At 42.3% G+C, this 286017-nt stretch overlaps 17 protein-coding genes, 2 long non-coding RNA genes and 1 other non-coding gene across 26 annotated transcripts; 13 read left to right on the top strand and 7 right to left on the bottom strand.

Annotated features, from left to right (window-relative positions):
* Nucleotides 1-9356: 9356 nt before the first annotated feature.
* On the top strand, nucleotides 9357-17730 carry ccdc107 (coiled-coil domain containing 107). Of its 2 annotated transcripts, none has more exons than XM_063905935.1 (6): nucleotides 9357-9771; nucleotides 11207-11424; nucleotides 11934-12006; nucleotides 12100-12190; nucleotides 12673-12782; nucleotides 14645-17730. In XM_063905935.1, the coding sequence occupies exons 1-6, from the start codon at nucleotides 9630-9632 to the stop codon at nucleotides 14992-14994; spliced, it is 984 nt and encodes a 327-aa protein (XP_063762005.1). In that variant the 5' UTR covers nucleotides 9357-9629; the 3' UTR covers nucleotides 14995-17730. The 2 variants fall into 2 exon arrangements, with proteins under 2 accessions (XP_063762005.1, XP_063762004.1); XM_063905934.1 differs by having other exon boundaries at nucleotides 11204-11424.
* Nucleotides 17731-18140: 410 nt separating this feature from the next.
* Nucleotides 18141-21783, top strand: LOC134878914 (uncharacterized). Its single transcript, XR_010167749.1, has 3 exons — nucleotides 18141-18309; nucleotides 20114-20198; nucleotides 21592-21783. It is a non-coding gene; the product is annotated as an uncharacterized LOC134878914 (long non-coding RNA).
* Nucleotides 21784-22724: 941 nt separating this feature from the next.
* kcnc2 (potassium voltage-gated channel, Shaw-related subfamily, member 2) lies at nucleotides 22725-64340 on the top strand. The gene is made up of 4 exons (XM_063905092.1): nucleotides 22725-23875; nucleotides 61384-62305; nucleotides 62385-62549; nucleotides 64134-64340. Exons 1-4 carry the CDS (start codon nucleotides 23324-23326, stop codon nucleotides 64259-64261), a joined length of 1767 nt encoding a protein of 588 aa, XP_063761162.1. The 5' UTR covers nucleotides 22725-23323; the 3' UTR covers nucleotides 64262-64340.
* Nucleotides 64341-92605: 28265 nt separating this feature from the next.
* Nucleotides 92606-95525, bottom strand: phax (phosphorylated adaptor for RNA export). The gene is made up of 2 exons (XM_063905097.1): nucleotides 95367-95525; nucleotides 92606-94362 (listed from the first exon to the last, which is right to left on the bottom strand). The coding sequence occupies exon 2, from the start codon at nucleotides 94353-94355 to the stop codon at nucleotides 93153-93155; it is 1203 nt and encodes a 400-aa protein (XP_063761167.1). The 5' UTR covers nucleotides 94356-94362; nucleotides 95367-95525; the 3' UTR covers nucleotides 92606-93152.
* Nucleotides 95526-96225: 700 nt separating this feature from the next.
* On the top strand, nucleotides 96226-101691 carry pmpcb (peptidase, mitochondrial processing subunit beta). Its single transcript, XM_063905979.1, has 13 exons — nucleotides 96226-96357; nucleotides 97143-97280; nucleotides 97687-97773; nucleotides 97921-98050; nucleotides 98157-98355; nucleotides 99055-99134; nucleotides 99396-99508; nucleotides 99743-99886; nucleotides 99970-100130; nucleotides 100214-100299; nucleotides 100651-100739; nucleotides 101167-101242; nucleotides 101500-101691. The coding sequence occupies exons 1-13, from the start codon at nucleotides 96274-96276 to the stop codon at nucleotides 101562-101564; spliced, it is 1452 nt and encodes a 483-aa protein (XP_063762049.1). The 5' UTR covers nucleotides 96226-96273; the 3' UTR covers nucleotides 101565-101691.
* dnajc2 (DnaJ (Hsp40) homolog, subfamily C, member 2) lies at nucleotides 101611-107951 on the bottom strand. Its single transcript, XM_063905978.1, has 16 exons — nucleotides 107743-107951; nucleotides 106498-106688; nucleotides 106035-106110; nucleotides 105845-105943; nucleotides 105219-105441; nucleotides 105072-105137; nucleotides 104901-104992; nucleotides 104673-104794; nucleotides 104286-104435; nucleotides 104116-104204; nucleotides 103707-103776; nucleotides 103160-103344; nucleotides 102979-103079; nucleotides 102525-102635; nucleotides 102117-102262; nucleotides 101611-101784 (listed from the first exon to the last, which is right to left on the bottom strand). Exons 1-16 carry the CDS (start codon nucleotides 107795-107797, stop codon nucleotides 101719-101721), a joined length of 1842 nt encoding a protein of 613 aa, XP_063762048.1. The 5' UTR covers nucleotides 107798-107951; the 3' UTR covers nucleotides 101611-101718.
* Nucleotides 107952-108684: 733 nt separating this feature from the next.
* psmc2 (proteasome 26S subunit, ATPase 2) lies at nucleotides 108685-112740 on the top strand. Its single transcript, XM_063905418.1, has 12 exons — nucleotides 108685-108877; nucleotides 109172-109209; nucleotides 109583-109664; nucleotides 109779-109878; nucleotides 110086-110217; nucleotides 110310-110382; nucleotides 110499-110594; nucleotides 110813-110977; nucleotides 111064-111151; nucleotides 111236-111438; nucleotides 111525-111621; nucleotides 112497-112740. The coding sequence occupies exons 1-12, from the start codon at nucleotides 108808-108810 to the stop codon at nucleotides 112652-112654; spliced, it is 1302 nt and encodes a 433-aa protein (XP_063761488.1). The 5' UTR covers nucleotides 108685-108807; the 3' UTR covers nucleotides 112655-112740.
* slc26a5 (solute carrier family 26 member 5) lies at nucleotides 112707-128140 on the bottom strand. The gene is made up of 18 exons (XM_063905417.1): nucleotides 127990-128140; nucleotides 126351-126636; nucleotides 125011-125150; nucleotides 123512-123622; nucleotides 120434-120615; nucleotides 119651-119815; nucleotides 119302-119537; nucleotides 118593-118740; nucleotides 117749-117862; nucleotides 117558-117635; nucleotides 117376-117471; nucleotides 116557-116663; nucleotides 116193-116262; nucleotides 116014-116106; nucleotides 115353-115451; nucleotides 114797-115003; nucleotides 114141-114195; nucleotides 112707-113381 (listed from the first exon to the last, which is right to left on the bottom strand). The coding sequence occupies exons 2-18, from the start codon at nucleotides 126506-126508 to the stop codon at nucleotides 113221-113223; spliced, it is 2220 nt and encodes a 739-aa protein (XP_063761487.1). The 5' UTR covers nucleotides 126509-126636; nucleotides 127990-128140; the 3' UTR covers nucleotides 112707-113220.
* Nucleotides 128141-135651: 7511 nt separating this feature from the next.
* On the top strand, nucleotides 135652-146173 carry LOC134879197 (chloride anion exchanger-like). Its single transcript, XM_063905560.1, is given in 22 exon segments — nucleotides 135652-136365; nucleotides 136677-136853; nucleotides 137496-137635; nucleotides 139397-139507; nucleotides 139593-139753; nucleotides 140556-140720; nucleotides 140792-140944; nucleotides 141113-141195; nucleotides 141410-141557; nucleotides 141642-141755; nucleotides 142087-142164; nucleotides 142252-142347; nucleotides 142650-142756; nucleotides 142852-142921; nucleotides 143037-143129; nucleotides 143251-143346; nucleotides 143761-143988; nucleotides 144291-144345; nucleotides 144760-144825; nucleotides 144828-144904; nucleotides 144986-145045; nucleotides 145800-146173. Coding segments are annotated over 21 exon segments (2256 nt in total). The 5' UTR covers nucleotides 135652-136365; nucleotides 136677-136725; the 3' UTR covers nucleotides 145827-146173.
* LOC134879200 (uncharacterized) lies at nucleotides 142950-150830 on the bottom strand. Its single transcript, XR_010167806.1, has 4 exons — nucleotides 150549-150830; nucleotides 143753-144890; nucleotides 143219-143265; nucleotides 142950-143127 (listed from the first exon to the last, which is right to left on the bottom strand). It is a non-coding gene; the product is annotated as an uncharacterized LOC134879200 (long non-coding RNA).
* On the top strand, nucleotides 147895-157533 carry slc26a3.1 (solute carrier family 26 member 3). Its single transcript, XM_063905561.1, has 19 exons — nucleotides 147895-148114; nucleotides 148768-148907; nucleotides 150233-150343; nucleotides 150571-150731; nucleotides 151017-151181; nucleotides 151639-151791; nucleotides 151911-151993; nucleotides 152372-152519; nucleotides 152693-152806; nucleotides 152961-153038; nucleotides 154555-154650; nucleotides 154725-154831; nucleotides 154970-155039; nucleotides 155115-155207; nucleotides 155290-155385; nucleotides 155458-155658; nucleotides 156531-156585; nucleotides 156668-156801; nucleotides 157396-157533. Exons 1-19 carry the CDS (start codon nucleotides 147987-147989, stop codon nucleotides 157414-157416), a joined length of 2154 nt encoding a protein of 717 aa, XP_063761631.1. The 5' UTR covers nucleotides 147895-147986; the 3' UTR covers nucleotides 157417-157533.
* On the bottom strand, nucleotides 157317-161840 carry LOC134879199 (E3 ubiquitin-protein ligase Hakai-like). Its single transcript, XM_063905562.1, is given in 7 exon segments — nucleotides 157317-158403; nucleotides 158405-159179; nucleotides 159306-159379; nucleotides 159464-159547; nucleotides 159711-159817; nucleotides 160091-160255; nucleotides 161771-161840. Coding segments are annotated over 7 exon segments (1452 nt in total). The 5' UTR covers nucleotides 161784-161840; the 3' UTR covers nucleotides 157317-158169.
* Nucleotides 161841-163696: 1856 nt separating this feature from the next.
* On the top strand, nucleotides 163697-177340 carry ppp6r2a (protein phosphatase 6, regulatory subunit 2a). 2 transcript variants are annotated; one of them, XM_063905992.1, is made up of 24 exons: nucleotides 163697-164013; nucleotides 166716-166885; nucleotides 167235-167489; nucleotides 167763-167949; nucleotides 168086-168223; nucleotides 168319-168384; nucleotides 168464-168576; nucleotides 169565-169678; nucleotides 169938-170064; nucleotides 170182-170334; nucleotides 170773-171012; nucleotides 171130-171194; nucleotides 171344-171459; nucleotides 171540-171625; nucleotides 172439-172519; nucleotides 172625-172722; nucleotides 172811-172868; nucleotides 172977-173104; nucleotides 173211-173335; nucleotides 173578-173722; nucleotides 173956-174047; nucleotides 174136-174319; nucleotides 175294-175380; nucleotides 175810-177340. In XM_063905992.1, exons 3-24 carry the CDS (start codon nucleotides 167263-167265, stop codon nucleotides 175856-175858), a joined length of 2679 nt encoding a protein of 892 aa, XP_063762062.1. In that variant the 5' UTR covers nucleotides 163697-164013; nucleotides 166716-166885; nucleotides 167235-167262; the 3' UTR covers nucleotides 175859-177340. The 2 variants fall into 2 exon arrangements, with proteins under 2 accessions (XP_063762062.1, XP_063762061.1); XM_063905991.1 differs by having other exon boundaries at nucleotides 174133-174319.
* A 1708-nt stretch (nucleotides 177341-179048) lies between these two features.
* sbf1 (SET binding factor 1) lies at nucleotides 179049-222881 on the bottom strand. Of its 3 annotated transcripts, XM_063905988.1 has the most exons (42): nucleotides 222677-222881; nucleotides 210994-211079; nucleotides 209645-209782; nucleotides 209161-209289; nucleotides 208931-209041; nucleotides 205912-205941; nucleotides 204105-204210; nucleotides 202893-203025; nucleotides 202693-202801; nucleotides 201155-201268; nucleotides 197544-197621; nucleotides 197308-197421; nucleotides 196674-196802; nucleotides 196486-196584; nucleotides 196139-196346; nucleotides 195423-195535; nucleotides 195174-195323; nucleotides 194842-194910; nucleotides 194579-194737; nucleotides 194208-194452; nucleotides 193136-193308; nucleotides 192981-193054; nucleotides 191586-191778; nucleotides 191308-191435; nucleotides 191026-191201; nucleotides 189176-189312; nucleotides 188438-188645; nucleotides 187434-187630; nucleotides 187157-187294; nucleotides 186977-187072; nucleotides 186716-186790; nucleotides 185859-186031; nucleotides 185317-185493; nucleotides 185121-185222; nucleotides 184858-185043; nucleotides 184657-184783; nucleotides 184430-184560; nucleotides 183704-184048; nucleotides 183322-183527; nucleotides 183151-183238; nucleotides 182922-183053; nucleotides 179049-182710 (listed from the first exon to the last, which is right to left on the bottom strand). In XM_063905988.1, exons 1-42 carry the CDS (start codon nucleotides 222729-222731, stop codon nucleotides 182612-182614), a joined length of 5736 nt encoding a protein of 1911 aa, XP_063762058.1. In that variant the 5' UTR covers nucleotides 222732-222881; the 3' UTR covers nucleotides 179049-182611. The 3 variants fall into 3 exon arrangements, with proteins under 3 accessions (XP_063762058.1, XP_063762060.1, XP_063762059.1); XM_063905990.1 differs by lacking the exon at nucleotides 186716-186790; XM_063905989.1 differs by lacking the exon at nucleotides 205912-205941.
* Nucleotides 222882-232208: 9327 nt separating this feature from the next.
* On the top strand, nucleotides 232209-242964 carry adm2a (adrenomedullin 2a). 2 transcript variants are annotated; one of them, XM_063905789.1, is made up of 3 exons: nucleotides 232209-232408; nucleotides 232622-232889; nucleotides 239705-242964. In XM_063905789.1, the coding sequence occupies exons 2-3, from the start codon at nucleotides 232792-232794 to the stop codon at nucleotides 240099-240101; spliced, it is 495 nt and encodes a 164-aa protein (XP_063761859.1). In that variant the 5' UTR covers nucleotides 232209-232408; nucleotides 232622-232791; the 3' UTR covers nucleotides 240102-242964. The 2 variants fall into 2 exon arrangements, with proteins under 2 accessions (XP_063761859.1, XP_063761860.1); XM_063905790.1 differs by having other exon boundaries at nucleotides 232298-232408; nucleotides 232712-232889.
* A 9127-nt stretch (nucleotides 242965-252091) lies between these two features.
* Nucleotides 252092-259001, bottom strand: glt8d2 (glycosyltransferase 8 domain containing 2). The gene is made up of 10 exons (XM_063905134.1): nucleotides 258869-259001; nucleotides 256587-256630; nucleotides 255738-255830; nucleotides 255298-255499; nucleotides 255108-255225; nucleotides 254921-255005; nucleotides 253546-253658; nucleotides 253216-253382; nucleotides 252902-253014; nucleotides 252092-252798 (listed from the first exon to the last, which is right to left on the bottom strand). The coding sequence occupies exons 2-10, from the start codon at nucleotides 256603-256605 to the stop codon at nucleotides 252620-252622; spliced, it is 1089 nt and encodes a 362-aa protein (XP_063761204.1). The 5' UTR covers nucleotides 256606-256630; nucleotides 258869-259001; the 3' UTR covers nucleotides 252092-252619.
* A 754-nt stretch (nucleotides 259002-259755) lies between these two features.
* On the top strand, nucleotides 259756-262887 carry ankrd16 (ankyrin repeat domain 16). 2 transcript variants are annotated; one of them, XR_010167819.1, is made up of 7 exons: nucleotides 259756-260212; nucleotides 261042-261262; nucleotides 261416-261458; nucleotides 261660-261768; nucleotides 261977-262143; nucleotides 262333-262411; nucleotides 262627-262887. XR_010167819.1 is itself a non-coding variant. In XM_063905733.1 (7 exons), exons 1-7 carry the CDS (start codon nucleotides 259875-259877, stop codon nucleotides 262788-262790), a joined length of 1116 nt encoding a protein of 371 aa, XP_063761803.1. In that variant the 5' UTR covers nucleotides 259756-259874; the 3' UTR covers nucleotides 262791-262887. The 2 variants fall into 2 exon arrangements, 1 of the variants encoding a protein (XP_063761803.1); XM_063905733.1 differs by having other exon boundaries at nucleotides 261977-262138.
* On the top strand, nucleotides 260313-260400 carry trnay-gua (transfer RNA tyrosine (anticodon GUA)). The gene is given in 2 exon segments: nucleotides 260313-260349; nucleotides 260365-260400. It is a non-coding gene; the product is annotated as a tRNA-Tyr (tRNA).
* Nucleotides 262888-263775: 888 nt separating the features above from the next.
* gdi2 (GDP dissociation inhibitor 2) lies at nucleotides 263776-273471 on the top strand. The gene is made up of 10 exons (XM_063905686.1): nucleotides 263776-264003; nucleotides 268127-268234; nucleotides 269198-269297; nucleotides 269614-269748; nucleotides 269972-270170; nucleotides 270266-270397; nucleotides 270523-270622; nucleotides 270707-270878; nucleotides 271076-271275; nucleotides 272437-273471. Exons 1-10 carry the CDS (start codon nucleotides 263959-263961, stop codon nucleotides 272584-272586), a joined length of 1341 nt encoding a protein of 446 aa, XP_063761756.1. The 5' UTR covers nucleotides 263776-263958; the 3' UTR covers nucleotides 272587-273471.
* Nucleotides 273472-274109: 638 nt separating this feature from the next.
* LOC134879261 (ankyrin repeat and SOCS box protein 13-like) lies at nucleotides 274110-277988 on the top strand. Its single transcript, XM_063905673.1, has 6 exons — nucleotides 274110-274259; nucleotides 275117-275304; nucleotides 275535-275691; nucleotides 275779-275913; nucleotides 276348-276539; nucleotides 276897-277988. The coding sequence occupies exons 1-6, from the start codon at nucleotides 274217-274219 to the stop codon at nucleotides 277022-277024; spliced, it is 843 nt and encodes a 280-aa protein (XP_063761743.1). The 5' UTR covers nucleotides 274110-274216; the 3' UTR covers nucleotides 277025-277988.
* Nucleotides 277989-286017: the final 8029 nt, after the last annotated feature.

Below are 286017 nucleotides of genomic sequence, written 5' to 3'. Positions count from 1 at the left end.
ATAAGGGGCACAAGCTCATACGGTGTGTTCATACGGTGTGTTCATACGGTGTGTTCATACGGTGCGTTCTTTAATGGATCACGGTTCGCAAATAAAGGAATATGAACCATCAGTTTGAGAGTTCGACCATCATTTAGCCGGGGACGCTACAGTAAGAGCTTCACCTCATCAGTCCCCCCCATGCTGCTGAACAAGGACAACTGCAGAGGGACTCGATGTGATGGTCAAGGATTGTGGCAGAACCGTCTGTGTTTACTGGTGACCCTATCCAGTTCATTGAGTGGAAGGCTTCCTTCACATCGCTCATAGATAGAAAGAACATTTCTTCAGCTGACAAATTGCATTATTTGAAAAAGTATGTAGGAGGTCCAGCTCAAAAGACACTTGATGGCATATTTTATAGAAATGACGAAGAAGCCTATAAAGATGCATGGAACCGTCTCAACCAACGGTATGGTCAGCCTTTTGTTATACAGAGAGCATTCAGGGAAAGACTGGCAAACTGGGCAAAGATCCATCCAAGAGATGCTGAGGGACTCAGAGCATTTGCTGATTATTTACACTCATGTCTGGAAGCCATGCCTTATGTTAAAGGTCTGAACATTTTGAACGATTGTGAAGAAAACCAGAAACTGGTTCAAAAGCTACCTGACTGGGCAGCATTACAGTGGAACCGTAAAGTCACTCAAGCCATGAGAGATGATCAGGAATTTCCCACCTTCCACGAGTTTGTCTTCTTCGTCGTAACAGAGGCAGAGATTGCGTGCAATCCTATTACTTCATTCCACGCTCTCCACTCATCAGAGGCTAACTCATCACGTCATCTGAAAGAAAAGAAGTGTAAGTCCAGTGTTTATCACACACAAGCAGTTACAGAGACTGAAACTCAAGGACAGTTAAGAACAGGTTTAAAGCAACCATGTATGTTTTGTCAAGACAGTAGACATCATCTTCATCGCTGTCCTGAGTTCAAAAGGAAAGCTCTGGAGGAACGACGGAAATATGTGAAAGAAAAGAAACTTTGCTATGGCTGCCCTGAGGACAGGCCATAGTGCCAAGGACTGCCGCAATAGACACGTATGTGATAGCTGTAAAGGAAGACATCCTACGCTTCTCCATGATGACAACTACACTAAAGCCAAACCTATGTCAGTCTCAAATCAAGGCACCACAGAGGAAACAGCAACCACATTGTCTCTCAGTGTGAGGACGGAGGAATCGTCCACCAACACTTCAATGATCGTGCCAGTATGGGTTTCCTCTGTCAGCAATCCAGGTACGGAAAGACTTGTTTATGCGCTGCTTGATACCCAAAGCGATACAGTCTTCATTGACCAGGAAGTTAGCAAAGGTTTACAAGCTAAGACACATCCTGTAAGGCTGAAGTTAACGACAATGATGGGAAAGGATGCATTAATGCATAGTCAAAGAGTGTCAGGTCTGAGAGTGAGAGGTTACAGCTCTGCAATCCACATTGATCTCCCTCCTGCCTACACCAAGGATTATATACCGGTGGATCAAACACACATTCCTACCTGTGAAACGGCAAGGCACTGGAATCATCTCATCAAAATAGCAGATGAAATCCCACCACAGCTGGAGTGTGAAGTCGGTCTGCTGATCGGCCAAGGGCACTGGCACCACGGCAGGTAATCCTAGGAGGAAACAGTGAGCCATATGCTGTTTGTACGGACCTCGGGTGGAGTATTGTAGGTTGTTCGTCACCACACCACTACTCACCAAGCATCACCAATATGTGCCACAGAGTTTCTGTCAGAGAGTTTCCTCCAGTATCTCCAGCAGAGGCAATAAAGGTTCTCGAGTCTGATTTTAAAGATGCTGACAAGGACGGAAAGACAGTGTCTCAAGATGACATCCGCTTCCTGGATGTGTTAAAGGAAGGAATCAGGAGAAACATTCATGGACATTACGAGATGCCACTCCCCTTTAAAGAGAGACCCTATCTCCCTGACAATAAGCATCTAGCCATGGTAAGGCTCGGTCACCTTAAAAGGAAGCTGGTAAAGGATGACAAGTACAAAGAACACTATGTGAAGTTTATGAATGAAATCATCAGAAAGGGTGAGGCGGAGGAAGTTCATGATCAAGGGAAGGAAGGAGAGAAATGCTATATCCCCCACCACGGAGTGTACCACTCCAAAAAACCTGACAAGCTCCGTGTGGTTTTTGATTGTTCGGCCAAGTACAGGGGAACTAGCCTGAATGACCATCTTCTGTCAGGCCCAGACCTGCTGAATAATCTGAATGGTATGCTTCTCAGATTCAGACAGCACCATGTTGCACTGATGTGTGACATAGAAAAGATGTTTCATCAGTTCTACGTGTATGAAGCTGACAGGGACTATCTACGTTTCCTATGGTGGAAAGATGGCAACTTTGATGCAAGGCCACAGGAGTTCCGCATGAAAGTTCATCTCTTTGGCGCTGCATCATCGCCAGGATGTGCTAACTACGGACTGAAACAGCTCGCTAAGGACAATGAGAGTCAGTTTCCCCTTGCTTCACGGTTCATCATGAAAGACTTTTATGTGGACGATGGTGTCACCAGCATAGAAAACGTGGACGATGCTATTCAGCTTGCACAGGAAGCACAGAGGCTCTGTGCTATGGGTGGACTGAGACTGCACAAGTTTATATGACAGATCTGTGCAGGAGAGTATACCTCTATCTGAGCGTGCTGCTGAAGTGAAGGCTCTGGACCTGGTCTTCAAGGATGTGACTTTAGAGAGAGCCTTGGGAATCCACTGGCACATTGAATCAGACACCTTCAGATTTCGTGTCTGCCCAAAAGACCAACCAGCAACACGACGTGGTATACTATCTACGGTTGCCTCCCTTTACGACCCACTGGGGTTTGTTGCCCTTTTCCTGCTCACTGCCCCTTTCCTGCTCACTGGGCAAAAAGGGTGCTTCAGGAAATGTGTAGGCACGGCACAGGCTGGGATGATCCCCTTCCCAGTGAACTGCAACCAGTATGGGAGTGCTGGAAGAATGATCTGGCAGATTTAGAAAAAATCACCATACCACGCTGCTATGTGCCCCCTGGTTTCAGACAAGTTGTGAGAAAGGAGCTACACCATTTTTCTGACGCAAGCACATGTGGTTATGGCCAGTGTTCCTACTTGAGACAGGTGAATCAAGATGGAGGTGTTCATTGTGCTCTGGTTATGGGAAAGTCCAGAGTAGCTCCAATCAAGGTCACGACAATCCCTAGGCTAGAGCTGGCAGCCGCTGTCGTGTCAGTCACAGCAAGCAACACTCTGAAGGAGGAGCTCGGTTTGACAGATGTTGTTGAATATTTCTGGACCGATTCAAAGATAGTCTTGGGATATATCAACAATGAGGCACGTCGTTTTCACACCTTTGTGTCAAATCGGATACAGAAAATACATCTCAGCTCGTCCCCTCAGCAATGGAGATACGTCTCAACCAATGACAACCCTGCAGACCTTGCATCTAGGGGTTCAAGCGCAAGTGAGATTCTCACATCAAGCTGGTTCAGAGGACCTCAGTTCCTATGGGAGAAAGAGATACCTCCAGCTGCAGATGTTAGCGAAGAAATACAGATTGGAGATCCTGAAGTCAAAAGGATTCAGACTCTAAACACACAGACACTCGAACAGTTGAGTCTCACGGACCGCTTATCAAGGTTTTCTTCATGGTCGAAAGCAACCCAGGCTGTCGCTCGTCTCATTCGTCGTGTCAGAAGTGATAAGTCAACAGACCACAGCACTGTACAAGAACGAGAAGACGCACGCTGCATCATCATAAGAGACTTACAGAGACAAGCGTATCCAGAAGAGATGAAGTTGCTCAGTAAGGTAACTCAACTTCCTTCTCAGAGTAACCTGTTTCAGATGGATGCTTTTCTTGATCAAGATGGACTCCTCAAGGTGGGAGCAAGACTGAAAAATGCATCACTCCCTACCTCACTGAAGCATCCAATCATTATACCAAAGAATCATCACATCACCAAGGCAATAATTGCTCACTGTCACGAGATGGTCCAACATCAGGGAAAAGGCTTGACTATTAATGAGATCAGATCAGATGGATTCTGGATTCCAGGAATCAACAGAGCTGTGGCAACGCATCAATGTGTTACATGTCGGAAACTCAGAAGGTTCACAGAGGAACAGCGAATGGCAGATTTGCCGTCTGAGCGTGTGGATCCATCACCACCTTTCACCTATTGTGGAATGGACTGTTTTGGTCCGTTTCTCACCAAACAAGGACGCAAGGTACAAAAGAGATACGGTCTGCTTTTCACCTGCCTTTGCTGTCGAGCTATCCACATTGAAATGTTAGACGACATGTCAACAGATGCCTTCATCAATGGACTTCGTTGTTTTATTGCTATAAGAGGAGCAGTACGGGACATAAGATGTGACCAAGGATCTAACTTTGTTGGAGCTAAAAACGAACTACATGAAGTGGATGCTAATCGTCTGACTACGTTTTTGGCTGAGAAACAATGCGACTTCAGCATGAACGGTCCGCATGCAAGCCATGCTGGAGGCGTGTGGGAGAGACAGATCCGAACGGTGAGGAATGTTCTTCGTTCAACTCTTTCACCCTCATCAGGCAGGCTGCACGATGCCTCCCTACGGACGTTCTTTTATGAGGCAGCAGCTATTGTGAACAGTCGTCCACTCACAGTTGACAACTTAAATGATCCAGATAGTCCAGAGCCGCTAACGCCCAATCACCTGCTCACCATGAAACCCACTGCAGCCTTACCACCTCCTGGCAGATTCATCAGAGAGGATATGTATGCTCGTAAGAGGTGGCGTCGTGTTCAGTACCTGGCAGAGCAGTTCTGGGGCCGGTGGAGAAGAGAGTATGTCTACAATATCGCCACCAGACAACGCTGGCATACTCCAAGGAGAAACCTCAAGGTCGGTGACATTGTGATGGAGAAGACGGAAGATCAGCCTCACAACGAATGGAAGTTGGCCAAAGTTGTAGAGACAGTGACTGATAAAGATGGACTAGTGAGGAGAGTGAAGATTCGTGTTGGCGATCAGAAGATAGGAAAGGAGGGACAGCGTTCTGGCAAGCCATCCGTCGTCGAACGTCCAGTGCAGAAGCTGATCCTGCTCCTCTTCACTCCACAACCATATCCTTTACAGTGTGAAGAGTTTATGGACATTTTTGACTCAAGCATTAAAAATCGACAAAATTAATCAATCAAATCAAATCAATCAAATCAAATCAATGTTAGGTGCGTTGCACTCAATTCATTACTCGATTGTAAGCTAGTATTTCAATGGAAAAAGCTATAAACAAATGCCCCACTTTAAGGGACTGAACAGCTTATTTCCTTAAAAACAAAGCCACCAAAACAAAGCCACAGGTGCTACAGTCTGAACCAACAACCACTAATCCACACCCATGCACTCCCAACAAAGTCAAGCTCCAAACCTAACACTCTGATAACTATTTCAAATGCGTGTACTCAGTCTGTTGCCAAGCCTTATTCCAAACCAACAGCAGGTATACTCGTGAATGCAAATCCTGCAGTTTATTAACCCTGTTCAGTTTAGACGTGTTTAAATACTCATATAATAAAATATATGAAAGTACCCCAAAGGCATGTCAGTGATGTTTAACTGTAAATGAACACACTTGAATATAGTCTGAAAGCAGGTATAGAAGAGTTGTGGACAAGAACTACACTGGCCTGGATTCAGACTGGATTAGTGCTGCACCCTCTGTAGTCAGCAATCCTCAGTCCCTATCGTATCCTGGCCAGGTTTTCACGTCCTCTTGCAGCCCCCTCTCTGCGTTTCAGCTCCCCCACATACAGATGATTGGGAGGAAGGAGGAGACCCCCCTTTCTCCACCAAACTCCAACAGAATAAAATAGAAACAATGAATTGAAGTTGCAGGTCTCCGTTTGGCAAAGACAAACTCATTAGATACCCAGTGTTTGTATATTACTTCAAAAAGTGACTTTATAGTCCTGCATAGGCCTCTAAGTATCTCAAACGCTCTCTCCACTTTTCCTCAAAATCATAAACGTCTTTTCTGGGGGCTCATACACTTTAACCAATTTAAAACTGTTCCCTTAACAGAGACTCATCGTTTGTAGCAGATTTGAAAATGTTCCCCAGAAAGCTCATCCGTTTTAGCCCAATAGAAAGTCCTCTGAGAAAAGTTCATATATGAACTTACATATATATTTTACTGTTTCCAAATGTCCTCTTCTTGGAGGCTCATATATTTTACTAGTACGAAGACCCAAAAAATCAACCTAGTAACTTTTCAGGATTTTTAGGCCCATCTAACGTCGCCTCTTCTGAGGGCTTTATCCAAATCCGCGGCTCCTTTTCCTTTCATTTCCTTTATCCTTATTCCTTTCTATATTTTTACCGTTGACCAATCCCCTGGGCCCAAAATCTGACTATCTTTCAAAGTCAATTTTCACGCAGTGTCTACTTTACAAATGTCTTACCGTTAAGAAGCTCGGGGCCCGTCTTCGTTAATCTTGTTATGTAGCTCCCTTTCTCGTTACTAATTAGGCTTATTCTACCCTTTTGCCTTTAACTTCACATCCTTTATTTATACCTATATTCCTTCCTATTCCTGTTTCCCTATTTCTTTTACTTCAATACACTCCCCCCTATTGCGTCGTGCACTACGCAATAAATCCCCAATTTAGAACGGAGTCTCACTCCAACATCAACACAAACATGGCATATCCCCACACATCAGTTCGCCCGGTGCGAACCAGAGCAACCCAGCACCTCCAACCCCACAAATGCTCACCGGACTGTGATGCCTTGGCAGGAGATGTGTTGTAGAGTCGCCTGAAGATCGCAAGACGGCCAAGTTCGTGACGCCAATTCTGAAGTATATCTTGTAGCGATGTTTGTGAAGATGATGAAGAAGTCTCCGGAGACACCAGCTTGTATATAATAAGGTTTATTACAACAGCATAGTATCAGACACCAACACGGGCGATGCGGGATTCCCAGAGCCAATTGTGTAAGTCCCCCGAACAGTCTTTGTGCATACACTTTATAGGAGAAATATGGGTGTGTGTGTGTGTGTGTGTGTGTCAAACTGCAATGTTCTATGAGGATGTGTCCCCAAATAAGGTGAGCTATACGTTCGTACACCATGTCTTGCGGGTACCCATATAAGTTGAGATATACGTTAGTCTTTGCCTTGCTCATCCCCTGACGTAGTCCAGATGTTGTTTGTCACTCTTCTTCCACCCAACCGTCCTCTGGCCTCAGGGAGTATCTGCCCTGATATATCTCCAGATTTAATACACCACAGTAGCTCACCCTAGGTGTTAATTAAACACTTGCTGCCTCATTGTACTTACAGTACTTGGGTCATCAATATTGAAACAGACATGTAGAGAACCTCTTCTGCCAACAGGGGGCAGGAGCGCGCTTTTCATCTTCTGTTACTACCAGAGGAACCCTCACTCGAGGAGGAAGTTTGCGGTTCGTACTTTCAAAATAAAAGCCTGAAAAGTCTCCGTGAGAGTTCCGAAAAAAAGGAGTTCACAATGTGTTCTGTGTATAATTATCCACAGCTACAATCTCAGGTGAGTTGATCAAATAATATTTCAGAATACTATCTTTATATAGCATATAACTACCTTGAAGTGAGTCCAAACAGGCAGATGTATTACAGATGATTTAAACAAGATGATATTTGATATGGGCTTCAGTATTTTGCACAAATAATGGCTTATAAATGATGGCTGTCGACAATGAAAATATATATAATATATATATGTATATAGACCTGTGAGGATTGTCCACAGTAATAAATATATGTAAGCTTTGGATAAAAGAGTCTACCAAGTGACATGTAATGTGTAATGCAACAGGTGTTGGTGGGCTGTCGGTGGGGAGACTCCCCGGTTTAGGGCAGCCTTAGGACCCCCTTTTGAATCTTAGTTATGCCAATTTTAATCATGTAAATAAAAACTAAGCGTAGTCACAGTCAAACACAGCTATAGTAGCCGTGGTATTAAAACACAAGTAAAGCACAAGTTATATTTCAGCGTCAATCAAAACCAAATCAAGCCCAACAATCAAGTCAATATTAAGAGTTTTACTTTAGCATGCTTTTTTAAATTTCCCATAACATTTGAAATCCAAATGAACATCTACTGTCAGCCTTTTCCAAGGGAGGGTGTTCTGACCTTACTCTAAGGCCAAGCAGATACCTTCAGAGACTGTGGGGGAAACTTCTGAAGCAATGGAGAACGAAACTCAGAGAGACAGGGGGAGAGCTGGAACTTTGATGGCAAACACTGAAGGTTTATTCTGAAGTTAATGCCCGGAGAATTGATCAAACATTTGCTGCAGCCTCGAGGAAGGCCAGTAGGATATGAAAGGACCCCCATCACCCCAGCAACAGTCTGTTCTGTCCGCTGCAGTTTGGCAGACGGTACCGCAGCATCCGGACCGAGACCACCAGACTCAGAGACATTTTTATACCGGAGGCTTTAAGACTGCTGAACTCCTGAGCTCTGTGAATGTCTACTCACATCTTCAGCTTCCTCTTCATCCCACCTCTTCATCGCCAAAGACTATAAATATTTCTATCATGATTGAAGTTTGGATGCCTCTAGACCTCAGAACTCAAGTCATAATGGAAGTAGGCAGTTCACTTTTCCCCCTCCCCGTTGTGAACTCTGCTTCCGCTTATCTGAGATGTAAACTGTGGTTATAATTCCAAAGTTCAGTGTCTATCAAGTCTGGATTTGCCTTGTAATAGATTTCTGAGAGAAACCTACTTACTGTACACCTTGTTCTAGGGAAGCTGACACTCACACACCATCGGGAGCACCTCAGGGTTCAGTATCTTGCCCAAGGATACATTCACATGTTGACCACCGCACTCTCCTCACAGCCACAGTCGCCCATAGTTCTGAGATTAAAGTCAGAGTTCTGAGAGTTTAAGAAAACCATATAATCATAATATATTTATATATCTTTTTTTCCCCTCAAAAAAGTTTTTCAGAATTAAAAAAAGTGTATGTATTATTTTTTCCCCCAAAAATTCTGACTTCAATCACAGAATCCTAAAAAAAAATCTGAATTCAAATATTATTTTGAAGTTTTTGTGTCATCCCACATTTTTTTCCTCAATAGTTAATTAATTCACATGTATAAAACAAACATATAATTAGTTACACGAGCACAGGGATATATTTAAACACATACAATACATAATAATTGTCTTAACAATTAGTGTTTAGAGAAACTCAAAACCCCAACACGTGATTCTCATTTGTCCCTAATCCTCTTCCGTACAATAGCATTGTAAACTGACCCCATCAGCTGACGCTTTTATTCTGAAAACGCCTCTCCCGGATGTCCTGCTTATGTTGTTGCAGCGCTTCAGAGCCAGCTGTTTTTTAGCAGAACAGCTGAGATTTTATTTCTCACTTTCATTTCAATTCAACCTCACAGCTATTTTTTTCTTTCCCATTCCTGCAGTGTCTTTATCCACTCGCTCCATTTCTGCCTCTGTGTGTGTGTGTGTGTGTGTGTGTGTGTGTGTGTGTGTGTGTGTGTGTGTGTGTGTGTGTGTGTGTGTGTGTGTGTGTGTGTGTGTGTGTGTGTTCACGGAGCATGGTGGTGTCAACATCACAACAAGTCGCCCTGGCTTTCACGGCCGTGCTTTTCACGTTTGTTGTCCTGCCCAGGATGTTCGGTGTTGGCGGCGGAACCGGGACGAAGGAGACCCGGTTCGACCCCCGGCACACCAGAAAAGGTAGGACCGTGGGCGCTTAGGGTCACAGCACCACTGAGTACTCTGATATCCTACACGAGTAAAAGTACCAAAGTAGCGACAGTAAAAGTAGAAGTGCTCAGATCTTGTACTTGAGTAAAGTAGAAGTACTCAGATCTTGTACTTGAGTAAAGTAGAAGTACTCAGATCTTGTACTTGAGTAAAGTAGAAGTACTCAGATCTTGTACTTGAGTAAAGTAGAAGTACTCAGATCTTGTACTTGAGTAAAGTAGAAGTAATCAGATCTTGTACTTGAGTAAAGTAGAAGTACTCAGATCTTGTACTTGAGTAAAGTAGAAGTACTCAGATCTTGTACTTGAGTAAAGTAGAAGTACTCAGATCTTGTACTTGAGTAAAGTAGAAGTACTCAGGTCTTGTACTTGAGTAAAGTAGAAGTACTCAGATCTTGTACTTGAGTAAAGTAGAAGTACTCAGATCTTGTACTTGAGTAAAGTAGAAGTACTCAGGTCTTGTACTTGAGTAAAGTAGAAGTACTCGGATCTTGTTCTTGAGTAAAGTAGAAGTAGAAGTACTCAGGTCTTGTAAAGTAGAAGTACCAGAGTGTAGGAATACTCTGTCACAGTGAAAGTATTCTAAATGTTCCTCCAGTGAAAGTAGAAAGTACTCTCCTCTAAATGTACTTAAAGTAGCGACAGTAAAAGTAGTCATTGTCTGATTGGTCCATTTCAGAATAATATCTCTGATATGTTTTATAATGATTGATCATTAAAGTGTTCTCAGAGCTGGTAAAGGTGCAGCTAGTTTGAATGGCTTTGTATACTGCAGGGTAGCTGCTGGATTTACTGCAGGTGAACTAAAGTCTGATTTAAGGGAGATTATATTTACCATCATTAATCCAGATCTGCCTAGCAACTAAAGGTGTTAAATAAATGCAGTGGAGGAGAAGTATCTCAAAATTGTACTTCAGTAAAGTCGTGGGGTAAATGTTATTGGTTACTTACCACCTCTGTTTATTACCAAGTATATATAATCACATCATTGGTCCATTTCTCAATAAAAAGGTTGCTCTAAATTACTTTGTCTAACTATTCTAAATATAAACACCTGTTTGCAGTTGCACGTTGCACTTTTCATAAACTTATTTTGAGGTCGCAATAACTCTATTATGCTTTTTGTGTCACTTAGTTTAACTTAAATTGCTCCTTCAATTAGTTTCAGTTATGGTTGTTTGTCTTGTTTTTATTTGAATACTTGTGTCTTTTTTAACTGCTATGCCACTTTTGCTGTAACACTGTAAGTTTCCCCGCTGTGGGACGCTTGAAGGAATTCAGATTTTCAAAAGGCAGTCGGTAGGTAGCGGATCCTCAGAGGCTTAAGGCGTTGCCTTAGCCTCTTCACAATGTGAAACAATATCTTCCTAATCCGAATCCTCTCCCCTTACATGTTCTGGTAGCAGCGGGTCCGGGACCCGGTGCAGTGAGAGGTCAGCCCATGAACCTGAACGCACCGGGCTCCCCGCAGAGTCCGGAGAACATGCAGCAGATGAAGAAGCTGATGGAGCAGGAGATGAAGAGTGACAAGTTCAAATCCAACAGCAACAAGGGCTACGTGTTCACGCTGATGCCTCTCTACGCCATCGGAGTCGGAGTGTTTGCTGCCTATAAGTTCCTAAAGGTGGGTAAAGAAAGAAGGTCCAGCTCTCAGAGTCCTGGAAGTGTTGAGGACCCCAAAGTTTTATGATAGACATGTATAGCACGGGTCCCCAGCACATGGAAACTGCCGCATGCTGATGCAATTTGCACAATTAGCATTAATTAGCATATGCAGACAATTGTTTAAAAAATGCTTGGTAGATTTTAGACAAGTTATTGAGTCCATTTCTGACATTTTCAGGTTCAAGCATGGCACTTTTAACCCGAAAGTGGCCATATTTGTTCTCCTGGTGCACGGATTGTGATGAATTTAGCACGAATAAAACATTTGAGGAGATTGTTGGTTATACTTTACTTCTGTCAGATACATTCTCTCATGACATTATTAAAAGACAGGTACTACCGTGTCTTCTTTCCTCATATTCCCATGATGAAAGAGCAGGGTGTGGCTCAGTGTGTGTGGGCACACAGTATCGAGTGCAAAGCTGATGTGCAAAACCAACATGGTGTCATTCTTTTTTCGACCTGCAGATAAAGTCTGCAGACGACAAGCAACAACAAAATGTCAAAGTTGTGAAAGGAGCTAAAAAATCAGTGGAAGCAGGTATGTGTTTCATCCCCGTGGCTGTGTGTTCTCCAGGCAAACAAATTGAGTATTGAATAACCCCTGACATCTACACTCTTTGTCTCGGTGCAGAGAACCAGTTGAACGAACTGGAACAAAGGCTGGCGCAGACGGAGAGGATGCTGAACTCCATCCTCACACAGCTGGACCCGCTCACTAACTGGTGAGTGATGAGCTCTCGCCTTCTTTTTGCTCTCCATCAGCGTGCTTCTGGAACATGATCCCCCACTTTACACCGCCTGTCCCTTTTTAATCTAGCAAGTCTTCAGTATAGAGGAGGCCACGGGGGAGGGGGGGGGGTTTAGAAATACTACTTTCTATTGATTTCAAAGTCAGATTTACTCAATTTTGGATATTTTTGCGTAACAACACATTGCACATGAGACAAGATAAGGTGTACCTTTATTAATCCCCGTGGGGAAATGTGAGTGTTTATGCAGCAACAGAGAAGAGGAGAAACAGTACAGGTTCACACAGAGACACATTTAAAATGAAAATATAAAAACAAAATATATATATTCAGAAAGTAATCCACTTTCATTAATACCGTTTGTATTATATGGTCCTATAATAACAATGTAATGCACCTTCTAAACATTAGATTGGATTAATTACTTCCCAGCTCTTGTTTTCATTTCTCTTCAGTGTGAAGTCCGTGGCCCAGGACCAGAAGAACGAGATCATGTCCCAGCTGCAGACAATCCGGGTCCTGATGAAGAAGAGAGGGATGGACTGCCCCCCCCTCAACATCAACGGTGCGTAGTCTTTGACCGTGTGCTTCGGACAAACTATTCACTCTCTAACCTTCCAGTTCCCTGATGCTTTTCAAACCAAACGCCACAACGTGAGCGTGCAGGAATGCCACTGCTTGAAAGTACAACTCCTCAAGTACACATTTGATACTACTACTTTTGGAAGTACATTTTTGACTTATTTACTAGCTGTTTTTAAAATTCAGACATCAAGTACTTAGGGAACTAGTACACATATGATTACTTTGTGTAGATTAAACCATCCAACATGATATATTTAAGTGACTAAAGTGGGTTAACAGAAAAGTAAGTGTTCTTTTACTGCTTATACTTTAAGTACATTTTCTTAATTGTACTTAAATATTTTTACTTACATTCTTGATGCAGTACTTTTACTTAAAATTGAGTATTTTTACAATGTGGTATAAGTCATTTTAGTCGAGAGAAAAATCTGAATACTGATTCCAAAACAACAGCCGTCACGCTGGATAATCAGACACTGATAACGCAGCGATGTGGCTTCAGCTTTGCGTTGTTGCGATAAAACACAATTTGCATTTCCTCTTTGGCAGTCAAGGTGTTTTGCATTTGATTTGATTTTTGTGCTTTGATCTGATTTGCATACCTTTTCAGTAAATCAGGAAAAGGAATAACCTGTGTGCTGCAGAGCTTTTCTGTGGTTTTGTGGTTTGGGCACACGGTGAACAACACCGTCAATGTTGATGCATTTCAGCAGAACGTTACACGGTACATTTCTCAAACTGTAAAGTAAAGTTTATTTATATAGAAAAAACACCGTCTGTGGACCAAAGTGCTTTCCAGATTTAAAATAAGACAATCAGCATTCAATAGATGGGTTTTTGGCAGTGTTTCAAAGCGCTCAAGGGACTCTGCAGCTCTACCCACAGCTTTGGGGCCACTACTGAGAAGGCCCCGAGTCTTAAGCCTGGACCTGGGTACTGCCAGGACCTCAGTGCTCTGGTAGTATTATGTGGCTTTAAGAGCTCCGATAAATAAGAAGGTGCTAACTCGTTTACACTTTTAAAAACAATGAGTTAAACCTTGAATTGGATCCTGAAATGAACAGGACTCATGTGGTCACACCGTTTCTTTCCGGTGCAGCTGCATTTTGTACTAACTGTGAACGGCGAATTGATGACTGATCCAGACCAACAAATAAGGAGCTACAGAAGTCCTAACGTGACATGATAAAGGCATGTATAACTGTCTCAAAGGCATTTACCTTAGCAGGAAGTCGCAGCTTAAAGAGTCCTTTATTCTCTGCTGCTCTGAGACACGTGACACAGAAATACCGTCCATTTGTTGAATGCATTTAAGAAACGTAACATTTCCTGCATTAGCGTTGAAAGCTTTCCAGCGGTTAACAGCAGAAATAAATCCCTCCGTGATTTCTTTTTCTGCTGGAAGTGTTAGGTTTCATTGATGGTTACTGAACAGCAAGAAAGACTTGGTGAATGAAAGCAGCGTTAATGACTTTTGAAAGGGACAGCAGAAGATGATATCTGTGTGCGCTGGTGCTAATGGGTTAGTGATGTGGAAATGGATAACAATCTAAGTTATAATTGGGATCATCCTCAGAGTTTTCCACATGACTTTTGCTGCATCTCGTCTTGTTTTGTGCCACTAATCATTGAGGCTGTCACTCATCTGTGTTTAAATTCTGGCTTTTATCAGATAATAATAATAATACAAATAATGATGTAATAATAATAAATCACCTCAAAGTAAAATAAAACAATAGAAAATGAAGAAAATAAATAAAACAATACAAGTAAAATAATAATTTTGATTTCATTAAAAATGAATAATCATTTACCAAACTGTTGTTGGTTATAAATGGACAGAGTCGTCCTGCGAGCGAAATCTGGATGACCTCATCGAGTCGCTCGGAGCCAAGGACTCCTCTGCAGCGGAAACTTCTCCAGAGGTTTCCGGACAGATCCCTCCGGGCCGTGTGGAAGACGATGCTGCAGCAGAAGGTGAAGAGTTGAAAGAATTGAAACCTGAGGAATCAAACGGGGAAGAAGCAGAGAAAGAAGAGGAGGAGGAGGAGGAGGAGGAGGAGGAGGACGACGACGACGACGACGACTCTGAGCTCATGCCTTCACTAGAAGACTCGTACGAGACTAACATTGAGGACGTTGGAGCAGAGGCGCTTGTTTCCGGCCTCAGGCGCCGAAACCGGCCCGACTGAACTCACTGTGGAGAAATGGGATGGAAGATTATCAAAACCTGATTGTCTTTCTCTCCAAAATAGTCTTCTTGCCTGCAGTGTGAACCCAGAAATGTAGAGTACACCAAAGTTTGATGATAGAAATGTATAGTACGGGTCCCCAGCACATAGAAACTGCCGGATGCTAACCTGCTTATGTTGGGCAATTTGCACAATTAGCATCAATTAGCATATGACAGATGGCTGGATAAAAGATGGCTTGGTTTATTTGGTCTGGTTTTTTAGATATATTGAGGATGCTGAATTAATTTCTGACATTATTAGGATGAGAAATGGCAGTTTCGAGTCCTCCAAACTCTTTAAAAGCGACCCAAAATTAGCCAAAATATGGCCACTTTCTGATTAAAACTGCCATTTTTGATCCTGAAAATGTCAGAAATTGATTCAGCATCCTCAATAACCTCCAAAACCACAACAAAATTATCCATATTGCCAAATCATTTTTGTAGCTATTGTCTGCGTATGCTAATTCATGCTAATTGCGCAACACATGCATGTTAGCATCCGACAGTTTCCATGAGCTGGGGACCCGTACTATACATTTGTATCATAAAACTTTGGAGTCCTCTTGTTCACAACAGGACTTCTATGAGCTGGCAAACTAAAAGGCTGTCTACATATTTAAATCATATATTGCATTCATAAGAAACTATAACACATGAGGCTCTATGTTCCTGTTGCACTCACAAGGACAACCATGTGCACAAGGTCAATGAGTCCATATGATACTCGTATATAGATGCAAAAAGAGCTACATGACATATTCACCCTCTCTGCTCCTGTCAAACTACTCGTTTCATAGCTTTGTAACAGCTGTGAGAATTGTATGGCATTAGGATTAGGAATCTGAAGCTACATTTATTCAAATTGTACCTATATACTTCCACCCATCTTCATAACGTGGTGCAGACGTGCTTACCAAAGATTGTTTTTAGTTGTAAATATCGGTGTGAAATAGTTTTTCGTGCATGCATATTGTTTTAAACTCAGACCCCCCTTCTACCCCTCAAAAAGAAAAATCAATCCTCTCACTTCTGCACCATAGAGCCCAACTGTTCTGCTAAAGGTCATTTCGCCAACACTTATCATTGCCTTTTTTTAAGAGTGAAATGTCTACATGTATATTTATTTCATTGGCTCTGTCGTTGTGCATTTAAAGGAGGCTGTGTTTGGTTTTCCTTTCACATGGTTAGTCCAAGAGTGCATTTTAAGGACTGACATGTCTGATTGGACTGCGTTGTTGTGCCCTGATGAATCCCACCGGAAGTGAGCCTCGGATGACTTATCTTAAAAACCCTCAGCTTGTCGGTTCCGTTTAGAGAAAATGTGCGGTCATGGTTGCATTTCAACCCCCACAACATCCTGTTTGCTCTGAATATCCACAAATGAACGACAATCACCATTTCCTGTTTCATCAAAAAGGGATCGGCACTAATGCTGCCCGACAATATGAGCTCCATATTTTCATGTGTTGTGAAAATGTGAACTCGTGTTTGGGCATGCTGGTCATACATCAAAACCAACCGCATGTACTTTTTCAGAATCATTTCATTCATTCAATAGGAAAATGACAATCATTTGGTTAACCAGAAACACATTTCCTCTTGTTACATTTCGCATTTTAAATCAGCGTTATTTTGGATTTGTTTAATTGGATACTAATATCATAGAGGTTGTATTGCTCAATCATTGTGTAACATACATTAAGCTACTATCAACGTGCTTCCTTCAATATCTATGACTTGATTCAGGTGTGGATTTTTGTTTTTCAAATGACAACACGTCTTGTTATAATTTGTGCAGATGTCAGTTAAAAGCATGACTCAATGACATGAATTATGGGCAAAAATCCCCCCTGTGAAGTTATTAATCGCAGCATGTGTGATCATTATGTGTGTCTTGTCTGTTACATTTAGGACTAACTCCTCATTGCATAATAGTGGTTGTATACATGAAGTTTAGTTTTTGATAAAAATCCATTTAAAAGACTGATTATGTTTGCAAAAATGAGATTCCCCATTAGTAAAGTGTAATCATTTCATATCACATGTTGTTATTGTGAAGCCCTGACATCATTGCCCTATTATGGGCTGTTTGACCACTGAATCATGACTCTTTATTTATGTATTTATTGCCCTATCACACATATTTGCCTTCCTTTGTTTTTCTAAATATGTGTATCACTCTTTCCCCTCGATGCATAGTCACATTTCTGTGTTGAACGTTGTATGTTTCATGTGGGAGTTGCCTTAGGAGAAAATAAAACACCCCCCCCCCCAAAAAAAAGGTAATGCTGCTGGTTTGGACTTTTGAGTTTAGATTTATGAATCAAGGCGGATGTGGGAGAAGCACTCAGATCTTTTAAGTTATATTAGAGATAGTAAATTGTAAAAGTAATCTGTAAGTCCTGCATTCAAAATCTTCCTCAAGAGTATAAGCATCTTAATATCCTTAAAGTACCAAAATCGAAGTACTCATTTCAAAATCCTATATATTAAATAAGTGGGTTATGATCAGAGGTGGAAGAACTACTCAGGGACAAATACTCCATTACAAGTGAAACTGTTGGTAATATGTTCTATGATCTTTCTGTTTTGTACCTTAGAGATGTTTAAAGATGAGAGAGATTTTAGAGGGATTATGTTCATGGTTTTCAATGTAAATTCTGAAAAGCTTAATAAATAATACATGAATTAATAGATGTAGAGGAGTGAAATTACATTATCTCCCTTCTCAAATGTAGTGGAGTAAAAATACTAAGTAGATTTGAATGGAAAAGTACTTCAAAATTCTACCAAATTATTACTTTTCACCACTGATACTAAGCTACTGTCTGCGAGTGTATTTACATCTAAAATCTTAGTCCTGTTTCCCCACTAAACGGTATTCTTTATCATCGGGGAGAAGCCTCTAAAGCCATCAGATGTATTGACGGGGAAAGACTTGATATTTAAACCAAAATATCTTCGTAAATGACATTTTATTGTTGACTGATTTAGACCGTCGCTAAGCAGTTTCCATAGTAACCAGTTCTCACGTCAACGTATATATACACCTGCGTAAAGATGGCGCTCAGAAACCCGGAAGTGCGTAAAAAACAAACAAACAAACAAACGTGGAGTCCAAAATAACAGCTCCCCCTTTCATGTAAATCAAAGACACATATGGCTGTCATGTTGTTGTGGAACATGCTAGCTAACAGCTACTCATTAATATCCATCGGAGCCACTGTACCATGGACTCGGAGGAGATCGTGTTTGTGGTCACCTGACTAATGTAAGTGTACTTTCCATTTGTACTTTTACTCCACTACATTTATTTAACACCTTTAGTTGCTAGGCAGATCTGGATTACTGATGGTAAATATAATCTCCCTTAAATCAGACTTTAGTTCACCTGCAGTAAATCCAGCAGCTACCCTGCAGTATACAAAGCCATTCAAACTAGCTGCACCTTTACCAGCTCTGAGAACACTTTAATGATCAATCATTATAAAACATATCAGAGATATTATTCTGAAATGGACCAATCAGACAATGACTACTTTTACTGTCGCTGCTTTAAGTACATTTAGATGAGAGTACTTTCTACTTTCACTGGAGGAACATTTAGAATACTTTTACTGTGACAGAGTATTCCTACACTCTGGTACTTCTACTTTACTCAAGTACAAGACCTGAGTACTTCTACTTTACTCAAGTACAAGACCTGAGTACTGCTACTTTACTCAAGTACAAGATCTGAGTACTTCTACTTTACTCAAGTACAAGATCTGAGTACTTCTACTTTTACTCAAGTACAAGATCTGAGTACTTCTACTTTACTCAAGTACAAGACCTGAGTACTTCTACTTTACTCAAGTACAAGACCTGAGTACTTCTACTTTTACTCAAGTACAATATCTGAGTACTTCTACTTTACTCAAGTACAAGATCTGAGTACTTCTACTTTTACTCAAGTACAAGATCTGAGTACTTCTACTTTACTCAAGTACAAGACCTGAGTACTTCTACTTTTACTCAAGTACAATATCTGAGTACTTCTACTTTTACTCAAGTACAATATCTGAGTACTTCTACTTTTACTCAAGTACAATATCTGAGTACTTCTACTTTACTCAAGTACAATATCTGAGTACTTCTACTTTTACTCAAGTACAAGATCTGAGTACTTCTACTTTACTCAAGTACAAGATCTGAGTACTTCTACTTTACTCAAGTACAAGACCTGAGTACTTCTACTTTTACTCAAGTACAATATCTGAGTACTTCTACTTTACTCAAGTACAATATCTGAGTACTTCTACTTTTACTCAAGTACAAGATCTGAGTACTTCTACTTTACTCAAGTACAATATCTGAGTACTTCTACTTTTACTCAAGTACAAGATCTGAGTACTTCTACTTTACTCAAGTACAAGATCTGAGTACTTCTACTTTACTCAAGTACAAGACCTGAGTACTTCTACTTTACTCAAGTACAAGATCTGAGTACTTCTACTTTACTCAAGTACAATATCTGAGTACTTCTACTGCAGTACAAGATCTGAGTACCTTTACAAGCTCAAGTACAAGATCTGAGTACTTCTACTTTTACTCAAGTACCAGATCTAAGTACTTCTTCCACCTTTGGTATTTTAACATTTATACTTTTTCCCTCTTCTCCACTACAGGGTTGCACTTTTTCTAAACACAACCTTTTTAGGTCTTAAAAAGGTTTTTATTTTTTATTTCAGATGAATACTGTTCAGAAAATTCAGGACTTTCTTGATTTCATATGCAGTGTTACGATATACAAAATGTTTTTTTTTTTTAACAATTAGTATCTGTAGGAAGTTTAAAAACATCTTTTTTAGTTTGACAATATTCTAACTGGTCTATAATTGATCAGAAAAACAACCACAGAATGATTTTAGAAGAGTGAAAAACACCTGTGATTGTGAAACTAATATATATTGGACTCTAAATTGCATGTTTGTCATGATGTTTGCATGTTCTCTGATTTGATTTTTAATATTCTAATGCATCACTGTCACCATTTTCCTTTTGGAAAGAGTAACACCTCTCTTTTGGTTCCTCAGATTCACAGAGGGTGATCCTGCACTGGAGTGTTGTTCTCTTTCCGTCCTGCAGATGGCGCCACCTGAACACAGTAAAGGCCATCAGGTACCTGACTCTGTGCACTGGGAGGCTTATTGCTTATATTGGGAATATAATTAGGATTACTCATAAAATAATTATAAATAAAACACATTAAAGGTGTATTTAGGATTGACTTTAACCATTTAAATGCCATCAAACTGAAGCTCCTATTCCAAATTAGTACATTTGTTGAGACCTTCTCCAAAGTAAGGTAGTGAAATAAACCCCGCCCTCTCTTCATAACTTATAATTAGAGTTTATTAATTACTTTCCCTCATGCAGCGGAGGAAAGGGATCTGGGGGTTCAATGTAAATGCGGTTGTCTCTCTCAATTAGTAAAGCAACATTTAATCAGTTCTAGTTTCTTCCACCGGGACTCCTGCCTAGTTCCATTCAAGGGCCTTTGGTTTAATGGGATATTGTTTATTTTATTTAATTATTTACTCAACTATTTTACCAGTAGATTCTGCATGGGCTGCAAAAAGTCCCTCCACCGATCCCTTAAGGGCTTTGCTGGACTCTAATCACACCAAGAAATATTCTCAATGGTGTTGAAGCACTAATAAAGTCTGACAGTTGAAATACTCTTTGATCAATCGGATGTCTGGGGTGTTGTCATTGCTGATCTTATCTCTGCTTTATTACCCACATCTTTTTGGTTTTTGTGCCTCAGTCAGGGTCTGCAGAGAATATCGGATAACAGTTGTTGAATCTGCTTTATAGAAAACCCTCTTAATATCCAGTTATCATAAGACATGTATGACACATTTGTCAGACTATACCTAACCATGGTGATATTTGTGGTACTGTTGTCTCAGTTTTTGAACACTAGCAGCACCGCCGTCGACCATGTTTGTACAGGGAGACACAAAATAAGACCCCCTTTTGTGAGTCTTTCCACTGTTCCAGCAATCAAGGCCATTTAAAAGAGACCAAATATGTGCAGATATAGAGAAGAAGTAACCACAGTAACATTGATCTGCTCTCTCCTGTTCACCAACCCAGAAAGGCATACTTGTGTGCTGGCAATGATAAAGGAATGAATGCCTATTTGAACGGGTTTAAAATACCTAATTTTGGTGGGAAAAGGGTCAAATATAAAAATACCTCATCATATAAGGGCTATTTTAAGGACTTCTGAACCTCTGGAGGGAACACAGGCATTTTAGACTTTGCAGACCATATACAAGCACAACAGGGCCCCTTTAATAATGTACTCCAGGTTACTTTAACAAATACTGAGCCAATTGTGGTCATATTCTTTAATTGGGTATTTTTTTCCCATTAAAAATGTAGAGTATTTTGTGTAATGTGATAATTAGAGTATAGAGCCGTTTAAATCCTGTACTTGGAAAAGTACAACCATATCTATAGCCCCATTTTTGCCTTTCTGACGGATGTTATTCTGAACCCGAAGGCCTCCTCTGGGACTGATCCTGTGGCTCAACTTGGGAAAATGGACTGGCCGAAGGACCTTGTCTTTCGTATAGACTGTTCTTTTTTATTTTATTCTCCAGTTCCCGATTAGGATCAGCAATGTGGCTGCTCTATTTTTAGTGAAGATATCAGAGTGAGGGAGAGAACAGACTCTGAAGGCTTTTTGCTTCGGGTATCAATCAGTGAAAGTCCAAAAACCTCCTCTTCTGTGATGAATCATTATTAAAATATGAATGCTAATGTTTAATCCCCTTTTTCTACTGTACTTAAGTACAATTCAAAGGGAATTGTACCTTTCTTGAGTATTTACATTTGTTGCTTTTGTGTACTTCTACCCCACTACAAATCAGAATTTAATCCTTTAGTTGCTAGGCAGATTAGGATTAATGATGGTAAATATAATCTCCCTTAAATCAGACTTTAGTTCACCTGCAGTAAATCCAGCAGCTACCCTGCAGTATACAAAGCCATTCAAACTAGCTGCACCTTTACCAGCTCTGAGAACACTTAATGATCAATCATTATAAAACATATCAGAGATATTATTCTGAAATGGACCAATCAGACAATGACTACTTTTACTGTCGCTACTTTAAGTACATTTAGATGAGAGTACTTTCTACTTTCACTGGAGGAACATTTAGAATACTTTCACTGTGACAGAGTATTCCTACACTCTGGTACTTCTACTTTACTCAAGTACAAGACCTGAGTACTTCTACTTTACTCAAGAACAAGATCTGAGTACTTCTACTTTACTCAAGTACAAGACCTGAGTACTTCTACTTTACTCAAGTACAAGATCTGAGTACTTCTACTTTACTCAAGTACAAGATCTGAGTACTTCTACTTTACTCAAGTAAAAAAATCTGAGTACTTCTACTTTTACTCAAGTACAATATCTGAGTACTTCTACCACCTCAGGTTACGTTACTTTTCTAAATGAGTCTCCTTTTATAAGTTACATATTTTTGAATAACGACCCAAACACTGACGAGCAGTTGTGCGTCTTTGGAGAGGGCAGGGACGCAGGAGACGCGCAACGGCAGCAGCGTAGTCTGTTTTGAACCACTGGTTGAGATCATTGAACACTCAGCGCACTGTGGGAACGGATTATGGGAAACTAATCGACCACTTCCACCTATCGATGATGGAAACCCCACCTTCCACCCTCTAGATAGCCACAAAAGCGTCGGATGAGTGGGATCAGAGATGCTGCGAACAGCAGCCAAAATCCTGGAGCGTCTTTTTTAAATTATTTTTTTAAAACTGTGGGTGTGTGATCATTGAACACTCAGAGCACTGTCTGAACGGATTGTAGGATACAGAACGACATCCTCCACCTACCAAATGATGGATATCCCACTAAATAGCCCCAAAAGCATCGGATGAGTGAGATCAGAGATGCTGCGAACCACAACCAAGCCAGAAATCCTGGAGCGTCTTTTTTGAACAGGACTGTGGGTGTGTGCACTGTCTGAGCGGATTGTGGGATACACATCGACCACAACCATCTATCAAATGATGGAAACCCCACTTGGCCTCCCAAAATAGCCACTAAAGCATCGGATGAGTGAGACCAGACATGCATTTCTTGCTCTTTTGATCGGGACTGTGGGTGTGCTTTACGCGCAGGGATTGTCGTTTCGCCCGGACTTGCTGCTCGCCAAACTTCCCCCTGCTTCCCATCAAGTCATGTCTGATACACAGCGATGGGCAAGTTTGACGACAACGAGAGGATAATCCTCAACGTGGGGGGCACCAGGCACGAGACGTACAAAAGCACCCTGAAAACACTGCCGGGCACGCGCCTGGCCCTGCTCGCCTCCGACTCGGACATCGACTCTGTGCTGGATCAGCTGCAACAAGTGCCAGGCTTTATAGAGTACAATGCACGGACAAACGAGTACTTCTTCGACCGCCATCCGGGTGTTTTCGCCTACGTCTTGAACTACTATCGCACCGGGAAGCTCCATTGCCCGGCGGATGTGTGTGGACCGTTATTCGAGGAAGAGCTCTCTTTCTGGGGCATCGATGAGACGGACGTGGAGCCCTGCTGCTGGATGACGTACCGGCAGCACCGGGACGCGGAGGAGGCTCTGGATGTGTTTGAGCTCAACGTGGACACCGGGGAGGATGAGGACGACATTGGGAAGAGGTTTGGGATTGAGGATGTGGTCGATGGGAATGTGAGTCTGTGGAGGAAGTGGCAGCCGGTCATCTGGAATCTGTTCGAGGATCCATATTCATCCAGGGCAGCGAGGGTAAGGCTTTCCAAACACTAACAATAACCCCAACTCTCCATTCACAGTGAAGCTTTGAAAAGCTATTTCAACCACAAATTTCCCCGAAAAAAACTAATAAAAGTTGATATAAAGTCTTAGAAACTTTCCTCTCTTTCCAAACTGTTCATGCTAATAATAATAAGCTAACAATATAATATCTCTATCTACTTTATTAAGAATTCTTCAAGTCAAGACACCTCTTAATCTGTTCATTTAAAGCCTCAAAACGTTATTTTAAAACCCAGAAAAGTTCAATAAAGCTCCTATAAAGTCTCGTATACTTTCTTCCTAAATAAGTGAGATGTCTTTACTGGATCATCTCTTTCAAAACTCTTTATTTTGCAAGAATAATATACGACTCTACTGAAATAATCTGCTTTATTTATAATCCTTTAACGTCAGGACACCTCCTCATTCACAGTAAAACCTCCAAAAGTTATTTTTTAACTCTGAATTTCACAGAAACTTTCCTCTAAATAAGTTAAATGTCTTGCGGTGGATCATCTCTTTCCAAACTGTTCGTGTTATATGAATAATATACAATATGATATGTGTATTTTATTCAGAATCAAGTCAAGACAGGAACAAAGGGCTAACTCTGGGTATTCACAGCAGCAGTTTATTTGAGGAGGCTAAGTATAGCTTGTGTTTGTTTACCTCTGATGCTGTTTATTCTAGCCATGCACTCTTATCTTTCCGTTCCAGTTGTACGGGATTTGTTTATTTCCAGCTCTCAACTTTAACACTCGCAGCCATTTAGATCCGATCAGAAACACTCTGACTGCTGATGAACTGAATAAATAAATGTGTGAGAATCCAAACGACTGCCGGGCCTCGTGCTGGGGTTAGGAGGGGTGTTACCGTACACACACCAGTGTTCATTTTGAGGGTTTTATCTTCAGCTCAGGAGTATGCGTGCTGATTTTTGACGCCCCGATCGACACAACTGGTGTGTATCATGAGGTGTGTTGTTGGAGAATAACACCTCACACACGAGAGTTGTTCTCATATGTGAAAAGCGTATGAAAAAAGGTCTCTGTTACCTTTCACAATGTACGTGAAGGACAGGGGCTGTGCTGAGCGTCAGGCTGCAGCTGAATTCTTGGTAATGGACAACAAATTGATCTCTTATTGGCTGAGTGAATGACTTCCTGTATCTTCATAATGTCCCCAGGAGCATTTTAACCAAACAGATATTGATATGTGTACATCTTTGGTTTAATATTAATTCTACTATATATTAGGGATAACAGACCTTTAAACGATCAGATAAAACCCAGAATATGTGTTTTTCTGCAACATTTTGAGGTATAAACTAGATGTAAATGTATCCTGTAGTTATTAGAATCCTTGTGATGAGTTGATGTATGGCAGAGGTGTCCAAACATTTTTCCCTGAGGGTCAGAAAAACATAGGAAGGGCTGGGCCCCTCGCTAGAGGTGAGGTGTATCGCCTCATAAGTTTAGTTATAAGTTAGCAAAATCAATCAAATGTAGGTCAATTATTCCCAATACTTAAATATGCTTTAAGAAAGCAAACAGCCCATCCCAGCTCTCCGTAGGGTTTCATTTATTGTGTTTGCAGCTCATTCCTTAAAACACCTGTTGGTTCAATTAGTACTTAATTGATTCCCTAACATGAAGTCAGGTCTATTGCATCTACATCCAGATTTCGAACAAAAGAGGGAAAGGTGTTGTACATGAGAAGCCTCAAATTGATACTGCACATAGATATTATCCCCAATGTTAGCTCGGAATCATTATTTGTTAAAGAAGCCGGGATGACTTTGCAGTTTGGACTTCCTTGCTCATTTCTACTAAACGTTTTTGGTTATTTTTCGGGCGATTGCTCTGCTGACGAAGGGATGTAAATATTGAGTTAGTTTCACTAGCAGGAGGGAGTTGATGGAAACTAATGCTTGTGTTTACAGTATTCATACATCTGTCTCCCTGCACACACACTCACCCAGCACACACACACACACACACACACACACACACACACACACACACAGATGAAGTCACGCCACATTTCCTACCGACAGTACACAGAAGCATCTGTTTTCTACGAGTGGCTGATGATGCTCCTGCAGCCACGTTAGCTTCCGTCTCCACTGGTCCTTGTGTGTGTTTGTGTGTGTGTGTGTGTGTGTGTGTGTGTGTGTGTCCTCCATCAGAAAAGGCCAACTGGCTTTTGGTTAAGCTTACACACACACACACACACACACACACACACACACACACACACACACACACACACACACACACACACACACACACACACACACACACACACACACACACTGTTTCTATCGTTGCTTCCATCCTGTTCTCTCTTCTCTCTCTTTAATCTGCATGTGGTGTGTTTTAACTGTACTGTTATTATTGTGTTTTCTCCTGAATTGTGACGTGTGTGTGTGTGTGTGTGTGTGTGTGTGTGTGTGTGTGTGTGTGTGTGTGTGTGTGTGTGTCCTTTTTATGTGTTAATCTGTTTGCTGTCCCTCTCATATCTCTGTAGTTGGCCATTGCTGGATATGGATGGTAACAAAATCAAATAAACACCACTTTTTCTCTTTTTCACATCTCCCATGTCTGCTCTGAGTCAGAGGTTTTAACTGATGCCTGTCCTTGTAGTCTCCCCCCCTCCCCCCCTCCCCCCCTCCCCTCCACCTCTTCTTTATTCTCCCATCTGATACCACCGCTTGCTTTCTTTCACTTAAGAGGTTAGACACCCCGAACCGTCTGGGTGCCGCACGCCTGAAGATGAAAAAGAAAAAAAAAAGCCAGGCTGCACGCTCAGACTGCCTGTTGTCATGGCAACATCATCGCTCATCACCATCGGCCTGTCTTCATTCAGATCCGTCCGGCGTGTGAAGCTGATTGATTTTTTTGTTGCTCCACCGACCGTAAACCCTTTATTAATGTGTGACGATCCGGCCGGTCAGTTTCTGAGACGTTGGAGCGTCACGAGGTGTGCATGAGGTCCCTCCAGATACGATACACACACACACACACACACACACACACACACACACACACACACACACACACACACACACACACACACACACACACACACACATGTCTATCTGATCTTATTCTATTTTACTCGTGTTTAGTTATCTTCTCCCTCACATTGCTTGCACTTTTGTCCCGCAGCATCCTCTTGCACTATCCTTATTGTTTTCAGAATCGGTTTTAATACCATGTAAGTTTACATATACAGAACACTTCACTTTCTGGGGGAGAATACTTACCATGAAGAAGTACTTTCATAAAAGCTATTTAAAAAAAACTACTTTAAGAGAAACTGAGTTCAGAAAAATATAATAAAACATGACAATTACAGGACTGAAATAGTTTTATATTTTATAAGGTGGAAGGAGTACTCAGGTCTGTACTTGGGTAAAAGTAGAAGTACTCAGGTCTTGTACTTGAGTAAAAGTAGAAGTACTCAGGTCTGTACTTGAGTAAAGTAGAAGTACTCAGATCTTGTACTTGAGTAAAGTAGAAGTACTCAGATCTTGTACTTGAGTAAAGTAGAAGTACTCAGATCTTGTACTTGAGTAAAAGTAGAAGTACTCAGATCTTGTACTTGAGTAAAAGTAAAGTACTCAGATCTTGTACTTGAGTAAAAGTAGAAGTACTCAGATCTTGTACTTGAGTAAAAGTAGAAGTACTCAGGTCTTGTACTTGAGTAAAGTAGAAGTACTCAGATCTTGTACTTGAGTAAAAGTAGAAGTACTCAGATCTTGTACTTGAGTAAAAGTAGAAGTACTCAGATCTTGTACTTGAGTAAAGTAGAAGTACTCAGATCTTGTACTTGAGTAAAAGTAGAAGTACTCAGATCTTGTACTTGAGTAAAAGTAGAAGTACTCAGATCTTGTACTTGAGTAAAAGTAGAAGTACTCAGGTCTTGTACTTGAGTAAAAGTAGAAAGTACTCTCCTCTAAATGTACTTAAAGTAGCGACAGTAAAAGTAGTCATTGTCTGATTGGTCCATTTCAGAATAATATCTCTGATCTGTTTTATAATGATTGATCATTAAAGTGTTCTCAGAGCTGGTAAAGGTGCAGCTAGTTTGAATGGCTTTGTATACTGCAGGGTAGCTGCTGGATTTACTGCAGGTGAACTAAAGTCTGATTTAAGGGCTGATTATATTTACCATCATTAATCCAGATCTGCCTAGCAACTAAAGGTGTTAAATAAAAGTAGTGGAGTAGAAGTACACCATTCACCTCTGATTTGTAATGGATTGGACATTAAAACATTACTCCTTGTCTAGCTGGATCTACAGGTGCACAGACTGCTGAATCACATCGTGCGGATCCTGAGGTTGGAGGAAATGCAGCTGATCCTCTGCAAACAGACCTGAGTAAATAGAGTGTGACGGGTAAACAGCAGCAAACCTGGCGCTGGGTCTGAGAGAAGGGCAAATGTCTGCCGGAGCGTGGGCAGCGGGGCTCGCCCGCTGGGAGTGTTTGTAGTCGCTGCCAGTCACGCTAATCTGCGCCGCCAATCATCAGTCCTTTGGTTGACAGTGATAACTCAGTATACAGGTATAGAGAGGAAGGAGTAATCAGGAGGATAGTAGGAGATCATTTCAGAGTAACTGTTGATAATGACATTTTGGGTGTGCTCCCTTTTTCGTTTCACCTCAAGTATGCTTTCATATCGTCTCTCCTGCAGAATTTCCTTACTTTTTTGGACAGGAAATAAAACCTAGGTTTTCATTTTTGGATAGACGGCATCCACCACTGTCTCCACTGTGTCTGTGTGCACACAGAAGAGGAAGGATCGGCCTGTTCTGTGTGCACTTACTTCACAGTTGTTCACCATACGACTTCCCATCAGGCCTTGCTCTCTCTCTCGATCTGTCATTCTCACCCTTTCCTCTCCCACACACACACACACACACGCTCACACACGCTCACACACACTCTCCGGCGAAATGAACAAGCTATCCTTCTCTCTCTTTGAATTATTACATAGTAGATTTAAATGCCAGTATGTTGATAAACTATTCCTTTTTGAGTCTTTGCTAGTCTAGTTGTAGACAGTAATACATCTTTATATGTCAGGAAATAGTTCTCTTTGACATCCATAGTATGTGTTATGGTTATAATTACACAAATAATTCTTGTTTCTTAGAGTAAATCACATTGAAAAGGAGGAACATGACGTACCAACACCTTTTTAAGGATAAAATAATAAGGATTGTAGGGAATCATTGCTATAAAGTTGGCAAAAATGTAATTTCTGCTTGTGAAAAGTCAGTTTTGCAAGTCGGCATGATGTGCATTTGACTGTGAATGAAGCATTTTGAAGCATGAGTGCATGAATGACTTCCCAGCACTCCTCTGATGTGTGTGGTGCATCTGTTAACTTGTTCCCACCATATTCCTTCCTACAAATATCCAGGATCCAGGGTTTGTACAGGTGCAAAATAAAACAGTGTTTTACCACCAAAATGGAAGACCTGGTGGGTGGGTTTCACAAAATTGGACGTGCTTCGTCGCTTTGTTTCTGCAAACAGAGATCAATGTCACCCTGAGTGAAGGCTGCACACATGAAAGATGATGTCCATGCAGGAGCCAGATGCTGCATTGTAACGTAGATAAATATATACCTCAGAGACAAAGATATTTCCAGTAAGCGCGCTGCATTTCGGGAGTGATTTGTCCATAAATGAGTGCCTTCTGAGCAGCTACAACCAGATTGATGTCTCTCAGAAGGATCTATATGTTGTACAATAATGGAAATTTAAATTGTAGGCATAATATGTATGTGTCTTCACAGAGGATGCTGCATGTCATCAGGGAAGACAACCATATTCCAAATAAATAATGACTTTATTCCTACAGCCGGGTAAAAAGCCATTTGACTGAAAGCTTGATTTGTACCACGATGGTTTTAATATGGGGTTAGGGTTAGAGATGCATTACGAAAAACAACTCAATGCTTGCGTTCATATTGCAAGACTAGGTGTCACAAGTCGGGGAAGAAGACCGACTGAAGGGAAAGTGTGCTGACCCCTAAAGAGCAGCACGGAGTCTCTATCCGTCTTCTTCTATGGTTCACTGAAAGCGACCTGGCAACACCAGTTGCTATTAGTAATTCTCTACTGGATCCAGGCTCAACTTACTCATGGCTCGGTGCGTTTGCTCTTCGACGTAAACCACCAGGGGGTTTGCTGGTCTTAAGGAAGAGGCTAAAGGGTTCACTCTCTCTGTTTGGATGCAACAAATCCTCAGAAACAGGTTCAGTTTGGATTGACTGCATTTTACTTTACAACAATATTCAATTTGCAACCCTGCATCCTACACTTTCTATGATGTAACTGGATAGTGTCTGTCACTCACACTGCATGCTGGGTAAACAGCCAAGTCTTTGTGCCAAGTGTGAAGCGAGTCTTCAATCCAAAGCTGGCATACCAGGGTAATGTCAGAATTATGAGATAAAAATCTGAATTACGAGATAAAGTCTTCTTCTATGGTTCACTGAAAGCGACCTGGCAACACCAGTTGCTATTAGTAATTCTCTACTGGATCCAGGCTCAGCTTATTCACGGCTGGGTGGGTTGGCTCTTCTGTGAAAACCACCAGGGGGTTTGCTGGTCTTAAGAAAGAGGCTAAAGGGTTCACTCTCTCTGTTTGGATGCAACAAATCTCAAAGCAGTTTGAGGCACACGGATGATCCTGAAGCACCCAGCGTGTCCAATGCTTCTTCAAATCAGCTCCTGGTGAAGAGAAATGAGGGAGGAAGAATTAAAGTTGTCTTTTTGCAACACCCGACTTGGCCAATAAAGCTTTTTCCCACTTTTGTAAGACAAACAAAAACGTATGTGTGTCTTTTGACAAAACTTAAAGGGGCCCAGTTCTGCTTCTTGGGGTTTCCCCTCCTGAAACTCCTCCATTGGACGCCTTTTTTTTTTACTTCATGTCACTGGCGCTCCTATTGGCTAGCGCTACACATGATAGGCTGAGGGGCGGGACATCTTTGAGTGAATGACCAATCACAATATAGCCGGCCAGCTAACAAATCAGAGCAGACTGGGCTCTGCTTTAGACCTTTTGAGATCCTGTTGATAGGGTTTTAAATAACCTTTAAATGACCCTGGTTCTTGCTCTCCATGTGCCCTTTCCAATAATTGCATAGATTTAGCATTACAGTCAAAATGAAGGCAGTGTGTGTGTGGAAAAGCCGCAAAAAGCTGAATGGACCACCCTGTCACTTTCATCCTCACTAAACCAAATCTCATTTCATATCTCTCACATCAGTCCTGTGTGGATATGACTCATCCTTAATGCCGGCCTCTGCTAGTGGAAACACTCATTCACTTCAAAACATGAGTGGGAGAAATCTGCATGCCGTATACTTTCAGTTTTGGAAAAGCTGATCATTTTGTATCAACGTGAGATGCAATTTATTCAGTGACTCACACATCTTCACTGTTGTAAGACTCTGTGATGATATTGTTACCCCCAGGCCCTTTTTCTGTAATAGACGCCTAATTTAATTTAATCTGTTTGCTAATTATTCCCTTAAAGTCCTTCATGTCATAGCTGGAGGTATGTTGAGGATGCTGAGTCTGTTTCTGACATTTTCAGGATAAAAAATGGCACTTAGAATCTCCTTTAACTCTAAATATTCGACCTGAAATTCATCCAAATCAGCCAGGGTGCAAACATGACCACTTCCTGGTTAAATTTACAATTTTCTGGGATGTGTTTGTTTGCTAACTTGTTCTTTTTTGAGGCAGTTTTTACCTGTTAACTAAAGTAAAGCCTTAATTCGACTGGACAGCTTCTGGGTTGCAGTCTGTGAAATCGTTCTGGCTCTGTTTCTCCTTGTAGGCTGGTAGACAGACAGGTGACTGGTAAAAAAAAAAAGGACTGTTGGATGGAAGAAGTGTGAATCCCTCTTCCAGCCTGAGCTCCACCACCTGTTCCTTGAATGCTTTTTCTGTGACAGTTAACCTCAATTTCCGTGGGAATCAGATCTGCTCAGCGTGAAAAAGGTAACCAACCATCTGCTCCCGCCGGCTGAGGAGACATTTTAAGAGCTTGACTTGAACGCTGCTCAAGCGCGTGAAATGCAGCCTCTCAGCAGTAAGCCAACTCTGTCTTTCAGGCGTCGCCGTGCAGAGGGACAACACTCTAGCGTGTGAGAGGCTTCGTCTGTGCAGATGCATGCCACTGTTTGTTGGCCTCTAATGCATCCTGGCATGTGATATATCCTAAATTACACCTGCTGCTTTCTGTCAGAAGGGAAATGTGTGTTTTAAATCAGCACATGTCTTGGCTAAATGGCTGTTTAATCAACCACCAAGCTTCAGAAATAGGTTCAGTTTGGCTTGTCTGCCATTTCATCTTTCAGAGCTTTGGAAAACCTACATTTTACTCTGCAACAATATTCCATTTGCAATCCTGCAACCTACACTTTCTATGATACAACTGGATAGTGTCTGTCACTCACACTGCATGCTGGGTAAACAGCCAAGTCTTTGGGCCAAGTGTGAAGCGAGTCTTCAATCCAAAACTGGCATACCAGGGTAATGTCAGAATTATGAGGAAAAAAAAATATGAATTTAGAGAAACATTTCAGATTTAAAAAAAGAACTGAATTATGAAACATTTTGAGAAAAACGTTTTCCCAGAAATCTGAAATAAAAGTCGTTAAATCATATGTTTACCAGAGTTCATGCTCACGAGTTCACCACTTAAAAAGCACTGATCGACTGAAGAAAACGTACTCGGCTATGACCAAACCAAGCGCTTAGTTGAGTAATTGACTGACGATCATAAAGAGTAAAAAAAGAGCAGCTTTAACTGGAGTCTAAACAGTATTAAACAGTACAACAGCATAAATCACTGTATTATTTATAATAGTATTGATTTTAAGGTTCAAATTTGATGCAGAAATCTTTTTCCGCTCAGACCGTTGTCTCTGTTCACCTCTGTGATCCATCAGCCAGTGGTACTGTCTTTATTTTGGGTGTATTTCTTAAATAAAGTCAACACCACACTGGATTTAGTTCCCCTAAAAACCGCCCGGAGAATACCACCATCACTCTGCTTATTCTATGAGAAGGAGAAAAGAAAAGGACGATAAGAAGACAAAGGAGAAAAAGTGCAAAGTCACTGCGTCTGGACTTTTATCTGAACGACCTCAGAGATCATGTTCACCCAAATCCAGAACTGTCTGAGGTTTAGGTAATCAGCTTGACTTTGGGAGGATTACTCTGAGAGCTTGCGGTAGCAGCAAGCCTGAACTCTTGCTAGAGTAAGACATACTCAAGTGTCAGTGCGCTCAGAGCTCAAAGACGCTGTTTAGACGGCGCTCAGAAATAACAAGGTAACAGGGGTGCTCCGGGTCACTGGGTTCACATCAGCAGAGCTAAGAAGCAGTGCAGTGAAAAATAACGACATGATCTGGACTCAAAGTAGCAGAAAGAAAGCCTCCTGATTGTCTTTAAAGTCAAACTGAATCTGAATTCTTCTCAGTTTATTATTCATTAGCCTCCTTTAGCTTAGCGGTGGTGAGGTGAAGTCATGTGACCGTGCTGTAGTTCCTTTATAGCCCAACATTAGCCGTCTTTAGCTTAGCGGTGGAGACGTGAAGTCATGTGACCGTGCTGTAGTTCCTTTATAGCCCAACATTAGCCGTCTTTAGCTTAGCGGTGGAGACGTGAAGTCATGTGACCGTGCTGTAGTTCCTTTATAGCCCAACATTAGCCGTCTTTAGCTTAGCGGTGGAGACGTGAAGTCATGTGACCGTGCTGTAGTTCCTTTATAGCCCAACATTAGCCGCCTTTAGCTTAGCGGTGGAGACGTGAAGTCATGTGACCGTGCTGTAGTTCCTTAATAGCCCAACATTAGCCGTTTTTAGCTTAGCGGTGGTGACGTGAAGTCATGTGACCGTGCTGTAGTTCCTTAATAGCCCAACATTAGCCGCCTTTAGCTTAGCGGTGGAGACGTGAAGTCATGTGACCGTGCTGTAGTTCCTTAATAGCCCAACATTAGCCGCCTTTAGCTTAGCGGTGGAGACGTGAAGTCATGTGACCGTGCTGTAGTTCCTTAATAGCCCAACATTAGCCGCCTTTAGCTTAGCGGTGGTGACGTGAAGTCATGTGACCGTGCTGTAGTTCCTTTATAGCCCAACATTAGCCGTCTTTAGCTTAGCGGTGGTGAGGTGAAGTCATGTGACGTGCTGTCCTTTTATAGTGTTAGCTTTTTTATACAAACATCTTAAAGTGGTGTTAATATTTTGAGATTATCCTGACGAACAAAACTTGATGAGTATTGGAAACGTGTTTTGGACACAAAGCTTATTTAGTGACATTTGCTTTGTGGCATAAATGGGGTGATGCCTGCGAGCTAGTTCAGGCAGTCAACTCGAGCACCAATGATACATTGACACATAACGCCCCTCGTCACACTTGCAACCAATCAAACATAGTCTCCTAATCTGGCGCTCTATTTAAACTGTTGGATCTACCTACCTCTGCCTCGCTAATGCAGCTGCTGCTACTACTGCTGTTTCCACGCTGCTGCTGCTGCTGCGTTCACGTTGGCGATGCTCGCCTGCTCTACCACCACCCTAGCTTCCTCCCCAGCTTCCATCTGTAGGCTCGGGGGATAGTTATCTAATCATCACTTAATGTTCTGTGTTAATATGTGGAGTGATAAGGCCCGAGCCTAGACGCCAAACTCAAACTATATACTGTTTCTAATAAACATACTAATGAAATGCGTGAGTTGTCTGACTGAACGATCTGATGTGGGTCTCACCATGTTCTCCTTTAATCTAATGTGCTGGCCTTTCATGCAAAGCGAGTGCCACAATATCATTCCACTATTTTTGCAGCGAGCGTTCATGTTAATAAAAACAATCAGGCGCCGTGTGATATCTGCGGCTTCACCGCCAGCTGCAGTGTCACATTTAAATGCCGTGGTGTGCACAACTCAGCATGTAAATATAACCCTCTCCTCTGTAGCACCCTCGTATTCCCACCCTCCTCACACACCAGCAATTATGCTATTCACTCTCTGCCAAGCTCTGCCACGAACCATGACTCTCTTACCATTAGAAGTCACTTAAGCAGCGTGCTGGAGGAGGACAGTGTGTCACGTTTTCACAAGCACACACACACACTGACACACTCTCACACTCTTGTCATGTTTGTTTCTCCCCTCTTTACTTTGGTGTTCCCGGGCAAATTTTACTGGTGTGTTTTAACTGCTCTTATTAACACAAAAACCAATAATCATCACCACATTTTATTTGTTCCTAAACACTGTCTCATACTACTGGTTTACATGAATAGCTGCAGTGAATACAGGGAATGGACACTGAAATACTATTCCATATATGTCTTTGTACCAAGTGTGAAGCAAGTCTTTAATCCAAGAATGGTTTACCAGGGTGATGTCAGAATATTGAGAACATTTTTCTGAATTTAGTGAAAAGTTTTCAGAAGTCTGAGAAAAAGAAATCTGATTTATGAGAAAAAAGTGAAAATAATGATGAAAATGGCAGAATTTTGAGAAATAATGAAAGAATAGACTCTGAAATAGTTTTCCAAAATCAACATTTGGTCGCTACGCAGGTGTACGCAGGTGTGCACTATCTGATGGAAGAGCATAATCAAGGTTTACCCACTCATTCCCTATGGCGATCACTTTCGAGGTGTTACAAAATGACTAAACCTCTCAAAATTCAATGAAAGTGGTGATTTTAAACGCTCAAATGAAATCATAAGGCCTTCAAATGTTAAACACAATATGTTTGATTGATGAAAGGTGTAAATGGGTCAGTTTGACCCGAACGCGACTGGAGGGTTAACACTTAACGTGAGCGGGAGGAGAAGAAGCTCATCTTCATCCTCTATCGTTCACCTTTCCCTGTTTTTTATTAGCTTTCAACACCTGCTTAGTATGCTTCACAGATTGAGCTGTTTGTGGTGTCGTTGGTGATAATTAACACTAGTCCTTTTCATTCCAACACACAAGGATGGTAAAAGAGATTCAGTAGAGAGACATGGTGTTGTGGTGGAATAGGCACAAAAAATCAGCTCCTATGTCTTTCCCTTAACACTTTTCCAGGATAATTGATCAAGATTATGGAAAAGAGAGACCGTACATGAGGTTATAAATGTACGTGGGAAAACTACAATTTCCATAAGACTAGTAGTGACACTTCTTGTCTTTTGACCCCCTATTTCTTTTTGTCTTAACTGTGTGCTGTACTTAAAGGGGCCCTATTATGTTTTTTGGGTGTGTTTACATGGCTATATCTTGATCAAATCTACCGTATATCTATCCACGTTGTATCACGGCTGCATGTCTGTTGTAACGGGAACATAATGCAACCCATTTCACCGTGGCAGGATATAAGGTCACTGGATTTCCACCTCCTCCATAATCACCTCTATTTGTAGGGGTTAAGAGAAGGGCCCATAAAACATGACCTTCTCCGAGGCCCTAACCGATATCCTCGGGGGGGGGGCAGATGCCTTTCATTCCCTACATGACAGTTTTACAAGTCCCTCCTGACCCCATCGCCGGTGTTCATGGACACTAAACATGCATAACGACAGACAGAGGACAAAAGAAAGGAGAAGGATAAAGGTTAGGGGAGGACATCCTGACACAGTGTCAGGAATCAGTCACTTTGCTTGTATAAAAGCATCTGTTGAGACTGTGTGTAGCTTACATACATGTAGATGCAGGGCGTTGAGGTGGCGTTAGTGTCATCATGTGGGGCGGTGTGTGTGTGGAGATGGTGCACAGATGGTGTCAGGGCAGGAGACCTCCAGTATGTAACCCTCCTGCCGTCTGCACTCTAATCAGTATGTAGTGTCTCTACCGGGACATGCCTCCATGCTTTAATGTTCAGAAAGCTCTTTATCTTTCTCATACCACCTGTGCTACAGCACCTCTTTTCACCCTCTGTCTGAAACCAGAGCCCAGTCAGATATAAGGCTTTGCAGACCATTTACATGCACTAAATCCTACAGAATATAGGAATGGAAAACTAGAACATTTGGGGAATTCAGGAGCGCTTTTGTTAACGGGAAGCACAACAGGAAACTACATCCTTTATGCTGATGACACCCAGATTCATATTTTCACCCTCTGTCTGAAAGCAGAGCCCAGTCTGCTCTGATTGGTTAGCTGGATGGGTCTGTTGTGATTGGTCAACCCGCTTAGAGATGTCCCGCCCCCTTAGGCTATCAAGTACCATGTGTTGGAGCGCTAGCAAAAATGAATGCAAGTGCTACATCATGATGTCACTATGATTTTAGCCTTTGCAGACCATTTACATGCACTAAAAACCTATATGCAGGAAATGGTAAACACCAAACAACCTGATAAGGACTCTTTAAAGGTTATTTAATCGGAAAATAGGATCCTCTTCTCTCATGATTCAACTTTCTATAACACAATATTCACTGTATGCTCATTTTTCTCGAGTAGGAAACTTGATTACTGACTCTGTCTAATATATTGATATAGATGTTTCCTTTTATTATGTTCTATCCTTACTACACTTTAAAACTCAACTCCTGTCTCCAAACGCTGAGAGTTATTGCAGTAGTCGGTTCCTGTTCGATCCTTTCTATTTCTAGAGCGTGCAACAGAGAGGATAAGGGGATGGGGAGCGAGGAGTTCCTGTCTCTGGGACGGAGAAACAAATATCCACAGGCCTCGGATCAACCACTATGTACTGGTGCCAAGTACAAAGTGCTACTACAAAATTACACTTCTTTCTTCACTCTCATGTCATTCCCAGAATCCTGTCAGCAGCCTCTAAGCCCGCCCTGTGGTCTTCACATTTATGGTCATTTCATCGATACTCCCACTCTGGAAGCATTCAGCCAATGTTTATATTTGAGTTTAGTTCGAACTACTAGAGGATGAAAGTGAAGTTTCCCATGTGAGCCAATAGAGCATGCACACTTTAGTTTTCCTTAAGGCCCGCCTCCGATATCCAGTCAAATGAATGGAGAGGGAAAATAACTAATTTTGGCGCAATTTGCAACTTTTAGATCCTAATGATTTAAATAAGGGTTGTAAAATTGTTCATACTGGGTAGTTTATTCAGCTTTAATATCCCCTGATTTACAGACGTCTCTTTCCCAATGTAGATCAATGGGAAAAAGTATTTTTGGGCCCAATGACGTCACGGACTAGAAGGTACAGTAGCTGTAGTACCACAGTTTGGCCACTACACACATTTGCTTCATGTGACAGCTCTTAATTTGGTCAATACGAATGAGGTCTCTTCGAACTTCTTCTCCCCCCTCAGATGCAGATGCAACAACTTGCTTGTGTTCAATGCACCGGATCATCTGCTCTTTTTACCCATTGGTTCACAACATGAAAAACTACCTATTTAAGAGGTTGTGAATTGCATTATTTGACATTTTTACATTGATTGCATTATTCATAATAGTTACTGATCATTTTTCAAAAGACTACTTGATACGTCGTGTAATAGTTGCGAGAATACGTTACTCTGTGCAGTAGCCTAGCGTCGGAGTTGTATTTCATAAGGCTGCGTCCATTTCTTCTCTTCCATATCTCCCAGCTCTCTCTATCTCAGCTATCTCTCTCTGCTGGTTTGTATCACTAATGAGAAAAAAGATCTTCGACTGCCAAAAAGCCGGACACTTGATGACCGTAAATCAGTGAATCGCTGCTAATGATGTTCATCTTATCCAATGAGACACATTTATGTGTTCAGGAGATTAAGGACACAAACGTCTGTGCCGTTCAACTGGTTTTCAATTCCCTTTGTTTGTGCTGTTTTATATTCTTCATTATTCTCTCCTCGCGTTCTTTATCCCCCACGTAATCCCCACTGAAGTGGTACATATCCCCTCACAAGGCAGGGTAAGACGAGATGTGTGGCCGTGTGCCTGGCATTGATCCTGCTGCCAGAGACGCTTCTTCAGTCTCCTTTGAGGGAAAAGCTTTTGCACACTTTTTAACGAGACAGCATGTCTCTGCTCTCCCCGAGACACATAAAACACTCAAGATGCAGCAGAAAACTGTTTTTCCCACCTTCACACCCCTGGAGGTGCGCTGTTCTTTGAATGTGTGTATTTTTAGAACATTAAAGGAGTGAGTTAAGGTGTAAAATAACTACCGTGGGAGGTCAGAAGGTGGCCATTTGTCATCAGGATAAAGTAAGGGAGCCTGAAAGACGTGAAATGCTGTGTTTGTAGTGACAAGTCATGTCGAGCCAATCTCCTGGCACCGGAGGGCCCGCTGTTTCTCGGTTCAGATTGAGAAAACCAGGCTCCATCTCTTTCAGCGTCTCCTTCATCTTTTCCTGTCACACTTGGCCCCCGAGGCACTTTCCGCCAAACACAGAAATAAATAGCCTTCACCAGAGAAACATGTTTCTCCCAACTGTCTGACGGTGCCTGTTAGCGTTTCACAATAGTGTATATAAAGTGCCCATCGTCCCCATGGTGTGTGAGGAACCGCCGGCAGACATCATTCTCCTTTAAAGTCCCACAATCTTCAGGTATTCCGTCAACACCATGTTACAGTAGAGCCGTCCAAATCCACTGATATTCTGAATAATAGTCCAGAATATTAGATATATAAAGGACAATGGAATTTAGTTTTGAAGCTCACAACATTAAAATATGCACCTGCAGTCATGATGTTTAAGATTCACTACACATTGTTATCTATTACAAACTGAAAGGATGGATTAAAGAGGAAATATTTGTGTTTAATACCTCTACTGGGACATGTCTCCATGCTTTGCTTCTCATACTGCCTGTGCTGCAGCACCTCTTTTCACCCTCTGTCTGAAACCAGAGCCCAGTCTGCTCTGATTGGTTAGCTGGCCCGGCTCTGTTTTGATTAGTCAACCTGCTTAGAGATATCCCGCCCCTTAGCCTATCACGTACAATGTGTTGGAGCACTAGCCAATAGAAGTGTGAGTATTTCAAATGATGTCACCGTGTTCCAGAACTTTGGTTTATTAGCCTTTGCAGACCATTTACATGCATCAAAAGCACCCTACAGGGAAGGGGAAAAACCCCCTAAAGCATAAGTTTAAGTTTCAGTCATTTCATTATTTATTTTCTCTTGAACTAATCACACTGAGGCTCTGCATTCTGACATGTGTTGTGATCAACACATCTGCCTGCACAGCATCTGGAGCACAGAGCGATGTAACGCAGCTCCCCTCATTAAGGCAGCGGTGCATGATTAATTAAAACGTCCAAATTCAAATCTATCTTTGCTCCTGGAAACTGTTCAGTCACCAACCAATCTGTCAGTCCTGTTGCGGGTCTAAGTGCTGCACAATAATGCAACCGTCTTCGGGGGGATTGAATCTCGTTTGTTTACCTGCCGCTGGAACAACATGTCTTCCGTCTCCCCGAGGGCCTTCAGAGCACTGACTGTGATTGGGGGAAAACAAAGGGGGAGGTGGAGGGTGTGTTTTTCACTTCAGGTGCAGTGAAGCATGGCGTCCACTCAGTCAGACAGCCTCATTGGTCACCATTTACACGTGAAAAAAGTCCATTTGTTACCCTTCATTCATCATGGACGGACTGATATATGACCTGGTTTCACAGAGCAAAGAGTCCTCTGATGTTCCTCCAGTTACTGTGACACTATTTCAATGTAACGTTACATATTATACCTTTAATAACAGTACATCACAATGAACACACTGCTTTCTCCGTCATTAATCCTATATTCACTGGAGTTAAAGACTTTACCTCGGTCTGAATGGATCTGAAGAGGAATAAATATCCTGTTTATCTTCCTCAGTCTTGCATTTCCTCAATCGTTATAACCCTACCACACACACACACACACACACACACACACACACACACACACACACACACACACACACACACACACACACACAGAACTCTGTCTCTGTCTCTGGCCATGGATAGCAGTGACCTTGAAGCAGCAGCGAATTTGGAAATCATAAACCCGTCTGAGAGTCGAGGGAGGGCTGGATGTCGATGGTTTTTCTCGTCTGTCCTGGGCCTCATTTAGAATCTGACCCGGACCTGATGGAGGTGGAGAAGCAGAGACAAGCTGGGATATTAAATGGAGAAAGGGAACATAAATAAAAGGCTACAGGATTCTAAATGTAGGCTGGGTAATATGAGGCTTCTTCTATCTCTTTTTAATCTCTTTTTCTAACCTCCTTCTTTATCATGTCATTCAGATACTACCATCAACTGCTCATTCACACACACACACACACACACACACACACACACACACACACACACACACACACACACACACACACACACACACACACACACACACACAAACAACACTGACACACACACAAACAACACTGACACACACACAGCGCCTCAATCTCTGCTTCATCTCTCATCATATCCCAGGACACTTTACAGTTTCCGTGCCTCTGGCGGTTTCATTTCGCATTAACACAACATCAATCTGCAGGACTGGCCTCTCACTCCACACATCTGTCCGTCGCTGTTTCTCTCCGATACCTTCGGGGAAAACAATGATGGGTTATCTCCACCCGGTCTATAGCTGTTTAGATCAGCTCCACCTCTCTGTGTGTTTGAGGATCACTGCAGGAACTCAAGCTGCTTGGTGCCGGAGTAAAGCAGCAACAGTTGCAGACTCATGCTGTCTAAGGGAAAGCGGCGGGAAAAACAAAGCACCAGCATGCAGAAGTGTTCTCTATATTGCACTGAATCTTGTTTCCTCTACGGACCATTGTTTCACGTTTCGTCGATACTTTGAAACAGTAGTGTAGAGAGAGTGTTCTGGAGTTTAAGTCTGTTTCTAAAATAAAAAGCCACTGTCCTCCGTCGTGTGTGCGGGTTTTGTTCGCCTCAATTTGCTTCCAATGAACTGCAGAAATCGTTGTAGCGTTGCATCACATCCTTTTTATTCTGCTATCCACCCTCCATTCAAAAGTAGTTCTCAGTAAACCCAATGTTTCAAAAGAAGCGTTGTCCAAAGACTTGACCGCTTGGCACATTAACCATCCTCCGCTGTGTCCCATTGTTCTGCCATATATAGACATGCATGTCATATCCTGCCTCACTGTGCATATTGTTTGACACACAAGAGACTCAGTTGAACTTCTTAATGAACTAAATAGCTTTATTATAGTTATCTGATTAACAAACTAACTGCATCGATTTAAGACTGGAGATGGGCGTGGTTTGATGAAGTGTTGCACAATTGGACACAGAAGGGACTTCCAGGAGTGCATATGTTTAAAATAAAGACCTGTTTCTTGAATAATCCACCTGTGAAGTCATCTGCTTGCTGCAGGGCTTTGTCACTCCTCCGTGCAATGTCTCCTCTCACTCCCTGCAGACAAATTGAGCATAACTCCGTCTGAAACAGCAGAAAGGTTCACCCATAATGCCGAGCTTTAATACCTATCCGCTGGGGGCCTCTTGTGTGAGTGTGTTTGCAGGTGCGTGACGTACTGTCTGCACGGTACAGTGCTGACACGCTGCTCCCAAATGTGACTTTGTGCCGTGCAGGTTGCCTGGCAGCATGTCAGGGTTGAGCTAACACGCTAATTTGATGAGAAGTCCTGACACAGGGAGGTTGATGTGAGTTATAGCTCGCTTTTCTACTAGATTATCATAATAGCCCTGTCTGAAACCAGAGCCAAGTGTGCTCTGATTGGTTAGCTCTGTTGTGATTGGTCACCCGCTTAGAGATGTCCCGTCCCATTAGCCTATCACGTACAATGTGTGGGAGCGCTATTTGCTGTTTTTTCTACTATTAAAATGTCCACCAATCAGTATTTTGGTGTGCTGGGATGACCTCTGACATTTGAAGCATCTGTTTCGTTAAACGATGCTAGCTCTGAGTAAAGCTTCATTCCCTCTTCTGTAATCCTTTCTCTAGTCGGAGCTGCTCCTCTGTGTCTCTGAACGCTGCAGTGATAGTAATAGGAGCCGCTTTATGAATCATTAAGCACATTTTTTTTCCACAATAGAGTGCGAATTGACTAAATGGATGTGGACGACGAGAGCCTTTCCATCTTGCCTGTATAATTTAACAAAGATTGGTCGGGATGGCAGCCACATTCATTATCCTCACTCCCTCTCTTGCTCTCCTCGTTCATAATTCTTCTTATCTTGTATCCTCCATTCTTCATGCCTCCCTTTTAGCATCACTTGTTATTCCTTCCTTAACTCTCTGCCTCTTTATCTGCGTCTCCTTCTGCCTCTTTTTTATGCGTTGTGCAACCATTAGCCAATAACCTGAATCTCCTCCTAGAGCACCATTGTGTTTTTTTTACACCAATCATCTCTCAGAGGGGCGTGGCCAGCAGCAGCTCATTAGCATTTAAAGCTACAGACACAGAATCAGCACGTTTGGAACATGGCTGAAACAGAGGGGTTTATGTCATGCTACAATGATCAGTTTGGTGTTTCAACCAATCAGAGACAGGCTCTGTTTATTTCTGAGACCTGGAATATATTGCTCAAAAGGAGTATAATAGGGGACCTTTAAATATGCAAAGACAAGGGTCTGTTAGATGAGTAGGATCCCTTTTAACCTGCGGGACACATAACTAATGATGAAATGAACGCCACAGTTACACATGCAGTTTACCTTTACATTTGACCTGTTAGACTAAAGACACACAAGAAAACAGCTGGAGTCCTAGTTACTAGAAACCCCGACATTAAGGACAATTCATTATAATCTTACTACCTACAGCTGCGACAAAAAAAAAACCTAATCACTTGAACCATTTGCATAAAAATCTGTGTTGATTCACGACCAAAACACTGTGTGCACACACTGACAGACGTGTGCATAGGCCTTATTTTTACATATTTGCTCCTCTGTGAAGCATACATGCATGATCCTAACTTCCACTTCCACAGTTCTCTTAAATGGATGTAAAAACATTGTGAAACCTGTGTAAATAGGGAGCAATTTCCCCCTAATTGTGCTGCATTAGAGAGCATCTCGAACAGCTGCCACTGTGTCTGTCTTCTGTAGCATTAAGTCGTCACATTTCTGCAAGTCATCGTCATTGTTATTAAAAGAGATTGTCTGTGCTGCACAAAGTGCTGCACAATCCAGGATCAAATTAAACCAACATTAACAGTAAGAGGACGACTGAGACATACAACTCGTGAATATTTAAAATGTGGTTTGTTAATGCATCTGTGATTGACATCTGCTGTGCACACTGTGTTAATATTGGTTCAATCTCCTCCTTATTGTATGGCCTGCAGCTACACAATTTCATCTAAAAGCGTGGTCTGAAGTCTGCATGAGGTCTCATCGCATATTCCTCTTTTATACATTCTGGTTTATGCATAAGGAAAAGCTGTATGCATGTTTCTTCTGGGTATGCAACCCATGGAAAGACTTACTGAAATATGTCACCTTTTCTCTACTCTGCAAACAGACAGAGAAATAGTCAAAGGTTATAAAATGTAGTGTGTTTGTCCTCTTAATGGGGACCAAACCTCATTCAATGCATTAAATATACATAAGAAATATGAAATGGGGCTCAAAAATGCCCTCAAAACTGCTGGAATATGGTTATTTTGAATATATTTGACTTGAAATAACACTTAAATTCATCATGACACTGTTACCTGAGCGATCAGGACCAGAATACACATCCCACATGAATAATTCAGCAGGTGAGCCACAAATAGATTTCCCGTAGTGGTGACGGACGTACAGCTTTGATCATTTCTCAAAAATAAACGGCTGCAAAAGCATCCTTGTTGTCGAATCAGACATCCAACAGTATCGCAGATTAGCAGCGCTGTCAACTGGAGGTCATCGCACCAGAAAGACGAGGTTTTATTGGTGTGTGCTGTCAAAATCCCCCTGCTGATATAGAGGTATTAATATTCATTTGTTTCCATCTTGACAATCAGAGGTTTTGTTGCACATGATTGGACACAAGGATGTAAAAAAAGAAAAACGGCCATCATATCTAAAAGTAATACCATGTGCCTTCAGAGGGAGGCCTTTAAACGCCACAACACATGTATTATTCATCCTCCTGCCCAATTATTTTGCACACACACTCCCATGGGGGGTGACAAACCCAATGCTATATTTCCCTGTGACACAAGGAACGAGGTGGGTCAGATTGAAAAGGTGGCGGTTCACATTTAGCCACGGGACAGTCATCAGTCACAAGATCCCAGACCAGCACAGGCCTGATATAAAGCAAGAAATACATTGAAAATGCCATGACCTTCATTAGCCTTCAGGGTCAGCCTCTGTGTTTCCATGGAGCTGCTAAAGGTAAGAGTCTGACACCTGAACATCAGCAGGAGAGGACTCTTTAAAGTAGATTCACTACATACTGATATACACCTGAACATCAGCAGGAGAGGACTCTTTAAAGTAGATTCACTACATACTGATATACACCTGAACATCAGCAGGAGAGGACTCTTTAAAGTAGATTCACTACATACTGATATACACCAGAACATCAGCAGGAGAGGACTCTTTGAAGTAGACTCTACATACTGATATACACCTGAACATCAGCAGGAGAGGACTCTTTAAAGTAGAGACACTACATACTGATATACACCAGAACATCAGCAGGAGAGGACTCTTTAAAGTAGAGACACTACATACTGATATACACCTGAACATCAGCTGGAGAGGACTCTTTAAAGTAGATTCACTACATACTGATACACACCTGAACATCAGCAGGAGAGGACTCTTTAAAGTAAAGACACTACATACTGATATACACCTGAACATCAGCAGGAGAGGACTCTTTAAAGTAGAGACGCTACATACTGATATACACCTGAACATCAGCAGGAGAGGACTCTTTAAAGTAGAGACGCTACATACTGATATACATCTGAACATCAGCAGGAGAGGACTCTTTAAAGTAGAGACGCTACATACTGATATACACCTGAACATCAGCAGGAGAGGACTCTTTAAAGTAGAGACGCTACATACTGATATACATCTGAACATCAGCAGGAGAGGACTCTTTAAAGTAGAGACACTACATACTGATACACACCTGAACATCAGCAGGAGAGGACTCTTTAAAGTAGAGACGCTACATACTGATATACACCTGAACATCAGCAGGAGAGGACTCTTTAAAGTAGAGACGCTACATACTGATACACACCTGAACATCAGCAGGAGAGGACTCTTTAAAGTAGAGACACTACATACTGATACACACCTGAACATCAGCAGGAGAGGACTCTTTAAAGTAGAGACACTACATACTGATATACACCTGAACATCAGCAGGAGAGGACTCTTTAAAGTAGAGACTCTACATACTGATATACACCTGAACATCAGCAGGAGAGGACTCTTTAAAGTAGAGACTCTACATACTGATATACACCTGAACATCAGCAGGAGAGGACTCTTTAAAGTAGAGACGCTACATACTGATATACACCTGAACATCAGCAGGAGAGGACTCTTTAAAGTAGAGACACTACATACTGATATACACCTGAACATCAGCAGGAGAGGACTCTTTAAAGTAGAGACACTACATACTGATACACACCTGAACATCAGCAGGAGAGGACTCTTTAAAGTAGAGACACTACATACTGATATACACCTGAACATCAGCAGGAGAGGACTCTTTAAAGTAGAGACACTACATACTGATACACACCTGAACATCAGCAGGAGAGGACTCTTTAAAGTAGAGACACTACATACTGATATACACCTGAACATCAGCAGGAGAGGACTCTTTAAAGTAGAGACACTACATACTGATATACACCTGAACATCAGCAGGAGAGGACTCTTTAAAGTAAAGACACTACATACTGATATACACCTGAACATCAGCAGGAGAGGACTCTTTAAAGTAGAGACACTCTTTCACAATTTTAAGATTTAGATTTTTTTTCCTCATAATTTTAATTTTTCCCAGATTCTCATTTTGTATATTCAGTATAGATACGATTATATAAATATAGAATATATATTTACAAATAAGACATTTACAAGTATGGTGCAGGGGTTGGGTATGTATAAGTGTATAATGTAATATGTCCTATTCATGGGATTCATGTGACGTCACACTTGAATCGCAGCGCCATCTTGAGGACCGTTTACTCCGCTAAAGTAAACAACGCCATCTATCTGCTGTGGGCTGCAATAACAGCAAGTCAAATACAGATGGACACACATTTTATAACATTCCCAAGAACACATAAAGGAGACAGAAATGGATAGCTGCAATTAAAAGGGATCAATGGACGCCAACAGAACACTCCAGGCTGTGCAATGAGCATTTTATTTCGGGTGAGTTGACTTGAACTGACTTTAGGTAGCCTAGCTAGCATGGGTGGAAATTAGCACCAGCCAAATACTGGTAAAATATTATAGGGGCTGGTATATTTAAAATACACAGTAAACAATTACCTTTGGTTTATTATTTTTATTTATTATTAAGTTTGAAACACAAATTGCAAATGATACATTTAGAGATATAGCCAGATTACATGATAACCCATGATTCAACATAGAACATTATTTAAGACTGCTAGCTATTTTCTACATTACTATGTTTACATTCACAGATAAGACCAGTTAATGATACCATTGGCAAATGTTAATTATTAGCCTAGCTTCTAGCTTTGACTTAGCCTGGCTGGCTAGGTCAGTTAAAAGCACCAGGCAACTTAATAGCATAGTAATAAGACCATAGTACGCAAACACCTATCTTACATTTCCTATGATTACGAACATATTCTTAATCTTTACATGCTAAAACCGCGGGTCGTGTTCCCATCCTGATCGAAAATAAAGGTATGCCTCAGTGCTTTTGAACGCCTTCAGAGACTCCCTGCTGTAAGGCGACGGGTTGTGTACCAGGTCAATGAAAATGTCGCCGAAACAAACGTTTGGCAAATATTCAGCGGACAAAAGCGGGGTTAGTATGCCATTTGGCAGAACATATGGATCCAATCCTAAAATACTTGTTTTTGTCACGTAACGCTGCTTCTCCTCCGCGGAGAGATGAGTTTGGCTAGCCATTTCCCGCTCGAACCTTTAGAAGGCGCTTAGCACTCGATGCTCTGCACGGTCCTAAAGATGGCGGCAGGACAACAAAAGTCACGTGACTGAAACCCATGAATATGTTCTGTCCATAGACTGAATATATCACACACACACACACACACACACACACACACACACACACACACACACACACACACACACACACACACACACACACACACACACACACACACACACACACAGAAGGTGTTGGGACCAATTTCCACCCAGGCTTCACTACAGTAACCCAAGCCTGTCATTCCACTCTACAGCCTGCCTGTATTACGCTCTCTGTGACCTTTAGTGGGTCAACAGCGGATCCCACGAGGGATTATATCACCCGCCGGACTGCTCTATAAGGCCTGCTGCTATACTCACTCACCGTTTGCCTGTGGGCGTCCAACTTGTGGAGCATCACTGCAAAGTGGGACCTGCAATTTGAAGTTGCTGAAGGGGAAGAGAGAAGGTTAAACAGGAGGGACTCCTGCAGACTGATTGGTTAAGGATTTGGGAAAACTACAGATGAATCGCTCTGTCCTTTTAAACCGCCTGACTAATATCAGTCCATGAGAGTTTATGGATGTAGACTAGTCTATTTGTTTGTGTTATAGGGGCCCTATAATGCTAATTTCCAGGTCTATACGAGCCTTTGCAGACAAAAGAAAGGGGAAAACCCCAAAAAGCTGCTCCCTCAAACCAAAATGCAGATTTCCCCCGTAAAATCTTAAAGTGCTGCCAGAAAACAATCTCTCTGTTGGTCAGAAAGGGTTTAATGACTCCAGAGATATGGAGATGGGGTCAGATGTCTGGTCAGACGGCAGAGACAGCTTACAGAGAATAAATAGGGGATGGATGTCCGGTGGGTCTGCGGGGGGAGTGGCAGGCAGCAGGCTGACACTGAGACTGAGATTTCTGATCCTTTCTTTAATCTCCTTTTTTCTGGAGAGGAAGTAAAGAAACCGGAGCTCTGGATTTATTTGTTGTTGGAGGTGCGATATATGACTCAGGAGCTTTAAGACATGGAGACACTTTTATATTCCGCTTCACCCCTGGACAAAAGTTACTGTTCCTTCAGTGACGTCTGTATCACTGCATGGGGTCGGCACAATAACCTCTAAAGACTCAGTGAGAGTCTCAGGTGAGAGTTAGGCCTAGCGTCGGTTTGAGAGAACATCGTGCTGTCACAACGCATCAGCATTCAGCTCAGGGCCGCGCTCGTCGGATCCGGCCTCGTCTTTTGTCACAGCCGCCACTTACTTTACACGTTTCACATCGCCATAGCAACAGTGACTTTTCCCTTATACCTTGTGTGTGTGTGTGTGTGTGTGTGTGTGTGTGAGGCGGCGGCCCTGAAGACGTTGAATAAAAATGCACGAATGTGAGATCAACCATTGATTCAATTCATCTCTCAGACTTCTTCTTTTCTGACAATCAGGGATTTGTTTTTTAGGCTTTTACTGTGGAGATACAAACACGATACACATAAGACCTCTGGAGTACAAATCCCTGCCCGTCCTCCACAAGTTCGGCTGTCGTGAAAAAACTTTAATGCTCGTTGCTGATTGGTTATGGCCGTGGTTGTGAGAGGCTTGTAAAGAAACATGATGTCAGCCTGAATAATGAATTGAATCCAGATGGAAATCAGTCGGAGAAGCTCGATATTTGAGTGTGTCACTTTTCCAGCAAAATCAAGTCTAGCTTTCTCCGCTTTATTTCACTGATATGTATAAATCAAGACCGACAATTGAATAAACCTGCACCCCCCGATTCCCGAGCAATCAGCTTTGACCTTGTGTCAGACGTCCTTCATTCATCAGAGAATGGAGGGGAATAATACCTCCCCCCCCCCCCCACTGATAACTGGGGTGATTTACACAGTCTGGTACTACCTGTTCTCCCCCCAGACTGCTCCGTCTGACCCAGCCAGCCCAGCTATTTGTGTTTGACCCATTTTGTTGCAGCTTTTGGGCTCAATTGAGGCTCTGAAATCTGGAGCAGGAGTCAAAAAACAAGTGACAGACAACAGGCTGACTGTGATTAAAGGGTCAGTGTGTGTGTGTGTGTGTGTGTGTGTGTGTGTGTGAGGGTTTGAGAGAGAAAAGGATGTCTGTCAGCTGACACCGTCGCACGCATCGCTGCAAATTGCTCAGTTTTTATACCTTTTTGCACTCTTGCTAATCAGGTTCACCTCGAGGTGGGTGGGGGGGGGGGGTCATGTACAAACTGGGGGGGGGGGGCGTAGGGCCTCAATTTGGCCGGGGGCAGCACAAAAGTTCCCATCCACTTGTCCACAAATGGATGACATATATAGTTAGTTAGCTGTGTTTTAATTCCCATTATAACACAGCTTAGTTGAATGCTTGATTCTGATTGGTCAATTTGGACATTTCAGAGGTTGATAATACTTGATAATGGACTGCTGCTTATTAAAAGGCTGAAGAGTTGAAGTTTAAACCTTTGAAAACACCTGGTATTGTTATAAGATGTCTTTCTGTCCCCCTGGATGTCACTGCAGTTGGTTTATTAAACGGCTCAGGTTGTGTTCTGCAGTTTAAGACGTGTTTCACACTACAACTCGAGGCGGTGTCTTTGTTCTCTCTGTGCTATTTCTGTATGTTTTTACTTCATGAGATTGTCAAAGTAGTCGGAGTTGTACGCCAAAAATAATCCTCTTAGATGTCTGATTTTTAAAGCGTGGGTCAGAGACACCTGGATATTCAACCTGTCAAAACGTCTCCCTGACAGTCAGTGTCGAAGATAGAGTAAGACACATATATAAATACTTCACACACACACACACACACACACACACACACACACACACACACACACACACACACACACACACACACACACACACACACACACACAAACAGTCAATGGCAGATCTAATATAGCAAGATATGTCCAATCTTTCAGCCATCTCTTTTATTATATTTAAGGTTTTCATCTTCAGAGTTTGCTACACAGACACACACACACACACACACACACACACACACACACACACACACACACACACACATACATGTCGCGGGCCGCTGAAACATCCAGGATTTTGCGTCGAATGAAGCTCCTCGTCTTGTCTCTCTGATCCTCCTCTGTTTCAGACCCTCAGATGTGTCCCAGCCCTTGAAATGTGATTAATGTCACATTACGTCTCGGAGGATTTGGGAAGCGGTACATGAACGAGGAATCAAAGGAGTCGCGTCTTTTATTTGGGGGGAATATGGGCAGTCAGTCAGTCAGCATCTTCAGAGGAAAATGGGTGTGTGAAATTACATCTTTTGGGCCGTTAAGATAAGCCATGATTTGCATAGCACTAGTTTAGAGACGTCATGTGGATCGGAGACATGGAGTGGATGTTCGGCTTCAACTGGGATGTTTTAGAAAGAGTCTGTCGATGTCAAACTTTCAGATGTGTTTCACTTTTTTTAGCACAGGTTGCAGCTCAACCTGCTTTAACAATATGGCACACAACACAAGGTCAACAGTACATGATGTATAAGATTTCAAGGAATACAAGGACAAATAAAAAAAAGACATAAAAACTTTTAAAAACTATAAAATAAATACAAATGCACCTAAAAATATAAAGAATAATAAAGCCATTATAAAAAACTATAAAATAAATAGAAACAAATATATATAAACAATAATAAAATAGATACAAAATGTAAAAAATATGAATACAAATAATAAAGATTTAAAAAACATTTCAAACTTTAAAACAGATTTTAAAAAAGGTTAAAAAATTATAAAATAATTCAAATTAAATGGGCATTTTTTACTAAATGTAAAAGATATTTATAATAAATATGAATAAACCATTAAAAGGGGGATAAAGCTCATTTAAAGCTAATTTAAAGCTAATCTAAAGTTAATCTGAAGGAATACCTTTTGAGCGGACGTTTCAAAATGCCTCCTGAGTTTGGCTCCCTGTCACAGCATGTATGTCGTTTCACTGAACACACTTTATATAGTTCACGTGCACTTCAGCTTTCATGATTCAGGCACGTGTGAGAGCAGCGATGTATTGATGATCAGATGAAAGGCAGAGAGGCTGATGGTTATATTTAGTATCCCACTCTCCCTGGGTGTATTTCTGTCTGAGTGGAGAGGGTGAATGCTGCCTTTGTGATATTTTGAGTGATGTTGTGATAAGCGTGCACATGCGGCCGTCCCGCTGCTCTCTTCAATATCTGTCTTTGCGTCTTTTCACCAGCCATGATTTTGGGGCATCTTTGCCAGGAAACATCAGCCAAGGAAACATGATGGATTTAAAGAAACAGGGCCATCATGTTGTGATTGGTCAACCAGCTTAGAGATGTCCCGCCCCCTCAGCCTATCACGTACAATGTGTCGGAGCGCCAGCCAATATGAGCGCGAGTGTTCCGTGGTGATGTCACTGTGTTCCGGAACTTTGGGATTTTATAAACGGCTGGAACTGTGTTTGTGAGGCTATTTTTAGCCCTGGCATCTGGTTGGTTGCCAAAAGCTGTGAGAGTTTCGAAGCGTTCCCTTCAGCGAGCTGGCAGTCCTGCAAAAAGGAACAGCAAATCCTCCCGCCATGTGGGAGCTGTGCTTTTGTTCTGTCTTTGGTCAGGTGTTAGGGATCGTTTTTCCGGCTGTTGATTCTGAATTAGCACTTAGAACAAGTGACACTTAACTCAGCTATGGTTTTTGTCATCTGGCTGTCGCAAAAGAAGCAACAACATAATGTTATTTTGTTCGGGAAAAAGAGCGGCAACAGCCGAAAAACACACCTGTTCATTTTCCAGTTTGCATCCTAGCTTTTCCCCCTTTCCAATCCAACCTTTAGCTCCCAACGAATGAGGAAAAGATGGCGATACCATGTTGGCATGTTAAAAAAGTGCAATCCTTAAGACTAAAGCATTTCCCTGTGTCTGATTTTCCCCGGGACTCATCAGAGACACTGGTTTCATTCTTTAAAACAAACATCTTGCTGCCTTGTCTCTACAGAATACGTCGGAGACGGAAATCAATTACTTGGCGGTTTAATTATGTATGCACTGTGATGGTCTTTAAATGAGCCGCTCTGCTTTAACTGCGCTGCGTAATGTTGATTTAACCACTGGTTAATTTTAGAAGCTCGATGTGACAGAACTTCCAAAATACAGACATGGTGTCTTTTTACCCAGCATGCAGCATTTCTCCTCCTACGGGCCGGCTCGGTTATTATCTCACAGCATGTGTAAGCAGACCGACCGCGTGTGTGTTTAGATAATGATGAAGACTATCAAAGGCACGCGCAGATCCACAATCTCTGTGAGGAGGTCCGTCATTTTAAACACACAGCAAGCGCTGAAGGCAACAGAACCTAGCTGTTATTGTGTGTGTGTGTGTGTGTGTGTGTGTGTGTGTGTGTGTGTGTGTGTGTGTGTGTGTGTGTGACACCAGTCTGTTGCCTTCTCTCACTTTGGCTGTTCAATTTGTTTTGTCACTGCGACAGATTTGAGATTTCGACACAAACGACAAAAACTGTTACTCAAGTAGAAGTACTCAGATCTTGTACTTGAGTAAAGTAGAAGTACTCAGATCTTCTACTTGAGTAAAGTAGAAGTACTCAGGTCTTGTACTTGAGTAAAGTAGAAGTACTCAGATCTTCTACTTGAGTAAAGTAGAAGTACTCAGGTCTTGTACTTGAGTAAAGTAGAAGTACTCAGGTCTTGTACTTGAGTAAAGTAGAAGTACTCAGATCTTCTACTTGAGTAAAGTAGAAGTACTCAGGTCTTGTACTTGAGTAAAGTAGAAGTACTCAGGTCTTGTACTTGAGTAAAGTAGAAGTACTCAGATCTTCTACTTGAGTAAAGTAGAAGTACTCAGATCTTCTACTTGAGTAAAGTAGAAGTACTCAGGTCTTGTACTTGAGTAAAGTAGAAGTACTCAGGTCTTGTACTTGAGTAAAGTAGAAGTACTCAGATCTTGTACTTGAGTAAAGTAGAAGTACTCAGGTCTTGTACTTGAGTAAAGTAGAAGTACTCAGGTCTTGTACTTGAGTAAAGTAGAAGTACTCAGATCTTGTACATGAGTAAAGTAGAAGTACTCAGGTCTTGTACTTGAGTAAAGTAGAAGTACTCAGATCTTCTACTTGAGTAAAGTAGAAGTACTGAGGTCTTGTACTTGAGTAAAGTAGAAGTACTCAGGTCTTGTACTTGAGTAAAGTAGAAGTACTCAGATCTTGTAATTGAGTAAAGTAGAAGTACTCAGATCTTGTACTTGAGTAAAGTAGAAGTACTCAGGTCTTGTACTTGAGTAAAGTAGAAGTACTCAGATCTTGTTCTTGAGTAAAGTAGAAGTACTCAGATCTTGTACTTGAGTAAAGTAGAAGTACTCAGGTCTTGTACTTGAGTAAAAGTAGAAGTACTCAGGTCTTGTACTTGAGTGAAAGTAGAAGTACTCAGATCCTGTACTTGAGTAAAGTAGAAGTACTCAGATCTTGTACTTGAGTAAAGTAGAAGTACTCAGATCTTGTACTTGAGTAAAGTAGAAGTACTCAGATCTTCTACTTGAGTAAAGTAGAAGTACTGAGGTCTTGTACTTGAGTAAAGTAGAAGTACTCAGGTCTTGTACTTGAGTAAAGTAGAAGTACTCAGATCTTGTAATTGAGTAAAGTAGAAGTACTCAGATCTTGTACTTGAGTAAAGTAGAAGTACTCAGGTCTTGTACTTGAGTAAAGTAGAAGTACTCAGATCTTGTTCTTGAGTAAAGTAGAAGTACTCAGATCTTGTACTTGAGTAAAGTAGAAGTACTCAGGTCTTGTACTTGAGTAAAAGTAGAAGTACTCAGGTCTTGTACTTGAGTGAAAGTAGAAGTACTCAGATCCTGTACTTGAGTAAAGTAGAAGTACTCAGATCTTGTACTTGAGTAAAGTAGAAGTACTCAGATCTTGTACTTGAGTAAAGTAGAAGTACTCAGATCTTGTACATGAGTAAAGTAGAAGTACTCAGGTCTTGTACTTGAGTAAAGTAGAAGTACTCAGGTCTTGTACTTGAGTAAAGTAGAAGTACTCAGATCTTGTACTTGAGTAAAGTAGAAGTACTCAGGTCTTGTACTTGAGTAAAGTAGAAGTACCAGAGTGTAGGAATACTCTGTCACAGTAAAAGTATTCTAAATGTTCCTCCAGTGAAAGTAGAAAGTACTCTCCTCTAAATGTACTTAAAGTAGCGACAGTAAAAGTAGTCATTGTCTGATTGGTCCATTTCAGAATAATATCTCTGATATGTTTTATAATGATTGATCATTAAAGTGTTCTCAGAGCTGGTAAAGGTGCAGCTAGTTTGAATGGCTTTGTATACTGCAGGGTAGCTGCTGGATTTACTGCAGGTGAACTGAAGTCTGATTTAAGGAGATTATATTTACCATCATGAATCCTAATCTGCCTAGCAACTAAAGGGACTAAATAAAAGTAGTGGAGTAGAAGTCCGTTAAAATGTTACACATATACACATGTTTTACTGTTATTGAGAAGGGCAGCTGTTCTTGGTGGTGAGAAGGTTTAGCACGACCTCTGTGAAGTCGGGGTGAAATGCTCAGCTTAACTTAGTTTAGCGCTCACAACCTCTAACCTGCCGGGATAACAGGTTGCCAAAAGGCGTCAACAGTCAGCTGTGTTGATTCTATTTCACTTTGTTTACAAACTCTGGTTCATTTGTTACCAGGCAGCATGAGGAGAGGGGGAGAGAAATAGACTCATTAACAGAGAGGGAGACAGGGAGGGAGGGAGACAGATGCTGCTGTCAGGAAGGAGCTGCTCAGCCTCGCTCTCTGGTGTGTTGTCAGAAACGTGGGTTGGTGGTGATGTGCAGAAAAGGAGAGGAGAGACACAACATGACGTACTGAGTGACAGACAGAGCAACTGACGGAGGGGAATCTCTGTCTGAGGGTCTCTGTCTCCGTTAGTAACACTTAAGAGGACATATCCTGCTCATCGTCAGGTGTGTATCAGTATGTAGAGTCTCTACTTTAAAGAGTCCTCTCCTGCTTCTCTGATGTTCAGGTGTATATCAGTATGTAGAGTCTCTACTTTAAAGAGTCCTCTCCTGCTGATGTTCAGGTGTATATCAGTATGTAGAGTCTCTACTTTAAAGAGTCCTCTCCTGCTGATGTTCAGGTGTATATCAGTATGTAGTGTCTCTACTTTAAAGAGTCCTCTCCTGATGTTCAGGTGTGTATCAGTATGTAGTGTCTCTACTTTAAAGAGTCCTCTCCTGCTGATGTTCAGGTGTATGTAGTGTCTCTACTTTAAAGAGTCCTCTCCTGCTGATGTTCAGGTGTATATCAGTATGTAGTGTCTCTACTTTAAAGAGTCCTCTCCTGCTGATGTTCAGGTGTACAGTATATCAGTATGTAGAGTCTCTACTTTAAAGAGTCCTCTCCTGGGACATGTCTCCATGCTTTAATGTTCAGAAAGCTCTTTATGTGTCTCATACTGCCTGTGCTGCAGCACCTCTTTTCACCCTATGTCTGAAACCAGAGCCCAGTCTGCTCTGATTGGTTAGCTGGCCTGGCTCTGGTTAGGATTGGTCAACCTGCTTGGAGATGTCCCGCCCCTTTAGCCTATCACCTACAATGTGCTGGAGCGCTAGCAGATAGAAGCGCGAGTGATGTCACTGTGTTCCGGAATTCTGTCATTTCTTACAAACTGCACCTGTCTTCGAACAATTAATAATCAAGTATTTCCAAATAATCACAAATATAGATTTAAAGGCATAATTTGATATGTAAATTAGCTTAAATGTGGATTTACACAGTATTACATTTAGCATTTTCACACGCCTGCAGAGATGTGTGAACACAGAGGGAAAGCCCTGAACCCAGATTGATATTATACCTGGCTCAAACCCCCCTAACCCCACAGGTTTAATGTGTGTGTGTGTGTGTGTGTGTGTGTGTGTGTGTGTGTGTGTGTGTGACTTTGATGATGTCACGGCGACTCCCAGAGTCCCGCGGCAGCGAGGCGGTGGACGGTGGCCTCGGGCGAAGCTTCCACTCATAGTGTCAAACAGATGGTGGGAGTCCCGAAGAGTGAGAGCATCGAGCGTTGTGATTGGCCGAGCCAGCTGGACGGCTGCTGGAACAGAGCCTGAGCGTGTGTGTGTGTGTGTGTGTGTGTGTGCTTGGGGAGGTCGCTGTGCCAACACAAGAAAGCGGTGTGAGCCTCGAGGGTTGTTCTCCTTTTAGCTTCCTGGATTTACCTCAGAATATTCAGAATCCCATTAGTGTTTATTTTAAGATTCCTTTTGGCAGATCTTAGTCACTACATGATTGGGATCAGTGGATTACCCAAATATGAACCTGTGAGCATGATAAGTGTTTAAATCCAGGTTTCTAAATGAACATTTTCCTTTCACCTTCATCATTTTGAGGTTGGAAGGCGGATTTTTTAAAACCTGTGGACATAAATCAAAGCTGTCTCCAATGCAATGTCTGGAATAAAAGAGGAGTTCATACAAAGGGAAGGTAAGCAGGTAGTCGGTGTGACATTAGGCTGAAGTGAGTTTAAAAGTGAGTTAGTAAGCTGGATTTCCAGAGAGGATCTTTTGATTTATCCCTGATTGTTGATCCCTGTTCCACCACCGAGTTTCTTTACTTTGCATTGATCCATGCCGTCGTCTCCCTCACTCTGTGCAGCATCGTGCTGCATAGCTCCAGTGTCAGGGTCCTGGCACGACGGCTCTGGAGGCTCCGGGCCAAAAGGCAGATGTTATCAGGGGGGGGGGGGGGGGGGATCCTGTGTTTAGAGATGTTTGATTATGGTGGAAAAGGCATGCAGAGGGAGTGGAAAATGATTATGAGGAAGGCCTCCCTGTGCTTCAGCGCTGTAGGTGGTGATGCATGTCTCCGTTTGGGCTCAAATATACACGGAGAAGGTTATCATTTCTCTTTCTGCGCAGGTTTCTCCCACTAACAAGGTCTACTGCAGCACAGAGAGGATTGTAACGTGTGTGAGGAAACATGCTATGATTGATTTTCTGCCGGAGGAGACGGTCTGTTCTTCCTGTGAGTGTTGAGTGATAAGAGCTCAGCGTGATGCAGCAATCATTTAGGACATCAAGCATAATGACAGACGGAAACAGACATTTCCTTACAGCAGGAAGCTTGTTTTCAGGAGATCTTTTTGATCAAATAAATGACTTTGGATCACAGCCTGTGCAGATTAAGGATTATTTATTATTTGGGTTAATCTGGGAGTTAATTCAAACATCATGCTGGTTGCAATGCCCTCCTTGATTCTACTCATCTGTTGTCTTCTAAAAATAAATCAAAAAGAGCAACTGACTTATTCATTGACCTAGCATCACAGGGTCAGGTATGTTTCTGTAAACCCTTTGATATTCCAGTCACACTCAGAGCAAGTGAAAGGCCTTCTTAGTTAGATAATAACTGTTATTACTGATATTAAGATGTCATTCCCTAAAACACCTGGCAAGATCAGACCAAGCAGTGAAATCACCTTTTTTCAAACCTAATTTTGTACTTTTTGTATTGATTAGCATTAACTACGTTGCAGGTATCAATTAACTCATGCATTATGATGTATTATTATGGATCTTTGAAGTCTTAAAGCGAGCTCTACCTTGACCAGCTGCAACAATGATGGACATCACTTATAATAATCCCAGAAATATTATAAATATTACTCAAAAAAGGCGATTTAATGCTAATACTTCTGTACTTTTACTGAAGTGCTTCTTCCACCAGTAGCCTCTGTCATTATTTACTGTGCCAATGAGCTAAAGATTAAAACCTTAAACATAATAGTGTGTGTGTGTGTGTGTGTGTGTGTGTGTGTGTGTGTGTGTGTGTGTGTGTGTGTGTGAGTCATCCACCTTGCGCTGCCTTCAACCAGCGATTTATAGGAATCCAGACGTTGCTTAGCATGCAGAGTGTGTGATCTGAAAATCAGCGAGTCGAGAAGCGTGTTGCAATCACATGGTGGAGCAGCGCCTTCGCATTTTAATGCCCATCATAAATAACCCTGTGAGGATGTGTGTGTGTGTGTGTGTGTGTGTGTGTGTGTGTGTTTCAGTGTAATGAGTATGCATGTGCATTTTGCTCCCGGCTTGTTTAATGTGACATGATTCAGCTTCTACAGGCCGCTGTGGGGAGGTCATACATATTCAGTCTGCAGACGTGAGCGCAACAAAATGAACGCCCAACACGAGACGGCGGGTGTTGTTGGTTGCAGAGCTAAAGGAAACATCTCCAGCTGCTCGTCTCCATTCATTGCATGATAAGGAGCACAGAGAGAGTTTGCATGTGTCAAAGCTCACAGTGCACGTTGCAACTCTGCAAAAAATACAGTTTTTCATGTGTTTCTAATCAACAGGTGGTTATTCCACATGTATGTCATTTGAGTCACTATAATAAATAATAGTAAAGCTTTATTTATATAGCACTGTTCATACATGACATGCAGCTCAAAGTGCTTTACAGAAAGGCACACATCACAAGCTAAACTCAAACAACAGGAACAGATGTTTAAGAGCAACTCAGATACAGCAGCATAGACACTCAGTATAACATTTGAACAGATGAAGAGGTAATTTAATAATAAACGATACCATTATTAATAGAGCAACTTAAAAGGGAATGTTGCTTTTAAAACTGTTACATAAATAATACAAATTAAGACCCATAAAACAATATCAAAGTGGGTAAATAACTAAGACTAAAAGACCATTTCAAAGGAGTGCGAATAGACCTGGGACGATATCACCCTGGTCAAAGTACTCGATGTTATCCCTGATTACGTTGCTTAAAACCTTGTAAAGTGACACCACTTATACTGGAGTTACTGCACCTCACATTGAGTTCAAAAGAACATTATTTGAGTTGTAAAACCAACCGTGGAAATGATATATTTCCCCAGTGTCACTGCATGTTTACACGTCACCATTCACACGTTTAACAAGAATCAACAGCAGAAATGGAGTCTTGTTTACTTCCAACACCAGCCTAGATACATCTATACTCAAGAAAAACATTTGTATTTGAATAAGCAATTGCCTAATTGACCAAATGCGTCTTAGAGCTGGAACATTAAATCTTGATCTCTTGCGCAATCAAACTTTTACTCAAGTATTTAAAGTGCGAGTAGACATAATAGGAGTCAGTGTGCAGAGTGAGGCAAAGCTTTCTGTTGATGAGAGGAAAGCATTATCATATCCTGTGTGGATGATGCTGAGTGACCTCATCAGACTCATTCTGCAGCAGTCTCACACAGAGGCACTTAAAGACAGATAAAGTAAGAGGCCGTGCTCCCAGCAGAAGAATAAATGTGTTGCAGGGCGACCCAAATAACGGCAACGATATTTCCAGAGTGTGTGAGTCACGCAATCCAAAAACAAAGCCAGGGTGTGAAGCGACTTCTGCAGGGCTCGGTGGGAGGAGCGCACCGGCGGGATGAGATGTGTGAGGAAAGGCGAGGAAAAAGCAGCAAATCTGCTCCGTCTCGCAGTCGGATGTTTGCACATTCGGGAAAAAAGAGCTGGATGTGAGCTCGGCATCTGACAGGTGGTTTGCAGAAGAAGACCAGAACAAAGATCTCTGTGACTCATTATTTACAGACTCAGCTGCAGTGCAAATAAAGTCACTTCAATTCTACTTCAGCAACTTGTTTTTGAAGCAGAAATTCTATTAAAAACAGGCGTTGCTTCTTAGGGTATGGATGCATCCTGCTGTATTATCAGCTGTCATAACTTACCTGTTATTTTAACCAGACACTACACCTTTTAGGATTATTCTTTGGGGCTTATGGCCTTTTTTTATTTGAGCTACGCTTGTGATAAGTAGAGTTTTTATGTACACTAAGAGAATTACTGGGTTCCTTTTGAGGGGTTGCCTATTTAAGACAAGGCTGCACTAAAACCTTATTTGCTCAACCAAGTAGAGCACCTGCAACCTGTGAATAGTAAGAGGTCATATGCCAAAAAGTTTGGGAACCACGGTGCATAATGTGCATGTAGTTCCTCAGGTTGCTATAGCTGCAACAAAACCTGCAAAAACTGGACATCCTGAAATTAAATTCAATGCAACTTTATGGATTAATAGCATGAATTAAAATGCTATAAAATAACACACATTCCCCAATCCCACACTCACTGTTCAGCTTTTGAATCCTCTTTCCTTTCCTGCTAACTGCCCAACATACCGTCAGTAGCTAAATTCAATCCAGCTCTCCTACATTTCCAGCAGGAGCGAAGAGGAAGTGTGTGTTTATTTGTTGCTCCGGCTAATCGATTGCCCTCCTCTCTGGAGTCTGTGCGAGTTCATTTAACTTTCTTTCTCTGGAGTAAATGAATGTGTTTATCTCGGGGCAGAACATCTGAGATGGATTGATAGTAACACCAGGTTTCTTCTCTCCTCCCCTCTCCCATAGTTTATAGCCTTCGCTTCGTTGTTCTTCATCCTGGTCTCCATCACCACCTTCTGCCTGGAGACTCACGAAGCTTTCAACACCATCATCAACATAACAAACACCAGCTTGCCGGACCCAGTCCTGGTGTACGACATAAAGACCGACCCGGCGCTGACCTACGTGGAGGGCGTCTGCGTGTTCTGGTTCACCATCGAGTTCCTGGTGCGAGTCACCTTCTGCCCGGTGAAGCTGGTGTTCATGAAGAGCGTCCTGAACATCATCGACTTTGTGGCGATCTTGCCTTTCTACCTAGAGGTGGGGCTGAGCGGTCTCTCCTCACAGGCCGCCAAGGACGTGCTGGGTTTCCTCAGGGTGGTGCGCTTCGTTCGTATCCTGCGTATCTTCAAGCTGACGCGGCACTTCGTGGGGCTCAGGGTGCTGGGCCACACTCTACGAGCCAGCACCAACGAGTTCCTGCTGCTCATCATCTTTCTGGCGTTGGGAGTACTTATTTTTGCCACCATGATCTACTACGCCGAGCGAATCGGCGCCAATCCCAAGGACCCCACCGGTAGCAACCACACCAAGTTCAAGAACATCCCCATCGGGTTCTGGTGGGCCGTGGTGACCATGACCACCCTGGGCTATGGAGACATGTATCCGGAGACTTGGTCGGGCATGGTGGTCGGCGCGTTGTGCGCCTTGGCCGGCGTGCTGACGATAGCCATGCCCGTGCCCGTCATCGTGAATAACTTTGGGATGTACTACTCGCTGGCCATGGCCAAGCAGAAGCTGCCCAAGAAGAGGAAGAAGCACATCCCTCAGGCGGTGCAGGGGGGGTCGCCCATATACTGCAAGCCGGAGCTCAACACCACCTGCAACAGCACCCAGAGTGACCTGTGCCACGCCAAGGGTGGCAGGGGGCTGGAGCGCAACCGCTCAGGTGAGACCGCAACGTTCACGAGGTGTTTCTGGTTCTGTCCCGGCTCCCTAACTACACCTGTGTTTCCTCCCCCCCTCAGTTCTGTCAGCAGACTGCAGCGGGGGCAGTGACCTCACTCTGTCCCCGGAGGACAGGGTCCCTATGCGCCGGTCCAGCACCCGGGAGCAGGACCGCCACAGCGGGGGAACCTGCTTCCTGCTCGCTGCTAGTGACTACGCTGCAGACGGAGGGCTGAGAAAGACAGGTGACTGCATGCAGGGAGCCAAGGGGTTTTAATGGGACTGCAATGAACTGTGGGTAAATTTCATTTGTTCTTGATGTAGAGAATCATTTTTGAGAGTCCATGCATGCTGTCGTGCATTCAAACGGAATCATTTTTCATTCGTTAGTCGTCACACTTTCATTTAGAATATGTGCCTAACTTTATTTTAGACAGTCAAACATGTGAACCATAAAAATACAAAAATGAAAAAGTGTTGCAGCTGGGGATATGTACGGCGTTACAGTGCAGATCAAAGGCAAAAACAATACAAACATATTTATGTATACGATCACGTGTGTTTTTGAAACGAGTGTTGTTTTTTATTTCACGTTTCCCCATGGGGATTAATGAAGGTACATCTTCTCTTACCTTAAATATAGAGATAAGACAAATAATAATAAATTCAAAGTAGCTAAAAGCTAAATGAGCATATAAAGGGGGTGAGATTGAATGTAATGTATGCATTGCACATGACAGTGATTATTACTTTGTAAAAATAACAAAGGTTCAATGCAACAGAGTGTATATTGCACCGGTGGAAAGGTCAGACTCAGAAAGAGAAAGGACCTGAGTTCCCCTTCACTGAATCATCAGAAAGCCCTGGTGATGAATCATGCAACTTTGAGGAGGCATTAAAGGTCATGCAGTTTAAACTGAGACACTCTGTGGTCCCTGAAAGGCAACATGTGGTCACACAAATATTATTAAGAGGCCGCGTGAGATTAATTCCTCCTTTTTATCCGGAGCATCCTGAGGCTTTGTTGTTGTGTAAATGTGCGCTGTGTAGTGTGGAAGCAGTGGACCTAATAGCCTTTTATCTGACGTTAACATCCTGCTGTTACTGCTTCATTCTGAAGCCTCAATGTGCTGCTGCTCTCACGGGACCAGAATCAGACCGATGCTATCATCCCATTAGAGCGAAGTGAAGATTTTTGCTGCTCCCCTCTACTGTTTTTTTGGGATGTAGGCGTCCGAGCAGCTGCGCCTCTTTCTCCGCTAATGCATAAAACATGGGGTCCTTTCTACTCCCTCTACCTACCTGTTGGCGCACACACAGCTGCCCTTTGTTCCGCCTGGTTCTGAAACAGACAAACCGTGTGCCGTGTGCAGCATGCTAATGAGGCGTCCCTCACGAGTGTCTCAGTTTAATTAATGCTGCTTCGTTCTGAACCAGCGTGCATCACATTGTGTAACATTAGCTGGAGGGAAAATGTGAATCCATCATAAAAACAAAGGATTTATGTTTAGTATTTGCAGTATGGATTGTATTTGACACATAAAGTGCATGTTGGTAGTCTGAATATGCATTATGGTTGTATGAATTTGAGCTGGATGCATCAATGTGGATGGTATGGATTGAATATGCTCACAGCTACAGTCAGGATTGTGCATGCTCTCACCGTGCAGTGACCGTTGCTCTGTCTCACTCTGTCTCCTGTCTTGTCTCGGTTCGCTCGGCTGCTTCGGACTCGGATCGTTGCCTGCCTGCCTGCCTGCCTGCCTGCCTGCCTGTGTGTGTTTTTGTCCACCACCACCACCACCTCTCTGTCGCCCCTCCATCCGAAGGCTATGAGAAATCCCGGAGCTTAAACAACATATCTGCGAACACCCTGAGGCTATCTCCGGTGGCCTCGCCGTACGGATCTCCGTGCCCGCTACGACGCTCTCGCTCCCCCATCCCCTCCATCCTGTGAGACGTCCAGCTCCACTTCTACCCCTGACACACCAAACACACACACACACACACACACACACACACACACACACACACACACACACACACACACACACACACGCACACCACAACAATGAAAAGTGCAGCTGAAACCAGTATAAACAAGCATTTAAAAACCTTAGAAAGCGTATCAAATAAACATAAAACAAGCTACTATAGATTAACGGGTATATCACACTTAATTGTAATAAAAGGGACAAAGCAGTGTAAGAAATAAATAGTTTAAACTCCGAAAATCCAACAGAACTCCTGTTTTTTGGCAAGAAAAACAAAGTCATATTGTTTAAAGAAGTCAAATATTGATATTTTTCATTCATTAAATGCATAATATCAACATATTTCACAGAATTATTATTTAAGTACTCATTTGATACAGCTGTGTGTCATTTATGGACATAATACACTTAATTAAAGTCAACAGGTCTTTCTTTTTTGTCATACATCTGAGCAATTTACATTTCAGGGGGGAAATACATCACGCATGGTAATTACAAACCTAACATCCATGATGAAACCAGGTCAGACAGTTACTAAAACAAGTAGAATTAATGAAGGTTAATGCATAAGTGCTTACATGTGTAGCTAAGACCCACCTGAGCAACGTCCCGCCCTCACCCTGCAGATTTAGATGAGCTCGAGTTGAGTTCCTTTAGCTCGATAAAGTTCGACACTTGCAATAAAACATCTGTGACCGGCGGCTCCAGAAGTAGCAGCCCGTAGATGAAAGGACACGTGTGTAATCAGGGATGTTGCTGTATTCAGGTACCGTGCTTCCAAGAGAGATATCACTTCATTTTTAACCTGTGACTTTACAGAAGAGGACTCGCGTGTCTGTCTCTCACCTGCTGCTGGATCATCCCTCCAACAGCACGGCATGGGGAGCAGGACGGGACACCGTGAGAGGAGCTTATTGAGACACGTTGATCTATAAGAGGGTTTTTTAATCTAACGTTATTACGCTGGGCTTTCGGAGATCATTTTTGCCATTTCCTTCATCTACAATCCCGCCCAGGAGACAGAAAAGCACTGAGCACCAGCTGTGTGTGTGTTCCTGCTTCCATCTACAACTCTCTCTCTCTCTCTCTCTCTCTCTCTCTCTCTCTCTCTCTCTCGCTCTCTCTCCATGTTTCCTTTTGGTCAGGTGCCACCAAAGCTGTTTGTGTCTTCTGGTTTGTTCACCCACAGATAACTGCAAAGAGGTTGTCTTTACTGGTTTCACACGAGCAGAGAGCAGCGTTCTGTCTTAACTGGGGGGGGGGGTGAAGTCACCGCCATGTTGGACAGGTAACGACTGACCGGGGATTACAGACCACTCTTCACCCTGTGATGTGTGTTAAACATATGTATGTGGTTTCCTTTGCTTGTAGCATCTGAATCAGTCGTTGATTCCCACGTAATATTAAAAATAAGATAAGATAATAAGGACTGTATTGATCCCAGACTGCCAAATGTTTGTGTTGCAGCAGCATAAACAATACAAGTCATTGCACATAATACACAAATAAGAAGAAGAATTGTAAAGAATCTCAAAGAAGAAATAGAAATACAGATAAACCAGCAAAATATCTATAAATATATAGAGTCGACTGTGAAGATGAATAATCTGAAACACTTTGGAAGTTAGCAAAATAAAAAGCAGATTGAGACAGAACTAGAATTACAAATGACACCGTGAGAAATGTGCATCCAGATTTGTTTGAGCATTGGCACACACTTTACACTCCCAGAGAGCAGATTTGTTTATTGCAAACATCATTTCCTGCACACTTCATCCCGCATCACTAAGGGCTAATAACTGCTCTCAGATCCCCACACCAGATTTGAACTCCACACCGAAGACGCCTTCATTCTTTTCACGATGTTTCATATGTCGCTTTCTATGCACCAACAGGTGTACAGGCCACGAGCCTCACCCATCCCTACAGTGCTGATACCAGTAGCAGATGGTTGCCTAGTAACTGGCTCACAGCTAGACGCATCTCACACATAACTCTGCAAAAAAATCAAACAATTAAACAAAAAAAGAAGAGCTTTTGCACAAAAACAAATGTGTTGAATCACCCCCGGATGAGCTGAGAGAGATTCTGCATTTCTGATATTTAGAGATGTTTGTATTTTCTAAATTTAGACAAATCATTCCCCGGACGTGTTGCAGTGCCCGTCCTGCAGGACGATACGTGGACGAGGAGGCGCTCAATAAACACTTTTTGACTGACAGGAGGTCAAAGACCAACAAGGAGATCCTGGGAGAACTTGGATTTACGTTGTTTTCCTGAGGAGAAATACAAAAGCAGAGCCCACCTGGGCACGTCCTGACTGTACAGATGTCCTGTATATAAGACACGTGTCTTTGGATGGTAACGAGCCGCTCGGTTGCTCAGTGACACTGTATTAAGATGTGAGGCACTCTGTGTTCTTAACGTGTTTATATATGAACTCCTACATACAGTATATAGAGACAAAGTTGAATCCATGTGACATCTCTGCTTCTGTTCCCCTTTGGTACATTTCCAGGAGGTTCACAGTGCTCTGCTGTGTGTCAGTGTGTGTGTGTGTGTGTGTGTGTGTGTGTGTGTGTGTGTGTGTGTGTGTGTGTGTGTGTGTGTGTGCATCCTAAAAACACCAGGGTCAAATCTGCAGTTTGACTGGTCGGCGTGGACTGTCACTCTTGCAGTTTTAGCACAAACACCCGTGAGACGGACGTCGCCCTGTGATGCAGACGCCGTTGTAGAAGTCCCCCTCATGTCGTGCATTATGTGCTGCAGATGCAACCAAATTATTCTTAACTGCATAACTTTATTTTTTCAAAAAATTACTACTTTCGCCCTTGGGGGTGTGTGGGGTGGGGGGGGGGGGGGGGGGGTGTGTGGGGGGGGGGGGGGTGTCGGAGCAAAAACTGTAGCAGGAGTTTATAAAGCGGGACTTCTAGAATGGCTACATCTGCACAGTAGCAACAATCCCAAACAATCAGATCCAGATTTGCAATAAGAACCCCCCCAAAAAAACGAAAAGCCGATCCACACTGTGATTTCAGCAGCCCGTTTCAAACAAGGGAACAGTCAAACAGCAGCTCGGACGGACGGACTGCGGAGTTGATGTTTAGCTGTCAGTGTCCCCCCCTCTACCCACAATCCTCCTCGTGTCGTACACGCTGCTTCACTCTTTGAATTAAAAAAAAGGAGCTTATCGTTCTTTGTGTCTTTTCGGGATTAGTGAAAAAAAGACGGTGTTTATTTTTCTGAAAGTGTATTTTTGTGTCTTTACTGTTGCTCTTATTTGTAAAAAAGAAGAAGTCACGGTAGTCCGACGCTGCGCTTCCCATTGTGTCCTCAAACTGTCCCAGGGGCTTTTGATCCGATGTTTCGTACGTTCTTCTGTGAGGAAAAACTCTAGTTTGAAGTCTGTATTCGTGGAGCCGTTTGTTGGCTTTCTAAAGTGCATGCTGAAAAAAAATGTCATAATTGTATTTAAAAAAAAAGGTCAAAAAGAAGAAATGACAAAACTGTATTTCACATTCAACCCGATGTGTACAGAGTGAAGGTAAATGCTGTGTGAGGGATTCACATAAACGGTTTATCTTTTAGCGGCTGGTTCCTGTCTTTGTCCTTTTGTCTAATACACTAATTTCTGGTTCACTGAAAACCCCTCTTTTTCATTCCTTCGTTGACCAGCTTTCCCCATTTCAATCAGGGGACACTTGCCAAGAAAACACAGATGAATGTAATGGTGGTACACCCCATCGTGTGGGAGTACTGGGGTCTAGATGGTGGTGGTGGTGGAGGCTTGAAGGGATTAATGGAGGTCAGTCTGAAGAGGAGGGGTTTGAGCTCGACTTGAACCCTGGATTCCTGAGGAATGAAAGGTGGAAGAGGTGGAGGAGGGCAGCTAGTTAATCCTGTCAAGCCTTAAAGAAAAGTACCTGAACATTTGAAATCTAGGCTTGTATGTGTTTCTCTCAAGGTGTCAAAGGTCAAGGCAGAATCCTGAGTGTCATCTGTTAGTTTGAAGAGATTTTAGGCACTTTATGGTTAACTTATATAACAATATACCTTTCTTTTAGAGGGGTTAGCTGTCAGACACATTGTACGTGATAGGCTAAGGGGCGGGACATCTCTAAGCAGGTTGACCAATCAGAACAGAGCCGACCAGCTGACCAATCAGAGGAGACTGGGCTCTGGTTTCAGACAGAGGGTGAAAAGAGGTGCTGCAGCACAGGCAGTATGAGAGCTTTCTGAACATTAAAGCATGGAGACATGTCCCAGGAGACACAGTATTAGACCTTGATGTATGTATCCGATGTAATTCAGTGTCTCAGTCAGTGAGGGAGGGGGATTTTTTACTGAAGCACCTCCTCTAAATGTGCTCTAACCCCTTGTATCATGACAGCATCGTTTCCCAGCTTGCTGCCCAAGAAGCGAGCTGCGTTCCTTCCGCCGCGGCCCCTCCACTCTCCCACTTCCTGTGTGACCTGTTCACTCTTCAACTCACGTCGAACTGCTGCTGCATCTCTGACACATCCCAACTATCTTTACTCCCATCGCCATGGAAACAGCCACAGACGACGTGCCGAAAGAGATGTAAACAGCCGACGAGGAGAGTGTGTTTCGGGACAGGACACACACACACACACAGCGTCTTTGAATCTCTTCCACTTCTTCCCTCTCCTCCACCTCCCCGTCTAAAGGACACCAGCTGCAGGAAATACGAAACACCAAAATGGTGACGTTAAATAATGCATCACAGGCTGCTTTGGGTCTCATTCGGGGAAAGACGGAGAAACATTTGTGTGTTTTTATTTATATGCAGCGGTTAAATTAAGCCAATCAAAACAAATGGTGAGAAAAATGAAGAAAGTCATTATAGTATGTCCTAAAAATGTGTTACAAAGTGTACTGTACTATAGTCGAAACAGGTCATAGTGTGGTATGTATGGTATGTCGAAGAGTGGAAAAGGTAAAAAAGAGTCAAAAATGTCACAAACGTCAAAAGAAAAATTGTCGAAATAACGTCAAAAACGTCTGGCAAAGATTCAGTCAGTAGGGCCTTGGACTGGGAATCGTAGGGTCGCCGGTTCAAGTCCCCAATCAGACCTAAAATATGAAGTGGCTGGTACATGAAGAGGTCCCAGTTCACCTCCTGGGCCCTGCTGTGGTGCAGTTGAGCAAGTCCTCCCAAAAGAAAAACTCCAGCTGAAAAAGATTATCGTATGTTGAAAGAGTGAAATTCATAGTATCGTGAATCCAAAAAGTCCGGCAGGGATTAATGGAGGTCAGTCTGAAGGGGAGGGGTTTGAGCTCGACTTGAACCCTGGATTCCTGAGGAACGAGAGGTGGAAGAGGTGGAGGAGGGCAGCTAGTTAATCCGGTCAAGCCTTAAAGAAAAGTACCTGAACATCTGAAATATAGGCTTGTATGTGTTTCTCTCAAGGTGTCAAAGGTCAAAGCAGAATCCTGACTGTATGGTTAACTTATATAACAATATACCTTTCTTTTAGAGGGGTTAGCTGTCAGACACATTGTACGTGATAGGCTAAGGGGTGGGACATCTCTAAGCAGGTTGACCAATCAGAACAGAGCCGACCAGCTGACCAATCAGAGCAGACTGGGCTCTGGTTTCAGACAGAGGGTGGCTCAGTCAGTATAGGGGCTTGGACTGGGAATCGTAGGGGTCGCCGGTTCAAGTCCCTAATCAGACCTTAAATATGGAGTGTGGACTGGTATTTGGAGAGGTCCCAGTTCAACTCCTGGGCCCTGCCGTGGTGCCCTTGAGTAAGTCACTGGACACCCCCAACTGAGAAAGATCATAGTGTGTCGAAAGAGGGAAAACGTTGTAGCATAGTAAGGCTAACAATGATCAGCCGCTGTTCATTTAGACACTCAATATAATCGTTACGAGATGCTGTCACTATATTTATACGTATCAATCCTGGAGTTGTGCCATGAGTCAAGCGGCAGAGTGGGGGCTCCGTTTACCAGCATTATTCCAGGTGCCTACTCAAAATCGCTCTAAATTACTCACACACTGACATGAAACCCCTCATTGGCTACCCGCTGAGAGCTGGGAAAAGCAAGAGCTGCATTTATAAGTCTCATAAAAAATGTGAATTAAATAACCAAACAGCAGAGACGAGCTGAAGATTGCACACTGTGAAGACCCTCCAGCTGCAGGAGGAAGTGAGTCCACGGGAAAGCGGTCCTTCAGCCATCGTGTGGTCCACTTCACTGTGTCAGGATGTGGGATACTGACTCCTCCAAAACTCCATCCTTTATTTAGCTGCATAGAGAGGCATGGGTGGAAGCTCTGCTATGCAAATGTACTCTTCAGATACAGCTCCTTTGTATTTCTTTAATGACAGTGATGATGCACATCTGTTCCATTGTAAAGACATTATTGTTTGTGTGTTGATCTTCAAAATAAAACAGGGAGTTTAGCCTTTGCAGACCATTTACGTGCACTAAAACATATATATATATATATATATAACACACTACAGGAAAGGGAGAACAGCTCTTTAAAGCCCATTTATTTATCACAAACATGAGCAGAAATCAAAAAACTCCAAAAGCCATATTCCAGGTTCTATTGTGCCGTGGGTCCAATGAAGTACTGTTGCAGCTGAAACCTCCAGCGCTCCACCTTAAATGTGCCCTAAATTCCATTCGGCAAGTTATTAGAAACCAGTGACACACCAGAGTGGAGAGGCAGAAGACTCAGAAGGAAATTGTTGACTCCTATTGAACCTTATTTATCATGTCTAATTGGAAGAAAAGCAGATACATCAAATAGTGAATGTCTTACTAACTGAAACCATCCTCTTTATTGATTGACAACCTGATAGCGCTACTGATCCTTTGAGAAAGGTTTGTGAAATAGTTGTCATCATGCTTTTAGAAACTGAAGCCGTCAGATAATCATAGAGGAGTAAAAGTGTTATTGGCTGACAAATACTAAAACATTTACAGCTAATTTAGAGGAAAACGACGTCCATTTTCCATCCACAGGTTTTGGAGATGGAGGGCTGCTGAAGAAGTGAAACACCCTGCTGAGCGATAAAGTCCTAATGCGTATCCTGGGGAGGGAAGTATTAAATATTTCACGTTAGACATTTCCAATAATCGGCTGAAGACTTATCCAGCTCAGCGGCCTCCGTGTCATTACACAGGTTCGGATCATAGACTGCCGGCACCCAGCAGCGTTTTAATGAGCCGGTCGGGCTGAGCCGGCGTCGCATCAGGAATTGCGAGCGGCAAATTGTAGCGGCTAAATTTAGCACGGTGGATTTGTGATCTTGCAAAGGTTGGAGGGTTTTCCCCCTGGGCGTTACAGCAGCCAGCAAACCTGTGTCACAGTTACTTTTCACTTACTGTTATTTCTTCAGAAAATCTGGATTATTGTTTCTCCTGAATCACACTCATTTCATACTTTAAATTAAACACTAAAGGGAACAGCAGAAGAAGACACACAGGAAGTAAACAGTAAAGGGAACAGCAGAAGAAGACACACAGGAAGTAAACACTAAAGGGAACAACAGAAGAAGACAGACAGGAAGTAAACACTAAAGGGAACAACAGAAGAAGACAGACAGGAAGTAAACACTAAAGGGAACAGCAGAAGAAGACAGACAGGAAGTAAACAGTAAAGGGAACAGCAGAAGAAGACAGACAGGAAGTAAACACTAAAGAGAACAACAGAAGAAGACAGACAGGAAGTAAACACTAAAGGGAACAGCAGAAGAAGACAGACAGGAAGTAAACACTAAAGGGAACAGCAGAAGAAGACAGACAGACAGGAAGTAAACACTAAAGGGAACAGCAGAAGAAGACAGACAGGAAGTAAACACTAAAGGGAACAGCAGAAGAAGACAGACAGGAAGTAAACACTAAAGGGAACAGCAGAAGAAGACAGACAGGAAGTAAACACTAAAGAGAACAGCAGAAGAAGACAGACAGGAAGTAAACAGTAAAGGGAACAGCAGAAGAAGACAGACAGGAAGTAAACACCAAAGGGAACAGCAGAAGAAGACAGACAGGAAGTAAACACTAAAGGGAACAGCAGAAGAAGACAGACAGGAAGTAAACACTAACGGGAACAGCAGAAGAAGACAGACAGGAAGTAAACACTAAAGGGAACAGCAGAAGAAGACAGACAGGAAGTAAACACTAAAGGGAACAGCAGAAGAAGACAGACAGGAAGTAAACACTAAAGGGAACAGCAGAAGAATACAGACAGGATGTAAACACTAAAGGGAACAGCAGAAGAAGACAGACAGGAAGTAAACACTAAAGGGAACAACAGAAGAATACAGACAGGAAGTAAACACTAAAGGGAACAGCAGAAGAAGACAGCTGCACATGTACTTGTATTTTAAAACAGGAAAGCAGCATACATTTTGAAATACCTCCCCTCACGTCTGAATACTGTTCAGCCCGCCTCACTGAAACGTCCTAATGTAGCCAGACAGCATTTTAATGGATTTGGACTAAAACAGTTAACACCGCCCGAGTCTCTGGTTCGTGTTGTTTGTGCTGCGGTGCATTCAGGCACCAAATTACTTAGAGGACGCTGAGAGGGTCTGATAGCGTCTATCCTCAGCTTATCTCCTGGCAGTCACTGACTCTCAGCTGATGTGTCATTAAGGGAAAAGCATTTATAATCCATCACAGTCAAAAGAAATTACTACAAAAGCTGTATTTTGAAAAGACAGATTTCCCATTCATGCTTTATTTGGACCAGTTTGGAAGCTCTTAGCTCATCCATTAGTCACTTCATGTCTAAGAGATAAAGAGCAAAGAGGGTTACAGAATAGATGTTTAATATAGAACTAAAGGTGTGGGAGCTGTAAATCACAGAATCCATGCGTACTGTTCTCTTAATTATCGGATGGATTATCCCCCGAAGCTGTGTTGGAGATAATACGCTCCATAGTGGTTGTAGCATTATGCTGGGTTAAAGGGTGTTGGTAATTACGAAAGAGAAGCCTCCCACACAACCTCATCCCCTCAAAACAGGGAATAATTTATGTAGAGATCACATGGAAAGAAGGATCTGGTGACTCATGGTGTGGATAAGTTGGATGTTAATTAAAAACCGAACAAATTAACCAAAGAAAGAGAAAACCGTAGAGCAGATTCAGGCAGTGAGCATTTAGATTCACACTTAAAGTATCAGCCTTCAGAACAGAACAGCTGACACAGGAGAGAGAACAGCTGATCCTTTATAACAAACACTAGATGCTGTTTTTATTTTACCATGTTATTCATTACTCCCCAAGTCTGTTTAGGTCATCGTGTTTTCCACATTTGAAAGTGATGTTCCTATCAGCTCACATCCTACAATTAGCCCAAACACAATCAAACAGCAGCAGTGACTCATCGAACCCAGTGGCCCTTTGGACCAACAAGCAGCAACTTTTCTGCTTCGGTCCAAATGTACAAACATATTCATTTCTGCAGCCTCTAATGACAACACGAGGGAGCAACAGAGGTCACGAATTAAAGTGTAACACTGAAGCAAATAAAAGAGATGATGAATATGGAAAACAGAAGATGTGTGTGTGTGTGTGTGTGTGTGTGTGTGTGTGTGTGTGTGTGTGTGTGTGTGTGTGTGTGTGTGTGTGTGTGTGTGTGTGTGTGTGTGTGTGTGTGTGTGTGTGTGTGTGTGTGTGGGGTTATTGATCCTCAGGCGCCAGGAAACCCTGTTCTCCCATTTCCACTGTAATGAAACATAAGTGGCACTTTTGCCTCGCAGAAAACCTTCAGATCGTCTGGGCCCTTTTCCAGTTGGCACCGAGTCAGGCTCTGTGTGTGTGTGTGTGTGTGTGTGTGTGTGTGTGTGTGTGTGTGTGTGTGTGTGTGTGTGTGTGTGTGTGTGTGTGTGTGTGTGTGTGTGTGTGTGTTTACATAAAGGAAAAGTGGAACAAAAAGAAAGAAAGTGACCCTTTGTGGCTCTGGCTTGACATGTTTGGCTGTGATTAGTAAAGATTCTTTGATTTGAAACTTGGCCAAACATCCCTGATAACACATGAAATATATACTGACAATACGCCGTTCAGATTTGCTCAACGTCTTTTTATAAAGCTAATATTTGTAGTGAAGCTAAAAGGTATGTGATGTAAGACCCTTTATGGTAGAAAGTTTCCCCTGTTACCACATCCAATAGTGAGGTCATGGCGTATTGGGGTACACCTCCATGTCTCAGCTGAAAACAATCAATCAATTAAGAGAAAAAACCAGCAACAAGTTATTTATTTAAGTAAAATAAGACAAAGATGCTTCTTGCATTCCCATTTTTTGAGTTTTCTAACAAGCAGCTGTATGAGATATCGGCACAAATTCTGGTTGAATTAACAAAGTATCTGATCAAAGAATAAATGGAGGAGTGAAGGAATCTGAGCAGCACATTGGCACCTTCTAACCAGGGTTTTACAGGCTATAGCTCACAAGGTTGGCCTGGAGGGTGGACTTTTTATTAATCCATTGGAAACTTAATACCAGAGGAGGAGAGACGTGAGCTAACAAAGAGACAGAGGGTGAGAGACCTCTTAGCAGCTGGTATTTAGTCTCCTGTCTGAGCAAACTGGAGAGAAGAAGACGTCTTTTATTATCTAGTGTAGGAGCGGAGCACAGCTGGGTTCTTATCTAATGCCATTTATACAACTCCTCCTGCACAGTCAATGCTTCTTATTGCTTATTAGAGAGAAAAGGGAGTCTATTTTCTTGTAATGAAGAACAAATTCATAGTGGCAGGGTCTTATTTATACCCGTGATCAGTAGCTTTGTTTCCTGTTTGAGCAACCGGGAGCTCAAAGGCAGCGAGGAGCCTTACATCGATGTTGTTGCCATGCGACGCAAACTCCAACAACAACTTGTGGGCTCCATCAAATGAGTGTTTATCCAGCTAACAGGCGAGAAACGAGATAAGGACGTGCAGAAGTAACATCAGAACAAATGAAGATGGAGATTATGCTTTTGCGGTCATTTGGAAACAAAACAATATTTTCATAGTTCAGCTCGATTGCAGTGTTTCCAGTGATTGCATTTAATTGGGGTTCACACACACTCCACTTGCAAAGAAACATCTGGCTGTTTAGCTGCTTTAGTTTAAGTTGCTAACTGTGCCTAAATGCTGCACACAGTGGGTTTATCAAATCCTTTTTTCATGCTTTTTGCTGCAGCTGGAAGAGGCTGACAGTGTAAAACCAGAACAGGAAGGTTGCAGCTGGGGGAAAACTACAAGAAATAAGAGCAAGTTAAGGGAGCTGCAGACTATATATTTCTCCGTGGTTTCGCTGATCCATTGTTAAAATGAGTTGATTGCTCTCTTTAATGCTGCATATATGGACACACTGAGGCTACTGCTAATGTCAAAGATGTTAAACTGCCACCCACACACATCTGTCAAACACCAGTCGACCAGTGAAAGCAAAACGCAGTATGATAATAATCCCCCCGAGTCCCCTGTTAGCGCTCAGCTGGGATACGTCCATGTGTTTCAATTACAGTCAGACTGAAGGGCAGCGAAGGACATGAAGGAATGTGAATTCCACACACACACACACACACACACACACACACACACACACACACACACACACACACACACACACACACACACACACACACACACACACACACACACACACACACACACACACACACAGGTTAAGATTTAGTTATGAATGACACATTGAGTCTGCCAATTAGGAAGCCCCTATAGAGGCTCAGTATTGATCTAAAAGAGCAACCCAAATAGGTCAGATTCAACCAGTCTGTCCGTGCTTTCCTAGTACAATTTTAAGGTACTTGTACTTTACTTGGGTTTTTTCATTTGATGCTACTTTGTACTTTTACTCCATTACATTTATTAAGTCCCTTTAGTTGCTAGACAGATTAGGATGAATGATGGTAAATATAATCAGCCCTTAAATCAGACTGTAGTTCACCTGCAGTAAATCCAGCAGCTACCCTGCAGTATACAAAGCCATTCAAACTAGCTGCACCTTTACCAGCTCTGAGAACACTTTAATGATCAATCATTATAAAACATATCAGAGATATTATTCTGAAATGGACCAATCAGACAATGACTACTTTTACTGTCGCTACTTTAAGTACATTTAGAGGAGAGTACTTTCTACTTTCACTGGAGGAACATTTAGAATACTTTTACTGTGACAGAGTATTCCTACACTCTGGTACTTCTACTTTACTCAAGTACAAGATCTGAGTACTTCTACTTTACTCAAGTACAAGACCTGAGTACTTCTACTTTACTCAGTACAAGACCTGAGTACTTCTACTTTACTCAAGAACAAGATCTGAGTACTTCTGCTTTACTCAAGTACAAGATCTGAGTACTTCTACTTTTACTCAAGTACAAGATCTGAGTACTTCTACTTTACTCAAGAACAAGATCTGAGTACTTCTACTTTTACTCAAGTACAAGATCTGAGTACTTCTACTTTACTCAAGTACAAGATCTGAGTACTTCTACTTTACTCAAGAACAAGATCTGAGTACTTCTACTTTACTCAAGAACAAGATCTGAGTACTTCTACTTTACTCAAGTACAAGATCTGAGTACTTCTACTTTACTCAAGAACAAGATCTGAGTACTTCTACTTTACTCAAGAACAAGATCTGAGTACTTCTACTTTACTCAAGTACAAGATCTGAGTACTTCTACTTTACTCAAGTACAAGACCTGAGTACTTCTACTTTACTCAAGAACAAGATCTGAGTACTTCTACTTTACTCAAGTACAAGATCTGAGTACTTCTACTTTACTCAAGTACAAGATCTGAGTACTTCTACTTTACTCAAGTACAAGATCTGAGTACTTCTACTTTACTCAAGTACAAGATCTGAGTACTTCTACTTTACTCAAGTACAAGATCTGAGTACTTCTACTTTACTCAAGTACAAGACCTGAGTACTTCTACTTTACTCAAGTACAAGATCTGAGTACTTCTACTTTACTCAAGTACAAGATCTGAGTACTTCTACTTTACTCAAGTACAGATCTGAATACTTCTACTTTACTCAGGTACAGACCTGAGTACTTCTCCCCCTCTGGTATTGTACCACATGCCATTTCATTTCCTCCTCTTTGTTTTATCGTGTGATTAAGGACCCGGCTCGCCCTCCACAGACAGGTTATTACCTCCATTAGCCCCTGTTCACCTGTTCGGATCGGTCAGGATTCATTAGGCTTATCAGTTTATTAATCCTCGTGTCGTTAGGCACCGGGGAGCTCCGGGGTCCTGCTGAACAAACGCGATCTCACCTGCCCTGTTATCGGCCGCTGGCCTTCGTTAAGCATGACCTCATATTCTGTGTGACGTGGCGGAACAGTCAGACGGGGTCGCCACCTTCAAACACCCAAATTAGCCTCAAGGAAAATGAAGCAAAGATAATTAACTCGTTATTTGGTTTCTTGATATAAGAACTAATAAAAGATGACGGACTTTCCTCGAATATTTAATCAAAGAGGACATATTCTGCTCATTTTCAGGTTCGTTTCTGTACTTTGTTCCTCTCCTGGGACATGTCTCCACGCTTCAATGTTCAGAAAGCTCTTTATGTTTCTCATACTGCCTGTGCTGCAGCATCACTTTTCACCCTCTGTCTGAAACCAGAGCCCAGTCTGCTGTGTTGGCTCTGTTTTGATTGGTTAACTTTCTTAGAGATGTCCCGCCCCCTTAGCCTATCACATACAATGTGTTGGAGCGATAGCCAATAGAAGTGCGAGAGTTACAAAATGATGATTTTAGCCTTTGCAGACCATTTACATGCACTAAAACCTATATGACACACTACAAGAAAAGAGAACCCCCAAAAGCCGAATAGGGCCTCTACAATGAAAGTCCTATTCTCTGTTAACTCTTCCACGTCTCCTTTCCCCCTCTTTCCTTGTTGTGTCTCTGCTTTAAAAGCTGAAAACACTAAATCATTTACAGATTTTCCGACCACATCAGGGCAGCACGCAGTCATCGAGATGGAATATTTAAATGGGAAGCAAATCACGGACTGAACTCTCCAAAGCTTCATTAAAGTCCTAAAAATCGGGACCAAAAAGTCTGTTGATCTGCAGCGTCCTCTCCATGCATTTCTTTATAGTGTCATAGTGGATGACATGGAAAACCTCTGGAAACTTTGTGGACACACCACAGCGGTTCGTGCATTCACTCCGCATCCCCAAAAGTGTCAGGAGTTGCTTGGCAACAGGCACAGAGGTGAACCGCAGTGCTAGAATGGTGGCATCTGAAAAGCAGAGGAAACTAACCTCTGTGATTAAAAACACAAACGAGCTGCTGAGTCAACCCGACTCCAGATGCTAAGAGTGCTTTTGTTTTTGCATTGTTTTTACACTCAGTTCTACGTGCATGTTGGGGCTGGAGTGCAGGCGTCTTGTTCTGGATCTGCTCTGCATGTCTTTATGAAAACAGCTGGAGAGTTTGGAATACATTAAACGAGGCGAAGTCTTCAAACATCATACAGAGGTGCAGGGAAGTCAGGGCTTATAATAATGATAATATAAAGAGTATTGTGTTTCTGAGGTGCAGCATGGAGGGAAACTGTGACAGAAAGACTGATAGAAAGTCAGGAGTCAAAGCTTTTCCACACTTTCAAATTTGCTTTACAAATTTTGGTCTAAAAAGTGCTTTTGCACGTTTGAATTTGACCTCGGTGATGATAAAGAATCCCATTTTCATTCCTCTTTATCCACTTACTCTAACATAGGATAAATGAACTCGTGAGAAAACAACAACTGCAAGGTTTCTGAGTTCGTTCTTACTCAGAATAAATAAACAAACTAGTCAAAGTGAAGCTCCTCTTCAATACAGGAGAAAGAGAAGTCTGCTTTGCTTCCATGGAGACGGTGAAATATTGAATTGGAAATGCTAACCTTTAGTTAAAGGGGCTGAGATCTTCTCTTAAAGATAAGTCCTTGGAGCTTTTATCAAAAGTTCTGTCATAGAAAACGTTGTCTTTTCATCTCTGCTGACGGCTGAATAGAAGTCCTTCCAGCAATCCTCCCATTCAGACGCGTTCACAGGGAGAATCAGACATTTTGAAGCCAAGCGCCTCTAAGGATGGAGGTAAAACTAAAATCTTAGCATTTGGTCTTCTATAGAAATCACTCACTTTTCTTAAGGGTTTGTGTGCATTTTAGCTAACCAGCTCCTAATCATCCAGATGTGTCATATCCGTCCAAGCAGCGTCTCCTACATCTGAATTCTAGGAGATCGGTAGCAATGGAAGTCAACGACTGAGTCTGTTAACCTTTCTCCCCTCTGCTAACCTGATGGGAGTCATTACTGTGGATTGACATATGGGTGCGCTATGCTTCAGGAGGGGAGCCATCTGGCAGAATGTTGGCTGGCATGCCTTCACATTTACAGTACACAGGGAAGTCTTTTTATATCCAGGGAAAGGCTGTGTGTGGAAATGCTTCCTCTATGACTGCTTCACTGTACCTGTACCTGCTTTTGCATGGAGGTATAGAATCTTGTTTGATTAACATCTGATGCAGCAGGAAACATTAAGTACTGGAATTATTTTATTGCTGTTTTCCGATGTAGTCCTAACTCCAGCAGGGAAATATGTCCCATATTGGGGGCAAAAAGAATGCAAATGCCTCTATTCGACACCTTTTTGCATTCAAACCAAAGGAACATGTAGAAAGTGAACCTAGTTATTAGTCAATTGTGCAAAAAACAATTCTAATTAGGAAAGAAACACCTCAAATCTCCTGCAAACTCAATCAGAGCAGACTGGGCTCTGGTTTCAGACAGAGGGTGAAAAGAGGAGCTGCAGCACAGACAGTATGAGAAACATAAAGAGCTTTCTGAACATTAAAGCATGGAGACACAAACACGTGAAGCAGAGCTGCAGTTTGCTGGGCCTTTGCCCTCCACTTGTCCTTCAAACAGCATCCATCCCCTCATAGATCACCATGGCAACAGGGCACTCTCAGGACAAAGCGGCAGAGGATATGAAAAGGATTACGTAAGACACGTTTTGATGAAAGTGGGTTTGGTTTCAAAATTCACAACTGATTACTAATCTCTGATCAAGTGCAACAGGGGAGGATAAATGACAGAAACACAGCATCATTAAACCAAGAGAATGAGTGTGTGTGTGTGTGTGTGTGTGTGTGTGTGTGTGTGTGTGTGTGTGTGTGTGTGTGTGTGTGTGTGTGTGTGTGTGTGTGTGTGTGTGTGTGTGTGTGTGTGTAAATGTAAATAAATAAATAGAAAATAAGTGAAAATAATGTCCTGCATTAAATGTGCCCCTCTCATTCAATTACTGGCCCCATCACAGACCCCCCACCGTAAAGATTGGCCATAGCCACCCCTCCTTCCCTCCGCTCCTCTCTCCCTCCAGGTGCTGCCTGCTTTGACCTTGATAGAAATCAGTTATCCTCACATGCCTAAAGCTATCAAAATGTAAATAATGGCAGGTAGAGAGGCAGAAAAAGTGGGAGGGGGCTCATCATGCAGCCAATGATGCGTGTCTCTCCAGAAGCCAAATCAATCAGGCTAAAGGCTGAAGGGCCCTAAACAGCCGGTCTGATGATGTCTCTGTTATCTGCTCTGCTGGATGTATCACAGCGGCGGGAGATAATGGAGATAATGGCTGGACATGTAGCAGAGATTCTGTCGTCAGAGCTGTGTTTTTCATGCATCCCCTCCAAGCTGAAGTCCTTTTCTCTGTGCAGTGATCACAACCCAATCAAAGCCTTCAAGAGAGCTTGTTTGGGATTAGACAAAAGGACAAAATATCACTTATTCCAACTCCAAAATGCAGCTCTGTGTCCGGCTACTTGTTGCATATTAAACTGAAACACATACAGTTTAAAGAAGCTGAAATATAATCCGTTTCTCCTGCTCATTGATTCCTGATACAGACGGGGGGTCGATGAAGCCTTACACAGGCGTTCATGTGTGGCCGCCGCAGGCTGAGAAGTCGTACGTCACGCAGAGATGATAGATCTGTCACTTATGTGTCATGTTGTGATATTACACCAGGGTAATGTTGACGATGATTATAGACATGAAAGGGATGCAGCCCCATGCAAAGGTGGATCTACTGCAGACCTCTCCCCAATAACCAGAGTGAAAAGGGGTCTGTTAACCTATGCATGCAGACCTTAAAAAACAGAGGTAGGTAAAGACTTTAAGACATCACAACGTTACAGAGGAGTGTCATTTGCATCTCCAAGTCGTCATGCAACAGAATCCTTTGAGCAAAATAGATGTTTTGCACAGCGCTGACAGGAAGCAAACCATCTGGAGAGGAGAGGACTGAGGAGGCGGGAAGTGGAAGCAAGGTCACATCCTAGCATGTGCCGATGTTTGTAGGTGTTGGTCTGTTGTTGCTGTGGAGGATTTATGTAAAGATGCACGGGAAACAAAATACCAGAAATCGCAAGACAAGTTATTGTTTTCTGTGGCGATATGTGCATGATTACTTTCTTCAGGTAACGCTAGATTACTAAATGTATTGTTGGTGGCATAAATATTCTAAAATAATATACTGAAATAAATAATCTCTCAGACATATCACTGAGCAATATCTGACCTCTGCAATTGTCCTTTAAAAAATAAAAAGAGTGTTGTTGCCGAGATGGGGAAAAACTCCCAAACCAACCCCAGAATAAATGGGGGAGAGCTCCCAAAGAAACCTTTAAAAAGAAAAAGTTTGCTGCTGCTGCGGGGTATGAGTCACTCTTGAATACTGAAGGTAACTCAATGTTGCAGGAAGTCTTTGAGACAGTCTGTACAGAAGCAGACGGACAGATATTGGACGATAAGCAACACACACAACAAGAGAGGAGCCGGGTCCAAAATCTATTTCAATGTTTCCTAGCAACAAGACAACCTACTACGACCAAGCAGAGAAAAACCCTGTAGCGCCGTTACCTGTAGGAGTTGTTCATAAACTCATTCCTGTTCACACCCTTATTGGATTACAGAACAAAAACAAAACTTTATCACCGTGATCTCTGACCTCTGTTGAGTGGGAGGGAAAAGTCTCTGCTGATAAAATGTTGTTCAACACACTGTTCAAAACCTTGTGCTGTAGTTCCTTTATAGCCCAACGTTAGCCGCCTTTAGCTTAGCGGTGGTGATGTGAAGTCATGTGACCGTGCTGTAGTTCCTTTATAGCCCAACATTAGCCGCCTTTAGCTTAGCGGTGGTGATGTGAAGTCATGTGACCGTGCTGTAGTTCCTTTATAGCCCAACATTAGCCGCCTTTAGCTTAGCGGTGGTGACGTGAAGTCATGTGACCGTGCTGTAGTTCCTTTATAGCCCAACATTAGCCTCCTTTAGCTAAGCGGTGGTGACCTGAAGTCATGTGATCGTACTGTAGTTCCTTTATAGCCCAACATTAGCCGCCTTTAGCTTAGCGGTGGTGATGTGAAGTCATGTGACCGTGCTGTAGTTCCTTTATAGCCCAACATTAGCCTCCTTTAGCTTAGCGGTGGTGACGTGAAGTCATGTGACCGTGCTGTAGTTCCTTTATAGCCCAACATTAGCCGCCTTTAGCTTAGCGGTGGTGATGTGAAGTCATGTGACCGTGCTGTAGTTCCTTTATAGCCCAACATTAGCCGCCTTTAGCTTAGCGGTGGTGATGTGAAGTCATGTGACCGTGCTGTAGTTCCTTTATAGCCCAACATTAGCCGCCTTTAGCTTAGCGGTGGAGACGTGAAGTCATGTGACCGTGCTGTAGTTCCTTTATAGCCCAACATTAGCCACCTTTAGCTTAGCGGTGGTGACGTGAAGTCATGTGACCGTGCTGTAGTTCCTTTATAGCCCAACATTAGCCTCCTTTAGCTTAGCGGTGGTGACGTGAAGTCATGTGACCGTGCTGTAGTTCCTTTATAGCCCAACATTAGCCGCCTTTAGCTTAGCGGTGGTGACGTGAAGTCATGTGACCGTGCTGTAGTTCCTTTATAGCCCAACATTAGCCGCCTTTAGCTTAGCGGTGGTGACGTGAAGTCATGTGACCGTGCTGTAGTTCCTTTATAGCCCAACATTAGCCGCCTTTAGCTTAGCGGTGGTGACGTGAAGTCATGTGACCGTGCTGTAGTTCCTTTATAGCCCAACATTAGCCGCCTTTAGCTTAGCGGTGGTGACGTGAAGTCATGTGACCGTGCTGTAGTTCCTTTATAGCCCAACATTAGCCGCCTTTAGCTTAGCGGTGGTGACGTGAAGTCATGTGACCGTGCTGTAGTTCCTTTATAGCCCAACATTAGCCTCCTTTAGCTTAGCGGTGGTGACGTGAAGTCATGTGACCGTGCTGTAGTTCCTTTATAGCCCAACATTAGCCGCCTTTAGCTTAGCGGTGGTGACGTGAAGTCATGTGACCGTGCTGTAGTTCCTTTATAGCCCAACATTAGCCGCCTTTAGCTTAGCGTTGGTGACGTGAAGTCATGTGACCGTGCTGTAGTTCCTTTATAGCCCAACATTAGCCGCCTTTAGCTTAGCGGTGGTGACGTGAAGTCATGTGACCGTGCTGTACTTCCTTTATAGCCCAACGTTAGCCGCCTTTAGCTTAGCGGTGGTGACGTGGAGTCATGTGACCGTGCTGTAGTTCCTTTATAGCCCAACATTAGCCGCCTTTAGCTTAGTGTTGGTGACGTGAAGTCATGTGACCGTGCTGTAGTTCCTTTATAGCCCAACATTAGCCGCCTTTAGCTAAGCGGTGGTGACGTGAAGTCATGTGACCGTGCTGTAGTTCCTTTATAGCCCAACATTAGCCGCCTTTAGCTTAGTGTTGGTGACGTGAAGTCATGTGACCGTGCTGTAGTTCCTTTATAGCCCAACATTAGCCTCCTTTAGCATAGCGGTGGTGACGTGAAGTCATGTGACCGTGCTGTAGTTGCTTTATAGAACAAGATAGCTTTTTTATTTCTGGTTAGCTAGCCGGTTCTGTTGTGATTGCTTAACTGCTTGTCCCGCCCCATCACTTAACAATTAGTGATGTCTTTATGTTCTGGAAGTAAACAAAGGAGTCTCTGTACTATATGAAAGGGAAAACCCCAAAAAGCATAAGAGGGCCTCTTTAAATGAAAGTTAGGCTCATGCAATTGATAGGAAGTGTGACTAAGGCTCAGTTCACACCTTATTCATAACCGTTCCCTGTTGTAAACGCATGTCTGCTAACAATGCGACCTGACAGCAGCATTTCTGAGGGCGAGTGACAATAACAGCAGACATCACATCTGCTTCTGCAGCTCGGCGTCCTCCGCCTGTCTCCGTCACATCCCAGTTTGTGCTTAACCGAGCGCACACGTCTCCCCGAATCCAAATCAAATCACTGTTTGTTTTTCCCTCCCATTCTCATTTCCTCCATTAAAAAAAACAGCTGTCTCAGGTGAGAAGAGGGTCTTATCGTCAGGGCAACGACAGAAAATTGCAAATCTGTGTTTTAATCTCACATATTTATTGGTCTATTATTACAAAAGCGGTATTTTATTTCACTGTACAGCATTTCATGCAACAGTCAATTTTTGTATGTTATTTTTTGCCTTATTTTTACTGTTTTTTGTTGCTTTATGTCTCATTTATATCGATTTTGCATTGTTGGACGAGCCTGGGACTTAAGAAGACTGTGCATATGACAATACAGCCTTTGATTTGAAATGAATAAATCTGAATTGCATGTGGGAATTAGACCTTACATCTTTGAAACCACAACATATCCGATTTGTGTCACAACAAGTCGGATATGTTGAAAAATAAATGAAATTTGGGGACACACAACACAAAGAAGAGCATCCCACAGGTTGATGAGAACATGCGATGGTACCATTCAGAAAGCAGGCCCGGATGAACACACACTGGAGTGGTTTTACGAGTAGGTGTGAAAGAGTGTGAGTCGTGCAGCCAGAGTCAAATCTGTTCACCTCTCTGTCAGCACCTCGATTATCCAGAAACCTGAAAACCTCAACTCAGCGAAGGGAGGGACGCCTCTGTTCACATCGAAATTGGGGGGGACAGTTACCATGCCGACGGGAGGCGTTTCCGTTTCTATAAAAAGCCAGTAGTGTGTTACTTTACATAATTCCAGTCACTTTGGATTTTCCACTCGGCTCCTCGAGACTAAGGGGAGCTACATCACTGAAGCAGGATTTAAGGAGGGGAGGCTCGTCCAAATCCCAGCGCCTGCAGCTCCGCGCTGTCGCTTCAGATCTGCAGCTCGACGTGACGCAGACATGTCATCCGCACAGAGGGGTTTATTCTGACGTCTGTGAGGGGTTATGAGAGCAGACACACCCCACTTTAATACAACGTAAGCGTGAATGAACTACAGCGCAAAGAAGTGCTTGGTGGTTCTCTTTACTGTATCTACCTACTGGTTATAAAGGCTTTAGTGCATGTAAATGGTCTGCAAAGGCTAAAATCCAAAGTACCCTACAGAGGCTGATGGGCGGGACATCTCTAAGCGGCACTACATACTGATGTACACCTGAACATCAGCAGGAGAGGACTCTTTAAAGTAGAGACACTACATACTGATATACACCTGAACATCAGCAGGAGAGGACTCTTTAAAGTAGAGACTCTACATACTGATATACACCTGAACATCAGCAGGAGAGGACTCTTTAAAGTAGAGACACTACATACTGATATACACCTGAACATCAGCAGGAGAGGACTCTTTAAAGTAGAGACTCTACATACTGATATACACCTGAACATCAGCAGGAGAGGACTCTTTAAAGTAGAGACTCTACATACTGATATACACCTGAACATCAGCAGGAGAGGACTCTTTAAAGTAGAGACTCTACATACTGATATACACCTGAACATCAGCAGGAGAGGACTCTTTAAAGTAGAGACGCTACATACTGATATACACCTGAACATCAGCAGGAGAGGACTCTTTAAAGTAGAGACGCTACATACTGATATACACCTGAACATCAGCAGGAGAGGACTCTTTAAAGTAGAGACTCTACATACTGATATACACCTGAACATCAGCAGGAGAGGACTCTTTAAAGTAGAGACTCTACATACTGATATACACCTGAACATCAGCAGGAAAGGACTCTTTAAAGTAGAGACACTACATACTGATATACACCTGAACATCAGCAGGAGAGGACTCTTTAAAGTAGAGACACTACATACTGATATACACCTGAACATCAGCAGGAGAGGACTCTTTAAAGTAGAGACTCTACATACTGATATACACCTGAACATCAGCAGGAGAGGACTCTTTAAAGTAGAGACGCTACATACTGATATACACCTGAACATCAGCAGGAGAGGACTCTTTAAAGTAGAGACTCTACATACTGATATACACCTGAACATCAGCAGGAGAGGACTCTTTAAAGTAGAGACACTACATACTGATATACACCTGAACATCAGCAGGAGAGGACTCTTTAAAGTAGAGACACTACATACTGATATACACCTGAACATCAGCAGGAGAGGACTCTTTAAAGTAGAGACACTACATACTGATATACACCTGAACATCAGCAGGAGAGGACTCTTTAAAGTAGAGACACTACATACTGATATACACCTGAACATCAGCAGGAGAGGACTCTTTAAAGTAGAGACTCTACATACTGATATACACCAGAACATCAGCAGGAGAGGACTCTTTAAAGTAGAGACACTACATACTGATATACACCTGAACATCAGCAGCAGAGGACTCTTTTTATGACCCGTTTGAAGTAAAATAATGAACCAGTGCTCTGTAAACCTCCAGCTTGTGTTGTACGGCCCTGAAAGTAAAAGTGCTCCTACTCACTGTTGTACGCTTTTAGTAATTTTATGTGGGAGTAAAACAAAAGCAGTGCATGTGACTGTAGCTGAGACCCAGTGACTAATATAGCAGCTAATCGAGTTTCCTTGCAGACGAACGTTTTAGCCCTGCTGGCTATTTTTAAAGCAGACCAGGGATTAACTTGTTGAAAGGAGCAACATTTCACACTTTACACGCTTCCACTTCAGATTAATTGAGGATGAGTGTGCTCAAAAGTTTAATTCAGAGGACCTTCTTATACCTACGTTCCTCATCCATCTCGAGACGCTCCGTGGCGACCAGACTGCAGCCGGGAGGATTCCTGCACATCACAGACAGGGCGCCCATTAATCTCACACTGGTGTCAGCCTGCTGGCAGAGATTTAATGAGCCAATTAACGTTAAACTGAGGAATCATACAGATTAGGGGCAATTCATGTGAAAAATTATTCCTTAATCGTGTTGAACATGTAGATGAACTGAGCATGGTTCCCCCACTGGAATTAATATAGAGCGGTTATTAGGATGGAGACCACTGGACTGTTCATATAATGTAAAAGCCTGGCAAAAAACGCATGCAAAATACTGACAATCAATAAAACTGAAGTGCCCGTCTTTTTAAGATTACATGTGGAGTTCGACAAGGTCCGATTTTGGGGCCTTGTTTTGTATATTAATAAGGTTTGTGACCCATCAAAGTAACACATACTTAGACAATTGCATTTGCAGTATTTATATATGTTTCCCCCCCAGAACCTCCCAATCCAACGTCAGAACAAATATCGTTGATAGGGGTCATCTATGTCCAGTCAACCACCTTTCCAGATGAGGGAATCCATGTCTAATAACTTACGATCCGTTGTCATTGAATCCTGACACACACACGCTCAAGACGTACACACTCGATTACGGTAATATAATTAACGTGTTCGATCTGATAAGGAGTGGACGCGTGTCTCAGATATCCCCCAGGGTTCCAGCTAACTCCAATCAGTCATGCTGGACGAGATTTCCCTTCAATTATCTTCTCTCATCTCTGCATCTGCTCTCTAAATGTGTCCGGAGAGAGTCAGGACGCAGCACTACTTCTCATGAAAGACAACCATAATCTAATTAAAGGATTTTTACACCAAAACCAAACATTTCTCTGGGTCGACTCGGCAAATTAGCCCAGTTTATCTCAATGGTCGATGAATGTCTTGCATAGTTGGAGGAAATGTGCCCTCCAGGTTGCCTTCTAATTAAGATCACATTTGCAGATGGAAGTGGTATTTCCGTCTTACAATTATCAGACCTGCTTGAACCAAAGAAAGACTCAGAAAGGCACATCTGGTATCAAGCTAAGCAACAATTCACACTGAAAAAATATCAATTTTCTCAGCAGCTGCAGGTTTAATAGCAAACTGTGACCGAAACAAGAAAAATATTGAAAAACCAGGCCTCATTTCAGAGGTTACAGCCCACTGCGTACAGAGGGAAAACCCAGAACCTTTCTATTCCATGCCGTCTCAAAGTATGCATGACCAGAGACCTATATTCTCACTGATGTGGGTGACAAATGTGAAGCAGTTCTGAGGGCATTACCGGGCCATGAAGGGACCAAAAGCAATCATAGTGGTCCCGGAGTCTGGACGATTACAGAGCGGTGGACATAATAGAAGCCCATTATCTGAGGGCCAGAGAGGAGGGACAGGGGTGGAGAAGTCACCGGGCAGATTAATGAGCTCGACATCCACTTAGAGGACGCTGCCACTTGATCGAAATCCAAGCATTTAGAAGAGAGTGACCTAAAAAGAAAGATATCAGCAGTCTGGACGGGGGCGGGGCATGGCAATGTGCTAATATGGTTTCAATCAATCAATCAAATGTTATTTATATAGCCCAATATCACAAATCAGACATGTGTCTCGAGTACAGTACACCACAATAAACCCTAGAATAAATATGGAAAACCTCCCAAAGGAACACCTGAAAAAATGGGGGGAAAATAACCAAAGAAACTCAATAATAAATAGGTAAAACTCCCAGAGAAAGGTCAGAACAAATGGGGAAAAACCTCACAATTAACCTGGAAAAACGACAAATAAAAATGCTGATAACCAAAACTGTTCACTTGCTCTACATGACTCCGTGGATGTAGACAGTGTGAACGCCCACTGAGCTACACCTACTGAAAAACCATCCACTTACATTTGGTAAATCGAGGTTGGCCCACGTCACAGCGAACCCACTGTATGTCTGAATGATGAGAGAGAGAGAAAGAGCTGGAAGACATCATAAACGCTTCAAGCTTTCTAAGGATGTAAAGAAATAGCCATATAAATAGAGCTGGCACAGTTGGCTGCTTAACAGGGACTAAAAAAAAGGCCACCCACGCCAAGCCACGAGGAACATCAATGAAGAGGAATTCTTCAAAATATATTCTCCAGCTACGGTTCATCAAGCGTTGAATGAAAGGAAATGAGTGGCATTGGAGCCGAGCTATATTTGGACCATATTTTATTACACCTTCTTTTTACACGATGCAGTTGAATACTCGATTCTGATTGGTCAACTTAGACATTCCAGAAGTTGTTAATTTTCACTAACAGACTGTTGCTAAGGAAAACAGACCAATGCTAAGGAGGACAGACCGTTGCTAAGGAAGGAGGACAGACCGTTGCTAAGGAGGACAGACCGTTGCTAAGGAGAACAGACCGTCACTAAGGATACAGACCGTTGCTCATGAGAACAGACCCTCACTAAGGATACAGACCGTTGCTAAGGAGAACAGACCGTCACTAAGGATACAGACCGTTGCTAAGGAGAACAGACCGTTGCTAAGGATACAGACTGTTGCTAAGGAGAACAGACCGTTGCTAAGGATACAGACTGTTGCTAAGGAGAAAGGACCGTTGCTAAGGAGAACAGACCGTCACTAAGGATACAGACCGCTCATGAGAACAGACCCTCACTAAGGATACAGACCGTTGCTAAGGAGAACAGACCGTCACTAAGGATACAGACCGTTGCTAAGGAGAAAGGACCGTTGCTAAGGAGAAAGGACCGTTGCTCATGAGAACAGACCCTCACTAAGGATACAGACCGTCACTAAGGATACAGACCGTTGCTAAGGAGAACAGACCGTTGCTAAGGATACAGACTGTTGCTAAGGAGAACAGACCGTTGCTAAGGATACAGACCCTCACTAAGGATACAGACTGTTGCTAAGGAGAAAGGACCGTTGCTGAGGAGAACAGACCGTTGCTAAGGACAACGGTCCAGATTGTAATATGGCCCAAAAATAGTGAAAATATCCAGAAATATTTGCCATCAATGCCACCAAATTTGGACTAGCTGTTCACAGAGAGTCCTTGATCAAATAAAGCAAAGCTTGTATCAAATACCTTCGTCCATTTCTGCAACATATATACACAAAATGAAGGCTTAAAGAGAGAGGATAATAATGTAATGGTTACTCTGCACAGCGTCAGTGGAGCTGTGAGTGGTGTGTCTTGCTCGGGTTTCCTTCAGGGTGTGAACAGTTGAACTCCCAGCTAACAAACGCAACTCCTCATGATGATTAAAGAGAAGGAGGTTAGCATCAAAGTAAGCAACAGCTCCACCTTGAGGCCAGAGTCAAGCTTCTTTTTATTACAGCTTTAAACAGAAACGGTAACAATAACAGGTTATGTTGAATTATTAACATCCCTAGCTGAGCTGTTCATGAGCCAGGTGCAAACTGTTCCTCGCTGACATTAAGTCTTTGGGATAAAAGTGACATCATCTCCAGAGCTGACATTAATCCAAGTGATCCATCGTCTCCTTTCTCCTCCAAACTGGGTCGCCTTTGTTTTGGTGAAAGTGATGAGTCACTGTGCTCTCGGTAGTCCTCACAGATGATGTTACCTAACGCACCTGTTCCTCCAGCAGCAGCTCAGAGGAGACATATGAAGAGAGACACATTTAAAAAGCGAGTCTCTGCCCCGAGCGTGGCTGTCTAATTAAAGTTGCCTCTCTGTCTCCAGGCTTAGCTGTGATGGGTCAGCGGGGAGTGCACGGATAAACTTAGAACACATCATCAGAGAAAGGGAAACACTTTGAACAGCTTTCTCTCAAAGTCTTGATTTGTGACAGAGCTCGTGGGGGAGGTGACGCTCGTGTCAGAAATAATGCTTATCTTCCGCGCGCACATCCACAGCCCGGTTCTTATTTTATTTGTTGTCTCTGAACGCTGACATCATGCAGCACCTCCTAAAGAGACAAGTCTTTCAACCCCGGTTCTGTTTGATCCAATAGAAATAAGAAACAGCGTGTTGTATCCAGGCAACAAGTTCGTTGCCAGGTGACAGATACAGAGGTCCTGAGACCAGAGACTGCATGCAACAAACTCCACCATGCATAATAAGACAGGACGTGTCTCCTCCTGCACACACTTTGATCATCCCGTTTTGATCGCCGTTACAGTAGACGTGTGTCCGCCGTCATGTGACTGAACACAGGGACAAATGCAATGAACACCTGAGCAGAGGAAGTCAATTTCAGGCCTTAATCAGATGGCTTAATTGCCGCATGAACTACACAGTACACCGGCTTATCAGAGGCAAACAGACCACAGAAAATAGCCAGAAATGGTGGGTATTATTCAACATGTTTTTGCCTCAACGCTGGGCCTTTCGCGTGGCAGCCATGAGCAGAGATAATGATCACTTCCAAGGCACCGTGCAGGGCGACAGTTCACTTTGATATCGCCTCAGCAGGGGGGCTTTTGTTTACTGAAGCTGTGGATGGGAAACCGTGTCTGGTTCACTATTCCTGGTGTGCATTGAAGCTGCATGTATGTGCACAGGACAAAAGATCAGATAAATACACAAACAAACAGAACAGAGTTATTAGCAGAGTCTGTTGTCCTTTTTCAGCTTGTATGCTACATGCCCAGAAGAAAGGGAAATAAAGTCAGTGTTGGATAGCTGTGAGGAAAGTCAGACATTTAGTCAGTGAGTAAAGCAGTGCACTGCAAAGTTCAGGATGTAGGAACAACCACAATCAGACCGTGGCTGCCACCTACCTGTCACAGCTGGTAGCTGCAAGGACATCATTTAAAAGAAGAGGTGCAGATTTCTGCAAATATATATTTCTTACTGACATTAATGATGGAGCTTTAAAGCAAAGGACTTCTTGTATTGTACCAGTAAATAAATGGCAGTAAGTCGATGCATTTTTACAATTATGGATTTTAGACTTGAGTGGTTTATGGGTTTATATTTCAAACTGAATTTGATATTTGAAGACATTTACACTTATAAATAAATCCAAAAATATTCTAAAATATAGATATTACTTGAGGGCCATCCTTCCCACAAAGGTATCTTTCTTTATTACCTGCTGCCATGTTATTCTATGCTGTCATTTCTTTGAAATTCAGTCAACTCAGAAACCAGATTTTGTTCTGGCAGAATCCCTGTATTATTTATCTTGTATTGATTTTATGATATTGATTTACTTATTAACCAACCCAGAAAAATCATGCCGCCTTTGGAACACAGGATATTATTTATTATTAGTCTCAATGTCAGGAAAATCTTCAGAAATACGAGACAATTAAAACCCCAATATGCAGGAATAATAAGCGACCACATTTTAAAAATCAGAATAAATAAAAGTGTTTCCTGAAACTCTCATCTGAATATAAAAGTATTAACAAGCAGAGGATAATAGATTATTAAAAACAAACCATTGTTTTTCATATTTTAAGCAACAAAAAAGAGTTGGTTTGAATTCATTAACGCGAGTCACCTTTATTCATATTGCAGCCACACAAATTCATTTAGTGAATCCAGACGTCATTACATCCGGATCAAAAATCATAAACATTGAAGTTACTATGATAGAAAATAAACAGAACTGAAAACAATCAATCATGACGTTAACACAAGCTCTCGTTTGGAGGTAGAAGCAACAAAAGAAAGATCACTCAGGCGTTTAGATTCTGCAGAAGCTCTTATTCAGCACTTTTAGTATTTTGTTGTAATTTTAATCCTAAATGTTCTTGCTCAAATACTCCCAGAGTTCATACATCCCTCAGAAGACCTCCAGGTCCGCAGCGTTGTACACCACCGCCGTCTCCTCGATGCCAACAGCAGACTCCTCCTGACCCTCCTCCTCTGCAGCCTCCTCCAGCGACTCCAGAGCCTCGTTGGTGTCGCTGGCGAACGTTTCCCTGGAGACATCGTCGTGCTCCTGCAGGTTCAGCGTGCCGATGGCCTGCTTCATCTTCTTCGCCACCATGTGCCGCCTCCTCTTCTGGGCGGCCTTCTTGTTCTTGCACTCGTTCTGTTGTTCCTCCAAGAATATCTTCTTGATCTGGCCCTTGCTGATGCTGGGTGTGTTCTTCAGCAGGTATATATACACCCCGCCGGGTGTCCGTCGCCGGCTGCCGTCCATGGTGTGCACGCCGCCGCTTTCCTCCAGGGTGGCGGTCTCTCCGAGCAGCTCGATGGCCTTTTTATTACCGATGACTTTAACAATGCGCTCTATCAAGTCTTTTTTAGGCTCCTGCAGCCTGTACGCTATCTCATCCGTCACCCTGTCCTCAGGGTCGTCCTCTGTGATTTCATACCGGCCCTTTGTGTCCATCTCAGCCCTGGGGCCGATTCTCTCTTTAGCCGACCTCTTCCTCTTGGCATCACCTCCCGCTCTCTCCTCTGATCCTCGCTCTTTCATGTAATCCTCCAGCTCTGTGTCCAGCATGTTCACCTCTCCGTCTTTATTCGCCAGTTTCTCCAGCTCCCTCTCCTTGTCCATTATCTTTTTGGCCAGGACAAAGTTATACGTCTCCACATTTCTGCTGGACATGCTGATTTCCCCTTCCATGCCGAATATGCCCAGCTCTGCAGCCACGGCATCCTGGCACTGCTCCTGCACCACAGAGCCCCAGATGTTGTTCACTTTGCGGCCTCCATGAGCACTGGGGACGGCCATGCGGGTCGGCTCTGGCCGGGTGGCGGTGCAGGAAGGCGGCTGGGGGGCGTTGGATGCTTTCATGCGTTTGTGGCGCCAAACAGCCGCATCCTCGTCCGAAGAATCCTGGTCACTGTCGCTGGACACCGTCCCATTTCCGCTTCGGTATGCGGCGGCGGAAGGCTGGACAGCGGATCTGTTGTGGAAGGACTGGCCGCTAAAAGCTGGAGGAACCTGGGCTGTTCCCATCTCTGTATCCGAGCCAGATCCGGAAATTTCTCCATCTTCCAGATCCCCGTCCATTAGATCCCCTCTACCTGCCATTTCTTGTCTGGAAGTCACACCAAAGACAACCAGTTAGGTTAAGTACTGTACTTAAATTCATTTTGAGGTACTTTATTTGAGTATTTCAATTAGTTTGATACTTTGCACTGCTCCACAAAAATGTGGAGGTAAATGTTGTACTTTTACTCATTTTACTCATACTTCATTTATTTATTTATTTTTTAAAGATATCTTTGGGGGCTTTTTGCCTTTAATCGGATAGGACAGTGTGACAGGAAAGTGGGGGAGAGAGTCAGGGTGGGATCCGGAAAGGACCACAGGTCGGGAATCGAACCCGGGTTGCCCGTATGGTGCAGGTGCCCCAGCCAGTTGCGCCACGGCCGGGCCTCCACTTCATTTATTTAACACCTTTAGTTGCTAAACAGATTAGGATTAATGATGGTAAATATTATCAGCCCTTAAATCAGACTGTAGTTCACCTGCAGTAAATCCAGCAGCTACCCTGCAGTATACAAAGCCATTCAAACTAGCTGCACCTTTACCAGCTCTGAGAACACTTTAATGATCAATCATTATAAAACATATCAGAGATATTATTCTGAAATGGACCAATCAGACAATGACTACTTTTACTGTCGCTACTTTAAGTACATTTAGAGGAGAGTACTTTCTACTTTCACTGGAGGAACATTTAGAATACTTTTACTGTGACAGAGTATTCCTACACTCTGGTACTTCTACTTTACTCAAGTACAAGACCTGAGTACTTCTACTTTACTCAAGTACAAGATCTGAGTACTTCTACTTTACTCAAGTACAAGATCTGAGTACTTCTACTTTACTCAAGTACAAGATCTGAGTACTTCTACTGTTACTCAAGAACAAGACCTGCGCACTTTTTCCACCTCTGAAGATGCACAGTGCATCAGCCAACGTCAGGGCTAAGCATTAGCAACAAGAGCTAACACAACATTAGCAGCTAGCGATACTGTCTGGATATTAAACCCCAGGCAGAGAAGAGAAGCAATGATGTTGTAAATGCTGGAATACCTTCAAATATCCGACTCTGTAGTGGTCCCTTTGCGCTGCATGAAGTTGTATTTCAGCTTTGTTTTGTCTTTGACACTCACTATTTACTGCTATGAAGAGGGTTGACAATCAGAAGACAAACTTGAGATCTCTGAAGAAATTCGCGCGAGAATAAAGATACATTTCCGGTTCACAACAGTCAGACCCTTTCAAAATAAACGTCACATTAGAAAATAAAAGAAGAAAGAATTTTACTCTTTCAACAGTAAAGCATATTAAATATAATCAGAAAACGTAGTAGCTACGCTTCTTGACTGCGTCTAGAACTAGTACTCAATTATTATTTTTTGCAAAAACGCAGGCTGATTTTGATTTCGAAGATTTAAGGAACTCTCGATCATTCGGATTAGTAGAGCTAATAATTTTCCTCTTGTTTTTCTTTATATACTTAGGTCACAACACTGTTCATGGTAGTCAAAATCAGCACACTGAGACTACAACTATTGCCACTTGCCATTTTTGACCATGAAAATGTCAGAAATAGACTCACAGAAAAAAAAACACACTCCGAAATTGTCAAAAATTGATTCAGCATCATGAATAACCCAGACAAACAATTCAACATTGTAAAAAATGGGTTCAGGATCTTCAATAAACCCCAAAACCGCTCCGAAATTCCTATTTTCACTAATGTTTACATAGGCTATACTGCCATTTATTTTTTAAACCAATAATAATAATATGTTTATCACTAAGTCATCAGACTAATCTTTGTATGGTGATTTCCGGTGATTTATCTGTACTTTTTCTCATGGTCGCAATAATCTGTATTTTTCCTTTAAATAAAACCCTCTGCTCCTCCACGGCGGATGGAGCCTGAGATTGCGTCATTGAAAGCGACGCATGCGCAGTGTGACAAACAAACAATATGGCGGCGTCCTTACAGCGCCTCACGTCTGCTGGGAGAAATCTCCTTCAGAGGAATTTACTGAAGACATATTCTTTAAACAGGGTAAGAAGTGTTTGTTTATATCTATGTTTTTGATAATATACTGTCCCTAAAGGTGTAAAAAATACAGTCTAACTGAGGGAAAGCTCTCGGTGTTGGCTCACAGTTAAAGTCAGCTGATAGCTTACATAAGGTAATTAAAGTTCTGGTAATATCTGAAGTAGGACATTTAATTTCAACGACAACATCGTTAAATTAATTCCCAATAATAGCTGTGTTGTAACACATGATGCCATTGTCCTAAATCTGCAGTGTCATCATGATAGGGGCTGTTAATGTATCAGACATTTTAGTATAACCCTAATATACTCTTGTCAAAAGTCAACTTTATTGTCAATTCCTCTAGTTGTGTGATCACACTCCCAGCAATTACACATATATTTAAAAGCAATAAATACACACCTTTACACGCACTTATAAACAGTATATATACACACATACACACTCATGCATACACACATTTAGAGGTATAAATAAAAAGCACAACAGAAAAAATGTAAAAACATTGTTGAGTTATTCATGACTTTCACTTTATGAAAAAAGAAATCTTAATCTTTGTTTTAATTTAGCTTGCCTCAGTGTAGAATAATAATTACAACTGTTTAAACTCTATTTTACTAACAGATTTCCCTGGCTATGACTCTGGTTAAGACCATATATTTTCCAACACAGTTTCAAACAACCAGGAACAATGAGATGTTCAGGGTTACTGTCTGGGACTGGTGCATGTAGGCTGGGCTTTTGAGTCATTGCCATCACATTAATGTGTGTGTGTTCTGAACCTGCAGCTTACACCTGGATCACACAGACTGTTGGCGACCCAGGCTGCTCAGCAAGTCGCTCTCAATGTTCCCGAAACTAAAGTGACCACTCTAGAGAACGGACTCCGAGTGTCCTCAGAAGACGCTGGGCTCACAACCTGCACGGTAAGTGTACACACACACACACACACACACACACACACACACACACACACACACACACACACACACACACACACACACACACACACACACACACACTCTTTCTCTTATGGAGCCTGTCTAGTCCAAACAATCAGAGGAACATTCAAGACTGAAGTATATCATAGTTTTTTAGTGGAGCAAATTAAAAGAGATGACAAAATAATAAATAAACCACACTTTATTTATTCTGCATAAACTGGACACATACATGCAGCCGCAGAGTGCTTCACACAGGGGGAACAAAGGCTGAGAAAGTGATCTCTAGTAAACAACACTGGTCGATGCAGACGGCAGCTTCACCACCTATATGTGTGTAACTCTGGTGCAGTAACAGCGGTGTTTGGGTATCAATCTGATTCTTTTCCAGGTGGGTCTCTGGATAGACGCCGGAAGTCGCTACGAGAATGCGAGAAATAATGGCACGGCACATTTCCTGGAACATATGGCATTTAAGGTGAGATAAAAAACAATGAAGAGACGTTTTTACTTCTGCTCACTGGACCTCGGGTTGTCTGCTATTGTTCTTTGCATCGTGCAAGAACTATTGAAGTTTTTATAGGGTCTCCAACGATGCAAAACATGCTCTCCTATGTCTCTACAGGGCACCAGGAAGCGCTCCCAGCTGGATCTGGAGTTGGAGATTGAGAACATGGGATCTCACTTGAATGCTTATACGTCCCGGGAGCAGACGGTGTATTACGCCAAAGCGTTCTCTAAAGATCTTCCACGAGGTTCGTTACAGCAGAGCAGTGATATAAGGGCCACTCGGGCGTGTAGCGATGGACAGTCTGATTAAACTGTGCGTTTATCTAAATATATGTGTGTTTTTCTCCCCAGCTGTGGAGATCCTCGCAGACATCATCCAGAACAGTACCCTGGGGGAGGCGGAGATCGAGAGGGAGCGAGGGGTGATACTCAGAGAGATGCAGGAAGTAGAGACCAACCTGCAGGAAGTGGTCTTCGATTACCTGCATGCCACTGCGTACCGGGACACCGCTCTGGGCCGGACCATCCTGGGCCCCACAGAGAACATCAAGTAAGAACAGAGCATCGGCAGACTGCAGGATACTGTGCCACTATCTATCAGTCAGATTACAGCAAAAACAAAGAGTAGATATGCCTTTGCATCATAGAGTTATATCAGGTACAAAAAAGTCAGTAAAAGCAATACATTCCATAATTCTGAGGTACAACATTAGATCAAAACACTACATCTGCTCAGGCTTTGAGCAGTGTGTTAGTATTACAGTATACAGAGGTGTTACCGCAACCATACCTTGTGCATTTCCTCATCTATGGTGTCTTAAAAAACTGAAATAAGCAGGTGTGTGTGAGTGTGTGAGTTAAAGGCACTGATATCATTATATAATCGTAGGACATTATGTTAAAGGCTCAAGGCTTTTTAATTTAACACGCTATAGTGCAGCTAACATCAAAAATCTCAGTATTTTTGATGAGATTTCTTTACTTTTAGTGCATATTTGTAAGGTAGACTATAAGTGTATTTACAAAGGAGGTATTTTTGATCAATAATCATCTTTTATATGCAAATAATGACTAAGTTGGTTCAAGGAAATAACAGAACAGCTACCACAGTCTACTAGGTGCATTTAACATGACATACTTCTACTGTAATGCTGCCTTTTAAAACAAGGTCATATTAGGATGATACAACTTCTAATTGTGCTTAATTATATTGTCTTGCTGTAAGTGGGCTGTGTTTCATTGATTGCAGGACGATCAACAGAGGAGACCTGGTGGAGTACATCACCACCCACTACAAGGGGCCCCGCATAGTGCTGGCTGCTGCTGGAGGTCAGAGACGTTTGGATCCTCACATGATTTATATTTACCTTTCAAAGCTCCCGTACAAGATATCGCTCCCTGCATCTGTCGGTGTCTTTTAAATGTTTACATTGCATGATAAAACATTAGGGATTAAGCTACTGTGGGAGAAATCTGGCTCTTTGTGGTCATTTGTTTTAGTACGCTGATGAATCTGCTTGAATTCACACCAAATTTAGGAGTTTTTTTTAACCTTAAAGGACATTTTTTTGATGTGTTTTTTTGTATCAGGAGTTTCTCACGATGAGCTCAACGATCTGGCCAAGTATCATTTTGGAAAACTTCCTGGAAGGTATAAGGGTGAAGCCCCTGCCCTTCCTCCATGCAACTTCACAGGAAGTGAGGTAAGAGGCTTGAGGCACACAGTTGTCATTTAGGATATCCGGTCAGTATTTCTGTTGTATACTCCTTGGGGCTGCAGAAAGCACTTTAGGTTTAAGGTAAGTGTCTTGAATGGCTCTATGAATAGCTTTTTTTCTGACGTTTCACTGTAGCCTTCTCAAAAGCAGCATCTGTCAGCTTAAAGCAGTCTTTCTGAGACGGAAATTGTAGTTATTGAAGTTCTGCTGCTGTTTCAGATCAGAGTACGCGACGACAAAATGCCTCTTGCTCACATCGCCATCGCAGTGGAGGCGGTGGGCTGGTCTCACCCCGACACCATCCCCCTCATGGTGGCCAACACACTCATCGGGAACTGGGACCGCTCGTTCGGAGGAGGAGTGGTGAGTACAGATGGGACCACAGAGTCAAAATCCCACCCTTTATCATGTCAATCAAGATTTGAGGTTGACTTTTGTCCTCCCAGAACCTGTCCAGTCAGCTGGCTCAGATGGCCTGCCAGGGGAACCTGTGCCACAGCTTCCAGTCCTTCAACACCTGCTACACCGACACCGGCCTGTGGGGACTCTACATGGTGTGTGAGCCCGGCACCATCAACGAGATGATGCACTTCACACAGATGGAGTGGTGAGCGCAACCTCAAAACCAGCGGAAACTGTATGGTTTGAGTAATGATGAAAATGATGATGAGTCTGTTTGCTTCCTGTCAGGATGTCTCTCTGCACGAGTGTGACGGAGGGCGAGGTGGCCAGGGCTAAGAATCTGCTCAAGACCAACATGCTGCTGCATCTCGATGGTAAGGCTGCTCTGAAGCATAAAGGGATGCAGTGAGGATGTATTTTTGTAGGGTTTCCTCCATTTGATTTGAGAATATTGCAGAAAATAGACTCTGTGGCAAACACACATTCATGATGCTTAACCAGTCTTGTGCAGCAGGATAATCTCCACATACCAACACCGCTTACGCACGGTCACATGACTTCAGCTTGTGCTAACCAGACCTTATTTAAAGCGTCTCACCTCAAACATGTTCAAAATAACTGTTTACTTCGAGACAAGGGAATCAGAAGTGTGTTTACGGACTCATTCCTGCACCGCTCCATCAGGTAGCTCCTTTTTTAATGGTTTGTTTTTATGCTTTGTCCAGGATCCACCCCCATCTGTGAGGACATCGGCAGACAGATGCTCTGCTACGGTCGGAGGATCCCTCTGCATGAGCTGGAGGCTCGGATTGATGTGAGTAGTATATATAAACATATGAAAATAAGCGATTATCTAGAGCGAGTTTAGGGGAAATCTAGACACATTCATTAAGCTAAACACCTACATGTGAGGCTCTGTGCTTTCCACCGCTCTGGGACCTCAAAGTTAGCCAGTTCATGATATTTTCTCTCCAGTGCCGTGACATTTCAGGCCTTTAAAACCCAATAAAATGGAACTTATACCTGAGGAAAATGACCTTCTTTTAGAGTGATCTGATGCTTTCTAACACACACACGTTTCTTTCCTGAGCCGAGATCCCGTTGGTTAACAGACTCTCTGCTTAATCTGTTGTATTGATCAAGGCATTTTAACAATAGGAAATGATGCTTTTTCATACAGAGCAAAGTAAATGCATAATATTTAAACACACTGGGTGAATTTTTTTTCCCTGCCCTTTTAGGCTATCGATGCTACCACTATTAAGGACGTGTGCACCAAATACATCTACAACAAGGCTCCTGCCATAGCAGCCGTCGGTACGTTGCTTTTTTTTTTTAAATGCACATGAATGTATGAGTATCACTCGGACAGGTTTCAGTGTGTAGTGTCTGAAAAACTATTGTTGATTTGCTGGAAGGGTCTAAGGACCGAGGATGAGTAATGTACAGATAGAGCTGATCTAATAAAAAATATTGGTGTCCAAGAGAAACAATGGTAAAATAAAGTGTATTTTTACTCTTAAGGAAGTGCAATACAGTTAACAGTTAAGCCTATTTATTCCCCCCCACCCCAGGTCCAATTGAACAGCTGCCTGACTACAACCAGATCCGCGGCGGCATGTACTGGATGAGACCCTGAACGCACCACCGGTCGACTGTACAGCGAATAAAACACACACAAAGTATTTAAGTATCATCTGTAGTATTTTTTTCCTCCTTTAATTTTTATTATAAAATAAAGACCAAACACAATAATGTTAAAATAACTCAGGTACTATTCGTTGTGGTTCTTGTCATTTTTTAGTCTTGCCTGCGACTTCCTGTGCGGCTTTCTTCGCTTTAATCATTTCCACCAGTTCCTGTGGGAGCAACAGGGGACTGGGTTAGCATAGCATGAGTATTACAGAGAGGCTGTGGGAGAAATATGAGCACCAGACTAACATTCATTGACAAAGGGAGTGGAGACAACACCAGGCTAACTAACAGAGGCCTTCACAACATCCCTGCTGCTAAAACGTATGGAACAATACTGGTTTGCTCTCAAAGATTCTAAATATAAAAGCATGAATCAGTGGTTTTATGGTGTGCAAAGAAGCTGACAAACTGAGGCTTAAGTCAGCTCATCTCTCCACTAATTGGTCCTGAAATTTGCGATGGAAAGCATGAAAGAACCGGCCCTTGATCTCCTTACCTTGTACCTCTTCATACAGTCCTTCTTGCTCCGTCCCGGCACCGCCACAGCGATCTTCTCCCAGCGCTCAGGAGTGCTGACTGGGTAGGTCTTCAGGGCTTGTTCCAGGAGCTTCTGTTCCTCCGTGGTCCAGGAGGCACCGGCGCCTGAGGGAGGAACAATAGCCGGTCGATAACGCTGCACTTTGACCTTATTTAAAAAGGCATCTAAACAAAAAAACATTGACTTCCAGACCAGGGACTCTGAGGGGGTAAAAGGCTGACTCATTCCTTCACCACTCTTTTCACCTTGTGTAAAAATATAGCTATTCTGCAGCACTTTATTCAACCTACACCGGTGCTAACACTCTTAATGATGTGTGCAGAAGCCATGACTAAGCAGTACATGTTTACTGGTGGTGTTACTCACCATCGAATCTCTCAGAGGGCTGAGCGTTGTCGATGGTGGGAGCGACCGCAGCGTGCTCCTTCTTGAACTTCTCGAACGCTTTCCTGTTGGTGTCGTCTTTCTGCGTCGGATCTGTGGAAATGAAAAAGGAAAATCACGACTCCTGATGTTAGCTTTCTATCCGATTCAGTCTGTTTCCTGTTGACTTGCAGGAAGGAAACTGTAATTCCAGATGAATAATATACAATATGCACCTTCTATTTCAAGCTCAGGAGAACATGCACTTGTTCTGCATCCCATAAATTAACCATGGCTGTTAAATTAGCTTAAATAACAAGCAAAATGTTGTAATAAGCTCAACCAGCAGCGATAAATCCAGCCTAATTCAATATCAGTACATCTAAACATGACTGCAAACAGACTGGAAGCTGTGATGCTGAATGGTACGGTCCTGATGCAGGTTTGCAGATCTCACCTAGCCGTTGTAGACTCTTGGCTTTGTTGATGACGTCCTTCGCCGTCCTCTTCACGCCGCTTGTGGAGTGCAGGTTCATGTAGTTGGCGATAACTTCCCACCTGGAAGGAAGAAAGTTGATAAAAAGGTCCGTTTTGACACGTCTACATGACAGATAAGCCTTTTGACTCCGAGTGTGTACCTGGCGTTGGTGCCAGCAGGAAACAGGTTGACGGCTTTGATGAGCAGCTGGAGGTCTTCCTCGTTGTAGCCCTTCCCCCCCGCCGATCCTCCTCCCCCGCTGGCGTGATCAGAGCTGCGAGTCGCCTGCCGCTGCTGCACCTCCGCCTCCTTCTCCCTCTGCAGCTGGGCATTCACCTCCTGGACCTGGAGGGGTCGGGGAGGAAACACAAGTCAAATCTGACATGTTTCTAGATGCTTTTATGACAGACTAAGGGGGTATTTCATCTAGTAGTGGAGTGTTTTTTAAGTATATTGAGGATGTTTAATCCATTTCTGACATTTTACGCAAAAAGAAGCAGTTTTGAGTCCCTCAACTTCAAAACTCATTGTTGTCAGTCCACAGGGAGTACAAGCATGGCCATTTTCAGGTTCAAGTGCCATTTTTGATCGTGAAAATGTCAGAAATGCACTCAGCGTCCTCAATAAACGACTCAAAAATGGTCCAAATCAACCAACACAGCCTCTTTCACTTCAGCTATGAAATAAAAATGGGTTTTTCTTTTCACCTGCTTCTCCACGGCCACTTTGCTGTCCTCTCTGGAGCCCGCGGCCAGGATTTCATTCAGGGACTGCAGGCTGGGAACACAGATGAATGGTTAGGAGAACAACTACTGCTACTGAAAATGTACTTTGCACTACAGAACTACCTGCACTACCGTCAAACTGTGCTGATGGTGTCGAACATATGTATGTATTACTTAGTTTTTTTGTATACCCCTTTTTACCCACCCTTTTTTTTCTAGGCTCTTGTCTTTTTATGTTATATGTTCTTTTATATTCGCACTGTGGGACTGCCAGAAGCGGTATTTCCATTTTCTGTATGTATAACACATGTGGAAACTTTGACAATACAGTGGACTTTGACTTTGAACTACTGGAAATCCCTCCAGGTGATCACAGTGTATTGTTCTGTACCTGGTCAGCTCCAGGCGGTCACAGAGCTTCTCCACTTCCTCCATCATCTTCACACTGTCAGATTCTTCCTCAGTGAAGTAGTTCCAGTTCTGTGGAGGGAGAGGAGGACATTTAAACAAAGCACTCGCAGGTTAGAGGGTCTCGGAGGTGCTTTTTCTGAGCACACACACCTTGCAGGTAGTCCTGAGTTTCTGCCTCTCCTTCTTGATGGCCTTCTTCTGGATCTCCTTCTCCTTCTTGGCCTGCTGAGCGAGCTGCCGGGCCTCCTCTTCCTCCTTCTCCTTTGCCAGGCGAGCTGCGTCTATCTCCGCCTGCCGGGCCTGAAAACACACACCGAAAAAACTGACTGATGAGCCGTCTGTCAACGGAGTGTCTCTTTCCTGTGGTCTGTGCACGTAAATGGGTCTGAAAAGGGTACAATCCCAAAGTTCCGGAACACAATGACATCACTTAGATGTACGTGATAGGCTAACAGGCTAATGGGGGCGGGACATCTCTAAGCAGGTTGAAAATGAGTATTAAAAACATAGAAAGGAATATGTCTGATGGACTCTTACCCGCTCCTTCTCCTCCTGCTCTCTCTTCTTGGCCTCCACCTTGGCCTTCTTCTCAGCCTCCTTCCGGGCTTTCTCTTCGTCTTTGAATTTCTTTATTCTAGGGTCAAGGCTGTAGGCAGTATCTGCAGCGAGGCAAAGAAACACACTAACATTCAGAAGAGCTTTTGGGGTTTCTTTCTCCATCGTTTTAAACATCGTGCAGTGCGTGCTGGTTCTGAGAGACTGTACCAACTAGTGTTCGCATTCTGTTCATCTCCTCTTTCTTCCTCTGAGCTCTGGAGGCTCGATTCTGCTTTTCAATCCACCTCCTCTCGTCTCGACTGTAGGGAATAATAAAAACACCCGTCAGATACTTCAAAATATAAACACAGGATCTGTAATCAGTCCGTTGCTGCTCACCACTCAGCCTTCTCCTTCTCCTCTTCATCAAGGTATGAGAATTCCCTCCATGAGTCGAAGTTGTACCTTTAAGGGAAATTGAAAAGTTGACACACACACTGATCTTCTGTAGGTCTGATTATTATTCCACAGCAGTTCCATACTCACCAAAAAGAGTAAAAATTATCGACTTCCTCGAAGGTGGACTCCATGGTTCCCAGCTTGGGCACGTGCTTTTTGGAAGACCACCGTGCGTTTCTCTCAAAAACGGGAGCAAACACTTCGGTAAAGTTCTCTTTGCCTTCGTTCTTTGAAGGCACGGTGTTGTCGAAGGTGGGGTCTACGCTGTCGAAGGCTCTCCTCTTCACCGGGTCCGACAGGATTTCTATAGCTGGGGTTTAAAGGAACACAGAGAAATAAATGTGAGTGGATTCAAGACGATCCAATCATGAGTGAGAGCTGATAAACAACCAGTGTTTTAGATCAGAATTTCTCCAGTAGAGGACAGTCTTTTAACTAACCATCCTATAAGCTACAACTGAATGAAATACTTTTGCATTTCTTATTTCCTGCTACAAAATTGCACCAACAGAAGGGACACTGACAGGCTGAACAAGCTGTGAGGAAGGCTGGCTCAGTAGTGGGAGTAAAACTTGACAATCTGGAGGAGGCGGCGGAGGAGAGGAAGCTGGACTGTATCCTGGAGACCCCCTCCCACTCCTCCATACCTCCCTGAGCTGCTACACCCCCACACGCTCAGTGCACGATGATCCAGCAATGACAGAGTTTTGTACCTTTAGTTATACAGGTGAAGTAGTCGTTGTCTCCCTCTACAATCTTCTCTCCTGCAGCTTTCCTCTTGTCAGGATGGTGCTTCAACACAATCCCTTTGTCTGTTGAAAAAGCAGAGAGAGTTTACATTTATTCACACAAAAATCGAATAAAATGATCCATAAGAGCAGGAAGAAATGGTCATATACTCACGGGCAGCTTTGATCTGTTTCTGTGTGGCTTTGTACCTCAAGTGTGGAAGCCCGAGGACACAATAGTGATCTTGATTCTGACAGAAAAGGGTAGATTAAGTGTTCAAATGACAAGCTGTCGAGGTGCATTCATGGGTTATACTACATTTATTTAATAACATATCTTTAAAGTAACTTAAAAATACAAAATGAGTCAAAACAATTGACTTTTTGCCGAAAGAAAGAAATAATGGGAAAAATATAATAATCCATCAATTAAGTCACATGTATATATTTTGGGATATTTGTTAAAAAGATCTTATTCAAGCCTCTCAGGTGTGAGGATTTCTTTTATTTGACATTTAAATTGTTAGAATAGAGGTTCCAGATGCCCTTAAACGATAGATTGCCATACAAAAAAAAGGCACTACTTTCTGAAAAACGTCCACGTTCATTCCTGTGTCATTATTGATCTCCGAGTATACCTTCCAGTCTTTGGGGTCAAGCGTCCGGAGCATGGGGTACTCTTCCAGCTGAAGATCCTCGTCCTCCGACTCCTCTGAGGACTCCTCATCCTCTACCAGCTCCTGGAACGAGACCGAAGTGTTCCTGTTCCTCCTCTTCACATACGCCTCGAACCACCGGCCCACCGGCTCCACTTGGATCTGCAGAGAGGCTGAGGAAAGAGAGGAGCGATTCATTCAAGTTCAAAAGCTCTATGTGTCAGAGGCACGGTCACGGTGTAGACAATGAAATGAAAATCTGAAGTCCCAGAATGATATTTAGATTTTATAAATGCTAATTTTAAGATAAACACAAAAGGATCTTGAAGAAGAGACACTGAGATGTGTACTCGATGGGACTAAAACACAGCTGAAATGTAAAACTAGTCAGCACTATTTGCTAAAGGATGAGGGTGTGGACAGAGAGGAACAACTACATGAAGCCCCAACAGGATATTAGACTGTTTTAATGCCAATATTCATATATAAACATATTAGGATCATGAGGAATTGACACTGAGATACATCAAACATACTGTTACTGCTTATTTCTGTTGTCTACCTTTTTGTAAATTGTAGTTTGTTTAATTTAAAGTATATTTAATATTTTCAGCTTGCCTCTTAATTAATATTTTGCTATTTTTGCCTCTTTACTTTAGCTGTAATAATCTAAAATGGGCCTTCTGTAAGACTAATAATAGGTATTTATGTAGTACTATACTACTACTACAGTACAACTACTACTGTATATTTCTGTAGATCACAGAGTTCTCATTTTATTCAATATTTCGTTATATTGTGTATTAGTTAGATGCTCTGGTGATAACTCGCCTTTCTATTGTTAATATATATTTGCTGCTAAGAGTGATTGTATTTGTACCTTATAAACACTTTAAACTGGTGTACTGTTGGACAACACTGCTATTGTGACAGAACAATTCCCTAATTTGGGATAAAAAAGTATCTATTATAGTATTTCATAGTCATCCAGCAGCTACTTCATTACTTTCTACATTTTAAATAAGTGTACATGCTACTTTACTAACTACAGTTTTATCTTCTGTCTCTGTCATTATAGTCTCTCAGCTGTAACACTGTAAATGTCCCCTCTAATGAAGGTATTCTGATGTCTGTCTATGTTTAGCTGCGTGCTACAGCCTCCATGCCCAGCACTGGTAGCTTCTTTAGCCGGCTAACGTTCACCTCCTCCGGCCTCCCGGTACTCACCGACAGCCCCTTTAAAAACAACCGTCTCATCCCCGTCCAGCGCCGTTAACAACATCTTGGGAAGTATTAACTACAAGAGCATTCAGGTGCAAAAATAATCAGGTGAAAGTGTTCAAAGTGCTGGAGTTGGTGGCCGCTCATTAAAACACCACATGGGCCTCCTGGTGCTGAGAAACGAGCCGTGACGTCATGTGCTCAACCACTCCGTGTAAGGGGAAAATGGGTTCCTACCTAACTTTAGTTCCGCTTTGATATTTTATTTATCCCAAATTAAGGAATTATTTTTCTTATTTTCACGGCAGCATTTGACAGTCAAACTACAGGAATAATTTAAACAAATCAAGATAAACATTGCAACTTAAAATTGAAAAAATATGTTTATACATATTTTCAGTAATAAGTACCTAAACATTATAAAATATGCAGAATAAATTAAAATGAGTGTTCTAGAAATAAGAATATTCTCTAATATACCAATCTTCTGAACATATACACATACGTATAAATGAATCAAAATAGAAGATAAAACAGAACCAAAAGAGTGGAAATATAAAAGTTGACCCTGAAGATACAATTCTGTAAACTATCTGGCAAATAACACACTATTGATGGGCTAAATAACAGCTAACACAATTTAAGTAGGATATTATTTACATTTAGTGTGCAAGAATGACATATTCAATTGGATATAAATATAGAATGTACAGTGAGAAGTTACAATTCCAGTAAAGAGGGACTATTTAAGTACAGTATGTGAATATTGTTCATGCTTATAGAGAAACAGCGCCTTTCCACTAGCAAATCATATATATTATTTGAATTTTTTTAAAATGTAATTAATATGTATTACCTCCAATTATAAAAGTATTATTTATATGTTTTATAAATAAAATATCATTTTAAATATATGTTACTGGTGGTGCCTCCTCAATAAATGTCCGACCTGTATTTCCGGTGACTGGCGGAAAGAAGCGGAAGTCACAAACCTGCTGTGTAATAGTTAAATTTTTAGCTGTTGAAGAACCAGCTTCTTTTTGTAGCAGACACTTTATTCTCACATTTAACATGCCGGACTACTTGGGAGACGATCAAAGAAAGACCAAGGAAGAGGCTAAAGATGACGCACCTATCAGATGTAATTCTATGAATATATTAACTATTAAAAACATTGCGTTCTTTGCTGAAAAGAAACGGCGACATTAGCTTCATGCTAACGTTAGCTCTGCTGGCTAAATGGGGTTCTTCTTTTCTACTAATGCTTTTTTAATGACTGTTTTTTGGTTCGGTAAATGTATAATGTATGCTGTGGGAAATCAGATCATATGTATTGTGTAAATGTAAGTTAATAAAATGTTATTACTCAGATAAGAGTGCTAACGGCCCAGCGACCAGTGAATGCAAACTCATTATTGTTGTTTATTTCTCACAGCTTTGGATGAAGGAGACATCGCTCTGCTGAAAACATATGTAAGTACGTCCTGAGAAAGACTAAAGCACATTAGCTTCAAAGGTGAAATTGGTTATATCCACACCAAGCACCAGATATGTTTTCTACTAGCTGCTAGATGTCATTTTCACTACTGTGTATATTTTACACTTTAATATATTCACCTTGATCTGTTCACCTCACACCTGTGCCTTTTTATTTATACCTCTCATTCTGTCTATGTATGAATATTTGATGTGTATGTATATACTCTTATTTTTATTGTTTGGGATGGTGAGACAGTGCACCTCGCTCCCTGTCTGTATCACACACAGATAGAAATTGACAATAAAGTTGACTTTGATTGTTATTATATTTATGTTGTCTAATGCGTTGCTTGCTTTTTATCATCAGGGACAAAGCACCTACTCCAGACAGATCAAACAAGTTGAAGATGACATCCAGCAGCTGCTCAAGAAGATCAACGAGCTCACAGGTGGGTGATCAAAAACATAAATGTGCTGTTACTAAACTTACGTTTTCTCAGCTGCTTGCTTTAGATGTTGTGATTGGAGGCTGAATTGTTTGTTGTGTTGTTTGACTTTGACAGGCATCAAGGAGTCCGACACCGGCCTGGCTCCACCGGCACTCTGGGATCTGGCTGCAGACAAACAGACTCTGCAGAGCGAACAGCCGCTGCAGGTTGCAAGGTAAAGAAAACTGACTGATGGTTAAAGCTCTGAATAAACAGAAGCATTGTGGCAAAAACTAGGGAAATCATTTTGGGTTATGCTTGTTTTTTGCTAAGTATCAAACTCCATAATGCTCGGAGCGCTTCATCCATAGCAGCCCACTCGTTCTGACATCTCTCCATCGATGCATGTGTCTTATACATTTCCTTTGCATCGTTTTACCAGATGCACAAAGATCATAAACGCCGACTCTGAGGACCCTAAATACATCATCAACGTCAAACAGTTTGCCAAGTTTGTGGTCGACCTGAGTGACCAGGTGGCTCCCACTGACATCGAGGAGGGCATGAGAGTGGGGTGAGTGTTATTAATGTCTCGAATATTGCGTATACATTTCACATTTCTATTGTAACAATCTTCTATATGTCATGTCCCTTCTGTCCTTCCAGTGTTGACAGGAACAAGTACCAGATCCACATCCCTCTGCCACCTAAGATCGACCCGACTGTCACCATGATGCAGGTGTGCTAATGCTCATTTTAGTCACATTTGGATTCAGTTTTAGTCATGAAGATTGCATAAAAGTGTACGATGTTTCGCAACAAGCTGTAGCAACAACTGTGCGTTCTCCTGTTTAGGTGGAGGAGAAGCCTGATGTGACCTACAGTGATGTGGGTGGATGTAAGGAGCAGATTGAGAAGCTGAGGGAAGTGGTGGAGACCCCCCTGCTGCATGTGAGTGTTCAGAGGAAGAAATCCCAGAGCTTAATCAATACCAGAGCTTTGCAGCGATTTCAATAAACAAAACATGCCGTCACTCTTCAGCTCTGTAAATAATGAGGAAAAGTTTCTCGTTTAGTTACCAGGACTAAATAAAACAGCTGTTGCATACCCTGAGAATGAGACGATGTAAGCTGATTGATCCTCCTGTCTCTCCCTCCTCTGCTCACCAGCCCGAGAGGTTTGTCAATCTGGGTATCGAGCCCCCGAAGGGTGTGCTTCTATTCGGGCCCCCCGGCACCGGAAAGACCCTTTGTGCCCGAGCCGTGGCCAACAGGACCGACGCCTGCTTCATCAGAGTCATCGGCTCCGAGCTGGTGCAGAAATACGTGGGAGAGGTGAGTGATTACAGAGACACCGGGCAGAGATTAACAGCTGTTTGATCCTGAAGGCTGATATAAGTAATTGTGTGTGTGTGGTGTAGGGAGCCAGGATGGTGCGGGAACTGTTTGAGATGGCCCGGACTAAGAAGGCCTGTCTGATCTTCTTCGATGAAATTGATGCTATTGGAGGTGAGGCTCTCTCCACTGTCACTTAAGATGCCATATGATATATAATAATAATACAAATCCCTCTCCTTTGGCTCTCCCTGCCAGGCGCTCGTTTTGACGACGGTGCCGGTGGAGACAACGAGGTTCAGAGGACGATGCTGGAGCTCATCAACCAGCTGGACGGCTTCGACCCGCGAGGAAACATCAAGGTTCTGATGGCCACCAACAGACCGGACACCCTGGACCCGGCGCTGATGAGACCCGGACGTCTGGACAGGAAGATCGAGTTCAGCCTGCCGGACCTGGAGGTGAGCGAAGTCTCCAGAGACCTATATGACATGGATCTATATGACATCATAAGTCCTACTCACCTGTGTTTGTTTTTACATTTCAGGGTCGCACACACATCTTCAAGATCCATGCTCGCTCTATGAGTGTGGAGAGAGACATTCGCTTTGAGCTGCTCGCTCGCCTCTGTCCCAACAGCACCGGTAAGACTCACAGCGGAAACCATTCTGTCCAATATCTCCTAAAAGCCTGCTCCAAAACGTCTCCCTGTAGCTCGGCTTACACTCGTTTCCTCCGCTTCCTGTTCAGAGAATCCTCCTGGCTTTTCATAACAGTTTGTTGAATGGTAAAATGTGGATCCTCTATCTGTGTTGAGCTAAATGTATTCAATGGAAGATATCAATTACTCGGTGTGTTATACTGACACAGAAAACACCTCAATACTCATTGGAGATACACTCTGAAGAAGGTACTCATTCTTTATCTTTAGTTGCTGCTTTAGCTGGTGTTTAATAATAGTGTGTTGTAGTACTGCTGTGTGGACATAAGGGGGGGGACATCTTTTTGTCCAGTGAAATTTTCTGTGATCATCCAACAAACTGTAAAATATATAACGGGTAAAAGAAGGATCTGTATAAGAGTGCCAACTGTTGTATTATAATTGTCAGCACACATTTATCACCTTTCCTTCAGATTATTGGAATTGAATTCATTATGTAGTTGTAAGTGCAAAATAAGAAGCATTTGCATAAAAATAACTTACATTTCCATCTAAACCTCAATTGTTGGAAGACCTTTTGATGTTTGTGTGGACCTGCAGGTGTTAAATGTTGTAGGTTACGTGTGTGTGGGTTGGTAAAATCAGGTATGCAGACTAATATTTAGACCAATCACACGGTTTCAAAGGTGTCTCTTTATGTCTCCTCAAAGGTTTTCCAAATGCAGTTGAACCGGTTTAGCAGTTGAACCGGTTTAGCAGCTAAACTCAGAGCCTGCACTTCCTCTTGATTGTCCTGAAGGTTGTTGTGTCAGCAGTGTCTGATGTGGTGTGTGTGGGCGGTTTGTTTGTTGTTTCCAGGAGCCGAGATCCGCAGCGTGTGCACGGAGGCCGGCATGTTCGCCATCAGAGCCCGAAGGAAGATCGCCACGGAGAAGGACTTCCTGGAGGCCGTCAACAAGGTCATCAAGTCCTACGCCAAGTTCAGCGCCACCCCCAGATACATGACCTACAACTAAGTGTGTGTGTGTGTGTGTGAGAAGCAAAAAAAAAACTGTCCTTTTCTCGTCATTCTTGTTCACTTAAAAATAAACTTTATTCCAGACTTGAGTGTACGTGATTTGTGTAAAAAGAACCACATGATGGCGACTCTTAAGGCTTCCTGTCACCTTTAAATAACAGCTTTAAAAACAGTAACGCTTCGCTGAGGAGCACAACACAAACATGACGCTGCAGACCGACAGACGATAGTGTTTTTGCTGGTTTAAATATGACACAATACAGCAGATAAATACTATCTATCAGAACACGTCTTCTCTGTAACAGTGGACACCAGCGGGATGAGGCAGTTTCATAAAGTTTCCATCACTGAACGGAAGTCATTCGAACACGGTGTTTCTCTCCCAACAACAGAAAGACTAAACAATCCCCGAGAGGAATAAGGCTGGAGGAATGTCAGCCGGGAACTAATTTCCTGATTGGCTAAAAGCTGCACTTCTCTACGTACCAGACTAAAGTGCTTCTTCAGACGCATGAGCGTCCACCTCGGCTATGAACGGTTTATCCCGACTCCAGATATCTGCCGTCACTCGTCTTGGATCTGAAGTGATTTTGCTTTGGTCGGAGCGATCGATGGATGTGAGCGTTGGCAGCGCAGCGCCGCGTCGTGGACGGTGGGGAACACCATCTCTGGAGTCATGGCCCCGGAGAAGAACTGTAAGGAGTCGAGCTCGGACAGCAGGTTCCCTGTTAGATCAAAGCAGAGAGAGGGAAATCCATATGTGTTTCTCTAGTGTCTGAGCTCCATTATAAGGAACTTCACCCTGAAATCGATCATTTTTATATAAATGATTCACACATTTTAGAAAACCTCAAAGTGAGTACAGAATCCAAAATCAGTCTTAATGAATTGAAGGGCTGCTGAGCCAAACTACATCAAAGCCTCGTGAAGAAGGAGCACGTCTCTATCACGCTCACTACTTTACTAACGCATCCATTTTCAACACTATTAAAACACAAACCTGCATGAACGAGTACAAGCCTGATGCTGTGTGTGGGATTGTATTAATAGATGTAGGTTATTCACATAGAAGGACTTCGCCTTGGTGTTTGGTGCATACTAGCACAAATGAAAAGGATTATTAAAACAGAAAAGAACTGCAATAGTAAATAAACTGGAATTTAGAATAAGAAACTACAATAAAAACACTTCAAATATACTATAAAAATATGTAAAATAGAACTATATACATTTATTAATAGAAGTACAGGAGAAATGAGATTCAACTGTAACAGCGTACGAGCTTTATATAGTTTGACTTCTTTATAGATCATTTTATTCTTTATTTGACGTCCAGGACACGCAGGAGAAAGCTGGTTTTTTTTCCAGATTTGCAGGACCATAATATAAATTGTTATTTTGAGGGTGAAGTATTCCCCTAAGGACCCTGACCACAACCCGACAGATGTAAACAAACACAGAGGAAAGTAAAGAGGACGACTCACTGCTGCAGCCGGCGATGACCACCTGAACGTCCACAGCTGCATACTCCATAATAACCTGCAGAGACAAACAGCTACTCACTGAGGGAAATACTGAAATACTACAAGCACATCTCCAGCCTCTGCATCTACACTTCCCTTGGTGATTACAAAGGATTTTTTATTCATTCAGATCTGCACGTGGTCTTCAATCCAATGCACATCCCATCCTTGGCCCTTCAACTGCTGTAAGCTAGGTCAAATCAGAGTTCACGTGTGTATTTCCAGGTCATACTAAACATGCACAGATCAGTCCCAGTGCTGTCGGAGCGTCACATTTAAACTCAAACTCATCCTACATATTTGTAAGGAGATTTCAAAGTTTGACGATGTTTTCTGTCACTACGGTTATACTGGTACAATCCTGTGAAACGCTTTTGCAACGAGGCTTCTTAAATGCAAGGATGGACAGTTTATATACGGTAAAAGACCAGGTAACGAGCATCAGGAGATACTGTTTGTACATGCATTAAGAAGAACATTGCATGAGGTGTATGGATTGCACACGTGTGGTGGGTGTGTTTGTTCCCACAGATGTCAGGAATTGATCCCGGTGAACACAGCCTTAGAGACCCTGTAGTCGTGGCAGAGTGATATTGACCCCGGTCTGTTTTAACGACCTGTTTGACGGCTTTAGCTCCCACGGAGTCGATGAAGCTGGCGGGCGTCCAGTCCAGGATGATGGAGTGCACGTCGCTGAGCGGGTGGAGGAAGGCGGCCTCCTCCGAGAGCGTTTGGCTGTCTCCGTCCCCCAGCTGGCCGTTCCCCTGCTCCTCGGCCATGTGGTTATAGGACAAAACCTCGTGGGTCACGCCCCTCTCCTTATCCTGGAACCAATCAGAGAAGGGGAAAGAGTCAACAAGCCAAACATTACTGATATTAAAGAGACTCTATTGTGCTTTTTGGAGGGCTTTCTCTTTCCTGTAGTGTGTATTATAAGTTGTAGTGCATGTAAATGGTCTGCAAAGGTAGAACTCCACAGTGACATCACTACGTAACATTAATGCACTGTAGGAGAGGGTTTTATGAAAATGACGGACAGTTTTGTGCTTTTTCTTTCCCAGTACAGACAAAGCTGAGGCCTGACACTGCACGGCAAATGCAAACATGCAGAACGCTGACTCAACAAAGCTGACCGTGCACAAACACATCCAGAGAGATAAGAGAGGAACTCACCGTGCAGCTGGTCTTCAGTGACGAGTGGTGGTGGCCGTTCGCCTTCTGCTTCCTCTGGGCTTTCCGGGCAGCTTGCATGGCCTCAGGGTTGACTCCCGTCTGTGACACATCATCAGAAGTTACTAAAGCTATTACATATCCTTTCAAATGTTATCCTGGCTGTGATTAACCTTAGATATATATATATGCTTAAAGCTTGCTATTGGTTTGTGTAAAGTGTTCAATTTTATTTAATTAGGCTTACCACTTTTCATTTCTGTTCAACTGATGTTTGTCGTGCACTTTTGGTGATCAAAACGTATGTTTTAAAAGAGAGCATTGAGCCACAGACAATCAAACAGTGTTTTTCTGAGGAATCATACGTGAAATGAAGTGAGGAAATAAAGCTTTGTGCTGGACTAGATCGACTGAAATGATCAGTTTAATCTGATGACTTCTGTAGGTATAAACACAGTAGAATACATGTATGAAAACACAACACACCATGTAGAAAAGTAGATTGTAATAAGAAATATGTGACTTGAACGAACGGCGAGCTAACATAAGTTAGGGTCTGACCAATAAAGGAGCCCCATATTCCTCTCCTCCAGAGAGGTAAATGGTCTGTTCTTTTCCCTTCTGCACAGTGTTGTATAAACACTCACACAGCGGCTGGGATTACCTTCTCCTTGAGGGCAGTCACATAAAGGTCGCAGTTAGCAAAGTAGATGGAGGAGTTGGAGTGGAAGATCTTAATCCCCTCGTATTCAGCCGCCTGGGAACCAAAGCACAAATCACCGTGAGTAACCTCCAAATGTGACATGTTGAGCAGAGTTTACGTGCTTTTCCTGCCTGACTCACCTCTTCGTACTTCTCCACATCACAGTACAGCCCGGTGCCGGGGACATGACCCAGGACAGCACTTTTAGGGCTAGAAGAGGAGGAGAAAGGTCAGTAATCACACCGATAAACACGGTAATACAGAAAGAACAAAGGCTCGTGAACTGGCTGAGGAGGGGGAATACACAAGTTCAGAAATCAAAACAACTGCTCTTTGGATCCAGAGGGCCGGATGGACACCAAAAAACGGAGACTAGATGGAAATCTGGCTCCTCTTCATGCTGGACTCACGTTAATAAATAAATACAACATATATATACTTGTGTTATAGTATTAGTAACCAAAACACACACATTTGGACTAAACACAAGCTTGTTATCGGTACCTCTGTGTCCTGTAGATGACTGTGAGTATGGCGAAAGCGAGCGCCACCAGGAGGCCGTAATCCAGCCCTAACAGGACCGACGCTACGAAGGCCACCAGCCAGATGGCCTGAGGGAGGAGAGGGAGGAAACAGATATGAAGTGAATCAACAGAGCTCCAGACACGTGACCACTTCCACATCAAGGAGAGGAAACACCAACAAGGAGGTTCACCACTGGAGGAGCCAATTAGCGCTCTGGTTATAAAAGGTAGGAACTAGTGTTGTTTGGAAGCTTCATTTTTTGTACGGTGATGGAATCAGATGCAAGTTTATTTAATGAACAGACTTGGAAACCTTAGTATCAGACTTTTTATTTACCCAACGAGCGAAAGTGTGTGTCATTTACGCTATTGAGGCGGCACCTCAGTGGCTTAAAGCGTTGGTTTAGCCTCTACAACTGGCATTAAATAAAACATCATACCGTAAGCGCTATAAGAGAACAGTTTGGCATGTTTTAAAAAGGATCTGTTTGCTCTTCTAGCCTCCGGTACATGGTTCAGGTTCAACAAATAGGACTTAGACTGGCTTCATCCCTGAAGTCAAACACTGCTCTGAACACACAACTAGGACAAAATGCAACAGCGCTATTATGAACTGATTCAATGAAGGGATGCAGAATCTCACTTCCTGTCTGTTTTGTATATTTTAGAAAGCCTTTAATGCACCGTTTAGTTTCCCTGCAAAGGCATTTAAGGGATTCTGTTCTATCCTGTTTTAAAAATGGGATGAAATATTTAAAATGCAACATATGTATAGAGTCTACGCTCGTTGTTGACTTACCAGTTCGATCCTGCTGGTCCTCCAGAGAGCAGGAATATCTCGGATCTGTTTGAACATGCCCAGCAGGTTCACCATGATGATGGCCGCCAGCGCCGTCTGTCACGCAGAGCAGAAAGATAAAGCATGAGGGAGAAACAAACAGGAAGCTGGGGAGGAAATAAAAGCGTTGTGGCTTCACCCACCTGAGGTAGAGGCTGGAAGACGAAACCGATGGCCACTACCACCAGCAGCACCATGAGAGACGCCAGCAGCCCCGCGATCTGAACACACACACGTCCAAAACTGTGTCAGAATCATGCTGTGTGTGTGTGTGTGTGTGTGTGTGTGTGTGTGTGTGTGTGTGTGTGTGTGTGTGTGTGTGTGTGTGTGTTACCTGTGTTTTCCCCCCTGTGCTCTCCTGCACCAGGCTCCTGGACATGGAGCAGGTGATGGCGAAGGTGTGGAAAAAGGAGCTGATGAAGTTACACAGACCGAGGGCGATCAGCTCCTGGAAGCAAAACACAACACAGTACATTCAGCGGGGGTGCACTGGAGCTTAAACAACCCACCAAACCACGAGTCAGAGGGCAGATGATGACAGTAGAGAACCAGAGCGAACCACAGTTAACCCTGTTCTCACTTTCAGGTACTATGTACAACAGGTAATTGTTCAGCATTGGAAACGAGCTAATTAAGACGTCTGAGTTTCAGCTTGAGTCACATATTGATCAGCAATATGTCTGAAGTCTTTGTCCTGCACATGCTCACATATAAAAAGCCCCACCAGCATTATATAATGAACTTTCTCTAACCCCCTGCTTCCTGTTTTATAGGAAAGGAAGCAGATTCCTCCCTTACATGGAATCTGAGTAACGAGCTGTTGTGTAAGCTGCTGACACGGTCGCCCTGTTCACTCCGTCACTGTTCACACGGTGGGAGAGAAATCTGTCTCCCTGCTTTAATGTTCAGAAAGCTGTGCTGCAACTCCTATTTTCACCCTCTGTCTGAAACCAGAGCCCAGTCTGCTCTGATTGGTTAGCTGGCCTGGCTCTGATGTGATTGGTCAACTTGCTTAGAGATGTCCCGCCCTCTTAGATTATCACGTACAATGTGCGAGTGTTCCGTAGTGATGTCATTGTGTTCCGGAATACCCCCAAAAGGCTTAACAAGACCTCTTTAATTGCACTGCCCTTTAAAATAAAATGTCTTTGAGCTCGTTAGCACCCCCCGAGACTCACCTGGTTGCCGTCCACTTTGTAGCCGTGCTTCAGGGCGAAGATCTTGGCGAGGGAGATGCCCATCGAGAATCCTACAATCGCAACAGCAAAGGAGTCTGTGACCAAACGGGGTAACAGAGAGAAGTCTGGGGCGGCAGGAGCGAGGAGCCTGGGGACACAGGAGAGAGAAATCGTTCTGTTCTGAGGGTTCCTTCAATGGCTGGAAGAAGAAGGAGGAGGAGGAGAAGGAGAAGAAGAAGGAGAAGAACAAGAACAACAAGAAGAACAAGAACAAGAACAAGAAGAACAAGAAGAACAAGAACAAGAAGAAGAAGAAGAAGGAGAAGAACAAGAAGAACAAGAAGAACAAGAAGAAGAGCCTGAAACTACAACACTAGAACAAGTAAATACATAGATAAATGTAATTCTTACAAATATTTAGAGATATATATATATATATATATATATAAATAAATATAATAAATAAATAATAAATAAATAATAAAATAATAAATAATAAATAATAAATAAATATATAGATGTAAATTAATTGATTAAATAAAAAATAAATAGAGGTATAGAAAATATATGAATCAGTTAATACATAAATAAATACTTTAATATTTTAATAAATACAACAGATACACAAGTAAGTAAATAAGTAAATGAATAATAACACTCAGTACAGTAATAACAGTACCATACAGTTTAATGTATTACTGTTCCGTACCCGCTCGGTATCTTCCCCACCACGTCCACCCTGTAGTCGTCCGACAGGGACATCCCGTACGAGACGCCGGTCGACACGATGACCACGATGATCTCTCCGGGGATGGGGATGGGCAGTTTCTTCTTGAAGCGCTCGTTGAGGTCTTTGACGGCGTACAGGAACACGATGCACACCAGGCCCATGATGAGAGTGGAGACGTTGGTGCTCGTGATGTCGCTGAACACCGCCTGGATGCTCTGGAGGAAGAGCGACACCAGGAAGGAATCAGAAACAGAAACTGACAAGTAGGTTTACACATACAGGGAATTTGCCTTGGTGTATTTGACGCACTGACTGTGTCTAAACTCACAAAAAGAGCTGAGAGGGGTCCACTGAAGCGCGGGGTTTTGACCCCCAGCAGGTACTTCAGCTGAGAGACCACGACGTGCACCGCTGCTGCTGTGGTGAAGCCTCGCACCAGGGGTTCCGTGAGGTAGATCGCCACAAAACCAAACCTGAGGAGACCTAAGACTACCTGGAACAACATTCAGAGAGAAACAAAGACGGACGTCAGGGGATAAGAACACGCTGCAGAATCAAGGTGCTGATACGTCAACAGAGACTCAGACCTCCTGCTGCTTTGGGTAAACAATGATCTTTTTTTTACAGCGTGAGAAGATTTCAGCAGCCTCCAGTGAGGAGTTTTAACCAAACAGACCAAATCAAAAGCTCTGTTATGGTTACTCATAACACTCTCACAAAGAGCCCTGAATTTCTGTAATGCTTTACAAATACTTAACACATTCAAAGCCTAAAAATAATATTTCAATATGTCCTAAATAAGTAAATAAATAGATAAATTAATAATCAAATAAATAATCTAATAAATAAATATATAAGTAAATAAATAGATGGATAAATTAATGAGCAAATAAATAAGTAGTTAAATAGATGGATCAGTAAATAAATAATAACACACAGCCGAAATAAACAATGAAATAGACTCTCTGGCTCCGGTAAAGAAAATGTGCCAAGTCTTTCTAAAGCCTAAAGTATCGTACAAGAAGCCAGTGATGTAATTATTGATACAGGTGTGCGAATAAACAGCATGTTCTAGTCTCTGTCTCTCTGAGGTTCTGGTTCCAGTACTGACCTGGATGATTCCCACCAGCGTAGTGAGCACCACGGCCACCTGAACCCTGCGGGCGTCCCGGGCCTCCACGTCCAGGACGGCAGACGCGTTGGTACCGTTGACCGGGGGGAAGTAAAACATATCGTCCGGGGCCTCCCTCACTACCACACCCCCGATCATCAGACTAATCACTGCGAAGGTACCTGCAGAACACACACACACACACACACACACACACACACACACACACACACACACACACACACACACACACACACACACACACACACACAGTTGAGTAAAAGTACACTATTTACCTTTTAAATGTAGTGGAGTAGAAGTATGAAGTAGCATTAAAGGGACATACTCAAGTAAAGACCTTAAAATTGTACTTAAGTACTTCCCGTCTCTGCTGGGGGAAATACTTCACCTTTCAAAGCTTGGGTACAGTTTCATGAAGCTGTAACGGTTTCATGAAGAACCTCTTTAAGTGAAAAGGTTATTTGCCCAGCTCTTGAACGGCAGCCCAGCTATTCCCTCTCACTCTCTGCCAGGAGGTGAAGGATCCTCAAGAACACAGCTAGAGACTGGGTCAGTTTGTCGTGCCCATTTGGTCTTAGAGGTTAGAGCTGAATTACGAATGGCTTGAAGCCCTTTTCTTGGAAAGCAAGTGTTCAGATGGCTGGGAGGGAGAGTGGAGTGGTACGGACATTTCAATATCTCTACAGACTTGCGGAATAACCTACATCCCACTTTGAATAAGAATTCCTTCACCCTCAAAAACATGGTTAAAATTCAAGACGTTTTCATGTAAATTATGGGTTAGAATTCTTTACATTAATGCAGATTTTCCAGTTCTTCCTTTGTGTTGTTTATAAATATTTGTACATTATATTCTGCACACACGACACCTATTGCACCCTTCATCCATGCCGCGAGACGACTCCCTCTTCAGTAACTCTGAGGTTTCATCCATTGACATTTTAGTTGCCGATACTCTGGCCAGGAAAATCATGACGTGACATTTTCTTTAGAATAAGTGGATAGTTAAATGAGCTGTACCCGCTGTGAGTCGGCAGTTTAAGCTCCTTAATAAACGTTTCACGGGTGTGGAACGCAACCTGGGTGTGTACAGAACGGTGGCTTGTTGATTAAACTTCCGTATTAATAGGAAGGGCAGGAAGTATCAGGAACATTACACAGACTCTGATTCTTATTCCACTGTGGGGATGTACACCTATTTGTATAGAGTGTGTGTTTGCTTTGCATTTAAGCTGAATAAACGTGTCATGACTCCTGGGCGAACTCTCCTATCAGCCTCAGGATAATGTGGAGCAAACACTGGAGTCAAACATCATGTCTGAGTTATAGAAATATTTCACCTACGCTCCACTGAGGGCCGTGCTGGGTGCTGTGCAGTATCATGGTGACCAGGGGGTCATGCACTTTCAATGTGTGTGTGTGTGTGTGTGTGTGTGTGAAAAGGTCATTTGGCCAGCACTTGAACAGCAGCCCAGTTTTCCCCCTTCAGTCTCTCTCTATTTGCATGATATCAAATGTATTTGAAACCATGTCAACTCAGAGCTGCAGTTTACATATTTCAGCCGGTAAAATAGAACGTTTGACAGACATAACAACAGCTAAGTGTGTGTGTGTGTGTGTGTGTGTGTGTGTGTGTGTGTGTGTGTGTGTGTGTGTGTGGGGGGGTCATTTGGCCAGCACTTGAACAGCAGCCCAGTTATTCCATCTCCCTCTGTGCTATAAATGAAAGGATCATCATGTGCACACACAAAAAAACAGACACCAAATGAAACGTGCAGCCTGCAACTACTTCCTCTTAACAACTGCAGATCTATTTTAAATGTATTTTAATCACGATTAGGCAGGTTTAGTTTGTGCTGCCCATGGTCAGAAGGACTCATATCTCAGAGCTGACATCTGAGATCACTGGGAGCTCTCTCTAGGCGTGGGGAGGGCAGACTGAAATTGCGCAATCCTGCATCTCAAGTCAGCTGAGGACACGATCATCAAATATAAAGGGACAACAACACACCTCTGTGTCACGGTTAAACATTCCTTTAGTGGTAATATTGTGTCACAAAATAACAAAGAGGCAAGTTTGTTAATGTTTTCCCTGTCTCAAACAACTCGGTATGTAATTATTCAAACACGGGGTTGGATATTTATGGGACAGTTGGCCAACTCAAGGTCTGGGTTGCTTCACAAGTGGTGAACATGAGGGATGTTGAAAGAGTTTTTGCATTTCTAAAAGCAAACACAAGACAGTGTTAGGAATAATTCAATAGTGTGTTCATCCCTTACATTAACTACAATAGTTAGCATTCGAAGTTAACTAGCTTATAGTAGTAAACAAAAGCAGCTCTGGGGGTTCATCATTAACTAACTATTTATAATGGTACACTTTCGGTACCGTATCCCTTTACTGTGCGGCGGCTGCCTCTGGATGCTATCAGAGCTTTTGCATTAGCATTAGCATCTCTCTCCTTCTCTCTAGCCAACATTTAGCAAGGTAGCATCATGTTTGCAGGACACACTGGTTCCTCCTCATCCTAAATAAAGTGATTGTTGTATCGTTAAATCATCCTATACTTCACAATACAAATAAGATTGATAGCTAAGGAGCCATCGTGTATTTCTCCAGCGACTTACAGCTAGCTCTACACTGAAATACTTAGTGTAACTTTGACGCTTTGATACAAGCCATTTCAGTCATTTTTTAACCAATTGGAGCATAATAATCTGCCTAGCAACAGCTGATGAGAGCTGTGGTTTTCCTTTCAGCCGGTTAAATGAAGTTCTATCAGGAAGACTGCCTGGTACTCTCTCTTTCACATCTTCTGTCTCACTCACTCGCTGCCTCAGCTCAACCAATCAGATTCGCCTCATGTCCCACGAGCCGATCACAGAGCATCATTCAACCCCATTCACCTCCAGTTCATTATAGGTGAAGCCCAGAAGGACCCCTCATCAATCCAGATCTTCATTACTCCCTCCAGCTCCTCACCACCACCAGTGTGTAGACCCGAGGGGGGGGGGGTTCACCTTCAAAGCAAACCTTCCTTTATGTGTTATTCTCACCTACTGATATGTGTCTGGACGTCCCGAAGAAGGTGTAGAGTAGGACGGGGTAGAATGAGGAGTACAGGCCATAGACTGGAGGCACAGCAGCCAGCATGGCGTAGGCTAGACCTGTGAAGAGGAGAGGAGAGGAGAGGAGAGGAGAGGAGAGGAGAGGAGAGGAGAGGAGAGGAGAGGAGAGGAGAGGAGAGGAGAGGTGAGGAAGGAAGGAGAGGAGAGGAGAGGAGAGGAGAGGAGAGGAGAGGAGAGGTGAGGAGAGGAGAGGAGAGGAGAGGAGAGGAGAGGAGAGGAGAGGAGAGGAGAGGAGAGGAGAGGAGAGGAGAGGAGAGGAGAGGAGAGGAGAGGAGAGGAGAGGAGAGGAGAGGAGAGGAGAGGAGGAGAGGAGAGGTGAGGAGAGGAGAGCAGAGGAGAGGAGAGGAGAGGAGAGGAGAGGAGAGGAGAGGAGAGGAGAGGAGAGGTGAGGAGAGGAGAGCAGAGGAGAGGAGAGGAGAGGAGAGCAGGGGAGAGGAGAGGAGAGGAGAGCAGGGGAGAGGAGAGGAGAGGAGAGGACAGGAGAGGGGAGAGGAGAGGAGAGGAGAGGAGAGGAGAGGAGAGGAGAGGAGAGGAGAGGAGAGGAGTTAAAATAAATGTTACAGTGCCAGAAGCTGAGCGATTGCGTCAGAGCTGCAGAGATACCAAAACAAAGACAGTGTGAATCTGAACACAGACCCTCCGGAGCCGGCAGCTGGACTTTCACACAGAGCCCGGTGAATGTGGCTTGAGGCTATTGAACAACGCTGAGAAACACTTAACATTTGGGGCGTTATTAATCTGTGTTTCAAGCTTTCAAAGATGCGTGGGTGACACGTGAACTACGGCGTAATGCTGCATGGATGCATCAATGATTATCAATAAAATATCATCCATGGGAAAATATAAGAGGCTCTATCTTTAAATCATCACCTCCATCTTAAAGATCCAAACAGTGCTTTAACAGGAAAATGAGGCACTTTGCAGTAAACCACAGCTCCATCTTTTATGTTTCTTGTAAAGAAGGAGCAGACTTTTGTTAACACAAACATGTGAAACTGTTTATTTGACTTGTTTTTGTGTGTTGACTTAAGAAAAATGTAACTGCTTGTGTTAATGAGTCCAGAGATTTGACTCATTATCCCACCGTATGAAACTGGTGTTATATTTGTACTGTTGTCATTTATGCACCTGTTCTAATCTCCCAGACCAGACTTAAAACCGTGTCATGTCGAATTGTGTTCAGACTGATATTCGTGTGCATGTATATGGGAAGCGTCTTTTCGGTCTCCCTGTTTGTACCACACACACACACACTCAGTAATGGAGTTGATGTATTACCATGGACTGGTTGTCCAAAGATTTGATGTCAAATGTTATGGTGATGACCCGCCCAAACGACCTGCATCAGTAGGGAGATTTTCTCCTGCCGTAAATGTCTCAAGTGTGTAAAAGTTTACTGGAGAGATGTGTGTGCATGTCTCACTGACCCTGAGGGAGCTGCACGACGCCGGTGCTGAGCCCCGACACCACGTCTGAAAACAGGAACTCCTTCACCGGGTAGGACGGCAGCCAGGTGAGAATCGGCAGGAAGCTGAACACCGCCGCCTTGGCTCTCTGAGATGAACACCTGAGGAACAAGACGAGTGGATTTACTCTTCAGGAATTATAATGGACGGGTACTATTGTGTAGATTGTGTCATTTCTATTTTTATCTGTAATACTTTATGCATGCTTCTTGATTAATATTGAGCTACTTGGATGGATGGATGGATGGATGGATGGATGGATGGATGGATGGATAGACAGACAGATAGACGTCCTTTATGTAAATAATAAATATATATAAAGTACAGATCACTTTAACTGTAATCCCTATGAGTCGTTTCCAATGTATTTCTGACTCACTTATAGCCAGCCTAGTCTTTAAATAGCCCTGTTTGAGTGACCAATAGTCCAAATATATCTGATTTCCAGTCACATTTCACAAAGAAAAAGCACATATTCTTTTATTTCAACAACTGGATGTCAGATGTTTGGCATTTTCGCTTAAAAGACGATGTAAATTATGACTCAAAATAATATGTTTTAGATATTTTACTGGCTTTAACATCCAAATTAGGTTCAGTATGAGTTGAATTTACAATATAAACTCAATTAAGGCATGTAGGAAAACGTCCTTGTTGACTTAAGTGGATAAACCGATCTTATTCCATGGATAGCAGGACCGATCCAGAGGTTAAGAGGTCAGGAAAGCTAAAGAAGTTAAGGTAAACACCTTCTGTTTTTGAATCAAATCTTAAAACCGACCTCTTCTAGACATCGACCGATGCTTTTATCGGTGTCTATTGTTTTAACTATACAGCTTTTATTATTTAAACCCCTCCCTTTTTTGAATTACTTTATGGTTTGTGAGATGAGCTGAGTGACTTCATGTGTTTTACTTAAATAAATAAAAACTCATTCAAAAAAAGTATTACACCAAATGTAAATAAATCAAAGAAACTAAAAACTTTATATAATAATAAAATAATAATAAAAATATAATAATAATAATAATAATAAAATAATAATAATAATAAAAATATAATAATAATAAAATAATAATAAAATAATAATAATAATAATAATAAAATAATAATGATAATAAAAATATAATAATAATAAAATAATAATAAAATAATAATAATAATAAAATAATAATAAAATAATAATATTAAATAATATTTTCTTCAGTTTTTTACTTCTCATTATGACAAACTGCAGTGTGTTAAAGTTAAAGTGGAGGGTTGTGCCCAAAAGAGAGAAGACCTTTTGTATATAAACTCACCTGAAGTGCTGCGCCAGCCTCTGTCGGAGGGTGCTGGAGTTCTCCCTGGGTTTGAGAAGCGATGAACGTATGACAGCTTCATCGTAAACCGGACGCTCGATCCTATACATCAGCTGGGACTCTGCATCCTCCCCGGCGGCGGCTTCTTCCTGCTCCATAACACAGGCTGGAGTTCGGATCGAATAAGTGTGTGTGTGTGTTTCTCTGCCGATTCGATTATCTCACACACTTCATCTTCTTCGTCACACGGTATATCTTCATTCCTCTCAGTCTGCACTTCCTGTTTCTGCAGAGAAGGAAACAGTGATTCATAATGTTGAAACACTATCTGATGCTCTTCAGGCATGATAAGAGGACGGGGAGGGGTTCACAGACTCAGGATTTCTTAAATAAGCCTAGCACTGCGTTCAAAGTATTTTATAATTTGTTATTTTATGGTTTTATTTCATTTTATTTGTATTTTACACTCTATCTTGTCCTTTTTCCTGTAATCGTATCTATCTTGAAGTACTGTCCTTGTGCAAGGTCTGATGTGTTTTGCTAAGGTACAGTATGTGGACTGCAAGTAGAGCAAATGTTTGATCAAGAGGGTTAGCCTTACGAAACATTAACCAGTAAATAAAAAGAGTACAGTGCTGATGTTCAAGTGCAGACATAAGGAGCTATTGTTAAACTTTAACAGAAAATAGATCACAAACTTGTCTATGTCTGACTTCATGGTCAATTAAAGTTAACCCTGTCACCTCTACATGAATGCATCTGCATAAATGGGTGGTGCCAACAAATAGCCCGTGCTTTTTTATTTATTATTTAATGTAATATGTGTTAAATGTGATGTTAAAAGCTACGTTCAGACGCGAATGGCGTACTTTTACTCACACTTTGTGTGTATAAAAACACATATATGCTGATCCGGTACAAAGCAGTACTGTAATACGAATCTGCACAGTATCTCAAGTATCTAAATGTGACGAACTGCAGTACTAAAATGCTCTTACATGTGTATTTAATGGAAGTGTAGGCTACATTTTAATGGAAATATTTAACTGGACATATAACATTCACACTGTTTACATATGTAATATTCCACTCAACTGTATATATTATGTGAGGCTCTCTAATGCTTTTCCATTTCTATCTGAGATGTTTGTACTTTTAGAATAGTTTGTTTTCCAGTCATTTCTAATTATGAACACAGCCTTTTGGTTTATGCTGCTGCACCGTAAAAATAAGTCCCAGTTTAGTAGCTCTTATCTTATCTGATCTCTATCTTACTCATTTTACTTCAGGAAATGTACCATGTGAAAATACTCAAGTAAAGTACACGTGCCTCCAAATAGTACTTAAGTACAGCACTTGGGTAAATGTACTTAACACCACTGACCGAGACACACACTTATATAGTATATTAAGTATACTCTGTTGTTGTTGATTGTTTGTATGTTTGTGAATCAGATCTCTGACGCACTATTACCGACTTCACGTTTACATTACCTAACTAACGCGATATAAATAAAAGTGGTTAGTGAACACATTTGAATTGAGAGGAAGAAAGGGGGAAAGATTTAAAAAACGACCATTTCTCCTGCTTTTCTTCCCACAGCGTTAAGCTAACATGAAGATGCTAGTCAGGACTCACCTCCGTACTCCAGCTCCTTAAGGGATGCTGACCGTGAAGGAGAATAGAAGGTTATAAACGGACCTCTTCGGCTAAAGTGCAACGAAGATGTCCTTCGATAACAGTAGCTGCAAACCTGTTAAAATACAAAGATGTTCTCCGCATGGAGAGGATTGATTACTCTAAGAGAAATTCCGTTTCCACCTTCCGGTCTAAAAAAGATAGACGTTGGTTCCCGCGCATGCGCTGTCTTCGTACACTCGGTGTTAGACATGAGCTTCAAAGGAGCTTATTTACTTATACAAAGAAAAAAGTCAGAATTCCAATAAAAATGTCGGAATTCAGAGAAAAATGTGAGAATTCTGCACTAAAAGTCAAAATTCATAGAAAAAAGACAACTTTTTTTTTATTATTAAAAAGATGTGAATTTCGGGACTTTTTTTTTATTATTCTGAGAGAAAACTTCACAAATCGTTTTATATATATTTTCATTTATATTTTTTTAACTTCTGATATTTCTTTCTTGAAAATCTCAAAATCTTGATTTTTACTTGTATCTCTTTCCTCAGAACTCTTGTTTTTTTCAATTCATCAAATAAAGTACAATATTAAAACGAAATTTCCTCTTTTTTTAATTTTGGTATTCTTTTACTATTCTATGTGATCATCCTCTGACAGATAACCAGCCCGCCTCACCCTTTCAAAGCCTCAGTAGTAGGTGGATTCTTAATACTTCCAAACTAATATCGGAGTGAGAGCTCTTCTTCCCGAGAGGATCCTTGTCTGTTCGGAGGCAGGAGCGGGATGATGAGAGCAGCTCCGACAGCGTGATGACGTAGCTGTAGTAGTCACGGGGCTCCCCCCTGTGCATGTGTAGTTTACTCACATGATCCAAATTAAATAACTGCTGTTGCTAAATGCACCAATATTGACTTCTGTACAGGGTTATCTGCTTGCAATGCTTAGTTTGCCTGGGGAAAAAAAACACCAGTAAGGTGATCTGTAGCTCATAGCACACTTGTTTAGAAACATCCTTCATCACATAAGTACATTTATCCTTGTATTTAAAAGCCTTTCTAATATCAGTACAATAAACTCACAGCCAGCAAAACATCACATTCATTCATGTACAGCAGAAACTCTAGAGGGAATTAAGTATACAGTACATATGCTGTTCATTGAGACACAGTGGTTTATGTTAAGTGCAAATATTGCTTCATGAATTGTTGAATATAGAGGCAGTATGAGAGGCTGCCATTAGGGGGCAACAGCAGTCAAACTCTTGTGGTGTATTAAATCAGTTCATATACAGTTAATTACTCTCTGAGGTCATAGAGAGTGCAGAGAGTGATGTGGTACAACAGGTTGTATAACAAACCTCTGGAATATGTCAGAAGGCCTCCAGGGATGAGACAAAGACCAACGTATAGCTCACCCTATTTGGGTACACATTCTTATAGAACACCGCATTTTGTCACACACACACACACACACACACACACACACACACACACACACACACACACACACACACACACACACACACACACACACACACACCCATGTTTCTCCTATAAAGTGTATGCACAAAGACAGTTCGGAGGGACTTACACAATTGGCTCTGGGAACCCCGTATCGCCCGTGTTGGTGTCTGATACTATGCTGTTGTAATAAACCTTATTATATACAAGCTGGTGTCTCCGGAGACTTCTTCATCATCTTCACAAACATTGCTACAAGATATACTTCACTCTACCAGAGGAGAGACTGCAGGGTTTAACCATAAGGCATGTGTTTATTGCTTTTCACTGGGGTTATATGAGAACAAGATGCCAGTAATCAGATTATTGTATAATATAAAAAATCAGTTTTAATGTGTAAGCGTGACCTGGTTTAACTCTGCATTATATTTATACTATTGTTATTAGCTCTTTATATCTGTCATATTTTCTTTTTACCTTGCATTTTACTGCTTTTTGTTGCACCTTTGGTGAGATGCTAACTGTTTTGTTCATCCAGTTACAAAAAATAGACTTTTTATTGAATAACTGAAGGTAATTTCATACTGTCATCATCGTTACACACCCAGCATGGCCTGTCTGTTTCCTACAGTAATTAAGAAAAGGCTAAAGTGCTTTGTGCAATAATATGCATCATAAAAGACGTGAAAACACTGAGAAGTTTGAGAAGGATAATGACATATATATGTTGTTGTTATTTTGCTATTCAACTGTTGTTTACCAGCAGCACCTGCAACAATATTGACATCCATTTTTAGTCTGTGTTTACCTCTCATTTCTTTTGCTAGTTAGCAGGCACACAATGCACATTTTGAAGGGTTATGAGGGTCTGGAAAGTCCAAAACCACGTCCGATTAAATTAGGTCTGAACACGTGACGAAGAGGTCATTAAAACCTGTTTTATAAAATGTTTTACAGTGTTGCTTTTGTTCTGAGGGCCAGTATAAAACAGGATTTATTGCTCCTTCTTATCAGGATGTGTTTTCCCTGCGTCTTTTGGCCTTCAGCCTGATGACCACGTCCTGTTACCTCCTTAAGGACGCTCTTAACACAAAGCAGGTAAACAAATGACCACAACAACAATCTCCATGAACATATCTCCATTAGGGGGCAGAATCTGTAGAGAGAAGAAGTTTTGGAAGTGTTTTGGTATCGGTTCGGAGCTTGGATAGTGTCGACCAATCACGTTCGAGCGGGTTATGTTTGAATGCAGGTAATCACAATGTCATTTTGGCTTAAAAAGTGTAATAAACTGGCTTCTTCTGCATCAATCTGTTCGACTCCTGCTCCATTCTGACGTCTCAGGTTTCTGAAACAGACCGTAAACAATGAGCAGCTCGGAAAAGAGGAAGTCTTGGCCCGGAAAGCTGCTGGCCAAAAATATTGACCATTGCCCCCAGAGGCTTATTGTCGTCAGATCCAATGGAAGTCCAGCGCTGCTATTTAAAACCACTCACTGCGTCCAATCTTAGGGCAACATGTCTCTTTAATAGGCTGTGATTTCTCCATGTTTCTGCAGCGGTTATATCCAACACTTGTCTAAACATTAAAGCACTTCCTGTTCCTCGTCCTCACTGTTTTTATCCTCTTTCAATTGCATTGCATTGACATCATTCTTACAGCAGTCATGGTCTAGCATCATGCCGTAAATAACCCGGATCAGTGAGTTCAATGCATTGAATTAAACAGCCTCTGTACAGATGCATGGTGTCAGCCATGAAGGGAGGAAACACTGAACCAATAGACTAGCTTTATCCCAGAAAGTGAGGATTTGGTGGAAGTCTGATGACATGTAGATTTCAATACAGATGAACTATGTGTAAGATGACTGTACAACAGGTTTTAAGTTGTGCAACTATAGCGTCAGTGTGTCATCCTGCACAGCATAGCTTGCTGAGCCTCTATTGTGTGAGAATGCTGTTTTATTTACAGGGAAGCTTGCTCTTATTTTTTGCATGTTCAGCAGTGCGTTCAACTAACCAAACGACTAAACGTAGAGCCTCTTAGGGAGAATTTAGGGTGGAGTTAACCGTTTACAGGGGCCCTATTATACTTTCCAGGTGTATATCAGTATGTAGTCTCTCTCCTGGGACATGTCTCCATGCTTTAATGTTCAAAAGCGGCAGTGTACTGATGTCACTATGTTCAGGAAGTAAACAAAGGAGTCAAATGGAGGCAATTTTATCCTTTGAAGACCATTTACATGCACCAAAAGCTCTTAACTCATGTAAAAATACTCTTTTTATAAACTATTATTTCCCAAAATATTGGTTCCACACATGTTCAAAGCTATTCCTACGTGTTAGATTTGGTCTTAACTGCTATCATGCTTTTTTTTAAGCCTCCCTGTTGGTTTTCTTTTCTTGGTGGTAATCTTTGAAGGTCCAGGCGTCCACAGATTGTCCCAGCAGTGGTAGATAAATGACTGCACAAGATTGCCAAAGATATCTGTGCATGGCTGCTGATATTAGTCAGAGCAGCAAACATGCTCACACACACATCTTTCACAAAGAACACACACTTTAGATGTATAACACAGAAAGGCTCCGGTGGATTCTGGTGTTTAGCTATTACAGATATAGAGGAGGAAAAACATCACAACAACTTTGAAGACACTCGGAGGCTTGACCCTGAATGACCCGTCTGCTTCGGTAAGTGACATTTTTAATCGCTTAAACTTTCCACATGTGGCATTAAGACTTCCTGCAGCATGTTTCTCCACATCTTTAAGTCCAAAATGTGCCGTAGATCTTCACAATCAGCTCCTTGTCAATAATCTTTGATCACATCTGTTATCACAACCTCCCACCTGTGGTTGCCAATATTTATCGCCTGTGATGGGTTCGAAGTCTGAGCCATAAACAACACCTTTCATGTGTGGAGGCTCACCTGCTGAGTGCTTGGTGTACATAAGCTGTGTATTGGAGAGTTTTTGGTGAAATCTGTGTCCTGGATTATGAGTTTCTGAACTTCTAGTTTCACTATTGTTTCTCTCTTAAGTTTTCCATCCGTTTTATCAGAGCTGTCCCCATGAGTGAGCGAACCTGAGGAGATAACAGGGTATAATGGCGTGATACATGTTGTTAATACTTGGATGTGTTACAGCATTCATGAATGTGTTTCCAAATGACCTTTATCTACTGTTAGCGCCACAAACCAAACACAAAGTGTCATTGGGCCTTTTTTTTTACAGCAGATACATGACATAAACAACAAGGAAAATGTAAATAATGAATGAAATGGTGGATGATTCAATAACTGCTGTAGTTTCAGGCTCCTGTTGTGCATTAATATAAATCTAGAGAGAAAAAGACGGCAGAAAACACATTTTATATCTACTTACAAAGTTAGGAAAGCTATCAATGATTTACACTGCAAGAAGCTACCCTACTCAGAAATAAGGTTTGGTTAATTAGATTTACTTTGAAAGAGTAATTATTAACTCTTTTCAATTGTTAATTAACCAGGTGTGCCTAATCATACAAAAATATAAGGTTATAAAATACTCGTTGCTCTACTTGGCCGTTTTGCACCATCTATCTATCTTAACACAGGTCATTTTATACACGGTATAAGATGGTATGAACACTCTTTTTACTTGAATCAAAGAGGTTTGGATACAGAAGACAAGAAAGGGTCAAATAAACATAGAAAAAGTCATTTTTCAGTAAGAAATATAGTTTTTCTCGGTAAATAACTACACAAAAAAAGTCACAAATGAGCTTGAATCACTATGCAAACAGGACGGTGATTGAACTAAATGCAAGACACTGAAAAAGTAGTCAGTTTTATGTAACGGGGGCGGTCATGACGCTCCCAGCAGACACTCTACAGTGTTGCAACTCCAGGCAGATTACTCCTCTGACTTCAAACCTCTCTATCTGCAGTATCACCACGTCCTGTTCACATCCAGGACACTCTGTGAGATGAAGATGTTCTTGTTGTCTGCTTTTCTTTTTGGCTGAAGCAAGAGTACATACCCCCCTGGCTGATAACACGCAGATGATGCATGTAGGAAGATATTTGATGATAATTAACGAGATTTTCACGGCCTATGGGCTGTGTTGGTAATTGGATGATCCCTTTATGGGTGAGGGGATTAGTACTTAGATAAATGAACCACAGATCATTTTCTTGACACAGTTCAAACAAGTGTACTCTACAGAAGCCCTGAGAGGTAAAAACCCCCTCAGATTTCCTGAGTTGAAACAGGCGAAACATCTGTGGCGTTAACTTCCAGGTGAGTTTAATCTTCCTCCATGCACTCTTAACACAGCGCACCGTTATTAATATGATTAAAAGACATTTCTAGCCACTGACAGTAATGTTACGGCACTTTTTAACACCCAATACATCGTGTTAATTGAGACAATACAAGTTACCTGAGAGAAAATGTGTATTTATAGGCTTTTTAAAAAAACGTTGGGTACTGTTGCTCTTCAGTGTTTTGCAGGAATATGTCCCTCAACACCACCTCAAAACTTCCCATCTGCTGAAATCTGGTTTTTCTACAGTTGTTTTCACTAAAATAGAGTTATTTTTGACCCCTCTGGACGCCGTAGAATTCTTCCACATTACTTAAAACCTCATTTATTGTGATAGATGTGAAAAATATGTCCTCTGTTGACTGTATTTACACATAGTTAAAGGTTTGGTTAACTCATTTCCTCCAGTGAGCTTTTTTATTATCAAAGGGAATAAAACGCATGCAAAGTGGAAAGTTTCTGACCTTGGTGTAATCAGCAATGCTCACATATCAATCGCTGCGCTCTCCCTATTAATACCTGAGCATGGTAGGATCCCAGCCATACAGTTTCATTACTCGGGTTTATTACGGTCATTCGGAGGAGCTGTTTCAGTGAGTACTAATAACCACACACTGGATAAACTGTAACGGTGATAACACACAACTTCAGCGTCATTTCACACTCTTCCGCACCTACTGGGTCACTCAAAAACGTTGACGTTTCCCCATGATTCAGGCCTTGATCGTGGCAGTATTCCCCCTTAATGAGATTGCAGTGAAACCATCCCCCCTTTCTCAATGACTCCTCAAGTTCACACCGCTCCTTTCTGGTGTTGCCTTGAATTTTACCTTGACCTCGATCAGTGTGAGGTCAAAGTTGATGTTATAAATGCTCACTTCGGGGGGATAATATAGAACATTTTCAGCACAGACGCAACAAGTCAACAACGTCATTAACAACACTCAACGGCGTCTTGTTTGCAGAGAGGAAATCTGAAAACTTGGATAAGAATGAACTATTTCAATAATGTGTTGAAGTTTTCGAGCAAATTTCTGGATTTTGTCTTCACTGAAAAAACAGAAACGTTGACTTTAATTGAACGTATTAGCTCCACAGGTTTCCCATCACTTTATTGGGTTGGTTGAAAGCAATAATATGAAGTTTAAATAAAGATCAACTTAATATTATTGCTTCCTACAAACCTCATAACATTTGCTGAAAGTCAACGTGGTAAACTCGCTCAGGACCTACCTTTATGTTCTGTTCAATGCACATTTGTTTTTCTAATATATTAACTGTGCAATGTGTGTTTCATTGATGTACAACTGAACCTTCATCAGACCTTATTGGTACAGATATTTCTTAGAAGATTCCTAGCTATAAAAGCGTCCTCAATGTAAGAGACTTGCGTTATCTTATCCTACGCTGGATAAATCAATCAAATCTGACATAATGTGGAACACCTTTAAGTATTAGATGAACTGCAACCTCAACAGCATGAGTCATCTTTATCCATAAGCATCAAATCCACAAACCAGACTCACTGAAAACTTGGAAAAAATAAGGTCAGGAATTTGTAGAAGTTACTGATCTGTGCATACACTTCTGATTCAGTAGACTAGGGTGGATTATTTTACTCATGTTGTGGCCAGTGCACAGTTTGTTTGTTTCATATATTAAAGTTTCATATTGTACAAATTAACCTTCCAACGAGCAAATACTACATGATTGGAGCAGCTTTTCTCAGAAGATTCTTAGTAAACTATGCTTTTAAAATAATCATAGGAGCAAAATAGGGTCTCAAGAGGTGTGAGGGCCTAAGATGACACCTGACTTAGAGTACGTCTGGATAAATGAATCTTGGAATACACCTCTTGGCTCCTGGAGCAGACTACTTTTAACCACTGAAGTGCACTAAGAAGCGCTTGGATCCTTCCTAACTGTTTTTGTCCATGCACATTGGTTTGTTTTATATACTAACGTCACAAATGAACCCTCCAAAAAGCAACTTCAGTATCATTGGTGCAGCTTTTCCTCAGAAGATTCATATCAAACTATGCTTTAAAAAAAAATAATGGGACAAGAATAAGATCCTTAAAGGTGTTGAGGGCCTAAGGGGACACCATAGAGTATCCCTGGATAAATGAATCTTGGAATACATCTTATGCATTCACAAAAACAAATCTAGGTTCCTGCAGCCGACTATTTTTGACCATTGAAGTGCACTGCAGCAGCCGGCTTTCAGCAGTGCTTCCCCTCCTGAAAAGCTACTTGATTTCCACTTCATAACAATGACCTGCCCTGTCCTGTCCCGTCTGTCCTGGCCACATCCTCCCTATCCTGCCCATCGGTACAATATCTTCCGAATGCTCTTTTGGGGGCGGGAGAAAGCCTCTGCTGAAAGTCGCAGGTTACAGATATCAGTGCGAACAATGGACCAAGGATAAGGCAGGCGTCCAGCAGCGACTGGGACTTCATAATTGCTGTTAATAATTATAGTCGTGATAAGCGGCCGAGGTGGCATTTATTGATGGAAAAGCTTTCTGAGGTCCCATTTCAACTCCAGGAGCAAGAGGAGGAAGAAGAGAAAGTGGAGAGTCTGGATTTGAGACACATTAGGACATTTTCAGGTAGGATATGAAAGAAAAGGTTGCTTTTTAAATACAATTGGGTGTGTAAAGGATCTTTATAAACAGACAGAATTCCAGGGAGGATGCTCCCGTTAATCTTAGGAAAAGTCAGGGAGAACTTCGGCGGGAACAGGCTGTGAGGTGTACCTGTTTCTACATCTCAAATAGAGCCTGAAACAGACGGTGCAGATCAGGACTCTGCCAAGTCTGGACCCTTTGTTGTTTGCCGTTAATGTTATTTGATGAGTGAGGTTCAAAGGCACCACAGCACCCTCTCTTCCCCTAACTCAATGTGATAAATGAAATCTCAGAGCCACACAGGGACGAGGCAGCGGTCCTGCAGGCAGCAGAGGTGACACGATGCGTCCGGGAGCTCAGCAGTACGTGGTGGCCAGGCAGCTTTACTCCGAGGAGTCGTTCAACGAGGACCATGAGAAGGTTTACCGGCACCAGAAGACCATGCTGAACCACGTCAAGCAGTACCTCACGTAAGAACACACATCTGGATTTAGCTTCCTGGGTAAGGGTCTTGACCTTAATCAACCCTTGAGGTACGGCCTTTATAGAAGAGAGGGTTAAGTTCCTATGTAATGAGTTAAACTGTAATGTATTATAGTAAAACTTCAGATTAACGGCAGATTTTGTAAAGTGAAGAAGGACTTTTGGTACCTTTATATACAAATATTCAACTGTAGCACAATGCATAAGGTCTAATCCTGTTCATGACACAAAGCATGTCAAGTAAAAGTCCTGTTGAGCGCTTCACTTCATTAATATGGTCAAATGGATGTAGAAAAGGAGGGAATGGATTTTGCTTCAACAGTTCTTCAGACTTTCTAAAAATGTCCGTTATTGTGAAGTGTGTACATTATTTTCTTGACTGATTCTTGGTTAAAATAAATACACATTTACCTTGTCTTTGTAGGATTTGACCCTCCTTTCCTCTACTAGTTGAAGCTTTAGTTCCACCGAATTCTTTGTCTTGCTTTCCTGCCTCCCTCTCACAGAAATCCAGCCTTTACTTTGTGTTTCCATCTGTGAAATGAGATATTTCATGCTTATATACTTAATGTTTCATCAGGTAAAGGGTGAGGGTTTATTTCAACTGGATTTGTTTCTGCTGATTGCAGATGTGACGCCAAACGAGCCAAGAATGCCGCCCTCTCTCTGTTGCCCATCATCGGCTGGATGAAGATCTACCAAATCAAAGAGTGGCTGTTCAGTGACATCGTGTCCGGCATCAGCACAGGCCTGGTAGCTGTCCTGCAAGGTAAGCACATTCACAACTGCAAGTGTTTCATCTCTTTAAGGATTCCTACATGGTTTAGAGTCTCTCCTGGGACATGTCTCCATGCTTTAGTGTTCAGAAAGCTCTTTATGTTTCTCATACTGCCTGTGCTGCAGCTCCTCTTTTCACCCTCTGTCTGAAACCAGAGCCCAGTCTGCTCTGATTGGTTAGCTGGCCGGCTCCGTTGTGATTTGTCAACCTGCTTAGAGATGTCCCGCCACCTTAGCCTGTCACGTACAATGTGTTGGAGTGCTAGCCGCAGCCACAGTGTTCCGTGGTGATGTCACTGTGTTCCAGAACTTTGGGATTTGAGCCTCTGCAGACCATTTACATGCACTAAATCCTATATAACAAACTGCAGGGAAGGGAAAACCCCGAAAAGCTTGATAGGGATTATAGCTCCACCGACCCAGCGAACAGTTAATAAGGATTTTCGTGACGCCGCTTTACTGCAAACTCACTCTGACATCTGATAGTGAAACGAAGAGGAAACGCTTTTCGTTATCAGTAACCTTGTTCCCACGCATCACCCGACCAAAGGGAGGAGACAAATGCATCTTCAATCACATACTGCTAGTATCGGTAGAGAAAAGAAATCCTGTGTTTGAACATTCCCAGGGAGGGAGACGTGTGACTGATTAGCCCGAAGGGTCTGTACGTTATCCCCGGGGCTGGATGATGATGATGATGATGATGATGATGATGATTTGCTTTTAGAAAAACTCCTAAAATTAATAGTGATCCTAAAACAATGCTACAAATTGTTTCTTGGCTTCTGCTTCTTTTGTGGCTCTGTTTCATCATTAACACTTTTCTAATCTCAGGATGATAACCTCTCCTCTACTGACTGAGTTATTCAGTTATTATCTCAAGCAGCAGGTCTGGGTGAACATACATATACAAAGCACAGGTTTCTAGTTTCAGGATTTTCCGTGTCGTAGTGGAGGCTACTTTTAAAGTTTATTTATTGAGGATATTTTAGTATTAATTGGATTCAGAATCAGTTCCTTTATATCTTTTTATAATGTGGTTATCTGTTATCTAATTCTTAAATGATGTCATAAAATCATTAAAATTCATTACTTTTTCACATCTTTCCACCATATAATCTATGCGTACAACCCATAATGATGCTAATCACATTTCAACTTTGTAAATAAGACGTGCTTTATTTCAAAAAACATTATTATAATATAAAATAATTGTAATATTTATTATTTTGTATCAAAATATATATTTTTGTATATAATTACTTTTTGGCCCCGGCCGTGGCGCAACTGACTGGGGCACCTGCACCGCACTCCGGCGACCGGGTTCGATTCCGGATCCGTGGTCCTTTCCGGATCCCACCCCGACTCTCTCCCCCACTTTCCTGTCACTCTCCACTGTCCTATCCGATTAAAGGCAAAAAGCCCCCAAAACATCTTTAAAAACAACAATGCTTTTTATGTTGTTTAATATTTTATTATATTTATTTCATTGTATTCGATTTCTTTCTCCAAATTCAAAATATTTCTACAGTGTCAACTTTTAAAAATGATCATTTCTGACTCATTATTCTAACTCCTTCATGTGGCCCTAATCATCTTCTTTGAAACATTCACACTTTTTGTCTCTTTTAAACATTTTTTGACTGGTTCTTAAAAATTATGATTTTTTCTAAACGTCGACTCATAAAAACGTCACTGTTATGTGTTTTATTATTATTACTGTGTACATCACATGCATGTCGCTGTGTTCCAGGTCTGGCGTATTGCCTGCTGGCCTCTTTGCCGCCCTGGTATGGACTTTTCTCCGCCTTCTTCCCCGTCATCATTTACTTCTTCCTGGGCACCTCACGACACATCTCAGTGGGTAAGGCCAGTGTAAACCCTGTCCCTTTGGCTGCTTTGAAAACAAAACCACAACTCGCTAACCTGCTTCCCTCCGTCTCTTGTAGGTCCGTTCCCGGTCTTGTGTCTGATGATCGGCTCGGTGGTCACCAGGCTGGTTCCAGACGAGGGTCCGCCAACCAACATCACCGGGTTCGAAGGCCTGACGAGAGACGAGCAGAGGGTGCTGGTGGCTTCGTCTGTGACCTTCCTCGCCGGTATCATGCAGGTGAAACACATTACAGGTTATCCCCGTTCAACCCTGTACAATTTACCTTGTCTTGTGTACAAAATAATCCATAATAATCCTAAATGAAGATTATAAGGGCATGAATCTCCTCCAGAAATAGACACTATTTTATGCAAACCCTGATCTGTACAGGTGTGTGCTTACATATACCACCATCATTAGATCCCCTTCATTGCAATATATTGTCCAAATACAACCTCTTAACTATTGAAAATCTTTGCACAATCTGCATTTATAGCCATGAAAGCATTGGAATATGCTTCTGAATTAGCTGAAAACGTGCACAGACCTTTACTCTTTCTCCCAAATGCATATTGATAAAAGACCTTTGTCAACACAGTTACAATGAATTGATATATTATATTGTTACTGTCCTGTATTGTATAGACCTGTACTTTGATGTGTTGTGCGATTGACACTACGTAATGTGTTTAGTGTTTGTTAATTATTAGGTTTGTATGACTGCCCATCGATATAGTAATTAGCTCCAATCTGGCATAGATCTTTTGAGCTGACGCTTTTATCTAAAACAACTAACAATAAGTCCAATAAACCATGAAGATGCAAGTGCAGATAAACTTGCTTTAAATAAACCAAACCCTTTCTTTGGTGTTGAATTTAATGGCTGAAGCAGGAAACAGTAGGGTTTTCAGTTTGTGAGCGAAGACTTTCACCTGTCCTGATATCAATGAGCAGCTTATATTGGAGCCAGGATAGCAAACAGAGGTGTATTGGTCCTTGTCCAATAAATATAACATCACAACCCTTGTATTTCTTCCAGCTTGCAATGGGTGTCCTGCAGGTGGGCTTTGTTGTGATGTACCTGTCCGACACGCTGGTTTCCGGCTTCACCACAGCCGCCGCCGTGCACATCCTGGTGTCCCAGCTCAAGTTTGTGTTGGGGTTAACGGTTCCCGGCATCAGCGGCCCACTCGCTCTCATATATGTAAGCAGCTTTCCCTCTCCTAGCACAGTCAGGGAGCATGCATCTGTTTGACCTCACTTGTTTTTTTGCAGACCCTGGAGATCATTTTCAATCAGATCACCTCCACCAACGTGTGTGACGTGGTGATCTCCTTGGTGATCATGGTGGTGGTGTTCATCGTGAAGGAGCTGAACGAAAGGTTCAAATCCAAGCTGCCGGTGCCCATCCCCATAGAGGTCATCATGGTGAGCAACGTGACGCACCCTGAGTCATAATGACACCATTATTAGTTATCATTTATCATTATGACATCATTTACAGCTCTTGAAAGGAAGCAGTTGAAGGAAGCTCCTCGCTCACTGTGTGGAGTTCATAAAAATGTCTGATAATTCCGATCTTTTTTCCTCATCCAGACGGTGATTGCATGTGGAGTTTCATACGGGTTTGACTTCAAGACAAGATTTGGCATTGATGTGGTCGGCTTTATTCCACAAGGGTGAGATTTTGCACCTAAAAAGCAACACTTCTCTTTGTTGTATGAACTTAAATCACCCATAACCACAACGATCAAATGATATACGAGGTAGAATTTTGATAGACTAAGGGGGCGGGACATCTCTGAGCAGTTGACCAATCACAACAGAGCCGGCCAGACACTAAATAGTGATATACACCTGAAAATGAGCAGCATATGTTATATGTGTCTTCAGGTACGAGCCTCCGATGGCCCCAAACTTGCACATCTTCCAGGAGACAGCCGTGGAAGCTTTCCCAATGGCCATCGTGGGTTTCGCTGTTGCCTTCTCCGTGGCAAAGGTCTATTCTGTGAAACACGACTACACCATAGATGGAAACCAGGTGTGTAATAATGCTGACATCAGTTGGAGGAACAAATCCTGGCTTTAAAAATACTCTACTACAAGTACAAGTGTCTTTCTGTAGGAGCTGATCGCTTTTGGAGCCAGCAACATCTTCGGAGCTACCTTCAAGTCGTTCGCTGCGAGTACAGCTCTGTCCAGGAGCGCCGTGCAGGAGAGCACAGGTGGAAAGACTCAGGTAAAATAATGTGTAAAATAGAATATTTTTGGGACATTTGGGAACACTTTCATGCTGAGATTTAAGTGGGAAAAGTGTCACCAAAATATGCAACTCTGGCTCAAATCAGCAGCCAGTTAGTCTTGCCTGAGCAAGTCTATCCTGGTGTTACTGGGAACCAATAATGAAGAAGATGTCACTTCTTTTTATAATCTTACTCAGATTTAAACCAGAAAACCTATTTTTCTGCAGGGGTTTCATTGATTCTCCATTGAAGCATACTGTATTTACCACATGTGGCCCCGAGGGAGTGTGTGTCACCTTTATCGTTAAACATACCTGTCCCTTTCAGATAGCAGGTTTACTGTCAGCTATTATCACCATGATCGTTACACTGGCCATTGGATTTCTTCTGGAGCCGCTCCCAAAGGTGAACCTCAGATCTCAACAACATGCAATAGAAGTCTTTGGGGTCTAAACTGGCTGAAATATGACCTTTGACCTACTCTTTTCCTAGTCTGTGCTTGGTGCTGTGGTCCTCGTCAATCTGAAGGGCATGCTGATGCAGGTTAGAGAGGTCCCTTACCTGTGGAGGAGGGACAAACCAGACTGTGTAAGTACTCATAAAGATATTTTAAAAAGAGACACAAGTCGGAAAAAGATGGAAGTCAAGTTGTTGGCCGAGCTTTAGCTGTCACCTGGGGTTAGCCATGGTTAGCAATAGCAGTTGATAACTACACTTCATTATGTATACAGCACCATATCCCCAGATAGAAGGTGAGCAGTACCTTATGTACGGTTGATTTAATGGTGCAAATATTAAAGAAGAGCTAAAATGGTCATATTTTTCACCACGCAGAGAAAAAAGTTGACCTTTGCTACCCTCTTCTGTTTCCTCCCATCATGTGCATCCAGGTGGTGTGGTTAGCTACCTGTATTGCATCCATCTTGCTGGGGCTGGATCTCGGGTTGGCTGCAGGCCTCGGGGTCGAGCTGATCAGCGTCGTCATCAGGACTCAGTTGTAAGTACCTGGACGCTCTCTTACTCTGTTTGATGAATGTCTGCTCAATAGTGCTCAAATGATCGGATTTCCATTTATTTTTATTTTCATTCCAGCCCTCGCTGCAGTGTGCTGGCAAACATCAAAGGAACTGATATCTACCGAGACAGAAAGGACTATGTTGATGTAAGGAACACATTTTTAAGAAGCCCTATTATGCTTTTTGTGGGGTTTCCATTTCCTATATTGGTTTTAGTGCATGTAAATGGTCTGCAAAGGCTAAAATCCCAGATATCTCCAGATATACGAGCCAGAGGGAGTGAAGATCTTCAGGATACCGTCGCCAATCTTTTTTGCCAACATCGACTTCTTCAGGACGAAGCTGGTGGAAGCTGTAAGTAAAACACATCGATGTATTTTCTTGTTTTTTTGGGGCAGGAAATCAACAATTTGCATCTAAAACTTAACAAATTTTGCTTTTACCTCACATCTCATTTACACTGATGTCTCCTCAGGTTGGATTCAACCCGCTGAGAGTGTTGAGAAAGAGAAACAAGGCAGTGAGGATGATCCGGAAGCTTCTTAAGAAGGGAGACCTTCAGTGGACCTCAGTAAGTAATGGCTTCAGTGACAACAACAAACACACTTTCACAATCCCAGATGAGTCAGTACATCCTTTTTCACACCATCACCGCTCTCCCTCCCTTTTGTTTGAAATCTGTTCAGATTTAGCAGTGACTTTATACATTTTATTACACAGTAATGGGCTTAAAACCTGCATCTTTTCATATATCCAGCAGGGGGCGACTTTTGGTTGAAGTGCAATTGTGTAGAAGTCTATGAGAAAATAAGACAGGGGGTTAATGGTCTCTATCTCAAGTCTTAACACACCATGATGATTTTTTATGGTCCTATATGGAGTAAAATCTAACGATTCATCAGGGTATGCTTTAGGGCGGGGCTTCCTCATGATTGACAGGTGGCTACCAAAGACACAATGCATAAACAGTGTCTTACCCTCACAGAAAGGCTTCATCAACGCCTCCTGTAGACCTATCAAGGAGTCGGAGGATGAGAGCAACATGGAGGAGTTGGACCTGCCGACTGACTTCAAAGACCTTCCTGCCCGGATCGACTGGAACGCCGATCTTCCCGCAAACATCATGGTTCCCAGAGTGGATCTGCACAGCCTGATCCTGGACTTTGCTGCCGTCTCCTTCCTGGACATCTCCGCCCTGAAGGGACTCAAAACGGTGAGAGACATCACTATGCAACACTCTATTGGCTAGCGCTCCAACACATTGTACGTGATAGGCTAGAGGGGCGGGACATCTCTAACAGAGCCGGTCAGCTAACCAATCGGAGCAGACTGGGCTCTGGTTTCAGACAGAGGGGGAAAAGAGGTGCAGCAGCACAGGCAGTATGAGAAACATATAGAGCTTTCTGAACATTAAAGCAGTAGACTCACTACATACTAAGATGAACCTGAATATGCGCAGAATATTTTCTCTTTTGAAGACGTTTAAAAAGGAAACCCTCTTGACCTTCTTCACAGGCGCTGAAAGAGCTGATTCGGGTTGAAGTTGAGATCTACATTGTGGCTTGTGATCGTAAGTATTAAATGGCAGTATTGCACTTCTAGCAGACACTTACACTTTCTTTTTTTAAATGTGTGCAGTTTGTTCATGAATTTCTAATGAATCCTAAAAATGTTGTTACTGCACCCGTCACTTTATCGGTTCCTTACGAAATGTCACACAAATTTGTGATCCGAAATCTTTTCTACACCAAATTTCTTATGTTTTTTTGATACTGCCCAGCAATGGAGTTCAACATATACATCTGTATTCCTTATGTGGTCATTTCTGGTGTCAAATTGCAATTAATGCAAACAATTTTAACTGGAAACGATTGATTTAAGGTACATTTCTTGGAGGAGCTAGTAGCTTTTAAAAAAGACATTAGCTAACATGCATGACGGATACAATCCTTGGTGTTATGAATATCCTCTCTCTGTCCTGCAGCCTACATCCTGCAGAAGCTGCACGACTGCTGCTTCTTTGACGACGAGGTTAAGCCGTCGATGTTCTTCTGACCCTGCATGACGCCATGCTGCACATCCTCGAGAAACATCCAGGGTCCACGGAAAAGAAATCTGAATACAACAAGGTGAAGAAGACACATTTTAATCAGGTAAAAACAAAGTGCTGGGCGTACAGAATACACTGACCTCTTTACGTTGCTCTGCAGATAATAACAACGGTCACGATCCATCACCCTGGAGGCAGTTTGAGGAGCAGAGATAGACATGTACGTATTTTTGTTTGTAACCTTGACATTGGTTTCATTTGAATTGTTAAACTACTCAATGCACCCGAGTCCAGCCTCGATTAGACAGAGCAAGACATGGCCTTTTTATTTAAAGACAACTACGCAACCGAAGTCAACCAGATACCTTCTTCTTCTGTGCATTGTCCTCTTGTCTTAAATAAGTATTGATATTTCCTCTTTTACTTATCTGGATTACATTTGATATTGAGGTAATCCATAATCAAGAGAAAGAAATCAGGTTATGTTACAGTTACATTTTGATACTCAGATTAGGTTACTGGTTAGGTTACTGGTCAAGTATAACCCCTACCAATCCTGATTGAGGCACACAGTGAACTCTAAGCTTATATTGCAGGTTGAATTAATAATAACAACTTGTCGGTAAAGTCATATAGATCTGGGTTTCCTGGAATATCCGATTTGAAAATGGGAAAACTCGCAGAAGATATTGGGTATTGTTTTCACTCCGAGTTCAGGAATTTCAGGAACAATTGCAAAATATTCTTGGACTCTGAAAATGTATAATAATAATAATAACTTCCATTTATATATCGCCTTTCATATGACACTTTTACAAGGGGGGTGTAATACTAAACACCCTCTGGGACTACAAAGAGTACAGACTAGGGGGATCCAGAGGGTTGGGTCAGCGACACGAGTGTATAAATATGATGCTAAGCTGTGATGGCTAATCCTCCTCCAGAGTAACACCCAGCTCCTTCTCCACCCTCAGGCTCCAGATCCAGAAACCAAGTTCTAACTCCTGAATGAGAAGACGATGATTTCTTGACACCAAATAAAGGACCAAAGAGTAAATGTTTTACAAATCACGCTGAACAATACCCTGACGAGATGCTGTCTTTGTACCTTCGATGATCTGAGTTTACATATACGGTGTTTACTGTAAATGTGGCAAAACTAATTTGCTGGTATTGATGTTTTTTATACTGTATATATATATAGTGAATTTGTAGAAAATGTAGGTGCAATATATTTGACATGTTTTATAGTATTTTCTTGATAATGATAATGAACTGACTGGGAGCAAAGCAATGTGAACAAGAGTGAATGAAGTGACTGAAATAAATATTTGAACACTCGAAATGATGACGTTCAATGTTTCTGTGTGTGTGTTTTGTACGACAGAAATGAGCCACATTTCCACTCTGATGCTGTTAGAAGATACAGATGCAGTATATAGCAGTGGTGGAATACTGTATAACTATTCAGGTACTTGAGTATTTCCATTTTCTGCTACTTCTACTCCACTACATCCATTTGATACTGGTTACATAAATAACATGTTGTATTTATACGATGTACTTTTCCGACTATTTAACCCAGTACTAAACTAAATGTGCTCTAAAATGACGAATTACAATATAAATAAACTCAAATATAAAAGATAAGAACAACATTAGGATATCCTCTAACGATACAAGAGTCATTTCGTCAATTAGTACTTTTATTTTTGGTACATTTAGCTGAAAATATTTCTATACTTTTACTTAAGTAGAGGATCCGAGTACTTTTTCCACCACTGGTATATAGCTATAGAATAAAATACATTTATCCAAGAACCGCCACCGAGTTCTTTACTCTCATGGATTTCTTTTTTTACTTTAGATAACCTCAAATGTCTCTTTATACACTGCCTGGCCAAAAAAAAGGTCACACTCTAATATTCGTTGGACCGCCTTTAGCTTTGATTACGGCACGCACTCGCTGTCGCATCGTTTCCACGAGCTTCTGCAACGTCACAACATTTATGTCTGTCTTGCATTAATTTTCTTTGATCTCGTATTGATGACGAGAGATTCGGACCACTGATCAAAGTCTTCTCCAGCACATCCCAAAGACTCTCAATCAGGTTCAGGTCTGGACTCTGTGGGGGCCAATCCATGTGTGAACATGATGTCTCATGCTCCCTGAACCACTCCTTCACAATTTGAGCCCGTTGGATCCTGGCATTGTCCTCTTGGAACATGCCCGTGCCATCAGGGAGAAGAAACTCATGGATGGAATAACCTGTCCTTCAGTATATTCAGGGAGTCAGCTGACCTCATTCTTTGGGCACGTAGCTGAACCTAGACCAGACCAACTGCAGCAACCCCAGACCATAGCACTGCCCCCACAGGCTGGGGACCTGTTTTTGGGCCGGGCAGTGTATTTTACTTCATACTGATTATGGATTGAATTAAGTTCCTCAAAAGAAACACACTTAAAGAGGCAGTATCGTGCTTTTTGAGGAGGGTTTCCCTTTCCTGTAGTGTGTTATATAGGTCTTAGTGCATGTAAATGGTCAGCAAAGGATATCAGTTCCCTCTAGAGGGAGTTTTCTCTACACAGAGTGACATCTAAGTAACACTCGCGCTTCTCTTAGGTCACGCTCCAACACATTGTACGTGATAGACTAAAGGGGCGGAACATCACTAAACCAGTTGACCGATCACAACAGAGCCGGCCAGCGAACCAATCAGAGCAGGCTGGGCTCTGGTTTCAGACAGAGGGTGAAAATAGGAGCTGCAGCACAGGCAGTATGAGAAAAATAAAGAGCTTTTTGAACATTAAAGCATGGAGACATGTCCCAGGAGAGGCACTACATACTGATATGAAGCAGGAATTGAGTATATCCTCCTGCTTCATTTAAAACTGCTCTCCCAAAGTCAACATGTGGGAATACCTTGTGCACAAGTTCCTTATGAAAGTGGCTGAAGCAAAGGTGTGAAAAAAATGAATTGACAATGAATCATAAACCTGCTTAATGATTGAACAGAGAAGACAAAACCGACGTAGAGATGAAATTGATCTCAGATTACAGATAAGATAAAACAACAAGGGAGGCAGCGGGCAAAGGTTCTTATGAAGGTCTTCCTCCAGAACCTCTCACATTATACCGGGGTCTGTCAGACATGTGAGGATGGTGACTTTGAGGAAACAATACGAGGTGTCCAGACCCGTGTACTCTGAGGACAGCTTCAGAGAAGAGCATCAAAAAGTCTACAGGCTGCGGAAAACCACCTGGGATCATTTTAAAGCTTATCTGTCGTAAGTGAACCGCGGTTATTCAGAGATTTGACTTCATTACTTTGATATGTTCTGCAAAGTAGATGTCAGACTATGATATATGATGACTTTAAGCACCAGTTTGCACTTTAAAGAATCTTGGTGTTTGTTACCAAATGATATAAAGGGCTGAGTAGATGTCAGGTGACCTGTTTCGATTGTTGTGTTGACTTTTGATTGGGTTTTTTGGTTTGTATTGTAAAATAATAACCTACTTTCAAACTGTGTTAGCTGTAATTTGACCTTTCATAGTGTTTTATTTGTCTGATAGTCTACAGATTGTTATCTTCCAAGGTCAACTTGCATACATTTTACTTTTTAGTTCTGTTTTATTTTCTATTTTGAGATACCAAATGATGTGCAATGCCTTGTTTTTAACACGCTGCTGCAATGAAAACATTTCCCAGTTGAGGAGCAATAAAGTTTATCATATCTTATCTATAGACTAGTATTGGTTGTAAGCAGCGGTTATTGACAGACCATCTGTTTATGGGTTAAGTAAGACCTTCTTTCCATCATGGGCTAAAAAAAACAAACAACAAAATACATGTTTTTGTTGTTTGGAATAAATCTAATAATAAATAAAGGGTTTTTGATTAAAGAAAAAACTGCTTTGTCTTTTGTGTTGAATCCAGATGTGACTCAAAACGAGCCAAGAATGCAGTACTGTCTCTCCTGCCCATCATTGGCTGGATGAGGATCTACAGAGTGAGAGAGTGGCTGCTGGGAGATGTGGTCTCTGGGATCAGCACTGGAATGGTGGCCATCATGCAAGGTGAGGACGAGCAGGACGGGGAGAGACTGGGCTCCCATTAGAAAAACGTTGTCATATGCATCCACTGACCACCATGTACTGGAGTGGCATCGTCCCAGAATATTAACTTAGAAATGTTAATTGCTGGATGAAAAACAGGGCATTTGTTTAAAATGAATAATGGATGAATAGAAATAGGGTGAGGGTTAGCAGCATAAAAACAAGCAATGTAATTACAATAAAATAAAATAGCATTTGAAAAGAAAGTAAAAGAATATACATTTGGGACAAAAAATGTGCAGAAAATATGAACAAAATATAAAGCAGGATAAAAATGAATAATGGCATTCCTCAATTTGACTTTACATCCATTACTTTGTTTTGTCCATTTTGATTATTGTTGATATTATTGTAACCTTGTATAGTTTATGGGGGTTAACCTCATGTTCTGCTGCCTGAACGACCTGTTTTTAACCCATGTAAAGCACTTTATATATGCAGTGGCTTATATCTAGTGGCTTTGTCACAGAATATTGCCTCAAAACTGGATGAAAAACAGCATATTAAGGTGATTTGTAGGTATAAATATGTCGATAATTGGTGCAGTTTATTTCCTTCTCTTAAATGTCAATATTACTTATCTTAGACATTGTTTTAGTCAAGTTTGGCTGCAACTAAAATGTGCTTAAGATAACACTTTCTGATCCCAAACAGTGAAGTGAAGGAGTGGCAGCAGCAAAAGGAAGCTCACCATAAACTGTGAAGTCTTTATCTTTAAGGCCGTTTTCTAACCATGTTGATCGGTTGCCAAATTGTCCTAACAACCTTTTTGTTGTATTTTTTTAATGTGGACAATCCTATTCTCCAGGAGAATGATTTGTAGAAGGGTTGGTTACTTCCTTATTGTTCCTTTAGGTCAACATTTTAATTAGAAATGAACAAATGGTTACTAAATGTATGAGCCTCGGCAGTACCCTGTGTGTTATGCTAATTAGCACGCTAGCTAACGAAAGATATGGCATTGGTGAATATCTGTTAAAATAATGTGTGAGCTTGTTGACGAAGCATTAAGCTACAGTAGGTAACAACAAGAAGTCCTTACATGGCTAATTTGTTTTTTTTGGGGGGGGGTTAATGTCTGAAACACATTTTATCTACAGAAGTATTGGTTAGCTTAGCAACCAAATTAGCTTCTTTTGGTAACTTAGCAACCATTTTCTGAAAATTGGCGCATTTTAGGAGCAGAAAAACATGCTTCTTGTGTCATTACGGTTTTTTTCCAGAGATTTTTGACAATTATTATGATTTAAATCTTCGATCTGTGTTTGTTTTTTGCTGTTAACCAGGTCTGGCCTTCTCTCTGCTGGCTTCACTGCCTCCCAGCTACGGCCTCTTCACAGCTTTCTTCCCCATGCTAACATACTTCTTCCTCGGTACTTCGAGGCATATTTCTGTAGGTAAGTCATGCTATAATACTCCTGCATACATTTGCTCTAAAGCTGAAAAAATCTTGGAAAGAGGTATTTAAGTGTCCTTAAAGTGTATTACTTAGTGGTATTTAAGTGTCCTTAAGTAATAACAGGTTTTAGGAATGAGACACATCACTTAAAGAGGCCTTATCTTCTTGATAAGACTGGGTGTGATATCAGTGTGTGTCCTTACCTCAACACACACCTTCCTGCAGGCTCCTTCCCAGTCCTGAGCCTGATGGTGGGAGCGGTGGTGACCCGCCTCGTCCCAGAGGTCGGACCACCTGCCAACATCACTGGCTTTGAGGGCCTGACCCAGGACCAGCAGAGGGTCCTGGTGGCCTCCTCGGTGACCTTTCTCATGGGGATTTTCCAGGTAGATCTGTATTCATTCCACACCCTTTGTCATGGTCGAGCAGAGCAGGTAGAATCCAACATACATGCACACAGCTGGGGAGGCACGAAAGACACCAGGTGAACAGAATCAGGTAATCAAACAGAGACAGGAAGTAAAAGCAGACATAACACGGAGGGTGGACACTTTTCAAAATAAAACACAAACAGGTTGCGACATTTCAAAATAAAACAGAAAAAACTCAGATACCATCTTGACACCATTTTTTCTAAATAAATCTTGTTCTTCCCTTGTTCTTGCCCCCAGCTTGCCATGGGTGTCCTGCAGGTGGGCTTCATCGTCAGGTACCTGTCCGACACGCTGGTGTCCGGCTTCACCACAGCCGCTGCCGTCCACATCCTGGTGTCCCAGCTCAAATTTGTGTTGGGGTTAACCGTCCCAGGCATCAACGGTCCACTCTCTCTCATATATGTAAGTCCAGGATGTGTTATTATCAAGGCTTTTTTTGTTTTTCAAACTAGCAGATATAGACAACTGCTACTGTCTTTATCATTCAGACAGGAGGAAAACAAAGTAGAGAGAAAAGAGCAACTATAAAACCTGCACAAACTCAGTGTTCTGAGTGAAAGAAAACTCATTTCTATGGCAAAGAATCGTGAAAATATACTATCAGCTACATTTTTCAGATTGCTAAGCTTCATAATATGTCTTTCTCTCTGTCTTACTTGTTGACACAGCTGTGGTTATATCATGCAAAGGCTTTCAGGACAATTCATCAGTTGATTGTAAAGCAGTACTGGAGCCAAAGTAAATAATGATAATGGTTTTATTGTGAAAGCTGAAAAGAAAACCCAATACTGTGCAGTTTTAATTTGAATGAATGGATTATATTTTGTGTATTTGCGACTCAGTGTCTGCTTTTGCACAGACCCTGGAGAAGGTCTTCGTCCAGATCACCTCCACCAACATCTGCGACCTGGTGATGTCAATCCTGATCATGTTGATGGTGTTCATCGTGAAGGAGCTGAACGACCTCTACAAAGCCAGGCTGCCAGTTCCCATTCCCATAGAGGTCATCATGGTGAGGGAAGCCTGCTCACTGTCTTATCAAACTACACTTCCCGTTTACATTATTGATGTGTTCAAGGAAGCTGGGATTTAAGAGTAGTCTGTCTCTCTCCGTTGTCTTTGCTCTCACAGACGGTCATAGCGTGTGGTGTTTCCTATGGCTTCAACTTTGAGACGAGATTCGATGTTGAAGTTGTTGGCAAAATGGTTAGTGGGTAAGTTTTACACGTCATCACAGGATTATAGGTCAAAATCAAGCTAATCAACCTAATTTTAAAATACTAATTACTGGATTTGAAGATTTGAATCCGCAAAATGTGCTCCAAATATACAAAGCAAGCGTAGAAAACTGAATAATATACTAAAATACATAGATTTCTAATGCTGATGCGACCATGCATACGTTTAAGAGGTCATGAGGTGATAAATGTCAGAAAAATGAGCTTCTGCTACACAAATCTAAATCATTTTAGGGACTTTTCTTTAATAGTTTGTGAAATATTGAATTATTTACCTGATTTAAAGTTTAAAATTGAATGTAAACAGTATTAAACATGCTTTGAATGCACGATAAAATACAGTTTTTTCTCCAGGTATGAGTCTCCCATTGCGCCCAATCTGGAGGTGTTTCAGGAGAGCGCAGTGGAAGCTTTTCCCGTCGCCATCGTGGGCTTTGCTGTCGCCTTCTCTGTGGCCAAAGTGTACTCCATCAAACATGACTACACCATCGATGGGAACCAGGTGAGTTAGTGGCACATCCTGGCTCTTAATTTGTTACTCATACTCGGATGGATATAAAGACATAAAGTTGAATATTGATTTTATCACAAGGTTGATGTGTGGTTTCCTGGTCAAAGAGAACGGGTTCCTTTATTTTCAGGTAAATGAACTCTTTATGGTTCCTTTGATCCCAGGAGCTCATTGCATTCGGGGTTAGCAACATGTTTGGTGCGAGCTTCAAGTCGTTTGCAGCCAGCACCGCTCTCTCCAGGACGGCTGTGCAGGAAAGCTCAGGAGGCAAAACACAGGTGAGTCAACTACCCTCACAAAAGTTTTACTACCTAACTACAGTAGCATTTTTGGTCTCCGAGAAGAGGTATCTACAATCTGCTTTATAGACCTTGTAATTCTTCATAGGCACGATAAAATGAAAGATTAACTTTTTCTCTTTTACCAATGCAGATTGCAGGGCTGATCTCGGCCATGATGGCGATGATTGTCACCGTGGCGCTCGGCTTCCTGCTGGAGCCTCTTCCCAGGGTGAGGAATACCATAAACGCTTCTGACATTATTGAAAACCTCAACTACCACCATTTAAAGATGTTACTAGCCCTGTTTAACCGTGATAACACGTTCATTTGATGTCATTCTTGTCGTTATCTTGAAATAACAAATGTTCTTCAGAGATATTGACATTTTTTATTCATCAAACAATGTTTTTTGTGACTTTAAATTAATTATTTAATGATCTACTATTATATATTAACAGAGAGTTTCCTTACTTTGACATTTTTAGAAAAATAACCTCAGGAAAACCAAGGAAGTTAAAGGTTTTTAAACGTGTAAATTAAGAGCTTTCATGTAGAAATCAATTGATTAATATCAGGAAGTAAGCTCAGCTGCTATTGTACTTTATCTAAAAAAAAGAGGCCTCTTTTCGGTCACGCCTCCATTGGACTCCTTCGATGACATCACTATGTAACACTCACGCTTCTATTGGCTAGTGCTCCGACACATTGTACATATTAGACAAAGGGGGCGGGACATCTCTATCATGTTGACCAATCACAACAGAGCCGGCAGTATGAGAAAAATAAAGAGCTTTTTGGACATTAAAGCATGGAGACATGTCCCAGGAGAGACTCTACATACTGATATACACCTGAACATCAGCAGGAGAGGACTCTTTAAAGTAGAGACACTACATACTGATATACACCTGAACATCAGCAGGAGAGGACTCTTTAAAGTAGAGACGCTACATACTGATATACACCTGAACATCAGCAGGAGAGGACTCTTTAAAGTAGAGACGCTACATACTGATATACACCTGAACATCAGCAGGAGAGGACTCTTTAAAGTAGAGACACTACATACTGATATACACCTGAACATCAGCAGGAGAGGACTCTTTAAAGTAGAGACGCTACATACTGATATACACCTGAACATCAGCAGGAGAGGACTCTTTAAAGTAGAGACGCTACATACTGATATACACCTGAACATCAGCAGGAGAGGACTCTTTAAAGTAGAGACGCTACATACTGATATACACCTGAACATCAGCAGGAGAGGACTCTTTAAAGTAGAGACACTACATACTGATATACACCTGAACATCAGCAGGAGAGGACTCTTTAAAGTAGAGACGCTACATACTGATATACACCTGAACATCAGCAGGAGAGGACTCTTTAAAGTAGAGACACTACATACTGATATACACCTGAACATCAGCAGGAGAGGACTCTTTAAAGTAGAGACACTACATACTGATATACACCTGAACATCAGCAGGAGAGGACTCTTTAAAGTAGAGACGCTACATACTGATATACACCTGAACATCAGCAGGAGAGGACTCTTTAAAGTAGAGACTCTACATACTGATACACACCTGAACATCAGCAGGAGAGGACTCTTTAAAGTAGAGACACTACATACTGATATACACCTGAACATCAGCAGGAGAGGACTCTTTAAAGTAGAGACACTACAGACTGATATACCCCTAAAGTGAGCATACTATGTCCTCTCTAATGTTTGGCAGTCGGTCCTGGGTGCCTTGGTCATCGTCAACCTGAAGGGCATGCTGATGCAGTTCAGAGAAATCCCGTACTTGTGGAGGAGGGACATACCGGAGTGTGTAAGTGTTTGAAAAGTCTCGTAGTTTTTACTGACCTTATTTCCTCGTCATTAAAGCTCAGGTGATGTCTGCAGGTGGTTTGGATCGGGACCTGTCTGGGTGCCATCCTGCTGGGTCTGGATATCGGTCTGGCGGTCGGCTTGGGGGTGGAGCTGCTCACTGTCGTCTTCAGGGCTCAATTGTAAATAACACAGAGGGGATTTGAAAACTTAAAATCTAACAGGCTGAGCTCCTGTAATGATCGTATGAATTTAACAAAATAAGATGCGTAATAATGTGATGTATTTGTATCACGGCGGTCCGCTCCGTGTTTTCCCAGCCCTCGCTGCTCCGTCCTGGCTAACATCCCGGGAACCAACCTGTACAAAGACCGCAAAGATTACCTGAATGTGAGTAAATGCAACCCAATAAACACTTGTTATTGTTCTGAATCGCTTCTTGTATTACGATGCATCTCCTCTCAGCTATTCGAACCAAATGGAGTAAAGATCTTCCGGATCCCCTCGCCTATCTTCTTCGCTAATATCGAGTTCTTCAGGGACAAGTTGGTGGAAGCTGTACGTACAACACACACTTCTCCATACTACACTTCACTTGTGTGTATTTTAAAAAGGAAATCATGACTTCCACATGTTCCAGGTTGGGTTTAACCCTCTGAGGGTGTTGAGAAAGAGGAACAAGGCTCTCAGGAAAATCACTAAACTGCAGCGGAAACAGGATGGCGACATAGCAGAGGTGAGGAATCAAGGACACGATTCTGAGCTTCTTCTTTCAAACAGCTTCACTTTCCCTTAATCTTCCCAACAGAAAGGCGTGAGGGATTTATCCTGCATGAATGTGGAAGAGTCGGATCGACCCTCGGACCTCGATGACCTTCCCATGCGGGTGAACTGGAACGCAGAGCTTCCCGCTAACATCAGCGTTCCCAGAGTGGACCTCCACAGCCTGATCCTGGACTTTTCTGCTGTCTCGTTTCTGGACATTTCCGCCATGAAGGGACTCAAAACGGTACCGAGGCATCGAATGCTGAACTCTTTAAGTCATCATAAGGCTGAGAAAGTCTTGAACAGGAAGTCGTCTCTTCTTTTTATGACTACTTCATTCAGTATACATCAACTACCCTCAAGAAAAAGTTGACTGGAAATAAGTTCTAACTCATGTTTTGATTTCCTTCAAAATAAAAGCCTGGATCACAATCGAAAAGCTTTTATTTTGAAGGAGCACCAACAGAAACAGAATGTGTTTCTTGTCGCCATACTCAGGTTATAACCACAGTTCTCTCTATGTAAAAGAAGCAGTAATACAAGCATCAGTAGCAGCGGAGAGAAGACACTGGTTAGATTAAATTAGATGTACATATTAACAAATATTATCAAATACTATTATGAATAAACTCGAATAAAGAAAGTATTTCAATACGTGTGTAAACAACGTGTCACTGTATTTGGATTTTGGATATCTATAGGCAGAAATTATTTAGCTTATTCCGAATAAATGTAACATTTCTTCTTCTGCTGCAGATTTGTCCTTGTAAGAAACAGTCAAGATTCAGTAAAAATATGTTAAATACTATAAAGCAATGGCACTGTTTACATTAAATAACACATGTATGATCTATGATCTGTGAACAAACCAAATGGTTTATTCCAATTATTATTTATTTTTCTAGATATTGCTTCATCGGCTGCAGACAAGAATAGACTATATTCAATAGAAATATGTTGAATTCTATAAAGCAATGACATATCATGAATGAAAAAGCATTAAAGCAGATGAGACAAAGTACACAATAAAATAGAGCCAACGTACTTATATTTGTAGCTCACTAATTATAAATGTGTGAATATTTCCCATGCACTAACGAGCTGTGTCCTCCACAGGCACTGAAGGAATTTGTCCGTTTGGATGTGGACGTTTACATTGTCTCCTGTGATGGTGAGTTTCACACGCTTCCTAAAAAGCTCGACATCCCACAGTAATACTTCTCCTGTAACCTGCCTCCCATGTGCCGACACAGCGTACATCCTGGAGAAACTGCACAGCTGTCTGTTCTTCGACGAGGAGATTCTGACCTCCATGTTTTTCCCCACGCTTCATGACGCCATGCTGCACGTTCTTGAAAAGCACAAGGACGACAAACCCGGCCGGGTGGTGAGGAAAATATATTTGGAGTTTTATCAAATTATAGTGAAGTATGTCATCATGTAATATGAATTTAAATGCATGCAATAGCCTTACTGTTCCTTTATATTTGCATTGTTTTTAAACGTAATATTAATATCAAATCACAATGAAAGTGTCGACAATGTCCAGCAGAGGGCTCGTAACTAACCATTGTGAAATAACTCAACAAAATGCTCTCTATTTTTCTAAAAACACCCACAAGCAGGATGGAAATGTGATGATACATGCATTATGTCAAATAAAAGTGATAGAGGAAGCTATAAACCCACTTCTTTAAACTCAATATCTAAACGAGTGTACCTAAAGGAAACAATTATGTGTCAAGTTTCCCATTTGAGCTCAAAGCAAAAGACAAGTGCAACAATAATCCTTTTGGTTGAGTTTCAGGGACGTGTGGACAGAAAACACACTTTTGTTTTATTTGTAAACCTCGTTGGTTTCATTTGAATGGGAATATGAATGGAATAACGAGGAAGAAGAACTACTCTTTTGTGCATTTAATGTGTTGATTAATCAGATTTATTTCCCTACTGAATTCAATCATTACCTCTTTTTTTTCAGATAAAAGACACCAAACTCTAGAAGAACTGTCTCCAGGAACTTCCTTTCCAAATGACCCCCGAATATAGAAGATAAACTGTAATATAAAATGTGTTTCGCTCATCACAACATAATAAAACTAATATTGTGTGAAATGCTGACGTTTGAAGGTTGTCATTTGATCCATGACTTACTGCAGCTTTGAAATGTTTCCATTGTTAAACACAGTATGTCCAAGATAGAACGGAAGGATTTAAATGTTAGAATGCTGATTATTCTTGTCAATAACTTTCAAAGCAAACAAACAAGCTGGTGCAGCTTCATCCGTCATCAAGCAGGAGATTTTCATCTGCTGTTAAAAATTTATTGAGACACAGTAAGCATTGTTCAATTAACACGATGCATGAAATCAGCTGACATATATACAGAAATATTTACCTTATGCTATTTAAAAAAGAAAAAAGGACATTGCTGCTCTCCTTCAAGTCTATCAACAAACATGTGCAGCAGTAACAGATTTAACAGGGCGAATGTCAAAATGAAAGTCCTATTGGAAAAATCTGAACCATCGACTTCCATTAAATGTATCAAGTCAACATATTCCACATTATTATATTGGGTTAGAAACACCAACTTAATGTTATTGCTTTTAACATCTCATACATGTGTAATTTGTTGACATTATACATGTAATGGAAGTCAACGGTTCAGTTTTCTCAGCGTATGCTGCAACCCTGAGGTCTACGATCACATTATCAGACGGGTGGTTTGAAGCAGCCTGGTCAGTCGGCCGTTTTACTGATAGTAAGGCCGGTAGCGACCCTGATCTGGGTGGTGGGGTCCGGGCATTTGGCCCTGGGGAGGAGGACCCTGCATTCGTGGAGGTGGGGGCCCTCTGGGAGCCGGCCACATCCCAGGACTGAGGCCTCCAGGCTGGGTAAACGGGGGACTGAGTGTGCCCTGGTCCTCGGGGAATTGTTGCATGGAGTTGGGGTTGTAGTGATGAGGCGGTGGGGCGTTGACAGGGGGGGCCGCTATGCGGTGGTGGGGGCCCCGGGGGCGGGTGGTTCATATAGGGGGGCATCTGACCCATGATGTGCCCCGGTGGAGGTGTGATTGGCGGGGGAGCCGAGGACATGGGGGGAGGAGGGGCCTGGTTGTACACCATGTGAGGCGTCCCGGATGCTTGGGGAGGATGCTGCATGGGGTGGTTGATGGGAGGCGGTGGGGGAGGCGGGGGACCAAAGTGCTGCTGCGGGGGCGCCATCATGTGGTGGGAGTGGGGCCCTACAGGTGGCTGACCGGGATAGTCCCCTGGGTGATGGTGGGGGGGTGGCTGCACAGGGCCTGGCCCGGCATCCCGCGAGGAAGAGTCATCTTGAATCGGGACCGTGATGAGATTGCTGTGTTTACGTGTCGTCACCGTGGCGATACGGAATGTCTCGGGCCCAATAGCGTTCGGGGGCGGGGCTTCGTGAGAAGTCGGCGGCGGCGGTTGGCTGTAAGGGTCGTGGCTGCCATGCTGCAGCGGGTTGGGCAGGTGGACGTGGTTCTTGGGTAAATGAGGAGGAGGGACTCTGAAGCGTTCAAGGACCTCGGATGCAGGGGGGGGCAGGTGCACAGGCTCCTGGCGACCGGAGGAGGACTTAGGGACCCTCATGTGGCGGTGGTTGACGTGGGCCTGCAGGTCGCGCTGGGACAGGTAGGTGCGCTTGCATCCCGACACGACGCTGCACATGTAGAGGGAGCCGCGCTGGCACTGCTCGATGCGCTGCACCGGGTCTGTGCAGCTGAACATGGTGAGGCTGGGGGGGAGAGTTTTCAGATTATTATCTTTCATGGATCAATAGATTGTTCTGAAGAAAACTAAATGCTATCTTTGCCACACAAACAATAATACAACAGCTTTCAGATAAAGAAAATGGTCTCACCCTGGACACATCTTCTCTCCTTTCTTCTCATGAAGCAGAGCACAGTCGTAACAGAAGACGTGTTTGCAGGGGATCTGAGGAGTGAGAGGACAAGAGTTAGACATCAACATTTTTCAGTGACTGCCTACTGAGAAGGTCAGGTAAAAAATATGACATACCATCCGTCCGTATAGCTGGATAGGAAGTCCACATTTATCACAAAAGTGAACTGGAACGTCATCCTTTTCTCCAATCAAATGCAACTAAAATGGGGGAAGAATCAGGTAAGAAGGATTCAAATTCACTCTTATTTCATTTCATTTGTCATACCAGCAACAAATTAGGAAGCATTTATTGGTCTGACATCACAACAACGTATCAGTCTAAACTAGCTGTTGCTTTGTATCACTCCCCATAAGTGATTACCTTAAAGTCCCAAAACAGTGCCTGGGGGAATCTTCTCTGATTTGCAAAGACATCTCCAGCTTTAGCTCCACAATCAAATCTCTCATCCTTCTTGAAGCCAAAGTTTTCTGTGAAAGAAAGAGACAAAGAAATGATGATGCAGTCCATGAAAAACAGAGCAATTCATACTCAGAGCCCACATGTCTAATTCAAATGTCTCCAAGAAGTGACCAAGGGTCTTTCAATTTTATAACCAAGATGCTTTGACATGATAAGCTTTAAGGGTTACAGGGAAACAACATTGCCTTACTGAGTCAAGAATGCTTTGGCAAAGAGGTCACATGTTTGACCATCGCCACAACTAACTAACACACTCGTAGTGCCACCATAGCTCTGCTTACCGTCTTCTACAGCCTCTATTTTGGGAGGTCTGCTGCTGGGTCTCCCGGCGCGGGGCTGAGGTTTGCTCCTTAAGGGCTGCTTGGATATCAGTTTGATGGGGATTCGTCTGCGAACATCTGGGCCACCCAAACACCCAGAACCATCACTTCCTTGAAGATCATTGTCTGTCATGGGGAAAGGAAGTACACAAAAACAGTGTCAAAATGTGTGTTATAGAGACATGATTCTATAAATAACTTACCAAATGTTACAACATGGACTCAAAGGACATGCTAACATCAAGAGTTCCGTACTTTTGTTATGATTTCTCCCAAAAATATTTGTTTTTAAAGTACGTTTTTTAATTGTCTGGCACGGTCTGTAAGAAGACAATGATTTAAATGACCGATGACTTAGTTTTCACATAATATATTTGTACTTTCACTTTTGTACATAGTACTGTATGTTTATATGTGTGTCCCTTTAGTAGATGGGTATGTTAGAGAGTAGTCTAATTTATTCTGCATATTTTATAGTGTGTATTCTGAAATACTCGTCTGACTATATGTTTTTTCTACTGTGAATATGTATTTATTAGCCTCTTAATGTTGTAATTCTTTCAAATGACTGTCAAAAATGCTGCTATGACAAAACAACTTCCTAACTTACGATAAATAAAGTATATATCTATCTATCCTCCAACTTCTGCCAACCGGACAGACGAATGAGACGGATGAAACCTCAATTCGTGCATTAAGGCCTAGCCGTATGTCTTGAGGACCATAAGCTAAACAACTAAGAGGAAGGACTAAAACATTCCAGCACATGTAATAAATAAAGACCACAAAAGTTCACCAGACTAGTGACAGTTTTATCCAACAGGCCATACATGACTGCTAAACTCCTGAGCTCTGAGAAGTGCCTTCACAACGTTAAGCATCCATCTGTTGCATAGCACATTCCTGTATATTATACAATTTTACATTCGTTTTCAGCTCATCTTAGTCCATTTAACATTGAGTACATTTCAATATATAGTATATAGGTCACTTCTCCTGCATTACTTTCACATTGGTCTCTCGAAACATTCTTTCACTATTTATTTTCAGTTCTGTTTCCTTTTGCCCTATTTCTATTGTTGTATGTCTTATATATTCATGTAGCATTGTTGAAGGAGACTGGGACTTAAGATTTCCATTGCCATATCTACACTGTAGCTACTCTGCATATTACAATAAAACCTTTGACTCTCACGAAGTAATTTCAGCTCATGGCTTCATCACTTAGCATCATGCTAACGTTAGTGATGTAGCATTCGCGCCCCAAGTCAGTCGCATCTATCGGTTACGCCTCCTAAACATGTGGAAATACAATGCTTGCCATTCAACTCAAGGTAGTAATTGCGTAAAATCAGTTGCAACAGTGCGGTAAGCCTTAACGATTAATTAAGCACTTCACGTTAACTTTTGGGGATCACAGCAGTTGAAATGTTAGCCAGTGTGTAGCTAACATTAGCCTGGTAGCACGCTAGCTTTATAACGCTTCTCTGCACGATACAGGGATGTCGTAGCAAACTAGTCTGAAGAAAGTATGATACATTGCCATTAGAGGAGCCAATGCAACATAAAGTACAACTGCGTGGTGGGGAATATATAGAACAAATGAAGTTTCGCTAACGCCCTGCTCGGTATTTTGCTTACCGCTTTGGTCCATGATCCAACGAGTGAACGCAATGCATTGTGGGAAAGAGAAGGCGACGAGAAGAGGTGGAGAGAGGAACCAGGAAAGAAGTAAAGTTAGTGGAAAGTTAATTATTAATTTACTAAATTACATGAAAATAGTAAATTAAAACAAACAACACTTTAACACATTTCTAAACACCTTAATTCCTGAAAAAAAGTAAGTAGAAAGCTGGATTTTATACAAATATTGGGGTTGTTGTTTTTTTCAGAACTAATTTTAATGTTGGGAATGTTCAAATTGATAAGAAGAAGGTGAAGGTGAAGGTGTTTCAAGTCAAGTTTAGCTAATCTTTACTTCAAATTACAACAATAAGACAAAACTATTAAAAATATAGAAATAAGAAGGCAATTAAAACCAAACGTATATTTGATAAATATGTTTACCTTTTGTTTTTCATCACTATTTTCTTTATGTCTTTTACTATTTCCATGTAACCTACCCCTGATGTCAATTAAATGTGTGTAATGTTTGATGTACATGTTTTTTTTCTTGAACAAAGTAGAAAAGGTAAAGATGTGAGAGGGGAAAATATTACAAGTTAATCAAATTAAATAAAACAGTAAAAAGCAAATATTGAATTCATCATTATTTATTAGCAAGGGTTTAATCATAATACACATATTCTACAGGTTATCAATGTTTTGAAGAATATCGTGTCATGTAAACACTACTTTTTAACAGTCTTATTACTTAGAGAAGGTTCTTTCATAATGATTTCATATCGTGAATATATATTATATTGGAGATTCTTGGCTCTTGATTCAACAATTGAAATATATTCACGCACTCTGCCCTATAGGGAGACAGAATAACTGGTGTTGTGATTATAATTCAATGCAACTCAACACGTGACTAATTTTATATAGCATTTAGTCTATTCTTTAATAGTTGGGACACCTTCTCCTTACATTTTGAAACAGAAGCAATTCTTAAATACGATCAGGTATAGAAAAGAAGTAGGAAAAAATAAAGTACTTAACTTAAGTATGGTACTTGAGTAAATGTAGTTACTTTACACCACTGTTTATAACAAACATAGTGTGTGAGAATCTTAAGTCTCAGGTTCCAACAATGCAACATACATATGTCTTAAAACAATAAAACTGGTACAAAAAGAAATAAAATAGAAAATAATTGTGCAAGATTATGTTGCAAGGGACCAGTGTGCTACTAAATGAAGGAAGTAAACTATATGCATGTAAACTAGAATAAGGTGAGCTAAAAACTGAATGTTAAATGAAATAGGCTACTAAAGCAAAAATGCCCCATAAATGTTTGCACTGACACTTTAAACAATCTGGTGCTTAAAATGGCCATCATTTGGTGTTTGAAGTATTTTTTAATGCTAATATGCAGGACCATCACTTGTGATTTAGTTTTATAGACTATAGTATTTCCACTTTTACTGAAATAAATAATCAGAGCACTTCTTCCCACCATCTTATAGTAAAATACAGGATATTACACACTAACTTTGACTGCACTCTCTTTCTGCACACATACATGTGTATATTTTTGTTTTAAACCGTTATCTGTATTTTTATATTTTATATTTTAATTTCATATCTTTGTGTGAATCTGTTCTGTTTTTTCTGATCTCTATCTGTTGCTGCATAAACGGTTGAATTTCCCCACGGGGATTAATAAACGTACAGTAATTGTGTGTGGTGTTTTTTGGTTTAAATTACCATAAAGAATGAACCTCACTTTTTGTTATCATGGCACGTGTAAAGGCCACTATTAATGCATTGTAAAACTGTACAATATAAATATTTTACCATTATTTTAATTGACTTTATAACAAAATAATGTCGCATCATTCCTTCAGTAGAAGCTCTACTGTCTGAAGTCAGTGCGCGTGCCCTGTGTAGGTCTGCGGCGCGCTCCCGTAACCATGTCGCCATTTTGATTCGAAAAATATGACTGAGTTTTTCCTGCTTTGCATGCTAAACTTAGCACCGCGTTTCAATTACTTTGGACGAATTACACACTCTTTATCCGACTGAGGTATAGTCATTAGGGTCAAGGACGCATTAAGATCGGAGAAGTGTTAATTTGATAGACTTCAAAGACACTAACTGACTAACGGTAGCTAAGTTGAGCTAAGCTAACTGTAGCTGTCGCCTTTTTTCATAACAAATCACATTTCGCTCACAGTCTGAAACCGACGGTTGGAATAGCAGAGGACTTTCAATCAAAGGTAAGTTTGTCATGAGTTCGTGTCCCTGCTTATCGTTAACTCTGCTGCTGTATCGGGTAAAGTTGTACCTAAGTTTGAGAGATATTTAAGTTGAGCTACACGTTAACTATTAGTGGCTAATTAGCTTAGGTGCTAATCAGAGGAAAGGAGGAACTAAAGTCAACGGCTGATACATTGATAGTTAAGTGTCTTAAAATGAAAGGTTACACGTTGATTATGAAACTAATCGGTTGCATTTAACAACGACTTTATTAACAAGTTAGATTAGTTAACTTAAAATAGTTTATTAATTAGCAGCTACAGTTGGCTGTATTATTTTCAGAATCAGTATCGGAGTTTATTATTATGTAAGGAATGTGCTTTGGTGTATTTCTGTGCAAACATAAGGAAATAAGTAGTAAGAGAAGGTAAAAAATACTACGATTATACAAATAAAATATTTGTAAAACTGTTTAACATGATTAAAGAATAAAAACAAGTATTTACACCAAATATAAACAAACAAACAACTTTAGCTCATTTGTTTGTTAAGTTTCACCAAGGAATCCATTAAGATGTTAACTTTAAATAGTTCATTAATTAGCAGCTACAGTTGGGTGACATGAAGTGTGTTATTTTCACAATAAGAGTCGGATTTATTGCCAGGAACTTTTACAAATAAAAGGAATTTGCTTTGGGCTGTGATGATGCAAACACAAACACAGCATAACGATAGAAGTAGTAAGAAAAGGTAAAAAATTATAAGGATTTAGTGTTAAAAAATAATGGAAACACGTGCATTTATACCCAATATAAATATACAGACTTAGTACAATTCATATTTGACAAATGGTAGTATGCTATATTTGATAGTGGCAGGGCTGTGCAGCTTATTAGAGATAGTGTTTATAGAAATGTGCAAAATATGAGATGAACATGAAATGACTCTTGATTGTCTTCTAATACTGCACGTCTCCAACAAATGTGTTATTGTCTATTCAAGTTAGTTAACTCACTAACTAACAAGCCTGAGGTTAGTTAAGTTGTGTTTGTAAGTGCAGCCATACAAAGCTTTGCTGAGTTTCTAAAACCTAGTTACACCTAGCTTAGGTTCATTTTAAGAAGAGGAAATGGAGTTGTCATTTAAACCACTGTGACAAAAGTATTTAGCCATGACAAACTTTTCAATTAGTGTAAAGTAAACCGGCGTTGCCTTTTATCTTCTATCTATTATCTGCTGCTGGTGGTGCCTCCACTGGAGTTGAAGTAAACAGAAATCTGAGCTCCCACTGAGAGTCAGTTGACGTTCACTTCATGCCAAGAGAATGGCCGCTCCATTAACATCAAATCAGTAACAGACTGCTGTGTTTGTCACTGTTGGACATTCAAAATAACTGGCGAACCCCATTTGTACCAAAGTATTATAAAGGAGTGATGCAGGTACACCATATTTATGACCGGTTAATGGACATGTATCTTTTAATATATCAGAGTACCACTGTTAGTCCCACAGAACTGAAACTGACTTTGTCACAGCTAGAGTAAAGAGCCAAAAATAGCTGAATATTAATTAAGAGGCATGCATAATATGTTAAAGCTACAAATGCAAATGACAAATGAGAAAAACCACACAATACGTACCAGAGACAGTCTTTATTTTGTCTTTAAATATCTGTTGCTTGCATAAAGTAGTCTGATAGCAGCCAGGTAAGCAGAGTAAAAGTTCTCTAAATCATTAGCTATCATAATGCCATTTGTCCAAGTTATAAAGCTGAAGGTTTAGTTACTGAGAGCTAACAAACTGAAAGGTAATGCCTGCTGTTAACAAAGATAAAGTATTAAAAAGCTCAAACAAAGCCGTTGGATTTAGTTCATATACATTTACAACTTCAGTGCCAGAAAGCAGCAACAGGCTGAGAGGCTGAAGCAGTTGTTGGTCCTCTGAAGTGTAGGATTCGTCGTGTTTGTCACCAGGTGTCTGTGTGGAATTCCCTCTTGCTTGTTTTTTAATGTTCTATTGTTAGTCCGCAACATCCAAACAACACGCGTGTCCTTCACATGTGTGCCGTTGTTCCTCTTTTCATCGACCTGCAAACGTGCAGTAGACTGTTTTTGTTGACGTTGCCTCTGGAGTGTTCTATTTTAGATGTAAAGTCAAGCATTTGCTCTCCTGCTCAGTGTCCACAGGGAGCGCTCAGCGGGTTATTATTGCACTTGTGTACTCTGTAAATGTATGCCAGATGGACGCTGCTGCTGCTGCTGCTGCATGTGCAGGGAAGGGTCCTCAGGAAAACAGAGAAAGAGGAAGCACTTCAATTTCCCTCTTGGGTTTTACTTCCACGATCAACAGTTGATAGCATGTTGCTATGACAGACGTTAGCGTTGACGAAGCCGGCTGATAAAGTAGATTTGTGTTACTGCTGCTAACCAAACGAGAAAAAACCAGCTCAACGTGTTTGTTCTCCATCATTTGAGATGCTTTTTACATAGTTTTATAATGATAGACCCACAAAAAACTGCTATACCAACAAGAATGAGTTAACTTGTATACAGTATGTTGACACTTAACTGTTCTATCAGTTCAAAAGGACTTTATAACTCTTTAAATTAACATCCTCACGCAATATTTGTGCAGCTCTGAATGGTATGTCAACACAGTGTCCTTTTCTGATATCCTTTTGCACAGTTGAATAATAGTCTCTGCTGTTTTCTGTGCTGTGCAGGTTATGGTGAGCCACTCAGAGTCTCATCTCCTAAAGAGGCCTGCGTTTTAAGAGGAGACCCATGCTGATAAATGCCAGGCCTCGCCACACTCTCTGTCGTCTGCACAAACACAAATGCCTGCCTGCCCGTGGGGGAGGTCTGATTAAAGATATCCATATTTCATCCACTGGTACGTCCGAGCCTTTTACTCATTCTTTTCTAACACGACAGTCTAAGCCTCCATTTACCTGGAGCACCTTAAAAAAATATCGTGCTTTGACTGAATGATAGACAGTTGTTCATCGTGTGATCATTATAAATACTATCAGAAAATGAGGTTTACAGGTTAGTCCCTGTAAAGAACCTCTGTGATATAATTACCTCAAGTGACAGTGGTGTTTGTTGTTCTAGTTATTTTTGGTTGAATCCTCTACCTTAGCTCTATGCTAACTTCCTTCCCCTTCTACCAATCCACACTTCCCTTTCCTTTGTTACCCTTCACCGCCCCTCCCTCCTCACTCTTTCATCCCGATTCACAGGGCTGTGTCCCCCGTCCCAGCGGCCACCATGTTTTGGAAGTTTGACCTGCACACCACCTCCCACATCGACCAGCTGCTGGACCGGGAGGACGTGACGCTGAGGGAGCTCATGGAGGAGGACGACGTCCTGCAGGAGTGCAAAGCCCAGAACCGCCGGCTGCTCCTCTTCCTCTCCCAGGATCACTGCATGCAGGAGCTGGTCAGCCTCATCACCACAGAGCCCCCCGCCGACCTGGAGGAGAGGAGCCGCTTTAAGTGAGTATTCGGAAGATGTGGAAAGGTGAAAATACAGCATAAAGCATGTCAAGAAAGCTAATTTCAGATCCACAGAGAGTTTAAAAGGTCAATCATGCAAAGAGAGGACACAGAGACTCTGACTCTTTGATGTAACCCAGCCTTTGTTAGCCTTATGTGTCTAAATATGTGTACATGTATACATATAAGGAGGATCTAAGAAGATTAATGGGTGTGTGCGTGTGTGCGTGTGTAGGTAGCCTCCATCTCATTCATTCTCCATTTCTTTTCAAGGTTTCCCAACATCGCATGTGAGCTCCTGACGTCAGACGTGTCCATTATAAACGATAAGCTGGGTGCTGACGAGTCGCTCCTCGAGGTGCTCTATCACTTCCTGGAGCAGGACCCGCCCCTCAACCCTCTCCTGGCCAGCTTCTTCAGCAAAACCATCGGCAACCTCATCGCCAGGAAAACCGAACAGGTACGCTGGAAACGAGCAATGGTTTCTTCAATTAGAGCATGTAAATAAGCAAGGCACTGGCATACAGTACAAATAAAGTGTTGTATTTAGGTGAACAAAGAGAGTAAGGGTCATGCTTTTTAACTTCATGTTGCAGGTGATTACCTTTCTAAAGAAAAAGGAGGGCTTCATTGGTCTGGTGCTGAAACACATTGACGCCTCTGCCATGATGGACCTGCTGCTCCGCCTCATCAGTTGTGTGGAGCCCGCCCCCTTGAGACAGGAAGTCCTCCATGTATGCCTTCTAAATATGTCTTCATGTACAATTCATAGGTAAACAATTTCCTTTAAGGTATCTTACCGTTATAAATATGTTCCCCCCCCCCCAAGTGGCTGAATGAGGAGAAGCTGGTACAAAGACTCACAGAGCTCATCCACACCGGCAAAGATGAGGAAGTGAGTTGCATTGCATTTCCACAATTTACAGTATTGATCTGTTCATTAGGCGTCTCTAACTCAATGATTCCTGTTTCAGAGACAATCAAATGCATCCCAAACGCTTTGTGACATCATCCGCCTTAGTCGAGACCAGGCCAATCAGATGCAGGAGAATATGGAGGCAGACCCACTGTTGGCTGTGCTGGAGTCGTAAGTTTACCCAGCCTTTTGGCACACGCACTGCATGTTATCTGTTGTACATGGAGTGTAGACCACACTGTGTAGCTGTCCGGTAGGTGGGAGGATGTCTGGCACTCAAAAGTTCATACATGTTTGCAAAAAGGGTTTGAACTTTTGACCTGAAGATCATTTCTGAAGGTGTGTCGTGTTGTTAAAGCACTCTGAGCTGCAGCTGGTGTATAAAAAGTGTTGTACAAATAAAGCATTTTTGACTAGGATTCAAAATTGACACGTTGACCTCCTCTGGCTTTATCCAGAATGTAAGAATTAGACCACAAAACCACCTCTTGTTGAATGGCTTTTTCTTACAACGTAGTTCCTTTAAAACTCTTGAAGTTTTACTAACCTTTCATCAGGTAGCTCTCAAGATTATGCTGAACAAATTTAAGGTCAATCGGGTTGAATCTTTAGGAGGGGATGAGTCTGATTTGCTTACAAAATGTAATCCTTCTTCCTTAAAGTGAAAGGCTTTTACTGTGATAACGATCAGAGGGCGCTATGGAGCCGATGTTCCACACCGAACCCATCATTATAATTTCAATAGCTCTCCTCCCATGCAACACCGTGGCTTTGTTTGATGACTAAGCTGCAGAAACTCTTTCCTGTCTGCTGTCGATTAATGGCGTCACGTAATTGAAAGGCTTTCTTTTTTATGTGTCTTTTTGTTCTCCTTGGAAAGTGTTTGACTCTTTAAGATGTGTGCTCCTACATGTCCACACAAGCCGGGATTGTATGCCAACTATGCTGTCCTCTATCCTGATTTCAAAAGTTATTTTGTAAGGTCACTGAGTGTGTGTGGAAGGATTTGCTGGCAGAGCCTGTTTGACAACAGCTGCTGTTTTTGTACAGTTTCATTTTGTGCTCTTCCTCTGTGTTCAGCATCTCACCTGTGACCTGAGTCTGCCGCACCTTTATTACGTGTCAGCAGCAGCTTGATTATTTACTCTTATCTCCCCAGGCAGGACAGCGTAGCCGGGCTCCTCAAGAACATGTTTGAGGGGGAGAGGAGTGAGGCCTCCATTGTGAACGGAACTCAAGTGCTACTTACCTTACTGGAGACCAGGAGGTCTGGGTGAGTCAAAGGGTCTCCTGTCAAGGTTTCCAACTATAAATGTTGCTTTGGTTCCTGGTCTTTAAGGATCTGAAAAGTTAATTGAAATTGTATTGACTTAAAAGTTAATAAGGAAAGTCAAAAGTGCTCCTCTCTGCTGACATTTGAAATAATACTGACTGATTTATAGATTTGAGTCTAGGGTCTCTAGTGGAGACTGTAAATAGTGTGTGAAAAGTGCTATTTAATAAAATTTGATTTGATGTTTCTTGTCCTGCAGGTTGGAAGGGCTGATGGATCTGTATTCTCAGGGTTATGAAAGGTCTTACACTGTCAACAGCAGTATTTTAAATGCCATTGAGCCCCATTTAAAGGACTTCCAGCAGCTTCTTCTGGATCCCCCCAAGGTACAGCACACAGCTGGTGGTTAAATAACTTTCATACAGCCTCGTTCTCCCCTCTGTGGTTCAGTTATTAGAGCTCTGGGTTGGTGTCAAACAGCATCCTTATTCTCCCCACCTCAGAAAAGTGCAATATTGACGACGGTTGGCCTCCTGGAGCAGCCTCTTGGGAACGCCCGTCTTCACGTGGCCCGGCTGGTGGCCGCCCTGCTGCAGACCAGCGCCCTCAGTATCTGCCAGGAGCTCTGCAACCTTACCACCATGGACCTACTACTGGTAGGTGAACCTGGTGTTTGAGAAGTGTGTGTGTGTGTGTGTGTGTGTTGCATTGCATATCAAAAATAATCAGATTTGCACAAGGTTGGTCATGAGGCAGCTCTGATTACCTTATCGCACCACCTGACCAAAGTGCAGCCCGCTCATACAGGACCAATAAGCTGTGTGTGTGTGGAGCAGCAGGCACACACACACACACTAAAGTCACAGTTTATTCAGTGGATTACTGCACAGATTATCTAAATAGTGATTATTTTGTATTATTATTATTGTTTAAATCCTGTTTCTGGTTCTGGGGGTGTCATTTGTAAATTGTAATCCATCTTTAATATTTGATGCTTCTTAATTAATATAAAGCTATTTATTTTGCTGTAATGGTCCCTTCTTACACGTCTGTCTTGCAGCATGTCACTGACTTTGCCTCCCGTCTCTCTACAGGATCTGTTCTTCAAATACTCCTGGAATAACTTTTTGCACTTCCAAGTGGAGCTGTGTGTGGCGGCCATCTTGAACCACCCGTCGTCCTCAGAGGAGCGACCCAGCCCGGCTCTGCAGAACCACGACGGGAAGCCCGAAGCACCGAACCCCGTGGGGCAAGAGCAGCAGGAGGAGGAGGAGGCGGAGACAGGCAGGACCAGCGACCCACAGACCTCTCTCCACAACGCCCTCGTAGCACATGTAGGTCGCTGAAGCAGCTGGATGCGACGCAGAGCCGGCCTGCACATCTCTGCTGTTCTGTTTGCATGGTTTTGCTGCTTTCCAATCTCCTTATCTGTCTTTTTTTTATCCCCTCAGCTCTTCCAAAAGTGTCAATTGGTACAGAGAATACTTAACGCCTGGGAAGAGAACGATAAAATACAGTAAGGACTTTTTTTAATGTAAAAATATGATTGAAATATCGTTTCCCTCAAACACATCCTGCATTTCCCTGCAGAATCCAAATTAAAAACAGGTTTATTGCCAAGTAGGTTCATACGTTCGAGTGTAAGCCTGTTTATGTGTAACTCAGGGGTGAGGGCGGCACAAGGAGAGGCAACATGGGTCACCTGACCAGAATTGCCAACATGGTGGTCCAAAACCTGGAGAAAGGACCCGTACAGGCCCAGATCTCCGACCTCATCAAAGGTAATCACACGTCGCAGTCGTCCTGTGTTCCCGTTTCTTCTGCAAAGACGGAGAATCTGAATATCCGTGTGTGTCTGCAGAGCTGCCAGAAGACTGCAGAGGTCGCTGGGAGAGCTTTGTGGACCAGACCCTGAGAGAGACGAACAGGAGGAACACGGTGGAGCTGGTGAGATTCCAGCGCCTTCTGCACAATAAGCGCCTTTTTAATATTTGTAACGTCCTCTTATTTCCTCTTCTCCCCCAGTTTATTCCCCCTGTGTTCAGAGCAGCCAGTTAATCAGGACAGGAGTGAGCAGCCGTTACCAGCCTCTAATAAATACAAGAATATATGCACAGAAGTCAAGAGTGTTATTCCAACAATAGTGTAGGAAGATGCACTCCTCTTTAATCGCTTGCTATACATGTTTTTGAAGTAGAAAGGTCATAATTCCTTCTCTGATAACCATTTGATGTTGCTCTTTAAAGGATTTCCTCTACACAAATATATCTGCTTTATGAATTAAGCTAGTCGTTCACCCTCACTCAATACAGACTTTTCCTAAACACAATTTAAACCTGTGATAAAGTAATGGAACCTCTGTTAGCGTTAGCTGTTAGCTCTCCCCCTGCTGATTTACACACAGATTTAATGCTAAACACGTAGCATTATCAGGGAAATTAGGGTCTTAGGGTGTAGATTTATAGCCTGGCAGGGACCCATAGATGTCCTGCGTTTTTAAGAAACTCACGTAGGGATGTTTAGAAACTGAGGGCCTTTTGCATTTAAGCGGTACTATATGTAGTAAGCATGACTAAAGATCTGCTCCTGGTTTTCCACGTTGTACGTCTTTCTTTGTGGTCATTTTTGACACATTTTGCACCACAATTTCTTCCCTTTGCGTTCATACATTTCAACCCGAATATAGAACGTGTTGCGAAAGGCCGCTGTGCGTCTGTACGGTGTAAAAATGTCTCCAAACCTCCACACTGTGTCCCGCAGGTGAGCACACACAACATGCACTCGTCCAGCGAAGACGACGACATGGAGAGCCCCTTCCCCAACGACCTGTCTCTCCAGCAGGTAGACACACACACACTGACACCTCACACTCCTCTTACCTGTGTTTATAAACATCCATCTCCTCTTTCCATACTGATATCACTGTCTGACCCCCCCCCCCCTCAGGCCTTCTCTGACTATCAGATCCAGCAGATGACCGCCAACTTTGTGGATCAGTTCGGCTTCAACGATGAGGAGTTCAGCGAGCACGATGAAAATATCAAGTGCGTACTAAAGTCTTTCAGGTTGTTTTGTCTCTAGACATGTTGTTGGCTTATATCTCCACATTTCTTTCTGGTTCTCGTCCCTCAGTGCCACGTTTGACCGAATTGCTGAAATAAACTTCAATCTAGATGCTGATGATAACAGTGTAAGTGTTGGATCTGCTCTCCCCTCAACATGAGTAAATAACAGATGCATGTTTCATCACGGCTCCGGTAGGCTTTGTTGACTGATTTTTAAAAATGTGTGTGCGCAGGCCAACGCAGCTGCTTTTGAAGCCTGCTGTAAAGAGTCGATACACCAGTTTGACGACGTCGAGGAAGAGGAGGACATCTGGGAGGAGAAGGAGACGAACTATGCAACACAAGCTAAATCCAGAACAAGGTGGGATCTGTTTTCCAGTCTTTGTTTACCTTAGTCTTTCATCCCCTCTCCCTCCACTTCTAACTTCTGACCGTTCTGTCTCTCTCTCTCTCTCTCCTCTCCCCAGGTTCGGGGTCTCCCAAACCTCAGAGGAAAGCTCCAGGAGCAGCATGGAGAACGGCGGCAGGGATCGGGACCACGGATCTGGATCTGATGAGGAGGAGGAGCCCGTGCAGAACACATCAGAGTCAGGTAGAGCAGAGCAGTGGCTTTCAGCTCAGCTCCTCAGCAGCTAGCTGTGATAGCTCTCTCTTTGAGAAACAGGGGAACAACATAATCCCTGTTCTGGTTTTGCAGAAACTAAATCATACTTTTTCGGACCAATGAAGTGAAATTGTGCAGCTGGTTGCATACCCAGACAAATGCACTTTCCAGAACCTGCTCTTGTTGTCGTTTGAAAGCCTCTTTGTTTACCTGTTTTTCCCCCTTCCCAGGTCCAGGCTGGACGGCGCATTTCAGGGAGTCTGGAGGGACGGCAGCTTCCCAAACGGAGGCCGGGTGGGACAGCTCGTCGAGGAGCGGAGCGGAAACGAAGGGAAGTGGCTGGGCCAACTTCACTGAGTTCCAGCCTTTCTCCGGGTGAGAAACAAACCCAGTTTTTTTCAAGACCTTTAAATGCTACATTCTATAAGTTCCAGGTTGAATTGAGGACACAGGTTTCACTACAACTTGCCAGGGATCAAAAGTTAGGACCTAGGGGGTGAAAAAAGGTCCCTATTCCCGGGGTAGTGCTTTCCAAATGTTCAGGGACAACAGGTTTTGTTTGTTTGTCACCGTGTTTACACCCCTCTGTGTGTTCCCGCTGTTTGCAGTACAGAGACTGAGCCCAGGTGCGGCTCCCCGGTGGCCTCGGACAGTAGCACTGCTGCAGAAAAACAAGCCAAACCAAACCAGGAGAAGAGTGGTGAGTGTTTACCTGCTCTCAACAACCCACTGTGCGCTGTTTCCGAAAACAACAACAACAACCCATCTCACTTCCTGTGTGTCAGCAGATGTTAGTGCCTCTGCTGCTGAGTGGCCGGTGGGAGAGGCGAAGAAGGCCCCCATCGTGGCCTCAGACAGCAGCTCCTCCGGGGGGTCCGACAGCGAGGAGGACGACAAAAAGGCTGGAGCTCCTCCCGCTGCAGCCGTCGCCTCGGAAACACCCGCCGTCAACAAGACCGCTGACCCAAAAAGGTTAGCATCTATTAGCATTCGTCCTACGCTCTTTCCTCCTGTCCCTCGATCTCGCTTAGCAACGGGGATGTTATGCTTACTAGCTGTGTGTTAACGAGTATTAATAACCTCTGAAATTGACCAATCAGAATCGAGTATTCACTGAAGCTGTGTTATAAGGGGTAAAATCCTCCTCTGCTGACCCGTCTCCTCTGCTCTGTGTGTATAAGCATCTAAATTTGAAACATAATCACCACATTGGGGTAATTACAGACTTTGAAATGACTGGAATCGTCCGGTTTTGCCGTTCTGAGTCATGTACGTCCTGGGGATCGCTTTGCAACTCGACTGAAATGAGCTTCAACTGAGATTTGCACATTCAGAAATGTAGTTTTACCAATGCAAACCAAATTGTATAACCAGTAGTGTGGCGCAATCCTGCTTTCTTTTAGCAATTAAGCTAACAATTAGCACACCTACATACTGCACTGTAAGTCATCTTATCACCTCACTGCAGTGTTTACGTAAAAGTCAGCTGCCCTCACACACACACACACACACACACACACACACACACACACACAGTGCTACGTAATCTTTTGGAGTAAAGGCTGTGAGAAGCATTAGCAGCACCACTTGGTTCCCCTCATGATTCACAGTTCTCCAGGATTGTGTAAGAGCTGCTGAACGTGGTAAATCATTTTCTCTGAGTAACGCCGGTCACCTCCAGAGTCACTCAGTTTGTCCACACACACACACACACGCACGCACGCACGCACGCACGCACACACACACGCACACATGAAGCTAAATGCTTTGTTTGTTGAGCCCCAAATAGAAACTGTTGTTTTGCCTTTGCAGAGGGGGCAAAGGTCGGCTGCAGGACAAAGAAGGAACAAACATGTAGAAGAAGTTCAAAGGCTCTTGAACCAGCTGCCTGTGCTAAATGCGTGCTAACGTGTTTTAATGTGTGTGTTAATGTGTGTGTCCTGCAGTGAGGAGAGCCCGCTGTCTCTGGAGAAGCTCTCTCTGTCAGATCCTCCTGCTGCAGATCCAGCCGTCACCTCGCACACTGACAGGAAGTGAGTGCCAGCCTGACGCTTTAATTCCTGATAAAAGCGTCATTGGTTTTGATGCTTTTATCAGGAATAAGAAGCTTTGCTGTGATAATACCGTTTATATGTTATGTTAAGCTACATTAGCCAGACTAAAACCACCTCATGACATCTTATTGGTTCTTTTTAGGAACTGTTTTTCGATACCAAATCAATATTCACTGAGAAATGAGTCTGCAGACCACTAGCTGGGCACTAGAAGTGCATCAAGTGGTGTTGCTGTAGAAAAACATTACTCTCTATATTTAAATGAGAAAGCGTGACCCCGTGTGAGGGCTAATATATATCATTTCTTGAAGCGACGGTGTGTGATTAATTTCTCTCTTTTTTTAAGAGTTTCAAACCCAAATTAAGTTAAGAGTGTTTGTGTGACTGTTTCCTCTGTCGTCCTCACAGGGAGGAAACGCCCCCCCAACAGGAAGTGTCGGTCAACGGGCCGGTGTGAGACTGCTGAAAATCCACCAGAGACTGTCCCCTCCCCTCCGCCCGCCCCGCCCTGAAAAGAAAACCCCCACCTCACTGCACCCCCACGGTGTTTTTCCTGAATCACTCGGCCGTGGTATTGGACCTGGACACTGCCAATCAACACCAACCAAGAGGTGGAGGAACATGTTGATAATTAAAGAGAAAAAAGATGATTTAAGAAACCCAACGGACGGGGGGTGCAGAGGGGTCCTCGTCGACGCCTCTTTTTCCACGGTTGCACACGGTTACGTGCGGTTTTAATGTAGCAGCGATTCTTCAGAGGGGTAACATCGTCTTCGTTATTTTTTTAGAGATTTCCTCTCCTGCTCGTCGGAAGCTGTTGGGAGTCCCTTCGTCGTGGTCGTTGTTGTTGTTGTTTGGGGGGATTTTTACACGGTCAGCCCCCCCCCCCCCCGGACGGATAGCACAGGCTAACTTTTAACGATGCCTCAACAATAAATCTTTTATAAATAAACAAACTTTTCTTCTTCAAGCTTAAAGAGAAAGCACTTATGCAGCCATTTACTGTACATTATAGCACAATGTAAGTGTCTGTCTCTCGCCCACTTCGAGGTTCATCACTCTCAAACATCTTGTCGTATGTCACCAGGTTTCTGAATGTCCTGAACGAGGGTCAGTGAGGAGGAGGAGGAGGAGGAGGAGGAGGAGGACGAACAGAGCTCTAAAGTATTACTGTCTTTTGCTCATGTGCAATAATACCAATTAGCCATTTTATTTAAAATTTAAATCCAACTTCAATCTAGTGTTCGAGGCTCCTTCTGGTTTAGAGAAATTTGATCTGATTTTAAACCTGTTTTTCTTTCTAGTGCATGTATAACTGTTCTGTTGACCTAGCTAGTGAGCTAAGACCTTCTGATTGTATTGACGTTTAAGTTCTTATTGCTACCCCCCCCCCCCATTAAAAATCAACCAAACATTATCTACCTATATACAAATATTATCTACATTTTAAAGTAATTTTACAAGCAATCTTGAGATTACTGTCGTCTGTTCTCTCTCTCTCTCTCTCTCTCTCTCCACCAAGCACGTGCTCACCGAGCGGCCTCTGACCGAGCGATGCTGTCTGTTTTTATTTTTTAAAGTCTAATTTTATTTGTCTCTGAGCAGCAGGATTGGAAAGAGGGCAGGTCTGGGTTTTATGCGGAGCTCCAGGCCTCTTTTTTTTTTTTTTTTTGGTGTACCTACTCAAATCATCTGACCGCGATCAGGTTCTACGATCATTGTTTGAAAAGAAATTTGAAATTAAAAGTGTCTGGTCGACCACATTAATACCAAAAACTGTCCCTGCCTGTTGTTGTGCTTCATCGTGTGTGTGTGTGTGTGTGTGTGTGTGTGTGTGTGTGGTAGATTAGTCTCTGAATTATTGAGACTATTAAACATTAAATGATCTGCAAATTAAACACATGAATAAAAGAAACACTTTCATGAATTTACAAAATAATTCAGTATTTGTGGAAGGGGTTTTACATTTACAGATTACACCTTTACACACGGATTGTTTATCTGTTTACCAATAATACTGAGACTGATCTACCGCCATGATGTGTGATGACTGAGGGAGCCGCGTCATTAAACACTCACTGTGACATGCTGTATGTTTTTACAAGGAAAGACAAAAACCAAACAAATTCTTCATTTTGTTGCGAAAACAAAAACGTTATTCAATTTAACAGTTTTTAAAAAATAGCAGAAGCGTTTTTATTGCAGCAGTTTCTTGTCCTGGGGAAACAGTCAGGCTGTCTCGTGTGGAGTTATTATTGGGCCTCTGCTGAGCACGCAAAGAAACATTCTGTGCACAGAAAACCGAACTGAGGGACCAATGGAACATTTTCCAGCACATCAGTTATATTTTCAAGAGAAATTGACTCAAAGCCTCAAGTAATTCAACTCATTATTTAACGCGTGAATAAACGGGCGTCATTCTGCGCGTAACAACGCCCATTTATTAAACTGATAATGAGCTTCACCTGTTTTGCATAGCCAGTAAATTCAAAGTACCTGTAATTTACCCCATTGTGAGAGTTATATTAATCAGATACTTTATTGATCCCAAATTGGGAAATTCTTGCGTTACAGGAGCAGCAGTGTGTTCAGACATTAAAACATTTGAAAGGTGGAATAAAGTAGATATGCTAAATCTAAATCTAAACATATAAGTATAAACGTATCTACAGCAGGAAATACATGTCATAATATTACACCATATAGAATTGTGGATTAATTCAAATGATCCACAAAAAAACGCAGCAATAGAAATATAGATGTATACTCCAGAGCAGAGTACAAGTTAGAGACAGTATATTAATGAAGATGTATTAGTGGTGGAAGTCTAGGTTAGGGACGCGGGGGGACGGGGTTCCAGACTCAATCTGAACAACATTTTATTTTTGTGCATCTTTTTGATCACTGATGTCAATGTGGAGCTCATTCCAGGCGTGTTTCTGAGTGGTACCTGGGTCTGACTGGCGGAGATGGAGGAGCAAAGTGCATTGTCGAGTCCAGCAGTGGCTCAGTCCGTAGGGGCTTGAAATATGGAAAGTGGACTGCTACTTGGAGAGGTCCCAGTTCTCCTCCTAGGCCCTGCTGTGGTGCCCTTGAGCAAGGCACCGGACACCTCCAATCCCCCCTCCCCATTGCTCCCCGGGCGCTGCACAATAGCTGCCCACTGCTCCTAGTACTACACTGTGTGTGCTCTGTGTGTTGATGTGTGTGACCAATAAAGAGGGTTTCATCCTCCCATTCTATCTGATTCTATCTGTCTGGTTTAGCCTGGATGGAGGGGCTGATCCAACACGTCTACTGATGCTGTTTGTTTGTAAGTAAAGGTTTTCTTCTTACAGTCTCTGTAACCCAATGAGTCCTCGTGTTCATGCTTTGGGGTTGGTTTTGATGCTAAAATATGGCCAACAGATAAAACAAATCCATCAGTCAAAGGCGAGACACATCAACCAAACATATGCTAACTGGTTTTCATTTCCCCCAGTTGGAGCTGTACTAGGCCCCCTTTGATTCAGTCCTGACTTCAGCTTCATGTTAATGTAGTATTTTATTAACTTTACCAATGTCAGCTGAACTTGACGATAAGTAGGATGAGGTTTTCTTTATAGCACTAACACTCATCCGATAACAACACACACAGAACACACAGGAACATTTAAACCAACAGTTTTTATTTGGATTCTAAAAACTATATTGACATGATTGACGACAAAACCCGGCTCAGAAAGTAATTTCTAATATAAAAAAAAGAAAAATAAATAAAAAGGTTGATGTTGTTAATGTAGCTGCAGAGCGTCACCAGAGATGAGTAGAAACTGGAGGCAGACTTCAGCAGTTTTCCCACAGCCGGGTGTCACTTTATTCACTTCAAAAGCAAACGGTATCTGGATGCTGTATTCTCCCCAATGAACAGAACAATACAGCGGTGATTCAGTCTGTAAACAGGTTGAACCGTTTAATATCAGATACTAATAAGCGGGATGTTTGAAATCACACCAGCTTTGAGAACATATTTCTAATCCTTTAAATGTATTTTAAGCAACACATGTTGGAGTGTGCAGCTCATCAAATGTCAACGCCTGGTTTTTCTCTTATATATGGGGTCAAAGATGAAACTACGGACGCCCTGAAGGACAAGTGAGAACTTTTTTTCTGATAAACCCTTTTCTAAGTCTGATCTGAACTGTTTTTATGAATGGAAAACAGCTCCAAATATTCGTAATAGGATCAGTTTCTTCTATAGGTTTTTGTTGTTGTTATAAGCACTTTAAAATCATTCCCAAAAAGTGCACAACTACCTCATAGCGGGGAAAGCATTCATGTTTTCTTGCAGGTTTTAATTTCTCCATGCAGTCCAGGTACATACTGTTAGCACGTCATGAAAAATAATGTGGGTTTAGAAAAATAATCTAAAAAATCAGCGGTCTTAGATTCAGTGACACAGGAGACATTTCTCTTTTTTAAACCAGACTTAGAAAGTGGATAACAAGTGTCTCTTAAATCTCAAATGTGCTGTAGGAGTGGATCGTGTGTGTGATTGAAACCTGGTGTTCGTACACACACCATATCTCTTAAAAGCCAGCGAGTAGAAGAACCCGGCGGCGGGAAAACTTCAGGTCTGACATTTATCGACTGCGCGCTACGTCCAGAACCTTTTAAAAACACCTCCTCTTCTCGCGTAAGGACAACTGTGTTAACAAAAACAAACATTGAGGGGTTTAATTGTACATTTAAAAAAAAAAAATTAGTCACATTAATACAGATAAACAAATGGCACGTTGAATTCCTAATTTTAAAAATAAAGTGGTGCTCGAGGAACTTCCTTACTGAGGAGACGAGTTAAATAAATTACTACCATAAACGTTACATACAAATCTGGAGTAGTATATACAAAGGAGTTATTAGACACAAAAAAATCTACAATTTTTAAGTTTAAAGACAGCAGTAGAACCGTAATTTACATAGCAGGGTGTGTGTTAACAAGTGAGTGGTTTCTGTGTGTGTGTGAGGGACAGGGGGGGGGGGGGCACTCTGATAAACCATGGATATAAAAAAGTGATCTGTTGGCGTTTCAGTGAGGGAGATTTCTGAACGTGACTTTCCAAATCCCCACATCTCTTGAGGAGCAGTCAGGTATTTTTCACACCGAGGTTCATTAGTTGTGGCTCCTCTGATTGAACTTGAACCTGGATGATCTGACCTATGAGCAACCAATCAGATTACAGATTCAAGTGACCAGAAAACAAAAGAGAAAATCATGTGGGAGCAGCTGAGGGTTGAAGGAATCCTCCGACATATTAAAAGAGTGTGTTTGGATGTGTGTGCAGTTCTTGTTTGACCTACAGTAGATCGCTCCTTGTGGCTGGTGAAGGGGCTGCAGCTAAACAAAAAGTGCATGTCCAATTTAAACTCTTTTAGTGATAAAGCAAAACAAATCTGTGTTTTCTGACGGGAACTGAACCGGACAGTATGACTGATTAAAGCCAGAAAGATTGCGCCGTTACAGTTCCCCGTTTCCTTCGGCTGTGCTACAGCGAGGTGAAGTGAGTGATCAGAATCCAGCGTGCAGACCACCATCTGCTGTCAGTGAGACAAGAACCGCACACAACCCCACGCCAAAGCATCTCTTTAAACGGAATCCAATGCAAAGCATACAAAGCAGAAAATAACGCTGTATTTCTGAGCTCTTCGAAGGTGTTGGAGACGCAAAGATGTATGAGCTTTCAGATAAAGCCGGGATTAGCTTTTAACGGCTAACTAAACAGCTGATCCTGAATCCTAACCAGAGACCAATGGTCCTGATGGCTCGATCAGCTGTTAGTTAATTGATGTTATAATCCAATTAGCAACCATAGCTACTGCTCAGCTGAAAAATACCTGAATTCCCCGACAGTTTCTGACACTGGGCGAGTCAATATGCACCTCCCAATAACCGTCATGTCTCCAAAGCATCCCATAATATCACTCTTGTCCTTAGCATCCCTCCTCTGAATCTCCCACTCTCTGTTTGAACAAAATAAATCCCTCCGTTTCTCCGTCAGCGTCCCTTACATCTGTTGATAGTGGTTGATCTGAGAGAGAGGGAGGTGTTCGTATACTCTGTAAACACTTCAGTGAAAGCTCACCGACACACGCAATACCTGACAGTAACACCCCCCACCCCCACCCCCACCCCTCGACGACCCTCCGACTTTGATGTCTGCGACTCATTCGTGGCCTTCACAGTATCTTCACACTCCCATCTTCCTGGGTTTTATTTTAGATATGGAAAAAAGAAAAGGGGGAAATCCTTCATGAACCGTCGTTGTCATTCCCTCCGTCAGGCAGTGAGAGGCACAGAGAGGACGAGCGTTTGCTTTCAGAAGTGTGTGTTCCTCAGTAGTCTGTCTGCCAGCTCATAAAGTCCTGGGTGTGCACCCGGAAATGTCGAGTTCCCCAAAGTTTTAAGATAGAAACGTATAGCACGGGTCCCCAGTTCATAGAAACTGCCAGATACTAACGTGCACATGTTGCGCAATTTACACAATTAGCATAAGGAGCATTAATTAGCTCATGCAGACAATAGCTAACGTATGGCTTTGCTGATTTGGACAATTATAAGTGGTTTTGGAGGTTTTTGAATCAATTTCTGACATTTTCAGGATGAAACAAGAAAGTGTTAAAGCTAATGTCTGCATTGCCCAACATATGCAGCTGAGCATCCGGCAGATTCTATGTTCTGGGGACCCATACTTTACATTTCTATCATCAAACTTTGGCGTACTCAACGTCTCCGGGGTCACTCAGCTGGCAGGTAGACTACAGGTTTGGTCCGTCGAACAACCAGTCCGTGTTTTCGATCCTTGTTCAGACGCTCCTGCAGGACAGCGGCTCCTGCAGGACAGCGGCTCCTGCAGGACAGCGGCTCCTCCAGGGCAGAAATGCTTCAATATGCATCGTCTTGGTGCATACTTCGTGGTCCGAGGGGGGGGTGAGAGGCTGCGTCTCGGTGGTGAGACACAGCGAGTGGTTCTTCGGGGACTCTGTCGTTTTTTTTCTGGTTTTTCTCATTTTTTTATAACAAAAACACTGACAGTTATTAGTTCAACACTAGCGAACGGAGCTTCAAGTGGTGAAAGGGACCCTCTCTCTCTCTCTGCCGCGCTGGGATTGGCCTCGCAGAGATGTCCGTCAGCACTGCTCATTGGTTCATTAAAGAGTCCCGCCTCCTCCTCTAGGCGTCTGACAGGCAGCTCTGCACACTGTCCATCCACAGCTGGGCGTTCAGGCTGTCCTGCGCGCAGAAGTTGTACACTCGTTTGGTCGTCTTGAGCTGAAAGCAGAAGGGGATAAATTTAACACACACACACCAACAAACACACACACACACACACTGGCTACATCAACATGGCAGCAAAGATATAGTTAACCAAAGAGGACGAAACTGAATGTGAAGCGAAATGTTCCTTTCCTTTCATTCCAGACTCATAAAGAAAGTCTACACTTGACTTCTATATATATACTATATGCATTTCTGGACTCACATCAAAGAAGGCTTTCTCCTCGATGTTTTTCGGCGCTCCCATGGCCGGCGTTCCCGGGTAAACAGACTCGACGTCGGCGAGTTCGATCACTCCTTTGCACTCCTTATCCTGCCGGCTCTCGTAGTATCTCAGCTGCAGGAGGAGGCACAGAGTATAAACACATGGATCTAACGGGGGGTGACTTTGAGCTTCCAACATGAAATCTGATTAACGTCCCGCTCCTCGTTACCTGATGTTTGGTCTTGTCCAGCACGAACCACCGGGGTTTCCAAGGTTTCAACAACGCGCCTCTCTTGTACAGGATGCCTTCGAAGCTCCTGAAGGGGAAGGGAAGATGTTAGCATGAATGTATTTATCTATATTCGGATTTCTTGAATGGCTCCCGTCCCTCGGTCCCGACCTGTTCTCGCTCTCGGTGCTCTGGAACTGGCTGTACAGGGTGCTGGTGCTCGGCCGCCCGGGCACCGGGGTGGAGGTGGCACTGGCCTCGCAGTCCAGGGCCAGGTTGATGGAGGAACCCGCGCCGCTCTCCTGCAGGTAGACGCCCTGAGAGCGCCGCTGGTGGCTCAGGTTGGACGACATGAGCAGGGAGCTGGAGAACGACGGCTGCGGAGGGAGGAGGGAGGGAAAGGATTAAGGGAGGGACGGAAAGAGTCTTAGTTTGAGGCCTACATCACTCACTGCATTCTGCTTTCTCAACACAAGGTGTCAGTGTAACACATCTCCGTGTCCTCACATCCTGTTCAAATCCTCCTGTTGGTAAATAATAAACACATGTTTACCTTGCTTTCCAGTTTGGTCTCCGTCCTCTGCGTGCTCTTGATCTTGTCCCACGTGTCCTTCCACTTCTCTGACGTCAGGCCAAGCTCCGCCTCCAGACTCTGAAGGTCCTGCAGCAGCTTGGTGATGGCGTCGGGCACCGCCTTGCTCAGGCTGTCGTAGCACGGCCACACGATGCGGCGCTGCGATTTGGGCCCGGCGCTGTCGGGCTTCTCAGCCGTCTCCTCGGCGACTCGCTCCTGCCGGCCCCTCAGCTCCCAGTCGTACGACGGCCCCTCCGACAGCGTCTCCTCCACGTAGAAGTCCCACACCTTCAGGTTGGAGTTGAAGGTGTACGGTCGCAGCACCTGGAACAAGCAAGGACTCTTTTACAACTCATACAGTGTCAAGAAAAAGCCTTTCTCCCTTTGGAATTTCCTGGTGTAATGCATCAATTGATCATAAAATGTGATCTGATCTTCATCTAGGTCACAAGCATGGACAGACACGATGTGCTAAAGCTAAAAACACATGCATGTCTTTGAACATGTCTCTTTAATGAACACAACTATTAAAAGTGTTGCTCGCTGCTGGAAAAACTAAACAACCCTTGGATTTAACAACTGGAAAAACCTCAAGTAGCTCCAGAAGAGTCCTTTGTTTTGATGCTTCTATAAGCCTTTGTTGAATGTGAAAGAATGTGTGTGTGTGTGTGTGTGTGTGTGTGTGTGTGTGTGTGTGTGTCTCACCTCGTCGTCTTCAGGAGAGAACATGTAGTTGTAGAAGACGGGTGTTTTCTTGTTGAGTCGGTCGATGTAATCCCACACAGACTTACACACCTGCGTGCTTTTCCTCTCGCCCTTCTCCTCGTACAGCACTCCTACACACACACACACACACACACACAGTTAGTCAGAAACACACACACACTCTGCATGTGTACTATTTATGATAAACTACAGAGGAGGGTTCTTACCCAGCTCGATGCGCTCGTAGTCCGAGTCCAGCAGGAACGTGCGGAAGCGGTTGGAGACGTAGTGATACGCCAAGAACTTCAGGTAGTACTGACTGAACTCGAACTCCATGGGGAACTGCAGGTGGATCTAAAGGGAGGAGGAGGACGTTAGATAAAGTCCAGTGTTTTAATTCATCTGCCCCCGACACGCTGCAGACTGACCTGATGCACGCAGTCGAGGAACTGCAGGAAGACCGGGGTGAAGCCGCTGTTCTGGCTGCCCAGCGTCTGCGCTCCTCTGTGGCTGAACCTGTGGCCGAACGACAGCCACTCCTTCTCCACCAGCAGCCGGAAGCCGTCGAACGTCCGGTAGTACGGGTCGGAGAGCAGCTGCACCAGCGACACCACCTGAGCACACACACCACGAGAGCTCAGCCTCGTTCACACTCACAGGACTCTCATCAGGACTAAAGTCTGAGTCTAACCTGCGTGCTGACGTCCCAGCCGTCCTCCAGGCTGACCATGACGGACGAGCCGGTGTCCAGAAGCTCCACCACCAACACCGACACCTGCAGCACCCTGTGGAGCTACACACACACACACACACACAGACACAGAGTCAGAATAACCCTCTGAAGGGGACGGAGAGACGGTGGATGTGCCGCAGCAGGGGGAACTCACCAGAGCCATCCACTCGGACTCCTCCAGGCAGCGCAGGAAGCTCATGTTGGGGTCGCAGGTGGAGGAGCTCGGCACGCAGGCCTTCATCAACTTCTTGAAGCTGTTCTTCACCTGCCGCACGTCACACACCTCGATGGGGACCACCTCCCACTGCTGGAACGAGTCCTGCTTTCCTCCCTGAACACAACGGAACCACAAAACACATTGTTTAGAAGCACTGCATGTCCTTTTCTATCCACTAGAGGGCTCTATATGAAACCAGTAAGAGATACGGAGTTTGGAGGGGTTGTAGAGCAGCGTGGGTTCATCTGGTTTGGCAAAATCCAGATGAAGTAAAATCCTTATTCTGGGTAAAAAATGGGTGCAAAATCAACAAAATCTAAATAAACTATGATAGAAATGAGCGTCACAACTGGATGAATGTCAAACGATGATGCATCTCTAAAAGCAACTCAGGAAACCAGATTAAAGCACCGTTACTTAAGTACACGCCTCGATAAACTACACAGGCCCAGTCATGTTGAGAGTGTGTGAGGGGTCACCTTTAGCTGGGCCTTGTCCCCGATGATGTAGAGGTAAGCCTTCTGCTGACGGAGGAACAGCGGCTCGCTCGGCCCCCCGTTGGGCTGTGGAGACTCTTTGCTCGCCAGGCGGTTCCCCACGTCCGGGTTGTAGGTGCTGAGACGCCCGCTGCCCCGGATACTGCCCCATTTACCTGCCACACACACACAGAGAGTAGAGTCTTTAAAGGAACATGGGACAGACTCATCAGAGCTCAGGAGGAAGCGTATTCATCGTCAGTGTGCTTCCTACAGCTCGGAGTCCCAGCAGGAAGCAGAGAACTGTAGTTTGGTACACCTAAAAAATGAATAATGTGTATACCGGCCTCAAAGCTAGCTGATATGAACCGTTTCAGGCGTCTCAAATTCATCCAAAGCACTACATTTCTCATCTTCCTGCTAGTTTGATTGTCCAGCTGCATCTGAATATCGAAGAGTAATTCAAACAAACAAACAAACAAACAAACAAACTACTAAACATCACAGTTATCTTTTTAAACAGCCGTTAAGTTCACACAGACATCTAAACATGTCTAACAGCCATGCTGCTCAATGAGGCAGAAATGACCCGGCCCAGTCTGCAGAAACGTAGCTCAGTGAGTGACAGCTACATGACGGCGACACACAGCTGACTGCTGCGGACATTCAACAGAGAGAAGAAGAATCAAACGGAGAGGACAGACAGGACGGCATGCACAGCAGCAGCTCTCTGATGGAGACAGACCGTTAGTCTGCAGAGGAGGAAGCACGCTCTCAGGAACCACAGCACACACACAGACCATTCAAGAGATCTGATTTGATTAGAAAAGGAGGGGAAGGGGGGGCAGGGCCTACTGTACCTCTAGGGGGGTTCCTGGCCTTGCTAGAACCTTTGGCCTGAGAGAGGGAGATGACTTTCGCCCTTTGACCCAGAGCTGAGGTCAAACGACAGAGACGCCAGTTAACCAACAGCACCACACCATGGAGGATGTTCACACACACACACACACACTTATATCATGTGCAATAATAATGAGGTACATAATCTGCTGTGACTGTAACTGTTTTTAGGAACCAGGACGGAGGAAGTGAAGCTGACAGACGAACTAAAGGAGTCTCACCTCCTCTGCTGAACGTCCCGGGAACGTCCTCCTTGGTTCCCATCACCTGCTTCATCAGAGCGCCGATCTTAGGCTGCCTCAGCTTATCTGAGGAGTCTGCGGATGGAAGAATTAAAGAGTCATGAACCCTGAATCCATGTGACAGCAACAGGTCAGGTGAGCATGCGTCAGCCCACTTACCCGAGGTGCTCATGTGTGTCGAGGTGAAGCCGCTGAGTGTGTTCCTGCCGCTGCTCTCGCTGTAGGAAGGCATGGAGCTGATGATGGCCTGCAGGTACTTCTCCTGCTCCAGGCTGGTGGAGTCGGCCTGTGACGGGCCTGCAGGAGAGAACACCATCAAACCGTTATTATTCAGGGAATAATGAGGGTGTTCTTGTTGTACAGGTAACGTTTTTTGCCATTTGAGCTGATAGAGATGGCAGTTGTGTCCAGGTGATATCCAGATGTTTGCTTCTACCTGAGGCCTGGGCGTTGGGGGACTTGAAGAAGCCCACCACCCCCTTGGCGTGGAGCCCCGCAGAGCGCAGCAGGACGGCCTTGGTTCGTGAATTCCTCCAGCAGACCACGGGGAAGCGGTTCTGTCGGTAGCAGCGGCAGATTCTCTGGATGGTCGTGTCGGGGATACTCTGAGGCACGATCAGGAGGCCGGGGTAGCTGTGACACACGCACACACACACACACACACACAGACACACACAATAATAATAATTACTATGTGTGATAATTACAATAAATATAATAAATAATCGGTCCCTCTCAGAAAGATAAAGGAAGGAATAAGACAAAATTAATAAATATAATAAAATATTAAAACCCATAAAATAAATAATAATAATTAAATAAATAAGCAATAAGAATAATAACTAATAAAAAGCAATTTAAAAAAAGGTTGTCATTAATAAAACTGTAAAATAAATCAAATAAAAAAAAACCTATTAAATAAATAAAACAATAATAATTAAATATATAAGTAAAAAGAATAATAAGGATTACAAGTCCAATTTAAAAGGGGGATTTTGCAATCAAAACTATAAAATAAATAAATAATAAAGATTAAAAGACCAATTTAAAAAGGATGTCCCTAAAAAGCTGTAAAATAATTACAAATAAAAACCTATAAAATAAATACAAATACAAACCTATAAAATAAATACAAATAAATAAAAACCTATAAAATAAATACAAATAAATAAAAACCTATAAAATAAATACAAATAAAAACCTATAAATAAAATACAGATAATAATAAAATAAATAAGTCATAAGAATAATAAAGATTAAGCCAATTTAAAAAGGATGTCGCTAATAAAACTATAAAATATACAAAAAATAAATAGGAAATATGAAGAGACCAATTTAAAGGGGATGTAAATAAAAAGCTTGACTAAAAATATACGTCTTAAGGTGTCCTTTAAATATGTCGTCAATCTGACCCCTGACCTCTCCACAGTTCCCTCTCACCTCCTGCAGACGGTGTACATGCGGTTGACCGTGGAGATCCTGAACGGCTCGTTTTTGGATCTCGTCAGGCTGTTGCTGAGCGTGCCCAGGCCCAGGCGCTGGTAGTCACGGCAACAGGCGCGCTCCACGACGTTGCTCATGGTCTGTCGGTCGGACGAGCGCATGGTGGAGGAGAGGGTGAGCGAGCTCTGGTCCACTTCCTCCGAGACTGTGGAGGAAAACGGGACGACTTCAAAAACATTTTCACTACTTTAATGTAGTTTTATTCAAAGCTAAGGGTGAGCGGGGCTCTTTAGTAAATGTGATGTGTGCAAAATGGCAAAAGGCAAAGAAAACTAAGCAACTTCTAAAGTTTATAGTGGATTTTTCTAGAGAGATGTTCATGTCGCTGCTGAAAAACTTCATTTGAAACATTAGAAATAGCTTGAAAAGGTTATAATATAGATGTATTCTGCAGTTCAATAAAACATATTGGGATGTTTTAGTGCACTTACAATAGAAAACATGTTGTATACACAAGCATTGAAGAAGTGTGTGCATTAAATTAGTCAAATTAGTGTAAATATATCACTTAAAGCTGGTAAAACATGGTTAAGTTGATGTTTAGTTGCTAGAATTAGTTAAAATGGCATATTAAATGTGTACTGAGAGCAGCTTAACAGCAATTTGGTCTGATGTCAAGCACAAGTGGATATATGACAGGTAAAACAAAACAATGCAAATTAAAAGCAACATTACCTGAGATCTCGTCCTCATCGAGCTCCGACTGGAAGCTGCTCCTGTTCTCCCAGGTGGGGGGGGAATACTTCTTCCTGGTCACGTACTGCCGGCCGATCGTCCTCTTGGCGCTCTTCACGAGGTTTTTAGAAAGCGTCCTGATAAACGAGATGGAGAAAGATAAGAAAACATTGATCATTTCTTCAGATTAACCCCCGTGCTGCTCCAACAATATCTTATCCACTTCCTGTTGTGTCTTTAAGCTCTGAAATGTGCATCTGAATTTCAAACACCTCGTTATAATCAGCAGTCATGAATTCTCTGGTGTGTCGCTGCATAGCATGCCTCTCGGCCACAGTGTGAGTTACTGGTCTGAATGGAGATTTGTACTTGAGCTAATGGAACAGATTTTCCACTGATGAATTATTCATATTCTCTCATGCTGCTTCCATGTGTGTGTGTGTGTGTGTGTGTGTGTGTGTGTGTGTGTCACATTGTGGCTAGAACATGCAAGAATACATCATGCAGTAACTTCCATTTTTGGCTTCCTTACGTCACTATGAGATTACGCCTAAGGTCGCTTTGACTCAAATTATTACACCAATCTCTTCTGAATGATATCCTTCGAAATGTTTCACACATCGTCCTGCAGAGGTGATGCATCATGTGGACGACAAAGCTCAGAGATTCTATGAGCTTCTTCCCACCTGAGAGCACGTCTCCACTCTCCAGCTCGATGCATAGCGCTGAGGAAGGAGTGACTACACATGCTGGCAAGTCTTCGGCTGCAGGAAAACCTCTCTCCTTGTGCACACATTGTTCAGCCAAATCGAGCTTTTGTTTACAAGCTGACATGTACTTATGTGGCTTTTGGTTTGTGCAGTTTTGTAACTTAAGCTAGGAAAAGTTTGAAATATTTAAAGGGCAAAATAAATCCCCAAAAGACGATAACCAGTCTCATTGTTGTGTAATTTAATATGCCGCTCAAACCGCTGCTGGACCGTCTGTGAATGACGCAATGCAGTCCTCAGTCTGCACATCAATGTGATCCAAGCACCATGTGAAAACACTTCATCTTTAGCAGAGGCTTGGCACTGGACATCAGACAGAGAGCTAGCAATCACGGGGCATAAAGAGACATTAGAAAAATGGCTGACTCCTCACATCCTGCATCGCACAGGCTGTCGTGTGCTCGTCAATTTTCGGTTTAGAAAGCAACAAAATCCTTGCCTTAACCCTAAGATTAAACATACAGGAGGCCTAACTCCTTACTGTAGCTGAGAGGCTAGCAGTTAGCAATGAGCTAAGTATAAAACGAGTCTGAATCGGCCTCTGCAGGCTGTGTTTTCTCTGTGTTGTGGCTACAGACGTCAGTTTTGGAGCCACAATGTAATTAGCGAGAACTTTTTGAGAAAGCCAATCTGGAACTAGAAGACCTGTCTACATTTATAGAGTGACTGTGGGCTTTTCAGTGAGGCTGAAATGCAATATAGTTGTTCTAAATACTGTAAGTGTTGCTGGAGTTTCAACCACTTATTTCATGTATATGTTGAGATGTTATGTCCCTTTTATTCCAAGTAATTGTACCTCTGTTATCTGGAATATGTCTTCGATTTTAACCCGTCAGTGATCAAATCTGGCTGCGTCAGGGTTTAAAACACACTCGCTTAAACAAGTCTTTGGATTCACCACAAAGGTTATAGAGTACACTTGCTCAACCTCTACTCTTGCGCACGAGGTGTAAAGGAACAGCTTGGTAAATGCAGAAGCTGTGGCAGATATCATGTCAGTTCCTTCTTAAACACAGTGCTGAGCTGCTGGTTCTTTGGAGCAGATGTGTCTTAGTTTTTTCAGTGTCTCTGGTTCCTTACTTGAGCGACTGGTTCTTGTCCTTGGTCTTGTGCTCCACCACCAGCTTGCCGCACTGCCCCACGGTGAAGGCGAAGGTGCCCTGGACGTGCTGAGGGTAGCGCAGCTTGTGCATGTGTTTCCTGAAGACCTCGGCCAGGTCCGACGCCACCTCCTCGTCGAACGCGATCTTAAGCAGCTACACACACACACACACACACACACACACACACACACACAGATAAACTATGAAATCAGAGCTCGATAAGAGAAAGAAAGGAGTAAGAGAGGCTGGGTATTTGTACCTGGAAGGTGCAGGAGCGCAGCTGGAGCCCCTCCTGGACAAACTGGTCCATGGGTAACGTGACGGAGATCCTCTTCTCCTTCGTCAGAGAGGCGATGGGGAAGGAGCGAGTCACCACCTGCTCCCCCACTGCAGGGAGAACAGAGTGTTAGTTGTTATTAATGTGTGTGTGTGTGTGTGTGTGTGTGTGTGTGTGTGTGTGTGTGTGTGTGTGTGTGTGTGTGTGTGTGTGTGTGTGTGTGTGTGTGTGTGTGTGTGTGTGTGTGCAGCCTCTCTCACCCAGAGGGTCGTTTGGCGTTCCCTTGAAGATGAGCCGGTACGTGGTGAGGAAGATGGCGCCCTCAGCGGGGAGCAGAGGCGGACCTCCCATCAGCCCCGTTGCTTCCTCCCGGCCGTCTGGGATCAGGTGGACCCGCATGCCGTCCATCACCAGCTCCTCACCCGGGAGGAGGGTCGGCCTCAGCAGCTTGGGCTGAGAGAGGGAGAGAGAGATGAAGATAAGATAAGATGTTCTCTATTCATCCCAGATTGGCAGGACAAAACACAGGCATTGCAAATAATTACATATTTACTCGACTTTCTAGGAAAGAAACTCTGAACTGCATGCTGTTTTGTTTGCTCAGCAGTAATCCAACACTCCTACAGTTTATATATCTCACTACCACACAACCACTGCACTCGCCATGCATTCACAACCATGCTGCAGTTACTGGCTGGCTGATAACCAGCACTGTTTGGGGAGGTTAGAACCAGAAATGAGGTTGAAATGATTGTTAAATAACACGCAACAGGATCTGGATTGGTCGGATCTTGTCAGAGAGGAGGACAGCTGTGGTGTGAGGATCCAAAGCTTCATTACAGGACTTTGTATTTTAGACCAAAAGGCCTCTGTGTGTGTGTGTGTGTGTGTGTGTGTGTGTGTGTGTGTGTGTGTGTGTGTGTGTGTGTGTGTGTGTGTGTGTGTAGCTGGCTTGGTCCTCCGGCTCATTATGTCACTTCCTGTCCGCCAGCGAGGCCTTCCTCAGGAATTTCACCTCCGATAGGAAGTAGGAAGTTACAGGCCTGTTTGCTAATCTGTTACACAACACCTAAAGCCACACATGTTCGACTCCAGCTGAAGCGCACAGCCTCCATATTTGCGAGGCTGTGAGCATATGGAAAGCTGGAAACTATTTGGTCTGTCGTTTGATTTGTTGCAGCTCTAATTCTCGCAGCTGAACAAGGCGCCTCTTTCTCTCTGAATGAACTGCTGAGGCTGTAAAATGCTCAGCTGACACTCTCATATCTGAGGTCTGAACTGATCCTGTGTGCTCATGACTTGAGCTTGCACGCTACAAAACAAAAATCGGAATAAAAGGACATCTCGAGGGCAGAGGGAGGGAGCTGGAAAGACATCTTTTGGGATGTTCCCTCACTATTTAGTTGGGAGTAGCCTCTCTGCAGGCAGGACTAGCAGCACCCTTCAGACTGAAGGCAGCAAAACAACACCGGGGGGGGAAGAGCAATCACCCAGCATGCACTGCTCCGGGGTGCTGTGAGTCACACGCTTCTGTCTCCGAGCGGACAGACGTACCTGCCGTGACACTGTGAGCTGCGGGGATTGGTGGAGAGGGGAGTGGGCGGGGCTTCTGCATGGCCTTTGTCCAGCGGAACGTAAAAAACGGAATTGGTTACCTTTTGGATCGGAGGCAGCCTCTTACTCTCCCTGTGGACTGCGTCTAACGTCTCGATGTGCATCTGAACGATGTCTGCGGGGAGACGGAGGAGAGATGACTGCAAGGTTCAGGATTTTTAACTCTCTAGCTTGAGGTGAGAGGAACCGTGGGTACCTGGGATCATGGTGTGCAGGGCCTTCAGGTGCTCGTTGGTCACGCCGCTCTCGTTGCACACTTTGTCCACGAAGCGGTTGATGAAGCGCACCACAGAGTTAGCCACGTCGGAGCTCTCGGCGTCCTCGAAACCGCTCTCTGTGTCGTAACTCTCCGCCATGCTGCCTGCAATACTGCCAAACAGGAAACACAGAGAACCAGTGATTTACACTTCAAAAGCTCTAAATCTTGCAGAGTATTTCTCCAGTATCTAGTCAGAATATGTCTTTACGTTTGATATAAGACGTCATAACTTAAAAGAAACAATGCAGTGAGATATAGCGTCTTTGTTTTTAGCATCTTACAACAGTCCGGACAACATGGCTGCTGACTGGTTTGGAGCTCTATGCCAGTCTTTGTTTCACCCAAATAGACCGGTTAAAAACGTAGAGACGATCTAAAGTTCATACAATAATTCAAGTACGAAAAATGGAAACGCATATTTTAATATCTTCGCCGTGTTTGATTATTTTACGGAGAGGAAAACGATGCTGGAAACTTTAGACCCTGCTCAACAGGATGCAAGAGAGACGAATAGAGACAGCGATTGAAGAAAAGTGATGGACAAACATTGATAATTGAGATATAGTTAGATAGATTTAGAGTTTTGAATACAACACTCTGTCTCATGGTTGACAGAACTTTGAGTAATGAGTGAAAAACGCCTATGGATGCACCTGCTATTTGTTCATAAAAGGTGTGTATGGTTCATGATACCTCAATCAAACTTTTACATTACCACAGTGACATCCCCTGTATATATTTCCAGCTTGTTGTTTGTGTTAAATAATATCATTTTCAAAACCCTTATTTACGTTTTTTGTGTGATTTTGGGTCCAAAATGTTCAAACAGTATGTCAAAATGAAAGGAATAACTATCAGGTTATATAGGTGAGGTTGTCCCAAAAAGATACCAAACATTGACATGCTTAACATTTCTTAATGGGGTTCAGTAAGACAAATCAAGAGCTTTTTGGACATTAAAGCATGCGGACATGTCCCAGTAGAGACACTAGCTCCCAGCTGCCGGTACCTGTTGGTGACGTAGCTGTTGCTGACGCTCTCCACGTCCCCGAGGCCGGTGCTCCTCAGCAGCCGGTTCTTGCTGGTGTCGAGCGGCAGCAGCAGGTAGCTCATCCGGTTGGCGTAGTGGATGGCCTGACTGAACACCGTGCTCTCCTCCTTCTGCACGCGCTCCGTCTGCATCTCCTTCCCGAGCGTCGGCCACAGCCGGCTCTGCTCAGACGCCAGCTCCAGGGCGCTGATCTCCTGCTGCTCCTGAGGACAAATATAAAGGTTGATGATCAATCATTTCCAGAGGGAATGACACGCCACTCAGCAGGAGGAGAAGTTTTAACCATCATTCATCTTCACTGTAGGAGCATATTAAGGGAGTTTGCTCACAGAGTTCTGCTGCTCCCCCTCCTCCGCCTCCAGGTACAGAGCTCGGATGTGGCTCTGGACGTCGCTGTAGAACATGGCCTCCCAGAACTGCATCGTGGTCCACACCATGTGCTCCTGAACGCAGCTGTAGGCAAATTGAGTGATGCCGGCGCCCATTTTCTGTCAGACAAACAAAGGAGGAGACGTTAATGAAGGAGAAAACGCAGTCTTTAATTCGTCTTCAGACCAAGACTCGTTCAGTTCCGACGCATGAATGAACTCACCCTGCAGAAGGCCGTGACCAGGGGAAGGAGCGCCGCTGCAATACCGTGCTCATCTATATGTGAGCAGTCCTGAACAAGAGCAGAAGACACCATGAAACTTCATTCAAACGTTTACTTTTCATTATATCTGCTTTAAAGTACGTGTTCCTCATACTGTACTTCTTTAAACACTACATAAGTGTTCATCTGGAACACAGCTAGATATCTGACGCTGGACCTTCTAAATGAGCCTCAGTAAAGACTAACTAATACTGTGGTTGATAATGAACGCATGTACCTGAAGCATCCCTTTTTATTACACCCTTCATTCTGGTGGTATGGTGCAGCCCTACCTGTAAGGTGCAGTTCATCATCCGGACGATGTAGTCGAACTGCTGGTCGTCCAGCACGGCTCGGTTCTGCAGGACGTGTTGATTCAGCTCCTGGGTCAGACAGATGCGTGCTGCCCGGCCCTTCAACGCCCGCAGCACGGCTGGCATCAACTGGACAGAGGAGAGAGGACAAAGACATCTTTAAAACAAAAGTTCTGAAGGGAAAGACACCAAAGAAGCGACGATGAACGGGCGTTTTGTCTCTCTCACCTTCTTGGCCTCCAGCATTTTGTTCTCAAAGATGTAGGTGATGCAGTTCCTGACGACCTCCAGTCGGCGGGCGCTGTTCGCCATCACGCTGCCGTTCCTGTCCACCGTGTCTCCTGTGGAGAGACAGGTGATCAGACGATGATAAATCACTGCAGCACAGACCCTCATTAAACACACGCTGAGAGAGACAGACTGCCAGGGGGAAAGCTCACACAGGAAGTTAAAGGCGGCATAAATAAAGAAATCTAACCGAGAGTTTTACCCAAAATAAAACAGCTGAGGTACAGGAAGCAAATCTTTAGCAGGGAATAATTCTCCAAAGTCCAGGGGAGTGTTCAATAATTCAACATATAACTAACGATGGTTCTTCCTGTTTTCCCTGGTTAAAAAACAGATGCTTGTGCAATATATAAATTAAAACCAGGTGCACAAAGCAACCAGCGCCCGAAAACCACCTTCTGATTAAAAGCATGAAGACGATAAATTATGAGAAATTTGATATAAACAAAAACAGCTCGAGAACAAATGTCTCTTTAGAAAATAAAACTATTAAAATAAATAAATAGTTCCAACAATCCAAAAATACCCCAAATCTGGTGCCTTAAAAACACACTTTTGTACCACTTTTTTTTTTTGTTCAAATCATGCATACACATGTTTTTTATCCTATCTCAAGACCTGAAATCAACCAGATTACGATTTATCTCGTGACTCACCCAGTGGGGGTCCGGACGGCACCATGCCCTTGACCTCTGCTTTGACCACGGGAGGAGCGGTCTTCAGTTTGGAGGCAGCGTGGTCGATGAAGAGCTGCACGACCACATCGTCCAGCGCCGGGAACGGGGTCTGACTCTGAGAGCCGCTCTGGCTGCTTTCTGACGGCCGCTGGACTTTGTGCATGGCAACAGCGGGGTAAGGGTTCTCCTGGAGGAAGTAGATGGAGAAGTGGTTAGTTTAAGGCAACAAAAAAGTTGCTAAAATACAAAATAAACGGAGGTATTAGAGACAGAACAATCATGAATAATAATATAATAACTGTTATGTGTTTTATTACAGAGCATACATTTTTGAAGAGCAGCTCGGCCAGCTCCCTGACGTGGCTCAGGACTTTCTGTGGACACGTCTCCTCCTGTCGTATCCGCTCAACGTGATTGGCTACCAGCTGTGGAAACGAGACATAAAAGCATCCTTTTAAATATCCGACCCACGTATGTTTAATTAAAACTGCGCACAGTGTCCCGACAGACTCACGTCATCGAACAGGTCCGTGGCTCTGTAAGGAGGACCTCTCTCCGACACGAAGCCGGCGAACGCCATGCCGTCCAACACCTTCATCAGGAAGTCGTCCTCGGTCAGCGACCTCTGACCCAGGAAGGCAGCCTGAGGAAAGAGTTACACTGATGTGAGGGGGCTTCTTGCAGGAAACTCTGGCACTGACCTGACTTTGAACCCTCCAGGATGCTAAATTTATGTAGACATTACTCAGAGGTCTGTATCTCAGAACGCGAAGGTCCAAAAAGGATTTTTAAAGCTATGCATGAATAGAGTCCCTTATTGTCAAGAAAAGGTCCGTTTGATAGTGTGTTTTATCGTGGCTGACATTAAATTGATAGAAAACGAACATCTGAAGGTCAAGAAAGAGAGATCTTTACATGTAAACAAAGAGAAAAAAGGAGAGAGGACTAGGTTTGGGATGTTGGGACGCCAAAAGGGGACAGAGACTCCCAAATTGGCTACATGACCCGCCACTCTCTGGCTCAACAATCAGAGTATGATCACGTCGGACAAAGACCTATTTCTTTAGACTTTGTCAGGAGTTTTTATGGATAAAAAAGACACAGATTATTATTTGGAGTTGTAATTATATGCAGTCTTCTTTACGGACCTTATGGAAGCGGATCACTGGCTCTGGGTGAATGCGTATGATGTGTAAACACCAGCGGTAGCCCTGGAAGAGCCGAGCGAACAGCCACAGGAAAACCCCCCGGATCTCCTTATCCTGAAACACACGGTCAAGTTTGGGTCAGCATACACACACACACAGAAATTGAATAAAACCTGCCTTTCTGAAACATTTCTGCCTACAGTAGATGTCAGGTTAACAGCAGAGGGGTTTCTTACCTGGATCTTGAGTGCGGAGGGTTGCGTGGACAGCGGGGGAAAGGCCTGATCAGCGATTTCAAGCTCTGGATCCAAAACCTACAACAAAAAACAAAAAGCCTCCATCAATAACCGTCTCAATGCCTCTTAATTCTGGCTAATTGAATCTGTGGACTTTTAGTGACAGAAAAGTAATGTATGTCATGTTTTGTTTGCCACGTTTTGGAGCGTTTAACTTCTTCAACTCAACACTAATCAATACACAAATATGACAATCATTAAGTAATGATCTTTATTATCCAATGCAGTTATTTGTGCATTTTGAGGCCTTTAAATTGTTCTTTCGTAGCACAAAAACTTGATTCAATGTGGATTTTAAGTCAAAAGCTTGTGCCATAAAGAAGTGTATTCTTATTGACAGATTGGGCTACTTTAATTGTCTTCTTTAAAAGGCACAGTGGTATTATATCCAGAACACCATCAATGTTTTATAATACCTTGGAAACAGTTTTTGTTCTGAGGTCGTTGTATAAAAATGAATTCACTTAAAGTGTAGAGGAGGCACAGCAGCTAAGCCCGGACTCATGGTTGCTGTCCGACAATCTGCAGCATCATCCATCAAAGTAATTTCCCCAAAACCAGACTCTACGTTCCCCGGGGGGGGGGGGGGGGGGGACGTGTTTCAGATAATTAAATTGGTCGCTTCACAAACCCAAAAGTCAAATCTTCTTGTGTCTTGTTTCAGTAAGGAGAGATCAATCCGACATATGAGGGGACGACTGGCTTATATGAGGGTTATTCTCACGCTCATAAACCAGTGAACCCAGTTCTTTTTTCACGTTACAATACACAAGAGTGTCCAGGTTATAAGCCAAGAAACCTGCAGAGCAACCATTGACAGAACAAGACTGTAACACCACAAAAAAGGTGCACTGATCCCAATAAAATCCTTGTTTATGAGCTCAGTTTGCTTTGAGTATTGGCTGCGGGGACTGTGCACATTTTAACGGGACAGTAGGTCTTGAACTGGGTTTACAGATCCCTTTGGATGCTCTTTAAGGGTTATAACAATGACAAACTAAATCACAGGTTCGGGACCAAAACAAAGTCACCTTCACACACTTTTAATTGGCTTTTCCCCCCACAATAAACAGGATAAACAAAGATAAAAAATCTATTAAAAGGATATCATTAAGATAAAAGAACATCTGAATGTTGGGCCATACATTTTGGTCTCTGTGTGAGAAGATAAGAGGACAAGGTGAGTAACTCATCAATTACTCCAGGTTCATGTCAGAGATTCTTTCTTGAAAACTTGAAATAAACCTTGTTATTTCTCACTGGATTGGGTTGAAATGTGTACTGAACATTCACTAAACCATAAGAATAATTTGCAACATGTATTTATGTCTAAAAGAGCATTTTATGCAAATATAGAACTTATTGTAGCTGTTTTTACTTGATGTTTGGAGAGTGAGACTGTAAATTCAGCTTTTTAATTTGTTAGAGTAACAAAAGAAAGGACATTGCATTTGTTTTACCACAAATATTTCAACAAAAGTCTGTGGGAAGACCATGTTGGATTCCCTCCAGCAGCATCCAAACATGGCCTTGGCAGTGAGCGGTGATGCCAGCCTCTCCAGAACAAACACACCCACCCTCTGCCTTAGTAACATAACATCTGCAAGAGGTCCGCCTCTGTGCGACCAGCAGAGGGAAAGCCTAGTCCTTCACTTTGTGCCAACAGCTTACAGTAAATGCATAAATCAGAGTAATCAAATGAAAATGAATCACCGTGTTTTACATCACAACGGCAGCAAACAGAGCCGGCAATCCAGGAAGCAGTGACTCGGCGTTGTAAATACACACGTGGAAAGGATTTCCCCAAAACTGCAATCGAGTAGCTAGAAGCAATCCACTACTCTAGAGTTTGTTTTACGAGATTACGTTTCTGTTTGTATTCATTTCATAGTATTTGTCACCACTTGTGTCCGTCGCTTTGTTCCAGAACAACATCAACAACTACCGATGTTAGCATGCTAATGTTAGCATCGAGAGCTGCTAGCATCACGAAAGACTTATGTTTTCTGGTAATCATATCTACAAAAATCTACTCACATCCGCACACATTATTCAATACAGTGACTAAACAAACAAAGAAAGGCTAAGAGGGAGTAAATACTTTATATGAGTGCTTTATAACTCTATAAACCATTTCAATTAGATAGTGTGTCAGAGACATTTCATCAAACAGGAAGTTCATTGTACGATCCCATTATATGATTTGTATTTGTCTTCAATCATACAGTTCACAGCGTGTCCAGTAAAGGGATCATAAACTGAGTTTCCTGCACAGTTTTACAGTAACACCCGCCATGTGTTCCTGAACTACACAGAATCCACTAAAGGAAAAAGCAGGAAAGCAACGCAGGCATTCTGCAAATATCAATTAAGGAATAAGGAAGCTGTGAAATCATTTGTTTGCATTCAGATAAAAAGCATTTCTCAGAACGGGCTGGCACTGGAGTCCTGGAAGCTGCAATAAAGTGCATTAAAGGGATATGACTGGCAGTGATTGATATGAGCACAATGGTGCAGAGCAGGAATAGCACCTGATAGGACACCTTTACTACAACTGTGTATAACAAATCACATTCTGGCAGAGAAGTCACAGCTCCATAGTTTCTCTTTTGTTAATGGGACTTCACATTTTATATTTAATTTAATATGCCCTTTCCTCCATAAATAATATCCTTCTTTCATATTGTGTTAGCTGTTTCACTTCCATTTTGAGATGTTTATAATGTATAATTGTTTATTTTCTACTCTTTTCCATTTCTAGTTATGTGCAAGGCCTTGTTTTTAAGCTGCTGTAATGAAAAAACATCCCAATGTGTGATCAATGAAGTTTATCATATCTAATCTTACTCTGTGTGAGGTTGATAGGATTTTAATTACAGCATCGTGGCGCCAAGCGTGCAACTAAAATAACAAAAGACTCACCTGAAACTGTCTGTATGATTTGTAAAATAGAGTAAACTGCTTAAACGTGCAGTAAAAACAAGAAAAGCTTCCTGATTGTACTCAAACTACGGACTCACAGTTGCACGCTTTCACCAAACGGTCAACTAGCAGTCTAAAAGAAGTGAATGAGATATTTGAGATTTTTATGAAAGTTCCAGATGTTTTTGACGCTGTAATTATGGGTAATTTATTGTAGATTGATGAGCAACCTCGGCAAGTATGCATATCCCTATAAAAATGAATGCACAAGATATTTAAAGGGGCCCTATAATGCTTTCAACACAGGAACTTTAGCCTTTGCAGACCATTTACATGCACAGAAACCTATAGAACACTCTACAGGAAAGGGAAAACCCCAAAAAAGTATTTGACAAAACAAAGGAACAGAGCATTTTTATATATTCTATAAACACTTAACTTAAGTTGTATGTGTTTGACTTACACATAAATTAAATCCGCTACTGGAAAGTTCAACTACACAAAAAACAGTCTGAAAAAGGTTGAATATTGCTCTAATTTAAGCAACCAGCTGGATGTCAATGGGACTTCCCAGTACTCAGTAGCAGTGTGTGTGAGGTGTGTTTTGTGTGTGTGTTCAGGGCTCCTACCATGGAGAGCACGGTCTGGGTCTGCTGCAGGATCGGCTCCGGCAGCAGCGAGATGTGGACACACTCGGGGATTGTCACCGTGCCGCCGTCCAGGTCAGCGATGATCACGTCCAACTGAAAACACACACACACACACACACACACACACACACACACACACATTTCATCTCTGCCCTAAAAGGGACACCACAGACACGAGTATGGCGGCATGATTACTGCGACTGAAAGACAAACGGCGAGAGAGAGACAAAGTGGTCTCTGTCAGCGGCCGCTCATTACAGGACGCTCACCAAGCAAACACAGACACGTTTGACAGCGGTAAAGGCTGGCCAAATTATAACCTCTGACCCCCGACCCTGGCTTCATAAAGGACAAGTGACTGCCGTACAAAAACACAGCGGCTCGTTGTGATGTCTGACGATGGCTCCGTCAGGACGGCAGATACAGGAGGGTTCATTACACTTTCATCGAGCTTTAATAAGCAGTGTGTTTCTTTGATCAGCAGATCCTGACAGGGATTCTTGCCATGTTCACTGTTATCATTTAGCTTGGCAAAGTCTGTGAAAGAGCAGTGTTATTAAAAGACAGATGAAGCATTGCTTAACGGGTCAGCGAGAGTCTACATGAAACATCATCTGCACTGTAATCAAAACTCAGACCCATCTGTAGGGTGGATAACTGTGTCCTCCACCGTCAGATTTTTAAAAGCAATTACTGTCCTTTTTTTTGCCAACTGAAACTATTCATTTAACTTCTAACACCAAGAGTGCGTTATTTAAATCATATTTAATGTCTCACTGCTTGAAAATGACATACAGCGCATGCTGGGATGATAATTGATTAAAAGACAGTGCTAAAGGATTTTTAATACTACTAATACTAAACTAAGTCCATTATAAAGGTTGGACTTTTAGCAGCTGGAGGTTTTTTAATATTAATGTAAAACCCCTAATGTGGGATTTTATCAGGAACATTTAAAGCTTTTGACGACACAGAAAATTTAGATTTTGAAAGGATAAACGGCAAAAAATATTATACTTTTTAATTAAGTCAATTACAGAGACGACGAATGAGCGAGGAATCGATACAGCTGTGTGTGTGTGTGTGTGTGTGTGTGTGTGTGTGTGTGTGTGTGTGTTGCAAGTGGTTATTTGTGGGGGTGCTCACATGAAACTTTTACCAGACTAATTACATTTTATTTAACTATATTTCTACTACAACTAATAATAATATCAGTTGAACGCACTTATTATGGGTCGCTTTGGATGAAAGCATCAGCTAAATGTGATGTTATAATATTGACAATAATACAAAATTAAAATAATTAAAACAACAAAAATTGTAGGAATATAAACCTTAAAAAATGTAATAAATAATAACAACTATTAATTAAATACAAAACAAATAATAATTTAAATAAAGATAATAATTTAAAAAAGAATGAGTGATTATCGACTCCAATCAAGAGTTCAATATGTCTTATATCCTGTAAATACACAATAGCGTTGGTGTATCATGTGGTAGAGACAGGAACTCACCAGCTCTTGAGTCTCCGAGCGAAAGAACGAGTTGACCCCGATGATGAAGGGGGTGGGGGTGCTCAGCACTTCTAGTAGTTTCCCCGGCAGGATGGGAACGTAGGTGAAGCTGAGAGGGGAAACAAACAGGAAGAGATTCAGCACTGTAACCATCCTGCTGGACATCAGACAGCTGCGCGACCACACGCGTCCTGAAGTACCTGTATTTGAGGGGGAACATGATGGCCAGCAGCCCCCGGCAAGCGTCCGTCAGCCTCTGGTAGCTGCTGGACAGGAAGAGGATCTTGTGCTCCGTCAGGGCGGCGCAGAACAGATACAGAACGTTCACTATACCTGGAGGAAGAGAGCACAGGGGATGCTTTACAGGGAAAATCAGGGTCATATGAAGCACCAGAGGAAGTACTGAAGGTCCCACAAATACGGTGTACACACTGACCTAAACTCACCTGATGAACTCTCTTTAAACTGACATGTTTTAACTCGGTAAAGCCTCTTTGAGGGACCTGATGAAGCGCTTGATAAATCAAATCTATAATTATCATCACATTACTACGTCAATCATTTTTCCTGTCCTCAATTTGGCTCGTTGTTTACAAGAGTTTGTTTTTGCTCCCAACATGATGCCAGTATAAACTGAAAAGAGATTCCTACCATTGGCAGACTGAGGCATTGCACATTGTTTACAAAGCAAGAGAGTCAAATGATTTACATTTTTTTGTTGAGTTTATTTATTTATGTTTTATTCATTAAGGATATTTAGATTATTTCTGTAAATTATTATTTCTTAATAAATTGTTAATTGAAAAAGTTTATTTGCATTATTTTGGCATTTTTTATAATTATTAGTGGCATAAAATGATCTTTGGTTTGAATTTCTCTGTTGGGTATATGGCAAGCTCTAAAAATCTAATTGGACAAAGTTTTTATGTCAAATTATTGATTATTTGTTGAGTGGTTTTATTATATAATAAGTAAATTGCGCTTTGAAAAGGTTTATTTGCATTATTATCATCGGTATAAAATAATTAATAAATGACAATTTGCAATTATTCTAGGACTCATGTAGCTAGAAGTGCAGGTAAGTCGCCCAGTTGAATTAATGATACAATAATCTGCTGTAAATGAAAACTGAAACAACATTAAGGGGATTCATTGGTGGTTTTAATTCCACTATAACACATGTGCTGATTATTTAATAGTAAAGGTTGGGAAATGAACCAAATTGTCCAGTAAATCAAAGTCAAGTCACTCCTTTCATAAAAAACCTGATATGTTTTAGTGCAGTACTGCATTTATTGTAATATCATTTAGCAAATATGTGAGTTTGAGTCACCAAGCTAATCTGAACTAAACACTATTTGAAAGAGGTGCAGGTGCAGCATTATTCCCTCATTTATAATACTCATACTAACCGAGCTGTCTGAAGAGCTGCGCCACGGTGCTGCCGCTGACAGGAAGCGCGTCATCGATGGGAGTCTGGATAACTTGCCGGTCCCCAGCACCTAATGTGATCGTTCTCTACAGGTCGAGAGAGAGGGAGAGAGATTTAAAAGGGAGGTGAGAAACCCAAAGAACAAAGGGTGCTACTCCTTCCTTTTTTCCATCAGGGTTTCGAGAGTGAGGTTTAATCACAGGTGAGCGGAGAGCAGCGTGAGTCAGCGAGTGACGGAGGATCCCAGAAGCTTAGCAGGTACATCACAGATAAAACACACAAGCCATTCCAGCTGATCTGAGCCTCACTGCAGCTCAGCACCAGCAGCAGCCTTTGTGCCACACGGCAGGCGTCATGCGCTGCAGATTTTCCACTGCAGTGTCATGTAAGCGCGGGTGGGAAGCTGATTGATCAGAGGGAGTCTGCATGGATGATTCATTTAGGGCGTGAAGCGTGTCCTGGGGAGAAATTAACTTCTGGAAAAGGTTGAAAAGTGTCTTTCTCCAAAGCGCTGCTTATTACATGTATTTAATCCTGGACAAAAACAATCAATGACTTGAGTGTGGTTTGCATTAAAAGCTTGATTGGAAATGGGATTTATTTAAATGTAAATCAATAGAATATGGGCAAAATAAAACAGCACAGCTAAGCATGGCAGCACAACATGATGCCAATCGAAGCACGATCACATGAGACCAGGTCACAGTAACCCTTGTGCACAGGATTTCTAAAAAACATGCTATTTTTCCCTAGAATAACATTTCTGTACATGCTTTAAAAGCCCTCTTTTTGCACAAGTATTTGCTTAAAAATTCCAGACTTTGTGCATAAAAAAGCAAAACTAAATCCAATATCTGGAATAGTTGAAATCTGAGGTGTTGATCTGATCTTTATCTTGCCAGATGCTTCACCTATGTTCCCAGTCAGTGTGGCTGTGTGCAGCTGGGAAGTGGAGGACAGTGCAGCTTAACTTCATGCTCTCTACAGCAGCAGCAAACAGAGGCGAGCAACTCAATCCTGTGATCCAACATCTGATTATAAACTGTGTCTTATTCATCGTTTGGCTTTAATAATAATGTCAATTAAACATAATCATAACTGAAAGGCTTCAGACTTTGTATATAAACATGTCTGAAACTTCTAGAAACTGGAAATCCCCCTGAAGCGGAAGCTGCTAAAGGTAGTGAATATATCACAGCAGGACTTATAATAAGACATATACTAGACTTATAGCTGCATAATCTGCTTTTAAATTGGGTACTAAACAATTAAAAGCAACAACTATCAATCGGATAAATTCAATTAACCAGGAGATAATAATGCAATAATGGTTAAAGTACTTCTAAAAATGCTGTTGATTGTTGATGAAAATCCATAAAAATGTGGTGATTTTTATGGATTTTCTGATTTACATTTCAAAATAAAGTCGATATCTTTGGGTTTTTCCGAGAACAAGACTTTTAAAGACATCAGCTTGACTATTTACTAAAACCATGTATTACTGACCACCTTAACCTAATGCTAACGAAGGCTAAATGGGAGCCACTCTAAGTTGATGGGACACCCCTTACTCACACTCATAATTCAACGGGACAGCTGAGATGTTATAGGACCTTAATGATCAGATGTTGGTCACATATTGAGTTTGCATCCAAGCATTTTGATTGGTTCTCCTGCAGTGAGGAGCAGTGTGTGGACCGGCTGGTGTGGGGGGGGGGGGGGCTGTGGCAACAGAAAAAGGAATCTATGATTGGTAAAGAGAGGAGAATGAAGTCAGACCGGCGTACCAAACTCTCCTCCGTCTCCTCCTGGCCCGGCTACACAAGAACACACACACCATCACACACACACACACACACACATCCCGCAGGTTAGAAACAACAGGAGGGAGGGCTCAGAGAATCCTGAACAACGATGAGGCGAGAATGTCTTGCACGGCAAAACAAGGAAGCTGCACAAACAATAACATCACAAACTGCAAGATGACGGCTGTGTCAAAAAAAAGAAGGTTACATCGGGGGGGGGGACACACACACACACATGCAAAACAAAGTGTTGTGTGTATTGGCATTCAGCAGCACAACAACAGCAACAGATGCGTTTCATGTCTCTCTACTCCTTAATAAACAACAGGACATTTCGTTTCCATCATATACATGTATAGAGAGGGGTATGCAACTGCACCACACACACAAGCAAACTTTCTGTGTTCCTGTTTCATTAAAGACCCCCTCGCTGCACATTACCCCGCTTATTACGAGGTTGAACACTAAATAAACCAACAACTTGACAACATTTTGATTCAATAATGTGTTTTGCTTTACTAATAAAATAGAATCTGTTTAGAGAAATTCAGTCCAGCCCTTTTATTTATATTTATTGTACAGCTTACGAATACTCGATTCCTATTGGTCAATTGGACATTCTGGAAGTCTGTTAACTCTTGCTAAGTGACCGTTGCTAAGGAGAACAGACTGTTGCTAAGGAGGATGAGGCGCAGCCATATCAATCCGCAGAAAGAAGTCTCGTCAATTTACCGTTTGCTGTGACCGACAAACATTCGTTTTTATCCATCAGGAAAAACCGTGGAATATATTTGGCTGTGGATTCAGAATGGCTTAACCGACCCCAGTAAAGGAAAGAGGTGAAGAACTAAAGGATAATGGCCGCCTCACTGCACATCATCCTTACATATTAAGGCTGAACTGACTTTCTTTAAATGAAGGTTTGCTTGTTGAACTCATGTCAGACACAGATAAGAATAACACACGTACTCTACCCTGCTCCGTAATACAATGCTCACTATTTTTGGCGTTACCATGACTAATGTCTAGTGGCAGGGATACATTCATTGTCACATTGCTAGAGTTATTGTGAGTGTGTGTGTGTGTGTGTGTGTGTGTGTGTGTTTGGGAAAGTAATGACAGACATTTAGCGAGGCTGAAGTCCTGTGTGACTTAACGGTGGCAGGAATGTGTGTGAGTGTGTGTTACTGTGTGCTCAGTATTAGAGGCAGAGAACTGTTTGTCCTTACAACAATGTGCATGTACACGAGTGTGTGTTTGATCGAGACGAACCGGGAGTGTGTGAATCGGTGAGTGTTTGTGTTTTCTGGTGTGCAGAAGCCTCCTCTGTGTCCGTGTTAAAACTGATAAGATCCAATCCTATCATTCAGACACCGTGCTGACTGCTAGGAAGCCATCTGCTGCCCCATATGGTCGCACAACAGCTGAACCATAACCTGTGTGTGTGTGTGTGTGTGTGTGTGTGTGTGTGTGTGTGTGTGTGTGTGTGTGTACTCCAGTGTTTTATATATATATTTATTGTTGTGCCTTCTTTTTTATTGTATACCTCTTAATGTGTCTGTATGCATGTGTATAAATATATATATATATTTAAGAGGGCATCTCAATCTCCTGGTTTGAATCACTCTCTCTCACACACACTCTCACACACACACACACACACACACACACACACACACACACACACACACACACACACACACACACACACACACACACACACACACACACACACAGTAAAGTTGACTTGTGATAATCCTTGTTTTAAATGTCTATCTACAGCAGCAACAACTCAGGTTTATGACAAATATGAGGGATAAAAAAAGGGTGAAATGTTTCATCAACAAACAAAAAAGCAGCCCAAAAATAGATCGAAAGCGCCATCAATCACGCCTGATTTGAACAAAACATATTCCTCAAAAGGAAAACAAAACAATCCGATCTGATTGGACAACAGAATCAATAACATTGAGCTGGCTGTTGATTGGTGAAGCTTGCCGAGCGGGAGTTACCTGGAGACAGGCCAGCAGCCAGTCACAGGCCTGAGGGACCCTTTCTAAACTACAAACTGGAGACTCATCTGTCTGTAACAGAGGAACCAGCGTACAAAAGGATGCACATAAATCACACACACACAAACACACACACGTTATAACATCTGGTCAACCCATTTGCATCTGGAGAAAAAAGACCCTGAAGCATTACTTGGACAAAAGCAGATTCTGAAACTGAAATGGAGGAGACAGAATAAACATGATTTCAACCAAAAATATGAGAAAAACACAGAAAAAAATATTACAATAAATGAAGAAACGTTGATTTATCCAGAAATATCACAACACTAGACCAGAATTGAGTTGCTATCTCTGAAATAACACAAACAAACACATTTGTTTAGTTTACGTGGTTATTAATAAAAGGACGGTTGTTTTGTAAAGATTTGAAAGACAATTTCCTTAAATGTCGACTAAAGTGCATGTCTACAAGACAGCTGGGGACTCTGGAACGGTTGTAGAACCAGCTCTATGAAGATTGGTAAAAGCCATCAATTATTCAATAATGCATTCACGGAGAGAAACGTGCGGGCACTTAAGAAGCGATCTACTCGAGCCTCTTCATTGTTTCTCTACACGCTATGCATACATATAAACATGGAGGAGGCTGACAGCTCATACTGTTCTGTTGTACAAGGCTAACACGTATGCAAGTTCAGCCATGGCTGCAGAACGGGCTGTGTTACCGCTGCCTGAAGAAGCTCCCCTGCTGAGCAACGCAAATAAGGAGAGCATCCCACCTGGCCAAGCATGGGGGGGATACTGGAGGATGGGGATGCACCAGGTTCCGACACCAAATCAGGATTCAGTTTGTGCAGGTGTGTGTGTGTGTGTGTGTGTGTGTGTGTGTGTGTGTGTGTGTGTGTGTGTGTGTGTGTGTGTGTGTGTGTGTGTGTGTGTGTGTGTGTGTGTGTGTGTGTGTGTGTGAGAAAGAGATAAGCAGTTACCTGGGAGCCTCCAGCGATAGGGATGATACATGTGAGGAGATTTCCAACCACGGTTTCCAAGGGGACAGTGAGGCCATCTACGTGGACGGTGTAGATCAGACCCAGACAGTTCTGTTCAATCAAAGAGGAGGGGGTTAAACAAAGCATGCCACAGTCTGATTGCTGTAGTGTTAGCGACAGATGAAACAATGCAGCGGCCAGACATTTGTTAGATATGTCCCTGAACGTACCCTGAACACCTCGGTGTAGTCCAGGCGGGACACCAGCACCAGGCTCTTGGGGGCGAAGACCTGAGCCGCTCGGACGACGGCGAGATCATCCTCCACCTCGTCCGCCTCGCTGGCCTCAGCCTTCTGCAGCTGCACAGACACACACATCAACATCAGGCTAACCCTTCACACTGTTTACACACAACATATTCAGTCGAAACAAGATAACGTGCAGGAGTGAAACACACATTTATTGCAACATGTGTTTGTAGGAGAAAAGCTTCACAGATTGTATTCAACGGCTGTATTTCTGGTCATGATTTAGTGCTTAAACACCTGTTAGCCTTCTGCTTACTTCCTGCCATGCTTGTGCGTTTAAAATACGTTGCAAGACTTATATTGCAGTTAAAAATGAGCCATCAAAGAGCACATGTGGGGGGGTTAAGAGCGTATAATTGCACATTTTCTGCACCAAATTGCCCTAATTCAGCTCACTGGTCCTCACCTGTGGGTTGTCCAGGCCCTCCCAGAAGGTGAAGCAGGCACAGTAGTGACGCTCAGAGTTGATGTCGGTCAAAACCGCTACGAAGAAAGAAGCAGGCTGTCGCTCGGGATACAGCTGCCAACCGCTGGGCTGACAGAACTACAGAGGAGGAGGAAGAGGAGGAGGAGGAGGAGACATACATCAGATGTGTACATACCAACATGGGTGACATATCACACAGCATTACATCCCATGATCTCACAGCACCCAGGCTGTTATTAACATAACGAAACAGGTTGTGAAAACTTTCCGTCTACTTTCGCAATATCACCTGACAAAAGAACACGCTGCGCTCATTTATAATCACACTGTAGGCGGTTTAAGGGAAGTCTGGTCAGGTATTTTAAAATATGTATTTGACATTAAGATATTTAAATGGAGAAATATTAGCAATATCAGTTTTACTTCCTCTCCTGGGACATGTCTCCATGCTCTAGTGTTCAGAAAGCTCTTTATGTGTCTCATACTGCCTGTGCTGCAGCTCCTCTTTTCACCCTGTCTGAAACCAGAGCCCAGTCTGCTCCGATTGGTTAGCTGGCCGGCTCTGTTTTGATTGGTCAACCAGCTTATAGATGTGCCGCCCCCTTAGCCTATCACGTACAATGTGTTGGAGCGATAGCCAATAGGAGCGCGGGTGTTCTAAGTGAGGTCACCGTGTTCTGGAACTTTGGGATTTTAGTGATGTCATTATTCACATTTTGCTCATGGGGTTTGCTTTATCTTACAGAACCAGAGTGTGGGATTTAAGTGGGATTTATTGGCAGAACACAGCTTATATTATTTATCAGGTATTCATTAGTGTGTAATGGACTGACTTAGTCCCCTAAAAGAAAATGTCCATTTCACCCAGAATACTGTTTTAGGACAAGCAACCTACTGGGTTTTTTGTAACTCGTAGCGCCTTAGAATGAGTAAAATAAATCTGTCTGTCCAAATGAAAGTGTTGGACAGACAGACTGATGGACGGATCAACCATCTGAGACATTATAATCCTTAAAACCCCCACTGGTGGATACAAAGGTTAGCCTTATTAGCCTTTAGCATGGTTAATGTCTATGGTTTCTGTTTCACTGTAGCTTAACGCTTGAAATGTTTTATTTTCTGCTTTCTGTAAAGCCCTTAGAATTGCCTTGTGGTGAAATATAATACATAAATAAACCTGCCTTGCGAGGACCAACCCTTGTTGTCTCAGTCAGTCCTCATTTCATCAGGTTTTCTTGCCCGATAAATTGAACCCCTGACCCTGACCTTGCCTCGTTTCACCCGCTGATCTACACAGGACCATTATGTGTCTATAAGGGTTGACTTACCAGCTCTACGCCTTGTGGGAATGGGCTGTCCTCCCAGTCTTTCTCAGGAAACCGCTGGAGAATGCGACCTTGACCTTCACCCTCGACTGCAGGGAGACAAACACAGAGGTTAGTGTGTGTTATTTAGACTGTTTGTTGTCTGTTTGTTTCCTCAAATAAGCTCTCTTGCTGATTGTGTTTCTTTCAGAGATTGGTTTGAAGACTGGAAGCGGGGAAAAACAACTAAATGGGTAGCTGTTCCCCGCTGCTGTAGTCTTTTAATACACTAGAAAACTTCTTGAAGTACTAAAATGACAAATAGCAGGAGGCAACAGATAAGTTGAGATCCAGTCTCAGAAGCAGACAGCTGTTTCATGTGTGTATATTGTCACGTTGCTCAGTCCATTTCTGCCGTTGAACAGTAGAGTGATGTGTTAAAATGCCTATTTGCTGCATGTTAATGAGGCCGTTTCCCCTGTTGGCCCGGGTCTGTCCCTCCACAGTAACACAATGACACGACAAAGGCCGACTTATGTAACCAGCACAAGCCCGTCTTTCAGCCGCGTTCAGACTGCTTAATGGCAGCATTCATCTGCATCTCATCACAGAATACACTCGTCCTCCTCACACAGAGGATGTAAATCTAGCATTAAACGGCACAATTTCAAAATGCTATCGCCAGCATTAAACCTTGGAGCTGCCTGGGAGAACTCAAAGGCCTCTGGGCTTTTTTCTACAGGGATCTCAAACCGAGGCACAAACAGAAAGTAGGCCAGCTCCCAAAACACACAGCCCGTTGCAGAAGTGTCTGATTGTGTGTGTGTGTGGATGTTAGTGTGCTGTTCTGGCTGCCTGTGACTCCTCGGTATACTTTCCTGAATCATCAGACAGAGATCTATAAAAGTAGCGCATGTGTCACCTGGCCCGGCCTACTGTCACGTTCTGTAATATGATGCTGTCAGAGGATGACGAGCTGTAGGTGTGTCAGGGCGCACACACACACACACACACACACACATTCACAATGAGAATTAGGGCGTTTTGAGATACACTATCGGCCAATAGTAATGGATTATTCAGCCAGATAAAGCAGGAGGGACAGACTTGTGTAAGTGTAATCAATCCAATTTACTTTTACTGGCTGCTGTCTCATATTTAGACAACTCAAATACTGTAACACAATCTGTAATAACTGTTCAATATATACCTTTATTTAGTTATCTATGCATGCCTCTTAATTCATGTGTTTACTCGCTGTGGGAGTAACAAAGATCTGCTTGAAGTGACACGTAGTCTTCTCACCACCACAGAAACTACACACATGCTGGATGCATTAAGTGTCTCTTGTTGCAAGAGGCTCATTTTCCCTCCAATCTGATTATGTGAAAGATATATGCATGCATAGAAAAGGACTCTATGAAATATACACAAGAGTTAAATGCTTCTAATGACCTTAAAAACCAGCAATTACTCAGAGAAATGACAGCAAAATAGAAACTGTGCAATAAGGCTAAAAAGTCCACAGCACGGTTCGATCCCAGCCCCTGCAGTCAACATGTCGATGTATGCTTGGGTACATACTGAACCCCTGAGTTGCTCCCGATGGTGTGTGAGTGTGTGTGAATGTGTGTGAGTGTTAGCTTCCCTAGAGCAAGGGGTACTGCTCTGCTTGAACGAGGTGTGGATGGGTGAATGGCTCGTATGTGAAGCGCTTTGAAGGGTCGAAGAGACTTGATAAAGCTTTGCAAAAACATTGAACTTAGACAGGAGAATATTACCGAAAAAGAGGCTGGGTATAACATCCCTGCAGACAGACGCCTGTTTGCATCCCTAAATAAATTCCAGAGCCAGTGCCGACATTGAATTAGCTCATAAAACTGAAATGAAATGACAAGCCTGTTTCCTCTGAGGCTGATCCAACACTCAACTGAAAGCAACCTGTGCCTGCAGCAGGCCAGCCGTTTAAACATGGGGAAATGACCGTATCACATTAGCATGATGGTAAAAGGTAAGTGTGATGCAAAGGGAATCATGTCAAGTTGTTTAAATCTCTCACACAACAGGCTTGATGCGAGTGGGAAAAACTGTTCCTGCAAGGCCAGACTACAGGTTCCAACAACCAGTGCAGCTTGGCATCTGTACGTTAAGGTAATTCAACAAGCTTCTCATCTCCAATCGAGCCCTCACTTCTCTCACTGCAGTTCGGACTTCAGAGGTGACAAAAACAATCATCAAACACCTTACTTCACCGAGCTGCTGTCATGGTTTTGATATCCGATGCCAAAAGTGCGTCGCATAAAGTTATCAGTAGTGTTTAGTCGGCATGCAAATGTTAAACACTATCAGTCTGCAGGGGGGGGGGGAGGTGTGAACAGTGGGCAGAGTTCAGTGTCCTCGTAGGAATGTGTGACATTCAACTATCAGCAGGATCAGCTGCCTAACAACAACAACAACAGGTTATTACTCAGATCCATTTGAGGCGGGAACTGTTCAAACATCCAGAGACTTTTTGGCAGCAGCTCGTCCTTGCTTTCTTTTCCTGGTCCTTCAGCACATCTCCATCTCAGGATATAATCATGAACTGTATGGTAGGTTTTCATCAGTACATCACGTGTACTATCTGCTCCTGGAAAGCCTGTCGTTCCATGTCTCGCTTAGAAAGAAAAAGAAATATGTCCTGCTGACCATGCATGCACACACAACGTATATTACACTGCAAGTAACTCTGCACGTTACTACTTTGCACTTCTGGTTAGATGATAACTGCGTTTCTTTGTCCTTATACTTGTACTCATGAAGCTGAATGTAATCTAATCTATAATAGCTCTGTTCCCTACTTTTAAAAGCTCAAACAAACAATGAACATACCTCATTCTTAATCTCCTCCCCTCATTTTCTAACTTGGATAAATGCCTCCAAAGTTGTTAAACTAAAAGAATAACAACTACTTAAAAACCAGCGTTAACAAAGAGTTAGAGTCTGATTGAACACCTCTGAAAGACAGGTGATAGATATGCTAAAATAAAACGGACTGCTGTGAGGCTGCTGCACTTTTATTTCGTCCACCTCGTGAACTGGAAGGAGTGTGTTCCAGCAGCTGTGTGTTCTCAGTGTGTGAACCGCACTATCAGAGAGTCACAATCAGTGCTGAGCCGCCACAGAGAGGCAGCCGAGCTCAGCAAGGAGCAGCAGAGCCAGACTAGCTTTCAATAGATCAGTCGAGTCTAGACGTAAAGCTTAGGTGTTCATAATGATTTAAAACTGGACCGCTTACGTCAGATGTTTCTTTAAGTAGCTAGCCAGTGTCTGATATCATTGCTAATCGGTGCTAGCTCGACACGTAGCATTTCTAGGCTATCCAGACCTCTTCCTCGTGTTCACAAGCTTCTTAGACTTCTTTCATTTCCAGTATTTCTCCAACTTTGTCTTGCTTTCGGTTGATTTTCCAGCTTTTTTCGATTGTTCATCCCACTCTTTTTATTGCCGATTTGACGACTTTTGCAGCTTTATTTGACTTGAGAGAGTTGGTTTACTAGCTCCCTAATATTTAGCCTGATATTGACACCAAAAAGCCATTTTACCACCCTTTACTATGTCCGTTTGAATTAACCAGCAAACCCTTAAACAACCATACAGAGGTCAGCACAGGAAGCTGAGGACACATATTGTTTATGTTTTGGTTGAAAATTCCACCATTCTGCAGGATAACAGATTCAATCACCGCCTCATGCCGCCCACATCCAACAACAACAACAGAGCCACAAAAATACAAAAATAAAATGGAAAGGAGAGATAGAGATTGGCCTCAAGAGGACGAGAGGCGGGAGCAGGAGAGGAAATGTGGGTCATTCATAGTGTGTGTGTGTGTGTGTGTGTGTGTGTGTGTGTGTGTGTGTGTGTGTGTCACGCTGTTGGTGCTGAACCAGACCACAGCTTCTCGTGCGCAGACTTCCAAACCACAGTGACACGACATCAGGCGGTTTCCACGGTGACTGCAGCAACCAGGACAAAAGAGCCCCGCGCCTTTTGTGCTTCGGTGCGTCTTTGTGTGCATGTACAGTGTGTGTGTGTGTGTGTGTGTGTGTGTGTGTGTGTGTGTGTGTGTGTGTGTGTGCAGATTTGCAACCACGCACAAATTAAGGGAATACAATTTGGGTTGCAGACCATGTCAGCTTGTATGTGGTGCTTAACAGCGTGTTTACAGATAGTTCTTGAAATAACTGCAGCTGAAAAAGTATGCATGTCTTGTTTGCTCCCCCTAACGTAGCCTTGCTGGGATTTTTTAAGGAATAAATAACAGCACTTTACTCATCATTTGTGAGTAATGATGAGGATTAAAACCTTACTTCCTCGCAGCTTACCTATCAGGGTGGCTAGCAAACGTTTTAGCAACAGCTCTGTTTCAGGAGGACAGTTAAATAAAGACACCATGATGGCTAGGTGTAGGATTTGGTGCAGCTTTTGCCTCAAGATCAGGGTTTGAGGGACCTTTATGCATTTACCCGCTTTCATTTCTGATGATTACAACACAAGTTAAAGGGGAAATCAGGAGGATTTAGGATCAGCCGTGCATTAGAAACATTCGTAGAGTTCAAGCCTTTGCATGAAAACTATGACATCATTCCATCTCCACCCTCTGACAGGGCTCTCCGCTGTCCACCCAGTGTGTGTGCAGTATTACACAATCACAAATGCATGCACCGACACTGAAGTGTGAGTCAAAGCGACACACAGACATGCTCTTGAGCGATTAACGCCTAGACATCGAAGTCTGAATTTCAAAGAAAAGTCCTGCATGAATGAAAATAAAGACGCTGCTTCATCTGAACACCACCGTCGCCCTGGAGATGCTGGATGCATTTCCTTTGAGCAAAAGCTCTTCAGTCAACTCAAATCCTTCCTGCAAAACCAATTCCCCCCCACCCTCTCCATTACCCCGAATCCCATGAACAGGAATGAAACGCTTTGCAGGAGGGGAAGTGAGTTCAAAGAGGCGCACTAGTCACTAAAACCGTTTCAGTTTTAAACAGCTCGTGGCTTCAGCTATGATTCACAAGAAATGGTCACAGACTGATGATCAATAACATGACTTTTTAAATATTCTCACTTCTCTTTTTGCAGCTACAGGTGGCTGTCTGGAAGTGCACTCTGCTTTACTGAGTCACAAGAGACGGGGGACCTGCCAACGCTCACAGCACACACACCAGCCGCTCTCCAGACACTCTGAGGAGGGACTAAATACATCCAGGACTGAACGCACACACCCCTCGGCTTGTTTAATTGTGGTCCTGAATCAGTGCACTGGTTTGAATTGCTTTTAATTGCAGACAAACAAACCAAATAATGAAAAAGTGAAGAAATGTAAATGTTAGTTACTCATTTTGTCTCTGTGTTCCCATTACTTATTGTAAGGAGCAAACACTCTTTTGAAACACTCCCAGTGCGGGAGGATGCCACGTGGAGGACATAGACTTAAAAAACAACTGTCAAAAAGATGTCCAGGAAACATCGCCTCCTCCTCTTGTGTTCAGCATGCGTGTTTTCCAGTGGCTGAAACATAACACTGATGCTGGTTTTACTTCCAGAAATGAGGGGCAGGATTTAGGACTCATCAGTGGATGACAATCACATGATGAGGAAGGCCTGCATGCTGACAAGATGCTGCCACCTCTGAAGGAGCTCCAAGTGGACGTATGGTGCGAGAAGATTCTGGTTCATTTGAATAATTCACAAACGCATCATGAAGTCAGGGTAACGATTGAGAGGAGTACTGTGAGAGTTAGCAGAGGATATGGCTCTCTGAACGCAGAATCAGATTACACCTCAGACACAATGACATACAGGAAGTACGGTGTAAACGTAAGCATCCCTTCAAGAGACGAGATGCAAACAAGACTTCCGCATGCGTCCCCAGAACTCTGCGACAGGAAACACGATAAGGGTGGGCTAATGCACTTAATCACTTATCTTGTGACACAGACCTTTGTCTCTGCTCAGAAATCAGTTACATCGACCACAACACATCTTTACTAACTCAGCATTTATGCTAGGGATGTTCTTGAGTTAAATTCTATGATTCCCACTACCAATTTCCACGACGAGGTCTAAAACTGAATGTAAATAAATGCTGTAAACCTCCTTTATTACCAGATAGTGAGAAAGTTCATAATATCCTCTTAAAAGAAGTGGAGTTATTCAACTTTCTCGCCAACAAAACCCATTTCACAAGACTTAAATTGAGCATATCATGAACCCAAAAGCAAATTCTACTGTGTAGTGAACATCATTTGCACACAACTGCATTAAAACTCTACATTTTAGTTTCATCATTTTTCTCTGTGCACGTCAGACTTAATACTGCAGAACAAGACATCAAACCACGTCTGGACCAATGACAGGGCTTTAATCTGCACATTCTGACCAATCACAGGCTACGGAGGAGATTAGAGCCGGCACAGTGGATGTCTGGGAGGGTGATTTGCTTTTATTCCTCAACAGGCCGTCTTATCAGAGAGGAAACCTAATCTTCCAGTCACTCAATCTGTGTTTTGGGGATTGAAAATCATTTAAAATCCATTAAGCATTCACAACTACGCTGATAGCGAAAAATACGGCCGTGGAAAAGAGACTTCTTTTAATACGATGTTGTGCAATAATCCCTTTTATGTGTGCGTCCCACAGTCTGAAGCTTGGCAGGGTTTTGCTGAGATGTGTTTCCCACAGCAGCCTCACACACAAATGACAAACCCCCCCTATCTTGAGATCCTGTGTGCTGCAAACATGCTGGAGTCACCCCTTGGGGATCTCAGTGATTGCTCCAACAGGCCGACTGAGAGCCGCTCTGACTCAGCCTTTGTCCCGAGAGGGGACAGAGATTCTTCAAATTCCAGGGAAACCATCAAAGCACCAAGCACCAGGGCATCCCTCACACTCACACACACACACACACACGCGCACACGCAGGGGCCCTGGGGCCACAGTCATCCCCATGAACAAGAAGTATTCAGCCAGACTGCTGTAACACACACACACACACACACACACACACACACACACACACACATATACAGCTGCATATCAGAAGCACACAAAATGACACCCATTCCTAGTCATGATGAGAAATGCACTGCTCAATATGGGGTTACATTGCCGTGGTAACACAGCAAACACCCACAGACAGCCACACATAGAGGAGCTCACACACACACACACACACACACACACACACACGCACACACAACCGCAGCCAGGACCCGGCGTCACTCGGCCCCCTATGAAAGGCAGATTGTGCGGGCTATTTCTGGAGGGCCTGCAGCGATGGAGGAAGTGGCTGCCCACAGGCAGGCACTGCTGGCAGCATCATACACACTCCTCTCTCTCCTCCACACACACACACACACACACACACACACACACACACACACACACACACACACACACACAGCTTCATATTGGCTTCTATCTGAGAGGTTTCCATAACTCCTTCAAGCTGCATGTAGTTTCATCCACGCTCCACTGACTGCATCTGTGAGCCCAACATAAATTAGTCACAGCTTTGTCACCGTAACGGTATTCCTCCCTCCTCCTGATCTGCTGTTTCTCAGTGGAATCGAAAGTGAGGTATTGTCGAAATTGCATCGTCTTAATTGAATGAAGCGAGCACACACTAACTCTACTTTCCCTGTAATGTAATAGGTTGTCAAGCATTATGTTTCTCTATAACTTCCCTTCTCTAATATCATTTTGCACTTCATAATTAAATGATAACTCGTTTTTACTCCCGTCTTTACACTGGTTACCCTTTGTTATTAATTGATAAGGCACTACATGGCTGTGCAGCAGACTACCTCTCAGAGATGCTTTTGGTTTACAAATCAGGCCCCTGATATCCCCTGGTTCCTCTCTTTTAGCTTTCCCAAAAAGCAGAACAAAAACATTTCCAAGCAACTGGAAAGACTGCATGGTGACACCCTGTACCTGCGTATTGAGATATGAAACAAACTACATCATGAAAGGAGATGTTGACCATATCGCAGAGCCCTAGCCGCAAAAGTCTGAGAAAAATATTGGTTAAATGTTCAAGAGATTATCCGGAGTTATCAGAGCTCAGGACACCTTGGTTAGCTCAAGTTTTAAGGCTCAACCAAACACATAATAACGCTTTTAATCAGGATCTGATCTACAAATACTTCACGAGTATCAATCAATAAAACTTGATTTATACAGCCTGGTATTACAGTTTATACATCGCTTGAGGGGGCTTTACGGTGGGTACAGCATAATGCCTGTCCTTAGACCCCCGCAGTAACAAGGAGAAACAATTAACAGGGAAAACTATGAAAAATGAAAGGAAATTAAAGCCAGATTGTAGTACTGAGGTGTGACACCCAACCCCAAGAGGTAACCATTTGCTTTTTCACAACTGGATGAATGAGACAATTTCATATAGAGCCACAAACAAGTCACAGCCCACTGCTTCAAGGCTTTTGTTTTATTTACAATCGTATTGTAGCAACCGTGTCCCAACTGTACCATCGTGACAACACAGGCAGAGACAGAGGGAACCTGAGATTTGTAAACACAAAGCTCAGTCCGCCCTGGGTGTATGTCTCTGTGGCAGCGCTGGGTTCTGATGTTGTGAATGGCCCTAACTCCATTGCATGTGTTGTGTGAGTGTGAGTGTGAGTGTGAGTGTGAGAGTGTGTGTGTGTGTGTGTGTGTGTGTATAGAATCCTTCAGCGGCGGATTGGTGTGTGCTGCCTGAAAACAACTATTCTGCATTGTCTCCGGCCGCTGCTGCAATGACCCGCACTCTTAAACTGCTCGGCCAGAGGCACACAGATGGAGCTACAATAGAGCCTGTATGTTAGCATCTGTGTGTGTGTGTGTGTGTGTGTGTGTGTGTGTGTGTGTGTGTGTGTGTGTGTGTGTGTGTGTGTCTCGTCACTCATTTATAAGAGTGCCTTACACAGTTGCCGACGCGCCCCTTTCCTGGTTTTTAGACTCACACACAGGGAGACGATATGAATTTCGGCTCTAAACTCGAGCCTCCCTCAGGTCCTCTCCCCAGTTTCCTGTTCGGCCCTTTTGGACACCATATGCATTTGGCTGAGGTGGCGCAGAGGAATCGCTGTCAAAACACAGTGACATGCTGTGGAGCTCCTCAAGAGACATTTATATAGGAGGGACCACACCCCGGCTGCAACTATGGACTCTTCCAACCCATGAGCAGCCATCTTGGCTCTAAGCAAGATCCAGTGATAGCATACCTTAGCATCTAGGTTGAGCCCAGTGTGAGCAACCTGACACCTGAGAGACAAATGTAGAGGGTGGATAAAAGATTTAAAGCTCTGCCTCCAGGGTTTGCATGTGTTTAACAAGTCAAACAGGGGTTTACGTCGCGAACAGGAACAGAAAAGAATTCAGCCTGCAGGATGTTTCTGTTTGTACACACCCACAGGGGTTTGTGAGAGGCAGACGAGCAGCGATGATGTCAGACCTGAAAACCTGTCAGTGCCCACGCTTGCAAAACATTCCACTGTTTGAGTGACAACCAGGAACCAGTCACACACACACACAAACACACACACACACACACACACACACACACACACACACACACACACACACACACACACACACACACACACACACAGGATGTATGAAGTATTCAAACACAAGAGGAAACTCCACTGTGCTTAAGAATTCCTGGTATTATTGAAGACCATTTATTCTAAATAACAGCCAAGTGTTTTCTTTGAAATACCACGCAAGGCAACCGCTGTTTCTCATTCGATTTGAGAAATACTGAACTAACTTCTTAGTGTCAAAGGTTTATTTGTTTGCCTTTGGGTGTTTACCTGATTACAATTAGTTCATAAAGCTTTTCAAATATAGAAACTCAATAATCTGATACACATGCTGCACCACTTTAGTGCCATTTAATGCCACACCACCTTCCTAGACTCACTGCAGATTAGAGTATATCCTGTAATTAGCATCCGGATGAACAGGATCCAGAACTGATTTTGAATCAAGAATCAAAAATGAACTGAATCGCTACATACTGAACATTTCCAACCCCAAAAAACTATCAAAAATGATTGTCAAAAATAACAAAAACAGACAAAAATATTTGGAAATGCACTACTGCCTACTACTGATGCTGCAACATATAATTGCTTAATGAGCATGCCCACACGTACAGTATACACCTCTTTAATGGGGTTGGCAGGGCTATGTGAGGATTTACACAAACTAGGAGAGCATAAGACAGTTGGAGAAGTAAAGACTGTGCAGAATCGTATCGATCTAACTGCAGAGGATGAATAATTATGTACTGCCTGGGAATTACATAATGGCAATGTTGATGCTGATGGTAACAATTAGGCTATTGGAAACCCAATGTCTCCACCTAAAAGCAGCGAGGAAGCAGAAGTAGGGCACCGCCAACAATCATCATCACCCTTAAGTGTTTGGGTTTACAAGGCTTGGGAGCCTTGATTCATTAGAGCAACTGTGGCTTTAATGTCTGGGTCCCAGATGCTTTTTACTGGCCCGTTCTGCGCTGCACTGCATTCAGGCAGAGTCGAACAGGAAGGAGAGTTTCTGCAGCGTTTGCAGTGTCCACGTTATAACATCCTGTATTCACCCCCACTCAAAAAAGAAATACAAGGTGTAATAGGTGCAATGTGATGTTGGTTGCTCCAGCATAATGAAGATAAAAGCCAGTTTCTCTGCCTTGCTTTTAGCCATAGGGACTTGTCATGTTACAATTTGCCTCTTGTGAATAAATCATAGGCAGAAAATCCACTCTATATAAAAGACTCGTTACAAGATGCATGCTTCCATTGGGTAGTTGGGTTGAATATTTCATGATTAACCGAGCCATTATACTGCACAGATCTAGGCCAAGGCTCCAGCTGAAGGGAGGGGGGGGCTCAGATAACGGTCCAAACCCCGTCCCAACAACACAAGGGAACACAGCTCCGGTCCGAGGGGGCTCAGGGAGGGGCAAAGCAATCTGGGTTAATCCACACAAAACACACACAAAGAGAACAACCAACAGAACCCGTTAAGGCGAAGCATCGATGTCCAGTTTAAAAAATGTTACGTTTAAAGTAATTCAAAGCGGAAATTAGCAGGGTTTTCGTGCAAAACTGTCCCAAGTTAGTGCTGAGGATCCTGCAGCCACAACACTGACAACCCGCTGTCCTGCAGATTCTGTGCAAAGTTTAAAATTCCCCTTTTTAAATGGCGAATGTTGCACAAGAAACATCTGTTAATGAGACAACTGGGGAATATGGAGCTAAAACTGTGAATAAATCCGTTTTAGATCACAGGCTAACATAAGCTCTTAGCACAAAAAGTTAGCCTCACTTTGCTGTCATCATACTAACACCTATAGCTACTTGTGTTAAAGTAAAAACCTCCCTCAGGGTAAATCACTGCTTGAGAGTTGTGAATTCAATGTGTTGCCCTGTTTGAAATGCTTGACATTAGCTCAGTGGTTAGCATTTAGGCACACTAATCCCATGAGGCCTAGCGCATCCTCGGTGTAAAGTGGAAGGCTAACCTCCCGCTGACGTCACCTAGCGTGGGACAGTTGAGAGTAACGTCCCGGTCCCCGCCTCCTTCTGTTTACCAACGGCTGATAATACGCCGTTAAAAAGCTAGCAGCTAGCAGGCTAACTGAAGGACCCACCTCGCTTGTCGAGATCGTAACCGACCACCAGATAGTAGTCGGCGAGTCTGGCCATCTTTGGAGCTCACGGCCACAAGGCTGTCTCGTTAAATCCTTCTTCTGTTTTTGCCGTCAAATTTCCATTTACGTCCTACCGGCAATTGACACATGACGGGCGACAGTAGCATCCTTCCTCCAGCTGCACCCCGCCGCCATACTGTCAGCTCGCTGCCCTGACAGAGAGTCTGCGCACTGAGGGACGAGAGGGAGGGTCAGGAATGTCCCGTGTGAGGAGCCTCAAGCTCAGGGGCCACAAATCCGACCAAACCCTGTTATAAACTAGGATCAAACCCAGCAGGACCGTCGCTAGAGGGCTTCTTTTAGGCAAATACGTGTATTGGCATTTCGTAGTTTTTTGTAAGCAAAATATATTACACAAATATAGGAATGTCCCCCATCTTTTATAGAAGGTATCCGGCTTTCCTCTTTTTATTAAGTGTTGGAATCACAGGAAAAAATCCAAGAATTCTGAGTTTTGGACATTCAGACATTAAACCCAGATAATCTGTTCCAAAATTCCTGTTAGAGGTGGTGACAATATTATTAACCCTAAATTAAAGAGGACCCTTAAAAGATCTGTGTTACTTTATCTTAAACAGGTATACAAAAGACATTTTTATTTCATGAGGGCCTAGATTCAAGATTCAAGTTGTAAATATTCATACTGTGACATGTTGATTCTTGTTTTAAAAACAATATTATTATCTTGTGTGTATTCTCATGTGTATTATCTGTGTATCAATAAAGGTCCATCTTATCTTAAGCCCCAGGCCCCTCCAACAATGCAACATAAATATATACAAGACATAAAACAATAACACACATTTAAAAAAACCAAATTACTTTATTCAAAGTGGAGAGCTGTGCTGGTTTTAAAGATGGCTGAGGAACACTGGCACTATGCTAAATGAGAAAACCTTGGCATGATGCTGTAGTGTCACTTAGGATAGATAACATGTCAGTGGGATGTGAGGAAGGTTCCGTATCCGCGTGGCCCGTCCTTGGCTGTCAGCGCTGTAACAACCCCAAGAGAATATCAACACTTCCTGTGCCGGGACCTTTGACCTAAAGTACTTATCACTCTCTGGTTGAAAACAATCCCGAGCATTGGATGTCACATTTTTCTCTAAGAGCTTTGTTTTCCCAACACTCAGTAACAACTTGTCTCCCTTTTTTTCTCACACACAGTTTTATCTGAGTGAGCCGTGGATAAGAGCTGCTTTTTTATTTATTTATAAAACCATATTGATAGATAGAAATCCAAACTGGTTTGAGATGGCTATTTTTCAGGGAGTCACACTGAGGTTACCGCCATGGTTTTGTCGCTTACAGTCAGTGGGGTAAAGTACATTTACTCAAGTATTTTACATTTTGATTGCAGGACTTTAACTGTAACAGTACAAGTACATGATCTGAGTACTACTCCCACCTCTGCTTACAGCTGGCATTCACTGTAACTCCTTGAACCTTGAACGTCACAAAGACACAGACAGAGGGTGAGAAAGGGAGATAGAGGAAGACAACAGCAGCTCAGTGTCTTCCAGACTCTCCCCCTCAGGATAAGGAAACACAGCAATGATGTTGTCTTTGCGGGACAAACTTGAACTCTGCACAAGTCCATGTACTTAGTTGCTGCTAATGCTGACTCAACATGCATTTAAGCTGAAATGACTGTGTTCTCTTTTATCAGCCAAGAAAAGATGCACCCATATGTCTTTATAGTATATATAATATACTTGAGAAATACTCAGTCGAATCAATTATACAGAGTACATTTTGCTAAATGACTTAACACGAAACAGACTCTTAAATGAAATATATAAAAGGAAAATATTTGAGAGCGCACCTGTACGCTTCTTCTGATCTAACACTCTGTAAAAAAGCAAGTAGTGTTGCATCGATAAAGGCTGCAACTTTCATATGATATAAATATCAGAAAATAGTAGGAAATTATAGTTTTTAACAGAACGAGTATGAGTTGTATTTGAGCATAGATTGAAAACCCCAACAGAGTTTTATTTTGTTTTGTTTTTTTACAGGAGAAAAGCTGGACAGAAGCCTCCACCGATGTTAAAAACTGCATGAAATTATCATTTATTATTAAAATCATTTACAATATTTTTCATCAAACACATTTTTGATTAGTGAAGTTTGTTGCAGCTTTTTAGTTTTAATATTTCCTTTACTTCTTGCAAATTAAAACGAGCAGTGTAAGATAAGCTAATGCAAATACAGAGCTTCAGTCGCTGTGTAAACGATCATAGGGGATGCGTGTAACAGCTTCGATATCACACTCTTTTTATGTTTCTTAGTCACCAATCTATAGAAAAAAGTAACATCCAACATATGAGGTCACTCACCGGGTTATTCTTGCAACCCAATCAGAGCAGACAATGACTCTCTGCAGGATGCAACAGCCATGTGACTTCCTGCAAACTAACCAATGCACAGGAAGTGGTTTTAAACGCCTCTTGCACATCGCTGCTCTTCATGGGGCTATCCCAGCTGTCGACTTCCCTTCAGCTCAGGTGAAGCAGAAAAGATAAAATGCCTCATTAAGCCGTTCTTACACACATTAGTGATTCTCCAGAGCTTAGACGAGCACATGTTTACAGTCACAGATAGGTTTGATGTCAGGGTCACTAACACACAGACCGTCCTGTGTCTCTCAGTAACTAGAGCTCTTCTATTTCTGCATTGTGGCAAAAGACTGTGTGTACAGTACTCTATTTTAGACCCTGGTTTCTAACCAATGTGTTTCTACCCATAACACCGAGGAATACAAAAGAGTGTCACAGTGTCAGTCATTTGATATGTCTCCTGTTCCAGTGATAAAAGCAGGATTGTATTGCATGTTTATTGAGAATAAGGCATCTCCTTAATGCTTGTTTTTTACTCAGTTTGACAGCACTGCAACAAGCAAAGACTACCCATATTTTGATTGAAATAAAACTAAAGTTTGACAGAGTTCCCAATGCTTATGATCTGCACTGATTGAGGAAATACTGTAGCGTTTTAGAACCTTTGAGTTCCAGTTAGAAGTGGAATGAAAATGGAATAACATTCACAGTGCGGTATGATTTACCACTTTGAGAGAAAAGTGAACTAAATTGCATGAATATATTTATATTTCCATCTTATATTGATTAATATTACGACTTTGACAACCTCCAGCACATTGTACGTGTCAGGCTAAGGGGCGGGACATCTCTAAGCCGTTGACCAATCCCAACAGAGCCAACCAGCTAACCAATCAGAGCAGACTGGGCTCTGGTTTCAGACAGAGGGTGAAAAGAGGTAATATGCAGTATGAGAGAAATAAAGAGCTTTCTGAACATTAAACCATGGAGACAATGTCCCAGGAGAGACTCTACATACTGATATGAACCTGTAGTGAGTATAATATGTCCTCTTTAAGTAAGCCATTCATTTTTATAAGAGTGCACACAGGAAACATGGTGTCTGACAGCTGCTGTATGTGGTGTCACACATGTATGACTAAGGTTAGCACTATAGGAAAGTGATCTAGCTCCTCCTATTTTTACTTGATGAAGACATCGCTTGCTCTTGCATTCAAGTGGTGTAACAATACTTGAACATGTCCTCCACTCTGCTGACGTTTCCTTAAGCAAAGCACTAAACCCCTCTATGAACAAGAACAGAACCAGCAGTAAGACCTCCTCATCTTTGTCCCTTGAGATAAATTCACCTTGCATATTTGTGTCACTTCTACAGCCTTAGTTATGAGAAAGTTGAACAGAGATAACCTGGAAACTCATTTTTGCATGGAGGCTTCGTTATGTTTGAAAATCCTGAACTTATTGCCAAAGTTTTCCTCATTATTTGAGAGGTTTCTTCTTGTGTGAGTTTTCTGTGCTTTATCAGTTTCTTCTGTCCTTCGCTTTCATCTTTCCCACACTGAAATCCAATGCCTCGTTTGTCCACAAAACTTGGAGAAATCAAATCCTGTCCACTCCCTCCTCCCACACACCGCTGCAGGGGAGCAGCGATGCCAAACAAACTGGACTAAGAGGGCACAGAAAGGGCCAGCCTGAACAACCAGTGTAAATAAAGCAGCAGAAGGGACAGTGGGAAAATGTCCGGAATGATGCTTCATAGGGATTAACAATTGCCTAAGACAAGGCCCTCATTAAATGTTTGTTTTTTGTCTAAATAAACACTACATGATGGGAAGCATCACAGCAGCACACTCTGTTGATGTAACACGAGGTTCACTAGGGGGCAGCAATCATTAGACTTCCACTCAGAGGCTCCTAATGGCACAAATAACCCGGGGAGAGAAGGTGCAAAAACACAGAAAGCACAGATATCACAGCCTCTTCAGTAAGCTGTAATTCATCTCCATTGTTTCTGCCGTGTGCAAGGAGGGAGAAAGTAGAGTGTTGTCTCTCTCTTTTGCAGGAATGACATTTAAATAATCCGATAATATTTGGGTAATCTTGCAGAAATATTGATATTTTTCCACAATCAGCAGGGAGATAGAGCATGGATGTAACTCAATACCTGATGAGCTCCTTAAGAACTGCTTTCAGTCATCAGGAAGGAAAACATGAACTTAGTATACAGTCTTCTTCAGATGAATGTGATTGCAGTTTCCTCAAAAGCTGGATCAAATTGAGCCACGAGTCCTCCTCACACCTGCAGGTCTCTTAACATCAAAAATGAAAAAGAAAGAATCCACACAACCCAGCTGTATCTAACCATGCAGATCTTCCTCTACCCCATAAAACAGCAGAGGAATAGCATTTAATAAACAACATGTAAAATATTCCTCGAATGCAAGGGACAATGTAGTGCATGAGAGCAAAACAGGAGGATTTTCGGACAGCAGTTATGTTGAACTTGAGTGTCCCAATGCTAACATGTAGACAGGTTTACTTAGGAAATGTAAAAGAGAGTAAAAGAATGGAGTCCAGGAGGAGGTTAAAATACACTACAGGATCAGTCTGCAGACATTCCATATTCCACTTACTGTGAACAACTTCCACGAAAACCTCCAGAAAAAGTATCTTCTAAGAACTGTTTCAAAACCTGATACAGTTTCCTGTGCGCCAAAAGACCAATTTATAAACCCTGGATGACTATTCCTTGTAGTTTGTCTTACTTAAAAAAACTCACTCTCAAATGTGTATTGCTCCACCGCTGAGTAACGTTTCCTACTTGTTAACTGAAGTCAAAATGAACCTCCCTGTTGTCCTCCGGGCATGTTTTTATGTCAGGATGAAGGTTTGTTCTATGTTCATGCACGTTTTTCCGTAATGAAAGAATTATGATTGCTTTCATGACGTTTTGGGTAATTAATTTGTGTAGAGGAGGTCCAGCTATCATCCATGTCAAAAAGAAGAGTCAAACTTAAGTCTGAATAAAGTTGGTGTAACATAGATTTGGGTGATTATTTATACTATACACTGTGCAGGACAAAAGTTGAACACTAACAGGAAGACAACACAAGGGTTAAACACGGCATTTGTAAATAGATTGGCTTGTCTGATCTTTCCAATGTTTTGTGGTGTTTACTTGTTGTTTATGTGGCTAACAGTTAGCTCGTTGAGGAGGACGAGGGTTTGTTTTGTTGCATGACTAAAGGACGAGAAGCTGAATTAAAATCGAGCTCAATATAACATGCTGGTACTAGCCAGAGTGAACTATAACGCATGTGATAGCTGGCCTCCCGTAGGTCAGTGTTTGCCTTTATCGCACCGATGAGACATCTGCTGATTTGCAAAGTTTCGGCGACCTTTAAAGCGAGCAAGGCCCCCGATCAAACACTCCTAGAAACAAAGACAGGCCCGAGAACACCGGACCCTCTGCTCTTTGATCAGTTGTTAACGTCCCCCCAACTTTTCCCTTTTTCGGAACGAGTTTCAAAGCCGCAGTTGAAGGGCCGCCGCGCTGGCTCGCTACACAGAGTAGGTACTCATGTTTGCTAATTGCCGCCTAAAACAAAAGTAAAACGACGCAGCACGACTGAGAGATCAAACCCCGGCGGGAAGCTCAGAGAGGTTCTGATTCACATGCCAGGGAACTCTTATATAAACGGGTCAGAATCAGAGAAGAAGTGACCCGCTTCCACAGCCAAGTGTGCGGGAGGAATAAAGCCCTGGGTGGAGGTCAATGTGAGACATTTAGTATGAATTAATCCATCAAACAAGGTCAGAATCACACCTGCCGACAACGTGTGAACTGGTGAAATGGCTCCAAATGGGATTTAAAGAGGACATGTGCTCCTTTCCAGGTTAATATTACCATTGAGCTCCTTTACTGGGACATGTTTACTGGTTTTAGTGTTCAAAAAGCTCTTTACTTTTCTCCTAATGCCTGTGCTGCAGCTCTTCCTTTGTGATTGGTCAACCTGCTTAGAGATGTCCCGCCCCTTAGCCTGTCATGCACAATGTGTTGGAGCACCAGCCAATAGAAGCGTGAGTGTTACATAGTGATGTCACTTTTGGATTTGAGCCTTTGCAGACCATTTACATGCACAGAAACCCACTACAGGAGAGGGAGAAACCCCCAAAAAGTATAACAGGGCCTCTTTTAATTCTTGAAAGGATCCTGTGAAAACATCGAAACCTGGATTAGTGTCAGAGCGGATCACGCTGCGGCTTGAGGCGATCAAAGGAGCCCGAGCAGATCTGAGCTGTGAGACGATATGAGTGAAGGTGAGAAGCTGGCAGCTATCACAGACGAACCTGTCCGAGCGAATTTCTCACGCAAGGCTGGGTAGGTAGCACCTTAAGGCTAAAACCCTGGGCTGGTTACATTGGCACAGATGTTTGGTACTTCTCATTGGATTTGTTTGGCCATGATGTTATTTGTTTTACTGTGCAGAGCTGAGGATCTGCTTTTTCTTTTGCTAAAGAGTATAAAACAAACTAAATGCAATAAAAATGCTAAAATATTTTATAAGAAATGCCCAGTCTAAATAAAAATGTGGTTTATTTAAATACTAATTGAGCCTGAGGTTACTGAACTGTACTGTATAACCAAATCTTAACAGAGATGGTTGATAAAAGGCCAACTAGATCCAAACCTTAACAACCAAACATGTTATGATCAGATATATTTGTTTAAAAATGTATGTTAGTTTTCTACATTTCACAATTTACACATTTTTATACAAGGACGTACAGAGATGCACAGTGTTTCATATTATTTTGGGGATTTTTCTATATTATTTTTATGTTTTTGAACTGTTTTGCTCTTCATGTATTTACTATTTGTACACAAAGGCAATTCCTTGTAAGTCAGACAGCTTGGCAATAACCCTTATTCCAATTCTGTCAATAAAAAAATGAGTAAAATAAATGTTTTTAAGTAGAGATGATATGATAACAAGCCTCTACATCTTCAGCAGGGGCAGCTTTCTGTTTATTTACACGAGCTTGGGATGATTTTTGCAACAGCAAGAAGACAAACAACAAACAGTATGCTGACATTCTTCATGGAGTCTCTGAGTTTGCTTCTCTTTCACATGGAAGGGCAGCTTCTTTTCAGGTCAGGCATCCACTGAACTGTCAGCAACCTGGAGAGTAATGGATCACATGTAACGGGACGACGCAATCAGGATACAAAATAAGGTAACTGTACTTCCTCACAGTTATCAGACCACTGGTTGCACTGGGATTATTGGAAACGTTACAATAGATTTTAAACAGATATTGATATGTTCAAGGTAGACCTTCTGCCTGAATTGCCTACACACACACACACACACACACACACACACACACACACACACACACACACACACACACACACACACACACACACATCCAGCACCAGGCTTTTATTTTGTACATATTGGCTGTTGTGCGTTTATGTATGCCTCTTAATGTGTGCGTATATATGTGTCTATGTTGATTTTATATGTATATATCTATATTTGTATATATTTATATATGTTAGTGGGTATACAGGTGCGTATGTATGTACTGTATGTACACATACATACATATGTATTTTTATTTTATATATGTTTGTGTTTTTAATGCTCGGGATGGTGGGAAGCAGTATTTCGATCTCTCTGTCTGTACACACAAACTGATTGACAATAAAAATGCTCCTTTTAATTCATGTATAAAACTAAACCAGCATTTCTAAACTATAGCCTATAATATCAGAGGACACCTTTTAGACCCTAAATATCTTGGTTTCCTCTTTTCTAAGGTCACATTATTCTCTTGTTTTTATTTGCATTGCATTTGGTGTTGAGGTAATCCAAAAATAACGGAAAGTAAAGCAAGTCAAGTTGTAAACCAACCCTCCCAATCCTCAGAAATCTTACATTCAAAGACAGGATCGTGTGTGTGTGTGTGTGTGTGTGTGTGTGTGTGTGTGTGTGTGTGTGTGTGTGTGTGTGTGTGTGTGTGTGTGTGTGTGTGTGTGTGTGTGTGTGTGTGTGTGTGTGTGTGTGTGGCCACATTAATCAACTGAGTTTGAAAGGAGGCAGGGAGGTTGGACAAGTAACAAAATCCTCTCTAATGAAACGAAATAACGCTCCATAGAATTCATCTGACTCATCCGACGCCGCTTCATGTTCAGATCTGTTGTAACAAGTACTTTAAAACACAGAAACGTGACAGAGATGCAAACTACTTTTTAAACTGTGTATTTGTATTTACAGCTCCTTGAAGAATCACAACAGTCTGTTACCTTGCAGGATGTCAGGTGACAGCAAAGTGTGTGTGTGAAGGAAGTGTGTGAACGATGCTTGGTGTTGGACTGCAGAAGATGTGACATTTTGGGGATTCTGCGAATTATTCCTGTATTCCCTTGTATCTGTCTGACACACTGGGCTGAGGGCAGTGATAAGAGATAAGAGAAGGGTTCGGTCAGGAAGCCAAACTACCGACGAAATCTATCAAAAGTGGGCTGTTTTCCCTCGAAAGTGCATGTTGGATTGTGATAGTGAGAAATACTTTCTGCTGAATAAAACAAAATGCTGAAATATAGAAATACAATTACTTTAGCATCCTGAGATATCAGCCATATTCCTGCAGGGGATTTATGACTGCACACGTGACCTTTCATGTATTTTATGGTATTTTAGAAATATTTGTTTACTTTTTAATTGATTGAATTTAATATATTTTTAATGATATTATTTTTTAATTATTTAATTTTTTAATTAAAATTAGATTTTTTTTAAATTAATTTTTTCTTATGTTTTTTCTTTCAATTGATTTTTTTAATCGTCTATTTTTATTATTTGACAAATTAGACCCATTTTATCTTGCTGCTTTGAATAGAATAACCTTTGTTGTCCAACTGAGGCAGGACAATTATGTTTAATTTAGTACTTAATAGTGAATTTACTTAATAATATGTATATTTCTATTTATTTGTAAACTTTACACATACTTTATACAAGCAGCTTTTACAACATCAGGGTTTCCTGCTTTATACCTCTTAAGAGCATCTATCAAAGGTATATAAAAGGAACACCACTTCATTTTCTGGAAGTACTTTCATGCATATTCTGAGCAGTGCAGACACGATGTTGGAGCACCTTGACTTGCTCAACTCCTCCCACTCACTATTTAAACCTCAATGAGCAGCACGCGCTCAGATTCACACTGCAGAACTTGATCTTGACCAACACGCCTGGATTGCATTGGACAAAAATATTGGAAATAATCCCAATATCTGAGATAAAACTACTGTACCAAGAAGGTAAGACTCATATTTATTAAGTTATGTGAATGTGATGTGAAGTATTAACATAATGGATTTTTTTTTAAATTGTCATAAGAGTGTTTAATGGGGGTTAAACACTAAATATATTAAAATAAATTCGCTTTTTTGTATTTTAACTGAAATATTCATTCATTACTTCTACATTTAACATGCTAATTGACTTTTTATTACCTCTGCTTTTTTCCAAAGGTTTCCTCTAAATATCCTGACACATTTGGATATCTGACTCTTGGGCACAAATTTCCTTTTTGGTTTTGTCTTGTTTTTTTTTCTCCCCAGTAGTGGGATTGAACTTCTCCCGGTGCCTGTGGTTGCCCCCTCCTCCAGAGAGGGAGTAACTGCTCCAGTTTTGGCCGGAGATGCAGCCCCTTATCCGGCTCGCTGTGTATTGCATCAGCCTGCTCTCCCTCCAGCAGCTGCTGGCTCTGCCGGCGGAAGAAAGTCCCGACAGCAACAGGTAGGAAGATCCATGCTCTCTATATCACAACAAACGCCCCTGGGGCCGCATTACTCCATTAATGTACATATTATCGCTCCATCCGCAATTAAAAGGCACTACTTTGCCATTTTGACCGGCTTTTTTGAAGTTTAAATCGCGTTTTTATTTCTATTTGTTAATTGAACTGAGTTACAAAGGCGGTTTTAGGTTTCGCATTTAAGCCATTAGATCATTTTTCATTAGTTTCAGCATTCCTAAATTTCCCTTTTCATATTTGAATGTTTTTTTGGTCACTCTATCCAGTACGTTAACGCATGTAAGCTAACAGGTAGGAGGACACCCCGCTGTATTCATGCTCTCTGTGTAGTGTAAACACACCAGGAGTCGCATTACTCCATTAATGTACATAGTATCGCTCCATCCGCAATTAAAAGGCACTACTTTGCCAATTTGACCGACTTTTTTGCCGTTTAAACTGCAGAGTTATTCCCAAGTGTTAATTTTAATCAGCTACAAAGGCAGTTTTAGGTAGGCTATTATCAGAGGTGGAAGAAGTACTCAGATCTTGTACTTGAGTGACTGAAGTACCAGAAGTAAAAGTAAAAATAGTGACCAGTACCAAAAGTAAAACTGCTCGTTGTTTGATTGGTCCATTTCAGAATAATATCTCTGATATGTTTTATAATGATTGATCATTAAAGTGTTCTCAGAGCTGGTAAAGGTGCAGCTAGTTTTAATGGCTTTGTATACTGCAGGGTAGCTGCTGGATTTACTGCAGGTGAACTACAGTCTGATTTAAGGGCTGATTATATTTACCATCGTTAATCATAATCTGCCTAGCAACTAAAGGTATTAAATACATGTAGTGGAGTAAAAGTAGTTTAGAAAAAATCCCTGGGTATTAAAGTCCTTTTTTTTAAGATGACATAAGCCTTTAATGTGTAAATATGCCACGTCATTAAACTACAAAGTGTTTTCCATTTAACTTTAAGCCACATATCATGTTCCATCAGTTTAAAACATGACCCAGCAGTCCTGAATCTCACTTTTTCTTATCAGTTTGTATGTTTTTGTTCCTTTATCTAGAAAGTCGACACAGCTAAAGTCAGCTGGTACAATAAAATCACTTCAGGCTTCTGTGTGTAAAAGTGACAGGGCTGTTGTGTCGGGGAGATAATGGATAAATCTGCAAGGTCAAAGGCTCTCGTGGTACAGTAAAAAAAAAGTCTCCCTCCTTGATAAGCTCTGCTGGATCAGCTGCATGACGGTATCAGGCATATTCAAATAAATAAAAATCCATTTTACTTTTATAAAATGTATGTTTGTGAATAATCCTGCAGCTTGTAGAGGTTGTAAAAGGTCACAGAGACCTACTTGTGTTGATTGTTTCCCTCACTTTTTATATTAGTCATGCACAAATTAGGTTAAAGTTGAACGCAACTGATCATGAGGTTGTGCCAAATTACATTTCCATTACATTTAAGAGGTATATGTGACCCATATTTGACAACAAAGTGCGTTTATTGGCTTGACTTCAACATTCTCTCCTTGTCCCGATCCTGGTGCATGAGTAACAGCTCGTGAAGGTTTGGGTTTATCTCTCTGTGATTCTGTTTATTATTTACCAAAGTTGTACAACCAGTTTGTCCCACAATTAGTCCGGAAATCCAAGCATTGTGAGGAACTTTGTAAAGGATCTCGTGACTTGCACCTGTACTTTTCCACTCTCTAAGTGGCAGCCTGACACACGCAGTACAGTCCACCTGGTTTAATGAGTAAGGAAAGCCTGCCAGATATACAACACGCCTGAGGAGTTGCAATGATTTCTGTGGATGAGCTGGTGTTTGAATGCCCTCTTCTGGTGGAGTTGGGATCTACAGATGCTTGTGTCTGCACCAGGAAGAAGTGAGGGGCCAAGTGATGTTGGGGGCCCCTGAAACCTACCCTTATAAGTTTATACAATCAGTAACAATGGCTGATATTTAGACTGCACAACGACTATTCCTCTTCTGATTTTTGTCTAGATAAGTCTTTGAAATTTTAAAAAATACGAGGTCCAAGTTGATGTCTTTACACGTCTGGTTTTGTCAGTCCGAAAAAAAGACACAAAGCATGAAACCTCCATATTTGAAAGACAAAACACCTGGGCTTTAATGTTAAATATATCATCAAAATATTGGTGAGTATTGCTCTATCCATCGACTCGTCAATGCAGGACAAATCACGGATGATGCAGTGGTGCTTCTACTGCTGGAATTTGAGGAAAGCTGTGATATTTTAAGCATTTTTATTGGATTATGTCTGGTATTTGACATGCTTCTGTAGTTATGTAGTATGGACTTTCAGAGACTAGCATAGCGCTCCTGTGGTTTTTTCAACAGGACTATGCATTCCAAATTTAAGAAGTCTTGTGTCAGATCCTATAATAAGGCCGTGGTGAAGCAAAGCTAGGCATCTAAAGAAAGTCCTGAACATGTTCCACTGATTATACAACAGTGTAAGAAGATCTGGGTGTGGAATTTTCCTCCAGGTCGCCATCTGTTGCACTTGTTTGTTTTATTAAATACCTGCAGCTGAAGTCCTACCGAGATAAAGGGAAGTTTATCCGCTCGCTGTTTGGGTTGCTCTGTTAAAATCTGTCATAAGCAGCATCATTACTGAGGTTTTACGTCTCTTAGTCTGGGAGAAAATGTTCAGAAGTTGTATTTATAAGCATTCGTCGCCCCCCCCCCCCCAGCGTAGGACACAATGGCGGTCTATGGTGCACCAATCAAGGTCCAAATCAATGCGACGTCAGTCCTTCGTTTGGATCAGACTTCATGTAGATCCATAACTCCCTTTCAACTTAAAATAAGGTGCCAATGTGAGAGGTCTCCCTTCACCAGCACCCACACATCTCTCTCTCTCTATTGCTGATTCATAAATGTCTTGTGTGGATTTTATGAGGACAGTAAATTCCATATAGAGCACATCTTGTTCTATTACACAAAACATGTTGACAGCATGACAATAACAAACATGACCACTTTACATTTCTTTCTCCTGCTCGACACGCACGACGTTTGAGCTCGGATGTCTTTCATACTTTCCCTGGTTTGTCTTTGAGGCCACGCGATGCCTCCGTGTCCCGATAAGGAGACGACAACATCCCATCAAGATGCTGCGACAACGCGCTGTCCAAACAAGGAGAAAATTGCACGTTCCTGGGATCACACGCAAAGCATACCCTTGCTTTATGTGGTCTGGTCTTTTGTCAGGGAGATTTCTGCAGCCAAACAAGCTTCCAGAAGTGGAAACGCCGCTCAGACTAAACACACGTAAAGCTGATACAAAGTTTGGGTGTTTGTTTCGTCAAGGCCATATTTATCCGCAAACAATTCACTAAATCCTTATTCTTGGTTTGGCCCAACGTAGATACTCCTTACATAATATTTACCTGAAAAAAGGACTGAATTCAACCTGGTTTGTTGGTGCAGTTGGCTTTGAGTCTGTCCTCTGTCCTCTATGTCTATTCTGACATGTTTACCCCTTATCAAGGAACAACAAGAACACCACTATCTCTTCATTGTGAGACACTCAAAAGTGATTGAAACCAGGACCATCTCTGCGGAAAATCATCTCAACAGAGGCCTCTTCTTGCAAACAGGACCTGTGGTTTGAACTGCTGGAGTGTATGTGCGGTATAAACAGTTGTGTGGCTTCATGGGGGTAAATCTCACCGAACCCAGGCTGGGGGTGAGGAGAGTGAAAGCCGGCAAAGAATTCCACTGTGGATTAAGACTTAAATCCCACCCTTTAAAGAGCAGTTTCCTGCTTCACACAGAAAGACACACCATGTTGGAGGCATGCACGAGCTTATAGTGGGATTGTGATCAAAGATTTAAGAAGCAAACGGGGCTTCTGAGGAGAGAGGCTAATTATATTCTCTTCTGATATCAGAACGTTTTCATAACTTCTGGGTCTTTCACTGGCTTCACTAAATACTCAAAGCATGAAGTTAATCACATCCCACTTAAGAGGTTATGAAAGCAGAACGGCCCCCAAAGCAGACAGACAAGTGTTTTGTTTGTTATTAATCACCTTTACTTTATTTTTGTTCTGCCTCTTTCCGACAACAATCCCACTACTGTTTGCTGTTTGGAGATTACTCATGAATGTTCCATATTTACAACTGATTAAGCTTCAGCCTCACAGCAGTAAGGAACTAGGGTTGGGGTTAAGGAGGTCTTTTCCCAATGGTTGTGGTTATTGGACGGTGGAATAACTTTGGAAAACCCTTCCCTTTACACTCTTTTCCGCGCTGGTAATCGGGGGCAGAGCCTTCAATTTGAGGTACTTCCCAAAATATCAGTCCTGCTTAAATCAATGTCTGGCCGACCCACCTACTCCCAACTTCTCACATACGAACACTTCGTCAGGACTCTTTTACGTCACTTCCTAATGCTCATGGTAGAGTCAAACCATGGCGCTCCATTACCCTGACCCTACCCTTACAAAAACACTTGGTCAGGTTCAGGAAAAAATGGTGGTATCGGACAACCAACCGCCGTCTCCTTGGTGGCAAGTCCTTTGTTTTTGTGACCCATTCATTCTTAGTGGACTATCCACTATCCACTATCAGCACTTGCTCCATAACGTCTAAAAACCTTTGCTACTTGATGACCTCAGAATAAGCCATGGCTACCCTTCAAGTGTGGCTATACTTTTGACATGTCCAACATTCTTATTCCCAGCATAACCCATTCCTAGGGTCAGGGAGAGTTTAGCATCTGAAAGGATCGGCATGGGAGAAGATACTTGCAACGCTTTGAGGTAAAACAAAACAAGGCACGACATTGGGATCGGTTGGGCCTTTTATCAAATTGCACAATTATTAGCAATCATTTGGAGCTTCTGTGTGAAGCCCTTAAGCTAAATCATAGAGGCGTACAGCTGGCTGAAGCAGCTCGAATATCTTTGATCGCCTGCCAATCACAGAGATCTCCTTTGCTTATGGGGTTGTAAGACTTGGCTACTAAAAGCCAAATTAACTTGTCTTGTCTGATGAAATGTGTGTGAGTGAAAGAGTCCTCTGCTGCAACAGTTTCTAGAGTCTTTGAGAGGATAAAACTGGAGTTTTGCCACTTTCATTACACAAATAACATGCACTGTTAACTTAAAAATGACAATTACATCTTCCAAGTTAGAGAGTTTTTAAGAGATCCTTAGGGACAGTTTTTCTATTGTTCATTTCTCTACAGTGTTTACCACTAAAGCATGGTTGCCAAACGCCCCAAATGTTCTAAATCTCTGGAGCCAAAATAAAAAGCTGTTTCTGATGTACAGTAGTTGCCTCAAAGATTTGCTGGAGGTACTTTTTTACACAATTCCCATCTGAAAAAAGTGTTTCTTAACCTAAGACATGTTGATCTTGTTTGCTTTTCTCAATTTAAATGAAGAGAACTTGTATAGAAGAACAGGGATTTGGGGCAAGAGCATTCCTGAAGAGTCTTTCCCTCTGCAGCTGGGTGTAACCTGGTGATGTGGCATTATGGCACACCAAGTCTGTCCTGGAAATAGTGCTCGCCTCCGTCTGTGGCGTTACACAACTATTTATTTAGCCACCGACAGTGTTGCACAGCCGCTTGTCTCCAGACCTAATGCTGTTAGCTTCTCATTTCACACAGGGATCCCAAACCAACCACAGCACTGAGAAATAGACCTCTAACCAGAGAGGATGAGTTCATGGTGGAATAATAAACCGTCAGCACTTCACACAGACTTTTTATAATTAGACTTCTACCTCTGGAAAATATTTAGAAACCTGATGCAGTTTTTTCCCTTTCAAAGCAACAGCTAATCTGCAGCATATCCATCCCATTTATCTACAGTGGTAACAGAGCTGAGTCACGCTGTGCTGTACAAACACAGCGGGGACAGTTCAGGGAAGAAGCTGCAGGGTGAAGTTGCCAGAAGTCTTTGTCAAACAACGAACAGATGGCGCGTTGCTTGTGGCTGTGTTTGCTGAACGGACAGTACCTACTTGCTGGTCCACTGCACTGAAAAGGGACATTTGAACATATCATTAGGGGAAATGACATCCTATTTGCTCGGGACCAGGCACAGAGTTCACTTGTCTTATGATGGAAGTAGCAGAGTCTAAAGCTTCTCAAAACCTGGGCGCATAAAACCAAACTACTGGATAATTTGGAAGAAGTGAGCCTTTACAGAGTGTGTGGCTACTGTTCAGAAAGTATTTTTAGCTCCACTGAGACTGGGCTGGTTTAATCTCCCATAGTAACCAGTTGCTGAATCCCAGCTGGGCATTAAAATGCAATGAGGTGCTGGTTTTGGATAATGTAATAAGCGCGGCACACTCAAAGCCTCCTGTCGTTTCTTTGTGAAAAGCCGTTCACTTTCTTGTTGTACATTTAGAGATGATATGGTGTTCATGGGCTCCTGTGTGCAGACAGCATGCAATAATGATTTGTTTATCAAAGCTAATCGGATTTCTGCAAGAATTACCTGAGCCCGTTAGTTGGTATAGTAACAAGGCTGGCCGTCTATCACTCTAATATCCATTGGTGAAGCGTGATGGGAAAAAACAGGCCTCAGGTTGAACTGAATAACTAAGATTAGGAAAGTTGGTCCGTCCAGAAGGGGTATATACTGGCATATTACAACACAACAGACCATGTTTCAGGCATCTAAGCAAAAATCCATTCAAAAAACCCATTGAATTCAAGACTAGAGGAACAGATTTGCTTTATTTCAAAGCATCGTCTCCAGCATTCTCCTTCATTTTGCAATATTACAATATGATGCTCACACAGCTCTCTTTTATTTCTCCTCAGGTTGGACATCATCAACAAGCTCATGGGTCAAACAGAGGATAACACCAGACCATCAAGAAGCCAGACTCACAACGACGTCGCCTCTCAAGCCCCAAAATGGCTCCCCGGGTTCCTGAGACTCCGACCAGCTTCAGGAGTTCACACATTCCCGCCAACTCTGGCATGGGCACGACCCGGCGTCGCTTCTCCGAGGTTGCCCAGAGTTCGTCGTCACGCTCATTCGGGAGCACGTAGCAGTCACCATTACCCCCAGCACGCCCAGCTGATGAGGGTCGGTTGCGTCCTGGGAACCTGCCAAGTGCAGAACCTCAGCCACCGGCTCTATCAGCTGATTGGTCAGAGCGGCAGAGAAGACTCCTCCCCCATCAACCCCAGGAGCCCCCATAGCTATGGATGAGAAACTCCCCAAACACCCCCAGCAAGTCTGCACTGAAAGAACTGAACCGTTGACTTTCACATAACAATCTTGAGTTGGTTTAAAGCAATAATATGAAGTTTAAATGAAGAATATTAGGTTCGACTTAAAATTATTGCTTTCAACCAACTTAACACATTTAATTAAAGTCAACATTTCAGTTTTTCAGTGTGTCTAGATCTCCATTTATTTATCTTTTAATGTATTATTGGTAGTTTTTGCATTAGATTTCGATGTAGTCCTTGTTTATTTAACTGAATATGTTAATAATACTCCCTTTAAAAAAAGTGTTGCCTTCCTAGTGTTTGTACAAATTCAATATCCTCACTACCAATGTGAGTTCTCCCACCAGTGCTGCAGATAAAAGTCTTTCAAAAGTGGATACTAGCACCAAAATGTCCAAGTTCATTGCCGAAGCCACTTGAATTTCTAAATTATGAGTATTTATCCAATATGGCCGTCATTTCCAGCCCATAATAACAGTATGTTACACCAGAATTTTAACAATTGGATCAATTTATGTGATCTTGGTATTTGATTATTTGTTTTGGAGTATGGGGAAGTCAAATTTTGAAACTTCTTCAGGGCTTCTTCGTGTAATTCTAAACACTTGAAATTGGCGGCCATCTTGGATTTTTGTGTGGCTTTTCAAAAGGAGTTTTTCTTTTGCCATTTTTAGTTCTTGTCTCCACTTTTGAAAGATTTCCCTGGTCAATTATCTGCTGCACTAACCATCCGGACAATCAATGCATTTTGAAGGATGTTCATTTCTTAGTTCTCCCACCCTGAGCGATACAATTAAGCCAACAGCTCTTCAGATAATATCATATCGAAGGCTCTTCCTCAACACCATCCTTTAGGTCTGCTCCTCCCTGAACACTAACCCCTCCAACAGTTCTTTGAACACCTTAATGTGCCCCTGATGTGGATTTTGAGCCATGTCAAAACCAATGCATTCCCAAAGAAAACCACCCAATGAACCCCGGTCGCAGCATGGACACTGACATCCCAACATATCCCACTGGCTTTGTGTTTCAGGGCCACGGTTTACTTTCAAAAGCGGCCACAGCACTTTCTGAGGACCTAACCGCATGAAATCAACGCTGACAAGAGGGGCAGCAGCCTTGAGAAGGACTGAAAAACGCAAAGGATCAGTTTCGCTCTGTGTGAGGAGCCATGGATCGAGGCTTTTCCCCCGCAGGAGGCCGAGATATTAGCCTTTTCACGTGATGCATACGTCAGGACTTTGAGTTTAATATCCCTTTAGGAGGGGGGTCCTCAGCTCATAGGCAGTTTACCGTAATTAAATACACATATTTAAAATATTTCCCCTTACTTTGCACGACATTTTAACATGGCATCTTATTATGGAAACTATATAAATGACTTGTTTTGTGCTAGACAACATACCTTCATTATTTTGAATTAGAAAGTTCAACAGTGATTTTGCAGAAGAATGGAGAAATTGAGTACATTTCCTCACGGAAGTACACTTCTGTAATGATGTGCACCTCTTATTGTTCGCATGTTAAATGGGTTTAAAGTTGTCGGGAAGTGCCCACAAAAGACTGTTTTAGGTATGGCATGAGTCCATAGTGACAGAAATGCTAGGTGTGCCCCAGCTCCAAAATATGTTTCCCGACATTCCCCTCCATCTATGTTTGTCCGTCTCTGAAATAGTGGCCGGGCGACGGACTGAAAATAGCTCCAACTCTAAAATTTGACATTCCTTCTCTGTGATTTTTAGCGAGAAACACAATTATGTTACATATTATTAACCTTCTTCTGAACTTCTATTTCAAAACCTTTCTCTGTTAGCCTTATCCTAACGTCTACAGAAGGAAAACAGAAGCTGTGCACTTTTATCCGGATCAGTATGGTATTCCTAAGAGGGTTAGTTTAAAACTCACCAAATACCTGGCAATACTTGATAAATGGAATGACTTTACATGTGATCTACATCTTATAATAATGTTTATATCTTTAATCTGTGTCTTCTGATTTGTCCCTTTACTGGCTCCCCTTTCCTTTCCCTTTCTGTCGATAATCATGGAGGTCAGAGGTTGAAATCCTTGCTCTTGACTCTAATCTGTTCAAAGGCTTGCTGAGGTCAAACTTGCCATTCTCTCTGCTGTAACGGAGCTAATCAATGTCTCCTGACGGATCATTAAAAGGCTTTTCAAAACGCAGAAACAAATCCTGGTGGATCACTTTTTTTTCCTTCACTTTTTAAACATTATTCCAGACACGTTTCAGTGCGTATGTGTTGAGCCTATCGGGACACTTTATCTCCACTGTTTGATCTGTGCTCTTATTTTTTCTGGCTCACTTTGTTTTTGTGGCGTCAGAAGTTGCGTCATGTCCAAGTTGTGTGAGCAAACTGTGCACGACCGCTAATACCTCCCCGTAGAAAAAGAAACAGCTGTCATGGCTCTCTGTTGCGAAGGAATGAGTGAATAGTCGTGTGAAATGTGTGTTAGTGTAGATTCAGGGTCACAGGAAAGCACTTTAATGCCACAGCTGTCACTATAGTTTCTTGTGTTTAAACATGTGAAAGCTAGGCTTCCTTTAATGTAAATGTTGCCTCTGAGATTGTCTGTGTGTGAAGACATCAGCGATGACTGTGAACGCTGTGTGCATCAGCCAAACTATTTAAATATGTATTTAAGTTATCTTTGTATGTTAATATATCTGTATGTCACCAAAGACTATTTATCTCACCGTTTCCACGGTTCCCTTTCACCGTGACCTTGTGTTAGGAAACAAAGTCTAAACTGTAGTGAACATGTTACTGTTTGTCGATGTCCTTCACCCTGTAAAAATAAAGAACTATACTGTAATGTGATCGTGGAGTATGATTTTAAGTGTGTGTGCATCCAAGAAAGACTCTTCATAATAATTTCAACCCTCCAGTGCCCTTGATTTAACTTTTCTGACCCAACAATCCCCATAGAAGTCAATAATTACAGGCCACTGCCCAACCAAAACCCACATGTCTAATAGGGGGCGGCAAAAAAAAAGTGAGTGAAACATTGAGAAACATCCGATCCTCGCCACGTTAGCGTTAAAGGTCGTCTGACTGGACAGAGTTAATAAGTGACAGCCGGTCTGGTCCACAGCAGACGAGCTATCGGGTCATTTCACAAGGCGGTAAATTACAGAGGAGAGATTTGAAAAAACTGTGTACCTAAAGGACTTTTTGAGGCAATTTATGTTTTATTTATTATATCGTTTACTTGTGAGGGCTTTCCCTTTCCTGTAGTGTGTTTTAGTGCATGTAAATGGTTCGCAAAGGCTAAAATCTCAAAGTTCCGGAACATAGTGACATTGGCTAGCGCTCCAACATAGTACGTGATAGGCTAAGGGGGCGGGACATCTCTAAGCAGGTTGACCAATCACAACAGAGCCGGCCAGCTAACCAATCAGAGCAGACTGGGCTCTGGTTTCAGACAGAGGGTGAACAGAGGAGCTGCAGCACAGGCAGTCTGAGAAACATAAAGAGCTTTACATCAAATGTAGTATTTTAGACGTTCGAATGATTGTTTTTCATCCAATTCTGTTTGACATTCCGGGTTTTAAAATGGATGGATCCTACCTACAGTTTCAGTTTTCTTTTAGGGTCTGAAAGTCTGAATCAGAGGTTGCGTTTTTGTTACGTTATGTGCGTTTGATCTGGTTAATGTTTGTCTCGCATTGGGTACATGCTCAAGGATCTTTGAGGTATTTCCGGTTCCAACTTTAGTGCTTCACGTCTGTTTCCAGTCCAGTTTTCCGACACAATTTGACCTGAGAAGATCGTGTCCGACTTAATCAGCTGATAGATCTGTATTGGATATAATGATAATCAGGAGATTTCCACCACAGAGCCAACAACCCTTGAATGGAATAGCTTTACAGTTCAAATAGCATGGCGTAATGTGGGAGAGATCAGAGCAACCCAGTGAACCGTTCCTCTTGGCTTTGACATTCATCCCTATGTAAATAACACATATCAAAATGTCCAGTAGAATAAATGATGGGACAAAATCATCCAGCATAAACTGTGTAGCTGTTTTAGAGAACAATCTGTGCTCACATCGACGATTTAGTCAACACTCTTAGTTTATTTCAGCCCATGGGAATAACTAAGTGCTGAAAACAAACAAAACATAAAATAGTGTGAGAGTCCAAAGTACATCGGGTCTTCACTAAATTACCCAAACGAATGTCCGGCCAGACGACTAGAGATATGTAAGCTATTGCAGTGATTCATAACCTTGTGGAAACTCACAGATTGGGTTAATGTTGCTAAAAAGGATGAAAGAGAAATACCCAAACACAAGAGGAAAAGTTAGTCTGAGATCTGAGGATATTCTGCAGCTAATTCTCCCTAATCCACGTTGGAGGGTCGATATTTTCCTGAAAGGTTCCTGGAAATGTTATAGCAGATGTTCATATCAGACTTTATCCATCAAGGTCTTTTTCTGATATTGTCTAAATGACATGAGGGCTGTCTCCTATTTCTAACTCCATATTGTAGGCTACTATTTTTTCCTTCTGTTGCTGCTTATATACGAGGAAATTAGCCATTTTAAATCAAATCAAAAAGGTTTAGTAGATGTTTGGATTGTTTTCTCGATACATAGATCCGTCTTTAAGTCTAAACATCATCAATTCTCAAGAGCAGAGATAAGATCAAGAATAAAACTCAGATTTTCCATAAAATTCAACCAAGAAAAGCAAATCATTTCTAAAGTTGACAACCTGGAACGATCAGATGTTTGGGATTTTTGCTTTGCATGAGTATTATTTTGGGTTTTACAGGACAAAAATGTTGCTGCTTTGGTCCCTTCTCCGTCATTTTCAAAATAGTGTTTCCATCAGCTGTTTAAGGTAAAAACCAGTATGGATAAACCCACAGTGAATGACCTGCTTTGAACCAAAGGTTGGAAATAGTGGAGGATTTTGCCGATGGTGCAACCAAAAGCAATGCTAGAAAAAAGATTGAAGAATGGACATCCAAATCGATGCTACACTTTATAACTTCATAAAACGATTGCCCTCTTTAATGTAGACGGAGAAATATCGCTAAAAATAGTCGTGTTTGAATTCAATTATGAGGAGGCACAAGTGCAAAAGTTACATTTCGCTTTCTTCTTCTTAGTGTTGGTTTGTTCCCAAACTACTCCTAATAAAAATGTTGCCCAGGTTTCCCAGACATTTGCTTACTTTTGCCATTTGATTTTCTGTAATGTGGTTTAGTCTGTCAGAGAGCTAATCCGGGAAACAGGGTTGTTGAAAGTGGAATTTGCCGGCAATACAAGGAAAATCAATTAGCATCAAGCTTTGTTAAGCACTTCAGAATTGAGTGTTAATATTCTGTGGCTTCAGCGTTATGGAAACCAGATGATGTCAATCACATTTCCTTCCATTGGTTCATGCCAAACAAAGTCATATAGGCAATGAATATTAATGGGAATGACAGAAACTAGACACTGTTCATTCATATGAGCTCGGTAAACAGACGGAAGGCAGACACAGTCACCACCTCACGGACCTGTCTGTAGAAACCTGCAGATCCACACTGACCCCCTTTTCACTGTCATAACATTTACATACCAGCAAGGCCAACCTTCGTGCAACTAACTCTGAAATATCTCAGGTATGTAAGAGTAGCACTGGAGGAATGTTTGCTGATATTCATATTCTGCAGACTGCTTTTAAACTACACCGATCCCAGCCTTCTACTACCTGGAAATGGACAACTGAGGACGTGTGGAAGAGCGTAAAGTACGAAAGCTATGCTAGAAGATTCCCTTGCTATAGTAAGCATGGACCTAACACGTACCAAATCAGATCTCTAGATTGCAATCAAAGAAATACTCCAGTCAACAGCAATAGTTTCACTAAGCACATACAGTACGCAAATACATCCGTTCTGGGTCAAACTCTATCACTCTTGGTTCAAAAGTACTTTGCGAAGCATTTTTGAAAGACTTGTGTGTCAGATTTATTTGCTTGTAAAAAGAGAAGTGGTTAAGGCTTGTTTCATTCCTGCATCTTAAGCATGCATACATATAATTTCAGCATAGTTTGATTGGTAATGACTCCCGAAATCCCACATATGACCATGCTATTAAACATTGCTGCAGTTTCACGCTGCTAAATCATGTGACTGTTCTATTTAACGCTGGCAAACTGAACTCCTTGGTTGGATTTAGGCTCTAGGTTGAACATCACCGCTGGACTTAGACTCTTGTATAGAACGGTATGTGCCTTTTACAATAGCTTTATCAGCAAGTGAGCCTTGATACAAGCCTATGAGCAGCTTTTGCTACGGTTGAAAACTGTATCCTGTGTAGTTTGGGTCCACAGTGTGATTCCGTTATCTGTAACAGTTTGGGCTGCAACACCGAGATAACAAAGAAGCTGATAATGAACAACTTGGCGTTGTTTGGGTTCTCTGCCACCTCCGGAAGTCAAACCAAAGCTGGCTGTTTAACTCTTGAGGGTTTAGAGTGTTTACATGTACACTTCGGATAGCTTGAGATTCCTGCTATCTGACGCAACCATGCTAACGTCAGTTGTAGTTAGCCACACACAGGTTCCTTGGTAGAAGAAGAAAAAAAAACGTTTTCATGTGAAGAGAAGTTAGTTTAATGAGTAATAGTGAATAAAAATATATGAAACTCTTTTATATCACTTTATAAATTGGACATTTTGAGAAAATATGCTTGTGCTACTTAGCGTAGCTTAGCTAAAGCTAGCTTGTCCAGACAACTCTGAATTCGCCCTCCTGAGAGTTTTCAGTTCTGCACTTTAATTAACTTCCATTTAAATAATGTAAATGTCTTCTACTGCTTTAGTTTGCATCTTAAATATGTGTGAAAAAGACTAGCCAAATTAGCAATGTCATTTTATCTGCTATCAGGAGCACTTTAACCCTTTGGCTCAGTGAAATGTTGACTGCTTTCAGGAATAACGTTCTGTAGTTACCTGTTGACGTGTGGTTTTTTGCCAAGGCAGGAATACGGCAGTGAGTCAAAGGTATTCAAGAAAGTATTACAGCACCCTGGCAGGGGAGTCATGGCAGGCAAATGAAAAGAGTTGTGTGTCCTTGATGAACCACGGTGCAATCACACTGATCCCTGCAAAGCCTCACACACCTGCAGAGGACGTCAGACTGCAAACTTCAATGTCGAAACACAAGCAAACCCACACACAACTCACAACTCCTGAATTCTTGTTGTCACTTATTATTTAGTTTGCTTGTACACAGTAAACAGCCTGTTGTTGCTTTCAGTTTCAATCATCATTTACCTCCAGGGATTTTAAACACCGATGTGTGGGAGAAAACTGAACTGGGATCCAAGCCACGCATTCACCACTGCAGTACATTTTACAAGTACTGTAGTGTATTCTTCAGATACTTGTACTTTAATTGAGTACTTCCATTTTATTTTACTTTATACATCTACTCCACTACATTTATTTAACAGCTCTAGCCACTTTGAACAAAGAAATGTACTCTTTAAGTCACAAAACTGTTTAAATATTTAACAAAAAGTCAAACAGAACTTTCTTCATATGTGATGCAACAATATGAACTAGAAATGAAAAATATACATGAATAAATATAGTTATATAAACACACATAAAGCCCATTTTCCTGCAGAGTTTCTTATCAATTCAGACAGAAATACAGAATTTTATCTGGAGGATGTTGCTTACAATCTCAGAGTCTGAAAGTCTGAATCAAAGGTTGTGTTTTTGCAAATGTATTTTCATACTTTAAGAACATTTAGCTGATAATACCTTTGTGCTTCTACTTCCATAATACTTGTAATTCAGTATTTTTGATATAATGCAAAATAACTTTTACTCAAGCAGAGCATCTGAAACTTCTTCCACCTCTGTGGGAATCTTTGAGACAGGTGCCTTTAAGCAAAACTCAACGTGACACTGCAATTGCACGTTCTGTCAAACAGTCTGCATCTCCTGCAGCTGCACGGTGATTGACTGTAATGCTGTGGTGTTAACGGAGACCTTCTGTAGCTCCACAGGTTTGCAGGGATCACAGCGTTCTATGGTTGTGTATTTAAAGCTGCCAAGTAGCGCTTACGTAACACCTAATAATGAAGCCATGAGATAATGTCTGCAGTGGGGGAAAGAGTGGGGAATGAATGGAGAGTTAAGACACGTGTGCATGAAAGGCATAGAGGTTAATATTAGACAGTAAGCTCAATGCATTCAGACCGACATTTTACTATTCATATCAAATGTCATACAAGGACTTTAAATGGCCTGTATTTACCAATGTAATGTTGTGTTTGACTGCAGTGCCTTCACATTTTACAAAAGTGCTAGGTGTGCCTTTGAGCATGTCACTTAAATTTGATTGCAATTTCATACAGGGAGCAACATCAAGTAGGAAACACCCAGAAAACTTAGGAAGAAACGTCAGAAATATGCCATATAGAGTTAAAAATGTTATGTACAGTAGGATTTCAAATCAGCAGCTGCTTTAAAACACACTGAATACTACATTTTGTATGTTTTATTAAAAGTGTATTTCCTAAAATAGCTGTTTTTAAAAGAGAACCCGTATTCAAACGGGAGGGAAACGTGCATTTGTTGTGGAGAATCAACCCAGATGAGTTGCTTTTTAGAGAAACAATAAATAAATGGGGGTTATTTCACTTTTTTAACCCAATGCTTCACAAAGTCCTTCAGTGTCTCTAAGCAGAGGAAAGTAAGCTGTGGGAAACCCGAGCAGTGACATCACACAGCCTCCAACGTAGAGATGATCGTGACTCCACACCATGCTTCAACTTGCACACACCCATATCCTAAAAGCACACACACACACACACACTCACCAGACACACACTTAGCCTTCGCTTCTGTCTGCCAGCTGTGATACGTGCAGTCTCACACTCCTCATGCAGACTTTCTTTCAAACTAGCTATTAACCTCGTCTGGATGACTGGATTCTCTGTGTCAGAAAATGTGTCACTGGGGAGGTGCGAAGTGCAAATGCAATATGATTTCTGGACTTATTTGAGCCAGATTTTCTCATTTAATGTAATTTTTTATCAATGTAAAGTTGCACAAAAGACGCAGGGCAGACACCACTCTCTACTCAGAGCCAGAGACACCTTAAAAAAACCTTGCATTAACAAAAAATATATGTATATTAAAGATAAAAAATAGAATATTAAAAAAAGGATGAATGACTGTATTCAATAAAACATGAAATCAAAGTTAGGAGGGTTTCACAGCATATACAACAGATATTAAAGAGGGAATTACAACCTTTTCAACTCCCAACCAGAGCTGGAAGAAGTAGCACTACTATAATGTAAAAAGGCACTAAGTATACTTTAATTAATGCATTAATTAGTAATTAGTATTATCCAGCTTGGCTCATGCATATACACTGCCTGGCCACGAAAAAGGTCACTCTAATTCTCGTTGGACCGCCTTTAGCTTTGATTACGGCACGCATTCTCTGTGGCATCGTTTCCACGAGCTTCTGCAACGTCACAACATTTATTTCTGTCCTGCATTCATTTTCTTTGATCTTGTATCGATGACGGGAGATTCGGACCACTGATCAAAGTCTTCTCCAGCACATCCTAAAGACTCTCAATCGAGTTCAGGTCTGGACTCTGTGGGGGCCAATCCATGTGTGAAAACCATGTCTCATGCTCCCTGAACCTCTCCTTCACAATCTGAGCCCGATGGATCCTGGCTTTGTCATCTTGGAACATGCCCGTGTCATCAGGGAAGAAAAACTCCATGGATGGAATAACCTGGTCCTTCAGTATATTCAGGGAGTCAGCTGACCTCATTCTTTGGGCACGTTGCTGAACCTAGACCAGACCAACTGCAACAGCCCCAGATCATAGCACTGCCCCCCACAGGCTGTGACCTGTTTTTTGGCTGGGCAGTGTGTATCAAAGTAGTATTGTATTGTCTATAGTATGGGTTTATGTTTTCATCCCTTCAGTGTTGCATTTAAAGCTCATTTGAATTACTTTACACACTCCAGATTACGTGCAATAATGCACCATCATTTATCAGTTGCATGCAAAGTAGCCAGAAGCTAAAGGTGTAAATGTAAATGTTGTGCAGTAAAAAGTAATAGCTGCTTCAAACACATCGTTAGAAAAACTGAAACCAAGATTTGTTTTTATCAAAGCAAATGTTGACCATCAAAAATACACTGTTTATTTTCCAATGAATCGGATTGTGTGCCATTATGCAAATAACCACTAAAGACAACAATGTCAGATTTAAAGGATGGCATTCAGAAGGTTTTAAACTGACTCTGGGACTGTTGGAATTATTATTTGGGGGGCTGTTGTGTTTGGAGCTTAGTGTAGATGTTTGTTTCTGTTTGTGTGTAAACATGAAGATATGTGGTCCCAGCGAGGGACAATTAAACATATTGTCACATATTTCCTTCTGGTGCAGAGGTTTTGCTCTTTTAAGGATAACTTTTATAATGTTTACACTCTGGCATTCTGACAAAGTGGTGCCTAAATATCCAAAAACACAACAACAACAACAACCTGAACTTGAACCCTGATGTCCCGATGACGACAAACATCGCCCTCCGTCGCCTCTGATGCAACAAAAACCTTCATCTGATTCCAAGAGGGATGAAGTGGACACACACACACACACACACACACACACACACACACACACACACACACACACACACACACACACACACACACACACACACACACACACACACACACACACACACACACACACACACACACACACACACACACACACTAACCCTAGATTACTTTTAAAAGCAAATATCCACTCTAGCTATTGAAAGGCAAGGATATCATGAGTAATTCTGGGGCATGTTTCTGTCTAAAACAACAATGCCCACCTTGTGCACCGTTGAGTCTCAGCCTCACATACAAAGGACGTAGCAGCTTTGATGTGGGATTACATTTGGATTCAATAATTGATGTTTTCTCATGCAATAAAACATTGAAATAAATCCAAGGCCGACATTTTAAACCATAATCTGTCACATAATACCGAAACGATTATTGAATTGACAGAAATTAAGAGGTTAACGGGACAGAATCCAAGCTAGCTTGAGATTCAAAGGTGTTTCCGATGATTAAAATAAACAGAGAGCTCAACCACAGAGTGTCTAGTAAGACTCAAAAGCCTATTTCTTAAAAATAAGATGTAAGATATTTGAATTAGCGGAAAAAGCTCTTCAGAAATGCTCATGTCATTGGATGAATGATTTCAAGCTGTGAGGCAACACCATGAGAACAGCAAAGCCCTGCTGTTTTAAGGACCATCATGCTCTCTGGTGGCCATACTGGAGTTTTTCAGCTTGTGACGGCCTTTCATGGGAATACAATCACCTACTTCAGTGTCAAATTGGGCCAGACCATGTGCTATCATATCAAGGGGGTGTGTCATGTGTCCGTTCTGTTCATCTTAATTACCCCTTGTTGGATAATTGGTTTGGCCCGGGTCATTGTACATGTCCGGTTTTGAGTCATTACTGCAGGTCTGTTTGTTCAGTTGATGCAATATTTATTAAAGTTTTTTCTGTTGACCTGTGGTTAAAGATTTTTGGTTTATAATGTGTGTTGGGGTGAATAAAAACCTAGTTTCTTTTTAAAAAGTGTGTCCTGTAGCCTCACTTGCATGCTCCCTAACAGCTCAACAACTGAGAATGAATGATTACATTTGTATTTGTATGACTTGTCTGTCCTCTGTCAGCGATTTAAATATAAATATATTCTGTTTACGTCATATGTGGACCATTAAAGTAAGGGACAGCAGGGCAGACATAAATACTGTTAGGAGTTTCTCACTTTCCCTTTAAACATCCTACAATTAATATTCTAACCCCTTCACAGCTGGCTATCTCTCACTATAGACAGCAGACTACTCCTATTTGTGTATTGAGCACACACTCAAACAATGTCCAACCAACAATTTTATTTCGCAGAACATTCCTCAGCTTTAAATTCACTGTACTGTTTTTATTTCACTGTCAGCCATTGTTCAAGTAAACTTCACTTGCTACTCAGACATGGTGGCCCAATTCCAAACCGACCCGGACCCCTTCAGGAACCACAACTGCTGCTTGGTTTTTACAAATGTACGCAACTTTACAATCAAATGAACAAGTCTACAGTTTTTCAGACTACATGTGATTAATGTTGTGCTATTGCTTTGACTTTTGACATTATTTTGACCTCTGTGAAGCGTCTTTGAGCGCCGGATAAATAAAATGTATTATCTCTTCCTAAATTAAAATACGAGGTAACCATGAAGTTGCATCTGTGTGACCATATTAAATGTCTGTGTTATTTTGCACAGTTTACTAGTTCAAGTTTGGGACGGATGCAGACTCACTATTGGTTTTTTTGTATAACTCCCACTCCCCACCAGTTGGTTTGGAGCGGGGGGGAGGAATAGGGTGTAGGGGTCGGTTTGGAATCTGGCCGGTATGTTCCTTAGCTTTCACTCTTAGGTCGTACCAAGGAGAACCTTCTGGAGGGGTCTGGAACAAACCACCTCTCCCACAGATCCAGGTGGACAGCAGGGTAGTTCCAGGGTTTAAAGGGGCCGTTCCAGTGCAGCAGGTGCGCCTCCTGCAGGACGCTCTCTGCATAGCGGGCGTCTGGACTCCAGCCTGCACCCACAGGGGAGCTTTGTAAGTTAAAGCTGAAATATTTCAATGTGTTTTGCACATTTTGGAGGCTAAGACAGTTTCCAATTACCACGGATGATCTTACCCAGGTGTCGGACGTGCCACAGAGGGTCCAGTGTTGTGTATTTGTCGTGAAACACTATCAGCATGGGTGGGGTTGCTACGCCTCCTGCCATGGCGCTGCTGTATATGTTCTGCCTGGTGGACGGGAGGGAGGGAGAGGGTAAAACAACTCTTAAAAATGTACATATTCTCATCTTGCCTCTCAAATTCATGTCTTAAAGCAAACTATTCAAGCCGACCAGTGGATACAAGTCTCCAGAGCTTCATCTTTTAGCACCACATGTGGAAAAAATGCAACGTCAGCACTTCCAGAAACCTTCTGTTCACGGTGCGTACCTGACATTCTCTTCCATCCACTTCTCCAGCTGTTTGGTGATCTTCTGTTTCTTCCATTCGCTCATATCGGCCACGAACACTCCGGGGTTGAAAGAGCAATCTCTGGGGTTGATGCCCAGGTCTCTCACTTCCTGTTTCCTATAGTCCAAGAAGCCCATGTAGGTCGTCTATAGAGGGACAAGCTCAGAGAAGAGGAGGCCGAAATGTTATATTTAAATCCAACCCAAAAACTAGTTGTGATGCTGGATTACACTGTTGCTTCCAGGTGTGATTTTTGTCTCCTCCCACAGGTTAATACACAAGTGATATAAATCAGACGTAGAAATCCACCTGCATGCCGATGCTGCGCACCATCTCGTGAGTGGAGGGCAGGTCGCAGTCCGTGGAGAAAGCAGCAGCATGACCCGGCTTCAGCTTCATATCAAACAGATCCTTGATGTCACCTGAGAAGCATGACAAGCCCGTTCAAATATTTTCACATACAGTGCTATTGCATAACCAATCATCTTCATTTTCTACACAAGTGTGTCACTGCATCAACATATTTAACACAAATATATTTGTGGATTTGATGTTCACTTTTTAAAATGTCTATTTTGTTTAATTGGAAACCATCAATTAAGCTGAAATTGTTTAACTGGATAAAACCAAATGACATACTTCAGATTTCCACTAAAGCTGCATGATCATATCTTTTTAAAATACAATTGTTTCCCCAACATTTGATCTTACATTCATTATGTTTTTTCTATTTATAAAAATACTGTATTAGTCATTTATTGTTTAATTGTGATTTTAAATGATCATATTAATATTTCCTTTAGTGCAGGGGTGTCCAAACTTGAGGGCCACATACAGAAAAATATACGGAGAGCTGGGCCCCTGATAGAGGAGAATATCGCCTCATCAGTTAAGTTATAAGTTAGCAAAACAAATGTAGGGGAATAATGTGCAATACTTGGAAATGGTTTAAGGAAAAACTGCCTACATCCCGTCTGTCTTTAGGGCTTCATTTATTCTGTTGGCAGCATTTTAAACGACTGATTTTATTTGAAAAATGGGCTCATTAATACATTTGACAAGTACAATATAAGACGAGCAAAAGTTAAATTGGTGGGCCATATTGCATTATACTTTTAGAATTTGCAGAGGGCCGATTCAAAATGGCCTGCGGGCCGCATTTGGCCCCCGGGCCGTAGTTTGGACACCCCTGCTTTTGTGTTTATTATTTGTACTTCAGTGTTGCATTATTTCTTATAGTATGGGATGGAGGCAATTACTGTGCATAATCATAAATAACATTCCATGTTTTATTGCATATTTATGTATTTTGTACTATAACAATATGTGCTTATGGTATAAATAGAAAACCAATCATGTTTAATGGAGTAACACTACTTTGTTTAAACACATATTTTAAGGTGTTGTAATGAATATCTTATATCATTATGTCAATTATATCATTTAATTTAAAAATCTCTTTATTTTTATTTAATTTGTTGTTCAAAGAGTTCTTGAACCTCACAAGTGAAAGTAAAAATACATATTTCAAGGTCATTTTAATTACAGGTCATTGTGTGTGTAAGTGTTCTTCATGTTATATAATCTACCCAAAATAATTCTGGGAAAGATTTGGGGTTATTGCTGCAAGAAGGCAAATCCACTCATCTGACCGACCCATAAGAACATTTCACGGACTCCTTACCCTGCACAATGACATCATCGTCCAAGTATATCACTCTCTTATGTTTGATGTCGAGCAGGGGTAAGTAAAAGCGCACAAAGTTGAGCTGCAAAACAAAACAGAGTTATTTAACCTCTCTGTGACGGACCGGAGTGCAGAGCAGCTGTAATAAGCTCTGTATGGATCGAGGAACAAATCCAGAACTCACCGGATGTAGGAGATCAGGCCGAGAGGAGTCCGGCTTCACTTTCCCCTTCAGGACCATGGGGTTAAACTCCAGGATCTTATATCTGATGCCCTTCAGTTTAGTCTTCATTATGTACTGTCTGGGAAACCCAAAGACAGTGAGACCTTCTTCAGCATAGGCAATAACACCGGGATGTTAGATTGTGACAAACCTTGTGAGTTTCACGGCGTCCCGCAGCGTGACGATGTAGAAGAAGACGCTGGAGTCTGTGTTGCTGTAGATGCTGTTGATGGAGGCCATGGCCGCACCGAGGCGCTCCTCCGACGCACAGATGATGACGGGGACGACATTATCCGCCTCTGGCACTCTCGCTGCGGAGACTTGTGCTCCACCTCCGAGGCTCTTCCAGTGATCTGAGGAGTTTATAACCAATGTTAGGCAGGGATGAGTACAGTAAATAGTGAATGTTCTGAGGACTATTTGCAGCTCCAATTTGATAATTAAGTGAGTTTTGGTGGCAGCAGGACAGTGTATATGTATTTCGGACAACAATGGGGCTCTAAGAATAAGAGAAATCGGGCTTATACATGTACAATACACCTTGAAAGTCCATTTAATTTGCCCTACAAAGATGGAAATACGTGGAAATACCTGCGAGTTTGGGTCGACTCGAGGCTCTGAGCAGTGAACTGTGCAGGAGGAGACACACCATCAGCAGCAGAAGCACCAGGAGGATCTGGTTAACTGGAAACAGAGGAATCAGTCAGTGTCGTGGTAACTAGCAGTAGCATTATTATAAATCTGTGTTAACTGAGGTAGGATTATGTGTCTTCCTCATCATGAAAGGTATACTCTCTCCTATTGCAGAACGGATCTAAGAAGGAGGATTAAATCTCCATCTGCAACCGTTTCCCGGACACTTTGATCACGTCTGGCTGCTCATTCAGGTGCCATAACTACTTCTGCACCTGAAGTATTCCGGACTCACTGACCCCAGGGGATGCAGGGTCATGATTTCTAGCACAAATATTTGGGTTGCTCCGTCAAGTTTTCATGGGTCAGTTTCCATGGGCGGTGAGATCTTCTCCAAATCTTGGATTAAACAATTAAAGCACATTTTTAGGCATGCATATTACCTTTGTAAATCCCTGTTTCATTTGGGTAGCTCACTATTTTGCAACTCCAAACTGCTTATACACACTGGATGGATACTCCTCATATGGTTACCTCATCACACCCTCCCCCAGAACACACACACACACACACACACACACACACACACACACACACACACACACACACACACACACACACACACACACACACACACACTCGATGCTAGATGCTTTCCTAGCTGGAAATGTGGGAGTTCCTTTCATAGACGTCACACAAATTAAACCTGACACTAGTTAAGAGGTAGAGAAGACGTTTATTCTTTGCCTCGACGTAAAACATCCAACCTGTCATTTTGCATTGGTAATACACATCATACTCACTCACTTTTTCTCAGGAGAGCCATATTTCATCATTACTTCCAACAAAATCTGCAAACACACAGAAAAAGAGCCCTTAAATCGCTGTGAAATATTCCTTGGCTTGAATATTGAAGGATTTTGTAGTTCCTTCTGAGGAGTGTTCACATTGAAGCTCTGCAACATGGCCAAAAGGGACTTAGCAAGTGTTTAGTATTTATTAGTAAGATGACAGGCCTCATGTTTAAACAAGACATGGCTAAAGATTCAAGTTTCTTCTGCAGAGATCAAACTGTGTCAAGCTACATCCTCTTTATCAAGTTTCACATCAGTGTCTCTCCTGGGACATGTCTCCATGCTTTAATGTTCAGCTCTTTATGTTCTCTCATACTGCCTGTGCTGCAGCACCTCTTTTCACCCTCTGTCTGAAACCAGAGCCCAGTCTGCTCTGATTGGTTAGCTGGCCGGCTCTGTTGTGATTGGTCAACTGCTTAGAGACGTCCCGCCCCCTTAGCCTTATCACGTACAATGTGTTTGAGCTCTAGCCAATAGAAGCGCAAGTGTTCTAAAATGATGTCACTGGGTTCCGGAACTTTTTATTTTTGACAGAGGACAGATTTTAGCCTTTGCAGACCATTTACATGCACACAAACATATTCAAGAAAGGGAAAACCACAAAAAGAACAATAGGGTCTCTTTAAGAATACTTAAGGAGGGGTTGGATAGATTGCCCCACACTGTTCAATTTCAGACACACATTGTTATACAGCTGTGTGTGTGTGTGTGTGTGTGTGTGTGTGTGTGTGTGTGTGTGTGTGTGTGTGTGTGTGTGTGTGTGTGTGTGTGTGTCTGTGTGTGTGTGTGTGTGTGTGTGTGTGTGTGTGTGTGTGTGTGTGTGTGTGTGTGTGACAAACAGCCAGTTAACCTGACCTGCAGTAAACTCACTGAGGCCTGCAGACACATGTGTCTGCACTTTGTCCAAAACCTTTCTCCACTTCCTTCCTTCCTTCCTGATGCCAGGGCTACAGAATATAAATGATCAAACAATGAACGACAAAGAAGGACATCTTATGCGTCCCACATCTTAAAAACCCTTCTGTGACTTTCATTTCTATTGCCTCATCATTTTTACACGGTAAACCTCAGCAGGAAGTAGCACCTTTTTTGTTCTCAGTAATTTCACACCAAAAGAAGTCGTCTGTTTTTTATGTTCAACCACTTCCCCAGAAGCCAACTAACTCAGACTGAACTAAGAGAGGACAATTAATTATGCATTACTTTCTAGATTGTTTGTCACACGTTTAGAGCAGCACAAAAACATCTGGACTGGATTAGTTTTGCATGCCAGTTTGCCAAACACACTGACTCTGGTCTGCAGTCGAAAAAAGAAAGGTAGTCCACTCAAGACTCTTTAAATTAGAATGCCATAAATGTACATGTGATATGTCCTCCTATCCAATGAATGTATAGCCACAAATGTAGTGTTTTTGCATCAACAGATATGAATGTTTTTTTTTTACTATTTCTGAGTTTTAATTTTGAGATTTTATCAAATGAATTACATTAAACACCAGTAAAAAGGTTCTGCCCTGTCTTACAGTGATTTTTTTGCTCCTTCAAGGCATCATTGTGAAGTGTGGATACATTAATCATGTACTTTTATGCAGCATCAAGCTACAGTTCGTAAAAAAATGCCTTATGACAGTGTAGCATAAAGGGGGTGTGAGTCACTAAAGCCACTTAAATCATCACACTGCAAGAAACATGCTAACCTGGATAAAGTAGTTAACTTTATATGAAACTCACTTCCCAATGCGTGTAACATTTCATTGATTTACAGTGGATTTAAGTTGTTTACGTGGACTTTTCTAGGAGAGAAATGTTTAAAAGGAGCTTAAAGGAGGGAAATCCCTTCGTAAAAAGCAGAAAAAAGAACACATAAAACTACCTAACCCAGTTTTATGGAAAAGTGTTTCATTGCATTGACACAACAGTAAACTGTGTCCTGCATCATCTAGCTTGTAGATAGCTTTCAGTGAAGACATTTTTTTTCAGTGTAAAAGGACAAAAAGTTCTCTTGTCTAACAAATACAATAGAGCTGCTTAAATGGGTCAAAATACACGAAACACGTATCATAATATGCAGAAAACAATAGCCTTTGCAAAACATTTACATGCACAAAAACGAACCGTATTTGTTTCGGTAAAATGCACTTTAGAATAAATGAATTAGGAGGTGTGTCCCTTTTGGTCTGAACTGTAAATCATCAGTAAGGAGCACAAAGCAAATGTAATAATGAATGTACTTACCAGACAACGAAGCTGGTAATTGCGGCCAGTTTCATTCCTGGTGTTCATGGTCCATGTTGTAAAACACATGAAGGACTGAGACCCAGACCAACAATCCCACTTTTCTGTCCCCCCACTTTTTTTTCCTCCTTCTTCCCTCCAGATGTGACTCATCTTGTTCACCACCGCTGAGTCCTTTGCTGACATTTTGCCAAACACTGGATTAGCCCTCACAAATGAACAGAACCAGCAGTGATACTGAAACAATAATTTCAGCTTTGAAAACAATACTTTTTTTATGCTGTTTTTAGGACTTTAGACACGATTTGAGAAAAAGAAATGTTCTCATACGCTTTATTTAAACCAGGGGGCATTGTCGTATACGTACAGAGATATTTATATATCTACGACTAGGCAGAGTACTGATATTTTGATATCCTGGAGGAAATAAGTGAGTTAAAGAAGTTGGGGAGTATTTTAGCGAGCCAAATCGCACGGTGTCAATTAAACTACATTTCCCACAATGCTCAGCGTGTCGTACTGCCGAAAAGGACGAGTAAAATCTATTCCTGTTTTTACATTTCATCTACTTATTCCTCTACTTTACGAATAAATGACATGTTTTTTTAATAATAAATGCATTTGTGCCGTCCTCAAATGTATGCGTTTTATATAAACGTTTTCTTTTACGATTAAAAGTTTATTTAGTTTGAATTTACATTTGTTTTTTTTAATGGTACATACGTATCTGTAAACAATCCAATGATATCCAATTTACTATATAATACTTATCCTAATTATAATAATATTTAAATGATTTTGTTTCTGCATTTTTGTTATACTTTATTTTGGGAAACACAATCACAGTGTAAGGTCATGGTTGGCCACTTCATTTCTTGCTACTCTGCGATAGTAACTGGTAAACATGTATTCCAGCATGTCTTCTGGAGCCCAGCTTCACTATTTTCTATGAATTGACCAGTAAGTAAATTAGTTTACCTGCAGCAGCCTTTAACCTGCACCCAGCATGGACGAAAACACTTTGAAACTGCTGGTAAAGCTCACTCAGGAGGGGCAGTTAAACTCTCTGGAGAAACAGGTAGCATCAGGTGGCTCTGTGGCTCTACAGACTGTCAGTAATAAACACTTTGGTCGGTCAGGAGACACCTTGCTGCACTACGCTTCCAGAAAGGGACACTTGGACATTGTGGAGTATCTGATAAAGCAGGTTGGCGTGGATGTGGAGGTGTATAACAACGACTACAAGAGGCCGCTGCACGAAGCTGCTTCCATGGGCCACCAGGCTTGTGTTAGCTACCTTCTCCGGGAAGGTGCCAAGGTGGACGGTCTGAAGAAAGCCGACTGGTGAGTGTGGATTAGTCAAAGATAATGAAAAGCTAATATTAACAGAAATAGCGCCCTCTACATCTTTAAGTAATTACTTTACGGCGTAGAGTGCCAGTTCCCTTCGATAGCTCAGTTGGTAGAGCGGAGGACTGTAGAGGCTAATCGCTGAAATCCTTAGGTCGCTGGTTCAAATCCGGCTCGAAGGAGAACCTTTTTATATTATTTTTTTACAAAGCGTCAGCAATCCCTTTATATATATTTACAAAACGCGTGTCAACATCAAATGAAAACAATAATGAAGAGACAAAGAAAAGCAGCAGTGCGTATCAACAGTGGCTTAATGTGTGCGTCGTGATATTCGACAAAGCTTTTCTCTGAAATAACAAGGTCTGTTTTAAATGTATTTTCAGAAGCTTAAAACAATATCCTGTCCCTCTAAATGCAAAATGATTTCTTACATTGCACAATGACTGTCCCGACTATTTCATTGTTCAAACAAGGTAACAAATGTTCAATCTACAAAATACGCTTAATAAATATGTCAAATTTAATGAAAAGTTCTGATTTAAATGTGGTTTTCCATTCTTTGCATCTACATTTTTGATGGCTTTTTCTGTGATGCAAGGAAAATCACTTATTATCTGATGTAATGTATGTAAAAGTGTAAAAGTCACAACAAAAGTGTGCAGTATATTTGATGCTGTCTAATCCAAATTAAACTAAAGACAAAACAAGAGATTTGACACATAGATCTTCTAAATGTTTCTTATAACATATTAACTATATCTACCATAATACAACTTTACTACTGTGTTAAGTGAGTGTGTAAGCCTCTCTTCTCTCTCAGGACTCCCCTGATGATGGCCTGCACCCGCAGAAACCTCGCTGTGATCCAGGAGCTGCTGAGCCACGACGCCGACCCTGCTCTGAGAAACAAAGATGGCTGGAACTGCTTCCACATCGCCTGCAGGGAGGGGGATCCTCTGGTCATACAGCACCTGCTTCTTATCAGGCCGGACGTCTGGAGGACGGAGAGCAAGACGCAGAGGACACCTCTACACACAGCAGGTAAAGCGTCCTCTGGTTTACCTGCAGTGGTTTAGGCTGGTTTATCTTCCCAGCAAGTAAAACCACAAAGACAGTTTTTTTCCTCCTGTTACTTGGAAGATCATTGTGTTCAATGTCAGATTATAACCAGTACTCCCTCTGTTTATCATTCAGCGATGCACGGCTGTGAGGAGGTTGTTAGGATCTTGCTGGAGAGGTATGTTAACATTTTGAATGTGGAATATTTCCCATAAAACAAATACAAACACATAGGAAGTAAAATATTAGCATAAGTAAGTAGCCAGGCTAAAAATTTCAATTTTTACTTAAATTTCCCACCCTTGTTTCAGGATAAATACAGTATAATGCAGGTCTCACATTTGTCTGACTGTCTCACACCTCCTCTGTTTTCTCCCAGATGTGTTTACACCCCCGACAGCCCTGACAGCTGTGGAGTGACACCTTTCATGGACGCCGTCAGGAATGGACACATTTCGGTATCCAGGCTGCTTTTAGAGAAGCACCAGGTAAAAAAAGGCATACTTTCCCCGCTACTATCCATAAACTTAGGGCCCTCCAGAACGTTTTTTGTTAAGGATTGCAACCATATCAGAGCCGATTATCTAATCTGCTCCTTTATTCCCCAGGCTTCAGATTATTTTCACATTATTAATTAATTATGTGTGTTTATTTTTGTTATCGTACAACAAAAATAACAATTAAGGTGTTCTGCAGGCGTCTCCAGCAGCAGCTGATTCGGTCGGGGCTCAGGCGGTGCATCAGGTGGCTGTTACCGGGCAGGATGAGGCACTGCAGTTCCTGGTGAGGGAGCTGAATGTCGACGTGAACCAGAGGACGACTGACATCCAGCTTACTGCCCTGCACTACGCTGCAAAGGTGAGGTTAGTGACTAACAATGTGCAGAATTGTACCTGAAGGGGGACATCTTCTTCTGCTGGGGGTACTACGTGGAAGGATGTGAAGTAGATCAAAGACTTTGAAGGAATCAAAATGAAATTCTGAGGATCAAACTGTTTATTTTCCTGCAGTTTTTATGCTATGTGTGAGAATAGAAAATCTGTGTTTTTCAGGAGGGCCACTCATCTACTATAAAAACACTGCTGGAGTTGGGGGCTGATCTTCATGTTCGGGACACAAAGGGAAGAACTGGTAAGCAGTGCATCACACTCCATGTTGTGTATTTGTTGTGAAATTATATGAAGTCCAATATGATATCAACCAAAGCAAGGAGGATACATTTGATAGGATGTAAACTGCATTTTTCTACCATTTCTGAATGAAAAATGACTTTGACAGTTTACCGATTAAAGAAACAACTAATAAACTATTTGGTAAATCCATCATGTCCTCTCTTCTGTTGGCAGCTCTTCATATAGCGTGCATCGGGCAGCGTTCAGATGCAGCCAGGACGCTCCTGCAGCTGGGACTCACAGACTCAGAGGACACATCTGGCACAACTGCACGGCAGCATGCAAAGAAACCAGATGTAGTCCAGGTGTTTGAATGTGGAATACCAGACCCATCATAGAGAATACCATACAGATGCATCTACTGGTTCTGTTACAATAAATATTCAAGGTGACTTAAGTCAAGTTTGAGAAGACAACAATAAATCGTAACTTGTGCGGTGTTGTGTATCCTTGAGTAACAACATTTAGGGACCATAATCACATGACTTGAATGGAAGTCATGTGAGGTTTAGATTTGTGAATCTCTCACCTGCCAGCTAAGGTCATAGGAACAAATCAAAGCTTTGAACCCCAACTATTATTCATAAGTACTTGTGTATCCATGTAAATGTGTATGAAATAAATGACTCAGTTGTATTTGTAAGCTCCTGACAGATGTATATGTTGACCCTTTTTAACGGCATCCTGGCAGACTGTATGGCCTTTAACATCCAATCCTATACAAGTGTAATTTGGGTGAGTAATACAGAGGCTTTATGACCGTCACTGGGTTTACTTAACAGTCAATCATTAATGTAGTCACAGTGAAACAGTGAAATGAGACTACATTGCATTACCATTTGTTTCACTAATTGGAAATTCCTTATATGAAATAATTTTGGAATAGGGAAACTTAATTGAATCAAAATGATGTATTCAACTTGTAAATGAAAGTCAAGAAAATGTAGGGACCGAAGAAAAAGATGGCAAGATGCTAGTTTTACTGGCAAGAAGGGAGAGTGAATATTTAAACAGTGGGTTAAAATCAAGGTGGAGAGCAGTGGCGTAGATAGGCCTATTTTAGTTGGGCTTCCGTGGTCCAGCAGTGGCTCAGTCCATAGGGGCTTGGACTGGGAATCGTAGGATTGCTGGTTCAAGTCCCCAAACAGAGCATCAATAGCTGCCCACTGCTCCTAGTACTAGGATGGGTTAAATGCAGAGGACTGCTGTGTGCATGTGTGTGACCAATAAAGAGGGTTTCATCCATGGGTTTCTGTTCGACAGACAGACAGACAGATAGAGCCCTAGGCATTATTTTAGCTAACTCTTGCCTCTCTGCTTCTTACAACAGAAAGACTTGCCAGACTTGACCAGCTAGCGCCTCTTCTCTCATTTGACTGACAGGCCCAGGTCCCGCCCATTCGAGGCGCCTGACGCTGAGCCGCAGCCCCTCTCATTTCCAGACCCGTTGATCTCCATTTTCTTCTTTCTCGATTTTCAGCAGCAGAGTCGTACAAGACCTGAAAAATGAATGAAGAATACGACGTTATCGTGTTGGGCACCGGACTCACGGTGAGAAAGTATTCTGGCTGTTGTTTATCAGTGCAGGAAGTGATTTGCAACCTGTTACCAGCGGCAGTTAGTTCCCAACGGTTAAGCTTCGAGCTAACTGGGCCCAATCAGCAGAGCTAAGTAGCTAGCTTAGCCGCTAACCTAAACTAATAGGAATTGATAGTAGGGAAGCTAATGGTTAGCATTATGCTATCAGTGTAGATTAACGACACTAACCCTTAAATGTGAACTGACTCAAAAACACATCAACTCTCACAGCTCTATTGCTGTGTTTATTAGGTATTGTTGGTATATGCTGCTATTCCAACGTTTTTTTGGGAATGTAATCGCCAGACTCTCTGTCAAGATAATCGGATGATTCGTCTGCTAAAGTGAGCCGAGCTAAATTAAGCTAGCCTGCTAACAACAGAATAGCGACGTGTCAGCTTCACCGGTTAATCTGTAGTGTACAGTACAGTCGACACCCTTTTTTTAACCAGTAGTGCAATTTCATGAAAGCTAAGTTATACTAGGAGTAAAACGTGGCTCCTTTGGTAGCTATGTTAAGTGTTTGTTCCGCTCCTGTCAGTGCGGTGGGCTCAACAGGCTGGGGAGCAAAATGAAGTCGATAGATGGATAGAAAATAGCTATATTCAGAGGAATACCTTAACACGACTATATACAGAATCAATTAGAATAGTCTATAACATACCAATCTGCTGAACTTAAAATCGAACATTAGTCGAATAATTGTTGCTTTATGAATAGCTTTTTTTTATGATCAAAAAACGTGTTAATCACATTCCGACAGTGCTTATCCAAGGTTTTACGCTACAACAAATGACAATATCATATCATTTAGCAATGAGAAGCATGTACAAATGACACAATAGTTTGCACTGATAATATGTACAAAGACAAACAACGAAAAACACTTAAAAGAAGAAAGAAAACAACGAATAAGGAAAGGAATTCCAATAACATCTCGTTTTACAGAGTAAGGAAATCCTTTAAGAAAGGCTTCCTGAAATGTCCTGTTTGGGTATGAAAATAAATATCAGTTTTTTTTTGCAAGACTCTTATGTCCATCGACCACTGTACATGAATAGGTGGAATAGAAAATAGCTTTCAACACTTTGAGTGAAAGTGTAAGACAGGGGAAAAAACCAACTGACTGCTTATTCAGAAGCCTAGGATTGATGTTAATGGTTACTGTCAGAAACATTAGCAGTGTGCTGTTCACCTGTTGAGATTTAACTCCCTGTGGCTAAATAACAGCTGATCCTGTTTGAGGTGAGGTAGCTTTTTGTGGGCTATTCCCACTAACTTTGTCAGAATTCACCGTGCAATAAAAGGGGACTTTCTGGCAGAAAGGGAGATGTTAAGCTTTGCTAGGAATGCTGTGGATTTTAACTCACATTTGGGTGTGGTTCCACTAACACTGAGGAACCGAAAGTAGAGTACTTTGTAAGTTCAGTAAACCGAGATATTCACTGACTTCCTGCCAGTTTTAAAGCCCTGTAGACTGTTTCTAAAATGTAGTTTCACATGTCTATAGTTTTACTATTTAAACAATTTACGTCTGTGCAGGTTACACATTTCCCCTTTTTATGTTGCACACACACACACACACACACACACACACACACACACACACACACACACACACACACACACACACACACACACAGTACTGGGTTCTTACTGACATAGATACACATACTTCTAATATTATATACTAGTTTGAACTAGGTTTGTATCCTTAAATACCACCAATTCCACCTTTATTATTGTATTGGGTTAAGCGATAGGGGGCTGAGGTTTCCCATTTGCCCACTTCTAATGACACACAAAGGGAGTGGCTTGGCACGGGAAATCAAACTGTACCTAAATGCAGTCTGGTGCACATTTTGATGCTCTCATGGTGAGCCACAGTAAGCAGCTTTTTGTCTGAAGACGAGAGAAGCAATTCATTGACTGAGGCGGCTGTGGGTTGATACTCTACCACCGAGGGAAAACTAGCATTAGACATACCGCTGCGGTAAAAAATGAGACCACTCCAATTTCTTCTTAAATCTGTGTGTTTGGAATTCCAACACAGAGAAAAATGGTCAATAAAAATAAAATCATTTGACTCAAAAGACGTCTTTGAGACAAATAAAGAAGTCACATTGGGCTTTAGCAAATTAGAAGTATACTGTTGCTGCTAATCTTTCTGCCCAGCAAAAGAATGTATACTGTATTAAAGGAAAGGAAATGGACACAATGATTTCATTCACTCCAGATAATAAATAATACAGATTAGCTCGTCTAGAAATTGCAGGCATGGGACATCAAGTGATTAATAACAATCAACACAATTTAAAGATTTGCATTAATAGCATACATATGTAATTACTCAAACAGACACTGCTAGATCATGCTGTTTTAAGAATCTAAATTCCTTTTAATCTCACACATTCCGATCTAATTTAATGCGCTCCCCTGTATGTTGTGCTACTTGAATCTGCTGTGATCATTCAACGGATTCTTCTGACCTGAAACACTTGAAGGTGTTCAGAAGTGTTCCAGTGTTGTAAAAAACTACTTTAGTCTTGTGATATCCTGTCTTGTGATTTTGAAAGCTTTTGAAGTGCAGAGACTCATCCAGCTTTGTGTTCTTGTTGGACTTTGCCGTGTCTCACCCTGTCCGATTTTTATGTGTTACAAATTGAACTGAAACGTAGCCTTTGGTCCCAATGTTTTATACTCCATTAGTTTTCTGCCTGACACGGGGTCAGTGTGTTTTCCTCTCCGTCAGCATGGCCACTGCTATCTAGCATAGGTAGTGATGACAACGCTGTCCCTGGCTCTGTGTCAACGCTTGTATTTACACAAGCAGCTGTAGGTTGGCTTCAGTCACGTCACGCCAAATGAATGACAGTGAAACATCAGAACTGTTCTTTACTTCCGCGAGAACTATGTTGAGCCTAAATGCCCGTCCTTAAAGTCAATGTCATTGCAAGAGCCTACAATAGGTGAAATCCAATTTCACTGGGGCATGCTTTATTTTGCGAGAGCACCTATGCAGAAGCTAAGCTAGCATGTTGCAGGATGTACAGTAGTAGGTATGTCCCTGAGAGGGGCAATTAGATGGTAAATTAAGTTTGCCAGTAATCATGGTCTGATCATTGATTAGGTTTTGTTTAAAATGCGAACTTTTTACGACTGCAGTTATTTGCCCGGGTTGTATTGAACTATTTGACAGCTTAGAGGTTGTGTGCATGATCCTTCATTAACCATAATGTCATAAATGTGAAGCTATTTCTGGCTTCTAAAGAGTCATACTATTGTATGCTAATTAAAAGCACGTCCTGTGTTATACCTAACCACTGTCTCTTTACTAAGGGAGTGTAAGTCATGCTGCTGTGTGGTTTTTGTCATCTGATTCACACGTCACACTGCCATAATGTAAACTGTCATTAGATAGTAAAACTAGTTTGAGTAAAGTCCACAGTCACATGATGCACACAGTAATCGCATTATGGTCTTTGGACTGTGTGAATTCCAGACTCTCGCAAACATAGGCCTTTTTCCCCTCATCATAACCCGGGCTCTGAGACTTCAAGCCATGTGAAAGCTATAATCATCCTCCCAGCTCCACACAAGCATGTCTGACATTATGTTGGGATTGGGTGTGTCAGAGTGGAATTCTTAGATGGACTCGGGTTTGATAAACTTGCCAATTGTTTATTTTATTGTCAAAACCCATCGGGTTCATTCAACAGCCGTGAGGCCAACTTTTTAAGGGTTTTAATTTAAGGCAATTTCACTAGTAGGAAACTCGAGCAGGATCGATAGAGGTTATTCAATCAAACAACAATTAAAAAGTGTTTAAAAGAAAATAAACACAGTTAAGGCCTGCTCTATAATTAGAGCACAAACAGGTCTTGTGTGGTGCTGATCGGATGACAAGCGATGATTGGAGCCTGTAGCTGTCTTTATTAAGGGTTGTTGTTAATCCTGCCGAGTGTGAATTAATAACAATTAAATCAAGACTAACCTTACGTGCCTTAATGATACATCCAGGGATATTAAGATGTAACATGTCTGTGGGTTTCCCAGCATCCCGTAGGTCTAACTCCTCTTCTCTGTCATCCAACAGGAATGCATTTTATCAGGCATCATGTCGGTGAAGGGGAAGAAGGTCCTGCACATGGACCGTAACTCCTACTATGGAGGTGAGAGTGCCTCCATCACGCCCCTGGAAGACGTAAGTTCATCTTTGACTTGATATTTGACACATTTGTAGTATGTGACATGTTTTCCAACTTTATTCATGTTTTTTTTTCCAACAATGGCTTCTATTGTTAAGGCTTTCCGTCATTTAGCCAGGTTAGGCTACTAGGGGCGATGTACTGGAGCTCTAAGTAATTCATATTGTGTGGAAAAGCTACAGACTCGATGCCTGGCGTCTTTGACAGCCTTTGGCCACAGAAGGGTGCTGTGGGATTTCTTCCCGGTGAAGCGCGTGCTTTCAGGTTTGGGAAAAAGCACGTTCAGAGTTTTGCCAACTTCTATCCCTGGAAGACATTTTCCCTGAATTTCAAAACTTTGGCATAAGTTGTGGCAGCAGTGCCGCGAAGAGGCCTTATGATTTGAAGCTATTCTTATAGTGAGGAAAAACTGGAAGAATCAGGAGGATTATCTACACCGTAAACGAAAAGTCTACACTTGTTTAAGTAGAAATAATTTCTACACTATAACATCCTTTCATTTCTACTTCCTCCTTACTTACAGCAGTACAGGTTGTTCTTTTAGTCTGTGTTTTAATTTCTGTTTCCCTGCTCACTGCTGCATAGCAACCTAATCCAATTGTTTGCCGAATCCTATGGCTTCCTCTTGGCCGGCATCAAATGTTCTGAGAGCTCGTACTAATCTGCAGCTTCAGGTTTGGGAACCTCTGCTCTACACTTCTATGGATTTGAACATTGGCAAAAGCAAATAATGTTCAGAGGCTCTCAGTTCAGGCTCAGTGTATTATTTCCTGTCACTTCTTCATGGATCTCATTTCGCCTACGACTATTTCAATTGATTGTATCCCCTTTCACTCTGAAAAATAGCCTAAAGAGCGGCGTGACTGCCTTTTTAATGATTACGTTCTTTACACAACGGTCATCTGCTGTGACTTCAGCTGAAACATGCGAGTCAATTCTGTTTCTGTGTCTCTCTACAGCTCTACAAGCGCTTCAGCCTGCCGGGGAAACCTAGTGAATCCATGGGAAAGGGCCGGGATTGGAACGTGGACCTGATCCCTAAATTCCTTATGGCCAACGGTAGTACTAAGATCACACGCAGCTTTATCCTGTGACATGAACGTATGTTGTTATTGGTGCTCTGCGGCACTGTTTTTCAACCTTTTTCTGAAACAGATTAAGTGAGATTGGACAATTGAAAATCACTTCTCTATGTTTTAGTATAAAACCTCTTAAAATAGCAGCAGGAAGCACCAGCACAGTTCCTAGTGCAATATCATTAAAGGCTATAAAATGACACAGTGTTATTATGTGATAAACGTTTCATGGATTAAGTATTAACCTCATTTTCAGTTTTTGTGAAAGTAACGCTGATGTCCGCCTCTCCTTCCCTCAGGTCAGCTGGTGCGCATGCTGCTCATCACAAAGGTGACCAAGTACCTGGACTTCAAAGTGATTGAGGGCAGCTATGTGTACAAGAAGGGCAAGATCTATAAAGTCCCATCCACCGAGGCTGAGGCTCTGTCATCAAGTAAGTCATCTGAGGAAAGCAACTACACAGGAGAGAATGTGTGGACAGCTTGAAGCCAGTGAGGGAGTTGCTTTGTTTTGATTTCCAGAGTTGCACTCAAAGAAAGCATTTGCCTTTTTGTTTAGTTATTTTTTTGTGTCCAACCCTTAACATTCTTAGGAGCCGGTGGCATGAAGCATTGCTGTTGTTGATTGTTGTTCATCAAACTCTTGCTTTCCTAAAGGTCTGATGGGCATATTTGAGAAGAGGCGCTTCAAAAACTTCCTTCAGTTTGTCGCAAAGTATGACCAGGAAGACCCCACAACCAGGCAAGGCATCGACCCCGAAAAGTCATCAATGAGGGACGTTTTTACGAAGTTCGGTCTGGGTCAGGACGTCATCGACTTCACCGGCCACTCCCTCGCCCTCCACCGCACAGACGAGTCAGTGGCCTTCCTTGTGGTTTGATACGTTATTTTGTTATGGAATTGCATGTGACTGATGGAGCTTGATGTGGTCTCCGTCTCTCTCCACTCAGGTACCTGGATCAACCTTGCATGGATACGATAAAAAGGATCAAGCTTTACAGCGAGTCTCTGGCCATGCATGGGAAGAGCCCCTACCTCTACCCACTGTACGGCCTGGGAGAGCTGCCTCAAGGGTTTGCCAGGTAAGGGGAGATGTGTATATACGACAGGCTGCGGAATGGTGGCAAAGTCTGGGGGAATCCAGAGTCCCCGATCCAATGTTTGTGTTGAATAATTGATATTTTATAACGTTGTGTTATCATTCCAGGCTGAGTGCTATCTATGGCGGGACGTATATGTTGAACAAGCCCATAGAGGAGATCGTGGTGGAGAACGGGAAGGTGGTGGGAGTCAAGTCCGAGGGAGAGGTGAGTATTTTGCCCCCATTCCCTGTTAAACATGGCAAACATCTGACTTCTGACCTCTGACCTCTCGCTTATTGCCCCACACAGATCGCCAGGTGCAAGCAGCTGATCTGCGACCCGAGCTACCTGATGGACCGTGCCACCAAAGTGGGCCAGGTGATCAGAGCCATCTGCATCTTGAATCACCCCATCGCCAACACTGGCGACGTCAACTCTTGCCAGATCATCATCCCCCAGAACCAGGTCAACAGGAAGCACGGTGAGCGCACACAGGAAATGAGAGCATGCCTTTGACTTCTTAAAGTTACTCCTATCTTTATAATCTTCCATAAATCACAGCTGAAGATAGTTTCCTTATCGTAGATGTAGCAGATGGCAGATAAGTGAAAGGAAGCTTAGCCTTGAGTTTGTAGGTGTTGTTTTATCCACTAACCGTATTTCTTTTTCAATTCACAGACATCTACGTTTGTCTGATCTCCTTTGCTCACAACGTGGCCGCACAAGGTAAATATATCGCCATCGTCAGCACCACAGTGGAGACAAACGACCCTGAGAAGGAGATCGATTCAGCCCTGGACCTCATTAAGCCCATCGAGCAGAAGTTTGTCAGCGTCAGTGACCAGTACGCACCCACTGACATGGGCACCGACAGCCAGGTACCCACTTCTCCAGAGTTTGTTTTTCTACAACAATACCTTGACACTTGAGGATGCCTAATACTTATTATGAATGAGCTTAGACATTTCATACGGAGAGAAAAGGACAACACTCTCCAGCAATGTTCACTGTCCTCCTGGCCCTCTCACAAACAGGCCTTTTGTTTTTGTTATGATGGTGTCTGCGTGAGCTCCAGGAAAAACAGACACAGCCAAAACAAGCTTCTCCTCCATTGTGTTTACAGTGCCGTCCTCAGCTGCTCTTTAATCTAAGAGGATTTTAACTTCAGCGATAGAAAAGTAACACAACACGATGAACATAAACTGCATACCTGCTCGGGATTTGAGACTGACAATGACCAAACAAATAATACGTCACTACATCATTCCTGCTGCACCTTTAAAAACCCAGGTCCTGTTAGTTCACATTTTTACATAGTAAGTCAGCTCCACTGCCACATAAATCAAATACCATACCCTGGCACTCGCTGTAACAGATTAGTTGGCCTTGGCTTTTATTTACGAAGCACACCTCATCTCTGCAGCTCTTTGGCTTTTGTCCTGCTGTTGTGTGTGAGCAGTGAAAGTCGTGTCAGCAGAAACAGCCTGCACAGGAAACACTTCTGCGATAGGTTTCCTGCCGCCTGTAAAAACAGAAATCAGGTGCAGGAGAAACGTTTAGATTCTTCTGTTGGCACTATCTTAAGGAATACTTTAATGGTGAAGAAAGCACCAGCGCTGACTCCATTTACTTTAACAATGCAAGACCTGCCTTTTTTTTTACCAGGAAGTGATAAATGTGAGAACGGTGGCCTTAATGGATGCCCAAATTGCCTTTTTGTAGAGTCTTCCAACCTATATCTGACCTGTGCATCTACCTCTGTGCACTGAACGAATATTTCAAACCTCTTTTTATTTATTTGCATTATTTATTTAGTACCGTGTCATAAATACACACAAGAGTAAAGAGTATTTACAAGTAAAGACAAAATATCAATGGACACCAGAACAAATTGAGTAATAGAATAATAATTAACATTATTTGTAACAATAGAAAAGCCCTTCATTGTATATGTTAAATACATTTCTGTAAATAAAAGAATAACAAAAACCCATTGAAAAAAAAACCTATTCAACCGTGATTTTTGTTTCCTCCTCTAGATGTTCATCTCCCGTACATACGATGCCACGACTCACTTCGAGACCACCTGTGACGACATCAAAGACATCTACAAGAGGATGACGGGCTCAGAATTTGACTTTTCCGAGATGGAGCGCACGAAGAAGGACTGCTTCGGGGACGTAGACTAAAGGCCGAGCATCCACAACACTCCTGATTATCAAAGACGACGCTGCCGACAACTGAAATCTTACAAATTTAGAAATCCTTCACGAAAATGTACACACCAATGGGCTGGCTGATCTGTCAACTACATGGCATGAGGAAGCTCATGAAATATATAGAGATTTGTTATAGTATTGTGGGATATTTTTCAGGGAGGGGGCTATGCTTTTTTTCAGATCGCATTCTGATGGATGTTGCACTAAACACTGGTTATGCCTATTATACAGTAATACCCTACATACTTCTGCTTATCATGTTGATTTATAGTCCAAAGATGCCAAATCAAATGAAAATGAATTATCAAAAGTATCTTACATAGTGGATATATGTTGGGGGGTGGGGGGGTTACATTTGTTCTGTCATTGTAAAAGAAAAAAGCGTTTGGAAGTAAATATCTATACATCAGTTATTGGTCTTTGCAAGTGTTTTTCCATGTCAGGGTGAGGGAGGTGGCTTTGATTTTGTGCATCTGACAGCCACGAGAGAGGGACCCAGTTTATATCGAGGGTAAGGGGTGAGTGGATTTGATATTGTCTTTTTAACCCCTTTTACTGTCTAGTTTGCAGCATAGCCACATGAAAGACAAGCCACAAGGGTGACTGTAGTCCAGCATAAACTACCCAAAGCTGTTCACAACGGCTTTATATACCATGATGCATCAGAGATACATTAGTTCCTGTATCAAGCACAGCGATGGAGCAGTAACATCAGAGTAATGGATGAGTGTATTTGCTTAAGGACCAAATGTGTACTGCAGCAGTATTGAATTGATGAGAGCCCTGTGTGATGTACTCTTGGGCTCAAATGATTTCTGTACTGCAAAGTAAAAAACAACTTTGTCAAAAATGAAAGCTGTGTTCGTTCGATTTCTTCTTAGATTTCAGACCGTGTGCGTGTGTGCGTGTGTGTGTGTCATCGCTAAACTCGAGACTTAAAATAACTGGGAATTAGTTGTATGTATTGTATGTTTCAGCGTTAGAAAGAAAACCAGTTAGTGGTTATTTCCCTGTGTTGTGTAGGCTATTATTACAAATTACAACAAACTAAGTGGGAATATTGGGGGAGTCGTGGGTATTTAGCAGTGAAAAATGGGATATGTTTTAATATATGAGATTTGAAGAAATCAGCAAAGCTATGAATACAAATATGAATTGAATCAACAACTTTACTAGAAGTTGGGAATATGTCCAATCCTCCAAGCAAGGGACAAATAAAGATGATCAGTCAAAGGAGAAAAAGCTCTCTGGGATATACAAAAATAACCAATAAATATAAGAATTTAATAAAATATAAAAATAAATAATATATTTAAAATAAATAATAAAATGTGATTTAAAATAAAAAAAAATCCAAAATATTATAAATCAATAACAACGTTTGATTTAAAATAAAAATAAAGAATCAATATCTGTGGCACATGATATTTCATTAACCGTAAGAACTACAACTCCCAGCATGCACTTCGAGTTATAGGTATGTCACGTGACCCCCTTCCCATGTTTCAGCCGCATTGATGTAAACATCACCGGGACGCTGTTTACATCTCATGTCTCCGGGTCTGCTGCTTTTATTCCTTCCACAAACAAATAAGACGGAATGGAAATTCAAAGTGACCGAGATTGTTTCTTCGGAGACATTGGTGAGTGTGAAAAATAGACAACATTTCCGGTCAGATATTCTGTGTTTTTGGCCCAGTTTGACCGGCATGTGTCATTATCCACATGTGTCAAGAGGAATGCTAACATGCTAACTTAGCTGTAGCTCGAGTGTTGGACCTTAACGAAGTACATTTACTCAAGTACTACATTGAAGTACAATTCTGAGGGAGGCTAATGTGTTTTTTATTTGAATATTTCCATTTCCTTCCACTTTATACGCCTTTACAATTCAGAGGTCAACATTGTATTTGTTTTCTTTGAGCCAATAATGAATTATGACAGGTCACAGTAAGATATTGCTGGACCCCTTGGTAATTTCACAGGCTTTCCGGCTACAAACATAGTAAAAAAAATAGGACTTCTCCTTGTGAAAGGGTGTTTTTACACTGATAAAACTACAATAAATATTCAATATAGGACTTTTACTTGTTACTGTGGGATTGTCAAGTAGGTACAGTGTACTTGTACTGTGGTACTATTGATTCTGAGTACTTCAATCCCATTTTTAGCTTCTCTTCCACCTTCTACATGTGTTAACAGAAGGTGTTTATAAATGTTGACATCAAACTTTGTGGTGCATATACAGTAAGCTTTGTTATGGTAAAAGTGTGGTTAAATCAGTCCTTTATTTGACAGTATTTGAGGAGACCTGTACTAGAAATGACTTCTCTTAGACGTGATAGAGAATAATAACATAATACAAAGTACTACTACTGTATACAACGTGCACAGTGTACCTTAAACAAGGTATTTACAGCTGAGCTGAAATAAAAGCTTTATTTGTATATTTATTCACTCGTACAAGAGGATTGACAAACAGCCTGATGTTCCCCTGCAGGCTGCTGGTCAGAGAGGACGGAGGTGCACAAGGCGGCGTCTCTCGGCCAGACCTCCCAGCTGCAGAGTCTGATCCGCAGCGGAGCGTCAGTGAACGTGGTGGCGGTCGACTCCATCACCCCGCTGCACGAGGCCTGCCTCCGCGGACAGACCCAGTGTGTCCGGCTGCTGCTGGACGCCGGGGCCCAGGTGAGATTGAACAGGTGCAACATCATAGGTGACTTCTGTAGAAAACACAGCCTTTAAATATCTCCCACACAATTATCAAATCAGAGGTCAAGGGTCCCACGATTAAATAAAGTTAGTAATTGGGCCCCAATCAATCCTCAAATTAAATACAGAGTTGAATCAAGTGGTTTTTTGCAAGAAAGTTTGATTAAAATATGAGTAAAAAGATGCTAATGCTAATGCTATCTCAGGTGGATGCGAGGAACGTGGACGGCAGCACCCCGCTGTGTGAGGCTTCCTCGGCTGGTAGTTTGGAGTGTGTGAGGCTCCTGCTGGATCGAGGTGCCAAATCCAACCCCGCCCTCACCTCCCGCACCCCCTCCCCCCTCCACGAGGCCTGCATGGGAGGTAAGGGCCTCAACTCCCTTCATATACCTTTTTAAATCTCTTTATCAATAACCTGATATGACTGAAAGTTCTCCTGTTATTTTCCAGGTAAAAAAGACTGCGTGAAGCTCCTGATCGCCATGGGTGCAAATCTGGAGGCGTACGATATTTACTACGGGACCCCGCTACATGTAGCTTGTGCTAATGAACATACAGAGTGTGTTAAATTGTTGCTCAATGCAGGTCAGTGCAAAGCAGATGTTACACGGCTTTATATTTGGATCTTGTTTTTCTGTTTACTCTCAGATTGTATTTCTAAATCTAGGAAGCAGGATGATGGGGAAATTAAGGACAGGTTAGCTGGCCTGTAATAATATCTGCTGCCACCTGGGCTAAAACAGGCCCCACACAGGATAGGAGTTTTCATGAGGCCCTGCAGGTTTAAGGGGTATAAAATGCTCCAACCCATTGTATGTAAAAGGCTCAGGGGAGGGACATCTTTAAGCAGTTGACCAACCACAATAGAGCTGGCCAGCTAACCAATCAGAGCAGACTCCGGTTTCAGACAGGGGGTGAAAAGAGGTGCTGCATCATGCAACATACCAATAAAACATTGTTCCTGGGGCTTTGTTTTCTATAAGATAAGGATAGAATAACCAGCTGGACTCCTCCTTCAGGTGCAAAGGTGAACGCGGCCCGGCTCCACGAGACTCCGCTGCACCACGCTGCTAAAAACAAGCAGGGGGAGATGGTGGAGTTACTGGTGGAGTTCGGGGCCAACGTCCACGCCAGGGATCAGCACGACAAGAAACCCTTGGACTACACCACCCCCGGCTCCCCCTCTGCAACCTGTTTACAGTTTTACGAGAGTAAGTTACTCAGAAGTTGGATCGGTGTAGTAGCACCTTATCACCAGCAGATGGCGAGCAAGGATCGCGTTTCAGTTCCAGGAAGTATTGCACACAGATGACACCTGTTGTTTACAAGCATGTTAATACTTTTCTACTTTAACTTGAGTAACATTTTGATTTGTAACAGAGTATTCCTACACTCTGGTACTTGTACTTTTACTCAAGTACAAGACCTGAGTATTTCTACTTTTACTCAAGTACAAGATCTGAGTACTTCTACTTTTACTCAAGTACAATATCTGAGTACTTCTCTCACCTCTAGTCACATCTACTATTAATCCATACACTAACATCCACCCCCCCTTGTTCCTCCAGCCACCCCCATGAACCTGCAGCAGCTCAGCCGGCTGGCACTGAGGGCGATGCTGGAAACCAGAGCTCTGGAGGTGATAGAACAACTGGACATACCTAAACTCATCATCGGCTACCTGTGCTATCAGTGAGGAGGAGAAGGAGGAGGAGTCGGTAAAATGTGAAACCTCAAAGAGCTGCTGCACAGACAAAACTCAGAGGTACCATTTGACATGGGTGATGAGCACGCTGCTTCTCAATGTAAATGAATGCACACAGGAGGATTTCTAAATGTCATTCAATGCACATTTTCACATGTCAGTGTACAACTCATGCAGTTTACTGAGGTCCTCCTGCAGGACTTTGGGCTGTTTCCACGTCTTTGTCTCGTGTCTGGAGCGGCCAGCAGGCACACTTAGCTGACTCAGCTTTGAGGAGGCCATCTGTCGGCTCTCCTATAAAGGTCTGCGCCTGCTTACTGTTGGTTTGATCTTTATGAGGAATCAAAAGCACACTTCATGCTTTCAAACCCTCGTCCAAATCTTTCATTTCTGCCCTTTTTTGCCCTAAACGTGCCCTGGCTTCACGATGCTGGCCTGAATACATGCGGCTCATCTGCTGCACTCCATAAATATGCCAACATGGCTGTTAGACTTTAATCAAAATACAAATTCCTCTCCATCATTACCAGTGACTGTTTTTCCTCGTACAAAAATGCAGCCTGGTTCATTTTGATCTCGGCCTGTAAATAACCCTGAAGCACAGATTTGTCCTTCTTCCCATGGACTGTTCTGTTTAAGTCTTAAAATACCCGACCCTGATACAGATGGGTTTCTTCTTATAGCTCCTTAACAGCAAAAGGACTGGAGAGTAGGACAGGCATGCAGGGAGTATCTTCATGTTGGTTTGTGTGGATCTGTCCTGCTGCTCTGTCAGACTTAACACTTTTTTTTTTGTCTTATTCAAGTGAATAATGTCCTGAGGTGCTGATGAATCCACCCACGGACATGTGTTACTGTTAGTATTTATCTTACTAAGCTGTAAAGAAGTGTTGCTTTGATGGTTTATGTTAATTTATTGAATAAATTGCACTGTTTGTGTGCTTGTTGCACTTTATGTTTTTGCATGAATCTGGATTTTACACATGTCTGCTGGACTGTAGGTCCTCATTGTAGTACTGAACCCTTTGATTCAGTGGGTCAAAAATGAGCCACAGACATCTTCTATGGACTCTTATGGGAACCTTTGATTCTGATCAACGGTGGCTGTCAGGAATGCATTCACTGTAGACCACTCAGACTTTTCAGGATTTCTTTTTTTCAAATGTCCACTTTTAAAACTTTCCAATTTTTTTAAAAAATCAGTACTATTTCCAGATATTCTGCAATTTAGTTTTTTCAATTTCTGACTTTAAAAATGTCCCACTATTTTTTTTTTCCTTTTGATTTTTTTCCAAATTTCGACTTTTTAGAGTTTCCGACTATTTAATTATAAAATGTTTTCCTAAAAGATCAAATTTCTGGATTTTTTTTCTAAAGTTCGAAAGGGTTAAAGGATTAAATATGAATGAAATATATTTGTAAAAGTACTTAAGGAATCCAAGTTTTGGGGGCTTTGAAGTGAAGAAGTAGGGAGCAAGAAAAGCTGATTTAGGGTCATAAAATATCAAACTGTGTGATGCTTTGTATACTTACCTTTCTGAATTTCATAAAACTTAAGATTAAATCAAACTGGGGACATTTCTTTCTCTCCTGTGAATTTCACCATGAAAACATCGTCATATAACGTTTACCAGGTAAACTTGGACTGTACAGCACGTCTCAGTTGCACTTGTCGACCCCTAGGGGGCGCCACATGTCCACCAGAAATGTGCAGTATGAGTGAGATGATACCAAAACGACTCCCAGCTGTGTGGCTAATTAATCCATCACTGCTGATCTACTCATTGGTAAACACAGATCTCGGTCTAAGGGGACATCATCTTCCTCGAGGTGGGGGGTGGGGGGATCACGTATTGGCATTGAGGAGGAAAAAGATCGGGGAGAGTAGATTGTAGATTTGAGGCGCTAAGCAGACAGGAAGTGTGAGGCTTTTGTTTGAGAATCAGATAAACAGTGAGCTGGATGTTGTGATGGTCCACTGCTAAAACCCCCCACCCCCCTCCCCCCATCAGACACTGCATCCTGAAATGAGCTGCAGATGTGAGACTGATTCTACTACAGTCTGCAACTGAATTAAATAGAGAGACAACAACCCAAGCACACTTGCAACCAAAGATGCATGCCTTTTAAATGCATAAAAGGTTTAAAGAGGACATTTTATGCTCATAATAGTATGTTGTGCTCAGGGAACACATGGATTTTAGCGTTTGCAGACCATTTACATGCACCAAAACCTATATAACACACTACAGGAAAGGGAAAACCCCAGCATGCATGATCTAAAAATTGCTTGACAGTGAATTTAGGTGCAAAATGCTCCTTCAATATAAAATAACTTGCTTAATAAACCACTTTTATTCCCCTCCATATATAAACTCTTACAGATGCAAGATAAAGGTCTGTTTCCATTCTCGTAACACGTCTTTTTGAGGGTTTGTTTTGCCATTCCTGTCTCATGTTGGCTTCTCCCGTGACCTGCAGGATTAGATTGTTCCACCTCTCTGCTGCAGAGAGCTCTGAGTAAACGGAGGAAGACTTTGAAGACGGACTAATCTCCATGAACGGAAGTAATGTGACACAGCAGCTGCGTTAGTTCTGTCAAACAACCTGCACCACTGGAACAGACAACGCGCTCTGTGAGAAAATAGGGTCCGATTTCTCTCGTAGACATTTGTTTTTTGCTAACTTGCAGACTTCTTATGTCCAGCCCATTTTCTAGCAGTGTGGTACTATGTGCTGGGGGTGTTTCTCTTGTGTAAACTGTCTAGGATTTACTCAATCCTAGTATTTATAAAGAGTCTGTGAGATTGCCTTATCACCACACCAGCAGACAATTTCCCCATCATTTTCACAGTAGAAGACAACACACATCCTTTATAAATGAGAAGCTAAAGAAAACACACAGATTGAGGTGATTACCACTTTGATTATTGATGAGACCGGTAAATTAAAGACTCCTTTAAGTGACTTCTTGATTGTTTCCAGACCTTTGGATGCTGGCCTCCACCCTGAAAGTCTGCACCCTCACTTACAGTAAAGCTTCGGTCTGAGAAAGTATTTTTCACATGTGTGTCTGGACGACAACGCCCTGGGGTTACACACACACACACACACACACACACACACACACACACACACACACACACACACACACACACACACACACACACACACACACACACACACACACGCACACACGCACACACAGGGACAGTTCAAAAGCAGCTCGAGGACCGACACATCTGGTTGTGCTTTGTGGAGGGAGTCCCCCGACTTCTTGGAGTTTCTTCAGAGGGTTTTTCACTCTGTCTTTCTGTTCCAGCTGCTGAGCGACAGCGCTGCTCTGTAGTCTGGATGCTCGCTCCGTTTGCCAATGTTTAAGGTGACCTGGACCGCAAATACAGCTGTACTATTCCTCCCTTTGTATCTGTATTCTACGAGGAATGCTTATGGCTAAACCTTTCCTTCTCCAGCCATTGTTGTGGAACAGAGCGAGGGACTTCTGGTGGTTTTAAATGACAATTCCTAGTGTAGTTGCATGAGAAAGAGAAGTTGTTTTTCTCCAGTAGAAACCACTTAAATGACTTATTCCTGGACTCGGTACACATGGCCTTTTCTTCCTTGGGCTGCAGATCAAAACACTTCCATTCTCAGACAGAGAAAAGCAAAACAGTGAAAGTATTCAGACGCTGGGCATGTCTTGGAGCATTTATTTTGTAGACAAAGCCAAGCCGATATATTCTGAATAACAAACCGTTGGTGACCATTTGTTATTTTTTAGGTTTCCTGTTCTGTAGTGTGTTTATATACAATAGGTTTGGGTGCATGTAAATGGTCTGCAAAGGCTAAAATGTTTACTTCTGTAACGCTCTTCTATCAGCTAGAGCTCCAACACATTGTACACGATAGGCTAAAGGGGCGGGACTTCTCTAAGCAGGTTGACCAATCACATCAGAGGCCGCCAGCTAACCAACCAGAGCCGACTGGGCTCTGGTTTCAGACAGAGGGTGAAAAGAGGTGCTGCAGCACAGGCAGTATGAGAAAAATAAAGAGCTTTCTGAACATTAGAGCATGGAGACATGTCCCAGGAGAGGCAGTAACAAACTGTCTTTATGATCCTTTTGTGCGAGTAGTTCTTTGAGTTGTAAGCTCCATAAATATCTCTCTTGCAGTGCAGACTTTGTGCAGCATCTTCATAACGTTGACCTGTCATCTCACGGTTAGCTCAGCGTTTCTCTTTCCCCTCTCTGTTGCACGAACCCACTGTTTTCCACAGGAAACCCTCACTCACACTTTCCAGCCCCGCTGCTAAAACTGGAAAATCAGCGAAAAGATAAGAGGGGCCGCGGGGTGGGGGTGGGTGTGGTGGTGGTGGGGGGTTGAGTGTGATGAGTGTGATCCCTGGAAACCGTCCACACCACCACCACCATCCCCCGACGCTAACCTACTGCCAGTAAGACTCCCCTGAGGGTGTGTGTGTGAGCGGGGTTAGTAAAGGTGAAAGGTTAGCAGTGTGAGGTGGAGTGAGTGAGAGGGTCAGGCAACTGTCTCAGATATCAGAAGGGCTCGTGGGGGGTGTCTTCCTTTTACCACACACACACACACAGACACACACACAGTGACTTTACTATCCTTTACTGCAGATTGCCTGCGTGTGTGTGTGTGTGTGTCTTTAGTGGGAGTTTGGCGACACATCTTAAACTCACAGCAGCAACAATGAGTTCCCTGGTTGTACGCTTAGGATCCTTTGGTGCAAAATAAGTTGGAGACGTGCACTGCCTATTTTTCTGTGCAGATATTAACACATCCCTCATTGTTTCTCGTCCAGCCTGATCTCCCCTGTGCCTTCTTAACCGCAGAGCTGTCGGCCCGTCACATTGTGTATTAGCACGTCTGTAAGTGAGCCGCATGCATCCCCCCGGACCCTCCTCAGGATATTGGGTCATGTCTGGATTCCTCTGGTCGTGGCCGTGCAGCGGGGCTGGCTGTCTGCTCAGGCAATTGTCGTGCGGTGAAAGATATTGTGAAGGCTGCAGCCAAAATATCAACTAACGATGTGATTGGGCTGCAGTTTTCCACCAGAGGCAACGTACTGAATGCCTGCAGGCATGTAACATTAGCTGTGTGTGTGTGTGTGTGTGTGTGTGTGTGTGTGTGTTTGTGTGTGTGTGTGTTTGTGTGTGTGAACATGGGTTAACGAGCACAGAATGTGGCAAAGCGTGTGTTTAAAAGCATGCTTATGCCTAACTTGGCGGTGTGTGTGGAAAGTTTTTAGGACTTTTAACGTCACGCACGCTTTCAGAGCTGTGTGGAGCGATCAGGAGGCTGTTCCTGTTCTGAAATAGTACTTAAAACAATCAGAAATGTTATATTTCACACCATGTTTTCACGAGTTTGAGGGTTCACCGCTGCTTCTATAACTCGGCCTTCATCAGGGCATTGTGAGTGGTTTAAAGAGGACCTATTATCCTCATCTTCAGGTTCATATTTGTATTTAGTCTCTCCTGTGCTTTAAGGTTAAAAAAGCTCTTTATTTTTCTCACACTGCACCTCTTTTCACCCTCTGTCTGAAACCAGAGCCCAGCCTGCTCTGATTGGTCAGCTGGCCAGCTCCGTTGAGATTGGTCAAGCACTTAAAGATGTGCCGCCCCTTACCCACATAACACACACATCATTTCTAGATTTTTCTGTATATTCCTCTGAAACTTGTTGAGAAAGCAGATCCAGATCTCCACATAATTGTTTTGAGGAGCCGTCAGCACAAACCCACTTGTAGTCACTGTGTAAATGCTCACATAGAGTAGTGTGTGTTGCTGTGTGGAGCAGATAGAGTGGTGATTATATATGATAAGAGGAAGCCTTGCCAGCTGGCGGCATTAAACACCGCTGTGACTTAATAAGTGCTATCAGCTTTCTGAGGGAAAATCCTCTCTGAATATTTTACAAGACAATTAAAATTCTTCAGGCTCCTTCAAGCACATCAGGTCTTAGGGAAATTCCTTTGCATGCTAGCAGGCTGTTGATGGAGATATTTTGGAGTCTATGTGTGTGTCCTAAATGGAGGTCTGTGTGTGTGTCACGGTTTGCAGGCAGGTGCGCTCTCCTCAGGCTTTCAGGCCGTGCAACCAAAGGTCAGAAGTCAAATTCTTAAAAAGCTGTCTCGTGCCGGGGGGGTTTAAACGCCTGTCGAAAGGTTGCAGGCTCAACACAGCTGATGCCTTGTAGTTCTCCTGGCAGTGTAGACGTGATGTACAGGTATGTGGAGATGGCCTTTTGAGGGGAACCCCAGTTAGAGTCTGCCTAGAATTAGGTGTGTTTAAATCTGTAGCAGTGGCCTGTGCACCAACACTGAAACACACGAGAACATACTACAGTTTAAAAACGCAGGAATGAAATCTGAGCTGACCGTAAGTGCTCCGTTATAGTCTAACACACACAGTTAAGATCACACACACTATTTTATGAACATATAGGTTCACCTGCTGAATTAAAAACAGAACAAATGAAGCAAAGAAACCATAAAGCAGATTCAGGCCGTAGGCGTCTAGATTCACACTTAAAGTATCAGCCTACAGAACAGAACAGCTGATCCGCGCAGAATTAGGAAAAGTCTGACATTTGAAAAAAGATATTTTTGTGGAAAAAGTTTAGAAACAAAAACTGATTTATGAAAAAAGTCAGAAATTTGGAAAAAACCCTGAATTTTGAAAATAAGAAACCTGAACACAGTTACCTTTTCTTTGTCTCCTGATTACGTCACGTGTTACTGCTTGGATTACGTCGTCCCTGTTTTTGTTCATCCAATTTTTTTGTTCCTCTTGTTATTTAATCCCTCTGCAGACACTCGTACGGAGCAACTGTCTGGTAGCTTAGCCAAAACTTGTGTGTGTGTGTGTGTGTGTGTGTGTGTGTGTGTGTGTGGCTGACTGTGTTAAATTACTCACTGTGTATACATGGGCTGCTTTTGACGTTAAGGTAAGAATAAGAACCTTAAGTGTAATTAAATTAAAACCCCGAAACTCAAAGTAATCCAACTATTTATGTAGAAATCTACCAATACATGTCCTACTGCATTTTGGATCTACTTTGAACCACATGTTACTGTAATTACTGGTTGTACAAATCAGTTTATTTGATCTGATAAACACACGTAGGGAGCTTTTGCAATAGGAACCAAATGTCTTTTTTAATGAGCATAGCTGTGGTAGCAGAGCGCCTGGAGAGCAAACCAGGTGCATAATGAGTTGCTACTTCATAAATCCATCAGTCAGTATATTTCTATCTCAAATGCAAATGAATTAAATACCCAGCATGCATCTGCCCTGCACTCTCTGTATTACTCGTATTATACTGACCTATAAACTCTCAAAAAAGTGTATTTTGCAGCACTTAATGTGCAGACTGAGGTACGTTTTTGTCTGACTTGAAGCTGTTGGTTGTGTTTTCCAGATGTGGGAATTAGTTCACACTCACAGACTCCCTTTAAACAATACCCTTTACCTTTTTCCGCCAAATTCACATCAGTTTTCCCCTGAATCCAAGTTAACATTCATGCTAAATTTGAAGGAATTCCCTCGAGGTGTTCTTGGGGTTTCTTGGGACAGGCAAGGCCTCACACAGGTCCTTTTTTGGGGGGATGTGTAGCTAGGAAACTCAGCCAGACGGAGATCAATAAACCTCCCTTTAGTTTATCATTGAACTTTTCCTTCCCGTCACTTTCCATCAGACGCCTGCTGGGATACCTCTTCTGCTTCCCTTCCCGGCCTCACACCTCGGTCCTGTCTGGTTTTCCCTCGGTTCAATCTGTCCCCGCTGCACCGTGTCCATACGTTTTTTAAAAGATGGAAAACAGCTGCTTCTTCTCCTGGATTTCCCAGCATCCCTTTTTGGAAACCTCCCTGCTCTGACATGCCTCACCTGCAGCTTTACACTCTCTGGAAACAATGACAGAACGCAGACAGATCTGCTGCTGACCGGAGCCTTTGATCCTGGGGTTCACACACACTCACACACAGAAGCCTGCTGTCCAAATCTCATTAGTTTCAGGGTGCACGTTTTCAGGATATGTGTCCAATGATTAATGGGGTCTGGCTCTCATGATTAACCAACATCCCCGTTTGACCTGACAGGCTGGTGAATTCAAAACAAACCTTCAAGTTTTTTAAAAATCTAAAATCATCTGAAGTTAACATAATGCAAAATCTAGCAGCCTTAAAATTCACTCCTACCTCCATTATTTAGTACGCATTAATTGTTGCATCACTCAAGTCTAGACCCCCACACACACCTTTAAGGCCTCCCTCTTTCCAACATCTGCTTCAGACATTTAATTTCACTTGTTGCGTCAGACTGACTTCCAGGAGAAGCCATTAGAAACATGAGGCTGGACAAGGTCTGCGGCTGTGAGACAAAGAGGCTTTTCACTGCAGCAACATTACCTCTGAGCGTGATTACAAACACTGCTGCCCAGAGCAGGCAGAAGGGATAACTGCTGCCGAACATTACTGTGAGTATTAACAAATACGACCTGTGGAGCTCTGCGTCACGTCTACGTCTCTCACAATTAGGCCGGAAAATAATTTAAAGAGGCCCTATTGTGCTTTTTTTGTTAGTTTTCCCTTCCCTGTAGTGTGTTGGCTAGCGCTCCAACACATTGTACGTGATAGGCTAAGGGGGCGGGACATCTCTAAGCCGTTGATCGATCACAACAGAGCCAGCTAACCAATCAGAGCAGACTGGGCTCTGGTTTCAGACAGAGGGTGAAAAGAGGTGGTATGAGGAAAATAAAGAGCTTTTTGAACATCAAAGCATGGAGACAAGTCACAGTAGAGGATAATAGGTCCCCTTTTTTAATCTAAATGTAGATATTTTATTACATTTTAGTCAATTTTATGGGTGGAAAAGTGACATGTATGAAACCTGCAGGTTTTACTTCCCAAATGAAGTCTGCTTGGAGGAGATTGAGAAGATGTTTCTCCCCTAAG

This window comes from Eleginops maclovinus, chromosome 17, assembly GCF_036324505.1.
Source record: "Eleginops maclovinus isolate JMC-PN-2008 ecotype Puerto Natales chromosome 17, JC_Emac_rtc_rv5, whole genome shotgun sequence".
Taxonomy (NCBI): domain Eukaryota; kingdom Metazoa; phylum Chordata; class Actinopteri; order Perciformes; family Eleginopidae; genus Eleginops; species Eleginops maclovinus.
This window is presented reverse-complemented; position numbering and strand designations above follow the sequence as displayed.

Excerpts from the sequence above, each read along its gene's own strand:
- ccdc107 (XM_063905934.1), top strand. The coding sequence starts at position 9,630 with ATGGTGGTGTCAACATCACAACAAGTCGCCCTGGCTTTCACGGCCGTG. Across the intron at positions 12,191-12,672 it reads CTGGACCCGCTCACTAACTG|TGTGAAGTCCGTGGCCCAGG; the intron begins GTGAGTGATGAG and ends ATTTCTCTTCAG. Across the intron at positions 12,783-14,644 it reads CCCCCCCCTCAACATCAACG|AGTCGTCCTGCGAGCGAAAT; the intron begins GTGCGTAGTCTT and ends ATAAATGGACAG.
- kcnc2 (XM_063905092.1), top strand. The coding sequence starts at position 23,324 with ATGGGCAAGTTTGACGACAACGAGAGGATAATCCTCAACGTGGGGGGC. Across the intron at positions 62,306-62,384 it reads GCTGGAGCGCAACCGCTCAG|TTCTGTCAGCAGACTGCAGC; the intron begins GTGAGACCGCAA and ends TCCCCCCCTCAG. Across the intron at positions 62,550-64,133 it reads CGGAGGGCTGAGAAAGACAG|GCTATGAGAAATCCCGGAGC; the intron begins GTGACTGCATGC and ends CTCCATCCGAAG.
- phax (XM_063905097.1), bottom strand. The coding sequence starts at position 94,355 with ATGGCAGGTAGAGGGGATCTAATGGACGGGGATCTGGAAGATGGAGAA.
- pmpcb (XM_063905979.1), top strand. The coding sequence starts at position 96,274 with ATGGCGGCGTCCTTACAGCGCCTCACGTCTGCTGGGAGAAATCTCCTT. Across the intron at positions 97,281-97,686 it reads CTGGGCTCACAACCTGCACG|GTGGGTCTCTGGATAGACGC; the intron begins GTAAGTGTACAC and ends ATTCTTTTCCAG. Across the intron at positions 99,887-99,969 it reads GCTCGTTCGGAGGAGGAGTG|AACCTGTCCAGTCAGCTGGC; the intron begins GTGAGTACAGAT and ends TTGTCCTCCCAG.
- dnajc2 (XM_063905978.1), bottom strand. The coding sequence starts at position 107,797 with ATGTTGTTAACGGCGCTGGACGGGGATGAGACGGTTGTTTTTAAAGGG. Across the intron at positions 105,944-106,034 it reads GAAACAGATCAAAGCTGCCC|ACAAAGGGATTGTGTTGAAG; the intron begins GTGAGTATATGA and ends CTTTTTCAACAG. Across the intron at positions 105,442-105,844 it reads CTTCACCTGTATAACTAAAG|CTATAGAAATCCTGTCGGAC; the intron begins GTACAAAACTCT and ends TTTAAACCCCAG.
- psmc2 (XM_063905418.1), top strand. The coding sequence starts at position 108,808 with ATGCCGGACTACTTGGGAGACGATCAAAGAAAGACCAAGGAAGAGGCT. Across the intron at positions 109,210-109,582 it reads TCGCTCTGCTGAAAACATAT|GGACAAAGCACCTACTCCAG; the intron begins GTAAGTACGTCC and ends TTTTATCATCAG. Across the intron at positions 110,383-110,498 it reads CGACTGTCACCATGATGCAG|GTGGAGGAGAAGCCTGATGT; the intron begins GTGTGCTAATGC and ends TCTCCTGTTTAG.
- slc26a5 (XM_063905417.1), bottom strand. The coding sequence starts at position 126,508 with ATGGAGCAGGAAGAAGCCGCCGCCGGGGAGGATGCAGAGTCCCAGCTG. Across the intron at positions 117,863-118,592 it reads ACAAAGTGGACGGCAACCAG|GAGCTGATCGCCCTCGGTCT; the intron begins GTGAGTCTCGGG and ends TTTTGCTTCCAG. Across the intron at positions 116,263-116,556 it reads GTCATCTACAGGACACAGAG|CCCTAAAAGTGCTGTCCTGG; the intron begins GTACCGATAACA and ends CTCCTCTTCTAG.
- slc26a3.1 (XM_063905561.1), top strand. The coding sequence starts at position 147,987 with ATGGTGACTTTGAGGAAACAATACGAGGTGTCCAGACCCGTGTACTCT. Across the intron at positions 155,208-155,289 it reads GGGACAAGTTGGTGGAAGCT|GTTGGGTTTAACCCTCTGAG; the intron begins GTACGTACAACA and ends CACATGTTCCAG. Across the intron at positions 156,802-157,395 it reads ACGACAAACCCGGCCGGGTG|ATAAAAGACACCAAACTCTA; the intron begins GTGAGGAAAATA and ends CTTTTTTTTCAG.
- ppp6r2a (XM_063905991.1), top strand. The coding sequence starts at position 167,263 with ATGTTTTGGAAGTTTGACCTGCACACCACCTCCCACATCGACCAGCTG. Across the intron at positions 172,520-172,624 it reads ACGACCTGTCTCTCCAGCAG|GCCTTCTCTGACTATCAGAT; the intron begins GTAGACACACAC and ends CCCCCCCCTCAG. Across the intron at positions 174,048-174,132 it reads ACCAAACCAGGAGAAGAGTG|CAGATGTTAGTGCCTCTGCT; the intron begins GTGAGTGTTTAC and ends CCTGTGTGTCAG.
- sbf1 (XM_063905988.1), bottom strand. The coding sequence starts at position 222,731 with ATGGCCAGACTCGCCGACTACTATCTGGTGGTCGGTTACGATCTCGAC. Across the intron at positions 209,290-209,644 it reads AGGGCCTGGACAACCCACAG|CTGCAGAAGGCTGAGGCCAG; the intron begins GTGAGGACCAGT and ends GTGTCTGTGCAG. Across the intron at positions 184,561-184,656 it reads CTACGAGCGCATCGAGCTGG|GAGTGCTGTACGAGGAGAAG; the intron begins GTAAGAACCCTC and ends GTGTGTGTGTAG.
- adm2a (XM_063905789.1), top strand. The coding sequence starts at position 232,792 with ATGCAGCCCCTTATCCGGCTCGCTGTGTATTGCATCAGCCTGCTCTCC. Across the intron at positions 232,890-239,704 it reads GAAAGTCCCGACAGCAACAG|GTTGGACATCATCAACAAGC; the intron begins GTAGGAAGATCC and ends ATTTCTCCTCAG.
- glt8d2 (XM_063905134.1), bottom strand. Across the intron at positions 255,500-255,737 it reads GAGTCGACCCAAACTCGCAG|ATCACTGGAAGAGCCTCGGA; the intron begins GTATTTCCACGT and ends TAAACTCCTCAG. Across the intron at positions 252,799-252,901 it reads GTGGCACGTCCGACACCTGG|GCTGGAGTCCAGACGCCCGC; the intron begins GTAAGATCATCC and ends CTGTGGGTGCAG.
- ankrd16 (XM_063905733.1), top strand. The coding sequence starts at position 259,875 with ATGGACGAAAACACTTTGAAACTGCTGGTAAAGCTCACTCAGGAGGGG. Across the intron at positions 261,459-261,659 it reads GTTAGGATCTTGCTGGAGAG|ATGTGTTTACACCCCCGACA; the intron begins GTATGTTAACAT and ends GTTTTCTCCCAG. Across the intron at positions 261,769-261,976 it reads TGCTTTTAGAGAAGCACCAG|GCGTCTCCAGCAGCAGCTGA; the intron begins GTAAAAAAAGGC and ends GGTGTTCTGCAG.
- gdi2 (XM_063905686.1), top strand. The coding sequence starts at position 263,959 with ATGAATGAAGAATACGACGTTATCGTGTTGGGCACCGGACTCACG. Across the intron at positions 269,298-269,613 it reads TAAATTCCTTATGGCCAACG|GTCAGCTGGTGCGCATGCTG; the intron begins GTAGTACTAAGA and ends TCCTTCCCTCAG. Across the intron at positions 271,276-272,436 it reads ACATGGGCACCGACAGCCAG|ATGTTCATCTCCCGTACATA; the intron begins GTACCCACTTCT and ends TTCCTCCTCTAG.
- LOC134879261 (XM_063905673.1), top strand. The coding sequence starts at position 274,217 with ATGGAAATTCAAAGTGACCGAGATTGTTTCTTCGGAGACATTG. Across the intron at positions 274,260-275,116 it reads TTGTTTCTTCGGAGACATTG|GCTGCTGGTCAGAGAGGACG; the intron begins GTGAGTGTGAAA and ends GTTCCCCTGCAG. Across the intron at positions 275,305-275,534 it reads TGCTGGACGCCGGGGCCCAG|GTGGATGCGAGGAACGTGGA; the intron begins GTGAGATTGAAC and ends ATGCTATCTCAG.